Source organism: Schistocerca cancellata, chromosome 5, assembly GCF_023864275.1.
Source record: "Schistocerca cancellata isolate TAMUIC-IGC-003103 chromosome 5, iqSchCanc2.1, whole genome shotgun sequence".
Classification (NCBI taxonomy): domain Eukaryota; kingdom Metazoa; phylum Arthropoda; class Insecta; order Orthoptera; family Acrididae; genus Schistocerca; species Schistocerca cancellata.
The window spans coordinates 808761190-809049547 of NC_064630.1; the positions used below are offsets into that span (position 1 = coordinate 808761190).

Here is a 288358-nt window from a genome sequence, read left to right on the forward strand (position 1 = left end):
TACTTAAAATATTTATTTTTAAAGATTTTTGAATTAAAAAGAAAGTTTTCTGTGATACATTTCATTCCATTTCTGTAATCTGTAACACCTGAGGGTATAATTGCATTAATCCTCAGGGGGGGTACACGCCTACTTTGTGTACCATGTGTTTGGCAAACACAAGGAGCCCTAGCTAATATGGTATTTGCTTATACAACTTTACACATCGGTACCATATTTCTCTAACACATAAATTACACAGCTATCTGATCATTTAACTGAGAGAGACAAACATTTATTTTACTACATCAGTGACAGATGTTTACATAATTACAAAGTTGGATAACTTCACATTTATGAAATTGTATTTTGTCTGTACTTTGTGAACTGTTCATATTTTTTGTTGTTGGAACCATTGTGATACTATGAGAGCTTTGAATGTCGCATTTGGTATGGGGTCATGGTTTTTAAAGTACGTTTGAGGTAGATGACACTATTGAAATGAGCAGAGAATTTTTTTTAGGTTTTGAAATTATTGCAGAAAGCTACGACGTTTTTGAGATTTGGCTGAGGTGTTATGGTGTTATTATTACGACGACGATGTGTATTATGCTTTTGAGATATGTTTATGATCAATGAGACGATGCTATATGAGGAATCTGATTATGCTATGTACTTATTATGATGAAATATTGAAGATGTGTTGATGAATATGAATATGTACATGTGTAATAAGGTAAGGAATAAGTAGTAGTGGTTAGGGACTCTGATTTATGAAAAGGATGTTGGAAACCAAGAATCGTACTTTAAGAGTTATGAAATGTGTGTACATACTTGAATGTTAGTTACCACAATGCTGACAAAACTTTTTGGACGCTGTTATATATTAGATTTTGTTTCTACACACTTCTCATGTAAATTTCTAACCTTTGAATTTTTTTATTTTTTATGAGACTGACACTGTAGTGGAAACTGATGCTGTAAATATTTCAGTAAAGAAGGTAGACGACCTCGACGTAATGTGCTGTGGAGGCCCATCTGAGCGACAGTCACCTGGAAAAAAAAGGGATTAGTGTGTGCCTTTCAGAGGCACAGGTGGGGAAAAAAAGAGGCCATTATCCTCGCTATTGACATTTCTTTGTAGAAAGCTTCGCAAATACGATACGCTCAAACTTGAAAACATATGATTACACTGTGGGGCTCTTAATTTATGATATTTTCTAAAATGCCTTATGAAATGATGAGAAACATTTTACATCTATTGTCTTTCTAGTTGAGGGATTACTCATTTTGTTTAATATCTAGTTTCTAGCTGCACTGCAGCATTGGTTAGAATAAAATTTAATAGATGTACTAATACAGATATTTTATGCCTACAGATCCAGTAAATAATAACTTTATGATCTACTTCAAAACGAAAAAAAAAAACAAAAAAAACGAGGGAGCACAAAAAGACATTTTCCCTCACAGGAATTGCATACATAATTTTTGTCAATGACTGGTAACTTTTTAATAGTGTAAGTTAAGGTGACGCATCACTCTATTGTTAAGATCTGATATAGTTATTAGACATGGCCAACTTTACTGTAATTTTTTCTGCTTGAGCTTTGTCATGTTTAGGTATAAGTTATAGCATTTGCTGCTGCTGTTTGCCAGGCATAGTGCTACTAAATTTCACTTTGTATTACTCTGTTAAGCCAGTTTTACTACTGATTTATTTTTCTTGTTGCTGCACATTAGTTGTAATGTTGCATTTGCTTTGCTAATTAATATTTATTGCTGCTTGCTTTGCGAATTTGTATTTTTTTGTTGTCATTGCTGTTTGTGTTAATTTGTTATGTGTTGCTGCATTGCCTCATCCCTTAGTTTATGCATCTGAGCTCAGTAGATTTAAGTTAGCTTAAGAAGGGGTAGACTGTATAAGAGAATGAGATGCGATGAATTGGAAGAAATGCATTGAGAAGTTTTACGAAAAAAGTACAGAAAGCGGGTGTAGATAGCACTTTTTGAAATAATGAAGAACGAAGGGAGATCTCCAAGAAGTAAAGAAAGTTTTGTTTGCAAGATACAGCAGTAAAACAAACCCTGTCCTTTCCTTTTCTGTTATTCCGCTATGTGTTTGTGTACTCTTGTATATTTGTGTTTTTCCTGACTTTATGTGTTTAGCTGATACGAGTTATGTAGTAGAATTTTTCTAACAATATGTTATTTTCTTTGTAAAGATATTTAGACGTTATTTATTCTGTTCTGTTTTAATGCTCGTGTGTGAAGTTGATGTTTCAAAAGCTATTCTGATCTTTTATGTATTTACTTATATCATAATTCCTGTAACACTGATGTGTATGTTTATTTCTATTCTTTTGTAAAGCCTGTGTTACTACAAATGTTATCTGTACTGTTGTGTTCTTTAATGATGTATTTTGTACCTTTGTAATTGTATTCTTATGTTGTAAATTTATAATTGTATAGACACCAGTTCTTCATTAAGTTTATTTCAGTGGGCACGTTCCTGTTGGTCATAATATATGCACAGTATGTGAGAAGTTGGGACTGTTAGTGCTTGCACGTGTGTTAATAAGTCAGCAAGGGGCTCGTTAACAGCATTGCTGTTTCTAAGGACAATTCCAAAACCTTTGTAAGTGCACAAGTGGTGGTTATGGACTTGCTATATTATCTGCAAGACTCTTCAATGGTGATTGTACACCTGCGCAGTCACAACAGATGGCTGCTGGCCATCTCTACATGGACTACAGTGGGTCTGCATCTTTGATGACCCACCAATACCATTATTTCTACAACAGTGGGTCTACACCTTTGCTGACTCACCAGTACCATTATTTCTACAAGGACTGCAGTGGGTCTGCACCTCTAGTGGCCCACCAATATCGTAATCTCTACCAGGACTACAGTGGGTCTGCTCTGTGATGACCTACCTACCAGTATTCTTCAAAACTTCGACTGGCTCTGCTGTGGGTTTGCTCTGTTGTGGCCCATTACCTGTCTGCATGTCAAGAGTCAGCACTGTCTTTCCGTTGGAAGGACAACACTACTTCTTCAAGACTGCATGGAAATCCACTAATTCCGTGTGCATTTTCTTTTACTGCTCAGACTTTGAGAAAGACACTGCAATTTTACTGTGATGAACGATCAGGACTGTCTTTATGGACTGTGAGAAAATTTTAGCTTTGGACCAACATTGTATCAATAAGCGTTTGCATTTGATTTCTTTGTTATTGTAATTGTGAAAAAATTTTAACAAATATGTATTGGCCAGTGCCCAAAACAATTTGTAAAATTTTTTGTGTGCAGTCTGAGGCTGGTCGGCATTGTTGAATAATCGCTATTGTAGTGTTGGGCTGTTGGCTGTTAACAGCTCGTAGCGTTGTGCAGTGGGAGGTGAGCCGCCAGCAGTGGTGGATGTAGGGAGAGAAATGGCGGAATTTTGAGAGCGGATGATCTGGACGTGTGTCCATCAGAAACAGTACATTTGTAAGAATGGATGTCATGAACTGCTATATATATTATGACTTTTGAACACTATTAAGGTAAATACATTGTTTGTTCTCTATCAAAATCTTTCATTTGCTAACAATGCCTATCAGTAGTTAGTGCCTTCAGTAGTTTCAATCTTTTATTTAGCTAGCAGTATTGGCGCTCGCTGTATTGCAGTAGTTCGAGTAACGAAGATTTTTGTGAGGTAAGTGATTTGTGAAAGGTATAGGTTCATGTTAGTCAGGGCCATTCTTTTCTAGGGATTATTGAAAGTCAGATTGCGTTGTGCTAAAAAAATATTGTGTGTCAGTTTAGTGTTGATCAGAATAAGTAAAGAGAGTAATGTCTGAGTACGTTCAGTTTTGCTCAGCTGTTTGAAAATCAAATAATGTAAGAGCACAGTAACTCAATAATTTTTCTATGGGGACGTTTCACAGTGTCTGCGGAGCTATGAACATAGTTTATTGTGTTGTTATCCAAAGAGCTACAGCAAAAAGATACAACTTCTTAAATGGAAGAATAGGTGTTTCTATCATGCACTGGCTGTATACATTAATTTAAATTACATTCCTATCACTTTTAGTTTGGGAGCTACAACCCTTCAAACATTCAGGGGTAGATACCACACGCTGTACATAAAACATGGCTGTGTGGTGGGTGATTGATGTTCTGGCGGTGGTAAGTTGATTTAAATGAGATGTTCAAATGTGTGTCCATGTTCCTGAATGCACAATGCAATGCGCCTTCTAAGGGATCTGATGACGAGAAGTAAGATCGCCGGTGTCACAGCCACCTTCCTGCAAACCTGCGATTTAGTTCTTCCACAACAGCACGCGCAGAATGGGCTGGGTGACCATCGTGCTACATCCACATATGGACTCTCGTGTGTAGACACACGCGTTCAAGATCACCCAAACTGTCGACTATAAACGCCTGTCAGTGTTCCTGGGAAGTAGCGTGGACCGTTGATTTCATCCCCAAGAATTCCACACCATACATTAAAAGACCACCTACGTTGACGGTCGAAAGGTCGTACCCACCGAGGATTGTCTGCTGCCCAGTAGTGCATGTTATGGCGATTCACTGCACCATAATTTGCGAGCGTGGACTCATCAAAGAACATAACACCTTGTAAAGACTCCGGCGTGAAATTACGCATGGCCCATTCACAGAATGTAATTCTCGCACGGAAATCGCTCCCATGCAGCTCCTGGGTCAGTGACAAGCGGTACGGGTGAAACCTGTGGCCGTGTACTATATGCCACACAGATGTGACTCTGACACCAGCGAATGCAGCAACGGCTCGTAAGCTGACATGAGGATCGTGATGTACTGCAGCTAAAACAAACACCTCCGTCTCCTCACTTCTTGCAAAAAAATGGTTCAAATACCTCGGAGCGCTATGGGACTTAACTTCTGAGGTCATCAGTCCCCTAGAACTTAGAACTACTTAAACCTAACTAACCTAAGGACATCACACACATCCATGCCCGAGGCAGGATTCGAACCTGCGACCGTAGCGGTCGCGCTGTTCCAGACTGAAGCACCTAGAACCGCTCGGCCACCACGGCCGGCTCCAGTGCATGACAGAAACAACTATTGTTCCATTTAAAATAATTGTATCTTTTTGCTGTGACTCTTTGGATAATAACACAATAAACTATGTTCATAGCGCCGCAGACAGTGTAACGTTTCTTACGGTGACCTAGCGCAATAAATATTTCCGTCGCCTATTACTTCGTAACTTACAGATGCAAACACATTTAGTTAAACACCCTGTATATTGTGGCAGTATTTTATATTCATTTGTGGTCGGTAAGAGGTCATTATAAATGAGGTCTTGTTACGGAATCGACAAAAGGACAGAATATAGTGGTGATGTGGTTTAAAACCATCATGACGATGGGTATATCGTGGCAACTGTAGCATGACAAGATCAGTATTTAAATCAAGGTAAAATCATACATGCTACTGGTATTTATAAGATGCATTCGACACCCGAGTCGACAGATAAATTGAAACTAGAGGTGCAAGAACGCATTTCAAAGTGTGGAACAGGATTCGGAATCAGGGTTAAAATGGAGCAGCAGTTCTTCCATTAGCGGTAATTGCTAATGTGGAGCAGTGGCCCGTAGAGTCGCAGTGAACGGACGCAGCGAAAGCACAGCGCTAATTGAAACGAAGCCCGTGTAAAGCGGAGGATAATCACCGAACCTCGCTCTTCACTCTCCGGCAGTTAGAGGCGGCCTAGTTAACAACATCAGCTCTAATCGGGGGAGGTTTAACTTTTAATGACATATGGCCACCTACACTGCTGGCCATTCAAACTGCAACAGCAAGAAGACGGTTGGAACAGTTCTGCACCAAGTGTATGTCCTACGTGCTTGCTTAAGCCTGTCATTAACATTTCACGGCAGCTGTGGTGTCACCGCTAGACACCACACTTGCTAGGTGGTAGCTTTAAATCGGCCGCGGTCCATTAGTACATGTCGGACCCGCGTGTCGCCACTGTCAGTACTTGCAGACCTAGCGCCACCACATGGCAGGTCTAGAAAGACGGACTAGCACTCGCCCCAGTTGTACGACGACTTTGCTAGCGACTACACTGACGAAGCCTTTCTCTCACTTGCCGAGAGACAGTTAGAATAGCCTTCAGCTGAGTCCATGACTACGACCTAGTAAGGCGCCATTAACCCTATCTGGAGAGAGTCTAATTTGTATCGTCAATAGCGATGTACCACAATGATGGAATAAAAGTTGAGTATTAACTTAGATACGTACTTTTCTTATTAGCATTCATTACTTATCCTGTTCCATACTTCACGCCAGTCGGCGTGAGTTGACGCGTGCCCTTTCGGTAACCTCGCCCTGTGTCTAGACTGTCTTGTCTAGACACAACAGCAGCCATATATGGCAGTTATCTCTGAAACAACCGGTTTTCCGTTACACGTGTTTTTTCCACCTCCAGCTTAACCTGGCTGTAAAAACCGCTCAAATGTCCGAATTTCCGTTTTTTGTTACCGCTATCTCCAACAATAAACGTAGACATCTCACAAAGATTGAAAATTTCTACAATTTCCTCAGACTTTTGCATTAAACGTTTCTAGATGCATAGAAAGAAAATATCAAATGGAATAGGTAAGCAAAAGAAAGCTAATTCCTTCCATCGTTTGTTGCTTCTCTCGAAAAATAATGAGGGTTTGAAAACCAAAAAAAAGTTCATAACTATTCTGCTGTTGATTTTTAAATCTCTTTATTAGAAAAGAAAATCTCATTGTAATCGAGGATCATTCGATTATTTTCGCATTAGAATAGTCAGTGCTAAAGGGTGAAAACAGACTGGAGAAGTAATTTTCGTGTTAAGTTGTCCGTTTCGTATTACGTAGACACAGGCAGCAGAGCAGCTAATTTGTGTTTTTATTATAAACTATGAAAGAATTGTTAAGTTTCTAATTTGTTATTGTTGCCATAACTCCCTTTCTCTTTTATTATTTCATAGAGATTGTAGACAAATGATAAGATTTTGTGTAAAATTTGATACGTTCTTTAATTTTTGAAGTGAATTTGAATACAACAGATTTTTTTCTGGCAAAACCAAGAATTCTCCTTCAAATATTTCAGATGAACTGTTTAGATAGAGGACAAAATACAACATTTACCGAGAAGAAGTACATGACAACAGTTCAAATTTTGGTGATGAATTAATCCAGTGGCGACTATTTATTGTTCAACACGTTCATGAATACTCGTTCTATAATCCATTGATCTGTTAATCGTGTTCCTTCGTCAGAGGCAATACCACTCAAAGACGATATCAGTCTATCAGAAACAACAGAATACCCTGCAAAACTTGTTTTTACAAAATATTTAATCCTAAATAAAAAAATTAAGACCACTGCTATGGCGGACTGATACATCGCTTTTATTCCTGGTAATCATTAAAAAGACTGTTACAACAGAGTTGAAACAAATACCGAAGAATACCGTTTATTCAGAACTAACATGTCGATATCGGTTTTAACCGGCCAGTTTTTCCCACCCCCAGCACATACAGCAGATTGAGGTAATGCCATTCACATTCTCTATGTAAGAAAAGATTACGCAACGGTTTGTCATTCAGAAGTGGCATTCGAATGTTGATGGTCTGTGAAAAGATCGTCTTATGCCTCAATGTAAGATGGCGAAACGCCTGACGACGTATGTCAGAATTCTATGGAGGCAGGACCGTGGCTTGTAGAGACTGCGGTCTATCGCTTCGTAGTCCTGCTGTTGGCATTGGTTGGGATCCGATGACTTTGATACGAATACTGAATGGATACTAAACGTCGTGCGGGATCGCAGCCAACAGCGTGCGACCAGCGACCATTGCTGCGGCTTCCTTTGACTATGACGAATCCGAATTGGAAACTCCGAGGAGAAAGAAAGCTGTCACGTTCGCCTGGTCTGACCCACATATTGCAATGAGTACTCAGTGCACTACTTGAGTCAAACCAGACGAAGCATCCGAACTAGATTTAAGGAACATGCACTCCTGGAAATGGAAAAAAGAACACATTGACACCGGTGTGTCAGACCCACCATACTTGCTCCGGACACTGCGAGAGGGCTGTACAAGCAATGATCACACGCACGGCACAGCGGACACACCAGGAACCGCGGTGTTGGCCGTCGAATGGCGCTAGCTGCGCAGCATTTGTGCACCGCCGCCGTCAGTGTCAGACAGTTTGCCGTGGCATACGGAGCTCCATCGCAGTCTTTAACACTGGTAGCATGCCGCGACAGCGTGGACGTGAACCGTATGTGCAGTTGACGGAATTTGAGCGAGGGCGTATAGTGGGCATGCGGGAGGCCGGGTGGACGTACCGCCGAATTGCTCAACACGTGGGGCGTGAGGTCTCCACAGTACATCGATGTTGTCGCCAGTGGTCGGCGGAAGGTGCACGTGCCCGTCGACCTGGGACCGGACCGCAGCGACGCACGGATGCACGCCAAGACTGTAGGATCCTACGCAGTGCCGTAGGGGACCGCACCGCCACTTCCCAGCAAATTAGGGACACTGTTGCTCGGGTATCGGCGAGGACCATTCGCAACCGTCTCCATGAAGCTGGGCTACGGTCCCGCATACCGTTAGGCCGTCTTCCGCTCACGCCCCAACATCGTGCAGCCCGCCTCCAGTGGTGTCGCGACAGGCGTGAATGGAGGGACGAATGGAGACGTGTCGTCTTCAACGATGAGAGTCGCTTCTGCCTTGGTGCCAATGATGGTCGTATGCGTGTTTGGCGCCGTGCAGGTGAGCGCCACAATCAGGACTGCATACGACCGAGGCACACAGGGCCAACACCCGGCATCATGGTGTGGGGAGCGATCTCCTACACTGGCCGTACACCACTGGTGATCGTCGAGGGGACACTGAATAGTGCACGGTACATCCAAACCGTCATCGAACCCATCGTTCTACCATTCCTAGACCGGCAAGGGAACTTGCTGTTCCAACAGGACAATGCACGTCCGCATGTATCCCGTGCCACCCAACGTGCTCTAGAAGGTGTAAGTCAACTAGCCTGGCCAGCAAGATCTTCGGATCTGCCCCCCATTGAGCATGTTTGGATGAAGCGTCGTCTCACGCGGTCTGCACGTCCAGCCTGAACGCTGGTCCAACTGAGGCGCCAGGTGGAAATGGCATGGCAAGCCGTTCCACAGGACTACATCCAGCATCTCTACGATCGTCTCCATGGGAGAATAGCAGCCTGCATTGCTGCGAAAGGTGGATATACACTGTACTAGTGCCGACATTGTGCATGCTCTGTTGCCTGTGTCTATGTGCCTGTGGTTCTGTCAATGTGATCATGTGATGTATCTGACCCCAGGAATGTGTCAATAAAGTTTCCCCTTCCTGGGACAATGAATTCACGGTGTTCTTATTTCAATTTCCAGGAGTGTATAAACGCATGTAGTGGCAACGGCCTTGCCGCCGTGGCTACACCGGTTCCCGTGCGATCACCGAACTTAAGCGCTGTCGGGCGTGGCCGGCACTTGGATGGGTCACCATCCAGGCCACCATGTGCTATTGCCGTTTTTCTGGATACATTCAGCCTCGTGATACCAATTGAGGAGCTAGTCGACCGCATAGTAGCGGCTTCGATCAAGAATACCATCTTACGACGGGGAGAGCGATGTGCTGACCTCACGCGCCTCCTAACCGAATCCTCCACCGAGGATGACACGGCGGTCGGATGATCCTGGTAGGCCACTCTTGGCCTGAAGACGGAGTGCTTTTTTTTATTTTTTGTAAACGCATGTAGGCACAACTCTCCCATTCAACTGAGGATATGCTGTGAACAACACATACATTCTAAGACAAAAAAGAAAAACACGCCAAATTGAGCAAGCCAATAAGGCGTTGTCGCATCTCTGGCCCTTATACAAGTATTTATTAGGCAAGGCATTGATTAGTAGAGTTTGTGGATATCCTCCTGAAGTATATCGTGCCGAATTCTGTCCATCTGGTGCTTTGGATCGCCAAAATCCCGAGTTGATTGGAGGGCCCTGCACATAATGCTCCAAACATTCTCAGTTAGGGATAGATATGACAAACTTACTGGCCAAGCCAGAGTTTGTCAAGCACGAAATCAAGTCCTTCGTGTCCATGTCAACACTGCTGATAATTGGATTCTGCACGGAAAAAGCAAAGATCCAGAAGTTTAATTTATCCATTGGTTTCAAGTAGTACGAACTGTAATGTCACACACTTTTCAGGAGAGACGGTTCGCTCTAAAGGAGTATGATTTTTATGCACAGACCAGCGATCAAGCAAAAGCAACTTACACTAAAGTGCCAAAGAAACTGATATAGGCAAACGTATTCAAATACAGTTGTCTGTAAACAGGCATAATACGGTGCTGCGGTCGGCAACGCCTAAATAAGACAACAAGTACCGTGAATATTAGGAATCCGGTAAAACATAAAATCTCCGACATCGCTGCGGTCTGAAAAAGATCCTGCAAGAACGGGACCAGCGACGATTGAAGAGAATCGTTCAACGTGACAGAAGTGCATCCCTTCGGCAAACTGCTGCAGATTTCAGTGCTCGGCCCTCAACAACTTTGAGTATGCGTATCATTCAACGAAACATCATCGATATGGGCTTTCGGAGCAGAAGGGAAACTCGTGTGCCCTTGATGACTGCACAACACATAGCTTTACGCCCCGTCCGAGCCCATCAACACCGACATGGGACCATTGATGACTGGAAACATGTTGCCTTGTCGGACGAGTCTCGTTTCAAATTGTAGCGAGCAGATGGACCTCATAAATCCATGGACACTACATGTCAGCAGGGAACTGTTCAAGCTAGTGCCGGCTCTCATGAGGGTCGTGTGCAGTTGAGTGATGTTTGACCCTGAAACGTCTAGATATGATTTTGACAGGTGAAACGTATGTAAGCATCCTGTCTGACCATCTGTATTCTTTCATGTCCATTATGCAGTACGATGGACTATGGCAACTGCAGCAGGACAATGCGACACCCCACATATCCAGAACTGCTACAGATTGGCTCCAGGAACACACTTCTGAGTTTAATCACTTCCGTAGCGCACCAAATTCCCAGACATGAACATTATCGAGCATATCTGGGATCTTGCAAAGTGCTGTTCAGGAGATCACTCCCCCGTACTCTTAAGAATTTATGGAAGCCCTGCAGCATTCATGATGTCAGTTCCCTCCAGCACTACTTTCGACATTAGTCGAGTCCATGCCACGTCGTGTTGCGGAGCTTCTGCGTGCTCGTGGGGCCCTACACGATATTAGGCAGGTGTGCCAGTTTCTTTGGCTCTTCAGTGTATTTTACGAGGTGCAATAATAAAGTATTGAGACTGATTTTCTTTGGAAGATGTGGCAACCCTGCAGGCTTGCGTAGGCGCAATATCTTTGACCTTGGTCTATAAGCTGCTTCTAGTCCAAGCGGCACATCGATGCAACTGCTCAGTCGTGAGTTGTGCTGTAATAAGTTAACATGTGTTTGTGTTTCTCGTCACGGAAATGGAACTTCACAATATTGCGCAACGGTATGCCATTTCTTTTTACGTTAAATTGGGTGAAAACGCGATGACAACTTACCGTAAGCTTCAGAAGGCTTTTGGAGAGGAGGTTGTGACAAGAACTCAAGTTTTTCGTTGGCATAAAATGTTTAGTGAAGGCAGAACGAAGATGAAGACCGCAGTGGACGAGCATCAACCTCACAGATACATGTCAACTTGGCCAGGTTGCTTGAACTCGTACAATCTGAAGATTATCAGTGAAAATGATTGCAGAAGAACTGAACACCAATCGAGAAACGGTTTGTCTACTAATAATTGAAGATCTGGGTATGAGAAAGATTTGTGCAAAGATGGTCCTCAAAAATCTCACACAACAACAGCGAGAAACACGGAAAAATGTGGCAGCCGATCTGTTAGAGCAAACGGAAATCAATCCAGAACTGTTGAGCGTGTTATAACTGGTGATGAAAGTTGGTTTTTTCAGTGCGATCCAGAGACAAAACGCCAAAGCTCGCAATGGCGCTCAAAGGGAGCATGTCTAAGTCAAAAGTGAAATGCATACTTTTGTGCTTCTTTGATTCCAAGGGAATTGTTCATAAAGAGTGGGTGCCTCCTGGACGAACAGTTAACCAATATTACTACAAAGAAATTTCAGAAAGACTTCGTAAAAGAGTTCTTTGTGTCCATGTCAATACTGCTGATAACTGGATTCTGCATCACGATAATGCACTATCTCATACTGCTCTGTCAGTACAGCAATTTTTAACCTCAAAACAAATTTCAGTACTGCCGCAGCCACCTTATTCACCAGATATCGCTCCATGCGACTTTTTTCTATTTCCAAGAGTCGAAACGGACAACACAAGATGTCCAAAAAGCTGTGACAAGGGTCTTGGAGGATATTACAGAGTTCCAGAAATGTTACCATCAATGGCAGAAGCGCTGGAGAAAGTGTGTGCAATCAGAAGGGAACTACTTTGAAGGAGACAACACCAGACTAAAACGGCAAGCAGCATTTTTTTCCACATCAGTATCCTTACTTTATTGTCACACCTCGTAAATGCTCTGAGTTGGACAGAGTTCTGACGACCTTGCTCGCCAAGGCAGGGTTTGGGAAGCACTAACACAAGCATCAGAAACGCTCTCTGTGGGCGCAAGGGCATTGTCTTTCTGACATCTAAGGCCAATTAATGCAGTATCGTCGACGTGCCGCAGTGATGTAAGCGTACCGCCAATCACGCCTAAAGGGGCCCTGCTTTGAAATGAAATGACACCAGAGACCATCACTACTGGTTGTCGTGCCGTATGACAGGTGACAGTGAGGTTGGAACCCCACTGCTGTCTGTTACTTCTCTAGGCACGTCTTCGCCGGTCATTCGGAATAGGATTCATCACTGAACACAATTCCGCTCCAGTCAATGAGATTCCAGGCCGAAGACGTGTCTGGAGACCTCCCGGAGAGCGGTGGTATAACAGCCTGACTGCCACTCGCCAAATGTCCCGACAACCAGCTGTGATGGTCTGGATGCCATTTCTTTGGTTGTCATCCGCGGCACCTCTGCAGCACTGCGATACGTCGACGATTTTCTTCGTCCCGTATTGTTGACTTCCATGGTAAACCACCCTGGGAATATATTATTCAGCAAGGATAGCCGGTTTCACGATAACCTGCACCTAGACTGTTTCGTATTTGGTTGTGTACCTTTTTTTTTTTTTTTTTTTTTTTTTTTTTTTTTTTTTTTTTTTTTTTTTTTTTTTTTTTTTTGTCATCAGTCTACTGACTGGTTTGATGCGGCCCGCCACGAATTCCTTTCCTGTGCTAACCTCTTCATCTCAGAGTAGCACTTGCAACCTACGTCCTCAATTATTTGCTTCACGTATTCCAATCTCTGTCTTCCTCTACAGTTTTTGCCCTCTATAACTCCCTCTAGTACCATGGAAGTCATTCCCTCATGTCTTAGCAGATGTCCTATCATCCTGTCCCTTCTCCTTATCAGTGTTTTCCACATATTCCTTTCCTCTCCGATTCTGCGTAGAACCTCCTCATTCCTTACCTTATCAGTCCACCTAATTTTCAACATTCGTCTATAGCACCACATCTCAAATGCTTCGATTCTCTTCTGTTCCGGTTTTCCCACAGTCCATGTTTCACTACCATACAATGCTGTACTCCAGACGTACATCCTCAGAAATTTCTTCCTCAAATTAAGGCCGATATTTGATATTAGTAGACTTCTCTTGGCCAGAAATGCCTTTTTTGCCACAGCGAGTCTGCTTTTGATGTCCTCCTTGCTCCGTCCGTCATTGGTTATTTTACTGCAGAATTCCTTAACTTCATTGACTTCGTGACCATCAATCCTGATGTTAAGTTTCTCGCTGTTCTCATTTCTACTACTTCTCATTACCTTCGTCTTTCTCCGATTTACTCTCAAACCATACTGCGTACTCATTAGACTGTTCATTCCGTTCAGCAGATCATTTAATTCTTCTTCACTTTCACTCAGGATAGCAATGTCATCAGCGAATCGTATCATTGATATCCTTTCACCTTGTATTTTAATTCCACTCCTGAACCTTTCTTTTACACTCCTGGAAATTGAAATAAGAACACCGTGAATTCATTGTCCCAGGAAGGGGAAACTTTATTGACACATTCCTGGGGTCAGATACATCACATGATCACACTGACAGAACCACAGGCACATAGACACAGGCAACAGAGCATGCACAATGTCGGCACTAGTACAGTGTATATCCACCTTTCGCAGCAATGCAGGCTGCTATTCTCCCATGGGGACGATCGTAGAGATGCTGGATGTAGTCCTGTGGAACGGCTTGCCATGCCATTTCCACCTGGCGCCTCAGTTGGACCAGCGTTCGTGCTGGACGTGCAGACCGCGTGAGACGACGCTTCATCCAGTCCCAAACATGCTCAATGGGGGACAGATCCGGAGATCTTGCTGGCCAGGCTAGTTGACTTACACCTTCTAGAGCACGTTGGGTGGCACGGGATACATCCGGACGTGCATTGTCCTGTTGGAACAGCAAGTTCCCTTGCCGGTCTAGAAATGGTAGAACGATGGGTTCGATGACGGTTTGGATGTACCGTGCACTATTCAGTGTCCCCTCGACGATCACCAGTGTTGTACGGCCAGTGTAGGAGATCGCTCCCCACACCATGATGCCGGGTGTTGGCCCTGTGTGCCTCGGTCGTATGCAGTCCTGATTGTGGCGCCCACCTGCACGGCGCCAAACACGCATACGACCATCATTGGCACCAAGGCAGAAGCGACTCTCATCGCTGAAGACGACACGTCTCCATTCGTCCCTCCATTCACGCCTGTCGCGACACCACTGGAGGCGGGCTGCACGATGTTGGGGCGTGAGCGGAAGACGGCCTAACGGTGTGCGGGCCGTAGCCTAGCTTCATGGATACGGTTGCGAATGGTCCTCGCCGATACTCCAGGAGCAACAGTGTCCCTAATTTGCTGGGAAGTGGCGGTGCGGTCCCCTACGGCACTGCGTAGGATCCTACGGTCTTGGCGTGCATCCGTGCGTCGCTGCGGTCCGGTCTCAGGTCGACGGGCACGTGCACCTTCCGCCGACCACTGGCGACAACATCGATGTACTGTGGAGACCTCACGCCCCACGTGTTGAGCAATTCAGCGGTACGTCCACCCGGCCTCCCGCATGCCCACTGTATGAATTCGCTCAAAGTCCGTCAACTGCACATACGGTCCACGTCCACGCTGTCGCGGCATGCTACCAGTGTTAAAGACTGCGATGGAGCTCCGTATGCCACGGCAAACTGGCTGACACTGACGGCGGCGGTGCACAAATGCTGCGCAGCTAGCGCCATTCGACGACCAACACCGCGGTTCCTGGTGTGTCCGCTGTGCCGTGCGTGTGATCATTGCTTGTACAGCCCTCTCGCAGTGTCCGGAGCAAGTATGGTGGGTCTGACACACCGGTGTCAATGTGTTCTTTTTTCCATTTCCAGGAGTGTATTTTCATCATTGCTTCCTCGATGAACAGATTGAAGAGTAGGGGCGAAAGGGTACAGCCTTGTCTTACACCCTTCTTAATACGAGCACTTCGTTCTTGATCGTCCACTGTTACTATTCCCTCTTGGTTGTTGTACATATTGTATATGACCCGTCTCTCCCTATAGCTTACCCCTACTTTTTTCAGAATCTCGAACAGCTTGCACCATTTTATATTGTCGAACGCTTTTTCCAGGTCGACAAATCCTATGAAAGTGTCTTGATTTTTCTTTAGCCTTGCTTCCATTATTAGCCGTAACGTCAGAGTTGCCTCTCTCGTCCCTTTACTTTTCCTAAAGCCAAACTGATCGTCACCTAGCGCATCCTCAATTTTCTTTTCCATTCTTCTGTATATTATTCTTGTAAGTAGCTTCGATGCATGAGCTGTTAAGCTGATTGTCCGATAATTCTCGCACTTGTCAGCTCTTGCCGTCTTCGGAATTGTGTGGATGATGCTTTTCCGAAAGTCAGATGGTATATGCCATTATATTCTATCAGTTCCCATCACCTCGTTACTCGAATGTGATCCTATATGGATCCTTTAAGAGTGGATACCTAGCTGAACGTCACCCACCGTTTGTAGCTCCCAAGGAGTTCGCCTTCGATCTTGATAGTACAAACATTTGTGATCACTGTGGCGCCCCAGTTTCCATCCGGTCCTCATGGCTTCTTTTGAACATTTCTTGAATATCAGCCTCGTGCATCTTGTGAAGCGTAATACGTACGTGATACAGAAGGTTGATCTCTTCACCTTCTGGACTCTCATTTTCTGTCGGCCTCCTGGTGCACATAGTGAGCCGTTAGCAGCTAACATTTTTCTGTTATAATTGTTAACCCAATTCTTTTAAATGAACCTTGCGAACTCGAAAAGCGTTCCTTATGAGTATAGCCGCTGAAATTAAGCGGCGCAGTCATTTGACTAGAGGTGTCGCGTTTTTGTGCGGCAATCTTCGGTCACACTAACCGACAAAAACAACAGAATTGCGTCAGTTTCAATCGGACGTTGTTTAACACAAGCCTTAATAGTCTATCGATTTAAACCTTTTAATGCACATAAAAAAAAAATGACGTTTGGGTTCCATCGATTTGAGGGTTTGGTTGTTTTGGGGAAGGAGACCAGACAGGGAGGTCATCGGTATCATCGGATTAGGGAAGAACGGGGAAGGAAGTCGGCCGTGCCCCTTCAAAGGCACCATCGCGGCATTTGCCTGGAGCGATTTAGGGAAATCACGGAAAACCTAAATCAGGATGCCCGGACGCGGGATTGAACCGTCGTCCTCCCGAATGCGAGTCCAGTGTGCTAGCCACTGCACCACCTCGCTCGGTCATCGATTTGAGTCCGACGAAGAATTTATACAGATGGGTAGGAGATATATGTTTGAATATGAGCGATGATTATGCGCATAATTAAGACAAAGGTGTAGTTTACTTTACAAATCCTTCAGCATTTTATTTATACCTCAACGAATGTTAGTAAGCGGAGGGACATGTTATTGACGTACAGCACTACATCAAAACTGGAAATGTAGACAGTTAATCCACGAGCCACTGTGGCTGAGGCAGGGAGAGGAAAAAGAAATACAGTAAGCAAATTTGTAGAATACGAAATGAAAGAATGTAGTGCAGAAGAAAATGAAATAACACGGGTTACTTAACTGAATTTGAGCTGCCGATCTAGCTAAAACTTCCGCGATATGAAAGAATTCCATTTCGTCTGGCGTTTGTGAAGAAGTTAAGAATTACAATGGAACAGAGCGAGTCGTGCCTGCTGACTAGGAAAAAGAGACGGGAACGACCTGTAAAGAAGTGTGCTGGGTTATTTTTTTCTCAAGGCTATTAAGAGAGCAACGAGGCGTGGTAATTCGCTGGCTGCTATCTTGTGCGCCAGAAGAATTCTTATCAGGCAAACAGCGACGTCTTCAAGACCGCGCCAGATAACGTATCCACTGGAATAGTTGTAAGACGAATTTCGGGTCCCTCGTAGCAGTGGAAAAGGAATTTAGACGGATGTGGTTCATCTATCCTTGCTGTGACATCAGAGGCGTTATACTGAGTACAAGTAAATTTATATTCTCTGAGAGACCGTACGTTACGCGAGGAAAAAACGAATGCCTGTACGAGTGTACTCTACGTACCTCAATATTTTTTATGGTGGTCCTCATGCATCCTTACGTCCCTCGCCTCGACTCTGATATGCCCATATAGGAGGGGTACTTTTTGAAACTGGGCTGGCACTCGCGAGAAGTTTCCCTATTAATTCTTACTGTTCTTAGGTTACGTTTAAAAGTACTTTTAAATTGTTGTTAGGTAACATTATTTCCGCTGATACTCTACATTTGCATAGAACTGTTGTTAATGACATCACAGTTCACCAATTTCCGCTATACAAACATTTCTAACAACACAAGTCTACAGGTAATAAGCCACAGCTGCAAAATACTAACACGAATTCTTTACAGACGAATGGAAAAACTAGTAGAAGCCGACCTCGGGGAAGATCAGTTTGGATTCCGTAGAAATACTGGAACACGTGAGGCAATACTGACCTTAAGACTTATCTTAGAAGAGAGATTAAGGAAAGGCAAACCTACATTTCTAGCATTTGTAGACTTAGAGAAAGCTTTTGACAATGTTGACTGGAATACTCTCTTTCAAATTCTAAAGGTGGCAGGGGTAAAATACAGGGAGCGAAAGGCTATTTACAATTTGTACAGAAACTAGATGGCAGTTATAAGAGTCGAGGGACATGAAAGGGAAGCAGTGGTTGGGAAGGGAGTAAGACAGGGTTGTAGCCTCTCCCCGATGTTATTCAATCTGTATATTGAGCAAGCAGTAAAGGAAACAAAAGAAAAATTTGGAGTAGGTATTAAAATCCATGGAGAAGAAATAAAAACTTTGAGGTTCGCCGATGACATTGTAATTCTGTCAGAGACAGCAAAGGACTTGGAAGAGCAGTTGAACGGAATGGACAGTGTCTTGAAAGGAGGATATAAGATGAACATCAACAAAAGCAAAACGAGGATAATGGAATGTAGTCGAATTAAGTCGGGTGATGTTGAGGGTATTAGATTAGGAAATGAGACACTTAAAGTAGTAAAGGAGTTTTGGTATTTGGGGAGCAAAATATCTGATGATGGTCGAAGTAGAGAGGATATAAAATGTAGACTGGCAATGGCAAGGAAAGCGTTTCTGAAGAAGAGAAATTTGTTAACATCGAGTATAGATTTAAGTGTCAGGAAGTCATTTCTGAAAGTATTTGTGTGGAGTGTAGCCATGTATGGAAGTGAAACATGGACGGTAAATAGTTTGGACAAGAAGAGAATAGAAGCTTTTGAAATGCGGTGCTACAGAAGAATGCTGTAGATTAGATGGGTAGATCACGTAACTAATGAGGAAGTATTGAATAGGATTGGGGAGAAGAGAAGTTTGTGGCACAACTTGACCAGAAGAAGGGATCGGTTGGTATGACATGTTCTGAGGCATCAAGGGATCACCAATTTGGTATTGGAGGGCAGCGTGGAGGGTAAAAATCGTAGGGGGAGACCAAGATATGACTACACTAAGCAGATTCAGAAGGATGTAGGTTGCAGTAGGTACTGGGAGATGAAGAAGCTTGCACAGGATAGAGTAGCATGGAGAGCTGCATCAGACCAGTCTCAGGACTGAAGACCACAACAACAACAGGGGGAAAGTGTACAAAAATGGTTCAAATGGCTCCGAGCACTATGGGACTTAACATCGGAGGTCATCATTACCCTACAACTTAGAACTACTTAAACCTAACTAACCTAAGGACATCACACACATCCATGCCCGTGGTAGGATTCGAACCTGCGACCGTAGCGATCGCACGGTTCCAGACTGAAGCTCCTAGTACCGCTCGGCCACACCGGCCGGCGAAAGTGTTCAACGGATCTTTCTGATAGAAAAATCTACTAAAAATAAAAAAAATAGTAATTAAACCGAACAGGGCTATAATCTGGAACAGTGAAAGCTATTTTGTGCATTCACTCACGAACAACACTGGACAGTAAAGGGATACCACTAATCATGAATCCAAAAGTTACGCTAATGAACGAAAAGGAAATAATTACTGTCGCCAGCCCACTAGGGCGATTTACATCCAAAATCCTGTACAAGATGATGGGAAAGAAAAACATTTATTATTAAACACTGACGTGGCAACTGAAGTTTGTCACGTTTTTTGACACTAATTTTGAGTATGTAATGATAAAGAAAACTGAGAAGTCACTTTTAGGTTAAATTTGTCGTTAAATTTTGAAAAAGGCAATCGAGTAATGATTTGAAAATATTCACTTAAACTGTATGTTAGTATTAAACTTCTTTACGTAAACAATGACTTTCAGAGACCTCAACATGTAACGTTCCCTGGCATTCTCACAATTTATTTGTAACATATACGCCGATCTGGGCAAGTCGTATGTACATCGTAATTATTCAACCAAAGATATTACTGAATGTGGTATAAAATATGTTTGTTATTTTCATTATATTTTTATTGTAATATTTCTCTGTATTTAGGATAGGAATTTTTCTGTATTATTTATGTGAATGTAAAACGTGTCAGTATTTGCGGTATCAGCGATATAAAAATTTGCCAAGAAATCAATTTACAAAGAAATGTTAATAGTCGCGCCGCTGTTTATCTTTGCGTGTGGAGACTCTCTATCGCGTGGAGAACAGAGTAGCTTGAGTGAGGAAAGAGGGAGGAAGTGTCAGTTGGCCGCTCTAGCAGACGCGATGTGCAGCTATGCTCGCGCCCATTAGACGCGCCTGATTCGTTAACCCGTATTGTGGGCACTGTAACGTTCTCTGGCATTTTCACAGTTTATTTGTGACATGTGCGCCGATCTGGGCGAGTTGTGTATCCATCGTGGTTGTTCAGCAGAGTTAAGACGTTATCGAGGTAGGACGCTGTGGAGGAGCTTTTAACGAATGTATAGACTTCTCTTGTCTCTGTCTGGACTTAGCCGCCATTAGATGAAGAGTTACGAATTAATGTGAGTTGACTTGTTGTTTGTGCGAAATATATCAGTATTTATCAAAAGTGTGAATTATTATGTAAATTGGCTTGCCCACGTCATCTATAAATCAAATGAGTGGTGAAATAGGTTTGATCAGTGATAAATGTCGGCTTGGCTGTAATTAAAACATTTTCTGCTGATAGAGATAATCTTGTGTTCTATGGCTAGTGCCGGGATAAACTTCAGTAAAAAATATTTAACAAAAAAAAACCCACTGCATCTGGAAAGTGTATGCCAAGGCCGAATGATTTAAAGGACTCAGTTCTCAACAAAATATTACTATCCGGTTAATATGAGTGCACGTAATATTTTTCTTTAAATGTACGTAATCCTTAAGACATTTTGTTTTACCACAATAAATTAAGAGAGTGGTTCTACAACAAAGTTCGCACGACAGTAAATTAAGTTAAAAGCAAAAGGTAAAATTTAATATTTCTTTAACGACATTTCATAATCATTAGCATTCCATTATTCGCGGAGAGTCGAATTTGCTACATATGGCGCCCAACGTGGGGCCCGAATATGCAGTGGCCACTAAATACCCGTGAGATAACTAGGGAATTAATATAGTCGAACTTTGTTGGAGAACATTTAATAATTTTTTCATGTATTGTATGTATTGCGTGTAGTAATACCTGTGTATGATTTTTTGCATGAGAACACTATGTATCCGGAGCAAGCTGAAGAAGAGAGCTCATTATTTTGAAAAATTAATAACCTTCCACAATATCAGGGGGCAGCTGCACCCAAGATAGATCACCAAAAGGTAAAGCTACAGTGTAGTTGTCCTGTGGGTAGTAAAGTAGCCTCAGTGCAGTGTTCTCGGATCATTAGTGGTGTGCTTGTTGTTAGTATTTTGTTTTAAAATAACAGGACACTTAAGTAGTTAGTCATTGTAGTATATAGTAAGTGTGTATTAGTTAATGTCCATTTCTTGTGTGATTATGTCAGTGAAACCTGAGTGTTAGGATATTTAGTTCAGATTTTATTTCCTTTGCTTACTATGGTTAAATTGCGTAGTCAGAAAGATATCAACATGGATAAAGAGCAACAGTCAGTCAGTAGTGATACCGAGTTGGAAAGTGGGACACAAAGTAATATTAGTGACGTAGTTCAGGAAGTACAATGTGAGAATCTGGGGGCAGAAGGGCAAGAAATGTTGCCACTGCCACCCAGTAATTCAGTTGATAGTGAAAATACTGTGCCCACCGCAAGCACTGGACACGGACCAGAGAGTGGTGTGATGTCAGAAGTGCAACCATTAAGAGTTATGTTCGAGCGCATGCTCAATTTCCAAGCTGAATTTGTACAAATGCAAGCAGAACGGGACCAGAGATTGGTAGCTGAATTCGCCTGTATGCAAGCAGAACGCGATAAAGAACGTGATGCTAAACAAGCAGAGCGTGACCGACGCCTGCGAGAGAGGGACTTGCAGTTGATGCAAACTTTAGAAGTTATGCAAGGTGACATTGTTAGCTTGAAACAAAAATATGAAACCATGCCCCAAACGATGCAAGAATTAAGCGAAAGACTAGATAGTATTCAGGTGGCTAATGCCAATATCGCAGAGGAAGTCAGTGTCCTGACTAATAGGGTCGAACAACTAGAACTTAACACAACTCACGTAATTGAGAACAAAGTGATCGAACATGTGCACAAAGTAGAACGTAACTTCACAAAGGAATTAGATGAGAAAGTGCACGCCGCAATTGAGGCCAGAGAGGTGGACTCAACTACGGATGTGCAAAATCTTAAAAAGATAGTGCAAAAGGACATTCCGCTGTGGCAGCGGAGTGTGGACCGCCGTCTTGCCGAAATGGAGCTAAGCCTGCGGCAAGACGATGCGCAGGCGTATGTCACGCCAGCCAAGTCCAACAATGATAGGCATATAAATACTGCAGTAAAAAATTGCGACTGCGAGACAGAACAGGCAACCAATGTAAGCGGAACAAATAAATGTCATTCTAAAGTAGTAATTGAAGAAAGTCTGATTAGGAATCGACAGTTTCAGATCTTTACAACGGAGAAGAAATCTGTTCACCCTGTAGTGTTTATCAAGGGATTTAGAAACATTTTGCCTAGCGTTTGGAGTCATACCCAGAAAATACAGTTCGTTATGTCTTACATACAGGGAGATGCTGCATTATGGGCAACCGAAGCAGCTGACAGTTGTGATACGTATGAGCAATTCGAAAAGGCATTCTTGGCCAAATATTGGTCAACATGTATTCAGGAGAGATTACGGAAGGAAGTATATAATCCAGAGCCGTATTCTCCACGACTAGGCAATTTGCGAAAATATTTTGAGAAGTACATTAATAAGACCCGTTACTGGGACGAACAGATTTCATCTCGGGATTTGATCAGACTTTTGAAATCACACTTGCCGATACATGTAAAGGAAAAGCTTATACACGTGCCCGAAAATGATATGGAACATTTCTTGTCTGTTCTGGACTCAATTGACCTGATTCAGGAGGACGTTAAGGCAGCCTCTGAACAGGCTAGAAGTAACGGAAACGGTTATAGAAATGGTAGAAATAACACGCCTCCAACCAGTAATGGAAACGGCGGAGGTAATAATAGGAGACAAGAGTATGCACAAAACGGAAATAGAGGTAGAGACCGGAACGGCAATAGTCAGCCGGTGAATAATGACCGGAAGAGAAGGTTCGATGACCGGTATGAAACAGGCCCACCAAGCAATCATAGATGGAAAAATGCCAGGGGGCCGTACAACACTAATACTTATAATGATGCAAACCGAACTTGGCCACAGAACCAGAGGCCCAGTCCGGACCGGCAAAACAGTGATAACCGACCGCCACCACAAAATGCGCCAATTGCGCAGCCGTGGCGGCCGACGCAACACAACGTGCACATAGTGGAGGTCAGTGACACAGAGCAGCCACGCCCATCCACTAGCAATAATTCAACAAACTAGATGCAGCCGAGATACGCTCTCCATCGTCGGCTGAGGTTTGGAGTGAGAGCAGCCCGACACAAAACAAAACACCGAACAAAATCTATATCCTTAGGTATAATGACGGGGTACAGATGGGAGATGAATTAATAACTGAACCATCCACGTGCATAAAGGAACACAAAGACAAAGTACAGGTGATAATAGAAATTAAAATTAACAATATTGATGTGCAATCGGTCGTAGATACAGGTGCTACTGTTAGTGTCATGAGTATGGACTTATTCAAGGTACTGGGGAAGGAAAGGCGTATGCTGACTTTTCCCGTGAATAATTGTAGAGTCACTGGAGCCATAAGTGCACAGCGACAAATAATTAAACTCCAAGTGCGGGTAGAGATGTATATAGGGGAAGAAGCCATAGCGAGCTCATTCCTGGTAGTAAAGGGTTTAAAGGTAGCCTGCATTTTGGGGGTAGATTTTTTGAGAGAAAGGGACGCAATAATCGACCTTTCTCGGGGAAAATTAAGTTTGATGAATGCTGGTAGGAGAATAGAATTGTCGATGCTCAGATCAGAAGAGGTACCTGTACCTAATTGTAACGCTATTAATATCAAATGTAGGAATCAGTCGATACTACAATTAGACAATCATTGTCCAGGACAGAATCTCTATTATCCTGACGTACAAGGTGATCAATTAAAAGCGAATATGGACGTATTAGTGAACAAAGTGTCACAGTCCGAAAATTTAAATTCAATGCAACAGCAGGAATTAGTACAGTTATTATCTAATTATGCAGATGTATTTTCTGAACGACCAGGAGTTGTTAAGGGATATCAATACAAGATCGAGGTAAAGCCTCACAAAACTTACTGTCGAGCCTCATACTCCATTCCTTGGTCCAAGAAGGAAATAGTAGTTAAAGAAATAAGAAAACTAATCGAGTGGGGAATAATAGAACCGTCTTTGTCCCCTTATAGTAGTCCATTGGTGGCGGTAACAAAAGCTGACGGACAGGTACGGTTAGTACTAGATGCAAGAGACATAAATGAAATTATTGTACCTGTCAGGACTCATCCGGAAAACCTTGATGAGCAAATTCAAAAATTTCATGGAGTGCAATATTTGACATCTATTGATATGAGAAGTTCTTTCTGGCAAATCCTGCTTACACCCGAGTCGAGGAAGTATACTGCATTTATATTTGGGGGAAGAAGCTACCAATTTAGGGTACTACCTTTCGGCCTAAATGTAAGTGCAGGAGTTTTCATAACAGCCCTCGACGCGGTTTTGGGTCCGGATTTGCTGCAAAGGGTAACAGTGTATGTAGACGATCTGGTGATTGCCACTGCCACCTGGGAGGAGCACGTAGAACTACTGAGTAAAGTCTTAGAAAGGTTTAAGCAAGCGGGGGTAACAGCGAATCTTGATAAATCCAAATTTGGACGTAATCAGATTAAATTTCTAGGTCACATAATAACCCCACAAGGCATCAAACCTGACAGTAAAAAACTTGATGCAATTCGTGGGTTTCCTAGTCCGAGAACTAAGAAACAGCTCAAAGCATTTATAGGTCTAGCATCTTTTTTTAGACGGTTTGTCCCAAACCAATTAATGAATAACGAATCGTTATTGAGCCTGTTGCGTAAAAATGCGCACTGGGAGTGGACAGAAGAATGTCAACGCGCATTTGACGCGATCAAAAACGCCTTGGTGAATGCAAACATATTGCGACACCCAGACATGACAAAAGGTTTTTGTATAGCGACAGATTCGTGTTCATACGGTCTGGGTGCTTGTTTATTTCAGTGGGACAGGAGCAACGACCCCACAACAATCAATGTAATCGGGTTTGCCAGCCGCACACTAAACAGCTGCGAGAGAGCATATTCTGCTACCGAATTAGAGGCTCTTGCAGTGGTTTGGGTGGTAAAGAAATTTAACTATTACATCTATGGTAAAGAAGTCAAAGTATTCAGTGACCACCAGGCTCTGAGCTATTTAATGACTTGCAAATTATACCATACCCGCTTGCTAAGATGGAGGTTAGCATTACAGGAATATAAAATTAAAATCATGTACCTAAAAGGACAAGATAATGTTGTGGCAGACGCTTTGTCGAGGCTTCCACTAGGGCAATCCTCAATGACAAATATTTTAGAACAATCGGAGGAATATCGAATTCTCTTAGTACAAGATAAGGTACATAGGAGGGATTTCTTACACATGTGTAAGAATATGTCTATATTGCAGGAAACTGATCCGATCTGGGGAGATATCATAGGTAAAATTAAAGAAGGAACAAATCTTAAGTGTTCAGAATTTCAAAATAGTAGATAATATTCTGTATCACAAAACAGGTGTGTCAAATGACTATGGAGTCGTGTGTATACCACAACAGGCTATCCCAGCTGTTGTGTGGCACACGCATTTAGCATGGGGTCACGCTGGGATAGGCAAAACAATAAGGATTTTATCTAAATTCTGTTATTTCAAGGGGATAAGCCAGCAGACTCGCACCATTATCAGGACTTGTCCTCTGTGCCAAAAAGCTAAGTTTCAAAATAAGTCCAAGGTTTGAACTGCATCCTATTGTGCCTCATCGACCACTTCAGTTAGTGTCTATAGACATAGCAGGACCCTACCCCAGAGCCAGGGGTGGATTGAAGTACATTTTAGCGGTATATGACCTTTTCTCAAAATATTTAAAAATATACTGCCTTAAATCAGCCACTGCTCGTGGAATAGTGAAATGGGTAGCCAACGAATATTTTACACAAGTAGGTAAGCCTGAAGCCATAATATCGGATAATGCTTCCTATTTTACAGGGCATACCTGGAAAAACTATTTACATGAACAAGATATAAAGCATATACTAATTTCCCGCTTTCACCCACAAGCAAGTTTAGTAGAGAGAATATTTGGAGAGTTAAATAAATTTTTCAGGTTATACATTGCATATAAACACACAAGGTGGCCAGATCTGATACATAAGTTTGTAGAAATTCACAACGCAACCCCGCATGCTTCTACGGGGTATCCACCAAATGAGATATTAATGAATAATAATAGAGTTCTGAACGAGTGGCTGGCACCTTTACCTAAGGTCCCAGTCATTCCTGAGCCTAAGGAAGAGAAGATAAGAAAAGCAGGGTACAACCTTACCAGGTGCGCCCAGAAAAGGAAAGAAAAATATAATCGACATGTGACGAATAACCTAAAATTTAGTGTTGGGGACTTGGTACTCTTACGCAATCATCCTAAGTCCTCGGCATCCTTGAAACAGAATAGCAAGTGGCAATTGGTGTATAATGGACCTTTTAGAGTAGTAAGTGTGCCACATGAGTGTAGCTATCTCTTAGCAGATCCCCACTCAGGGAGAGTACGGGGACTGTATCCGCGTAAGGATGTAAAAGCATTCCTACAGTAAAAGACTAATAGTCCTATGCGGACACCGTTCTTTTGTAAATAATGAACATTAATAAAGTGTACTAATGTAGAAGTGTTTAGTTATAAGGATATGATTGACTTTCTCATGTGTATGGATATTTGTGTTATGTACTCTTTTAATTTGTGTTATCTAAATCATGCTCTAAATCTAAATCTGATAATCTGATTAGTGCAATTATTTGTAGTGTTAAGCTGTGACAAAAATCAGTCAAGAAGAACATTTAAATAAGGATTAGTTAGTGTACTACATAATTTCCAATATGTGTGTCAAATTTGAAATATTTCATGGCACATTCCTTTCTATTATGTGTATGTATGTATGTATGTATGTGTAGCTGTCAGATTGACAGATCCGAACCCAGAACAATATCAGTAATATAAGGCCCTGAGAACTTTATTATCTCACCAGTATTATAAAAAATATTGCACCCAGTAGTGACCCGAGGGCACCACGGGAGGCAACCTTGTTGTAAAGTTATGTAATGTGAAGTTACTCACAAAAAAAAGCTTCAATTGAAGCATGTGCAGATTCAGTCAGTAAGAAAGAGCTAGCTAGATACAGTCCAAGTAAATTTTTGCCTACAGAGACTACACTGTAGTTACGTAGGACGTTGATAGTAAAGTGTGACATGTGAACAAAGGAGTTATTGAACAATATGCCTGAATCCGGCCGGAATGCACAAATATAATCTAATCGAACACGAATATAGATGACTTTGGGCAAACTAATACGAATTTTGAATATTTGTTACCATGTACGCAAATCTCACACCCTGGTAAAGAGTTACGAATGTGCTGTTACAAACAAAATTGAGCAGCGGACATTGTAAATAGAAATAAAGGAACTTTAACAAAAGTGCAGTATTGTGCGGCAGAGACAGACAGTGACTGTTAAACCTGCAGCAATACGTCACGGAGTAGTGGTGTATAAGTAATAACTGTATCATTGCCGTGTGTGCAAGTGGATAAGGAACTAGCACAACACGAACAGTGAACCGATAACGGACGGTGGATGAACTTGGTGTCAAATTTTAACTCTTTGTGTGTCAAGGGACGCTAGGAAAGCGTATTGACTACAAAAATACATTTTGATTTTGTCCTAAGGTGAAAACTTGTGTGTGACTAATGACAAGTCATGACATGGTGAAGAATATTGTGTGCCCATAAAAGTGTTACTGTGACAACGAAACATTGTGCAAACCAGACTAGTGAAGGCCTACTGAGTAATAACTACCACTAACTGTGTGCGTTCTTTCCCACAGCAGGAAATAAGGATAGTATACTGTTTGTGAACTTGTTGCATGTTTCCTGGAGCACCGCGAGAGGACGTCGCACGGGCGAGCTGATATCCAACGCGCATCCGGCTACATCAGCTATGCAGCGGCCACAGCAGCCCGTAGCAGACCAGACAGCCACGCCCCTCCGCGCCGTAGCTGTCAACGATGGGGGCAGTGGCCTACACGGAGTCAGCGCGCCGCGCCGAGCGCCGCCCAACAATCACTCCGCACCGCTCACCAAATACATTATTGACTTTGTGAAATGTTCACATAAACTGAATAACATGTTAATGACTTCATTTTGATAAACATTGAACATGTGTATGTGACTGTGATATTGTGTAATTGTGTAACCCCGTTTGTGACAAACTGCAAATTTAATTCAAATGAATAACTGGTAAAAGGACAATACTGACTATAAACCAACTGGGATGGCTGGGCTCCGGCACAGTTTTGCCCAGGTTTCCTGATTGCCTACGCCCAAATGGGGGAGCCATGAACGTATATAACCCTGGGACTAAATGAAAGAGCCATTCCATAAAACATACAGAAGTGTAAAGAACGTTACTGGCACCATTGTGTCAAAGTGTAAAACTTCTTTGCCAAATGTTGCCAGGGGGCAATGTAACGTTCCCTGGCATTCTCACAATTTATTTGTAACATATACGCCGATCTGGGCAAGTCGTATGTACATCGTAATTATTCAACCAAAGATATTACTGAATGTGGTATAAAATATGTTTGTTATTTTCATTATATTTTTATTGTAATATTTCTCTGTATTTAGGATAGGAATTTTTCTGTATTATTTATGTGAATGTAAAACGTGTCAGTATTTGCGGTATCAGCGATATAAAAATTTGCCAAGAAATCAATTTACAAAGAAATGTTAATAGTCGCGCCGCTGTTTATCTTTGCGTGTGGAGACTCTCTATCGCGTGGAGAACAGAGTAGCTTGAGTGAGGAAAGAGGGAGGAAGTGTCAGTTGGCCGCTCTAGCAGACGCGATGTGCAGCTATGCTCGCGCCCATTAGACGCGCCTGATTCGTTAACCCGTATTGTGGGCACTGTAACGTTCTCTGGCATTTTCACAGTTTATTTGTGACATGTGCGCCGATCTGGGCGAGTTGTGTATCCATCGTGGTTGTTCAGCAGAGTTAAGACGTTATCGAGGTAGGACGCTGTGGAGGAGCTTTTAACGAATGTATAGACTTCTCTTGTCTCTGTCTGGACTTAGCCGCCATTAGATGAAGAGTTACGAATTAATGTGAGTTGACTTGTTGTTTGTGCGAAATATATCAGTATTTATCAAAAGTGTGAATTATTATGTAAATTGGCTTGCCCACGTCATCTATAAATCAAATGAGTGGTGAAATAGGTTTGATCAGTGATAAATGTCGGCTTGGCTGTAATTAAAACATTTTCTGCTGATAGAGATAATCTTGTGTTCTATGGCTAGTGCCGGGATAAACTTCAGTAAAAAATATTTAACAAAAAAAAACCCACTGCATCTGGAAAGTGTATGCCAAGGCCGAATGATTTAAAGGACTCAGTTCTCAACAAAATATTACTATCCGGTTAATATGAGTGCACGTAATATTTTTCTTTAAATGTACGTAATCCTTAAGACATTTTGTTTTACCACAATAAATTAAGAGAGTGGTTCTACAACAAAGTTCGCACGACAGTAAATTAAGTTAAAAGCAAAAGGTAAAATTTAATATTTCTTTAACGACATTTCATAATCATTAGCATTCCATTATTTGCGGAGAGTCGAATTTGCTACAAACATAACGTCATAAAAGAAATTTAGAGAAAGGCAAGCACTTTTTACTTTGCAGTTACTTAATTTTCAAATTGGATTTCATATTATTGACTAAATAACTGAGCCTTTTTTACTCACTTGAACAGAATTAAATACTAGAATACGTACCAAACTAAACAGCCATGTGCTCCAAGCTATATGTAAAATAAATAAAGCTTCCGCACTCTGAGCATTTTCTTTAGATTTGGACTTTTTTCAGTGATAGATTCTCATACTTCGCTTAGCATATAGTGAAAAAAGGGAGCAAGGACCCTGGAGCAATGACACAATCGCCCTGAATTTAACTGATTATTTTTTAAATAAAGTTCATTAATCAAATCACATTCAGTTGTGCTGCTGGGGTTAGGCGTTAATACTTTGTACCAATGAACAGTCTTACTTCAGTGCTGTGTGTACGACGAAACTCGGAGCCGACTACGAATCTGTGTTGCTGGAACTGCTGCTGTTGGTGAAGACGGTAGCATCTTGTGGGGCCACGGCTAATTACAGGAACGGACAATGGTAATTAATACAGCATCTTCCGCCCGTCCACTGTCCGTACTCCTGCTCTAGACATCTGGCCGACGCACGTACATGATGCCGCCGAAAATGGTACTCTACTGCGAGAGCCTTAGCACCACACCTCCGCACACTACAACCGCTGGAACCCGTCTCCCGCTCTCACCGCGCGCTCTGCGCAACAACCCCCTACCCAAAGAGTTTACAACGCACAAGCACTGCTATTATCGTTGCTAGTCGATGCAAATAACAATTCCTTTGGTTTTTTCCCAGAGCTTCTAAGTTTCACAGCAAAACACAGATAAACACAATGAAACGTCAACAGACTTATACCTAAATGAACACATACAGTGAAGCAATGTCCTTACTTATTAAAAGAAAGCATTTAAATTACAAATATTTGCATACAATGCATCCTGCATTTTCGGTGTTACAATCTGTCAAAGCTCCCATCGATGCTACTGTCGATCGTAAAATGTTTGGACGTTATATGTCAGGTCCTAGTAAATTCTAAAAACCAATACTACACCTACATTGCAATATGTGCAACCATTAAGAATGACCAACCAAATACAAAACCTAACACCGCTAATAAGTTGGTGGCTGCTTCTCAAGGAGGACATCGTTAAAATTCGGTTGATCTTTTCGTATGGATGCACACATTGCAACACAGATGTACTACTGGTTTTTAGAATTTACTAGGTCTTGATATATAACGTCCAGAGAATTTACGATCGACAGTAGCATCATGGGGGGGGGGGGGGGAGAGGGGCTATGATACGTACGTTATAAGATAGTCCTGCCTTTGGTGGGTCAAGGCCGCTGTTTTCAGTTTACAAGTGAACCTTGTAAATGTATGACATGCCAATATGCGGTGTCGAAGGAAGAGTTTTATGTTTGACAATACGTGTTTGCTGTGGGTTTTTTACTTTCGATGTTGCTTAGTGGCGTAGATGCTTTAAGGTATGTAACACTACAGGACGATGTAATTACTTACAAAATTGTCAGCATGTGTAGTATTAGGATGCACTGATTTGTTTCCTTGTTTTGTAACACTTTGTAATGAGGTAACGTAGTTCGGAAACATGTTATCGTAACTCACACACCTGAAAAATAGTGTGTAACATTCTCAGTACTTTAAATTTTAGCTCGGGTTGCAAACCTCACTTTTAAACTTTTATTGCAAAAGGGAGATACAATGGCGAGCATGCACGACCAACTCAGTAAGATGCTCAAGAATGTTGGTTGGATTCCTTTCATGTTTAATTTCTTAAATCTATTGTCATTTACGGCATAAAATCCTCTTCTAAATTTACTGTGGCGTTTCTGACTATCTGGGAGGAGACTGAGTAGTGGAACGTGTTACTTTTACACATAAACAAGAACGATCTGTCATACTACTACACTTTAAAACACAGTTTATATGTAATTCATGTCACACAGTCTCATACGGAACCTACATCCGCTTTCTTTTATATACTGTATATTATAAGATACTGTCATCCCCCTTCCCTTCTGTGTGAGAGGATGAATGAGCAAATGTATTTCTAGTTGCATGCTTGAGGGCAGCAGACAAGGCTGTCTGCTAGAGAACAGTAGGACCAACGTCGGAACAGGTAGCTACGCTTTCTAAAAGCAAAGAGGTTTCTATCCTTAGTATGGTTCTGTCCGTCCGTTGTCATGTTGGTATAGGAAGCTGCCCCTCTGGCCACTTCCGTTTTGTATTTGGGAAGCACGCTCGGTAGGAGCGCAGGTCAGTCGGTCCGTGGCGAGCGTCAGAAGTGGTAAGATGTCCGGCTAAGCGCGTGTCTGCTAAGTCCGTAGGACAATGGATTTCTTAAGATCAGCCTAACTGAAAATTTAATCACCTTTATTTCAGGTTTAGCTCTAAAATATCTAATGTTATCTTAAATTGCAGCGCAGTGTAATTCTCGTGTGAAGTTCAGATTATTTTCCGGTAGTTGCTTTGTCACTACTTTGTGAGTAAAGTGGAACCACGTGTTGATCAGTAACTCTAACTAAGATCAATCTTAAATGCGAATGCTTGTGTGATTATAACGTCTCGTCTTGACAATATTTTTCAATATAGCAACTTTTCTTTATGTTCAACCCACGTGGGGTGTACTTTGCGAGACCAGTACCACGTGCTTATATAACTGTTTGACCCGTCAGGTTAACAGTAAGACGTTAGTAACCAGTTCGAGGTTTTTCTTTTGTAAATTGCTTTTCGATCTAATTTATTTTAATTATCAAAATTATTGTGGAGTTATACGCTTTGTGTAAACCAAGTTGACCACTTGAAGCATGTGGTGCAATCATCAAAGTAGCCCTCAGCTATTCTTTTCGGGAAGATTTCACAGAGAGTTAGTATGAATTTAGTGTACCAGTGTGTGGTAATTACATGACGGACAGGATTGTGCTATGAACGTAATTTCTTTGGGTGAAAACTGAATCTGTTGGTTGTGGTTAATTTCCTCTTGCTTATGTTTCAACGTTCTTCGTGTGTTATTTTATGAATGCAGTGTTGTATGCAGTCTCCCAATCTTGGCTCCATATTTTATGTGTTCCGTAAGATTACAATCTCACATTTTCACAATCCTAAATAAGGCACCAGCTCAGTTATAACTCACGTATAATATGCTGAAATTTTAATGATCAATCTTAAAATAAATTTCTACCGCTTGTTGTATGACTATTAAAAGATTATAATCAATGTTAGTCTGATTGGGAATTTGGTAAACCTAGACTAGTTACCTGGTGAAACAGTTGCGCAGTAATGCACGGTTAACTTCCCCAGACAGCTCACAGCTTTTAACCCGCTATTATTGTCTATCTGTACCCCTGTCATAGCAAAGTAAAGTAACAACGTTACAATGTTACACTATAATCTGTGGAGGAAAGAGTACGTTCTTGGGTAAATAAAAAAAAAAGTTATTTGAGAGAAAATCGGTATAACGATGCAACAGCCTTCAATGACGAAAAACTTGGAAAAACAACACAACAGTGGTTAGGGTACGTACTGAGGCACGCAGGAAGTAATTTTCCCCTCAGTTGATCCAAGAGTGGCTGAAGTAACGGTAAAGCTCTGCTTACAAGTTTATCGACTATGCGGTAACTAGCATTTCATGTGCCGTGCACATGATATTATGTAGAAAGTATTATTTATTATTTTCCACGCAAATTACATTGTTTTAGCACGCTTCCCAATAATTTCGTGTGATTATACAAACATAACCGCACGATTAGATGGCCTGGTGGTTGTTTGAATGCCAGATGACTTATATTTATGCAGGGTGAGCATTAATGAAACCGTCAAACTGCAGGGACGGATTGCTGACTGGAAATGGAGGTAAAAAATGGTCCTGTGATTACTGCTTGCTCAATATACAGACTGAATAACATCGGGGAGAGGCTACAACCCTGTCTTACTCCCTTTCATGTCCCTCGACTCTTATAACTGCCATTTGGTTTCTGTACAAATTGTAAATAGCCTTTCTCTCCCTGTATTTTACCCCTGCCACCTTTAGAATTTGAAAGAGAGTATTCCAGTCAACATTGTCAAAAGCTTTCTCCAAGTCTACAAATGCTAGAAACGTAGGTTTGCCTTTCCTTAATCTTTCTTCTAAGATAAGTCGTAAGGTCAGTATTGCCTCACGTGTTCCAGTATTTCTACGGAATCCAAACTGATCTTCCCCGAGGTCGGCTTCTACTAGTTTTTCCATTCGTCTGTAAAGAATTCGAGTTAGTATTTTGCAGCTGTTTCTTATTAAACTGATTTTTCGGTAATTTTCACATCTGTCAACACCTGCTTTCTTTGGGATTGGAATTATTATATTCTTCTTGAAGTATGAGGGTATTTCGCCTGTTTCATACATCTTGCTCACCAGATGGTAGAGTTTTGTCAGGACTGGCTCTCCCAAGGCCGTCAGTAGTTCCAATGGAATGTTGTCTACTCCGGGGGCCTTGTTTCGACTCAGGTCTTTCAGTGCTCTGTCAAACTCTTCACGCAGTATCGTATCTCCCATTTCATCTTCATCTACATCCTCTTCCATTTCCATAATATTGTCCTCAAGTACAACGCCCTTGTATAGACCCTCTATATACTCCTTCCACCTTTCTGCCTTCCCTTCATTGCTTAGAACTGGGTTTCCATCTGAGCTCTTGATGTTCATACAAGTGGTTCTCTTGTCTCCAAAGGTCTCTTTAATTTTCCTGTAGGCAGTATCTATCTTACCCCTAGTGAGATAAGCCTCTACATCCTTGCATTTGCCCTCTAGCCATCCCTGCTTAGCCATTTTCACTTCCTGTCGATCTCATTTTTGAGACGTTTGTATTCCTTTTTGCCTGCTTCATTTACTGTATTTTTATATTTTCTCCTTTCATCAATTAAGTTCAATATTTCTTCTGTTACCCAAGGATTTCTACTAGCCCTTGTCTTTTCACCTACTTGATCCTCTACTGCCTTCACTACTTCATCCCTCAAAGCTACCCATTCTTCTTCTACTGTATTCCTTTCCTCCATTCCTGTCAATTGTTCCCTTATGCTCTCCCTGAAACTCTGTACAACTTCTGGTTCTTTCAGTTTATCCAGGTCCCATCTCCTTAAATTCCCACCTTTTTGCAGTTTCTTCAGTTTTAATCTACAGGTCATAACCAATAGATTGTGGTCAGAGTCCACATCTGCCCCTGGAAATGTCTTACAATTTAAAACCTGGTTCCTAAATCTCTGTCTTACCATTATATAATCTATCTGATACCTTTTAGTATCTCCATGGTTCTTCCATGTATACAACCTTCTATCATGAGTCTTAAACCAAGTGTTAGCTATGATTAAGTTGTGCTCTGTGCAAAATTCTACCAGGCGGCTTCCTCTTTCATTTCTTAGCCCCAATCCATATTCACCTACTACGTTTAGCCCGCATCTCGTGGTCGTGCGGTAGCGTTCTCGCTTCCCACGCCCGGGTTCCCGGGTTCGATTCCCGGCGGGGTCAGGGATTTTCTCTGCCTCGTGATGGCTGGGTGTTGTGTGCTGTCCTTAGGTTAGTTAGGTTTAAGTAGTCCTAAGTTCTAGGGGACTTATGACCACAGCAGTTGAGTCCCATAGTGCTCAGAGCCGTTTGAACCATTTGAACCTACTACGTTTCCTCTCTCCCTTTTCCTACACTCGAATTCCAGTCACCCATGATTATTAAATTTTCGTCTCCCTTCACTATCTGAATAATTTCTTTTATTTCATCATACATTTTTTCAATTTCTTCGTCATCTGCAGAGCTAGTTGGCATATAAACTTGTACTACTGTAGTAGGTGTGGGCTTCGTATCTATCTTGGCCACAATAATGCGTTCACTATGCTGTTTGTAGTAGCTTACCCGCATTCCTATTTTCCTATTCATTATTAAACCTACTCCTGCATTACCCCTATTTGACTTTGTGTTTATAACCCTGTAGTCACCTGACCAGAAGTCTTGTTCCTCCTGCCACCGAACTTCACTAATTTCCACTATATCTAACTTTAACCTATCCATTTCCCTTTTTAAATTTTCTAACCTGCCTGCCCGATTAAGGGATCTGGCATTCCACGCTCCGATCTGTAGAACGACAGTTTTCTTTCTCCTGATAACGACGTCCTCTTGAGTAGTCCCCGCCCGGAGATCCGAATGGGGGACTATTTTACCTCCGGAATATTTTACCCAAGAGGACGCCATCATCATTTAATCATACAGTAAAGCTGCATGCCCTCGGGGAAAATTACTTTCCCCCTACTTATCGGTATTACTTCTTCGGGGAAGATAGCCTTATTCAATTAGAAAAATTCCATTAGGTACACACGCGATCCCCGGTCATATTTTATATCGCAAGCAGAATAGGCCGATTAGTAAGGGGGAGGTTACAAGATGAATGCAGCTTCCCTTTAGTTTACATCTGACATTGAGCTTTCTGAGTACATGATGCGCCGACGTGATATGTTGAAGGAAGGGTTTTATGTTTGACAATGCTAATTTGCTGCTAGCGTTTTACTTTTGACGGTTCCTAAACCACAGAAGTTTCAACAAATGTTATCCTACAGGACGATACAAATATTTACAAAGTTGGCAGTACGTGTAGTATGGCAGTGTATTGATTCGCTTCATTATTCATAGCACTTGCAAACGGGATAACGAAGTCTCGAAACATATTGAGGTAAATATATTACACGTTTGGCAACTACTGCGTGACATTCTGAGTACTGATTCATGAGACAGTTGTACGTTGGCTTGAGGTGGTCCGTTCCAATAGTAGCGGTGATGACGTATTCCACAGAATGTGTACTCTCTCCACTGACATAAAATGGATAATTGAATGCCTTTCTGTCTTCAGTAGCACACAGAGCCAGGTCGTTGTATTCTGAGATAGTAAGACTTGGTATTCTTTCTTCAGATGTTATAAATTAATTAATATTGCTCAAATGGCAGTGTTAACCGGTGGGACCACACGTCTTACTTAAATTTCTTCGTAATTACTTTATATCTTTGTTAATGGAAAGTGTATTTCAATTTGTTCTTATATACAGCAGAATCGTCTAAGCTGCCTAGTCGAGAAGAGACTGCCGCTAAAATTTCATGTAAATCGTCGTCGTAGTGAAGAATTGCTTTCTCCGCTTCACCAAAAACAATGACACGTTCTGTCGTGAACTTCGATCAGCCGCAGACAGTACTTAAAGGTTCTGTCGTGTAACATCGAAATATATCACTTTAAACTGTTTTTATATGAAAATTCCAATTAATATCTTTGCTGAGAATTTAAGATTTGTTACTATTTAAATCGTTTATCCACTTAAACGTCGAACACGCGTCTAAAGTAAAACTGTCATCAAGTAAGCAACACGGATTCTATTACTCGAAGTAAAGTTAGCGTAACCGTGATATTATGGATGAACGGAAGAAATACTTGTCCAGCTGATGGTTGTTGCTGTCTCCTATTTTTAGGCATTTTTCTATTTGGGTGAAGTGCTCGGTTAATCTCGTTTTTCGTATAACCATTTTTCGCAAAGGCCATTCGTAAATGATTTAGTTCTTCTTTTTTGGAAAAGTACTAGCCAAGTTTCAGATAGAGACCATTTTTAGACCTACTAAGAAAATTAGTGAATGCCTAAGATCAACAAAAGATGCTCGTCACCCCCTAGCCACCCCAGGGGTATATAAAATTCCGTGTAGTTGTGGCAGGGTTTACATAGGAACTACAAAAAGAAGCGTCAATACACGGCTGACGGAGCACAAAATAAACTGTCGCTTGGGACATATCGACAAATCGGCAGTAGCGGAACATGTTTTTAAGGATGGAGATCACGAAATAAAATTTGGTGAAACAAGCGTGCTAGCGAGGACGTCGCACTATTATACACGTATGTATAGAGAGGCAATTGAAATCCACAAACATCAATACAATTTTAATCGTAAAGAAGAAGGATTAAAATTGGATAAGATATGGCGGTCGACGTTGCATCAATCACGTGACAATCGATTGCCTGCAATCGAGAGAACAAACGATAGCCAGATAGCTGCACATCGACGCCACGTGACGTGTGGTGGCGCCCCCTACGATCACTATATAAGCGGCGGCCCCAGCTCCTAACAGCCAGTCGTTGACTCACCTCGGAAGATGATCTCCGTAGTTGAGAACGAAACGTCAGGAAGAAGTAGTTCTACAGATCGACCACGGCAACTTAGCCCGGAAGATTTTACTGATAAATTTCGCTGTATTGTTCAAAATTAGTTTAAAAGAAGTTTTGCCCATTCGTAACTTTCCAAAATTCTGATTCAGAGGCTTTTTAACAAATAGGTGAACTTTTTGCACATATTCCGACGTATCTAAATGTTTTCCGGAGTAACTTTATGATTAATATGTTTCAAAGAACTCTCAGTTAGTCAACAGATGGTTAAATTTTAAGTCATTGCCTTCCGTTGAATAGTCTAACATTCACAGGCTTTTCAAAGTCATCCATAGGTCAGTGAAACTGAAATAATTTCTGTATTGCTCGTGGGTATCACTACGCTACCCAATAGACGTAGTCACCACACATTTAAAATAAGACTCTTTTTATTTACAAAACGTTGAAATAACTTACAGTGGCCATTACAAGTTCGAGACATTTTGTAACATATTTACATAGATTCATCAAACAGGCTTCTCTTCCGCTGGTGCGGTTTGCCAACTGGTAGTGAACTTGAACACTATCAGTTGGCGCAATATAGTTATGCTTATGCTTGTACGTAACACTTTCACATTTCACATGCTGATCTGTAGAGACCTTCATGTTAGTGTGGTGTACATTTGCAGTGTGAAGTGATCTGTAACACTGATACACCGGATAATTCAAAAGCATACAATGCGATGGTGACTGCATAGCTCTGTCGAAACCGGTCATCCAGTAAAATGCTTTTTTTAATCATCTTGGCTCGAGAAGGTATCTTCAGTTATGACACAATGCAGACCGCCTCCAAACTGCATTTCAGGAATATATAAATATTCTTTAAAGAAAATTACAGAACCTGCTCCTCGCAATATTGAACCTCTAAATGTTTTAGAAAAATAATGAACAAAAAACTGCGATCACTGGCATACACACACATGTCGGTCAGTCCAGAAAGACACAAAACAAAGACTGACGGACAGATTGTATTAGTTTTTTCTTGTCTTCAGCTCGGCAACAGCAAGTTATGGACTCCGTGCTGTGCCGTGTCTCCACCGTTTCTGCACCTGTCGTTCCGTTTATCGTCAGAACATACAGAAACCCACCCTGTGCTTCGGAAGCTCGTTAATGACTACATGAAACAGATTTCGTTCCACAAATATTAATAAAAAGATTTTCCCCACTTGCTGCTCTTCTTCCTTTACGCATTAATAATTCTAAAGCAGTATCTTTCCTCAATTATATTTGAAATTAATATTTTGCCCGAAAATAAAGACAACGTATGAAGTGGACTGTTACAATGGTAACACCCTTCATAATTGCTTCAATTTCTTCCCTTATCCATCCTCACAAGGATTCAAAAAACCCAGATTTAGTGAAATATCATAGATTTAAAACCAACTTTTATTGTATAAGATCAGTCATAACTCTCTTGATAGTGCATATACTGCGTATTTTCCCCTCATTATAAAGGAAAACCGTTTTTTCTATCTTCAGTAGCTATTGATGGCCACCCTTTGATATCTGATTATTATGGCAAGGTGAGTTATTCTCCACCCATATAATTAAACGATATCAGATTGTTTTACTTGTTTATTACATGTGGGGAAGCTATCTACCACCTCGGGATTCTACCTCGTATTGGCTTGAAATGTGTTACTAATTTCGTAGTCACAACAACCCTACTGCATCGAATCGAAGCCATCACTTGTCAAGAGCTCCTCCTCTTAATAGCAAATTTGTCATTGGTCTTTACGCTGCATTTGTTTAGATGGGAGCTTTTGCTTTCTGAAGCAGTTCTGATTGTGTAAATCTTACATGGTTTCGTAATTTTACTTTCGCGGAATTGCTTCCTCGTAACTGTAACTACAGTCGACAAACACTTAGAAAACCAGTTGCATCTTCCGTCGGTGTGGCCGACATTTTGTTCAGCTCCGACCATATCTCTGCACTCCGAGTGAAACAATGAATTCCTACTGTTTATAAATGCTCACAATACACACTTTGTTGCCGGCCGAAGTGGCCGTGCGGTTAAAGGCGCTGCAGTCTGGAACCGCAACACCGCTACGGTCGCAGGTTCGAATCCTGCCTCGGGCATGGATGTTTGTGATGTCCTTAGGTTAGTTAGGTTTAACTGGTTCTAAGTTCTAGGGGACTAATGACCTCAGCAGTTGAGTCCCATAGTGCTCAGAGCCACACTTTGTTTAATAAATGACAATGTGGTGCCAGGCCAAAGGCTTTCAGGAAGTCAGAATACATAGCAAACAATGCATACTTTGTATAGTTCTTATCAAAAAACTGCCTCATGAATTTTGTGCTATTCTCAGTTGTGAAACTTCCCATCAACGAATACGGATCACGCACTGAAAGGGCTTCAGGTTGTAGATCCTCTGGAACTCCACAATCTGAATGTTGGTAACAATTAACTAGTACAAAGAATACAGCGATACTGGAAGTACATAAGAGAAAGTGGAATATTTAGCAATGAATACGTAATCATTATTGCTGAAATTGAGCGTGTAGGGATAATATTTTCAGAATACAGGAACTTCTTATGAGAATTATGTCTGTTATTGGTTCTAGAATATCATAGAGAGCTTCCTGGTATCTTGACAGTGCTTCTCGATATAAATATTCCTTCATGTCCTGTGTCGTTACCAGTAACAATAGTACAGAAGGTAAACACGTATACAACTGTCTCCCAGGTCGTATCAAAGGTCTTACAGGTATTGCGGCTCCTAAAGAGAGCTAGCCGGCTTCCCAGTAGTTGCAGGAGCATCGGTCTCGATGACTGGCCGATCTGGCCCAGTAACATTAACCAATATGACATTCCTGTAGAATGAGATTTTCACTCTGCAGCGGAGTGTGCGCTGATATGAAACTTCCTGACAGATTAAAACTGTGTGCCGGATCGAGACTCGAACTCGGGACCTTTAACTTTCGCGGGCAAGTGCTCTACCGACTGAGCTAAGCAAGCACGACTCACGACCCGTTCTCACAGCTTAAATTCTGCCAGTACCTCGTCTCCTACCTTCCAAACTTCACAGAAGCTCTCCTGCGGACCTAGCAGAACTAGCACTCCTGGAAGAAAGGACATTGCGGAGACATGGCTTAGCCACAGCCTAGGGGATGTTTCCAAAACGAGATTTTCACTCTGCAGCGGAGTGTGCATTGATACGAAACTTCCTGACAGAGTGAAACTGTGTGCCGGACCGAGACTCGAACTCGGGACCTAGGTTCGCAGAAGAGCTTCTGTGAAGTTTGGAAGGTAGGAGCCGAGGTACTGGCAGAATTGAAGCTGTGAGGATGGGTCGTGAGTCGTGCTTGGGTAGCTCAGTTGCGAGAGCACTTGCCCGCGAAAGGCAAAGGTCCCGAGTACGAGTCTCGGTCCGGCACACAGTTTTAATCTGTCAGGAAGTTTCATGTCCTTCCTCTATTCGTTTTGCGAACGGCAAAAACCGAGGGAAAACTACAGCAGCTATTATACAGGATGATTCAAAAATAATACCACAACTTTAGGAATTTAAAACTCTGCAACGACAAAAGGCAGAGCTAAGCACTATCTGTCGGCGAATTAAGGGAGCTATAAAGTTTCATTTAGTTGTACATTTGTTCGCTTGAGGCGCTGTTGACTAGGCGTCAGCGTCAGTTGATGCTAAGATGGCGACCGCTCAACAGAAAGCTTTTTGTGTTATTGAGTACGGCAGAAGTGAATCGACGAGAATCCGCGGGAAACAACTCAGTATGAACGTGACTCGCCTAAGGTGAACGTTTTCTGTGCCATTTCAGCCAATAAAGTTTTTGGTCCCTTTTTCTTCGAAGGTGCTACTGTAACTGGACTACAGTATCTGGAGATGTTAGAGGATTGGCTGTTCCCTCAGCTCGAACAAGAAGCACAATAATTCATATTTCAGCAGGATGGAGCGCCACCACATTGACACTTATCTGTCCGTAACTACCTGAACGTCAACTATCCGAGGCGATGGATCGGCCGCCAGGCAGCCCGTGACAGAGCACTTCATCACTGGCCTCCAAGAAGCCCTGATCTTACCCCCTGCGATTTTTTCTTATGGGGGTATGTTAAGGATATGGTGTTTCGGCCACCTCTCCCAGCCACCATTGATGATTTGAAACGAGAAATAACAGCAGCTATCCAAACTGTTACGCCTGATATGCTACAGAGAGTGTGGAACGAGTTGGAGTATCGGGTTGATATTGCTCGAGTGTCTGGAGGGGTCCATATTGAACATCTCTGAACTTGTTTTTGAGTGAAAAAAATCTTTTTTAAATAGTCTTTGTAATGATGTATAACAGAAGGTTATATTATGTTTCTTTCATTAAATACACATTTTTAAAGTTGTGGTATTCTTTTTGAATCACCCTGTATAGTTCCTCAACACTTAACAGCATAATAAAGGAAACACTAAAAAACATGTTTTAAATTATATAATAACTAAATTATCTCTGTAATAGAATAATATTTAATAATGTTAAATCATTTCATGGCACTGTACTTTAATGAAATATGCATATTTCCCTTCCTTCCGCATCCCAGTGACTACTCTCCACGAGATCTGCGGAATACGACTAATTTATTGAAATTATTGTGACGAGTGGAACGCATCCCGCTCTTGAACAGCTTATCGACACAGACAATCACGGTACATAGGGACCGCTACAGGCAACCGGTTCCATGGTGTAATGGTTAGCACTCTGGACTTTGAATCCAGCGATCCGAGTTCGAGTCTCGGTGGAACCTGGCACTGTGTTTCGCGATCGTTTCTAGAAATGTGTACGAGCCGGTAGTTTGAATTGTATATGCAGAATTTTAGCTAGGATCATGTAATGCAAATTGTTAATAGCAGTCCACACGTGACAAGAACGCGACGACGTTCACTATTGACCGTTAAAACTGCAGCACAATGAAACCTGAAAGCATCATTCTCGAGCGGCGCGTTCTCAGACGCCTTGCCACCCTTCGGAGGTTCGAGTCCTCCCTCTGGCATGTGTGTGTGTGTGTGCGTGTGTTTTGTCCTTAGCGTAAGTTAGTTTAAGTTAGATTAAGTAGTGTGTAAGCCTAGGGACCTATGACCTCAGCAATTTAGTCCCATGGGAACTTACCACAAAACATCAATTTTCCAACATTCTCGAAACCATCTCAGTGCTAAGTCGCTCCCATGCGGATTCAAGAGGTAGCACTCCACAATCGATAGCCAGACCCTGCTAGTAACAGCAGTTCGCAAGCTTCCTTACGTAAGCGACTCTTTGTCGATGTATTCTTTGACTTGTAAAAGGCCTACGATATTACCGTACCTGCAGGAATAATATTTTGTTGCAGCTCTACAAGTGCTGTTTCTTTCGACGACTCCCCACTTCCATAGAGTCGTTCCTGTCTCAAGCTTTACTCGTAGACACAGGGTCGGGAATGTCCCGTCAGACCGTTGTATGTAGAAGGATCGGGAATGTCCCGTCAGACCGTTATATGTAGAAGGGCGTCCCTCAGGGCCAAGGGATGTTTTAAGTGTAATGGCGTTTGACAACAGGATAAACAGTATTTTCGTAGTAAGGACGTTCCTTGCTCGTGGATAACCTCTCCATCCTCTGTGCGTCCTGTAAGCTTGTAAAAGATACCCGGCGGCTACATTTGACGATCAGGTGTTTGAAGGAATGGGCAGACATCACGGGTTCATATTCTCTTTGAAGGAAACAGTGTTGATTTTAACGCTCCCGCTCCGTTTTCTTTTAAACTAGGGAATACCGCTCTCACTTTTAAGGAAAAGGTGAAGGACCTGGGTCTCGCTTTTGACGTCGATGCTACATTTTTTAATTGGGTGTGTTTTGTGTGACGACCTGAGGGCTGATATGGATCTCTCTCAGAACCTGTCCTCCATTTAAACTGATAATAAGACGAGAGTGATTCGTGTTTTAACGTTTTTTGCGACGTGAGGACTTCGTCCCGAAATGTTAGGTGTGCGACCTTAGGCTATCACAATGACTTGCTCACCCATTATTTCTAGCATCCAGTCATGATAATCTGGCTTCGTTTTAAATGCGTTTATACTAGTAGCGATATTTTATATTTGACTAGTTTAGCGACCGCTGCATATATTTTTTAGTTTTTCTGTATTCTAATTTTTTTTGTTCACGAATTGCAGCATCTTCTAAACTTTCACGCTAAGTAAGACCATAGAAGCATGGTCTTTTCCGGCCAAAAAGCAATTCTTGTAGCTGGAATCCTGCCTTTGGAGTTCTTGTGGTGATATTTCCATAAAAACTGTCATCTCCTAACACATATTTCTTTAAAAGTCAAATACCAGTTTTCATAGGTTCAGCTTTTAAATATGTTCAATGTAACAAAATATTTTCATGAAAATTCTCATCCCCTATTTCATACCCTTAGGGGTTGAATTTCCACATACCACTGAAACACGTACTTTTATTATTTCTAACCGGGAACACAAGTACAAATTCTATAATAAATATTTTTCTAAACATTTTCATTCCCTGTTTCACCCCCTTGAGGGTTGACTTGACAATCATTGAAACACTTATTTTTTTTATTTCTAGCAGTGAATTCAAATACCTGTTTTAATAGTTGTACCTTTAGAAATGTTTTAGTAGTACTTTAATAATTAATTAGATTCAAAAAAAATTTAACTCACTAGTTTCCCCCTTAGATGTTGAATACCCAAAAATTTTATTTACGACCGAGAAAACAAATACCAGTTGTCGCAGTTCTAGCTTCAAAATTGCTTTAGTAGCTATTCATCCCTTACTTCAAACCCACAGGGATGAAATTCCGAACAATCCTCCATTAAACGATGCCTACAGTGTAAGATCAACATCCCCTCCAAATTTCAAATTTCTCCCATCAGCGGTTTCCTTTGGGTGATGATGAGTCAGTGAATCAGTCAGCCACTATCTCAACCCCTTAGGGGTTCAATTTCCAAAAACAGTGAAGCACCTATTTTTTATTTGTAACAGAAGTCAAACACCAATTTTCATAGAAGTAACTTTAAAAATGACTTATTTTCGAAAAAAGTATCCACCCACTAGTTCACCCCCATAAGGGTTAAATCCCTAAAAATTCTGAAACACGTATTTCTTTATTTTTGACCGAGAAACCAAATGAAAATTTGGTCTTTTTACCCTCAAAATAAACTTAGTAGTGAATTGTTGTCAAAAATCATTTCAGCCCATATTTCACCCCATTAGGGCTGGGATTTCGAAAAGTCCCTTCTTAAACGACATCTACAGTATAAGATCAACCCCTTCACCGAATTTCAAATTTGTATCCTTAGCTGTTTGAGCTGGGTGATTGTGACTCAGTCAGTCAGAATATTTTCTTTCGTAATAGAGATTTTATCTAGTTACTCTGTTGTGTTGTATCTTTCTTTTATGGATGCTCTTGTATGAATCTCATCTCAGTTTTGCGTTTTAAAGGCTTGGCGGTCTATACAGCTTACTTTTGAAATTTATTTTTAATATATTTTCGCCACCCTCTTCCCTATTTATTTCATCCAAAGGCGCAGATGACCGCGCCGTTTAGCGCCCTAGAACACTAGTACACTAAGTCACATTTCTGACTTCGGTGTTGCACCCTAGAATAATATTGTGGGCGGATATTAAAAACTGTTAAGGTCTTCCCCGCCAACGCCAGAAACAGAGCAAAATCAGTCAACGACCATGCAGCATGCCTCCGAAACAGAAATGCTGATGGAGTAGCAGCAAACACGGATCCTGTCGCATTAACTCAGCTCGTCCTGTTTCCCTACAGGAAGCAAAAGGTCTTAGATATAGCGCTCTCCGAATTCCGTACAGGTCAGACTTAAATTTGGCAGATCACATAGTCTAAGCTGCATGGATGGCGGGGGCATAGACTTAGGTGCAGTTACAAGTTGTAGAGGGGCTGCCTAAAAAACAGTGCTAGATTTTCTGTCGTATGGGATCCTTAGCAGATAGGTTCGAAAAACGGTGACTCATTTAGAGATATGAGAGTGCCACGAATATGATGCACCAGTGGATGTAATCGTTAAAAGATGTCTCTACAGGACCCAACGCAAGTAAGTGGTTGAATGGATAGACTTAATTCAAAATCCCTGACAGCTTTTCTACCAGAAAGCGTAACATTACCAGCAGCTCGTGTGTGTATCTGTAGACTCAAGACTGTAACATGATCGCGACGATCGTGTTTTTAATAGCACGGTCCTTACGGGAAATGTATGTTGTGGGCTGTAGAGTCCCTCTGTGGTCAGTTTCAGACGTCATTTTTCAATAGTCTTCCTTGGAAAGAACACCATGTTCCCTCCACGGATTCCTGGTGGGTGTAATCCGACTACAGAAAAAAAAAATTACTCGCCATGCAAAGTGACTCTCATGATCAATTTAATTTCGAAATACCGAGAACATTCTGCTGTGATCGGTAGTTTTCGCATCAAAATAGCGGAAGTTTTTTTCCTGATTTTACGCAGGGTAGGTATTTCTCTGCTGATCATTTGCGATCGGTGGCGGAACACTTCGCTGGACGTCAAAAATAATGAGATGCGATTGCAGTCGAACGTAATAAACTATACCGATTTTGCTCATAAAACTAAATGAAAATGGACTTTGTCTATTTTCATGGAAAGGACATTTATTATCATCGCGAATGCTTTTTTTTTATATAGTTGTTTTATTGTAGGAGCCGAGTTGGTGTTAAACAGTCCAGCACAGAACGGCGGGCGACTTCCCTACGAGACAGTGGCTCTCCCCAGGTCCCAGCTGGAGCGTCCTATGTGACGTTGAACAAAAGTGTTTTCCATCCCAGAACGAGAGGCCTATTGGAGGCGTTGAGGACATGTCAAGTCTGTGTCTGTGACAGCTCGTCGCCGCAGGTGCGCCCCCTAACGATTAGGGGTGGATGTGTCACTATACCTTAGATGACCAAGATGCATTCACAACAGCCGTTCTTTTATCTCTTACTCTTTAGTTAACTATACCGGCTTTTGTGTTGGCGAAGGATCATCGTGTCAAGGTAGACATCGGCCAGCACGTGTCGCAAGGTTACTGGCTTCCATCCTCTGTCCATCAACCCTGTAGGTGGTTGAAGGTTGGGAGGGGAGAGGGCCTCGATGTTCGGCAGTGATTGTACGTCGAGGAGCACGCACGTTGAACTACCGCCTCCTCTGCAGTATTTTACGACGATGATTTACCCCAGTACATACACTGCATTATGATCCGTTCAATACGAGTGCTGGTTTTTTCACGACAATTGCGAAGTGTAATTAGAACTGACATTGTAATTCTGTCAGAGACAGCAAAGGACTTGGAAGAGCAGTTGAACGGAATGGATAGTGTCTTGAAGGGAAGATATAAGATGAACATCAACAAAAGCAAAACGAGGATAATGGAATGTAGTCGAATTAAGTCGGGTGATGTTGAGGGTATTAGATTAGGAAATGAGACACTTAAAGTAGTAAAGGAGTTTTGCTATTTGGGGAGCAAAATAACTGATGATGGTCGAAGTAGAGAGGATATAAAATGTAGACTGGCAATGGCAAGGAAAGCGTTTCTGAAGAAGAGAAATTTGTTAACATCGAGTATAGATTTAAGTGTCAGGAAGTCATTTCTGAAAGTATTTGTATGGAGTGTAGCCATGTATGGAAGTGAAACATGGACGGTAAATAGTTTGGACAAGAAGAGAATAGAAGCTTTCGAAATGTGGTGCTACAGAAGAATGCTGAAGATTAGATGGGTAGATCACATAACTAATGAGGAAGTATTGAATAGGATTGGGGAGAAGAGAAGTTTGTGGCACAACTTGACCAGAAGAAGGGATCGGTTGGTAGGACATGTTCTGAGGCATCAAGGGATCACCAATTTAGTATTGGAGGGCAGCGTGGAGGGTAAAAATCGTAGGGGGAGACCAAGAGATGAATACACTAAGCAGATTCAGAAAGATGTAGGTTGCAGTAGGTACTGGGAGATGAAGAAGCTTGCACAGGATAGAGTAGCATGGAGAGCTGCATCAAACCAGTCTCAGGACTGAAGACCACAACAACAACAACAATTAGAACTGTGGCGCATTTTACCCCTCAGCTGTGATAGCGTGTATTGGCATCGGTTAGCTGGACTGTAGAGTGATTTTTAGTTGGCGTCTGTAGCGAACTAAAAAAATGGTTCAAATGGCTCTGAGCACTATGGGACTTAACTATTGAGGTCATCAGTCCCCTAGAACTTAGAACTACTTAAACCTAACTAACCTAAGGACATCACACACATCCATGCCCGAGGCAGGATTCGAACCTGTGACCGTAGCGGTCACGCGGTTCCAAAATGATGCGCTTAGAACCGCACGGCCACACCGGCCGGCTGTAGCGAACTCTGACGTCAAACAACAATAGATACTGTATGCTTGCAGGTAATACACTCTTTAAACTCTTCTCTATCCAACACCAGAATCTAGTCAGTTGAATGCATTTCCCACCAAAAAGAATAAAGATAGTAGCTTATACCCCAGCCTTTTACCCACCAGCTTGTAGGTGTAGGGTAGAGTTTGAGTCTTTCTGTCGCTGGTTTCGAGTGGTATTTCGAATTTTTTCCCAGCACGATAACACCAGTTGTATGGTATCGTCAGTTTTTGCAACATATTGTGCTTTTTTTTGCCGTCTTTGTGTAGCACTATGTATATAGTTGTGTAATTAGGCCCAATCTTTGTGACTAATTACGTAAGTAGGATCGATATTTGCGTCAGTTTCGAGTGGTATTGCGAAATTTTTCCCAGCAGGATAACACGTTGTACGATATCGTCAGTTCTTCCACTGTATTACGATTTTATGCCGTACTTGTGCAGTGCTATGCATATAGTCGTGTAATTAGGTCCGATCTTTGTGATTAATTACGTAATTAGGATCGATATTTGCGTCAGTTTCCCGACCAAAATAAATGAAGTACACTAACCTAACCTTCCTCTCCCACATCTGGATAGTGTTAGGGGGTGCACTTGAGCCTTCCATCCAGTAGAATCGGGGTTCGAGTCCCGGAAAGGGGACCGCCATTTTTAATATTTCGTCAATTCCAAGCGCCTCTGGTGGTTTAATTGCGTTAGTGGGGTGAACTTGGGTTTTCTGCCCAGGAGGACCAGGGTTAGAGCCCGGAATGGGAACTGTCAATTTTAATTTCCCACCAATTCCCAGGTGGCGGTAGGGAAGTGGGGTGGGGGGGGGGGTGGGGGTGGTTCATCAGCACAGCGCTGGGACAAAGAAATTACCGCCAATAGGGTAGGTTGGTGGGAGGCGTAGTGGTTGGGGTGGGGCAGGGAGGAGGGGGGGGGGTGAGGAGGCTGGGGCACAAGTGCACCTGGGAAAAACACGTGACGTCATCCGGGGCGGGGGTGGGGGACGAGCGTGGGCGGGGGTTTGGGGAATTAATTGATGAATTTAATTAATTTGCATATCAATTTGATAGCAAAATTGCGCTTGTGCCGCCAGCTGCTTACTACTATAATTGCTCTGGATACTTGGCATGAAGAAGCACACATTACGATCACTGGGGCAGTGAAGACTCACAATTCGCTCATTTGGGGATCGTCACCGCTGACGAACCTTCATGAAGTTCCCCTGCGTAGCGAACGCTGCACTTCGTGGGGCAGCTTCACGGCACAGTTCATCATTGATCTATTTTTCCTTCAGGTCCTCGGATCCCAAGGACCAAGGACATCCCGTGTAAACGGCTCATGTTATTGTAACCTTCTTCGCCAACAAGTTCAAAAATGGTTCAAATGGCTCTGAGCACTATGGAACTTAACATCTGAGGTCATAAGTCCCCTAGAACTTAGAACTACTTAAACCTAACTAACCTAGGGACATCACACACATCCATGCCCGAGGCAGGATTCGAACCTGCGACCGTATCGCTTGCGCGGTTCCAGACTGAAGCGCCTAGGACGGCTCGGCCACAGCGGCCGGCCCGCCAGCAAGTGATCGCTGCCCTGCGGGAGGGAGGTGCATCGAACTGAAATCTTTCGATGCTTGAGGAAACTCCAGCTCACATTGCTCGTGAGGTCACTCGGTTACTCCATAACACTTGGAGCACACCCAGTCATTGGCCAGTCGTTCCAAACTGTGTGGCCACCAAGATCACCAGATTTTAACTCGTGTGAATTCTGGCTGTGAGTTTACCTGAAGTAGAGGATTTATCGAGCGCCACTAAAACACGTTGGAGGTTGAGCATCAGCACGGCGAGAGAGGTAGCCAACATGCAACCTGAGATATTTCGGGAGGGTATAGAGCAGTCTCTAGTGCGGTTCGAGGCTGTCGTGGATGCAAATGATGTTCCCAATGAGCAACGTTTGTAATGCGTATCATAAACATGGCAGGCAATTAACAAATTTTATCCTTTCATGTGGAAATTACGAGTAAAATGCCTTTTTTTCAATGTTTGATTCGTTATTTCTGTCCCATGTGCTCTTAAAAATGTTTCCATAGAGCCTCATTGTCCTGCGATCACTCGTTTTTCATGGGGGTGGGGGGAGGGGGGGATGACTTGTCAAGTTTAATTATAAATATCCAGAAAACTGGGACAAGTTACACCAGTATTAAGGTAACTTAAATTCTTAAGTACCTAACGAATAATTTTGCTTTATTGCCGTCTCTCCTTGTCGACTCGAAACGTATAAACTGCTAGTAAAAATTTAGCGCCACCTGCACGTCAGCGAAAGTGCATGATTTTTAATTCGAGGGGAGAAGGGAACGAAGCAGTAAAAAGAATCGTTGTCTTTCCGAATATACACGCCTGAGAGACGAAACCCTGTTAGCGGTCAACACAGAACCCCGAGTTGATCCAGCCATTGTTTGCGTCTTCCTTACCACGATGTCCGCAGAGTGGCCTGGACGTCACCGCTCAAGTCTATCCCACCCGCCAACGGGGCATCCAGAATCTGAGCAGGGTTCTGGCGATGACGCACTGCAAGTGTCATCTGGTCACAGGCCTGCTCATTCGGGGTCGTGACATCATTCTTGCCTCTCGGAAGAAGGTGTTCATGACCCGAGTGTGGTGTGCTCGTATATTATCGTGTTTTAAGACGAGCCCACCATCGAAATGTTGACTGTAGTGCTAGACAGTACGTCTACTGCACTTCACGGCCCTCAGATTACCGTCGATATTGATGGAAGGCGTCCGATATCCATACGCGGTAACGACTCTAAACGTGACTGACCCCACAGCTCGCTGAATCCATTGGGTCTGCAAGCCGGCTGCCTGGTCGCCTCCACATACCTGCACCAAGTCATCGAAAGTATCTGGACACCTGGCTGAAAAATTAATGGCACCCTCCATCGGTAATGCTGGAATTCAATATGGTGTAGGCCCACCCTTAGCCTTGATGCCAGCTTCTACTCTCGCAGGCATACGCCCAGTCAGGTGCTGTAAGGTTTCTTGGGGAATGGCAGCCCCTTCTTCACGGAGTGCTGCACTGAGGAGAGCTATCGATGTCGATCGGAGAGGCCTGGCTCGAAGTCGGCGTTCCAAAACATCCCAAAGGTGTTCTATAGGTCTCTGGTGCAGGCCAGTCCATTACAGGGATGTTACTGTTGTGTAACCACTTCGCCACAGGCCGTGGATTATGAACAGGTACCCGATCGTGTTGAAAGATGGAATCGCCATCCCCGAATTGCTCTTCAACAGTGGGAAGCAAGAAGATGCTTAAAACATCAATGTGGGCCTGTGCTGTGATAGTAACACGCAAAACATCAAGTGGTGCAAACCCCCTCCATGAAAAACTTGACCACATCATAACATCACCGACTCCGAATTTTACTGTTGGCACTACACACGCTGGCAGAGGACGTTCACCTGCATTCGCCATACCCTCACGCTGCCATCGGGTCGCCACTTTGTGTGCCGTGATTCGTCACTCCACACAACGTTTCTCCACTGCTCAATCGTCCAATGTTTACGCTCCTTACACCAAGCGAGGCGTCGTTGGCGTGATGTGTGGCTTATGAGCAGCCGCTCGACCATGAAATCAAAGCTTTCTCACCTTTCGTCTTACTGTCATAGTACTTGCAGTGGATCCTGATGCAGTTTGGAATTCCTGTGTGATGGTCTGGATAGATGTTTGCCTATTACACTTTACGACCCTCTTCAACTGTCGGCGGTCTCTGTCAGGCCACAGACGAGGTCTGCCCGTACGCTTTTGTGCTGTACGTGTCCATTGACGTTTCCACTTCACTATCACATCGGAAACAGTGGACCTAGGGCTGTTTAGCAGTGTGGATATGTCGCGTACAGACGTATGACACGTGACCACGTTCGAAGTCCGTGAGTTCCACAGAGCGCCCCGTTCTGCTCTCCCACGATGTCTAATGACTACTGAGATCGCTGATCTGGAGTACGTGGCAGTAGGTGGCAGCACAATGCAATGTTTTGGGGGGGTGTCCGGATACATTTGATCACATAGTGTGTATGATGACCAACAGCCGTTAGACAAAGCCCAAACTCGCCGGTGAAGAGAACCCGGTCTTCCGGCGTCAGGCTGCATTTCAGTTGTTTCCCTATCCGCTATTTTCAATCACTGCGGTGCTGGTAGGTTCGAGCTGCTATTCGTAATCGCCGTTGTAATTACTTTGTGATAATTTTTCTCTTAAAATTGACACTCTCGATGCCGTTCTTACTGTTAATGAAACTCTCGACACCACTTTTTGTTGATATTCGCGTATTTGAGATGCTGATTATTATTGTATTTATTCTTCATTTCTATTCCTTTATCCTACTTAATAAATACGTGATTATTCTATTTGCTTTTTATTGAAAAATTGTGTATATTCTAAGAAACTAGTCACGCAGGTATTTTTTAGTATGGACTTAAAATGAAAGCAATAAAAAACAATTATTAAATATCAATACAAAATACATTTTGGAGTAATACACGAATTTCTATTTTTCAAATGTACAAAATTAATGTCACAGAACCTATCAATGCAGCTTCTTTGAACATCTTTGAGAGTCCTTAGTTGTAAGATTGTTCCTTGTGAGACGGTCTGTGTTTTGTCGCAGAGTCCTGAAAGTTTTGTGCTAAGTGCTGGTATTGTAATGAAGTAGTAACGAACAGTTTTGTTAATAATGTAATTTTATCATGATTTTGGTAAGATGTACAGGGACGTCAGACACAGTCTCTAAAGGGGGTTGCAGCGCAGGCTGTGCTGAGAAAAAGTGTAAAGAAAAAATTCAATAAGTTGCGCCTTCTCCAAGTTAATTAGCATTGAGGTTAGTGTGGTGTCACCGCCAGACACCACACTTGCTAGGTGGTAGCCTTTAAATCGGCCGCGGTCCGCTAGTATACGTCGGACCCGCGTGTCGCCACTATCAGTGATTGCAGACCGAGCGCCGCCACACGGCAAGTCTAGAGAGACTTCCTAGCACTCGCCCCAGTTGTGCAGCCGACTTTGCTAGCGATGGTTCACTGCCTACTTACGTTCTGATTTGCCGAGACGATAGTTTAGCATAGCCTTCAGCTACGTCATTTGCTACGACCTAGCAAGGCTCCATATTCAGTTACTATTGATATTGTGAATCATGTACCGTCAAGAGCGACGTTCATCATTAACGGATTAAAGTTAAGTATTCCACCAGCTACGTCCGTTTTTCTAAGTTCTAATTTCCTTGTCATGTTCCAGACCTCACGCCAGCCTGCGTGAGCTAAAACGCGTGCATTTCGGCTTCCTTTAGTAAAACGGTATTGGCTCTCTTGCCAACCACAACAGTTAGTTAATCAGACCACTGCGCGCGCAAATTCAAGAGGCCTTCCAGATACAATTATGGTCAGTATTCCCATAGCGTAGATGATAGCGGACGACACAGCTCAGCCTCTGTTTCGAGCTCGAGCCTTACTGGCGTCTCGTGTGCCATTTCTGTATCGCTCTCTTGTTCGGTTTTAGGAAACCAAACGAATAACACGTTTGGCGAAACAGCCTCTGGCGGATAGCTTGAATTTATGCGCGTACCCGCTGATTGTCTAACTTCAATGCTAATTAACTCGGAAATGGTAGAATGTATCGAATTTTTACTGCTCAGCACAATCCACCCTGCAACACCCTTACAGGCTTCTCCGGCCGTTTCTGATCACCCTGTATGCGTACTTTCCTGAGCATTCTGTTAATAACAGTGAAGATCATAAAAATGGACACCACTGCAGGATTCACTGTGTCCAGCACTACTTCGGACATTAGTCGAGTCCACGCCACGTCGTGTTGCGGCACTTCTGCGTGCTCGCCCGGTTTCTAGGCGATGTTAGGCATGTGTTCCAGTGTAGAATGCATCAATTTGAGAAGATGACTGGCCAGAAGATGACTGGCCAGACGAAGAGCGAAAAGTACTAGTGTAAGGTTAGCAGATGAAGTGGGAGCACGACAAAAGTCGTGCAAAGAATACGGATAATTAACACTGTGACAGAGATACTGGTTGCCTGTGTAATAGAAGGAAGCAGATGGGATTTGGTGAGTGGAATACTACCCCGATGATAATAGGTACATCTTGAATCTTCTCTTGAATATGGGGTGGTTTTGAGTAAGACACAGGTTATGGGGTAGTTTGTTTAAGATCACGTGGCTGAGACCGACAAGAAGCTAGAGAAAAAGCTAGTGTTACACAAAGATACAGTCAAGATGCTAGATGTATCCGGTTTGGTACTGCAGCAATGAAATGGTGATACGTATTTATGAAGGGAAATATGATGACACCAGTAAGTAATAACCAATACAGAAAACAGAGCGTGCGAAAATCAGGATGCTTATTCAGCCGCATCCACGCAAACTGACCGAATGTTATACGTGTATTGTACACAAGCACTTATGGGCAGCTTTAGTCTTCTTCAATTTTCATTGTCTGTGCCGTGTGTAAATACAGCAATGCACTAAAGATTCGGCAGGGCTCAAGACAAGATGACTAGTTTTCGTTTTATTGAGAGTGAAAATATTTTTCTGAACTTTTGTACTGGATGTAGGCAAGTTGTTGTTGTTGTGGTCTTCAGTCCTGAGACTGGTTTGATGCAGCCCTCCATGCTTACTCTATCCTCTACAAGCTTCTTCATCTCCCAGTACTTGCTGCAACCTACGTCCTTCTGAATTTGCTTAGTGTATTCATCTCTTGGTCGCCCTCTATGATTTTTACCCTCCACACTGCCCTCCAAGGCTAAATTTTTGATCCCTTGATGCCTCAGAACATGTCCTACCAACCGATCCCTTCTTCTAGTCATTTGTGCCACAAACTCCTCTTCTCCACAATTCTATTCAATACCTCCTCATTAGTTATGTGATCTACCCATCTAATCTTCAGCATTCTTCTGTAGCACCACATTTCGAAAGCTTCTATTCTCTTCTTGTCTAAACTATTTATCGTCCATGTTTCACTTCCATACATGGCTACACTCCATACAAATACTTTCAGAAACGACTTCCTGACACTTACATCTATACTCGATGTTAACAAATTTCTCTTCTTCAGAAACGCTTTCTTTGCCATTGCCACTCTACCTTTTATATCCTCTCTACTTCGACCATCATCAGTTATTTTGCTCCACAAATAGCAAAACTCCTTTACTACTTTAAGTCTCTCATTTCCTAATCTAATTCCCTCAGCATCACCAGACTTAATTCGACTACATTCCATTATCCTCGTTTTGCTCTTCCAAGTCCTTTGCTGTCTCTGTCAGAATTACAATCTCATCGGCGAACCTCAAAGTTTTTATTTCTGCTCCATGGATTTTAATACCTACGCCGAATTTTTCTTTTGTTCCTTTACTGCTTGCTCAATATACAGATTGAATAACATCGGGGAGAGGCTACAACCCTGTCTCACTCCCTTCCCAACCGCTGCTTCCCTTTCATGCCCTCGACTCTTATAACTGCCATCTGCTTTCTGTACAAATTGTAAACAGCCTTTCGCTGCCTGTATTTTACCCTTGCCACCTCTAGAATTTGAAAGAGAGTATTCCAGTCCACATTGTCAAAAGCTTTCTCTAAGTCTACAAATGCTAGAAACGTAGGTTTGCCTTTCCTTAATCTTTCTTCTAAGATAAGTCGTAAGGTCAGTATTGCCTCACGTGTTCCAGTATTTCAATGGAATCCAAATTGATCTCCCCCGAGGTCGGCTTCTACTAGTTTTTCCATTCCATCGTTGTATGGGAACATAAAGTCTGAGTGGCTGCAGATGGTCTCCGGGTAGCCGAACATAATCATTTCCAGTCAATGTGAAACGTGCCCTCAGAAAAATTATTAATGGCTGTGCTGGTAAAACTCTTACGTTATTTGATTTTCGAACACCTGAGCAAAGCTCAACGTACTCACAGTTTTTTCTTTACTTATTCTGATCATCACTAAACTGACACACAATATTTTTTAGCTCAACGCAATCTGACTTTCAATAATCCCTACAAAAGAATGGCCCTGACTAACAACAATCTATACCTCTCATGAATCACTTACCTCACAAAAATCTTCGTTACCCGAACTACCGCAATACAGCGGGCGCTAATACTGCCAGCTAAATAAAAGATTCTAGCTACTGAAGGCACTAACTACTGATAGGCATAGTTAGCAAATGAAACATTTTTGATAGAGAACAAACAATGTATTTACCTCAATTCATGACGTCCATCTTTACAAATTTCCTTTTTCTGGCGGACACACGTCCAGAACGTCCGCTTATAGTAGTAACCTCTCAAAACTCTGGCATCTTTCTCGCCACATCCACCACTGCTGGCGGCTCACCTCCAACTGCCTAACGCTAGGCGCTGTTTACATCCAACTGCCCAACACTACACTAGCGAATATTCCAGCAATGAGTCCAACTAGCCACAGACTGCACACAGCGCAGTCAGCGATTTTCATACACGGCACTCTGTGGCCTTATCAACATAATAACCTAAACAGCCTACTTACGAATGATCTGTTCAGTCGGACCAGAGGACGCAGCCAGTCCCACGTAAACAGAGCTCGCAGCATTGTGGACCACCACCAGCTGCACAGTGCCTTGTTGATAACTTGTGTCCATGCCTTCGTGTAGTCTGCGCCACACTCGAACCTTATCATCAGTTGGAAACGAAACTCACCTGACCACGCCACAGTTTTCCAGTCGTCTACTATTCAACCCACGTGGTCACGCAACCAGGAGAAGTACTGCAGCCGAAGTCGTGCTGTTAGCTAAGGCACTCGAGCCGGTCGTCTGCTGCCACAGTCGATTAACGCCAAATTGTCTGTTAACACTGACAACTGTAAGAAAAACGCCGCTGCTCTCGGTCGTTAAGTGAAGACTGTCGGCCACTGTGTACTCCTTCATGTGGGGTAATGCCTCGAATTTTGTAGTCTCGGCAGACTCTTGGCACTGTGGATCTCGGTATATTGAATTCCCCAACGTGTTCCGAAGTGCAGTGTCACATGCATCTACCTGTAACTACCAATCGGCGTTCAAAGTCTTTTAATTCCCATCATGTAGCCATAATGGCTTTGGAAACCTTTTCACACGAATCACCTGAACACAAATGACAGCTCCGCCAATGCACTGTCCTTTTTTACCTTCTGTTCGTGATTCTACAGTCATCTGTATAAGTTAGTATCACTGTCTCACGACTTTTGTCAACTAGTGCAATGTAGGTGGCTCAAATACTTTTCACAGCATGAGGGCTATAAAATGCGTTACATCTATATCTACATCTACACCCATACTCCGCAAGCCACCTAACGGTGTGTGGCGGAGGGTACCCTGAGTACCTCTATCGGTTCTCCCTTCTATTCCAGTCTCGTATTGTTCGTGGAAAGAAGGATTGTCGGTATGCCTCTGTGTGGGCTCTAATCTCTCTGATTTTATCCTCATGGTCTCTTCGCGCGATATACGTAGGAGGGAGCAATATACTGCTTGACTCTTCGGTGAAGGTATGTTCTCGAAACTTTGACAAAAGCCCGTACCGAGCTACTGAGCGTCTCTCCTGCAGAGTCTTCCACTGGAGTTTATCTATCATCTCCGTAACGCTTTCGCGATTACTAAATAATACTGTAACGAAGCGCGCTGCTCTCCGTTGGATCTTCTCTATATCTTCTATCAACCCTATCTGGTACGGATCCCCCACTGCTGAGCAGTATTCAAGCAGTGGGCGAACAAGCGTACTGTAACCTACTTCCTTTGTTTTCGGATTGCATTTCCTTAGGATTCTACCAATGAATCTCATTCTGGCATCTGCTTTACCGACGATCAACATTATATGATCATTCCATTATAAATCACTCCTAATGCGTACTCCCAGATAATTTATGTTATTAACTGCTTCCAGTTGCTGACCTGCTATTTTGTAGCTAAATGATAAGGGATCTTTCTTTCTATGTATTCGCAGCACATTACACTTGTCTACATTGAGATTCAATTGCCATTCCCTGCACCATGCGTCAATTTGCTGCAGATTCTCCTGCATTTCAGTACAATTTTCCATTGTTACAACCTCTCGATACACCACAGTATCATCTGCAAAAAGCCTCAGTGAACTTCCGATGTCATCCACCAGGTCATTTATGTATATTGTGAATAGCAACGGTCCTATGACACTCCCCTGCGGCACACCTGAAATCACTCTTACTTCGGAAGACTTCTCTCCATTGAGAATGACATGCTGCGTCCTGTTATCTAGGAACTCCTCAATCCAATCACACAATTGGTCTGACAGTCCATATGTTCTTACTTTGTTCATTAAACGACTGTGGGGAACTGTATCGAACGCCTTGCGAATATCAAGAAACACGGCATCTACCTGTGAACCAGTGTCTATGGCCCTCTGAGTCTCGTGGACGAATAGCGCGAGCTGGGTTTCTCACGACCGTCTTTTTCGAAATCCATGCTGATTCCTACAGAGTAGATTTCTAGTCTCCAGAAAAGTCCTTATACTCGAACACAATACGTGTTCCAAAATTCTACAACTGATCGACGTTAGAGATATAGGTCTATAGTTCTGCACATCTGTTCGACGTCCCTTCTTGAAAATGGGGATGACCTGTGCCCTTTTCCAATCCTTTGGATTGCCATTCCCTGCACCATGCATCAATTTGCTGCAGATTCTCCTGCATTTCAGTACAATTTTCCATTGTTACAACCTCTCGATACACCACAGTATCATCTGCAAAAAGCCTCAGTGAACTTCCGATGTCATCCACCAGGTCATTTATGTATATTGTGAATAGCAACGGTCCTATGACACTCCCCTGCGGCACACCTGAAATCACTCTTACTTCGGAAGACTTCTCTCCATTGAGAATGACATGCTGCGTCCTGTTATCTAGGAACTCCTCAATCCAATCACACACACTCAATCCAATCTCTTCTACAGACCTATGGTACACCGCTGCAAGAAGGGGGGCAAGTTCCTTCGCGTACTCTGTGTAAAATCTAACTGGTATCCCATCAGGTCCAGCGGCTTTTCCTCTTTTGAGCGATTTTGATTGTTTCTCTATCCCTCTGTCGTCTATTTCGATATCTATCATTTTGTCACCTGTGCGACAGTCTAGAGAAGGAACTACAGTGCAGTCTTCCTCTGTGAAACAGCTTTGGAAAAAGACATTTAGTATTTCGGCCTTTAGTCTGTTTCAATACCATTTTGGTCACAGAGTGTCTGGACATTTTGTTTTGATCCACCTACCGCTTTGACATAAGACCAAAATTTCTTAGGATTTTCTGCCAAGTCAGTACATAGAACTTTACTTTCGAATTCATTGAACGCCTCTCGCATAGCCCTCTTCACACTACATAAGACCAAACTTTCTTAGGATTTTCTGCCAAGTCAGTACATAGAACTTTACTTTCGAAGTTATTGAACGCCTCTCGCATAGCCCTCCTCACACTACATTTCGGATCGCGTAATTTTTGTTTGTCTGTAAGGCTTTGGCTATGTTTATGTTTGCTGTGAAGTTCCCTTTGCTTCCGCAGCAGTTTTCTAACTCGGTTGTTGTACCACGGTGGCTCTTTTCCATCTCTTACGCTCTTGCTTGGCACATACTCATCTAACGCATAATGTACGATGGTTTTGAACTTTGTCCACTGATCCTCAACACTATCTGTACTTGAGACAAAACTTTTGTGTTGGACCGTCAGGTACTCTGTAATCAGCTTTTTGTCACTTTTGCTAAATATTTCTATTTACGTAAATATTTCTATTTACGGCTGAAATCATCGATGCAGTAACCACTTTATAATCGCTGATTCCCTGTTCTGCGTTAACTGTTTCAAATAGTTCGGGTCTGTTTGTCACCAGAAGGTCTAATATGTTATCGCCAGGAGTCGGTTCCCTGTTTAACTGCTCAAGGTAGTTTTCAGATAAAGCACTTAAAAAAAGTTCACTGGATTCTTTGTCCCTGCCACCCGTTATGAACGTTTGAGTCTCCCAATCTATATCCGGCAAATTAAAATCTCCACCCAGAACTATAACATGGTGGGGAAATCTACTCGAAATATTTTCCAAATTATCCTTCAGGTGGTCAGCCACAACAGCTGCTGAGCCAGCGGGCCTATAGAGACATCCAATTGCCATGTCTGAGCCTGCTTTAACCGTCACCTTCACCCAAATCATTTCATATTTCGGATCTCCGTCAATTTCCTTCGATGCTATTGCACTTCTTATCGCTATGAACACGCCTCCCCCTTCACTGTCCAGCCTGTCTCTGCGGTATACATTCCAATCTGAGTTTAGGATTTCATTACTGTTTACGTCTGGTTTCAGCCAACTTTCTGTCCCTAGTACTATATGGGCGTTGTGACCGTTTATTAATGAGATCAGTTCTGGGACCTTTCTATAGACGCTCCTGCAGTTTACTATTAGCACATTAATATTGTTATTCCCTGTTGCATTTTGCCTACTCCTACCTTGCCGCGTATCTGGAGGCGTCTTGCCGGGCCTAGGGAGGGAATTCTCTAACCTAAAAAACCCACATGTGCACTCCACACGTACTCCGCTACCCTTGTAGCCGCTTCCGGCGTGTAGTGCACGCCTGACCTATTCAGGGGGACCCTACATTTCTCCACCCGATAGCGGAGGTCGAGAAATTTGCACCCCAGATCTCCGCAGAATCGTCTGAGCCTCTGGTTTAAGCCTTCCACTCGGCTCCAAACCAGAGGACCGCGATCGGTTCTGGGAACGATACTACAAATAGTTAGCTCATCAACGTCAGATCTGCCAACATGTGAAGAGGCCCAGAGGCTTACATTCGTTCCCTCTGCATCAGAAGTAGGTCACCTAAGTGTTCTGGAACTTCAGATATTTCAACACAATCCGAGCAGTGTGTTATATCAGATTAGTGTTCTAGACTTGGACAGATCAATTCCATTGTGTGAGACATATTTCCGCCCACCTTGCAAGATGTGCCATGGATGCGTGGTAAGTGCCTCCACTCAGTGCTCCCCTACAAGTGCCAGCGGTTTCTGAATGGAAAAGACTTATGTAGTCCACCAGTGATACAAATAATGGTGAGAGAAATGTAATAACTAAAGACGAGAATTCCATGCACTATAAAATTCCAAAATATGCATACATTGATGCACTATCCAAGTGCAAATCATGCATGATCGAGTGAAAAATACGTTAAAATATGCACTATCATTTTTGTTCACTTCCATTTTTGCACAGTTAACAACAAACAACCTTTCTAAATTTTTTTTCTGCTCGGGTCCTGCGCTTATGAGTCAAAATATTTTTGTAGGCAGAAAATGGCACCTCTACGTCACAAGAAGTTATAGGCGCAGGGTTGAACGGACATATTTGTCACAGTGTCAGGTCAAGTTCTTCATTCATGCTTTCACCACGAACACTTTCTTCACCGTACAAAAGGATCTGCAGTCTGGTTTCCTGTTTATGACACTGTCCAGTCTATTCTTTGCATCTACCCCCTCGTTTCCTTGTGCGTGACTGCAGAGTCTCTGGAATGCCTCAACAAATGACGTTGAGTTGATCAGTAGCAGACGCGTGGCTTCTAATTTTGTTACTTAGAGGGCACTTTAGAAAAGTTTATCTTAATGTTAATTAAATCCTGTTGCACTTTTTTGCATCCAAATGCTGCTTCTGCAGCTCTGATACGTAAGGCACCATCTGGGGATAATCTGTTTATAATCTAAAATGAGAGAAGTATTTACTTTAGAGTTAAATGCCGAAGTATTAATTTTATTACAATCAACTGTGTATCCATTTTATTTCTTACCGATGTAATCCTTATGTTTTACACATGCCTTTTTAACTGATGCCCTGGGCGGCAATTTCAGGGGATTCCAAATTCATATTCTTCAAGGAAAAAACGTTGTTTCACAAAGCGCCTTGCAATCAGCGCACGTTGGTCTATCAATTATTCATATGATTTTGAAACGCATCCCAGTTGGTTTTCGAACATTTTTGAACACATTCTAAGTTGATTTTTGAGCGAATCATAAGTTGATTTTTGAATGCGTACGGAGTGTACGTGATGTCCCCGTTGCATCTAGAAATAAGACTTTCCCGCCGACAAAAGGGGACGAGGCAATACGAGCTGAGCCGAATATACCAAAAAGGGTGAATGCCAACCGCTGTGTATGTGATTGACTGGGTGTGCGAATGATCAGCGTTGTTATAATTGTTAGCTAAATCTATAGATTCAGGAATAACAGGTAAGGGAGATTACATATGATATGCTCGCTGTATCCAATAAAATGAAATTTTGATAGAAAATTTTTGCTAGATAGCTTCGCTACCAGTTGTAGACTCCCCAGTTAGCAACCGCTTTAAGTCCTAGGAATAGTGTGGAAAACGCGTTGTTCGAACACGTAATAACGCCTAACCGGAGAATAAACGTAGGATAACTGAACCGGTGACTAATGAGTTTTGACAGTGCTAGGAATGGGTACAGAATTAATGGAGACAAGAAAATCGCTAAAATGGCTCTGAGCACTATGGGACTCAACATCTATGGTCATAAGTCCCCTAGAACTTAGAACTACTTAAACCTAACTAACCTAAGGACATCAAACAATACCCAGTCATCACGAGGCAGAGAAAATCCCTGACCCCGCCGGGAATCGAACCCGGGAACAAGGGCGCGGGAAGCGTGAACGCTACCGCACGACCACGAGCTGCGGACAGTGGAAACAAGATTGTTTGTTAGAATGAGGAAGGAGAAGAAACGGGGACATCACACAAAACATATTAAATAATATGACGATTGCAAGAGTACATAAAAATTTCGCATTACTTCTTTTAGATCTCATGCTTGAGAAACTGGAGCGTATGAATGAAATGTCGAACTATTTTCTAGCATAAAACGTTTTGCTTGTAGTAGGCCTAATGGGCATTCCATATTGGTACTTCGTGAATTATGTTCTGTCGTATTATTTACGTAAATGAAGTATATAAACTTTACCATTTGTGCCAAAACAGTCTTGCTTATTTGGCGTGTGTTATAATTACTACAATATTAGAAAGGCTTATTTCGTTTTATCTAGCAGAGAGTGACAAAATAAGCGTAATCAAATCGAGAAACCACACCAGCCTTGTGTACTATTCGTATTGACAGCTTTTTCAGTATTGGACAACGACATTCTGACTTTGCAAGTAGCGAAACGTTTGACGAATTTTGATGACGTAATAGATTCTTTCGCAGAAAGGAAGGCACGCCGTGTAAAGCTGTAGCAAGGTCTGAGAGAAAAAACATGCTGGGACCTAAGGATCGAAGAAATGTGTACTGTCTTGCATACCTCTTGTCTTTACTAGTTTTATGTTTCCTTTATTTAATTTCATGTCATACAAAAGAGAAAGTTATTAGCTAACAGCCAATAAAGAGTGCAAATTTTCTGAAGAGTTCTTGTTCTCCCGGTCACAAATAATCCCACCTAGGATTAACAGTGAGTCTTTTTAGGGGATGTAGGATGTCAAACCGGCCGACTGGGAGCAGCAGAGGCACTACAGGACATTTTCATTTCCACTGTCCTGAATATAGATTCGATGGCTACGATTACAAAATATAAACGTTTGAATCCCGCAGAGCGAAATACAGTGATGTGCGATAGAGGAATGCTGTATGAAGAAGAGTGGCACTGCACTTCGGCACACGTAAAACTGAATAACATTTGTTACATTTCCTCTAACATATAAGTTTTATGTATTAAACTCTCCAGAAATGTGTGCGTTGCAAGTTGCACATATTTTTGAAAAATCGATTGTTAAAAATTTTTTACGTCCTATCTCAAATGCTCAAAAGGGGGGGGGGGGGCGCCAGTATCAAGTTTTTGCCCCGGTTCGGAAATATCGTAGATCCAGAGCTGGTCATTCATTAAATCACCATCAAATGACTGCAACACGGTTGCACGGCTTTACAACGTGCTGTCAACAACAGATGGAAGGAAGGTGCCACATTTGCCAATCCAGTTCCTTCCACACCAACACTTCATAGGTTTCTGACAATATCATACCAACAAATTAGACGTAGTTTACATAAAAGCTCACGTAACGACTGCCTATAAGTACTCACTTAATAAAATGAAAATAACTTCACTATAAAAACACGAGCTCAGTGTTTTTGTCCATTCGCATAAGACAACCCGTAAGGGAAACTCTGGGAAGATTATCTGTAAACGGAAAACGGACAGCACTCGTGGGGAACAGTCGCGGCATAGAGCGACTAAGAATAAATTTCTCCACTTGAGCAGAACAGTGTGCAGAGATTGCCTTCGTATACCCCTAGTCGTGTGTGCGTAACACATCGTCAATGATTATTAAAGCAGGCTGCGGAAGACTCGGTATAATTTCGTGGAACACCCTGTTGTTGCTTCTTGTGACGTAGTGGGGATTCGCCTGCCCGCTCTTCAGTTTGCAGGACTGCGGAGGAGGGAAGTCCTTGACCCGGTGACCTGACACGTCTACCCTCCACCCCTCCTCCCCCTCCATCACATCGCGCCCCCAGAACACAATACATCCCTTCACACGGCTCTCCTGCACTTGGATGTGGTACACGCGTTTAATTTTTGTTCTTAACTCACTTCATTCGACAATATACATTAATTACATACTATTAAAACGCTATTTATAATAATCTCCGATTTTTCCATCCCCTGCAATGCGGAAGATATTGGTCCTACGAAAAAAATGAACATAGTTTTGTTTGTACTAAATGTAACGTAGTTTAGTTTTTTCGCCTGAAGCTGTGTTTTCGAGTTATTCATGAAGAACATGCCCCGCCTCGCCCACGTATACATTTTTCACAACGTTGACGCCATGATTCCATGGCAGCGGCGAAGGCTTCTTTAGGAGTTTGTTTTGACCACTGGAAAATCGCTGAGGCAATAGCAGCACGTCTGGTGAATGTGCGGCCGCGGAGAGTGTCTTTCATTGTTGGAAAAAGCCAAAAGTCACTAGGAGCCAGGTCAGGTGAGTAGGGAGCATGAGGAATCACTTCAAAGTTGTTATCACGAAGAAACTGTTGCGTAACGTTAGCTCGATGTGCGGGTGCGTTGTCTTGGTGAAACAGCACACGCGCAGCCCTTCCTGGACGTTTTTGTTGCAGTGCGGGAAGGAATTTGTTCTTCAAAACATTTTCGTAGGATGCACCTGTTACCGTAGTGCCCTTTGGAACGCAATGGGTAAGGATTACGCCCTCGCTGTCCCAGAACATGGACACCATCATTTTTTCAGCACTGGTGGTTACCCGAAATTTTTTGGTGGCGGTGAATCTGTGTGCTTCCATTGAGCTGACTGGCGCTTTGTTTCTGGATTGAAAAAAGGCATCCACGTCTGATCTATTGTCACAACCGACGAAAAGAAAGTCCCATTCATGCTGTCGTTGCACGTCAACATTGCTTGGCAACATGCCACACGGGCAGCCATGTGGTCGTCCGTCAGCATTCGTGGCACCCACCTGGATGACACTTTTCGCATTTTCAGGTCGTCATGCAGGATTGTGTGCACAGAAATGCCAACTCTGGAGGCGATCTATTCAACAGTCATTCGGCGATCCCCCAAAACAATTCTCTCCACTTTCTCGATCATGTCGTCAGACCGGCTTGTGCGAGCCCGAGGTTGTTTCGGTTTGTTGTCACACGATGTTCTGCCTTCATTAAACTGTCGCACCCACGAACGCACTTTCGACACATCCATAACTCCAGCACCACATGTCTCCTTCAACTGTCGATGAATTTCAATTGGCTTCACACCACGCAAATTCAGAAAACGAATGATTGTACGCTGTTCAAGTAAGGAAAACGTCGCCATTTTAAGTATTTAAAAGAGTTCTCATTCTCGCCGATGGCGGTAAAATTCCATCTGCCGTAGGGTGCTGCCATCTCTGGGACGTATTGACAATGAACACGGCCTCATTTTAAAACAATGCGCATGTTTCTATCTCTTTCCAGTCCGGAGGAAAAAAATCGGAGGCCTTAGAACTTGAATGCACCTCGTACTATGTTGTTCACGACATACCCCTCCCATACGAATTTTTCCCTTTTTCGACCTCTGTTGGTTTTAGTTGGCTGGGCTAAGAACTGAGATAACCCTCACGGCATAATGGGACATCACTTATACTCGTGTGTCACCTTTCATGCTGCAGTACTGTGTTGCAAATTTTGAGCAAGACAGTGTTCGTCCACACGTTGCATATAGCTGTATGAACTGCCAATGTGATGATGAGGCAGCTCCGTGACCAGCAAGATGCCCAGACCTGACCCCGGCAGAACGTGACTGTTTGGGACCAGCTCAGACATCAGCCCCGTCCCAGTGCAGGTATCCAGAATATCAGAGGCCAGTTACAACAGCGGGGAAGATAAAACAGGATCAAATCATGCGTCCAAGCCAGAGGGGTGCAGTGACATTCTGATAAATGGGCTCATACTACAAACTTCTTTGTAAATTTGATTTGATTTTTTTAATCAGTGAAACAACATTTCATACCCTGTCAACCCGTGAATTTTCATTTCCTCCTGTCCTATTGGGTGCTTCACTTATTTTGACAGGCAGTGTATTTCATGAATATGTTCGCTGGTTAACTTTCGGTGTAATATGAGGATGATCTAATTATTATTTTTGTTCATATTTTTGTATTGTATTATGTATTTGATACTTCACATACTTTGAAAGTAAAAAAAGAAAGAAAAAAAAACGGGAGATTAGTTTCTCGCGTCCTGTCGACAGTGAGAATATTAGAGAAGGAACACGAGCTCTGATTAGTGAAGGATGGGAAGGAAAAGGGAATGTCCTTTTCAAGGAAACTATGCCTTAACTGATTTAGGGAAATTACGAATGGTCAGACCCGGATCTGGACCGAATACGTGTCCAGTGAGCTAACCATAGCCACTGCGGCACCTCGCTCCATGTATACACTTAGACATTTTGTAAGTTTGGTGTTGCGGCCTTCAGTCCGAAGACTGATTCGATGCAGCTCTGCACGATATTCTGCCCAACTACTGCACCCTACATCCAGTACTCAAGCTTTGGTCTCACTCCACAACTTTTAATTTGCAAAACGCAAGACACATCTCTCACACTTCGAGAAGGAAAAGGCCCATTATGCCCGGAGGCAAGACACATCTCTCACAAAGGAAAAGCCCAATTATGCCCGGAGAAAGAAAACCCTTCCAATTAGGCTATTGTACCTCACAGCTGCTACGAAACGAGTACTTTCTGGGGAAGCTACACTGAACGTGTAGAACCAGTAATCGACTTCATTTTTGTCTGAGACGTATTGCCCCTGAAATAAAAAATTGCCCAAGTGGCAATAGGACTCGCGCAGTGACGGTTCCGTACGAACTTAATTGTGTGTGTAGACAATTCATACACCCCGGGAATCGGGAACCTCGACGATTTTTACCTGACCTCTATATCGATACTGGCAAGATATCGATCCCGGAAATTCCAAGACTGTATGGAAATGTCAACTGTGGTTCCCGATGATAGCCTGGACACACAAAAAGAAGCGAGCGGGGGCCTCAGTTTATATATGTAGAGAGAAAAAGAAGATTTAACTAACTATTTTTATGTAATGAATGAAACATAACTTACATTTTCTGTTTGCATGCTGTACTATTTTTCTGTTAAGCTTTTGATAGACGACGGAGGCAATGTAAGTTCTAATTGCAAAAATATCTTTTTTGTGATATAATTCCAATTTAACAATTTTCAGTTTTTTTTTTACTCATTCTGTGAAATATTGTTTTATGCCAAATTTCATGATTGTAGGCCTACCGGAAGTAAGTAACAGCTTTTCATGAGTGAGGTTTCGAGTATTAAAATACACCGAGCGGACAAAACCCATGGGGTGGCGATATGCACATATGAACATATGCAAATGGAGACAGTATCGCGTACACAAGGCATAAAAGGGCAATGCATTGGAGGAGGTATCATTTGTACTCAGGTGGTTCATGTAGAAAGGTTTCCCTCGCAATTATGGTCGCATGGCAGATATTCTTGATTATCATTCTGCTACAAAAGATTGTTTGTGAAGATCCTTTGACTTTTTTAAAAAATATTATACATTAATTTTTTCATCTTTATGTATCTTATGCTCCATGGAAACGCTCGTGAAAGGTGCAACATTGTTGACAGATTTATCAAAGCTGAAACTCGAATGCGGACGAGAAACGTTGAGGGCGAGCACTGTACCACAGAACCACGCGACCCATCGAAAACAACGACTTTGCTTTAGGATATTAAAAACATTCGTAAAACGTAATAGTCGATTTTCCCGAGAATTTTTGAAATTTGTGTAGAACTGCTTTGGGCTGACTGATATTTGAGTTCTGAACTTCACGTACCATAAATGTAAAACAATACGGAAATCTGATTACCGTGTGGTCTCCTTGCGAGCGTCGTCTGATTACTCTGGGTTTTGTGTTGTATGTTTTTGCGACTGCATATTACAGGCTTTTTCATTTCTGAGAAGGTATTTTCACAGGAACAAAAGTTATTTGGGATAACAAATCGAATAAACCGCATTTACGTTTCCTTATAGCAAAATACTCAGAAAGTAATGCCTATGAAATACTGTCGACAGTGTTCGGCTTAGTTCACCTCTGGTACGGAGCAGTAGGGCTGTGACGTTCGACACTTGCTTACTTACAAATCGACCATCGCAGGGCACGGAGGCGGGGGTGTGTGGGTACTGCCAGGTCGGCCGCCCCTCAACGTGTGGGGCCGCAGTAAACACGGCAGCAGCGTGACCTTTGCCGGCTGCCATCGCAGCCCGCGGGCAAATAGGACGACATAATAGTGCGGCGTCGACTCTACTGCTCGTCAGACGCTTTCACGCAGAACAAACCAGAGAGGGCAGTTATATTTTGAACAGCAGTATCAGTTTACATTGCCCTTTGAGGTGCTCACTCAGCCGGTGTTGGTTGAAATGGCTCTGAGCACTGTGGGACTTAACTCTTGAGGTCATCAGTCCCCTAGAACTTAGAACTACTTAAACCTAACTAACCTACGGACATCACACACATCCATGCCCGAGGCAGGATTCGAACCTGCGACCGTAGCGGCCGCTCGGTTCCAGACTGAAGCGCCTACAACCTCTCGGCCACACCGGCGGGCTCTGCCGGTGTTATCAGAATTCGAAAAATAATTCGTTAAAATGCGTTTGGGCAAAATGCGTGTTGTTGGCGTCTTGCAGTGGTGATTCCAATAACTAGACTGGAGAGGTGTAGTGGCTCTGTAGACGTTAGTCGCTACTATTCAAGTTACCGTGCTCCCACGTCCCCACCGAGCGAGGTGGCGCAGTGGTTAGCACACTGGACTCGCATTCGGGAGAACGACGGTTCAATCCCGCGTTCAGTCATCCTGATTTAGGTTTTCCGTGATTTCCCTAGATCACACCAGGCAAATGCCGGGATGGTTCCTTTGAAAGGGCACGGCCGACTTCCTTTCCCATCCTTCCCTAATCCGAGCTTGTGCTCCGTCTCTAATGACCTCGTTGTCGACGGGACGTTAAACACCAATATCCTCCTCCTCCTCCCACGTCCCCGTTAATACATTCATTCATCATTCATGATATTTTGTGGGATCCTGCCCACTCGTCTCTTATAGGGTGCCTAGGAAGCTGCTTTCTCGGATAACTAGACAACATACAAGCTAATCATATTAATGGAGTTTATTACAGTAATTGAATTGGCAACACTTAACTTTCGTTTCTACGTGATGGGTCGAAACCAGTTGGCTTCTTGCAAATGATCATTGTCCTTTGATAGATACAATTTCCTTGCAAGCTAATCACACAAGTCCATAAGTCACTGCTATCGGGCCCTTCTAGTGCTCTCTTCTAACCCGCGTCAACTAGTGCGGCCAAGGCTATTTTTTTTCCTTTATTGTAATTCTAATCACCTATACAGGCGGGCTGGCAGCAGCACATTACGCTGCTCTTCAGCCTTAAGTGGAAACAATAACATGACATAGAGGTGATACAGACAATACAAAAAACGGCGGGCAAAAAATGGAGATACAAAAAAAAACAATAAACATGAAGCCGTTCACGTTGGACGATAAAAACACTAACACTTGTGGACACGGCGCACAAAACACGGAGAACGGCGATGGCACATGTGAACAGTGGAGTCGTAACTGCACGAAACACAAAACGAAGCACACACACGAGATACTGATGGCGATGATCTCCGGCGCGCGAATGTTCACTATGCGTGTGCGAGTCCAGGGACCTGCCAAGAGAGGAGGAGGAGGAAGGGGAGTGGGAGAGCGAGAGGGGAGAGCAGAGATGCCACGGGCAAGGGAGATAGGGGGGGAGGGAGGAAGGGGGAGGGGAAGGCCGGGGGAAGAGGGGTGGAGGGAGGGGATGGGGGAAAAGGAAAAAGAAGGGAAGGGAAGAGAAGAGAAGGGAGGGAGGGTGCCGAAAGGAAAGGACACCGGAAGTGGGGGGGGGCAGGGTCAAAGTTGATAGGTGGGGTAGATGGAGGGGACGAGGACATCATCAGGGAGGGGAAGCTGGCGGAAGCCACCTTGGGAGAGCGTAAGGAGGGTGGAGAGATGGAGACCGGGTGGGACGTGGGAAGACAGGCGCGGCAATGGGCGGGGGTGGGAGAGGATCGGGGAGACGAGCGGGTGAGGAGGATCAAGTTTACGGGAGGTGTACAGGATCCGTATCCTTTCAAGGAAAAGGAGAAGGTGGGGGAAGGGGATGAGATCGTAGAGGATCCGAGTGGGGGAGGGGAGACGGATGCGATAGGCGAGGCGGAGAGCATGGCGTTCAAGGATTTGGAAGGATTTGTAAAAGGTAGGGGGGGGCAGAGATCCAAGCCGGATGGGCATAACAAAGGATAGGGCGGATGAGGGATTTATAGGTGTGGAGGATGGTGGAGGGGTCCAGACTCCACGTACGGCCGGAGAGGAGCGTGAGGAGACTGAGTCAGGAGTGTGCCTTGGCTTGGATTGTCCGGAGATGGGGAGTCCAGGAGAGGCGACGGTCGAGGGTGACGCCAAGGTACTTAAGGGTGGGAGCGAGGGCGATAGGACGGCCATAGACGGTGAGATAGAAATCAAGGAGGCGGAAGGAAGGGGTGGTTTTGCCTACAATGATCGCCTGGGTTTTGGAGGGATGCCAAGGCTAGGCGGCGCGTCGCTTTTATTCTCTTCGTATAGATGCGGCTCCCGTCGTGGTGACGTCCTAGACAGCGTGCTATTGGCTGACGTCGTCTCACAGCCCTCTCTGCTGCATCGTTCTTGATTTTCGTGCCGGCGCTTGTCGTTACGCCGGAACAATTTTGATGGTAAACCACACAAGGTTGCAGAGAAGTCTAATGAGGTAGCATTGTTGTAAACAGACTCGCCTTATATTCGGGAGGGTGAAGGCTCCAATCTTCCTACGGCCAACCTCATTTAGGTTTTCTGTGTTTTACCCACATTATTTCAGGCAAATGCAACGACGGTACAGACTACTAAAGGCCACTCTCGAGTACCTGTCCCATCCTTATCAGATGAGCCCTGTAACTATACTAATGTCTGTATATGTGAACTACTTTATTTCTGCTGTTCTTAAATTGCAATACCAAGACATATTCCTGTAAATGTGGTCTACAGATGAGCACAGCTGTTGTCACTTCTTCGAAATCCCGTCACGAAAAAAAAAGGCGCCGGCCGTTGTGACCGAGCGGTTCTAGGCGCTTGAGTCTGGAACCGCGCGCCCGCTACGGTCGCAGGTTCGAATCCTGCCTCGGGCATGGTTGTGTGTGATGTCCTTACGTTAATTAGGTTTAAGTAGTTCTAAGTTCTAGGGGACTGATGACCACAGACGTTAAGTCCCATAGTCCTCAGAGCCATTTGAACCATTTGAAAAAAAGGTCTAAAGGAACGTGGAACAAGGAAGTATGCAGAAGCATCAGTATGCAGAAGCATAAACTGCAGCGGTTATCTACTCACATTGATAATTAAATGAATTACTTCTATACATGTTCATGTTTTTTTCTTTTAATCTACTTTACCTTTTTACCACTCAACTGCTGGTTTTTTATCAAACAAAGCATATCTGTAAATATTTAAATTTCCCATTTTGATCGAACGCGGAAACGCAGTCGTATGACAGGTTGAGATGAGGAACAAATGTGCCTCTGACTGCAAAAATGGTCATTTTCTTCGCGAAAAATAAATAAGAAGTTGAAGTTCAGTTAGTAGTCGAAAGCAAATTTATTCCTATCCCAGCAGTTGCATAACTTTAGACACACCGCTGTCAGCTGTCTAGAGAGAGTGAGACAGCTAAGGCCGTCGAAACAGACATATCCAGAATAGATAAATAAATCGAGCTGTGGCTCCCAATAACGACGAAGACACGGCAAGTGCCATAACCTGATTTACCAGAAGCTTTGCTCAGTGGAAGAGTGGTCAAAATAAGCGAACACGTGTCTCGGCTTACGTGTTGCACTCGACCGTTTCTGAGAAAATGACGGTCGAAGTTTTCGAGGTACCTGATGCACCTTTTAGGGAGTAAATAGTGTAACCCAAGCGGTGGCACAGTGGCTAGCGTTCCAGATCCGTACTTTCTGCCGCGTGTTCGAAACCCGATTATCACTTTTAATTTTTGTTCCGTTTGTCTAACCAAGTCCATAAAAGATCACTATACGAATGTGTTCCAATGTATACCGAAATAATGTTGTCTTTACTCGTCTACTAATTGTATGACTGGTGAATTGATTTTAAGAAAGCAATAAATGAACGAGAAAATTATTTGAAATTGTTTTCGGTGAAATTCCTGTAGTGTATCTCGAGTCATAATCAGGTTTTAGGAAAAGTGATCCGTTATGGGTGGTTTGTCGTGGAATTATTGCCAACACGTGAAATTTCCAGCATTTTTATTGACGTTTCTTGCTCGAGTGAGATTCACACGAGGAAATGCCTTCGCGAGACGCTCTTCGTGTTCGGAATTTCTACGTATCGAGTGATTCTACGGTGGGTATCGTCCAAGGGAATGCACCAAATCTTCCTGAAGAACAAACGTAAGAATAAATTATAAGAATTAGTATAAGACTCGATATAAGAATCAAATGTGACGTAAAACATATATTATACACAGTGAACATTGATAAAACCGACAAACTACGGGGGTGGATTACTGACTGGAAATGGAGGAGAAAAGGACCTGTGAACATGAACATGTGTCCGGAAATACATCGTTGCTACTGTATATGGTGCTGGCGAATAAAAGCTCCTCTGACTACGTACCGCGTCTGCAGGCCACAGATGACGATTAGGCAGATTGAAGATGCAAGTTCTGGTATGCTTCGTCGGTATAGAGGACTGATGACAGAAATCTCATACCTGTGACGGTCTGGCGCAAGAACCGTCGACATAATCCTTCCCGTAGAGGTAAATCCGCTACTGATAATCCTGGCACTCGTTGCACGTGATGGGGATACTAGTGGTTGTCACGTAGGATATACGTGATCGTCCTTTGCTCTTACACCATGTTGATGTGGCCACTTGCCTGGAGCTTGTACTACGGTTCGCCTCAACACCTTGTAGAACCCGGTCCTCCAAATCTGGTGTACGCACAGTCCACCGCCCTCCCTCCCCCCTCCCCCCCCCCCCCCCCCCCCCCCGACACAGACATTTGTCATTCTGAAAGGACTCATGATCACACACACGTCAAAAAAGGGGCCTGAAATGTTGTGTGCTGTGATTCGTGTCTGTGTGGCTACTAGTTTTGGGACCGAGCGAGGTGACGCAGTGGCTAGCACACTGGACTCGCATTCGGGAGGACGACGGTTCAATCCAGCGTCCGGCCATCCTGATTTAGGTTTTCCGTGATTTCCCTAAAATCACTCCAGGCAAATGCTGGGATCGTTCCTTCGAAAGGGCACGGCCGACTTCCTTTCCTAATCCGACGAGACCGATGAACTCGCTATCTGGGCTCCTCCCCAAAACAACCCAACCCAACTAGTTTTGGAATGGCCGTGATGCCTCTCGACCGTTTCCATCTGCTTGGCTGTACACAAACACCATATCGGCTTGTTCCCGGCATGAGTAGCGGACCATTCTGCTGCTTGCAGTATGTTGCGTCAGTCAGCAAGCCTGCAACCTACAAGAAACACACCGCACATGGGCAGAGGAACTTTCGCTCGTCAGTGCCATCTACCATGGCAACGATGCATTTTCGGTCAGGAATCCGTCCCTGCTGTTTGTCAGTTTTATTAACGTTCACACTGTATAAAAAGGCATGACATGGTGAAAACCAGTTGTAGTTTTACAATTAATACGACTCCCTTGTATCCCCTGACTTGATATGACACATTCGTGTTGTAACATTCTACGGACACGGGGTGGATATGTGGAAGAAATGGAAAATTAAATAAATATAAACAATAATAGAGTTTTGAATATGGGGCGGAAAAGTGAGAGGCCGCCACACTGGCCACTGTGCCACCACTACCGCAGAGACGACTGCGCTCAAAAAGGCGTCTAAATTATGTCGAAAAATGTGATCGTCGTTTTCTCAGAAACGGTCGAGTGTTTACGGACAAGCAGAGACACGTGTTCGCTTATTTTTACTCTTCTTCCACTGAGTGAAGTTTCGGGGAAATCGGGTTATGGCACTTACCGGGTTCTCCTCGTATGATATAGTTGAGAATGTGTCGAATGAGCAAGTAATTAATAACATTTACAACTGTCAAATTATTACACCGACCTTTTCATTTGAATGACATACGTTTTCCTGTGGCATAGCACAGAGCCATCGAAGAGAACTTCAGCGACATAACACGGCTGGACCTTCACCAAATTCTCTACTGGCCATTAAAATTGCTACACCAAGAAGAAATGCACATGATAAACGGGTATTCATTAGACAAAATTGTTGAGAAAAATCATTAGATGAACGTCGGCCGAAGAACCCGAGACAGAGGCCAATAGGCAGTTTGTCAAATATATTATACCAGAACTGACATGTGATTACATTTTCACGCAATTTCGGTGCATAGATCCTCAGAGATCAGTACCCAGAACAACCACCTCTGGCCGTAATAACGGCCTTGATACGCCTGGGCACTGAATCAAACAGAGCGTGGATGGCGTGTACAGGTACAGCTGCCCATGCAGCTTCAACACGATACCACAGTTCATCATGAGTAGTGACTGGCGTATTGTGATGAGCCAGTTGCTCGGCCACCATTGACCAAACGTTTTCAATTGGTGAGAGATCTGGAGAATGTGCTGGCCAGGGCAGCAGTCGAACATTTTCTGTATCCAGATAGGCCCGTACAGGACCTGCAACATGCGGTCGTGCATTATCCTGCTGAAATGTAGGGTTTCGCAGGGATCAAATGGCTCTGACCACTATGGGACTTAACATCTATGGTCATCAGTCCTTCGCAGGGATCGAATGAAGGGTAGAGCCACGGGACATACCACATCTGAAATGTAACGTCCACTGTTCAAAGTGCCGTCAATACGAGCAAGAGATGACCGAGACGAGTAACCAATGGCACCCCATACCATCACGCCGGGTGGTACGCCAGTATGGCGATGACGAATACACGCTTCCAATGTGCGTTCACCGCGATATCTCCAAACACGGATGCGACCATCATGATGCTGTAAACAGAACCTGGATTCATCCGAAAAAAAGACGTTTTGCCATTCGTGCACCCAGGTTCGTCGTTGAGTACACCATCGCAGGCGCTCCTATCTGTGATGCAGCGTTAAGGGTAACCGCAGCCATGGTCTCCGAGCTGATAGTCCATGCTGCTGTAAACGTCGTCGAACTGTTCGTGCAGATGGTTGTTGTCTTGCAAACGTCCCCATATGTTGACTCAGGGATCGAGACGTGACTGCACGATCCGTTGCAGCCATCCGGATAAGATGCCTGTCATCTCGATTGCTAGTGATACGAGGCCGTTGGGATCCAGCACGGCGTTCCGTATTACCCTCCTGAACGCACCGATTCCATATTCTGCTAACAGTCATTGTATCTCGACCAATGCGAGCAGCAATGTCGCGATACGATAAACCGCAATTGTGATAGGCTGCAATCCGACCTTTATCAAAGTCGGAAACGTGACGGTACGCATTGCTCCTCCTTAACGAGGCATCACAACAACGTTTCACCAGGCAACGCCGGTCAGCTGCTGTTTGTGTATGAGAAATCGGTTGGAAACTTTGCTCAGGTCAGCACGTTGTAGGTGTCGCCAACGGCGCCAACCTTGTGTGAATGCTCTGAAAAGCTAGTCATTTGCATATCACAGCATCTTCTTCCTGTCGGTTAAATTTTGCGTCTGTAGCACGTCATCTTCGTGGTGTAGCAATTTTAATGGCCAGTAGTGTAGTGACACGATAACAGCGAATCAGACTACCCTCCGACCGTCAGGAGAAGACGTCACACGAATATGTCTACCCTACTGCACCAAACTGAAGGAAACTCACAGATCAGATATGGTACGTGTATTTACCTCTGCACTAGAATCCCCTTAGGTTGTGCGATGAGATAACCTGCTCGTGAAAGCTTCACACTTTCGCAATGAATGCGAGTGCCACAGCGAAAAAGTAAATATGATCTCCTTTCATTGCGAAAGTCGCCAGACTGTTACAGTAATGAACTGAGAGATTTTTTATTTATCTACATTTATTATCTGCTGGTTCTGCATACGTCCTTCCTCGTAGACTCTATTACACGCGTGTTTCACAGCTACTGTTCTTATTAAAATCCACACTGTATTAACAAATCAGAGAAACTGTAGCTCATATAGAGCTATACCGACAGTCATTTTTCCCAACGCCACTAGTGAAGAAACAGGAAAGCAAGTAAAGAAAGTGTTACCAGCAGTTCTCTCCGCCAAGCAGCCTATGCTGGCTTGTAAAGTATAGACGAAAACAGAGGTACTGAAAGTTACCCTGATCGTGCCAAGCCCTCACTGTCTGCCTGTTAAAAAGCTATAAGAATTAAAAATTTAAGTACGCCAACGAAAAAGAACAGCGATTAATGAGGGAAGTGCAACTGACATTTACAGCGGTAACACATAATTCACATGTCGCTACAAACCTGCTTGAATATGCGAATGGGACAAGCCAAAGGAGTGATCTGGGAATATTATATTCCAACTCATTCAATCCTTTCCACATTTCGTTCCGTCAACAGCTTCGTGGCAAGGACCTTCAGAATTGGTTATAGTTGTCCGAATGATACCTACGAAAACTGCAAAGTGATGCACCGATTCTACTAGGGGCCTTCAATAAGTAATGTAACACATTTTTTCTCGGACAATTCCGACTGGAAAATGCGGAATTTGTTGTGGGACATCGTGGAGTATTCCCGTTTCAGCCCCTACATTTTCATGAAGTTCCGATAGATGGTAGCGCTATACGTATTTTTTGGTGAGCTAAGTGATTTGTGAAACGTATAGGTTAATGTTAGTCAGGGCCATTCTTTTGTAGGGATTTTTGAAAGTCAGATTGCGTTGCGCAAAAAATATTGTGTGTTACTTTAAGCACAGTCACGTATATAATTTTTCTAATGGGACGTTTCACAACCTTCGTTTGTCCGGCCTAGTGCAGCAACTCGACATGAGATGGACGCAACAAGTCGCTGCAAGCCCCATGACAAAATACTGGGCCATGCTGCCTCTATAGCCGCCCGTAATGGCGAAAGAATTGTCGGTGCAGGATTTTGTGCACAAACTGACCAGTTGATTATGTCCCATAAACTTTCGATGGGACTCATGTCGCGCGATCTACGGGGCCAAATCATTCGCTCGAACTGTCCAAAATGTTCTGCAAACCCATCACGCACAATTGTGACCCAGTGACATGGTGCATTGTAATGCATAAAATTTCCAGCGTTTTTGGGTACATGAAGTTCATAAATAGCTGCAAATGGTCTCCAAGTAGCCGAACACAATTTACAGGTAATGAGCAGTTCAGTTCAGTTCCATGTAAAATAGCCCACACCATTACGGAGGCAGCAACAGCTTGCACAGTGCCTTGTCGACAACTTGGGTTCACGAGATCGGCGGCACATTCCAAACATACCATCAGCCCTTACCAACTGAAATCACGACTCGTCTGACCAGGCCACGATATTCCTGTCGCCTAGGGTCTAATCGATATGGTCACGAGCCCAGGACAGGCACTATTAGCAGAAGCACTTGCGTCGGTCGACTACTACCATAGCCAGTTAACTCGAAATTTCGCCGCACTGTCCTAAAGAATAGGTTCGTCGTACATCTGACACTGATTTCTGCGATTACTTCACTCAGTGTTGCTGTCCGTTACCACCGACAACTCTTCCCAAGCACCGCTGCGCTCGCCCGTTATTGAAGGCCGTCGGCTACTGTGTTGTCTGTGGGTGAGAGGTAATGCCTGAAATTTGGATTCTCGACAGACTTGACGCCGTGGATCATAGAATGTTGAATTCTCTAATGATTTCCGAAATGGAATGTGTCATGTGTCTAGCTCCTACTACCATTCCGCATTACGAGCCTATTAATTCCCCTTGACGTCGGAAACCTTTTGACACGAGTTATCTGAGTGCATATGACAGCTCCGCCAACGCACAACCCTCATATACCTTGCATACGCGATATTACCGCCATCTGTGTACTTGCATATGGCCGGATCGTGATTTTTGTCACCTCAGTGTATGTTCACATCTCTAAAGCATCATTTCTTTTGCGGTCCCCTTCAGTTGCTCTCCATGTTTCAGCTCCATACAGGAAAACTGGAGACACCAGAGATTTCATCACTCTCAATTTACACTACTCGCCATTAAAATTGCTACACCAAGAAGAGATGCAGATGATAAATGGGTATTCATTGGACAAATATATTATACTAGAACTCACATGTGATTACATTTTTTTGCAATTTGGGAGCATAGATCCTTAGATTTCAGTACCCAGAACAACGCCCTCTGGCCGTCATAACGGCCTTGATAGGCCTGGGCATTGAGTCAAACAGAGCTTGGATGGCGTGTAGAGGTACAGCTGCCCATGCTGCTTCAACACGATACCACAGCTCATAAAGAGTAGCAACTGGCGTATTGTGACGAGCCAGTTGCTCGGCCACCATTGACCAGACGTTTTCAATTGGTCACAGATCTCGAGAATATGCTGGCCAGGGCAGCAGTCGAACATTTTCTATATCCAGAAAGGCCCGTACAGGACCTGCAACATGCGGTCGTGCATTATCCTGCTGAATTGTAGGGTTTCTCAGGGCTCGAATGAAGGGTAGAGCCACGGGTCGTAACACATCGGAAATGTAACGTCCGCTGTTCAAAATGCCGTCAATGCGAACAAGAGATGACCGAGACGTGTAACCAAGGGCACCTCATTCCATCGCGCCGGGTGACACGCGAGTATGCCGATGACGAATACACGCTTCCAATGTGCGTTCACCGCGATGTCGCCAAACACGGATGCGACCATCGTGATGCTGTAAACAGAACCTGCATTCATCCGAAACAATGACGTTTTGCCATTCGTGCTCCCAGGTTAACCATTGAGTACACCATCGCAGGCGCTCCTGTCTGTGATGCAGCGTCAAGGGTAACTGAAGCCATGGTCTCCGGGTTGATAGTCCTAGCTGCTGCAAACGTCGTCGAACTGTTTGTTCAGATGGTTGTTGTCATGCAAACGTCCCCATCTGTTGACTCAGGGATCGAGACGTGGCTGCACGATCCGTTACAGCCATGCGGATAAGATGCCTGTCATCTCGTCTGCTAGTGATACGAGGCCGTTGGGATCCAGCATGGCGTTCCGTATTACCCTCCTGAACCCACCGATTCCATATTCTGTTAACAGTCATTGGATCTCGGCCAACGCGAGCAGCAATGTCGCGATACGATAAACCGCAATCGCGATAGGCTACAATCCGTCCTTTATCAAAGTCGGAAACGTGATGGTACGCATTTCTCCTCCTTACACGAGGCATCACAACAACGTTTCACCAGGCAACGCCGGTCAAGCGCTGTTTGCGTATGAGAAATCGGTTGGAAACTTTCCTCATGTCAGCACGTTGTAGGTGTCACCACCGGCGCCAACCCTGTGTGAATGCTCTGAAAAGCTAATCATATGCATATCACAGCATCTTCTTCCTGTCGGTTAAATTTCGCGTCTGTAGCACGTCATCTTCGTGGTGTAGCAATTTTAATGGCCAGTAGTCCAGTATGCCTGATTAGGACTCGGTGTTTCCAAGTCATTGTCAGCTTCGATGCAGCATCCCTACCCAGAACAATTCTACGTCATATTTCGTGTGTAGGGCCACCCTCTGTCTGAATCACTGAGCCCAGATAGACAAAATGCTCAACTTCTTCATATTCTGATGGTACTTCAGTTGATGGTAGTGACTCATCTCTGACAGTTGTTATGATCTCGGTCTTTTTATTATTAAATGACAATCCAAGTTTCTAGCTTTCTGTCTTGAGTCTATCCAGTATGGCCTTCATTTCCACTTGTAATTCTGCGCACAGTGTGGTGTCAGCAGCGAAGCTTAAATTACTGATTCTTCGACCGCCATTTTGGATCCCACCAGTCTAGTCATGAAGCCATTTTCTGATCACATATTCTCCATAGATGTTAAATAGAACCGGTGATGGAACACACCCCTGTCTTAACTCCTTTACATGGTTCAAAAGGACCTGAAATAGTTTAGTCTAGTCTGATTATTGCCCTAATATCAGAGTAGAGATTTCTGCTAAGGATAATAAGATGAACAGGAACACCTATTTCTGCTAGCGTCCTCCGCAGTTCTTTCCATCGACCGCAGTAGAAATCCTAACCATAGTCCAAGAAACGAAGAACTAATGAGGTACTGAATTACCTATATTTTTCAATTAGCTACTGATTGATAAACGAAAAGCGCTACTTTGCTTTTGTTATACAGGAATAATTTCTTGTGTTAATGGGTTTTCGCCTTACAAGGCCATCATCCAACATTTATTGTAATGTTGTTCTACCAAGAACCGACGGAAGATTCAGCTAGCTGTCTGACACTGAGGATCTACTCTAGTGTACCTGTAATATGCACAAACCTAGCCTGCTCTGGTGGTGTTTCTTTACCTACGTAAGTTATCAGGCGTTCATGGACGACATTTAGAACAATCCTGCTGGCATGTGAAGTTAGTGAAATCGTTTTGTGGGCCTCACAACGCTGTGTGTATCCTTTCTTATGAAACGGAATCATTACCGACATGGTCCAGTCCTCTACCCACGTTCCGCTATTACATATACTGTTACATATCTCATTCATGATTTCCAAACCAAAATCTGCGGATGCTTTGGTTATTTCAGCGGTAATAATATAAGGTCGGGGCGTTTTATTATTTTTCAATTTACGTACAGCTTTGCGGACTTCTTCTTTTAAGATATTATGTTCCTTCCCTACTGGAATGTTTGCACGACCAAGTTTTCCACTTTTATTCTTGTACAACTCGTTGCAGTATGTTCTCCGCCGGAGTGACCACAGTCCCTTTCTCCCCCCGTAATACACTACTGGCCATTAAAATTGCTACACCACGAAGATGACGTGCTACAGACGCGAAATTTAACCTACAGGAAGAAGATCCTGTGATATGCAAATGTTAGCTTTTCAGAGTATTCACACAAGGTTGGCGCCGGTGGCGACACCTACAACGTGCTGACATGAGCAAAGTTTCCAACCGATTTCTCATGCACAAACAGAATTTGACCGGTGTTGCCCGGTGAAACGTTGTTGTGATGCCTCGTGTAAGGAGGAGAAATGCGTACTATCACGTTTCCGACTTTTATAAAGAACGGATTGTAGCCTATCGCGATTGCGGTTTATCGTATCGCGACATTGCTGCTCGCGTTGGCCGAGATCCAATGACTGTTAGCAGAATATGGAATCGGTGGGTTCAAGAGGGTAATACGGAACGCCATGCTGGATCCCAACGGCCTCGTATCACTAGCAGTCGAGATGACAGGCATCTTATCGGCATGGCAGTAACGGATCGTGCAGTCACGTCTCGATCCCTGAGTCAACAGATGGGGACGTTTGCAAGACAAAAACCATCTGCACAAATAGTTCGACGACATTTGCAGCAGCATGGACATTTCAGCAGGATAATGCACGGTTAAAGGCGCTGCAGTCTGGAACCGCAAGACCGCTACGGTCGCAGGTTCGAATCCTGCCTCGGGCATGGATGTTTGTGATGTCCTTAGGTTAGTTAGGTTTAACTATTTCTAAGTTCTAGGGGACTAATGACCTCAGCAGTTGAGTCCCATAGTGCTCAGAGCCATTTTTGATAATGCACGACCGCATGTTGCGGGTCCTGTACGGATCTTTGTGGATATAGAAAATGTTCGACTGCTGCCCTGGCCAGCATATTCTCCAGATCTCTCACCAATTGAAAACGTCTGGTCAATGGTGGCCGAGCAACTGGCTCTTCACAATACGCCAGTCACTACTCTTGCTGAACTGTGGTACCGTGTTCAAGCTGCATGGGCAGCTGTACCTGTACACGGCATCCAAGCTCTGTTTGACTCAATGCCGGGGCGTATCAAGTCCGTTATTACGGCCAGAGGTGGTTGTTCTGGGTACTGATTTCTCACGATATATGCACCGAAATTGCGTGAAAATGTAATCACATGTCAGTTCTAGTATAATATATTTGTCCAATGAATACCCGTTTATCATCTGCATTTCTTCTTGGTGTAGCAGTTTTAATGGCCAGTAGTGTATTATTGAAACAACAAACTTTTTTCGATATTTGCTCGTAAGAAATATTAAAGGAGCGGTGAAGTTTTCCTTTTTTTTTCATTTGATAAACTAAACTAAACTCCGCCCGAGCAGGCCTCGGTACGGCCAACGATAGTGACCGAACGCCGTGTCATCCTCAGCATACAGGAGTCAATGAATGCGGGTGTGGAGGGCCATGTGGTCAGCGCACCACCCTCCCGGCCGTTGCCAGTTTACGAGACCAGAGTCGCTACTTTTCAGTCAAGTAGCTCCTCAGTTTGTCTGAGAAGAGCCGAGTGCAGCCGGCTTGCCAACGGCGCTCGGCAGGCCGAACAGTCACACATCCCAAGTGATAGCCAAACCCGACAGCGCTTAACTTCGATATTCTGACGGAAACCGATGTTACCAGTGCAGCAAGACCGTTGACCTTTCCCGTCTGATACCCACGAACAGTTAAGATAACTGAGCCATGTTTTTTTATTATTACTTACTAAGTGGTGTTACGCTTCTGGTGTTTAACACGCATCGCATTTCTGAAGTCAGCAGAAACCGTCACAACCAGGTTTATCAGAGCCGTGCTGACACAATAGACGACCTTGGCCTTTACGGCTACTCAGTTCTTAACACAACTGTGTGTAAACTTCGCATGCTGTGTCACAGCCAAGTAACACAGCCCGATGGAACGTGGACCATACGTAGAAAGAACTGCGACATTATAGTGCAGAAGGTAGTTGAAAGAAACTCGCAGTGAGGCGAACAGAAATGACTCATTTTTTCAAAGATAATAATTACACCGAAGTCACCGCGATTCCTGATGGTCCCCTGGACGCTACAAAACGAGGAACACTGTTCTTAGTAGGGTGTGTCATCCTCGCTCACAGCTGCTTGCTGTCATGCTATCCACTAGGTTTGTAAAATGTTGTCGTGGTAAGCCGTTCCATTCCTACAACAGATCGGTTGACAACTGTTAGACGGTCGTTGGTGTGTGTGTACGCGATGCAGTACTGTATCTCCACAACGAATGTGACGCGTGTTCGATGGAACTTAGATCGGGCGGCCAGGAGAGACGATTCGCACAGAATCCTCCCGTTCCGCACCTTCGTATTTAATCCCTACACAGAAAGCGATTTCAATTTCTATGATAATGTGTGACATCACCAACAGCTTCAACCTTGCTACAATTAAGAGCACCTTTAACCCATGCTGACACAGACTCGGCCACTAAAATTGCTATACCAAGAATAAATGCAGACGATAAACGGGTATTCATTGGACAGATATATTATACTAGAACTGACATGTGCTTGTGTTTACACTAAAGGCGCTACAGTCTTGAACCGCGCGGCCGCTACGGTCGCAGGTTCAAATCCTGCCTCGGGCATGGATGTGTGTGATGTCCTTAGGTTAGTTAGGTTTAAGTAGTTCTAAGTTCTAGGGGACTGATGACCTTAGCAGTTAAGTCCCACAGTGCTCAGAGCCATTTGAACAATTTTTTTTTTTTTTTTTTTTGGTCTTTACACGCGATTTGGGTGCATAGATCCTGAGAAATCAGTACCCAGAACAACCACCTCTGGCCGTAATAACGGCCTTGATACGTCTGGGCATTAAGTCAAACAGAGCTTGGATGGCGTGTACAGGTACTGCTGCCCGTGCAGCTTCAACACGATACCACAGTTCATCAAGAGTAGTGACTGGCGTATTGTGACGAGCCATTTGCTCGGCCACCATTGACCAAACGTTTTCAATTGGTGAGAGATCTGGAGAAAGTGCTGGCGAGGGCAGCAGTCGAACATTTTCTGTATCCAGAAAGGACCTGAAATGTAGAGTTTCGCAGGGATCGAATGAAGGATAGAGCCACGGGTCGTAACACATCTGAAATGTAACGTCCACTGTTCAAAGTGCCGTCAACGCGAGACGTGTAACCAATGGCACCCCATAACATTACGCCGGGAGATACGCCAGTTTGGCGATGACGAATACACTCTTCCAATGTGCGTTCACCGCGATGTCGCCGAACGCGGATCGGCCATCATGATGCTGGAAACAGACCCTGAATTCATCCGAAAAAATGACGTTTTGCCATTCGTGCACCCAGGTTGGTCGTTGAGTACACCATCGCAGGCGCTCCTGTCTGTGATGCAGCGACAAGGGTAACCGCAGCCGTGGTCTCCGAGCTGATAGTCCGTGCTGCTGCAAACGTCGTCGAACTATTTGTGCAGATGGTCGTTGTATTGCAAACGTCCCCATCTGTTGACTCAGGGATCGAGACGTGGCTGCAAGATCCGCTACAACCATGCGGATAAGATGCCTGGAATGTCGAGTGCTAGTGATACGAGATCGTTCGGCGTTCCGTATTACCTTCCTCAAGCCACCGATTCCATATTCTGCTAACAGTCATCGGATCTCGACCAACGCGAGCAGCAATGTCGCGATACGATAAGTCGCAATCGCAATAGGCTACAATCCGACCTTTATCAATGTCGGAAACAAGATGGTAAGCATTTCTCCTCCTTACACGAAGCATCATAACAACGTTTCACCAGGCAACGCCGGTCAACTGCTGTTTGTGTATGAGAAATCGGTTGGAAACTTTTCTCATGTCAGCACGTTGTAGGTGTCGCCACCGGCGCCAACCTTGTGTGAATGCTCTGAAAAGCTTATCATTTTCATATCACTGCATGTTCTTCCTGTCGGTTACATTTCGCGTCTGTATCACGTCATCTTCGTGGTGTAGCAATTTTAACGGCCAGTAGTGTAGGACGATAAGGCGTTCGCGTCCGACAGTGTATAAAGCTGTCGGTAATGTTGCCCAAGAGATTTTGCATGGACCTTCAGTGTTTTACGGATGTGTTCTGAATTTTACGCTTACGGACGCAGACCGAATCGACTTGGTAATGGTTGTGTTATTGTGGCTGTAGTACGTGGTCCTAAAGTAGACATTCTAGCAGAGCTTGAGACTTGTAACAGTCGAGAAATTATTGCTTATCGGGCATTTCGGATTTGTGAGGTGTGCAACAGAGATATGGGTACATCTTATTATATATCTACAATGCCGTTGGTTCGTAGGATGAGGAATCGTCGCAAAATAAATCAGTCCGAGTCTGTGTCAAGTAAGGGTTAAAGGTGTTCTTAATTGTAGTAATATTAAAGCTGTTGGTGATGTCACACATTATTATAGAAATTGAAATCGCTTTCTGTGTAGGGCTTAAATGTATTTTCAAAGACAAATTGTATTAAAATAATAGCATACAACAGAAAAAGAGCCCTTTTGGGTCGTGGTTAAGGACCCATCCCAAACATCCCATTAGTGATTCACCAGAACATACTGATTGATAGTCAAATACAGGGGGAACAACCCATCACAGGGAAGCGGTGAGCTTGCCCCCGTCTTCGATTATATATACGTGTGTTTCACATGTTTTTCACATATAAACTTCGATAAAATTGTATACTATGTATACTTATCATATGTTAAAATATAAGCTTCCAATGCGGTTGCGCATTGCCGTCCGTAAAAATGAAGTCAAGAATGAATGCATCCCCCAAAGGCGCACACATAGAAGGAGTACAGTGTCACAATAACCTTGTCCGATGAGCGTACCGCGTTCAAAGATTTGGACGTCAGTACACCAAATGACACATTATGCCTCTCCACACCATAGCACTTGGACCACGAAAACGAGTACGCTCGACAATGTTCCTGGGTGCATTACCTGTTCCCATCTCTCGATATATGAGAGTAAGTACTGCGCCCAGGAACACTATCGAAGACGATCGTTCTCGTGGTCCAGGTGTTATGGAAGGGAGGGGAAGGGGGCGCTCTGACCTCGGAACTTTTGACCACGCTGCACTCACCAGTCATCATCATTGTGGCATTGCAACAGTACTCCTGACCCATGTTCATCTATTTGGGGGTGCATTCAAAGATGACTTCATTTTTGCGGATGACAATGCACGACCGCATCTAACAGCACACATGTACGAAATCTTGGGACGCCGCCAGCAATTCGCCGTGGAGTTACAGAACCATGACGTGTCGCGCGATGAGCGCACCTTCATCAGCTCTCATTGTAAAATAGTATTTTCTGGCACTGAAGTAATCTGCGGTCATTAGGTACTGTGAAGAAGTGTTTTGTGTTGGCGCTACATTATAATAACTGTGCAGCACAAGTGAACACTAAATTAAAGAAAATTGGCCGTCCAAGAACACGTTCACCAGATGTGAGGATAATATTCCTCCGAATTCCAAATAGTAACGGACAATGCGCCCTACGACCCTGCTGTGACGTACAGAACTACAACGATGCAGTGAACGAAAGCGCATTTTTGCTCTTGGTGGAAAGAAATGTTCTAATGGGTAAGGTTGAACGTATCATGTATAACGAAGGCTTAGTGGAACTCTTAGTGCTGTAGAAGGCAAAAACTCCACATTACCAGGTCGACAAACTGGCCGACGCTAAAGGACATAGTTTAAATCAGCCTTACTCCGCATCGCGCTCACTTAAACCGGCCTGAGAGTGTATAGGCCTAGGCGAAAAGTAATGTCGCGAAAAATACACTACTGGCCATTAAAACTGCTACACCACGAAGATGACATGCTGCAGATGCGAAAATTAACTGACAGAAAGAAGATGCCGGGATATGCACATGATTAGCTTTTCAGAGCATTCACACAAGGTTGGCGCCGGTGGCGACACCTACAACGTGCTGACATGAGCAAAGTTTCCAACCGATTTCTCATACACAAACAGCAGTTGACCGGCGTTGCCTGGTGAAACGTTGTTGTGAGGCCTCGTTAAGGAGGAGAAATGCGTACGTTTCCCACTTTGATAAAGGTCGGATTGTAGCCTATCGCGATTGCGGTTTATCGTATCACAGCATTGCTGCTCGCGTTGGTCGAGATCCAATGACTGTTAGCAGAATATGGAATCGGTGGGTTCAGGAGGATAATACGGAACGCCGTGCTGGATCCCAACGGCCTCGTATCACTAGCAGTCGACATGACAGGCATCTTATCCGCATGGCTGTAACGGATCGTGCAGCCACGTCTCGATCCCTGAGTCAACACATGGCGACGTTTGCAAGACAACAACCATCTTCAACAACAGTTCGACGACGTTTGCAGCAGCATGGACTATCAGCTCGGAGACCATGACTGCGGTTACCCTTGACGCTGCACCACAGACAGGAGCACCTGCGATGGTGTACTCAACGACGAACCTGGGTGCACGAATGGCAAAACCTCATCTCTCACCAACTGAAAACGTCTGGTTAATGGTGGCCGAGCAACTGGCTCGTCAGAATACGCCAGTCACTACTCTTGCTGAACTGTGGTACCGTGTTCAAGCTGCATGGGCAGCTGTACCTGTACACGGCATCCAAGCTCTATTTGACTCAATACCCAGGCGTATCAAGGCCGTTATTACGGCCAGAGGTGGTTGTTCTGGGTACTGATTTCTCAGGATCTATGCACCCAAATTGCGTGAAAATGTAATCACATGTCAGTTCTAGTATAATATATTTGTCCAATGAATACCCCTTTATCATGTGCGTTTCTTCTTGGTGTAGCAATTTCAATGGCCAGAAGTGTAACTAGAAGTTTACGCTCAGTGAGGTTGAAAATTTGACAGTAAAAGTCATTGCAAACGTTACACCATAGGACAGGTCTCGAGTTGGCAGCCATACCAGGAAGGTGGTTGAGGAGACATGGAGTCATGAAGGACTAAAATCAGTTTCGAGTAATATGTAACTTCTCCTGTTGCCATGTTAAAAATTGCTTCTTTCGCCAAAACATAGCAAAATTTACAAATATTCATCACATTAATATCCTAATGCAGCAGAAATTGCTACAAAATCCGGAAACACTGTGTTATTAAACTAGCAACTGAGGGCAAGATAGGTCAATTGTTCACGAAAAAGTCCATTCGAGGGAATAAAAATAAACGTGTCACTTCACTTATAGTGTAGCAAACGCACAGAAATTCTCGTTCCATCAGCAATCGATGACACATAAAAACTGCATTATTTCACTGGAAAAAAAATGTAGATGCTTGAACACCTCGGTAGATAACGGAGTTTCGCATATTAATCATATTGCAAAATACTTTCATCTTTGTGCGCTACCATTGGCCAACATTTTGTTTCAGTACCTCAAATCATTTACGAGAACGAGGGTTCAAATAGCTCTGAGCACTATGGGACTTAACATCTGAGGTCATCAGTCCCCTAGAACTTAGAACTACTTAAACCTAACTAACCTAATGACAACACACACATCCATGCCCGAGGCAGGATTCGAACCTGCGTCCGTAGGGGTCGCGCGGTTCCAGACTGAAGCGCCTAGAACCGCTCGGCCACTCACGCCGGCCGAGAACGAAGGATTTATGAACATTTTATATTGGCTTTTTCCCAGGCGCGTGAGCTTGTGATAGAGAGTTTTACAGATATTCCATTTTCTCGAGATTAGAGACAGATAGCGATATCTTTCCAAATTTAAAGCATAATTCAATATGTCACCTACATTTTATAAGCACAACAAATGAAACGCAAATTCATAGCGACCCCTGTTTTTCACTGCAAGCTTTAAGCATTCCTTGTTGTAGTTGACAGAATACGGAAATATCGAGGTAACTATGACAATTAAAGAAATGGTAGGCTGTTCATCATGAAGCTGACGAATTAAGCTATAACATGTGCGGGAATCAGGGTTTATTAGTGAGTTGTTCCTTTAAAATCGTTTGAGAAAGATTGTAGACTTGCGCGACTTGTATTTGACGCAGACAAGCAAGGCTGCAAGATGGCGGCATTATCATCACCTTATGACGCACTTAACACACGCTGGCAACTGCGCCTCCTTCCACTCACTTCGGACTGAACTGTCATAAGTCGCAACTAATTTTCAGCGCACTATAAATCCTATCGAGTGCGTGTGGCATGCGTTGGGGAGACGGACTGCAGCACGTCCATATGTGCCAACGATTATCCAGCGCTGATGGAGGAATGGAATGCTCTACCACAAGACCTCCCCCTTCCCCCCCCCCTCCCCCCTCCCCAACCGAAGTGGCCATCATGGGAGCACGTTGCAGAACGTGCACTGCTGTCCACGCCCACGGCGATCACACGGCCTAAACCATGTTCCACCTTTTGTAATGTCCATGGGACTATCATGAATCGAGGTGACTTCAACCTATTTATTGTCTTCGAATAAAAGAGTCACTTCTGTTCCTCTCGTTGAGTGTTTCTTTCAGTTACGTTCTGTCCTACACCGTAGCAGTTCTTCCTATGTATGTCTAAGAGTCATCGAGCTATGTTACTTGGCAGTAACGCATCACGTGAAAGTTAGTTTCCTACTTAAGTGTTGCACACCAGTGAATAGCACTGAAGGTAACTGTACAGCGAATGGCTTTTGACTAGAGTTAAATAATTACAGTGTGTACGAAACCAGTGGCGTTACGGTGTGGTCCACCGAAAACCGAGACAATCAAGTTCTCTTTCTGTCTAGATTGGATCTTTCACTGTTCTTGACTATTTGCAGATCAGCAGCAGATCAGGGCAGCAATCGTCAAACGTATTTGCCCAAGAGCGGACGCCGATATCGGACGGTTTGGAGAGGGGGAGGGCGGGGGATGAGCACATAGGGCCGCATGCCTTCCGATCTCATTATTAATGATATTAAATATAATTTATTATATTAATATAAATAATTATATTAATTATATAATATAATTTCATAATTATCTTTAGTTAGATTATTTAACTAATGAATATTTAAGTTAACTTAATATAAACTTAATTTTATATTAATAACATATTACATTAAATTACATAATTGTATAAAATATATTTATTATATTATTTAATCTTTCTTTATTATTAGTGAAAAGAAAGATGAAATAATAAAGAATATAATACATTTATCTGTATACATGTTCCATATTAATCTTTATTTATATATAATAGAGAAGTTGTTGTTAAACTACACAAATTCGTGTTTTATGAGCCCCCAATAGACCACCTATAGTAAAGAAGTGATAAAGATGGCCGCCGCTTTCCTAGTACTGATCGTTACAATGTCGGCACCCTTCGCAACACTTGATGGTGACTTCTGTAGTGCAGACTGCTACCTCACTCGACGCTCTCAGAGCTGTGAGACTGTAACTGCCTGACGAAATGCTGTGTTGTCTGTGCCAGCGGATGATTGACTGATTAATAACAGTAATTGTACTTATATGTAAATACATTAAGCGATACAAGAAACGATCTCAAATGTCTATTAAAAGTTTTGAATGTGATTTTTGTTCTATTCATTGCCTTTCACTACAACTGTTGTAGTGTAATTTAGTATTCCGTGCTACAAATATGTATCGCATCTGAACATGACTGTGTCTGTAGTGCGCATTCACGGATCAATATTATTTCCGTTTGAAGTTTATACCACAGCATGTGATCTGGCGCACGCCTTTGAATTGCCACTACTAGAAGACAGACTATGAAACATTACCCCTCTCACATCCCCTAATCCCGCAAGGGACGCACAACTTACCCCTCTGCCCCTAAGGTAAGAGGCACTTTACATAATTCACGGACGAATCACCAACGCCAATTAAAATTAAGCACATCTTCAAGTATTACTCTCTGTGTAAGTATTTTTGTTTATTTACTGACCAGGAAAACTAAATTCTAAAGAAGCTGTTGACGTTAGTTGACGTTTTCGGATTTGACTGTTACTTGCCAGATGCATATTGTTGTAAAATACGGATGAGAAGCGAGGACCGCATAAATACTTGAATCGGGCCGCATAAATACTTGAATCGGGCCGCAGGGCAGCACTTCGATGACCAATGGAGTAGAAAAAAAATGAAATGTCGTGTGACGAGGGCCTCCCGTCGGGTAGGCCGTTCGCCTGGTGCAAGTCTTTCGATTTGACGCCACTTCGGCGACTTGCGCGTCGATGGGGATGAAATGATGATGATTAGGACAACACAACACCCAATCCCTGAGCGGAGGAAATCTCCGACCCAGCCGGGAATCGAACCCGGGCCCTTTGAATTGACAGTCTGTCGCGCTGACCACTCAGCTACCGGGGGCGGACAATGGAGTAGGGGAATCCAGTAAGTAAAGGCGTTTAGAACTACTGTAGCCCCGTCTGAAACTTATCTACTACATGGTACGACTTCCATTGAAACATTGTGGAACAGTATCTACCAGAGGCTTTTCATTCCTCTCATCATTAAGGTGGTCCTCCTTATTCCCTCCTTACGCTAATATTTTCGACTCTACGTGCCAAAGTCCGCAGCTCGTGGTCTCGCGGTCGCGTTATCGCTTCCCGAGCATGGGGTCCCGGGTTCGATTCCCGGCGGGGTCAGGGATTTTCACCTGCCTCGAGATCACTGGGTGTTTGTGTTGTCCTCGTCATTTCATCATCATTCATGAAGGGGGCGAGATTGGGCTGAGCAAAGGTTGGGAATTTGTAAGGGCGCTCATAACCGTGCAGTTGAGCGCCCCACAAACCCAACATCATCATCATCTACATGCCCAAGCTACCTAACGCTCTTATTTTTCTACATTCGTCTTTATCTTCCCCTACAATTCCTCCCCCCCCCCTTCACATTTCTTAACTGAGCCGGCCGTTGTGACCGAGCGGTTCTAGGCGCTTCAGTCTGGAACCGCGCGACCGCAACGGTTAACTGCTTCTAAATCTCTATGCCCGATTACTCTGCCTCCTCGTCTGGCCAAAGCAGTGGAAACATGCCATTCTTCTTCTGTTCCCTAATACCACATTCAAAGCTTAGTGAATGGTTCATCCCATGGAAAAATTCTTTGAAGCCTTCCACACTTCCAGTCACGATTATGTCACCTGTTAACATTACCATTGACATCTGGTTAGTGTTCTGGATTTTTCTTTCACGTGCTGCATTGCTTCTTCGAAATTCATGATAAACGGCAGTGATGACAAATAGCAACTCTTCCTTACAGCTCTATTACGAAGAACTCATTGCCATTCATTTTATATTGTTTGAATGTAGATTATTTGTTGTGTCTACAATTCATTCCTAATTCTTGTTGGAATTTTGAACATCTAAAGCCACCTTACATCGTCGAGTGCTCTCTGTAGGCCCGTAAATACCATTAAGATGTCTTCAGTTTTCTTTACCCGCACATCTATAATAGTACAGAAGGATAAAAACGCCCATCTAGTACCTTTACTTTTCCTAGGAGTAACTAATGTTCAAACGGGTATCATAGGGAACAACACTTTGTCTTGTGCAGAAAACTAATATCAGAAATTTTTTTTCATAATCACAGGCTACATTGTTGATGACATCAAGGATTATCAATCGAGTGGTAATGTCATTTTGAAGTGATTTCCACTCGTCATTTTCAAGATAAGACGATGAGCAGGAAATTCGTTCGAAAGCAGCTTTAAGCCAACACTGCCAGTGGGCTAATAACGTGAGAAGATTTCATCCGTGAAATGCCCCGAGAAACGTACCTAGACTGCTACGACGTTTATTAAGATCATTACACTTTTTCATCTTCCAACAACAGACATCGGTAAATATATCTTACCATTGTGACTCCTGTAGACCTGCAACGAGGTGGTTTCGACATGATAGAATGTTGGCCAGAGATGGTTTTATTGACAAATGACGAAGATATCCAGCGGAAAACCGCCAGGGTTTGATCGTCCAAGGAGAGTGTGAACCAGGCTAAACAGGATAAGAACGAACCGCAGAAGATGTGCAGACTCCAAGTGTAAATGGCACATAGTTACTTCTCCTGAGTGATTGCGGTGCTGAAAGACATGCCCTATTAGAAGGCAACTCTAACTGCCGATTTCCTGAAGGCGACCAAAGAGGACACGCCGGCACGGTAGCTCAGCGTGTTCGGTCAGAGGGCTAGTTGCCCTCTGTAATAAGGGAAACTTGAGTTAATGGATCAACAACGAAGCGAAACAGGTGTCTTTCGACGTCCGCCCAGAGCAGATAAAACGAACAAAATAAGATTAAAAGAAAAGAAGTGGTTAGCGTTTCAGTCCGGTAATCGCTGGGTGGCTGGATCGAGTCCCACTAGTCAGTTAAAAAAAAATAAATAAATAAAAAGAGGACATCGATTATGTTAGTAATATGGACATATGTTTGTCATGTGCATCTTATTTTGTTATAGACAAAGGCATGTGCCTTCATACGCATATTTATATCTTTATTTATACTTATTTTTATATTTTTCTTTGTATATTTGTAATTTGTTCGTAACTTTTATTTGTATTCTTCTTGGCTATTTACGAAATTATGTACTTTTATGCTGCCCTTTATAAACTGTGGTTTGTGCTATACACTAAATGAATAAAATAAATATTTTCTATTCACGTAATCCAGTGATGATTTTCTGGAAGTTTTGCTCACAGCAACGTTGAAGCAACAAATGTAGTACGTTTGCGTTTACCCGCTTTATCGTGACAAGTATTAGCAACTATGGAATAAGAACAAGAGGTTGCAATCTCCCTACGGGGCGTATATCTTCACATGTTTCTCTAGCCAGTGTAAATATTACGGAGCACTACGAGCAGCCGCGTCAGGGAGAGGTTCCGGTTGTGACACAGCTGAAGGAAAGCGGCGCCCGACGCAGGAGAAATCTTTCTGGGAAGCGGCGTGCCGCCTGCTAGGGAGTTTAAGCCCGCGCTGTTGGCAGCGCCGGGGCGCGGCTGGAGGCCGCGTGGCAGCAGGGATCGCTGGCGCCTCGTGTCTCAGTCTTCCGGCGACATGCAGCGAGTGAGCGTGCTGGGTTTTGCGTTGCTGGGGGCCCTGCTGGCCGTGGGCTGCCGCGCCAAGGAGTCGGACTTCAAAGTGGAGAAACTGTTCGTGCCCGATGAGTGCACCGAGAAGTCCAAGACGGGCGACATGCTCACCATGCACTACCTTGGCACGCTGGACGACGGCAAGAAGTTCGACTCCAGGTCAGTTCTTGTCCCAACATATGCGCTAAGCCGTCGGTCGTATCTTTGAAGCGTCAATGAGCAACGCAGCGGCCATCACGATTACAGGATATACAGACAGCAGTACTTTCATTTACCTCTGAACAGTCACAATTTGTCCAGTTACTCGAAACGGGCATAAAAACATTAGAGGGTTTACTTGTTTTAGTTTAGTCAATCCAATGTCAAAATTTGTTTTTGGAAGAGCAATCTGAAGTACTGCCTGAAGCTACAAGTGTGGAACACGTATCTTTGAAATGGAATGAAGAACTCGCGAGATCACTGCGAACAGCTACCTGTAGCACCTTCTTCCATCGTCACAAATGGTTTCGATCCGTGGCGGGTTATTGCTTTCCACACACATCATAAGATTCTTACTTATTTCCTCGTAAGGCGCGTTGTTCATTAATTTATCCTCAGGTTTAATACTTCGACTACATAACTTCACAGGTTCAGGTTAGTATTTGCACGTGGTGATGTTTTCGTGCAATATGCTTAGTGATGTTTTTGTGCAATAGTGGAGTAACAGTGCGTAACAGTGGAGAGGCTCGTGCACCGATAGCTAATTGTTAATTAGAAATAAATTTTGTAATAAGTTTTCAATATACATTCACCAGTGAAAACTTGTTTTAGGCGCGCAAATGATGCGAACCAGTGCCGTAGATTTGTTAATACCACATTATCTGCGTCTCTGCGGAGCAATGGATGTAAGATAGCAAACGAAAACGCGCCCGATGACGACGTATTGTTGTCGATTCCCGACGACCAAATCGACGATCGGAAACAACGAACTAACTTCAGTAGTGACATATGCAATTCGATGCTCGTGAGTGCATATCCAAATTGAATACGAAAATGTTTCAAGTTATGCCTTCTCTTATTCGCAGCAGGTCTACCTGACAGTGTGTAAACTCGACCGCCATCGTTCGTGACTCTTTACTCGTGTGTGTTCTAGCTGCAGCATAGGTGGGAAGTACGAGAACCGGAAATGCAACTAAAAAGTCATTATTGTCTTTGTGATTTCAGTACTGAGTACATGTACCCGTATTTCATTGTTAGGTGGACATTGTTGCTCGCTGCCAACCCGTATTCGTTCGGAACTTCAGTGGAACTTGCTGTTTGCCGGCGATGATGGCCGAGCGGTGCTAGGCGCTACAGTCCAGAACCGCGCGACTCCTATGGTCGTAGGTTCGAATCCTGCCTCGGGCATTGATGTGTGTGATATCCTTAGGTTAGTTAGGTTTAAGTAGTTCTAGGGGACTGATGACCTCAGATGTTAAGTCCCATAGTGCTCAGAGCCATTTGAACTTGCTCCTTCATTTCATGATAGTGTCAGTTTTAATATTTTACGAATGTCTCAGAGTAAACAGTACCACACTAAAGTCGTCCCATTTTCTTTTTGCATCTTTCAGGTTAGAACCAATGTAATTCCGCAGGTAGTAATAGGCATTGTTGACCGCATGACGTCTGTTGCGAAAGGTACCGCTGGAACATAACAGTATTGTCAAGCCACTTACAATTTAGTGTTGTCAGATGTTATAACCCTGTAACGGACGAATCTTGAGTTGGGCAAAAAAAAACGGAATTTCATTTTTTTTATCCGGGACAAATGAAACACCTAAATTATTTTATGTGATTTATTGGTCTTTATTGAATTTTAATGAATGTGTCGGTTTTTAAATGCTTTGTTTAATTTTTACATACTCCATGGAGTTTTAATCATAGTCGAAATTGGTCATTAACTTTTTATCAAATTGGGGGTACATTTATTAGGTGCATCAGTCCATTTTAATGTCATCTGTGAAGTAAACACTATTATAAAGCAGTTGGAACTAGGGGTACTAAAGATGCGCTATAAGACATGAAAAATGTTACATACATATTTCATTCTTGGAAAACCCTTGCATGATTTCCTTCTATTTCTCAATCGCACCCTTATTTGTCATTAAAAGCCCGTGCCATGTCCAGACTTGTTTTAATTATTTGAAATTCTTCGTGTAAGGAGTCCACATCCACTTGATAGGTTCTTAAAAGCATTTTGAAAATGGTCGTAATGTAGTGGTGATTTTAAGTTTAATAAAATAACAGGTTGTTATTTGCTGAGAAATCGTATCGCAGTAACAAATATCCTACATGACTGGTGTAGAACTGTAGAAATTCGTCCCGAATATATCTTTTGCATTAGTGCTCTTTCACCCATTATTTCTCTTGTCTTACTTTAGAAAAAGTTCTTTTATTCTGTGCTCAGTCTTCTCGCGAATCCCGTGCATTTCAGCATGCATCTCAACAATTGACAACTGATTCAATTTTCTTTTTTCTTGTTTCTACCGAAAACATTAAGTTATGCAGAAACGCCAAAGTTTTTTTCTCTGCCTCTCCACACGTGATTAATTTTTTTAACACGCGAGGACATGCATTGCAGAATTCTAGAAAATGAGGTATAAGTGCAGGCCATATTTTTAATACTCTTTAATCAGCCGGACCAAGAAATAAAAATCTCGTGACGGTATGTTTTATTATTTCTTCGCATTGCATCTCATTCGCTTCAATTTGGAGTTGAAAGTCCGCCCTTCGTTTCCCAGGTCTACTGAAGTGACTGCATGTTTTCAGTATCATAATTTCAACATCCGCTTCTAGTTTTAACAGTACTGTATTTTGCAGCATTGTGTAGAATATGGACGGGGCAACTAGCTTTGACAATCTTATCATTTTCAGGTAATAGAAGTGTATGAATGGGATGGTTTCTGCCGAAATTTACAAAAGCCCTTAACGCACGAGGTGTGGTCTCAAACAGCGCGAAAATGTTAGAACTCGCTCTCCAAGGTCTGTTCTGGTGGACTGCTGCTATACCCCCCCTCCCCTTCCCATTTTAAATTGCCAAGCCTACCAAGGTCTGTTCTGGTAGAGTGCTGCTATACACCCCCCCCCCTACCCATTTTAAATTGCCAAGCCTACGATGTTTTGTTGTCGGTTTCGTTATCGCCTTCTGTGTTTATTGTTGACACGTGTTATCGATAGGTGTTGGGAGTCTCCTAGACCTGCTATCGAACAAGAGGAACTTCAGAAAAGTTGTGATGGGTATCAGCCTCCTTCGTCAATGAAATTCTTAGTGTCTGTTAAAATCTAACGTGCGATTGGTGGCAAAAATATAGTTCCCAACAATGCGAATTTGACACTTTCTTTTTGTACCTATCGGGTGGAATTTGTATGCGCAAATTTAAACCCTGGAATTTATTTTATTTTGAAATTTATTTGCTACAGAGATTGTATAATTTTTCAGAAATTAAAATTCAGTACTCAAACAGCCCGTTTGTGTCTACTATTTACAAGAATCACACAAAATTATGTGCTTTTGTGTGATAGATAGTAAAATGCTGCGGGCTTTGTTTAGTGCAATAAATAAACGAGAAGCATTTAAAAACGCTTAAATAATTCTAAAAATAAATGTTATATAGCATAAATTAAAAATTTCACATGATTTTTGCCTTAAATCTCGGTTTACACATAGGGGTCACTGCTTCGCATAGCGTTGTTTCCGCTTTTGCTCTTCCGCAGCTAAAACTTTTGAGTGATTTAAAAATCACTGCAGATATATGGTAATAATTGGTGTGAACAATCCATTCCATTGTAAGTAAGAGAAGGCTCTGCCGTATGATAAACAGATAAGAGTTCTCAAGCGTAATCTTATGTCTCCTAGGCAGATGGTTCAGGCTTCGAGAAATATTTCAATAAGGTACTTGGTGTTCTGTTGCTAACAACAGTCACGCTTGATTTGGCAGATGCTTGTTTTACTTCAGGAACGTCTCTACACACGAGAAATCTTCATCGCGCAGGTGACAGTACGTCTTATACGAGTTGTTTTATATGTCTCAGCCAGGAGTAACTATTTTCACAGTTCAGATTATACTTGAGTCTTTTGGCTTTCTTAGAAGGTATTCCACCGCTTCTAGACGAATTATCTGTGTCACTATAATTTAAATCACTCATTTTGTCAATAGTTTTAGAATTCATTCGCAAGCATAACACGTTCAAAACTCAGCAGTTCTCGCAAAACAATGAACGCAGTTTTAAACTAGAATGACGATCAAGAAAGAATTTAATGCTACCAGTTTAACAGGCGTTGACATACCATATAAACCAGTTAGCAAACGAACGTACATGTAACACACAAAACTGTAGAAAGGAAGTGAGATGGGACAGTATAAAAGTAGAAGAATGTAAAACGCAGAGCGGCGCGAGAGGGTGGGAATCGGTGAATATCGGCCCCGCCCGGCACTACGATAAGGCAGACAGCCGAGCTAGTCGCATCTTCATGCTACCACGTGCGTTGGCAATAGGCAACGGCCCAGCTGTGGCGCGACAGATTGCGTAATGATGATCGAACAAGGTTGAAGTACGGGACAGAGCGTGTTTCGGTGGGACATTTAAAATTACGCAGGAAACACGGGACGTCTGGCAACAATAGTCAAATATCAAAAAACATTTCAGCGTTCCTAGAATTTGTCTGTGAAATAAAAAAGTTCGTGAACAGCAAATAAGTTAATTGTATTTTTTGTAAATATCATTGCTCTGCGTTAAGAAGATATCAGTATTACAATACTGGATATAACGCCGCAATGGTTTTTCGGCATTTGGGCTGGATAAACATTCTTGCAGTATTTTCTTGGGCCGTATGGTGTCACGCCTATTTGTCTCCAGTGGATACAAGAACATCCAGTTAAGGATCCTTCATTATGCTGCAGAAATCATCGAGAAGTACCCATTGTTGCAAGTCTGTGGGTATCAAACGATCTTATGGCATTAGTAGAGTTGTGTCGGCCGCCTGTGCAAGCAGGGGCAAGTGAACAGTTGCGATATTTCAAACAACAGGCAGCGCTAGCGCTTATTATATTAAATGCGCAATTACAGACGTACTTGTCGTCTGATGCAGCAGCCTTTTAAAGTTTCTTCTCGTCTGTAACCAGCTTATAGAGCACTGAGCAGCTCGTATTTTGTTTGAACAAGAAGTTCATTGCGCTTTGCTCACAGGAATAGAAAAAACAACTTTCAGCATCCTTTATAAGTTAGGGACCGCAGTTTTACTAAAGAAATGAACCCATTTTTGGTCTGTTGCTGTATCGAAATTTTAAAACTTTCAGTGACGCTTCTTAACGCTATGAACTCATTCTACAATTCGTAAATTTTTATACTACGGTCATTTGCAGTATGGTCATCTCGTCTTTCATGCTCAGGACAGCGAAATCCTTAAAAAGGCAAGGCTTCGGAATTAAACTACTGATTTACATACGAATCAGACTTCAGAAAGCTGCACTTCACTCGGTTATTCCATAAATACAACTTCCTCTTCAACATAACTGTTATGAATACGGGGCGACGAAATAATTAACTTCGAAACTTTTTGTTTTCGTAACAGATTGGCTTCGTCTAACATGAATGAGATGATGAACTTAATTATGCGAAATTAAAGTTATGCAGTATGATAAAAAAGTAAAACTCTTAAATTAAACCAAGAAAGTAGGCGTTGGAGGGTGTCCCGTTATACTCACGTAGGGAGACGGGACAATTATAGAAAAGTAAGAACGATTTCGATAAAATGGGGATACCTGGCAGCCGTAGATGCAGATATTTCTGTTTGACGCCATTTTGGTGATTTGGGCGCCGTTTTTTTTTTTTTCATCAGTCTACTGACTGGTTTGATGCGGCCCGCCACGAATTCCTTTCCTGTGCTAACCTCTTCCTTTCAGAGTAGCACTTGCAACCTACGTCCTCAATTATTTGCTTGACGTATTCCAGTCTCTGTCTTCCTCTACAGTTTTTGCCCTCTACAGCTCCCTCTAGTATCATGGAAGTCATTCCCTCATGTCTTAGTAGATGTCGTATCATCCTGTCCCTTCTCTTTATCAGTGTTTTCCACCTATTCCTTTCCTCTCCGATTCTGCGTAGAACCTCCTCATTCCTTACCTTATCAGTCCACCTAATTTTCAACATTCGTCTATAGCACCACATCTCAAATGTTTCGATTCTCTTCTGTACCGGTTTTACCACAGTCCATGTTTTACTACCATACAATGCTGTACTCCAGACGTACATCCTCAGAAATTTCTTCCTCAAATTAAGGCCGGTATTTGATATTAGTAGACTTCTCTTGGCCAGAAATGCCTTTTTTGCCATAGCGAGTCTGCTTTTGATGTCCTCCTTGCTCCGTCCGTCATTGGTTATTTTACTGCCTAGGTAGCAGAATTCCTTAACTTCATTGACTTCGTGACCATCAATCCTGATGTTAAGTTTCTCGCTGTTCTCATTTCTACTACTTCTCATTACCTTCGTCTTTCTCCGACTTACTCTCAAACCATACTGTGTAGTCATTAGACTGTTCATTCCGTTCAGCAGATCATTTAATTCTTCTTCACTTTCACTCAGGATAGCAATGTCTCTTCTTCACTTTCACTCAGGATAGCAATGTCACCAGCGAATCGTATCATTGATATCCTTTCACCTTGTATTTTAATTCCACTCCTGAACCTTTCTTTTATTTCCATCATTGCTTCCTCGATGTACAGATTGAAGAGTAGAGGCGAAAGGCTACAGCCTTGTCTTACACCCTTCTTAATACGAGCACTTCGTTGTTGATCGTCCACTCTTATTATTCCCTCTTGGTTGTTGTACATATTGTATATGACCCGTCTCTCCCTATAGCTTACCCCTACTTTTTTCAGAATCTCGAACAGCTTGCACCATTTTATATTGTCGAACGCTTTTTCCAGGTCGACAAGTCTTATGAAAGTGTCTTGATTTTTCTTTAGCCTTGCTTCCATTATTAGCCGTAACGTCAGAATTGCCTCTCTCGTCCCTGTACTTTTCCTAAAGCCAAACTGATCGTCACCTAGCGCATTCTCAATTTTCTTTTCCATTCTTCTGTATATTATTCTTGTAAGCAGCTTCGATGCATGAGCTGTTAAGCTGATTGTGCGATAATTCTCGCACTTGTCAGCTCTTGCCGTCTTCGGAATTGTGTGGATGATGCTTTTCCGAAAGTCAGATGGTATATCGCCAGACTCATATATTCTACACACCAACGTGAATAGTCGTTTCGTTGCCACTTCCCCCCGCCGTACTGATGGATATGAGATGCAGTGAGTAGGGCAACAGTAAACACCCAGTCCGTGAGCGAAGGAAAATTGACCCCGTCGTGAATGGAATTTGGGACCACGAGCTGTGGACATTGTGGGGCTGGATACTGCGTGATGGTTCCAGGGCACAGAATGTATCTGTCTTCTGCCATGTCGTCGCTGTTTGGCATTGTAACGAAAAAGATGCGGTAAAGATAAACATCAAAACTATTGTCCATTGTGGATTGATGTCTACAGTATCAGATGCGTAAGATTTGTTGTATAGGCCTGAGGTGTGGTGGTTTCTACAAGGTTGGTGTGAACTAAAATCTCAATCTCAAATGTAAGGAGGTTTTTCGAAAAACTCAGGTGAAAACATTAGCAACTTTTTGTGAATGTTTCATTGTTGTATACCTGACCGGTGCCTGCGTTTTACACGCATTGGTCAAAAGTATCAGGATAACGACCTGAAAACTCAATTCGTTTTGGTTGAAGAGTGGCGATTCTTATGGAATACCTGGAATTCTCAGGTTATTACATTTTACCTAGAGTTAACGTTGCACCGAAACTGAATTTTGAGTTTTATAAATCACAAATTTTGAAGTACGTAATATTTAAAGTGTGTTAATTATATTAATATTATTTCACATAAATTATTGTTTACAAACTGCGGTTAAACCACTATTAATGGCTAATATATAACTTAGCTGAGAGGAAAGAAGTCATTATTGTGGTATGCTACCCCTTTCCCACCATCCACCCCCCACCCCTCCTGCTCACCATTTATTTCTATAACTTATCAGGAACTTCTTGACACCGTCTTCTGAGATTTGAAATTATCAGGGACTTTTTTTTTTTTTTTCAAGTTTGAGTAACCCTCCTGTGTTGTCACGTAGTAACGTCCCTTATAAAACAGTGTTAGTCTAGTTAATTTAGCGAACGTAGTGGTAATCAGATGGCGATAGGTTTCTCACTTTCTTTGAAGAGTTACGTCGACGTTTCGATGTGGTTCTGTATGGCCTGTCATAAACTGTTTGTAACCGTTCAGTCGGTGCCAGAACCAGGTCCCTAGCAGGAAGCTCAAGTTTGACGCGAAACCACTTCTCACCAGACCCTAACCGCCGTTGGATGGCCGCGCTGCCATGTTCAAACAAGCATTCCTCTACGGTTGTGGCTCCCAACCTGGGGAATATTACCCCCTGAGGGTTAAAAAGAAATTTTCTAAGGGATAAAAAAAAAGGGTCTAGTAATGTTAGTCTCGAAACTGAACTATTTTCAAAAAAACCATTATCACTATTTCGTAAAACTGTAATACTGATTACATTACCAAATTTACATTTTTTTTTTTTTTTTTAATTTACGCGTGAAACAATGTGGTGTAGGTTACAGCTTCTGAAACGAATGTATGAACACCTATCTTGTTCCTCACATAGTCCAGCTACTGCACATATACTTAATATCACCCACCTGAGACAGTAAAATTCATACATATATGCTTAAGTATCTCATGAAAACACTTTCTGAGTTGTATGTCGTTCCCACAGCGGAGCAGAAACTGCTTCATTATCCACTTCGCTACAATAAGCGAGCTACTTGAAATCACAGCACAGTAGTAATTATGTAATGGCTACATTGGTATACTACAGTGGTCAGACGCAGAGGATTGGCAGCCTGAAGTCTTGCGATTTGTACCATTTCAAGGGTAAGGAGTCCAGGAATGTAGTGGTAGACAAGCAGTAAGTATACTGTACCCCGTTTCACTTGGTATCATCAATGTGGATAATCAGCTTTCTTTTCCGGGGAGGAGCTGTAGGTAGCACTCTCGATGCACTGAGAATTACTTCATCTTTGTATAAATATAAATAGAATGTTGTTAGAATTAAGCTGTATCAGTTGTCTCATTGACTTGTTATTTTAAACAACGGAAAATACAGGGTGGTTCAAATGGTTCAAATGGCTCTGAGCACTATAGGACTTAACATGTATGGTCATCAGTCCCCTAGAACTTAGAACTACTTAAACCTAACCAACCTAAGGACATTACACAACACCCAGTCATCACGAGGGAGAGAAAATCCCTGACCCCGCCGGGAATCGAACCCGGGCGCGGGAAGCGAGACTGCTACCGCACGACCACGAGCTGCGGACTACAGGGTGGAATTTAAAAATATTATGAAAAGGACAGTTCCCACTGACCATTATAGCGGAGATGTTGAGTCGCACATAGGCACAACAAAAAGACTGTCGCAAAATAAGCTTTCGGCCAACATACGTTTGCAGCTTATAAATATTTTCATCTAATCTAAAACGAACCCCTCTTCTATTTTCTCTAAAACGTTCTCATTAATTGGCTGTGTGTAACTTTTTCTCATCTCATCAGGTATTGACACCTGTCTTCACTTCTCAATAAATGATTTGAATCCACCTTGTGGATTGGAATTCCTACTTGATTAATGCCATGGCAAGATGAGCACTAAACTCATTCCACAACCGCTGCTTTTCACATTCTGAAACGAAGGCATATATCACAGTAATTTGCTTAGGTTTCGACTTGTAAAATTCAGTGTTCTTTAAATATGTGTTTGTTCTGGCTGCTTTAAATGTACGTTTGTTTTGGATGTTCTGGTTTATACTGTTTCTTTGATGCTAGTCATCGATTGCAATATATGTACATTTAGACGGCACATCGCAGAATGATGCCAATGGTTTCGATAAATTAAGTGTTGAATTCTTCAGAATGTGAACACAACGTCTCCTCCTCAACCTTCAGCATGACTTTATTGTGAAAAATCCGCTCTGATAAAGCAGTGACACGGCCAACAAGGCGGTACGCAAGTCGATAGATTGTAATCGTTAAATCCATGCCAGCACTAACTGAATTTAAATTTCAACTGTTGGCAGCATCATTCTTTATATCTTGACTGCTGTTGCTGACGTTGAGCATTGTTGCCAGGGATATGAATAATTACTGGTGTATTCCATCATAAATTATACTTTAACATTTATTGATAGTGGTTGACTTCTGATAAAACAATCTTAAAATCCTGTTCTAGAAAAGAAAAAAATTGTCAAATCTATTAAAAGCTCAGATAAAAATGAGGAGAAAGATGCTTGAGCATAGAATAGAAGGAAAAAGGTGCAAAATGTAGTAATCTCACAAAAATGTGCAACAAGCTGTGCCTATTTTGCTTAATTCATGCCCTCAGAGGCATATATTGATCTGCGTGTGTGAAAAATAGTTATGTTTTTAGTGATTAATAATTTCGCACAACGTTGTACCATAGTCTATGGCTATCACTTTGCCTACCGCTTGATTTAGCCTAGAAGAATCTAACGGTGTGATAACTGTTCACCATTGGAATAGAACTCCCTCTACTCCCTGCGTTATGGATTCAGTAGCCAGGTCTACGTGTAAAGTTCATATTTAACGGACCCTGACGTTGGGGATCTTGTTTTAAAGTGGTTTGAGGACAGTTTAGGAAGTGATGCTGGATCAGACAGTGACAAAGAAATTGAAAGTGAACATAGTACAGTATAGGACCAGTGTGAAAGTAAACACACACACACACACACACACACACACACACACACAATGTGTGTTGATAATTCTTTACTTACGACTCCGACAACCACTGCGCCACCTCGCTTTGTCTGGAAAGTCAGGTGAAATAGTGGGTTCATCGCGAGACTGCTGCCATCCTAAATAGTCTTAAGTTAATAGATTCCCGTATCATCAGTCAAGTTGCTGCTGCGACCATCTCAACCTTTGAGTTTTCCTCCCGAGAAATAATCTTTCATCCATGGCTGAACTCACCGATAAACCACCCCATTCACCGGGGTTGTTTGTCAGTAGAGGGAGTTCTATTCCAATTGTGAACAGTTATCACACCGTTAGATTCCTCTCTGCTAAATCAAGCGGTAGGCAAAGTGACAGCTATAGACTATGGTACAACGTTGTGCGAAATTATTAATCACTAAAAACATACAGCTTTTTTCACACAGGCAGATCAATATACGCATTTGAGGACATGAATTAAGCAAAATACTCAGCTTGTTGCACGTTTTTGTCAGATTACTATATTTTGCACATTTTCCCTTCTATTCTGTGCTCAAGCATCTTTCTCCTCATTTTTATCCGGGCTTTTAATAGATTTGACAATTTGTTTTTCTTTTCTAGAACAGGATTTTAAGATTGTTTAATCATAAGTTTACCACTATCAATAAATGTTTAACTATAATTTATGAAATACACCAGTAACTATTCATATCCCTGGCAACAAAAGTTAACCTCAGCAACAACAGTCAAAATATACAGTATGATGCTGCATCAGTTGAAACTTAAAAATTCGGTTAGTTTTGGCATGGACTTAACGATTACTATCTATCGACTTGCGTACCGCCACGTTGGCCGTGTCACTGCTTTATCAGAGCGGATTTTTCCACAATAAAGTCATGCTGAAGGTTGAGGAGGAGACGTTGTATTCTTACAGACCTCTAGCACGAAAGCAGTAATAGTATAGATCCATGTCATATGCGAGCGACTACTGACAAAGGAAACCACGACATCTCCGGGAATGAGCAACTACACAACTTTGTAACCTCCTAGTAGCCCACCGTTATCCATTATCAGCAGAGTAACAATAAACGCTAGCGGTCTGTGAGATCGCACCTGGGACATTAAGGGTTTTCGTCAACTCTCATGCATACGACATTGTTGTAATAGCCATCTTACCTTCATGCACCATCAGTTGGAGTGGGTGATAGAATATCCATTGAGGACAATGCCTCGGCATTGTGTCCTTATAGGACCCAAAGGGACATGCGTTCCAATTTCATGCTTACTGATGAAAACTGATTTGCTCCTGATCTCAACCTGTTATCGGACGTGCCGTGATTTTGGCCCTTTTAACTATCATTGAACCAGAAGTGGAAAACATGCGGCCACTGAAAGAACTTCCAGTTGCCTGAATGACTGTGGAGCACTAGAAACGCACGGTCTACGGCCGTTGGCGTGCAGCCTGCGATAAGCCAGATAAGACTATCAGCGGGAGCGGAAGCTCTCGAGTAGCGGTAAGATGAGGCGGCTCATCACAGCTTTTGCAGGAGCCTGGCGACCGAGCACCTGGTTTGGCTTGGGGGTCTTGCGCAGTGCTGCGCTGTTTTCACGAATTGTACGACATAACTCACTTACCGTTTTAATTACCCAATATGTCCTTATTTCACCAAAAGTTAATTACTGGAAATTTGTAATAATCACACAAACAAAACTTTGCTTTGGTGTGGTCAGTGTTAGGTCCTCTCCAGCGAAGGTTAACACATCATAATCAGGTTAAAGAGAAGACATTCACATCCCCCACTAGATTGTCAGTTAATAGGCTTGCTTAAGTTAGCCTTCGAACTAACTTCTAGAGAAGAGCTGGAGTGATCAGTTATAAAGTTGAAGAAGTAGTTAGATGGGAAACCGCGACACATAGTCCGCCCTCCTCATACGAACGATTCCTTTACACGCACGCGTGAGTTCCTTTTGCCAAATACTGTTTTCAATTAGGGCTCTTGAGCGAAGATCACTCTTAACAATTCGTGTATTGTGAGGTGTGTGCTAACGAAGGTGTGGGCAAGGTAAAACTTGGTACCGCCATGGAACTCCGTATACATATTTTGAGATGTCATTACTGGGATGTCTCCTGTTTCGGGAAGCGTAGGTTTCCTTCTCATAGCACAGTGCGAACCAGTCGCGGTTTTCTGACATCTAGCTGCTATAACAGTTCGCAGCAGCGTTGGCTTGATTTCAAGCTTTCCAAGTTGTTGGTGCGAGAACTCCGGAATATAGGTCTTACTGAATTATGATTTTGCTGCTCTTAATTTAGATTGCTCCACTGCAGTTGCACTCCGAAAAAATTCCTCACATTTTAAATAATTGTGCATTCATGCATTTAGGCATACATGCTGTCAAGAAGCTAATTTCATTTCGTCTCAAATCTTATTCGAGCTCGGAAACGCCCCTGAAAGATTCCTAAACGTTTGTAATAAACGTGCTTGTTGATAATTGAAACTTGAGTGCCGCTTTACACCAAAACAAGATATAAGCGAGGCGTAGTACTAGTGTAAGTTGTAAAAGGTAAGGTTTTTATCGCATGAATGAAAAAGAAATCTTGTTAAGGTGTCAGTAAAATCCGAAATAGGACGACGATGGTAGACTTGCTCAGATTGGTAGTGAAAGACTTGTTTCTTTAAGGTAAAACAAAGCATATTTCGACGTACTGTGGAAGACACTACCGTCAATGTTTTTCCAACGAGTAGATTCCATCCCTGAATTAAGATTCTGGGAGACATGCAAAATAGCCATCTACAGTTCCCATAAACTTATTTAGCTCAAAACGTTCTCCCAACAACAAATTTGTTTACTTGTGGAAATTGGTGGAACTCATTGTCAGATCCGGAACCGCGCTGCTGCTACGCTACGTTCGCAGGTTCGAATCCTGCCTTGGGCATGGATGTGTGTGATGTCCTTAGGTTAGTTAGTTTTAATTACTTCCACGTTCTAGGCGACTGATGACCTCAGAAGTTAAGTCGCATAGTGCTCAGGGCCATTTTTTTTTTTTTTATGACCTCCGATGTTAAGTCCCATAGTGCTTACAGCCATTTGAATAGTCATTGTCAGATCCGGTCAATTAAGGGTGAATGCTTCAACAGTTATTCTTAAAAGTTTTCTGATTGCCAAAGTACGTTGTTGCAAGTGGCTCGCCCTGGTAAAAAATAAACCCTTTGCGAATCTGGAATCTATTTGCGTGTATAAGATTCACTAGTTATTGGTTTGATCTGGCTTAATGTATGGCGTAGTGTTGGACTTGCATCTAATTTACATTAACACACTCGGTAGTTGCATTCTAGCCGTTGGTAGAGCGTTCGTCGCAATGAAAACATGCAGCATGACTTAACGGCCGTTTGAGTTGCCTTTTGAGTTCGCAACCGGTTGTAGCTGTGCAGGTACAGTTAAAGTGTGGCTGTGGTTCAATACAGTCCGTTGTAGCTGTTCGCAAATTATGGCAAAAATTAAGAAAAAAGAAGGGGAGGTGAGGGTTTAATGTCCCTTCGACGACTTAACACAGAATCGGATTGGGGAAAATGAGGGAAAGGAACAGCCGTTTCCTTTCCAAAGGAAACACTTGGGCATTTTCCGCAAGAGATTTAGTGAAACTGCTGAAAATACCAAGTCAAGAGCTGTAGTCCTGGAGCAAAAAGTTCTAATTTTTTGTTAAGTGGCTTCTCGTTTCATGACCGTACAGCCAACCACAGTTTGTGCAGATAAGAACTGTCAGTTTTGACTATTATTTACGTACAGAATTGAAATGTATTTCTAGTAAAAAAAGCGTAAGTTTTATAAAATTTGTATATATACACTGTGCTAATCTATGTACAAAAATTAAATTACGTTGTTATAATAGACGGAGTATTATTTTCACAAAACTAACATATGTACGAAACACTGTGTCGGATGGGTGTTCTCACGTGTTAGGCAGTTGGAGTCGCGAAGAAAAGTTGTCTAGCTGTTGCGTCAGATTCCGGCTAAACAGCAAGCTTCAACGATAACTTCCATTTTCCTCGTCAGGAGCTAAGTCTGTCTCGAATGCTGAGTCAAATTTAACTACAGACGATGATGACGACGAAGGCCATACTTGAAATCTGACGCGGAAAGTTATCGAAATCTGGGTCGCCAGATGGGAATTAAAACCTCAGGCATCACCACGCCATCTCGCTTGGTAGATACGAACAAAGCAGAATGTTGTAATAAAAAAAAAGAATCGTGACATTGTTCTTCGGATCGGGGCGATTGCCGAGTCTGGCACAGTGGGCCACCCTCTTGATTGAAAGGGCTAGGCGTAAACCGAATCCAAATCATCTAGAAGCGGAAGATTCATAACGAATTATGCCCGTGACAGGTGTATTGGCGAACGAAACAAATGAGACAAAACGGTACGGATTGTCGTTTGGGACCAAGTGATGCACGCGGGACGTCCTTGGGGTGCAGCCGGCCGGGCTGCTGGAGATCCGGCAGAGAAGCGGACAGAACAGCTGCCGATCGCTGGGCGGGGGCCGGGGCCGTCCTTGTGGAAGGTCGGCGAGCGGCGCCGAGGTCAGCGGGTCTTACCAGGGGAAAGCTGCTCCCCTTTCTGCCCGCGCCACGCTTTCCAAACCTTCCCACTCGACGGTATACTGCTGGAGAAGACACTAATAACCCCGCGGTCCACATCTCTACTTCGCAAGCCAAAAGGCTAAGGCAAAGCGTTCTTCATCTACCACTATTACTTCTCGTTTCCTCCTCCAGCAGTGAATAGTGCGCGATAAGAACGACTACTGGTAAGTTGTTGTGGTCTTCAGTCCTGAGACTGGTTTGATGCAGCTCTCCATGCCATACAGTAAAGCTGGATGCCCTCGGAAAATTACGGCTGTAGTTTCCCCTTGCTTTCAACCGTTTGCAGTACCAGCGCAGCAAGGCCGGTTTGGTTAGTGTTAAATCAGGAAGCACATGTTTGTCTGGCCTCTCAACAGATACCCCTCCGTTGTGGTTGCACCTACGGTATGGCCATCTGTATCGCTGACACACACAAGCCTCCCCACCAACGGCAAGGTCCATGGTTCGTGGGGGGTTACTGGTAAGACTCCGTTCGAAATCGGCCTCACTAATTTAACCTTCATGGTGCAGACACCAGAAATTCTTTCCAACATATTCTTAACTTTGTTGAAGTTTTGGGACGAATTCCACCTCTGAAAGTTTTGTCGGAATTCGGGTTCGCCCTAAATTTACGGAAGAATTGAAAAGTTTGACAAACTGATTTCGGGGAAGATCAGTTCTGTTTCCGGAGAGTTGGAGGAACACGAGAGGTAGAGCTAACCCCGTCGTCTTATAAGACAGGTGAATAATGGCAAACCTACACGCGTAACGTTTGTAGATTTACAGAGAGCTTTTGGTAATGTTGGATTACTCTTTCAGATTCAGACCGCAATAAGTATAAAATACAGGGAGTGAAAGCTTGTTTACAACTTGTTGAGAAACCAGATTGCAGTTTTAAGAATCCAGCATCATGAAAGGAAACATTAGCTGAGAAGGGCGTCAGACAGGGAGACAGCCTAACCCGGTTTTATTCAATTTGTATCCTGAGCAAGCAGCGAAGGAAGCCATGGAGAAATATGGAAAGTGAATTAAAGGTCAGGGAGAGGAAATAACAACGCGTGATTTGCCGATGATATTGTAATTCTGTTAAAAATGTCTATAACACAATAAATCAAGAGGCTGCAAGCTGCTATGCACAAGAAATCAAAAACCGTTTTTTCTCCCCCTAGAGTTATTGTTCACAAGGAAAAACGGTAGCCATCTAGCGAGACACTATAAAACCTTAACATCTGGACAAGGCCGCGCGGGATTAGCCGAGCGGTCTGAGGCGCTGCAGTCATGGACTGTGCGGCTGATCCCGGCAGAGGTTCGAGTCCTCCCTCGGGCATGGGTGTGTGTCTTTGTCCTTTTAAGTCCCATAAGATTTCACACACATACATCTGGACACGTTGTTTCACAAGCGTATTGCATGACACTTCAGTCCTGATTTGTAATCTGGTAATGCTAGGAATTTTTACTTCATAGTAAATATGTTACCCTCCCACACACACATACAACTTAAAAACAACCCTGATTTGTATCAGCCAATGCTAGGAATTCGTGCTTCTTCTATCTAGAGAAGACCTGTGACAGATTAAAATGGGCTACAAAATGATGGAAATTCTAAAATTGAAGTTGGTGAACTGGAAGAATAGGATACTAATTGAAGCAGTTGCAGAGGGCAGAGCAACCATGAAACTAAGAAATCGTATGACGGTTTGAAAATGGAAGAGGAGTAAGACAAAGTTGTGTTTCAGCAACTCTGTTTATAGACAGGATGATGACGCTAGAAGGAAGGAGTAAGGTTAGGAGGGCGGAAGATAGTCTGCATCAGAGTTGCTGATGACCAGTTACTACTTGCAGATAAAAACTCTCTTCAGAAAACAGTATCCAGGCTTGAAACAAAGAGATAAGTGATGGGAGTACGTGACAGAGAAGATATGAAAGTGAAAAAGGTCGAATTTAACAGGTTGCACAGTACAGATATTTGGGGATCAAGGTTAGCAATGGCAAACTAACTCTCCAGAAAAATAAATGCTTATTATGAAAAACTTGCGTTGGAGTTAAGAAAAAGATAATGGTTCAAATGGCTCTGAGCACTATGCGACTTAACTTCTGAGGTCATCAGTCGCCTAGATCTTAGAACTAATTAAACCTAACTAACCTAAGGACATCACACACATCCGTGCCCGAGGCAGGATTCGAACCTGCGAACGTATCGGTCGCTCAGCTCCAGACTGTAGCGCCTAGAACCGCACGGCCACTCCGGCCGGCAAGAAAAAGATAGTTTAGATGCTTCGTATGGTGTGTTTTTGTGTACTGCTGTGAAAGCTGGATATTGAAGAAAAGAGGGAGAACTGAAGCATCAGAGAGGTGGGTTTCGAGGAAAATGGAGGAAATAAAATGGGTTGTTAAAATGAAGAACAGTGGAGTACAGGGAAGGGTAAAGTAGTTAGGAACTTATTTAAACCTGGTTAAGAAAATAACAGGATCAGATGGAGAACGCAATGATTTCACGACCCAGCTAATAGACAGAACACTTTACGAAGTTGAGCGCTGGGAAGATACGGGGGACATTCAAAAAACTTAGAGGCCTCAGCGCTGCCGATAGTGGGTGTACAGTTTGGTGCCATGTGATTTTGGAGCCGAACGCGGAAAGAGTGGCAGCTCCTTGGTTTAAGGAAAACTGTTGTTTACAACACGACCAAGACTCGCCTCTTTTTCCTGCGGTCTTACATAAGCGCACCGCAACACTCGAAAGTTCTGTTCTTATTTCTAGATTCCAAGAAACGCAGTTCCATTGTAGGAAGTCTTGCGTTTATAGCTCGCTGTTAACACTGCACAAATTTTCTCACCATAGGTGTTGACGATCGTCAGAAACTCCGTGAGGCTATATGCAGTTCACACTGCTGTATTATCTACGAAAACTGGAACCACAGTAAACCATAGCGAAATGCGGGAAGACCAGCAAATGATAAACTTTATGCAGGGAGTGACCATCATAAATTAATTTATTGCAAACAAATATATGAAAGAGCAGTTAGCGTTAATTGTGCTGACTTCGTCGCCAGTGAAGGCTGGTTTGCTGCAGCTCTCAGCAGGCTTCTTCATCTCTGCGTATTTCAGTCTATATTCATTCGAAAGTGCCTAGTGCAATCAAGTCTTGGTGTCCTCTGCAGTATATACTACTCAGTTACGCAGTTGCCAAGTTGTCAATTCCTTGACGTCTCAAAGTGTCCTGTCAATCAAGACCTTCTTTTAGTCAAATTCTGCCGTGAACATCATTTCTCCCTAGTTCGATCCATTACGTACACAATAAATCATTGGAACAGTCACAACCGTAAAAGTTATAGGTACCCATCTGTATCGATCTAAAGTGGAACTACTACTTAAAACTGTCGGAAAGGCGGATGCGAGACATATTCAGTGGAAGATTTCGAAGAAAATGAGTGCCCTTTTAACCTATAAAGTGTGAAATTAAGAAATCGATCCTAAAAGTAAAGTATTAAAAGAAAAATGCTTCAAAAATGACTGTATTGTGTTCTAATGCATAACTTATAAATGAAGAAACAATCAATCGCCGCCTTCTTGGAGTCAGGTAACAAAAATGTGCTAGGAACGCTGTGATTTCTTACACATAACCACGACGGTCAACTTTGAGAATATAATTTGCGACATTTTGCACCCAAATACAAAACCGAAGTGGGTCCCTGTCATTCGTTTTCAGTGTCTCGATGTATTTCGGACATATAGGGAGATTTATCAGCAGGTGAGACATTGATAACGTATTTTTATCTTCCACGTCAGTTCAGTCTGTAATATAACGTCCATTCTTGCACTGCAAGACTATAGATACGGAAATGACAGGTTTGCCAGAGATGTACTGACGTGGCACAGCTGTCTTGATGTACCACCTTCACGTGCAGATATCTCACAGAACTGTACTGTGAATATTAAAACCATCTCAGAGGTGACAGTTCGCTGTTTTATTTGATCGCCAGCGGCAGACAGTGCAGTTGTTGAAAGGCAAAGCTGCGAGACCTCCTGGCGGATGTAAAACTGCTGGAAACAGGTAGGTAACAGCTGTTCTGAGATAGTATCAGTCGCTAACCAGTGTGGCGTGCTGCCCATACAAAATTTCCAACAGTCTTCACTCGTTACACTGCACGGAATGTGTGAACGGTACGGGTCGCTGACAGTCTGCGGAGCCTTCATCCCAATCAATACCTGTACAGGCATCTTCGTTTTATGCAGACGCGTTTGTTCACATTTCATTATGGTTGTTGCCCGCTGTGTTCGATTTAAGCGTCACGTTGCGCTCTCTCTCTCTCTCTCTCTCTCTCTCTCTCTCTCTCTCTCTCTCAAAAAAAAAAACCACACACACACACACACACACACACACACACACACACACACACACACACAATGTATATATATGCATATCCTACATCACACGAGAGGGGGGGGGGGAGGCTGTTTAGACCATGGTCAACGAAGCCTCACTTTATGCAACAATAGTTATTGCCGTTAAATTATCCTATGTTAAAAAAAACAGCTAATATGACAAAAATGGTATTTCAACTTACAGCTTGTCCACATGACCTGTAACTCAAGTCGAGCGACTATTATTCGATGGAACTACCACAAAATTAAAAGTTAGTGCGTATGTAAATAAACATCCTGATGTACGGAAAATCGACAATGATTAAATACAAAATTGGAGCTCTGGGTTTTCATGAGGTTATAAATGCGCAAAAACACACTATACTGTATTAGAGAACCGTATTCTGTTAAATGCTGGCGTCAAAACGCTGCTCTTTGCGCCACTTTGCTTCGACCGGCAACGTATCCTGGACGATTTCTGCCATGGACGTTGACCTAAAAATTGGACAGTTTTCTCAATCTTCCTTCCCACGTAGTCGGCATTTTCGTCCCTAATAACGTTGTGGGTTCTATCAGCTTTAAGACTTTTAGGTCAGTAACACGGTTATAGAGAAAAGACCGTGAATGATCAAATGGCAAGATACGGAAGTGAATTCTAAAATTTTGAGAGACTGTATCCGCCCGTCTCCATCCACGATTTAGGAGCTGCAGAATTATTCTGCAGTTACCTACGCGAGCGTCGTGCTCACTTCTAGGAACCCTCATTTGAGTTTACCAATCATCTCCGATACTCGCGCGTTGATCGAATCTACCGATAACAAATATAGCAGCACGCTTCTGAATTGCTTTGGGTTATGCTTTAATCCGATCTGGTGATGATGCCAAACACTCCAGCAGTTTTCAAAAATGAATCGCAGAAGTGTTCTGTAACGCGATGTCCATTGTAGATGAGCTGTACTGACCTGAAACGGCCCCATAAACCGAAGTCGACCGTGAGCCCTGTGCTCGTTCCATTTCATATCGCTTTGCAGCGCTTTAACTAGGTATTTAATCGACATCATTTTTCCAAGTTGCACATCACTAATATACTATATTGGAACGTTTGAATTGTTTTTTCTACTCATCTGCGTTGTCTTCTTTCTACATTTAGAGAAAGCTATCATTCGTCACACCACATAGAAATTCTGTCTGTCATCCTGTATCGTCCGGCAGTCTGTCAGTAACGGTACTTTGCTGTATAGAAGAAACACGTACAAAGCATCCATTATACTACTGGAATGAAGAAATTGAAAGGGAAGTGAAATTAAAGAAAGAAAAATATTTAAAATGGTTAAATACCAGAAATCTTCAAGATAAAATAGAGCTTAATGCACAACAAGCGAAAATCCGGAAAAAGTCTGCAGAAGCAAAAAGCAAAGTTTGGGAACAGTCATGTCAAAAAATTGAATCCTATATTGGTGGTAAAAGAAACACAGAAGCATGGAAAACTATAAAAAATTTAAGAAGGAATTCCAAAGAAACAACACATATTAAATATATTACTCATGACTCTTGGGAAAAATATTTTAAAAGTTTATTAACAGAAAACAGGGAAGAATACTTGGGAAACCCTGAATATAATGAAATGATAGATCTACAAGCAGAGAATTACATTCGTTTGGAAATAGAGACAGTAAAAACTGCAATAAAATCTTTAAAGAATGGAAAGGCTCCAGGCATTGGAGGTATTCCTGCAGAATTATTAAAATTAGGAACAAAGAAATTAATGGAATTGTTAAGAAACCTTTTTCGAAAGATGTTTAAATGGGGAAGATGTCCCAAATGATTTGAAAGTAGGATATATTTCAGTGATACATAAAAAAGGAGCGAAAGATGAGTGTAAAAATTATAGGGGAATAACAGTGACCAATACCTTCAGTAGATTATATGGAAGAATTATTAAATATTTGTTAGAACAAGAATACAAAGAAAAGGAGGCTGAAGAACAAGCAGGTTTTAGAGCTGGAAGATCAACAATTGATCATATCTTTTGCCTACAACAAATTATTGAAAAAAAAAAATGGTTCGGGCACAACCTATACATTTAGTATTCATAGATATAGAAAAAGCCTATGATTGTGTGCCTTTATCCAGTTTATGGAAAGCTTTAATATCAATAGGAATAAATCCATGAATAGTTAAAGCAATTCAAAATTTATACAAAAATTCTATTTCAAAAATAAAAATTGGTAAATATCTATCACATGGATTCCAAGTCACAAAAGGATTACGTCAAGGATGTAGCATCTCACCTACATTGTATAAAATATATACAGAAGTAACTTTACAGAATTGGAAGAAAAAATGTCACGCTATGGGAATACCAATAAATGATAGGACAATATACTCGTTACAATTTGCAGATGACCAACTGATTATAGCCCAAGACTATGAGGGCATAGAGTATATGACCAGAAAATTGATTCAAGAATATAAAAAATCAGGTCTAAATGTAAACATGAATAAAAGTACATGGTAATTGGTGGAGTGAATGGAGACTTAATATTAGAAGGGATGGGAGCAATAACAGCTACTGAGGAATATAAATATTTAGGTGTGAAAATTACAAATGATGGGAAACAGGACAAAGAAATTAGATCAAGAATAAATTCTGGAAAGACGACAATCTCTTTATTGAATGGAATTCTCTGGGACAAACACATAACAACTGATAACAAAATAAGGATTTTTAAAACAATAGTTAGGAGCATTATTACATATGGTTCAGAAGTGTGGACAAAAAAATGGCAACTGAAATCAAAATTATTAGCCACAGAAATGGATTTCTGGAGACGTTCAGCAAGAATATCAAGACGAGAAAGAATAAGAAATGAAGTAATCAGAGACAAGATGAAATGTAAAAATTCAATTATTGATTTCATCGAGCACAAACAACTTAAATGGTATGGACACATCAGACGAATGGAACAGGAAAGGCTACCAAAATGCATAATCGACTGGGTACCAATTGGAAGAAGAAAAAGGGGACGACCACCTGATACATGGAAACAGGGAGTTCAGTCGGCAATGAGGAAGAACAACATTCCTGAAGATTTATGGGCAAATAGAGAAGAGTGGAGAACAATAATTAGTGACTTACTGTAATCTAGAATAGGTGCTGGAAAAATGTACTCACATTGTAAATCCAGAATAATAATAATAAATATCATTCGTCACACCACATAGAAATTCTGTCTGTCATCCTGTATCGTCCGGCAGTCTGTCAGTAACGGTACTTTGCTGTATACATTATTGTGTGACGAAGTATTGTCATGTGATCACTAGAATGCCTTGACGCAACGTTGTTCGAACTCAATGTTAAACTGTAGCGCCCCCCCCCCCCAAGCTATAACTAACGAAGCTCGAAGGCAGTAGCATACCACCAGCAATGGAACCATGCCTAGTAGCACCGATATACAGTACAATCTAAAAGTGAACAACAGACATCCTTTTTATGCCACGTATTATTTATATTCCCCTAGACTAACCCTAAAGTTCTGCTGAGAATATCCTTTTCTGGCATACTGAACACACAATTAAAAATAACGTTGCACTTAGTAATAAGTAACTTGGAAAAGAAAGCTTCACAAACTTTGCAAATTTTATAGGACAGCCGCAGCCCTCAACGAGATTGCATAGAATCCAGCATAATTTCCGGTACTCATTCCTACTTATGGTCTGGAGGGAAGGGGAGTACTGCACGCATTATGTTAGATAAGATACGTGAATGAAAAGTGGGCAGATTGTCCGTTGGAGGAAACCGGTACTGCTGAATTATCGCTTCTTTTTTTTATTACAGTGATAACCGGTCTCACATAACATCTTTGATCAGTAGTACCGGTAGTTTCAGAGCAACTAGTGGAGTTCGGGTATTACACTCGGCGTTAATAAATCATCAAAGTGTAGCACCTGAAATGAACTGGTTGCTGCGCAACTACTGTAACGGAACAAGACTTGTTTTTATTGTGGAAAAGCTGACTGAATAGTATAATGAGAAAAATGAAAACCTGAAATGTGCCCAGCCCTAGGGATACGGTATCGAACGATAAGTATCGACATACTAGCCATAAATAGTGAGGAAGGTATCGATACCTTGATGTATCGTTGCGGCATCTTTTTCTCTCTTACCTTGTTAAGTAATTAATTTTACCTTGCTGTTGTGGTGGGGTGTTTTCTTAAAAGGTGCATTTCCCGAATACTTCGGCAATTTTTTTTAAACCGGTGTTGCATCTCACGTCATTGTTATCCATTTATCAAAATACAGCCAAGTTTCACTTTTGGCAGGCGCCATTCTGTCAGCTGATTCAGTATTTCGTGCACTTAAACTTTTCAAATAAGAAAACAAAGATAAACAAGTCAGTCGCGTAAACAAAGGGATCCAGATGAACGAACTGCGAACGAAACGTTGCCAAGGTTGACGAAGCGTGGCAAGTGGTTTTTTTTAATATTCTGTCACTCATACGCAAAGTGCTCATCCAGTTGATAGCGTGGGAACTGCGCTGCCGAAGTTTTGGGGTAAACAATAAAAATGCAATGAATCGTTATTAGGCTCATTCGTATGATACTTACTACAAATTACTGATACGAGCGAAAGTGTCAGTTGAAAAGTATAGAGTGAAAAAAAGTGTGTTTCTAAATGAAATTACTCGATACCAGGAAGTATCGTTATTTTTTCCCCGTCCGTACCCTAGCTACACGGCACGTTAACACTCTGTTGTATGGATATTATTAGACTAATGAAAACTGTCTTTCAGCCATTTTATAGTCAGCCTTTAACTTGGAACATTCGAGCTCGACGTAATGTTACAGAATCGCCGTCGTACACGGTACATCTCGGATCATTTGCAGGCGGTAACTGAATTACACGGCTCTGCTGCATGAAAACCAGTTGTAGGAGTGAAGCTGGAGCTGGAGGGAGGCACAAGCTCCGGACAGCGAGGCGAGGAAACCGAGCACCACTTTGCGGCCGGCACAGCGGAAACAAGTGGCGCGGTCGCTTTGATCTCCACAGCGGAAGGGGTGGCTGTGTGTGTGTGGGGGGGGGGGGGGGCGGGGGAGGGGAATGGTCAGACGAGGTCGCGCCGCACCCTGCCCCACACTCCCGCCGGTCCCTCCTGGAAAGGGCTCTCACTCTGGAGTACCCAGGGCGCGTTTCTTCACCTCTGCTTTTTATTTTCGTTACACGTCTCAAACCTACGGACAGGTAGTGGGAGGTACAGCTGGTTCCTGACTCCAAGGTTGGTAGTGGAGTTAACACATGATTTAAGCGTGTCAGATAAATGAGGGAAATTCGGGAAAATATCCCAGTCGAAAATATCGTTTTCGGCTCAACGGTTGAAATTGTTTACGGAGACGCCACGCATCGTGGCCGGCACACAACTTAGCTGTTTATTTACGCTTCAGTTCATAAATTGTAAATTTGCTGTTTTGAAATGAGCTAAAAGTACCTTCAGAAGTACAGAATTCCTTATATTTATCAACAGCTGTTCCTTACGCTTCAGAACTTAAAACTGACCAAGGAAATCAGGGAACTGTGAGACAGCTTCACTGTGGGAAACTTGTGGCAGTCTGTGTATCTTAGCAGATACACGGAATTTGTTGAGTAAATTGACCGACGAGAGGGCCTACCCCTACATTGACCCGAAAGGTGTTACGGATACCACAGGAAACTTAGATCTAGTCGCCGGAACGGGGATTTGAACCCTTCTCCTACCGCATAAAAGGCTAGTGCTTGCACCAGTCTACACAGGGCAGGAAACAAGTATTTCTATTTTTTTACTTCTGTCGTTTAGCATTAAAGTGCCAAATTACGGATCCAAAGGTCAGTTGTTCAAGTCTGCGGTCACCCCAGGCTATTTGCCTATTATTTCTGTCACGTCTGGTAATGTGGAAAATGCCGACTTGGACCGTGGTTGGTAATTCACGTTAAACTTAGTTACCCTTCAAACTGGCTTGGTAAGTCAGTTCAGGGATCGGGGGGAAGCAGCGGCGCATCACTTCTGATGGAAGCTAGTCGATAGTCGGCGAAAGAAGGTCCCTGAAAGTTGTAATGGGCTTGGCACCGGCGGCTTTCCGCCTCTACCTCAGTCGTACACGTAACGCGATTTTACAGTCTATGGCAACATCTCAGTGCTACCACCTGTCGGGGATCGCCTACTGTGCTAAGGGGGACATTCAATACGTAATGCAAGACATTTCTTTTTCTCGGCCAATTTCGGTTGAAAAAATTGGGAATTTGTTGTGGGCCATTGTGGAATATTCCCACTTCAGCCCCATAGTGTCATGAAGTTTCGATAGGAGTCGGCATAGGTAGCCTACAAAATTCAGTGACGGAGGTGCGTTCCAAGCAGAGAGCTGTCGTTGAGCTTCTTTCGGCGGGAAACCAGAGCACGGCAGATATACATAGGTGCTTGTAGAATGTCTATGGAGACTGGCAGTGAACGAAAACACGGCGAGGCGCCTGTGATCATCGCAACAAGGTCGCGCGAACCCGTCCGTTCTCCCGCGTGCCTGCAGGCCGTACACAGCTTGTGACATTACAACCTTTATCACTGCGATTTTTAACATGTAAAAGTTTTTTTTTCTGTATTCGCGTCAGTATGTGCGAACTTTTAACATATACCAATGAATGTTGTAACCAGATATCTTTGCCGCGCTCCTGAAAATCGCAGAATATCACGATAGCTATAAACTGTTATACGCTGCTATCGATCAGTAAAAAAACGATGCACCTATGTTTCAAAAAATAACAATTGCTAATTTTTACTTCTGCAGGGAGCCGCGCCGCTCTCTAGTTGTTGTTCTGTGAATGTGTTGCGAGTCGGACGCAAAAGTATTGTGCTCCATACTGATATAATCATTTTATTGTAAATTTAAGAGTTTAAGTGATTAAAAATATATGTAGCCACAAACAAGCGAGAATGTGTATCATGAAAATTCGCTCCACCGCCACAATGGGTGGCCATGTTAATGTAAGTTTCCGTTTCATAATATAATACTTGGAGCCTTGAAGTTTATTTAATTTCAAAGAAAGTCTCTCAACCTTATTTTCATTAATTATACTTGTGATAATCTTTTCTGTTTAAAAGATTTATGCAGCTTATGATCCAGCGTGTGTTCTGTCGGAACAGGAGGCTGTCGTGACGACATCGTTATAGTATTTATTCCAAGTTCTTTCAGTTCCGTTTATATGTTCGTACAAATCCAATTAGTTGGTCCCTTAGATTTCTTTCATGTAACTTCTGTCTGTTTTCTCCGCGCGATCTTCCTCCGAAAAAAAATTTCTGTTCATTTTTAGTAATTTTCGATATCCCGAATGAGAAAAGACAGCCGCCTCCTGCTCCGAACGGAACACCACGACTTTTCTAACGTCGGAGAGTACCGCACGAATTTTCCGCTAAAAGGTAATAGAATTTCTTAAAGCTGGATCAATTACACATGTTGCTGCTGTACTCCGACAAATCTGGTGTGATTAATAGTAATTTATTCTGTCACGACAAAAAGAACCAATTTTATTTTTACCAAAGCAACAAAGCTTTCAATTAAATTACTAAAAAAAAAACATACCAGAAGCTGTGACTCCGGCACGGTTTCAGCGTGCGGACACTCTCATTCGAAGTGATGGACGGGTCACAATCAGATACCTCGCTGCTCAAGTGGACGTCTTTGTTGGTAGCTTTCCACACTCGTCTACCAGTTGGGGTACTCAAAGGTGTTCACTGGCTGTTACCCGCTGCCTGAGAGAAGACCACAGAGAGCAACGAAGGGTCGTCTGTGAGGAATTCCTTGCGCGTTACGAGGCTGATCGTGGCAGCTTTTTGTGGAACATCGTCACGGGCGGTGAAACATGGGTTCGTGACTTCAAATCGCAAACAATACTGCAATCGAAATAGTGGTGCGACACCACCTCTCCTCCGAAGGAAAAGTTCAAAGCCACACCCTCAGTAGGTAAAGTCACGTCGACGGTCTGTGAGTACTCGTGTCCTACCTCATAGTGCAATGGTCATCTCTGGAGCGTATTGGGCTACCGTCAGGAAATTAAAGAAACGATTTCAGCGTCTTCGTCGCCGCCTTAAAAATGTAAATGAGCTCACAAAACTTGATTGGACTGTTCTTCCTCATCCACCAGACACAGACAGACCGGATGTCGCACCATCCATCTGTTTGGCCCAATGAAGGATGCACTCTGCGAGAAGCAGTAGGTGAACGGGTGCGGAATGATATGGTGTATAGGAATCATGAAAAGAACCGGCCTGCTTTCAGACAAAAGTGTTGCGTTAATTGCTGAACGCCCCCTCACATGATAAAGGCACTGTGATGTTCAAATTTATTTTCCGGTTGACGACAGTTTTGCTTTACAACGTATCAGTTGGCTCATACGTCCTAGCCGGTGTCCATCGAATGATCCTAGTAATGATTTATCCCATTTTTATTGTTTACCCGTAATCTGGGGGGCGCATGACTCAGTTCTTATATTTTCGATAATACAGGGTGATTCAAAAAGAACACCACAACTTTAGGAATTTAAAACTGTGCAACGACAAAAGGCAGAGCTAAGCACTATCTGTCGGCGAATTAAGGGAGCTATAAAGTTTCATTTAGTTGTACATTTGTTCGCTTGAGGCGCTGTTGACTAGGCGTCAGCGTCAGTTGATGCTAAGATGGCTACTGTAACTGGACTACAGTATCTGGAGATGTTAGATAATTGGCTGTTCCCTCAGCTCGAACAAGAAGCACAACAATTCATATTTCAGCAGGATGGAGCGCCACCACATTGGCACTTACCTGTCCGTAACTACTTGAACGTCAACTACCCGAGGCGATGGATCGGCCGCCAGGCAGCCCGTGACAGAGCACTTCATCACTGGCCTCCAAGAAGCCCTGATCTTACCCCCTGCGATTGTTTCTTGTGGGGGTATGTTAAGGATATGGTGTTTCGGCCACCTCTCCCAGCCACCATTGATGATTTGAAACGAGAAATAACAGCAGCTATCCAAACTGTTACGCCTGATATGCTACAGAGAGTGTGGAACGAGTTGGAGTATCGGGTTGATATTGCTCGAGTGTCTGGAGGGGGCCATATTGAACATCTCTGAACTTGTTTTTGAGTGAAAAAGAAAACTTTTTAAATACTCTTTGTAATGATGTATAACAGAAGGTTATATTATGTTTCTTTCATTAAATACACATTTTAAAAGTTGTGGTATCCTTTTTGAATCACCCTGTATAATACGCGACACAAATAGGCCAAGATTTTATAGAGCAGTTTGCGTTCGAGCAACAAAGTGAGTGCAACGCTTCGCCAACCTTGGCACCGTTGCTTTGGCAGTTTGGGCACTTGGAATCCTTTTTTGAATTATCTAAAACAGTTGAAGTGCAAGAATTACTGAATCGGCAGACAGAATGGCGCCTACCAAATGTGACACTTATTAGTATTTTAGTAAACTGGATAATAATGAAGTGCAAAATCTGTTTCGAAAAATTTGAAGTCCGTGGGAAGAGCCTGAAACATGAAGCATTTAAGAAAACATCCATTCACAACAACGTAAAATTATTTACTTCAAAAGATAACACAGTGGATAGAGCGTTACATATTTGTTCGTATAAATACATGGATAGAACAATCGGGATGTGCAATCTTACCGTGGTTCGCGCGGCCTACGCCCATCGGAGATTCGAGTCCTCCTTCGGACATGGGTGTGTGTGTAAGTTAGATTAAGTAGATGTAAACCTGGGGACCGATGACCCCAGCAGTTTGGTCCCATAGGAACTTACTACAAATATACAAACAGCAATCGCCTCTTTTTAACCTGCTGTGGTTAGTCGAAGGAGTGGCTTGAGACTTTATTCGTCAGCAGCTGTCAGCACTGTGGGCTAGTCCTTGATAGCAACTGGAAGTCAGTTTTATTCCCGCTGTTGCTATTCAACGAGTACCTAACAATTCCAGCGACGTGTCCTCCGAGCATTTGTTTTCAGACAGCACATTGTCACGTAAGAGATTTCCAGCGAAACTACTGGATTAAATATTTTTTAGTGGTTGTGCGTAGGAAGAATGGGAAGTTATTTATTTTTGGTGCTTTTCAGCTGCTTTTTATTTGTTCTGTAGTTTTCAATGTGTAGTCAAAATCTGAAAAATTATCTGTAATGAAAATAAACATCGCTTGGTTTAACATTTGTATTATTCTGTTCAAAATGTATGAAGAATGCTACCCCCTCTATTATAGGTAATTTTAAAGACAAGAGTTCGAGAAAATGGATGCAATAATAACCACCGCTTTTACCAAAACTAAATATACACTAGACTCGCGCCAATCCGGCCCTACAATGAATTATCGTGCACAACAATGCGTAGTTAATCAATGCTTTACATACTGTATTTGAAATTGTAACTTTCTTTACAGTTTGGAAACATGTCTTCTAAAAGGAAACACGTTACGCTAAACCTCAAGCAGAAACTCGAAATCCTAGACACATTAAATCGAGGATCTTCCCAGAAAGCAATTGCTGCTGAGTTCAGTGTTGGACGAGCAACTATTTATGACATCAAAAAGAAAGATGTTATTCTACAGTGAGCTGGGAAAATGGAAGGTTATGCGAAAGGGTGAGAGTGAGAATGGAGAGCTGGACGTAGTTGTTTGTAGGTGGTTCATACAACAACGCAGTAAAGGAATTCGTCAGTGGTCTGATTATAAAGGAAAAAGGAGCTGCATTTAAGAAACAACTTGGTGGTAGTAACTCGTTTGCAGCGAGCTAAGGTTGGCTATCAAATTGGAAAAAATGACATGGCATTCGGCAGCTGACAGTCACCGGGGAAAGTCGCTCAGCTAATGATAAGAATGCTGATGAGTTTGTAAGCAAGATACGGAAGGTAACAGAGGAAGAATATTTAACTGCTGATGTATAATGCTGATGAAATAGGACTGTTTTACAAATGCTTCCTTTAGCTGCCAAGAACGAGAAGGAAGTTCGCGGTTACAAGCAACAGAAGCAGCGCGTAACATTAATGGCGTGTTGTAATGCAAATGGGAGTCATAAACTACCGCATATGGTGAACGGAAAATCTCAACACCCACGTTGTTTTCAACACACTGACATAATCTACCAGTGCAGTATTGCGCTCAGAAGAAAGCGTGGTTGGACAGAAAAATATTCTCTCGGTGGTTCCATGAAACGCTTGTACCAGCAGTGAGAAAAGAGCTAAAAGAGAAAAAGCTTCCACCAAAAGCTATTCTTATAATTTACAGTGCTCTGTCATCCTTCAGATGTTTCTCTAAAGTCTGATGGTATACGTGTACAAGCACTCTTTCTCCCACCCAGTGTGACAGCCCTAATTCAGCCCATAGACCAGGGAATTTTGGAATCAATTAAACATCATTATCGACATTCACTTATCGTCTCCTTGCTGAACGAAAGTGAAAACAACTCTATCGGGATTATGCTGAAGGCGTAGAAAGCAATTAACATACGTGATGTTGTTTTCCAAGCAGCCCAAGCATGGGATAAAGTGGAAATGGTTCAAATGGCTCTGAGCACTATGGGACTCAACTGCTGTGGTCATACTAGAACTTAGAACTACTTAAACCTAACTAATCTAAGGACATCACACACATCCATGCCCGAGGCAGGATTCGAACCTGCGACCGTAGCGGTCGTGCGGTTCCAGACTGTAGCGCCTTTAACCGCTCGGCCACTCCGGCCGGCGATAAAGTGGAGAGCGGTACCATAATGAAGAGCTGGAAAAAATTGTGGCCATCCATTGATGGCCAGTTGAACCAGTAGTGAATGACAGCGATGAGCCAGTCAATTACTTTGTACACTGACGCGTTCCACAACCATCCAGGAGGAGAAGAAATTGATGGTGAAGATGTTACTAAGTGGCTGAATGAGGAAAACTGCGTGTGGACCAAACTTTAACAGGTGAAGAAATATGTAATCAAAAGCGTGCAACAGAGTAATGATGAAAGTGATGAAGAGGACACAGGAGGAGAGAGCATGAAGATTTCTCACACTGCTGGTGCTGAAGCTGCCGAGGTCGTCGTGTAGTACATTATGCGACAACCAGATACATGCAGTACCGATTTAATGCGTGTAAAGCGGTTGCTTGATAAAGCATGCCACCGTCGCGTATCATCATTGCGACAATTAAAAATAAGGGACGTGTTTCAGAGCGAGTGATACGACTGTATAATTATGTATAGTATACACTCAAGGACTAAGTTTTATTTGAAAATAAATTTGTTTCTGGATTTAATAAAATAAATCCTTTGTTTTAAAATTGTATCCTTCGGTTTAATAAAGTACCCCTACGTTTACAAAATAAATAAAAAACAAAATAAATGAATAAAATAAATTTCAGACTCAGTAATCCGGCACTTCCGCTAATGTCAGGTACCCATATGTGCCAGGAATGGCTGGACTAGTCTAGTGTGGATACATATCTCAAGGTATCGACACTTCTTCGATAATTTTGAGTGAAATAAGTTTTAATTTCCTTGGATATCGTGTCCCTAAATACGCCAAGTAGCTCCACTTCTTAGGAAAAAGTCCTGTGGTGATATAACGAAATTCCTTTTGTGAGAGCAGACATAAACACAGATGTACTAATAAAATTTTCTAGGAACATACAACATTTCAATTAGTGAATCGCTTCAAAACAATACATTGTTTACGAGCCTGAAATAATAATCGAATATGTGTAATATTCTTCAGGGAGTAGATTCTCTAGTGCGCCTTCGCTCTTAAATACTCAGTATTTTAGCAGTTTCAGCAGTCATTCGTCACTCAGTCTGTCGGTTAACAACCCACCACAAAATATAGGTATTGGGCGAGGCTTACCGTTTCAGCATGAAGCTAGAGAATGGCATTCGCCCGTTTTCTATTCCACTAGCCACTGTACCGTGTGTGGCGAAGGATACTTCTGGCACTGTTGTAAAACATAAACTTTCGCGTCCGGAAATGTCACTTGTTAGAATACTCTGGGCTATTACGCCGTGGTGGAATGAATTTCTGGGAGAAACTCAACGCTTTGCCCCCATTTGCAGAGGACATTCGCAGTTGGTCAAGGTGTAAATCAGACTTTCATAGTAGCTACCATCCCATGGGGATGAAACCTTGGGAGTCTTCAAGAAATTCTTTCGACCACAGCATAATAACACAGAGTATTAAAACTAGTGTGACTTTCGGTACAGCTGTTACTTCTTCCGGCCCCTATCAATTGACGAATGGTGCGTGGAGTGAAAAACTGAACTAACCTGTAATATCTCAAGATTTTCTCCTCATCATTTTGCAAGACGTGTGTGACTGGAGGAAGTATGCTGGAAGAATGTTTTCTTCTTACACTGTAGGCTAGCTCTTTCGCCAGTTCACCACAGTGAGGTTTCATACTGAGGTTTCATACTGACGAGCAGCACTCAGAATCGGTCGAATAGTATTTAGTAAGCATTTCATCCGTGGGTGAATTACATTTCCTGAAGATTCTTTTTCGACCAATCTCGACCTTTTTTTCTGTAGCTAGTTTTATGCCAACTCGCATTAGTTTTCCGTCCCGTGATTGTAGGGCTGATAAAGCGAAGCTCCAGGCCGTACTTGGCGCACGAGTGATGGAGAACCGCTGTTGTAGCCTGTCGGTGACCGCGAACCGCAGAAAAAACCGCAGGGTCGTGGCTGCGCGGCACCACCACCCAGTCCAGACACGGCCGCTGAACACGACCACCAGCCACCGGAATGCGCGGCCGGAGGGGACCACAACCTGCTCTCGTGCATTTTATTTTCCTCTCCACTTCGAGGAGTAGAGCAGGCTGTTTTGGGTCCAGTCCATTAATGAGTCGCGGGTCCCTTCAGCCAGCACCAGGTGTCATGGTAGTGGAACAGATGTGTTCCAGTCGGGAATAGATAGGTGCTCCACCTGACAACCAATGGCAAATAAAAACTACTTTATTTCTGTAACATGTCTCCTTCATTGTCCCAGAGAAAAATTAAAATGTTGTGTATATACAGGGTGTTTCAAAAATGACCGGTATATTTGAAACGGCAATAAAAACTAAACGAGCAGCGATAGAAATACACCGTTTGTTGCAATATGCTTGGGACAACAGTAAATTTTCAGGCGGACAAACTTTCGAAATTACACTAGTTACAATTTTCACCAACAGATGGCGCTGCGAGTGATATGAAAGATATAGAAGACAACGCAGTCTGTGGGTGCGCCATTCTGTACGTCGTCTTTCTGCTGTAAGCGTATGCTGTTCACAACGTGCAAGTGTGCTGTAGACAACATGGTTTATTCCTTAGAACAGAGGATTTTTCTGGTGTTGGAATTCCACCGCCTAGAACACAGCGTTGTTGCAACAAGACGAAGTTTTCAACGGAGGTTTAATGTAACCAAAGGACCGAAAAGCGATACAATAAAGGATCTGTTTGAAAAATTTCAATGGACTGGGAACGTGACGGATGAACGTGCTGGAAAGATAGGACGACCGCGTATGGCAACCACAGAGGGCAACGCGCAGCTAGTGCAGCAGGTGATCAGACAGCGGCCTCGGGTTTCCGTTCGCCGTGTTGCAGCTGCGGTCCAAACGACGCCAACGTCCACGTATCGTCTCATGCGCCAGAGTTTACACCTCTATCCCTACAAAATTCAAACGCGGCAACCCCTGCACGAGAGACATTCGCTAACGATATAGTGCACAGGATTGATGACGGCGATATGCATGTGGGCAGCATTTGGTTTACTGACGAAGCTTATTTTTACCTGGAAGGCTTCGTCAATAAACAGAACTGGCGCATATGGGGAACCGAAAAGCCCCATGTTGCAGTCCCATCGTCCCTGCATCCTCAAAAAGTACTGGTCTGGGCCGCCATTTCTTCCAAAGGAATCATTGGCCCATTTTTCAGATCCGAAACGATTACTGCATCACGCTATCTGGACATTCTTCGTGAATTTGTGGCGGTACAAACTGCCTTAGACGACACTGCGAACACCTCGTGGTTTATGCAAGATGGTGCCCGGCCACATCGCACGGCCGACGTCTTCAATTTCCTGAATGAATATTTCGATGATCGTGTGATTGCTTTGGGCTATCCGAAACATACAGGAGGCGGCGTGGATTGGCCTCCCTATTCGCCAGACATGAACCCCTGTGTCTTCTTGCTGTGGGGACACTTGAAAGACCAGGTGTACCGCCAGAATCCAGAAACAATTGAACAGCTGAAGCAGTACATCTCATCTGCATGTGAAGCCATTCCGCCAGACACGTTGTCAAAGGTTTCGGGTAATTTCATTCGGAGACTACGCCATATTATTGCTACGCATGGTGGATATGTGGAAAATATCGTACTATAGAGTTTCCCAGACCGCAGCGCCATCTGTTGTTGACAATTGTAACTACTGTAATTTCGAAAGTTTGTCTGCCTGAAAATGTACTGTTGTCCCAAGCATATTGCAACAAACGGTGTATTTCTATCTCTGCTCGTTTAGTTTGTATTGCCGTTTCAAATATACCGGTCATTTTTGAAACACCCTGTACATTGTGAATGTATATTGTCATGTGTGATGGTGTACACGGTGACTCTTGTGGTGCACAGCCCAACTCTAAAAGCACACACATCGAGCTGAGTGACTACTGGTCATCATTCAGTGTTTAGAATGGCTGTGATGTGGGGAGGTGTGGCCCAGGGATCAGTGTTAGGGCCACTCCTGTTCCTTATTTATATAAATGATATGCCCTCTAGTATTACGATTAACTCTAAAATATTTCTGTTTGCTGATGACACTAGCTTGATAGTAAAGGATGTTATGTGCAACATTGGCTCCGTTTCAGAGAGTGCATTTCATGAGCTAAATTCAAACGGCTCTGAGCACTATGGGACTTCTGTGGTCATCAGTCCCCTAGAACTTAGAACTACTTAAACCTAACTAACCTAAGGACATCACACACACACCCATGCCCGAGGTAGGATTCGAACCTGCGAGCGTAGCGGTCGCGCGGTTCTAGACTGTAGCGCCTAGAACCGCTCGGCCACACCGACCGGCTTCATGAGCTAAGTTCATGGCCTGTGGAAAATAAACTAACACTAAATCACAGTATGAATCAGTTTTTGCAGTTTCTAACACACAATTTAACAAAACCTTATGTTATAATTTCACAGAATGGGCATTGTTGTTGTTGTGGTCTTCAGTCGTGAGACTGGTTTGATGCAGCTCTCCATGCTACTCTATCCTGTGCAAGCTTCTTCATCTCCCAGTACCTACTGCAACTTACATCTTTCTGAATCTGCTTAGTGTATTCATCTCTTGGTCTCCCCCTACGATTTTTACCCTCCACGCTGCCCTCCAATACTAAATTGGTGATCCCTTGATGCCTCAGAACATGTCCTACCAACCGATCCCTTCTTCTGGTCAAGTTGTGCCACAAACTTCTCTTCTCCCCAATCCTATTCAATACTTCCTCATTAGTTATGTGATCTTAAGCATTCTTCTGTAGCACCACAATTCGAAAGCTTCTATTATCTTCTTGTCCAAACTATTTACCGTCCATGTTTCGCTTCCATACATTGCTACACTCCATACAAATGCTTTCAGAAATGACTTCTTGACACTTAAATCTATACTCGATGTTAACAAATTTCTCTTCTTCAGAAACGCTTTCCTTGCCATTGCCAGTCTACACTTTATATCCTCTCTACTTCGACCATCATCAGTTATTTTGCTCCCCAAATAGCAAAACTCCTTTACTACTTTAAGTGTCTCATTTCCTAATCTAATACCCTCAACATCAACCGACTTAATTCGACTACATTCCATTATCCTCGTTTTGCTTTTGTTGATGTTCATCTTATATCCTCCTTTCAAGACACTATCCATTCCGTTCAACTGCTCTTCCAAGTCCTTTGCTATCTCTGACAGAACTACAATGTCATCGGCGAACCTCAACGTTTTTATTTCTTCTCCATGGATTTTAATACCTACTCCGAATTTTTCTTTTGTTTCCTTTACTGCTTGCTCAATATACAGATTGAATAGCATCGGGGAGAGGCTACAACCCTGTCTTACTCCCTTCCCAACCACTGCTTCTCTTTCATGCCCCTCGACTCTTGTAACTGCCATCTGGTTTCTATACAAATTGTAAATAGCCTTTCGCTCCCTGTATTTTACCCCTGCCACCTTTAGAATTTAAAAGAGAGTATTCCAGTCAACATTGTCAAAAGCTTTCTCTAAGTCTACAAATGCTAGGAACGTAGGTTTGCCTTTCCTTAATCTTTCTTCTAAGATAACTCGTAAGGTCAGTATTGCCTCACGTGTTCCAGTATTTCTACGGAATCCAAACTGATCTTCCCCGAGGTCTGCTTCTACTAGTTTTTCCATTCGTCTGTAAAGAATTCGTGTTAGTATTTTGCAGCTGTGGCTTATTAAACTGATTGTTCGGTAATTTTCACATCTGTCCACACCTGCTTTCTTTGGGATTGGAATTATTATATTCTTCTTGAAGTCTGAGGGTATTTCGCCTGTCTCATACATCTTGCTCACCAGATGGTAGAGTTTTGTCAGGACTGGCTCTCCCAAGGCCGTCAGTAGTTCCAATGGAATGTTGTCTACTCCGGGGGCCTTGTTTCGACTCAGGTCTTTCAGTGCTCTGTCAAACTCTTCACGCAGTATCGTATCTCCCATTTCATCTTCATCTACATCCTCTTCCATTCCCATAATATTGTCCTCAAGTGCATCGCCCTTGTATAGACCCTCTATAGACTCCTTCCACCTTTCTGCTTTCCCTTCTTTGCTTAGAACTGGGTTTCCATCTGAGCTCTTGAGATTCATACAAGTGGTTCTCTTTTCTCCAAAGGTCTCTTTAATTTTCCTGTAGGCAGTATCTATCTTACCCCTAGTGAGATAAGCCTCCACATCCTTACATTTGTCCTCTAGCCATGCCTGCTTAGCCATTTTGCACTTCCTGTCGATCTCATTTTTGAGACGTTTGTATTCCTTTTTGCCTGCTTCACTTACTGCATTTTTATATTTTCTCCTTTCATCAATTAAATTCAATATTTCTTCTGTTACCCAAGGATTTCTACTAGCCCTCTTCTTTTTACCTACTTGATCCTCTGCTGCCTTCACTACTTTATCTCTCAAAGCTACCCATTCTTCTTCTACTGTATTTCATTACCCCATTCCTGTCAATTGTTCCCTTATGCTCTCCCTGAAACTCTCTAGAACCTCTGGTTCTTTCAGTTTATCCAGGTCCCATCTCCTTAAATTCCCACCTTTTTGCAGTTTCTTCAGTTTTACTCTACAGGTCATAACCAATAAATTGTGGTCAGAGTCCACATCTGCCCCTGGAAATGTCTTACAATTTAAAACCTGGTTCCTAAATCTCTGTCTTACCATTATATAATCTATCTGATACCTTTTAGTATCTCCAGGGTTCTTCCATGTATACAACCTTCTATCATGATTCTTAAACCAAGTGTTAGCTATGATTAAGTTGTGCTCTGTGCAAAATTCTACCAGGCGGCTTCCTCTTTCATTTCTTAGCCCCAATCCATATTCACCTACTACGTTTCCTTCTCTCCCTTTTCCTACTGTCGAATACCAGTCACCCATGACTATTAAATTTTCGTCTCCCTTAACTATCTGAATAATTTCTTTTATTTCATCATACATTTCTTCAATTTCTTCATCTGCAGAGCTAGTTGGCATATAAACTTGTACTACTGTAGTAGGTGTGGGCTTCGTATCTATCTTGGCCACAATAATGCGTTCACTATGCTGTTTGTAGTAGCTTACCCGCATTCCTATTTTCCTATTCATTATTAAACCTACTCCTGCATTACCCCTATTTGACTTTGTGTTTATAACCCTGTAGTCACCTGACCAGAAGTCTTGTTCCTCCTGCCACCGAACTTCACTAATTCCCACTATATCTAACTTTAACCTATCCATTTCCCTTTTTAAATTTTCTAACCTACCTGCCCGATTAAGGGATCTGACATTCCACGCACCGATCCGTAGAACGCCAGTTTTCTTTCTCCTGATAACGACATCCTCTTGAGTAGTCCCCGCCCGGAGATCCGAATGGGGGACTATTTTACCTCCGGAATATTTTACCCAAGAGGACGCCATCATTTAATCATACAGTAAAGCTGCATGCCCTCGGGAAAAATTACGGCCGTAGTTTCCCCTTGCTTTCAGCCGTTCGCAGTACCAGCACAACAAGGCCGTTTTGGTTATTGTTACAACTCCAGATCAGTCAATCATCCAGACTGTTGCCCTTGCAACTACTGAAAAGGCTGCTGCCCCTCTTCAGGAACCACACGTTTGTCTGGCCTCTCAACAGATACCCCTCCGTTGTGGTTGTACCTACGGTACGGCTATCTGTATCGCTGAGGCACACAAGCCTCCCCACCAACGGCAAGGTCCATGGTTCATGGGGAGGAGGAGGGAGGGGGGGGGGAGAATGGGCATATGATTAGTGAAACTGAACAGTTCAAATTTCGAGATGTTCAGATTGATAGTAAACTTTCGTGGAAAGCCCACGTTCAGGATCTTGTTCAAAGGCTTAATACTTCCATTTTTCCTATTCGAACGGTATCTGAAATGAGAGGTCGTTCGACACGAAAATTAGTCTTTTGCTTATTTTCATTCGCTTATGTCGTATGGTATTATATTTCGGGGTACCTCTTCCATTTCATTTTGACACTGGCCTCTATATATTCATTTCTTAGTCAACACTATTAGCTTCTTTCCAAGAATAAGCAGCTTTCACTCAGTCAATACTCGGCAGAAATCAAACCTGCGCTTGCATCGGATATTCCTTAACTCTTGTGCAGAAAGGTGTGCAGTATACTACTGCATCCATTTTCAGTAAGCTACCACTAGAATTCAGAAATCTAAGCAGTATTCCACGCTCTTTCAAATCGAAACTGAATTTCCTCATGGGTCACACCTATTCTGTCGAGGAATTTCTTGAAAAATTAAGCTGACTTGTTGTATTGTTGATTGATTGCGTTTACTTAAATTTATGGCTTGACTTTTTTCGGGTTCATAAATATTTTATTTTGATCTGTTATTACTTTTATGTTGTAATTTAATGTACTAACACGTTCCATGACTGTAGAGATTTGCTCCTCAATTTGGTCCTAAGGAACTTGACGTTTAAATAAATATAATAAATGAACTTGATTAAAGAAAAAGGGTCAACAGAGGAAGGGCGACCTATACTACACTACAAGGAGGACTACCTATGATTCATCGCTCGTGGTATTTTTTTATAACTGCATTCTGCAGTGCTCGACGGATCCTGTCGGTCTGCCTGTCTGGTCTTTATTTCGCAATGGTTGTTTTTTCGATTCTCCGTTTCACTCACATCACCAACAGCTGACTTGGACAGATTTAGAAAGGTTGAAAGGCCCTGATGGATTTTTTTACTTAGACGACATCCAGTGACTAGGCCACGTTCCCCATAAATGTAAATAAATAACAAACATTATGAAAAATTTGTTTGTTAAAGCTCACGCCAAAATTTTTTCAGCTTACCATTCATCAGCTATTCTTGGGCCTCATTTTCTAAAGCGCGAGTCTCTAGCCGCAGTTCTATACTCGACGCTGCTCTAGAACGAGAGAGGTTCCGAAAGTTTGAGGCGCTTCTTGCTCCTTTTTGTAGCGAATGATCAAGATATGGTGTCGGTAATGACTCCGAGTTTCATGTTATGCAGGACACCATAATAACCGTCATTAAAAATGACGCACGCCTGTTAGCAATTTGGACGACTTTTACACTGGAAAATGTCTTTTGGTTCTGCATATCGACTCAAGGCACCTCTCCCCCAAATTGTCAGTCAGATGATTGTGCATATCAGCAATAGCTTGAGTAATTTCACTCCTCGGTCGTGGCCTATATCACAAGTATCCAGTGCCCCGTACATCTCAGCTTGTTTCCATTTACACCAACTTTCAGAACAGCAGCCGTGCTGCAGATTGTCATTCGTTGAACTCCTTTGCTAACTAAAGTGTCGCCATAATCTCTTTTTTCATCTCACTTTTGTCGAAAGCATCTATTTGAGACATATCGATGTTTTCTTCAGCCTAGAACGTTAAAATAGCTCTACACAGAAAAAGATAATAGTAGTCTCAAACTGCGCAAGCGCCGAGAGCGGCTAGAGTGGCCCGATGCACGCTTCCGTTGAAACGTGATTTTCAGGTATAAAGAATTGTTCCGCAACAAAATGCTTTTGATCACGTATTCTTCAGACTATAAGGAGTCAAAAAATATGCCAAGGAAACGAGTTTTTGAAACATCGAGACCGGAAAAATCCCCTCAGTTAACTTGCTTCCGCCGCATATCTCACGTGAAGCCCATGACTTCACCGTAAGGTGGCTGTTGGAGTGCGGAATATAGATGTAGATGAAGTTCTTATGCAGTGTAGTGTTGGGTCGACAGTATACAGGGCTATTACAAATGATTGAAGCGATTTCATAAATTCACTGTAGCTCCATTCATTGACATATGGTCACGACACACTACAGATACGTAGAAAAACTCATAAAGTTTTGTTCGGCTGAAGCCGCACTTCAGGTTTCTGCCGTCAGAGCGCTCGAGAGCGCAGTGAGACAAAATAGCGACAGGAGCCGAGAAAGCGTATGTCGTGCTTGAAATTCACTCACATCGGTCAGTCATAACAGTGCAACGACACTTCAGGACGAAGTTCAACAAAGATCCACCAACTGCTAACTCCATTCGGCCGTGGTATGCGCAGTTTAAAGCTTCTGGATGCCTCTGTAAGGGGAAATCAACGGGTCGGCCTGCAGTGAGCGAAGAAACGGTTGAACGCGTGCGGGCAAGTTTCACGCGTAGCCCGCGGAAAATTGGCCCATGCCAGAACTGGAGACCGACAACCCCGACTCCATCTTTCAACAGGATGGTGCTCCACCGCACTTCCATCATGATGTTCGGCATTTCTTAAACAGGAGATTGGAAAACCGATGGATCGGTGGTGGTGGAGATCATGATCAGCAATTCATGTCATGGCCTCCACGCTCTCCCGACTTAACCCCATGCGATTTCTTTCTGTGGGGTTACGTGAAAGATTCAGTGTTTAAACCTCCTCTACCAAGAAACGTGCCAGAACTGCGAGCTCGGATCAACGATGCTTTCGAACTCATTGATGGGGACATGCTGCGCCGAGTGTGGGAGGAACTTGATTATCGGCTTGATGTCTGCTGAATCACTAAAGGGGCACATATCGAACATTTGTGAATGCCTAAAAAAACTTTTTGAGTTTTTGTATGTGTGTACAAAGCATTGTGAAATCGCTTCAATCATTTGTAATAACCCTGTATTACAGGTGATAATGGGAATGAAAGGAAGGGGAAGAAACTCGTTCTCGTAAAGCACCAACCTGAACTTGATGTTCCAAAAGGACACACACCATGAGTACCGTAATGAGAGCGGAAGTAGTGGCGTGTACAGTCAGATGATTTGGGATTTGAATACTACCACTGCTGCCCTCGCATAACTTTTACTTGTACATAGTATCTTTCTTCACAAAGATTTTATTTGATCGAGTAACACGTTAGAGGCATGACGATGCAGGTATTGGTGACACGTAAAAGAAGTCGTCGACCCTAAAGGAAAAGTCTCCACATCCTTGATAAAGATATCCGATGCTTGTGATTAAGGTAGTGGAAATTTTTGTACAGCTCTTGGCTTTGTAGCGGATGAGCAGCGTTATGGAACACGCCCCTCGCGGCATTCCTGCGCGAACGACCCTGTAGTGCACACTTCGCAGATTTAAATATCCTAGTCTCATATCCCGGCAGGAATTCCCGAGTTGTGAAGCAGCACGTGGCGGCTGGCGGCGTTTGTCCGCTGTCGCCGCGCCCCTGGGAAATCACGTCAGCCGGCGCGCCGCTATACTGCACTTCCCAGAGATACGAAGCCCGACTCGGGAAGGTGTAAACGCTGCCCACGACTCGGCCAAGCTGCTGTACAGGCGGCACGCAGCGAGACGCTAAATGCAGAACAACTTAAGTCTGTAGCTGTCAGGAAGTAAAAAGAGGAAACTGCGGCGTTTAGCACGGATAGTTTACTTACAGCTTGAAGAGGAATTGTGACAACCGTTACCGTCACAGTGATGAAATACCACATGCTACAGATTTCATTTCACGTTTAAAACTTGCTATTATACCTACAGGGTGTTTCAAAACGCACGTTACGACTTTGAAAATTGATATAAATTACTTCGTAGTATCTCCAGAGGCGATTCTAGTGCCAATTTGTAGGGAAATACATAGTTTTGTCTCGCGTGGTTCGCTAATGCCGAATCGCACCGTAAGGAGCGCTAGCGGCAGTTTCGTTAAAGATGGCTTCCTTCATCGGACCCGAGCGTGCTAGCTGTGTGTTTTGGTTTGAAGAATCGAAATCGGCGAAAACAGTTAAGCGTAATTACCGTACCAAGTAAGTTAAAGATCCTCCTAGTATGTCTACAATTTATGAATGGCATAATGTTTTGTAGAAACAGGGTGCTCGGTAAGGCATGGGAAATCATCAGGTCATCCAAGCACACATCTGACGACGTCGTTGAGCGAGTGAGACAACGTTTTGTCAACAGCCGTATGAAATCGACGCGGCGTGCATCTCGCAAACTGCAAATCCCACACACGATTGTTTGGCTTGTGTTAAGAAACGGTTTGCATTTGAAACCGTACAGATTGACTATCGTACTAGGAATAAAACACTGATAAAATTACTCGCAGGAACTTCTGTGCGGATATTTTATTTAGATTACATAAGGATCAACATGTCTTCGACAAAATCATCTTTTCTGACGAATCGACTTATCACTTAAAGTGGCAAGGTTAATAAAACTGTTGGATTTCGGGCAGTGAAAATCCACATCAAAAACTGCAACATGTTCGAGAGAGCCCCAAGCTGAAACTTTTCTTTTTGTGCATTGAGCAAGAACAAAGTGTAGGGCCATTTTTTTCGTGAGAGAACGATCAATGTGGTAGTGTACCTATGTAACAACCATTGAAGAAAGAGCGAGGAACTTGTTAGACATTTCCGGACTTAGAGGAAGCAGTGCCTTGAGATGGGGAACCGTGAATACGCGCTAAACGTAGATAGGCGAGTAGTCTAAAACCCATTTGACAAAAAGTAACAACCAACTGTGGTCAAAAAATGTAGAACAATTGTAAACTAAGAATAGTTTCACTTCCTGCTGATCATTCTGCATGTAGGAGCATTGAAAACAATGACGAAAGTAAAATTAAGGGCATTCGAACCCCAAGGGAAATCTGAGTATGTCGTAGTAATGTTAAGAATCGCGTGCATTACATTTTAAAAGTACCAATGATAGAATAAATTCAGTGGAAAGCTACCAGTCAAAACTGGGACATACGGGGAATAGTGAAAGCAATAAAGGAACTGTGCAAATTGGAGAACAAAGCTACGATGGTTTCTATAGGAATTAAAGCTTAAATCAGTTGGGTCACACATACAGCGTTCTTCGATGTTGTGAATAACATCTTAGACACCATGTCGGCGAATACAAGTGACAAGTGGAAACAAGAAAAAACCAATGAAGAAGTATTAATATAAATAAAATGAAATGATTAATTAAGAAATAAAGGAGGTATAAGAAGAAATTTGCTCTAAAAATAGCAATAAATTGGTGGGGAATTTGCTGAGAGTTGTTAAGGCATTAAGCTGAACGGCGTAAATTGACCGTTCTCTTATTGAAGGATTTGTTTATTTAGGTATGGCACACATGGTATAAAAATGGTGAAAAAACATGTTTAATGTAAATTTTATGTACTGAGATAAACGTCAGTTATCCGCCAAGGCACATGGGTATCGAGGCAAAGAACTCCACTGGGCACGCCCTCTGTTCACTTTTCTACGACAAGGTGGCGACGGATTGTCTTGGAGATCCACAGTGACATTTTGTTTTCCTTACTCGTATGGTTTCCTGCTCAGATGAATTTTTGTGTGCTAATTCTGTTTACACTTCTCCATAGATAAAGAGGTACTTAAAAACCATTGGTCATTTCTGATGTATCCATTACGTAACAAAGATAGCAGGGAGAAGTTTCATTCCACAATACGGATCATTTAGGTTTTACATTGAGGCTGCCACCATTGAACTGTTGAATAAGTCGCCGGGGCGTAACAATATTTCGCCAAACGATCACATTGTACTGCAGAAATTACTAATGAAGAGGGAACGCACGTGTCTTTATCTCCGTGCCGCCCGTTCATTCGCTTTCGGAAACTTGGGTAGATGTGTAGGGACCTTCTATTGTTGCGCCGTCGGATGATTGCACCGGGGAATGCGTCCAGTGCATAATGTAGTGCACTACCTTCGTTAGCAGCCAGTTCGTTGATCCTCTGCTGTCCTTTTTTGCTTGTTAATTAATCAAGGTGCGGGCTCCAATGTCTTGCTATGTTTATAACTTGTTCCTGACTCGTATTTCAATCGATTCTTTTGACACAGTTCCAATTGTTCGAAGTCCGTGCCAGATTTTCTTGGCTGTTGTGGCCGACTATGCTGCTTGTGTTGGTGGCAGCTATCTTCAGCTGTGCGTGCCGTCTGCCCTATATTCGTCATTTTTTGTGGCAGTAGCTTGGCTTTTGAAAATCCAAGGACTTTTAGGCAGTGGTAGTCTTTAACACAATGAAGTAGATCCTGTGTTTTCGTAGCTCGCAGAAAGGTTTGAGCGTTGTTTCTTTGGAATTCGTCCTCCCCTTTTTGTTTTATATACGTACGGAATTAATCCGGAGAGGACCGCATTGTTTAGAGACTGGTACTGAACGTAAATGAAGAAACCTTTATTACTTTACTTGAACGTCATTGAACAGTATAAACATCGGTCATTATCACATTAAATATTTCCGAGTTTTTGACCGCATTGTCAGTATGTAAAAAGCTACCGATGTTTCGGTCCCTGTTGCAAGCCACCTTCTTCAGGGTGTATTTGTTAAAAAATATATTGAATGTCATTGAACAAAGTTTCAATATGCAGGGGTAAATAGTTATTTTGCGACGTGCTTTTTCGAATAATCCTTTTTTAAATGTGGCTGGTAACTAGAGCTCAGATTTCATTTCCATAAATAAATAGTGAACTAATTTTCTATTTGTTTACTTACTCACGCCGTTTTTCAAACTCTTTTAAGTGTCAGGAGCTTCTGCAGAGCGCCTTCATGTAATACAGCTTTACAAGCATAGCGCGATCCTGCATTGAGACAGTCATGGCGAACATCGCAGACGCCAAAGGAAGAAAAACAGTGTACGCGGCGTGTTTATATCAACTTCAATGGACCTTGCGCATGACAGGTGTTTTCATTTACTAACAGCGCCATCTATTGATAAATTTTCACATTACTGTTTCTCTTCTGCCATACGTTTTCCCCCTTCTCCGATAATGTTACGTTGCAATTCGACATGATTCTGACCAGTGGTGTTATTCCTACAGCGTTCGAAAGTTTAATTATAATCACCCGGTATATGTAATTGCCACGGAATTTGTCAGCTCGTACAAACCAAAATCTAACAAAATGCCTATGATTATAAAACAGTACGTTATTAGAACCAGCCCAGGGAAGGAGAGGAACTCCATTAAATTGAATCTAAAATCCTGCTCTAGATACAAAATAATTCTTATAGTTGATTACAATGGTGACTTTCGCCTTCCACAAGAATACATGTTAGATGCGTTGGTTTTTTTCTCATTTCATTATTCTTTCACACAGATAAATGCACTTGTGCATTTTTAAAACATGCGTTTCTTGTATTATAATTCCCTCGCGTTGCAGCCGTTGGGTGATTTACCTTGGTGATCGATCGGCGTCTCTCGCAGCACAGAAAGGCATTTCTGTCGTATTAAATACGGGCCGTAGTAGAAAACTGTATGTACGTGTTCATTCTTGTCAGCTAAGGTGCACGTTGTAATGTTATAATATTCCAAAACACAGCAATGAAACTGAAGTTAGGAATCCATTCAAATGTATCCGCCAGCAATCGAAACAGAGAAATTACAGTATAATGAGGAATAATAAATATACACACTCCAATGAAAAGGTAAAGTAAAACCTCAATTATGTTAAATATCTGCTTACTGTCGTGATAGAGCGGTCCATTAGTGCTTCTCAATATCTACGCCTCTACGATATCACACTGATGACAGCGTGCGAATCTGATACTGTGAATGAGAACACAGATGATGCAAAAAGCTTGGGGGGGGGGGGGGGGCAGGATTCCATTTTGAACCAAATCACTCGGAGACGTATTACCAGCCAGCAACAACCTGACACTGCTGGTATTAAAGGTATGCAGCTTGCACGCATGCTCAATTTGCCGAAGTACCAGGACGATTTTTGAGTTGCGGAAGCGTTAGTTAAACGCTTGTCGAAAGTGATGTCAACCGATTTCTTCATTTCACGCAGAACGTGTATCAAAGGGAAATTATCGCAGTAGCTTTTATTTTGGAGATGTTTACACGATAGGAACGTGTCTACTTTCAGTAAGATCCATGTTTGCAGTTCGACTTCATCTGCAACAGCCAGATACTAGGACACTGAGGCTAGTTGGCTGAAAAGCTTGGGTAATGGGAGTTAACGAACTTAACGTTGTTCTGTGTAACTACAAAGTAGTTAAAAGGTTGGTATTTGTGAGGTTAATGGTGCCCAGAGGTCGTTTCAGTTAACGACTGCCAAGGATAATTAAGTATGCCGTAAACTGTTCTCCCAGGTAAATAGATTCTTAGGTACTGGTTAAAACCAAATTACTTGGGAGAGGCAGCCAACCACCCTTCACTACAAACTGTAGCTATGCAGATACTTAAATTCTGCTACGTTGATTGCTTCACTGAACGGATAATTCAAATTGATGGCGACAGATAATATATTAGTAAACGTGCAACGCCCACCTTGTCTTAACGTCATCTCAAGTAGTACATTTGTCCATTTATGCAGAAGTTACAGAAAGCCGTAAGTATGATAGTAATTGTCTCACTAAAACACTCAAACGTGGTAAGATGAGGCAATCGAAGTTAAGTAATTCACGTTGTCCAAATACAACTGCCGAAAGAGTTGTAAAACTTAGTTCGGCATGAATTGGCAGCCATGCAAGTGATCCGCTGACGGCACCAGCCCATCCGTGCACGTCGTTAACTGTGGCATGAATGGAAGACGAGCTAGAGGTGTGCGTGGCCATAATGCCACTGCTTGTAACCGGTTCGCAACAGTTCGTGTTGATACGTCTGGGCTCATAAGGCCCCTTATCTTTGCTGTGGTAGCTGTTCGATGTAGTGCCCTTAAGGGGCTCCGGAACGCCCTATACTTGCAATGTTAAAATAACGCTTATAAATTACATCTTTCGTCACAAAGTATTTGAGGTAGGAACTTGAACTTTTTACAGATTATTTATTGGAATATGGGCTACAACTTAAACACAGGGATTTTACAAAATTTTAGTTCAGTTATTAAAGATGATTCTTTTTTCAATTGTAATGAAAATTCACAACATTTTTTTGCGATTTTTTATTTATATATTCAAAAATATACAGTTCTTTGGAAAAAGGCCGTGTTAAATTATGCAGAAGGCACTGTGTAACATTTACGGAAAGTTTGAAACAAATATGTTTGGAGGATCCTTAGAAAACATGTAATTAGTATGAGAAAACAAAAGTTTTGGGAATCGAGCGACACAGATTGGATTAACTTTTTAGTGCATTCCAGGTCCATAGGATGGATTATCTTCATCCTCTGCAAACTACTCCTCCAGCTTCCTCTTGTTCCTCCTCCTGTTTACTCTTGCTTGTATTTCTAGACTCTTTACAGCCCTATCTGCAGCCCGAAGGCGTTCCATGTCTAAAGCAAGCATCGCTCGTACCATGTTAGAACCTGTCTTCATTGCCATATTTCTAAATACCTTGCACCTTACAATGTTGCCATCATTGAAAGTCGCAACAGCAACTCTTCTTGTACTCATTATTATACTTCAACAAAACAGAGACTCAAGAAACAGAATTAATTACGAATATTTTCGAGATAACGACAGAGTAAATAAACATGAAACAATCGACAATCACACCAGCGATATATATTGAACCATCACAGGTTAGCCACAACACATACTTTATCTCACATCACTAAAATGTACCTGATGAACACGGACGTTAATAATAACACCATTTGACAGCAGTTTAACAGCGCCACAGTGAGTCACGCCCATGTAGAACGCATTTCAAAAAAAATTTAAAAATAGTTGTAGTCTTCGGAATTGAATAAATTATATACCTATTAAAAGGTAATAGTCTGCAGATTCAGAAAACGCAAAAAAGTAAAAATTGAACTTTTCATGATTTTTGAGCCTTTCCGGAGCCCCTTAAGACACGACGGTCCTTGCAGGCGTCTGTGCTGCTTGGACATTCAGAGCCTCGTGTACGAGTGTGACCATTGATAACAGCATCGTTGCACAACCGACGCAATACGTCCAACTTGGGTGGCAATTATCAGAAGGCCACAATTTGACCCGTTACAAATTCGCTCAGTTGGCTGTAGGAAGCACTAGTGAATCTCCATGGCATGGTTGTCTGCTCGCTTCACACTCAGCCTTCTGGCTATGAGCATTCCCTGTTAAAGGGTAGATACTGATGGCGCTCTAAATGCCGTGCCAGTACGTCATCTGTTCGCGGACGACCTAAAACCATTACCATTATATCTACTGTCGCCCAGGTGGCATATGCCACTATCGGATCAAAATCAACATCGTATTTCCATGGGTAACAACTTTTTTTTTCGGCAGTGTGTATTGTGAAAAGTAATGGCCCACGCTAGTGGGGTGTAACAACATGTATTCCCTGGTGGTAAAAAACTCTGGCCTTGCGCTCGTAGCCGTGTCTTCACTTTGATTTCAGCTCTCACAATCTGAAAAGCGTGACCCTTGTAGAGAACCCGTAAGTGTCCTAACTGATGCAAGTCCAAGGACGCCAGGTCTGGGCAGTAAGGTGAATGAAGCAGTGGCGTCCGACCCAGTTTGGTGATGTGTTCCCCACTTCTGAGACTTGTATGTTGGCAAGCATGGATTCTTGTCACACCGAACATGCCGGAATTGGTTATCTAGTTTTTCACATATACCTCCGAAATGATGGTAGAAGATTTTGGCAACCCATCCCCGAGAATGAGACCATCACTACCCCAAGAGGCTGTCATCATGACTTCAACAGCGCAGGGAGCTGCCTTCGATTTCTTCTGATTTGGTGATTGCTGTTGGTGCATTTCCAGTGACTTCCCTTTTTTCCCGCCGAAAGTGATGCATGCACGCTCCGTCTGTTGCAACGATTCGTGACGGAAAGGCCAACATTTCATATCAGTCTTGCCTGTGGCCTGTGGTTTCGTCACTGCACACTGTTTCGTACAATGATATATTTGTGAAGGTACGTTCAGCGGCATAATTATGTGGATACTGTCTGCGAAATATGTTGCGAATACAGGTTCCAGTAAAGAAATAGTGCACGAAACGACTGTTTTTCACGCATCCCAGAGTTTGACGCCATATCTTCTGACTGTGATAGGTGCTTCTTCCCCCACAGTGAGTGTCACCTATGTACCTAGCAGTAAGGGATGTGTGTACCAAGATTGTTTAAATTCCCTCCACTGATTTAGGACCACACACACACACACACACACACACACACACACACACACACACACACACACACATATATATATATATATATATTAACGGCTGTGAGAAATGGGCCATTATTTATAAAACGACAGCCGGCCGCGGTGGTCTAGCGGTTCTGGCGCTGCAGTCCGGAACCGCGGGACTGCTACGGTCGCAGGTTCGAATCCTGCCTCGGGCATGGGTGTGTGTGATGTCCTTAGGTTAGTTAGGTTTAAGTAGTTCTAAGTTCTAGGGGACTTATGACCTAAGATGTTGAGTCCCATAGTACTCAGAGCCATTTTTTTATAAAACGACAAATCAAATGGTTCAAATGGCTCTGAGTACTATGGGACTTAAGATCTGTGGTCATCAGTCCCCTAGAACTTAGAACTACTTAAACCTGACTAACCTAACGACAACACACACATTCATACCCGACGCAGGATTCGAATCTGCGACCGTGGAGTGTTGTAAACAAGTTTTGGGCTGTTCAGTGGAATTCTAGTGATGCTTGATTTATTGTGCCATTCTTTGTACAAGGTTGAATCTGTTGATCCCTTTTTACAATGGCAAGGCCTGGTAAAGTATTTAAAAAAATATAGTAAGTCCCATATTTCCAATATAAAGCGGAAAACTGACATTGAGGTTAGGGTCGGGCCTGCAGATGCAAACATTAGCTTGTCTCCAAAATGGCAAAGATATGGATTTACAAAAATATCAGTGCAAGACTGCCACCGTCTCCCCTTAAAGTGTAACATGCGCTAAACAGATCAACATTATATATAAAAGCTTAGCTTCTCTTGTAGCTTATTATCTTCGAGACAAATATTATATGCGAAAGCTTTTCTTTTCTTTTAGCAACACTAATGTCTAGGGGACCGATGACCACAGATGACCAGAGTTCAGTAGTGCTCAGAGCCATTTGACCATTTTTGAACTGCACCAGACACTTGTCTTAAATAGCCGTTGCCGACTGCGGCACCGTATTCTGCGTGTATTCTCTCTGTATTTGAATACGCATGCCTATCTATACCAGTTTGTTTGGTGCTTCAGTGTATTTCGATTTTTTCGTAACGAGTACAGGGTTATTACAAATGATTGAAGCGATTTCACAGCTCTACAATAACTTTATTGTTTGAGATATTTTTACAATGCTTTACACACACATACAAAAACTCAAAAAGTATTTTTAGGCATTCGCAAATGTTCGATATGTGCCCCTTTAATAATTTCGGCAGACATCAAGCCGATAATCAAGTTCCTCCCACACTCGGCGCAGCATGTCCCCATCAATGAGTTCGAAAGCATCGTTGATGCGAGCTCGCAGTTCTGGCACGTTTCTTGGTAGAGGAGGTTTAAACACTGAATCTTTCACATAACCCCACAGAAAGAAATCGCATGGGGTTAAGTCGGGAGAACGTGGGGGCCATGACATGAATTGCTGATCATGATCTCCACCACGACCGATCCATCGGTTTTCCAATCTCCTGTTTAAGAAATGCCGAACATCATGATGGAAGTGCGGTGGAGCACCATCCTGTTGAAAGATGAAGTCGGGGCTGTCGGTCTCCAGTTGTGACATGAGCCAATTTTCCGCGGGCTACGCGTGAAATTTGCCCGCACGCGTTCAACCATTTCTTCGCTCACTGCAGGCCGACCCGTTGATTTCCCCTTACAGAGGCATCCAGAAGCTTTAAACTGCGCTTCCATCGCCGAATGGAGTTAGCAGTTGGTGGATCTTTGTTGAACTTCGTCCTGAAGTGTCGTTGCACTGTTATGACTGACTAATGTGAGTGCATTTCAAGCACGACATACGCTTTCTCGGCTCCTGTCGCCATTTTGTCTCACTGCGCTCTCGGGCGCTCTGGCGGCAGAAACCTGAAGTGCGGCTTCAGCCAAACAAAACTTTGAGTTTTTCTACGTATCTGTAGTGTGTCGTGACCATATGTCAATGAATGGAGCTACAGTGAATTTATGAAATCGCTTCAATCACTTGTAATAGCCCTGTGTAGCCCTTCATAACCTCACTTACACATTTCAGGTGCCAAACTGCACAAGATACCGCTCTCAATTTGACGCTGACGTGGAACGAAAACGACCACTCGCGACAGGCGAGACTTAGTATCGGAATAAAACGCCAGGGGCGCTGCAGTCGACCTGCTTGTCCTCGTCTCGGCTAGTCAATTGAGACAGACAGCCGATCGGTGCTGCAGATAGGATGGCCGTTGCTTGCTTGCTGGCGGCGGCATCGGCTCGGGGGCTGCATGCCGAGGTCAGGGCCGCGGCCACGTGTTTGCCGCCGGCGCGCACGCCGGCTGCAGGCGTAATTAAATCTGCGCGCGACTCTGCCGCCGCCGTAATGAAACGCGCTGCAGCCGGCCTCCTGTAATTCGCGCGAAATTGGCGCGCCCACGCCACGCTGGACCAATCGCCGACGCCTGCTGTACGCGAATCCCACTGCAGTCGTCAGGCACCCGGCGGGAGACAACATGTTACCCTACCGTTGACGTTAAAAACAGCTTCCAGTCGTCCCTGAATGAATGAATACGAGTCCTGTGCGATTTTCGAGGGAATCGAATACCATTATTCCTGCAAAATAGTGGAAACTATAGGTAACAACGATGGTGGATAGCGATCTCGCAACCTTGTCTCCAAAGGCTCAGTAATATTGGTATCCGATCACTAGCGGCCATGGAAGATGCGACAATTCATCCCCGCGCTCGCAGAACGAGTCCTCACGCGACTTCTGTGAACAGCGGCCCCGTCGTCGTGGGACACTGCATTACCATTGAGGAACAGCTGCGGTATGGATCTAATCTACCAAAACGAACAATACAGGGTGATTCAAAAAGAATACCACAACTTTAGGAATTTAAAACTCTGCAACGACAAAAGGCAGAGCTAAGCACTATCTCTCGGCGAATTAAGGGAGCTGTAAAGTTTCATTTAGTTGTACATTTGTTCGCTTGAGGCGCTGTTGACTAGGCGTCAGCGTCAGTTGATGCTAAGATGGCGGCCGCTCAACAGAAAGCTTTTTGTGTTATTGAGTACGGCAGAAGTGAATCGACGACAGTCGTTCAGCGTGCATTTCGAACGAAGTATGGTGTTAAACCTCCTGATAGGTGGTGTATAAAACGTTGGTATAAACAGTTTACAGAGAATGGGTGTTTGTGCAAAGGGAAAAGTTCTGGACGGCCGAGAACGAGTGATGAGAATGTAGCACGCATCCAGCAAGCATTTGTTCGCAGTCCAGGAAAATCGACTCGCAGAGCTAGCAGAGAGCTGCAAATTCCACAATCAACTGTATGGAGAGTCCTACGAAAAAGGTTAGTTATGAAACCTGAACGTCAACTACCCGAGGCGATGGATCGGCCGCCAGGCAGCCCGTGACAGAGCACTTCATCACTGGCCTCCAAGAAGCCCTGATCTTACCCCCTGCGATTGTTTCTTATGGGGGTATGTTAAGGATATGGTGTTTTGGCCACCTCTCCCAGCCACCATTGATGATTTGAAACGAGAAATAACAGCAGCTATCCAAACTGTTACGCCTGATATGCTACAGAGAGTGTGGAACGAGTTGGAGTATCGGGTTGATATTGCTCGAGTGTCTGGAGGGGGCCATATTGAACATCTCTGAACTTGTTTTTGAGTGAAAAAAACCTTTTTAAATACTCTTTGTAATGATGTATAACAGAAGGTTATATTATGTTTCTTTCATCAAATACACATTTTTAAAGTTGTGGTATTCTTTTTGAATCACCCTGTATAATCCTAGGTAGTATTGCGACCTTGGCAGAGTACCGATAGAGACCATAGAATGCCAACATGTGCGTACCCAAATAGCAACCGATCCCACGCCATGATTCACTCTTGGTAGAAAGCAGTCTGCTTCGTAAGCTTCGCACGGCGTAAGTCAAACTAAGACCAAGCTTTGGAAACAGTGTGGAGCAAGAGTCGTCCGACGAAATGACTCTTCCATTGCTCCACAGTTGAGGTTTTATCGCTTCGGTGCCATGTTTTCCTGTTAGCTTGTTGGGGGCATCTGAATCAGTGCTATGCGCTTTCGGAATTTCAGCTCGTCCTGCAATTCCCATCTTATGGAGCCCCTGTTATGATGCGAGTCGGCAATCGATATGTTCCGAGGAGCCAAATTTTTACGTCCTCGCTGCCAGTGGTAAATGGGTGGAAGTTGTCCAACGGATCCGTCGCCGTAGGAATCCGAACAGGCAAGCAAAAGATTACGTGACAGAAGTGCACATTAAATAAATATAATGTACTCGACTTTGCGAAAGAACTGCCCACACTGTTGACAACTTGTGGCAGACGCAGCTAGCTACACGTGGACGTCCAACACGGGTGTCGGTCTAAATACACTGAACCTTTGCTGACACAACTAATGGTCAACAACTCACATAACTTTGGCCAAGCGACAGGCTCGTAATCTCGACTAGCAGACAGATGCGCAGATGCCGCCGCTTAGAACACCGTCCTGGCGGTCGTCATAGGTCGCCGGGCTGGAGGTTCTTCATTGGTGGCGGATGTTCAAAGCGGCGCTCTCGAATCTCCGAGGCTCCGGCTCCGACAGTATCGATAAGCTGCTATTCTACGTCGTTTTGGTGGTGACAGAGTTCGCGCGTGCAAATCCAGTTCTGCAGTGACATTTACATTTGCAGCTGACGTCCCTCTTCGATGACCTTTTTCCACAATAACTCCGCACACACAGTCGTCCACGTTGTGACGCAGCGAATGACGTTTCCTCGCTTTCCATGGACGCCGTATAAATCTTCGATACGGTGATATCAGTGATAAGATTCGCTGATGACATTGCTATCCTGAGTGAAAGTGAAGAAGAATTAAATGATCTGCTGAACGGAATGAACAGTCTAATGAGTACACAGTATGGTTTGAGAGTAAATCGGAGAAAGACGAAGGTAATGAGAAGTAATAGAAATGAGAACAGCGAGAAACTTAACATCAGGATTGATGGTCACGAAGTCATTGAAGTTAAGGAATTCTGATACCTAGGCAGTAAAATAACCAATGACAAGGAGCAAGGAGGACATCAAAAGCAGACTCGCTATGGCAAAAAAGGCATTTCTGGCCAAGAGAAGTCTATTAATATCAAATACCGGCCTTAATTTGAGGAAGAAATTTCTGAGGATGTACGTCTGGAATACAGCATTGTGTGGTAGTGAAACATGGACTGTGGGAAAACCAGAACAGAAGGGAATCGAATCATTTGAGATGTGGTGCTACAGACGAATGTTGAAAATTAGGTGGACTGATAAGGTAATGAATGATGAGGTTCTACGCAGAATCGGAGAGGAAAGGAATATGTGGAAAACACTGATAAGGAGAAGGGACAGGATGATAGGACATCTGCTAAGACATGAGGGAATGACTTCCATGGTACTAGAGGGAGCTGTAGAGGGCAAAAACTGTGGAGGAAGACAGAGATCGGAATACGTCAAGCAAATAATTGAGGACGTAGGTTGCAAGTGCTACTCTGAGATGAAGAGGTTAGCACAGGAAAGGAATTCGTGGCGGGCCGCAAACTGACCACAAATGACATTTGTCACGCATTGAGGGGACAGCGCAGATACCGTTCGTGGTCGACAGCGCCACTGCGGACTTGTCTGGCATCCGTATTTATGTTCGAGCATGCATTTCTCGCCGTGTACACACATTTTTGTCGAACAGCTGCACATCCGTTCCAACCTGCTTAGTATACTAAAGCCTTGGCTTCCCTGTAGAACTTTAACCCCCGCCGCCCCTCCAGTTCTCTCCATTTCTTGATGCCGAAGGATGTCCTGCTAACCGAACCCTTCCTTTGGTCATGTTATACTCCGTTAATTGTTCTCCCATTATCCATTCCGTTCAATTGCTTTTTCATATGCTTTAGTTCGTCGTGGGAAAGCCGTAAAGCTTTTATTTCTTCTCCTAGAATTGTAATTCCCTACCTAAATTTCTCCTTGGTAACCGTCACATCTTGCTCATTGTTCAGACTGAATGACATTGGGCCTGCCTACAACCCTGCCTCACTCTTCTCAGCTACCTTCTACCTTTCACATCCTTCCACTGTTAGTGACTGCGTCTGGTTTGAAAAACTTTTCGCTCCTCGTATTTTGCACCCATCTGCCGCCCCCGCCCCTTACGTTCTGAATTTCAAAGAGTATATTCCATTAAACATCGTCAACAACATTCTCCCAATCTACAAAGCGTACAAATGTAGGTTCCCCAATTCGTCAGTCTGTGTTCGAAGATAAGTAGAGTGCTCCTACACATGCTTGTAAACTGATTTTTTTATAACAACTAACTGCCTGCAGCCTGTCGTACCGATCTTGAAAAGCGAATACACAATTCTCTCTGATGTGTCCACCATGCAGGTTACCACTGTTTACAGTTCATGAAATTAGCTCGTCCCCTGAGTTTAGAGAGATCCGGGAAAGCTACCGAGAGTTTGTTAGTGAGTCGCTCGAGAGCACGGATGGCAGAAGCTGGAGAATTCGTTCATAATGAATGTTTATACAGGATAAAGTTTCACCCAGGCCATGACAAAATGGTTCAAATGGCTCTGAGCACTATGGGACTTAACATCTATGGTCATCAGGCCCCTATAACTTAGAACTACTTAAACCTAACTAACCTAACGACATCACACACATCCATGCCCGAATCAGGATTCGAACCTGCGACCGCGGTTCCAGACTGAAGCGCCTAGAGCCGAAGGGCCACACCGGCCGGCAGCTTTTGTGAAATGTGCAGCTTTTGAGCTTGATGCAGTGTAAAAAAAAATAGTTTTTGTACCACGTGGTACAGGAAAACAGCCGGTCGGGACGGAGAACTAGTAAGGAAAAAACAAATCGTTACACAGAAATATGCATGTGTCTTGAAAGTGTAAGTAAATTCAATTTACTGATGTTTACAAAGTGGTCTGGTCCTTACTTTAGAATAGATTAAAAAATATTTCTCACTTATTTTTGAAGTCATTCTTTTGATATCTTTACCACAGATACATTTAGCAGAAAAGCCAGTAGTCAGCCGTAATTTTCACACCATATCTCAGTATTTCCCCATGATTTTCGCTGCGTCAGAAGAAACTGATCAGACATATGTTTGAAACAGCTGGTGTCCTCCAACGACAGTTTGACACATTAAATCTGGTGTTTTCTTGAGTCACCTCCGCACAGATTTAGTAAATACGATTTCATATTGCCGTGTATCCTACTTGCATTTATCGCATCCCTTTACCAATTTTTAATAAACAGTGCGATATGTAAGCTCCTGTGTACTCGTTGAAGACTAAATTTACGTAATTCTTTGAATGGTTGCTGTTCTACTTGTTCATGAACGTACGCTAGATGCGTAATAAACATTTGTTCACAAAGATTTTCTAAATATTCCAGTGTCAGGACTTTGATACAAGAGCCTTCAAACACCGAAAATCTCATTTTTAACACACATTTATTTTCGGCTTTTTTATTTATTGTTTTTTTTTAAGAATCTCATACCTATGAAACTGAAAATGCAGCATTATTCATCTACAACAACCAAATCTACTCTGTCCAGGATGTGTCTCTGAAATTTTTTCAGTTGCAATTATTTGCAACCTAGAAAAGTGCTGAAAATATGTAATTACATCAGGGATTTTGGTGTGTATGTAGCAGAAAAAACAAGATGTATCAGGATAAGTCTCACAGTACGTTCAGAGGAAGGTACAGATACCACCAAACTATGAATTGTATTAAAAACTTCACAGAATTTGTCAGGTTGCAAAGAATGTCATGAGCACTATGAATTCGGTTCTTACAACGGGTGTCGGAGGCAACAACAATTCTGAGGAGGAAAAACGTTCGACCATGAAATAATAATTTCAATAAACTAACGCTATCTACTATACGGCGCTCTTCGAAAAATAAATGCTAAGTTAACGCAGCTATTTTCATCAAAAAGAACCAACATCAGTGAATCATCGCGATTTTGAATCGCCTATTGAAACCGTGGTGCCCACTATCGTATCGTATGGGGTCAGAACTCGGACTTCCAAAATTACAGCGTGTTTTCACTCATGACTCGGCTTGGAGGACGTCTGTTAACTGCATGAGGGGTTTTCTTTAAAATTTGGATCCTCCTCCCCACTTGTTGAGATATTATTGGATCCCCCCCTCCCCCCCGGCCCTCAATTTCCCACAAGTGAGGTTTACCCGATAGTCTGGTAAAAATGAAATTTTTAAAATTTGTTTTAAACACTGATTAAAATACTTCAATAAAAACTGTTTTAACAAGTGATTAAAAACACGGTTTTAAACATGCCAATGCTGAGTATATTCTGAGAGACACAGATAATGACAAAAAGGCTCCCTAAAAAACTGAACTTTTAACATTTAGTTACTTTGCAAATGAAAGATAACATTGTTTGTACGTTCCTTTAAACCATATGATTACGTAGCTTGGATTTTATGATCACTTACGAGAAATGCTGTCGTTTAACTTCAGCTTAGCTTCCTTCCGCAAACGATTAACTGCATGCTCGCACGCGTATTTCGACATGTCGGTATGCCGCTGAACAAACGCATTGTTAAAGTTTTTATACAAATCCATGTTAAACATAACATCAGCTTCATATGCGTTGCAAAATATCACGACCTACTGACAAGCATTGATTTCGAACAGCCTGGGAGAGGACTCCCAGTATGAAATCTGACACTTTTTTCAAATCGGGGAGTCCCGGGCATGCACACATGTAAAGTATTCAGTTCAGTTAGGCCATGAAGATTGGTGGGCACTTTAATATTGTCTATACTCGGGATTAATTATGTAAAACATGATGTTACCGCTATGATAGTGTACATTCTCTGAAATAAAAAGTTGATGTGAGGTTTTCGTAGCCCGCTTTTGAGATTTTGGCGGACCTGTCCATTCTGAGCTCACGTAATTAGCGGACGTCGTGTGTCCCCTTGGCGCGGCAGCGGCTCGGTGACGTCACACGGGCTACCTGTCAGCCGTCGCAGGCCTTGGGAGACGAGGGCAGGGAGCAGCCAGCTGTAGCTTGCCAGCAGCGGCCGTGGCCAGTGTGGCTCTCATCTCCGCGGTCAGCCGAGGCGGAGGCGAGAACAACGCCTGCGTATCGACCCACTTTCTGCAGCCGCCGTAGCGCGATACACCCACACAGCACGTGACGCGCCAGCAAGCACGCGTTTTAATAATTGCCCAGGTGTTGCGCCGGAACGGTACGAAAACATCTCACCTGCAAAAACACCTCAATTTCTAATCGCCGTATTTGACTTCTCACGTTCTGTGTTACCTGTTGTTCGTGCCTCTGAATTACCGACAGGGCAGACTAAACTTCCGACCAGAGTGGTTGCACGCACAACCGACAAAGCGAGACACGCACGCAGCGACAGTGTACGCCCCCCAGTAATCTTCCAAACACATCGGTCACGCGCAAAATGACGCGACATTCCAACGTCACTTATTTACGACAACACGCCGCACACTCCATTTACTTCGCAGATTTACACTACTGGCGATTAAAATTGCTACACCAAGAAGAAATGCAGATGATACGCGGGTATTCATTGGACAAATATACTAGAACTGACATGTGATTACATTTTCACGCAATTTGGGTGCATAGATCCTGAGAAATCAGTACCCAGAACAACCACCTCTGGCCGTAATAACGGTCTTGATACGCCTGGGCATTGAGTCAAACAGAACACGGATGCGACCATCACGATGCTGTAAACAGAACCTGAATTCATCCGAAAAAATGACGTTTTGCCATTCGTGCACCCACGTTCGTCCCTGAGGCGCTCCTGTCTGTGATGCAGCGTCAAGGGTAACCGCAGCCATGGTCTCCGAGCTGATAGTCCATGCTGCTGCAAACGTCGTCGAACTGTTTGTGCAGATGGTTATTTAGTCCATGCTGCTGCAAACGTCGTCGAACTGTTCGTGCAGATGGTTGTTGTCTTGAAACTTCCCCATCTGTTGACTCAGGGATCGATCCGTTACAGCCATGCGGATAAGATGCCTGTAATCTCGACTGCTAGTGATACGAGGAAATTGGGATCCAGCACGGCGTTCCGTATTACCCTCCTGAACCCACCGATTCCATCTTCTGCTAACAGTCATTGGATCTCGACCAACGCGAGCAGCAATGTCACGATACGATAAACCGAAATCGCGATAGGCTACAATCCGACCTTTATCACAGTCTGAAACGTGATGGTACGCATTTCTCCTCCTTACACGAGGCATCACAACAACGTTTCACCAGGCAACGCCGGTCAACTGCTGTTTGTGTGTGAGAAATCGGTTGGAAACTTTCCTTATGTCCGCACGTTGTAGGTGTTGCCACCGGCGCCAACCTTGTGTGAATCCTCTGAAAAGCTACTCATTTGCATATCACAGCATATTCTTCCTGTCGGTTAAATTTCACGTCTGTAGCAAGTCATCTTCGTGGTGTAGCAATTTTAATGGCCAGTAGTGTAGTTATACTGCAGAGTACTGTAATGGAAATAAGTATTCATACACTAGAGCGTGGAAAAGTAAACTGGCTTTATTGATAATACGAAACCAAGATCACTAATTGGATATGCACTATACACATTGGCCAGTCGCCAATGCAGCTATAGGTGGTATGTTGAACGAGAATGAACAAGCCTTTACAAAACAAAATACAAAAACGTCTGCCAAGTTCTCTACTGCGCTGGGAATTAAGTATTCAAACACCAACAGAAAATGACACTTCTAACAAAGCCAGAACACGTTTAATACTTCGTATGCATACCCTTCCGATGTATTACTTCTCGCAGCCTCCGTGGCATGGAATGGACCAATTGTCTTGTAGTTCCCGACGTAATACCTTCCCATTCTCGAAGGAGAGCCTGTTTCAAAGAGGCCTTACTACGGATGTCGTGTTTTCCCACTCCACAATCGTTCGATGGGATTCAGGTCCGGACTCTGAGCTGTCGTTTTAAGAGTGTGTAGAATGTTGTAGAGCAACCACAGCCGGACAATTTGCGCCGTATGTTTGGGATCATTGTCCTGTTGGAAGTAATAATTTCTAGGAAGACCCAAGGCGTCAACACTCTGTTGTAAGTTCTGTTTGAGAATGTTCATATACGCAAATCTGCCCATGGTACCTTCCACAACAGTAATTTCCCGACACCGGAGGCTGACGTACAGCCCCATACCATCACTCCACCACCTCCGTGTTTCACCCTGGGTTGAATGTTGTTTCGGTCGAGGTCTGTATTCGGTCTTCTCCAGATCAAGATCCTACCATCACTGTGCACGATATTAAATTTGCTTTCATCACTAAACAGTACAGTATCCCAGAAGTCTGCTGTCTTGGATACATGCTGTTTCGCGAATTCCATCCGCCACTTCCTGTTCTTTTTGCTGATGTAGGGCTATCGTCTCGGGACCCTGGCTCTGTAGCCCGAACGATTGAGAATGGTACGAACTGCCCTTGGAGTGATGTCCTTTCGGAAGTGGTCATGTACATATGCGGATAGTGCCGACGCTGTCATTTTCGGGTTTTTCTTGATGATTCTTATTTGCATTCTGGTCTCTCTTGTTGTAAGCTTCTATGGACGAACGTGTCGTTCACAGTTTATTACTACATGTCTGTCCTTATACCGCTAAATGATAGATTGTACAGTCGCTCGGCTTCGTCTTATGATGATCGCAATTTCGGCATACGACTTGTGTTGAAGATATTGGGCGACAACGATGTTTCGTTCCTCAGTGGTCGTTTCCTTCCCCTTGCGGCCCATTCTGCTGTGCCACGGTACCCAAGTCCGACGTGCTGTTGCGTCACGGCCGCCACACGACTACACAAGTGTGGCAGGCACTCCGGGGCTGCGTCAGCCGTTTGTTCGGTTGAAAGTAGTCCGCTCTATGAATACATTTTGCCCTTTAGATTATGCTTATCCATTACGGATATTTTAGAACCGTGACTGTATATTAATGTAAATAAATTATACAAAACTGCAACCAGTCACTTTTTCATTAATAATGCTTTATTACATTGACAACATAGAACAGAATCTCCGAATACTACATTTTGCCAACAAAGGCACAGTACTTGACCTTCTTGAAGAAATTGAAATATTTGTCTACACAAATACAGCACCTGACAACCTACTCAATGATCAAACTGAACTGAGAAACAAATTCTTCCTTCAGAACTTTGAAGATCTACTAGTTCAAAACAAGTAACCACCCAATAAACCCTACACCGGCTCCCCAACCCCCCCCTCCCAATGACTCACCTCCCCTCTCCTTACATCCTAACCACACTGGTGTCAATGTAATATACTACCACAGAATAAGACATGTACCATATCTCTATATGTTAAAGCCCTCCATTGCTAACATAAATCAGTACTTTATACATATTAATTCTAGCTGGAACAAACATAAGCTGCCTTTACCAATCTCCCAGATCACTCTAATGTTAGAATAAAAATAAGTCAACAGTTAAAGAATCTTTTGTTCGTGATTTTTAAAATATTAAATGTGCAGCCATTCAAACAGCTTTAATCCATTACAAACACTTTAACTCTTATACATATACCTTTAGCTAAAATAAAAAGAATCTGCTCTTGATAATACTCCAGATCACGTTAACGTAACAACAGAAATAAGCCAACATTTCATCTGAAGATTTGTTATTAATTTAAATATACAGGTCCTAGTCATACAGACAACTGCACCTCACTGCAGAACCAATAACTCTGTATTATTGATTCCTAGGGATTCATGTAAAAAAAAAACCTGCCTGTAACATACAAATAGAAATAACATAACAGATCACCTGAAATTTATTCTTGTAGTAGTTTATTATCATTTTCTCTAGTGCTCTCATGTTATCAACATTCTAATGAAGAAACTTGCCCTTATATCGACTTTAACACATGTAAAGAACAACAAATTACATCTCTGTACAAAGTTGGCCTATGCCATATCTCTCTGTCAAGATCTTTGTTATAAGCAACAGTTGTAAAGCGCATGCTGGATGCTGGTAAAGTGTCCCTGTTAAAGTGTGAACTAATATAGTTCGTGTGATAGTGTTCTGGACATCAAAATGGAGGCAGACAGATACGAAAAAAGCCGCCTATACTGTCGCAGTAAGTAAAAACTAAATTTACATCGATATCGAAAGATAAGGTATAGTCATGGCGATACATTAAAGTGTGACCCATCTTTCTGCCATAGAACCAGCACCCAGCATTATGCTACTACCAGTAATGATGTAACTTCCCGGATTCTCCCGAAATCATCTGAAGATGAACCTGAAAGGGTTCGAAAACCGGTTAATGTAATAAAGCATTATTAATGAAAAGGTGACTGGTTGCAGTTGTGTATAATTTATTTACATTAACATTTTGCCCTGTCGTAGACCGTGCGGAGTGTAACATATTTTATTTTCCCAGAATAAGATTCATGGCATACGGGAAGCTTCATTACCAAGAACATGGTTGCCTGACGCTACATCATCGTACTTGTTCGTATCGGCGCTGTGGGTGATTTACTACCCCATCGTAGTTTGTCACCACCTACTGTGTGACTACTTATTTCCATGACTGTATGTGGATCTACATAATTAATTAACTTGGCATTTGAATTCCGACGGATGATTTCGTCACGAAAAGGCAAGAGTAATGTGCGCTATTTTATGATTCTCGCCGCTCTTTCGATTTGACACATTTCAACACGAAATTCCCTATAGTGTTTATTTCATGAAGCGTTTCCTTGCCGATCAGTTGTGCCAGAATTAGTGTATTCTCCTTACAGCGTTTGCAGTGTCGCAAGAAATTCCTTCGCAATAACACAGTCGGTGGATGCTAGGGTGAAAACTCTGAGCACAGTATCCTTTCAAGCAAACAAGGAAGTACTCGTGAAAAGTAAAAGTAAAAACAAAAAATTGATAGACACAACATGTGGAAATCCTGGCCTGGTAACGAAGCTTGTGCTGGGTGGAAGCAGCCCACAATGGTGGCGCTGTCGGTACTCGCGTTGTGGCTGCGTTACGCTCGGCTTCCGTCGCTGACTCACCAGGAACATTCCACGGTATTTTCCTCCAGACAGGGCGCACCTGCTTCTCGCTCGAGAGTCCGGTGCTGCTTACTTCAACGATGTTGCATTAGGCAGGGCTATCCTCTTACACAGGACTGAAATTGGATACCGATGCGCAGCTAGGCATATTCCAGAATTCAAGATCCTGGCACAGCTCCTAGCGAGACATACCGCAGCCTTGCACGGTAGATAGCGTTACTACGACACGTGATGTACAGTATACGTGTTCTGCATGCGTTCGTTGTTTGCGTACTGTTCGTGAGGTGCGGATAGGAAACCAGATCAGCATCTACCTAGACAAATGAGGGAAATGTGAAAATCATCGAACAAGTCTGGCGTTTCAGCCGTATGGTTTACCTCCCTGACTCCAAAGGCAAGGTTTTACAGCGAATTATGTGATTTCGACAAATCTACTAGACTCGTTGACGTGTGTATATTGCCTAATATGACCTAAACAGTATTACCAGTTGAACAAAACATAACGGAGACTTGCTAGCGACACAGTAAAACGTCGTAGCCATCCTCAACCACAAAGTGCCGCATGGCAAAAGGAAGGGAAATTCCGGTCTAATGCGCCGTCGATGCCAAGGTAATTAGAGATACATTGCACGCTCGTATTAGAGATGGAAAAGGACGGAAATGGGTTCATATGGTTCAAATGGTTCTGAGCACTATGGGACTTAGCATCTGAGGTCATCAGTCCCCTAGAACTTAGAACTACGTAAACCTAACAAACCTAAGGACATCACTCATACCCATGCCCGATGCAGGATTCGACCCGCGGCCATAGCAGTCGCGCGGTTCTGGACTGAAGCGCCTAGAACCGCTCGGCCACCGCGACGGAAATGGACCTTAAAAGGACATACTGGCCTTCACCTTAAGCTATTTAGAGAAATAATACAAAATCTAATTCTAGGGGATTTCAACCACCGTTCTCCCGAATGGGAATGCCGTGCCTTGCGACTGCGACATGTTGCTCGGTTTTATGGCAGAGCCAGCTTGAGTTGTCGAACATCGCTTAACTAGCAAACCGTCCGACGGGAACAGGTAATGTGATCCGATGAAGCAGTGCTCATGAAGAGAAAGCGTATGAAAAGACTTGCCATCTGAGAAACGTGGCATAGGCTACGTAATATTTTGGCTGTCGTGAATGGATTGTAGGGCTACAGTGACAGAAAAGTTAACTTGAAAGGTCTATAAAATTTGCTCAGAGGGGGAAATTGGAAGACTGTTATTATCTAACTCTCACTAATGAAAGTCAGATTTGTTCGGTTATGTAATATCGAGCATTCTGTCGCTTTCAGTCTGCAGATTTTAATTTGACCAGGACCTCATGTACCCGCCCTCATCTTTTTCCCTCCATAATTGTAGGATTTGTAATTTAGTGCTCGGAAATGTTCCCGAAAACAGTACGACGCAGTTCCGCAAAAAGTTAAGAAATCGCCCTTGAAAATCAGATTTCCATCTGCTGTAGACTATACGACATATAAAGCATGTTAAGTTTCCGGTACTTACGTACCGTAAAAGTCTAGTTGTCACAGAGTCAATGGTTATAATCTCGTGGGTAGAAACTATTTTTTACTCTTGGTTAAAATTTCGTAGTTTATTTTTAACAAATAGAAAAGTTAATTAAAATATTGAATCATACATTTTGGTAAAAATATCTTTCTATTTTTAATAACTAACCGTATGAAACTTACGAGTATTCACAAAAGAACTGCTCCCTGCAATGGGCGGCCTTTGGATGAATGTTGTATGTTCCATATTACCGTTTGGTGTGAGGTGTCATGACAATGATGGGAGTACATTGTAATGTAAATTTTGTTTACAGTGTAAAAGTGCGCGCGCACACACACGCACACGCACAACGTTCGCGCACGTGAGAGAGGGGGGGGGGGGAGAGGAAGAGAAACAGTATGTATCGGAGGGTTGGTGGGGTGGCAGAAACAAAAGAAAAAATAAGAACAAGGACGGATGATGTGCATGTGTAGCTCGTGCTGCAGCACTCCTCTTGTGAAGCTTGGCACGCACAGTGATGCATTCTTGAGACTCAACTGCCGCAATTCTTTGTCTCGAACCCTTGATGGTATACTTGTTCGCCACGCAACGCAAAGAATAGTGTCCATATCAACGTTTGGCTAAACGAAGGCAGAAAGCTGAAACTTCCGTGCTGCACTGTTCTAAAAGCACTGCATGTAAACGAAACAAAGTTGCTGAGGTAGCTTTCTGGGAAACGTTTTACTTGTTGCCTAAAGCCGGCCGCCGTGGCCAAGCTGTTCTAGGCGCTCCAGTCCGGAACCGCGCTGCTGCTACGGTCGCAGGTTCGAATCCTGCCTCGGGCATGGCTGTGTGTGATGCCCTTAGGTTAGTTAGGTTTAAGTAGTTCTAAGTTCTAGGCGACTGATGACCTCAGAAGTTAAGTCGCATAGTGCTCGGAGCCATTTGAACCTTTTTTGTGATTATCTTTCCTTTGTTGGTCGTATTTATTACGAAACTTCAAAGTTGAGTAACTGAGTGCCCGACGTTCGAAGAATTATCAGGTAATTGAGTGTTGATTTCTATTGCTAATCTGAGGGAAGCAGAAATTGATAGTCTTCAACTTTAAGTCATATTTCGAAATGCGTATGTGCATTGAGGTGAATGCTATGTCAAAAAGCACCACATCATAGAGGGGAATGCTAGGTTAAAAGGCAGAGTGAAAAAAATGACCCAGACGGGATTTGGTACCAAACTCTAGGTTTCCAGCCACAGTTCATACCTCTAAATAGATCACCAGATCAGATGCGAAATACATCCCATTACTACGTTCTCGTGGTACAGGTGCTATCTCGACTTACGTCGGCTGTTCGCTAGATGGCAGTGGTATCATTTTCACAACTTACATTCGTCGTATTCAGACAGTTTCTACGAAATATGTATAAATTATATACAAGACCCATCCCCGTGAATCAATGAATCTACGAAACTATTAAATCCAATGAAACGAAGATTTAAATCTGATAAAACAGAGGCGCGTTCCGAATCTTATTCCCTTCTTCCGAGTAATGTATAAAACATTATTCCCTCATTTACACCTATCACCATAAGCACACAGCTATGTTAAAGAGCTTTAAATATTTTGTACTTAAGGGGCTCCGGAACGCCCTATAATTGCAATGTTAAAATAACGCTTATAAATTACATCTTTCCTCACAAAGTATTTGAGGTAGGAAGTTGAACTTTTTACAGATTATTTATTGGAATATGGGCTACAACTTAACACAGGGATTTTACAAAATTTTAGTTCAGTTATTAAAGATGATTTTTTTTAAAATTGTAATGAAAATTCACAACATTTTTTGCAATTTTTTTATTTATATATTCAAAAATATACAGTTTTTTGGAAAAAGGCCGTGTTAAATTATGAAGAAGGTACTGTGTAACATTTACTGAAAGTTTGAAACAAATATGTTTGGAAGATCCTTAGAAAACATGTAATTAGTATGAGAAAATAAAAGTTTTGAGAATCGAGCGACAAAGATTGGATTAACTTTTTAGTGCATTCCAGGTCCATAGGATGGATTATCTTCATCCTCTGCAAACTCCTCCTCCAGCTTCCTCTTGTTCCTCCTCCTGTTTACTCTTGCTTGTATTAGACTCTTTACAGCCCTGTCTGCAGCCCGAAGGCGTTCCTTGTCTAAAGCAAGCATCGCTCGTACCATTGTTGTTTACAGTAATAACACATACCTTTGGCTTTCCAACATTTCTCCTTTTCTTAAAAGCCTACAGAGGATTTCTAATAACTTTACTTTTACTCATTATTATACTTCAACAAAACAGAGACTCAAGAAACAGAATTAATTACGAATATTTTCGAGATAACGACAGAGTAAATAAACATGAAACAGTCGACAATCACACCAGTGATATATATTGAACCATCACAGGTTAGCCACAACACATACTTTATCTCTCATCACTAAAATGTACCTGATGAACACGGACGTTAATAATAACACCATTTGACAGCAGTTTAACAGCGCCACAGTGGGTCACGCCCATGTAGAACACATTTCAAAAAAAATTTAAAAATAGTTGTAGTCTTCGGAATTGAATAAATTATATATCTATATATCTATTAAAAGGTTCAGATTCAGAAAACGCAAAAAAGTAAAAATTGAACTTTTCATGATTTTGAGTCTTTCCGGAGCCCCTTAAGAGGTCGGCATTAAAAAAAAATTTTAAAAAACGCGTCTTGCAGCTTCAGTAAATTGATGTCAGAGTGCTGACCTTCAAATCGTTTGAATATGAATGAAATCGAAGAAGGCAGAGCATTCCGTAAGGTCCCGTTGAGTATCAGACAGTGGTCTGGACCATAGTGATTGCTTCGCGGAATGGCTGTGACAGTTGTTTCGGCACGGATGTCTGCTGGTCCTGGGACACGTGGCGCCGCCAGCCTGCCTGCGCGCGGTGTGACGCACGCGGTCGGGTCACAGCTGCTGCGTGGGCCCGCGCTGTTGTCTCGCCGCACCGCACGCAGCTTAGCGGCTTCGGCCTCGGCTTAGCTCGGCAGCAGGGAGTGCTCAGCGCCGTAGCGCGGGGTCGCACTCACCTGCGCCTGGCCCGGCACACGTCTCGCAGACACCCCCACCAACACGGGCGCTGCCCAACCGCGAGGAGCCTATTACCCACGCCCGTAATAGCGCGCAGGGAAAACACAGCATCGCAAACAGTACCTCTCCGTATTTCTCTGTTGCATTCGGCCTCCAGGCTTCATCTTACACTAACAAGGGGAGGCCGCCAATTGTGAAATTCAGATTCGACTCATACTGCGCATAGTAAAAGCTCATGGCCAGAGGTGTACTGTGGCAAAGCACCAAGATGCACTTCTCAGCCGTTGTCGAGAAAATCGACAGTTAAAAGAAACCGTTGCGGTGAAACACACTCTACGATCTCTGATTTCCTAAAGCGTCGTTGCGCAGCGGTAAGCGCTCGGGTTCGTAATCCGAAGGTCGCCGCATTGAATCTCGCGGCATACAACTTTTTTTTAGTATTTATTTTTTGTGATTCAAATATATATATATATATATATATATATATATATATATATATATATATATATATATAATTACAAAAAACAAATCATGTTCGAAGTCGCCAGTTTTTCCACGACAAAGGACTTTCAACAACTTATTATATGCATAATTGTTGCAACTGATTGCCGGGAATTTTGTATATATTTATATGGTACTTGAGTTAAAGAGACTACAAACTAGTGTGAAAGACTGTAGATCCCCGAGTTTGATGAAAAAAATCTTTGCACACGTCCAAAGCATCTAATGCTCTTGGTGTTGGGAAGAATTCACTTCTAACTACACGCAATAGCAACCATTCTTGTGATGACCGTCTAGATTACGAACATACCTTCACTTGGCGAAAGCAGCACACCTTTCGGAGGTATAGAAAAAGTTTATTTACTCCCTCAATTTTCAAAGGTCAGTTCTACGATTTTCTACATTTAAAGTCGCTCTAGCCTCCACATATGTCTGTTCCCATTTTATCCGTAGCCCGCAAGCTACATTCTCCCAAGGGGCCGGCTGGGGAGGCCGAGCGGTTCTAGGCGCTACAGTCTGGAACAGCGCGGCCGCTACGGTCGCAGGTTCGAATCCCGCCTCGGGCGTGGATGTGTGTGATGTCCTTAGGTTAGTTAGGTTTAAGTAGTTCTAGGGGACTGATGACCTTAGAAGTTAAGTCCCATAGTGCTCAGAGCCATTTGAACCATTTTTTTGTGTACCATTTTTTTCTGCATCTAATGTAGATCTCACTTTCAGGCATAGCGCGAAATATGGAACACACAGTGCAGTGGTTTGAGTGAGAGTAACATTTTGGCTTTTTTGGGGGGGGGGGGGGGGCAACAGTTTGCATGAACGTTTCGCTGACAGTAGCGAGAATGATACGCGCCTGCGTGTAGTATGACAGGTGAGTGTCGATAAGCGGCTCCGCTGTCAGTGGTGGTGCTCGCGGCCGCGGCTGCACATCACTTATTTACGGCTACAGGCAGCCAGCCAGCCTGTGGCGCGTCCGTCAGCGTTGTCACCGGCCTCCCACAGACCGGTAAACGCTCACCTGTTGACGGCGCTCGTCAATCTTTCACGTCCGCGTACTGTTCCTCAGTAACCAGGCGGCGCAGATCAGACGCTAGCGTCCCTGTTTATTTCGCGCGTCCTGTCCTGAAGGGAATCCGGAACTCTGGTCAGGAGTACTAAAATTGGTACTTCAGCGTTGAAGCTGAATAACTGAAGCAACCTGCTGACAAGGGCACTAAGCGAGAAACATTTCACGCATAGACAAATACCAAACACTTCATTAGAAATAAAGTAAGAGAAACTTTTCGTTAGACCACAGGGGCTGCAGTGAATTTGTGGTGTCACCGCCAGACACCACAATTGCTAGGTGGTAGCTTTTAAATCGGCCGCGGTCCGCTAGTATACGACGGACCCGCGTGTCGCCACTGTCAGTAATTGCAGACCGAGCGCCGCCACACGGCAGGTCTAGAGACAGATCCTAGCACTCAGCCCCAGTTGTACAGCCGACGTTGCTAGCCGTGGTTCACTGACAATTACGCTCTCATTTGCCGAGACGGTAGTTAGCATAGCCTTCAGCTACATTTGCTACGACCTAGCAAGGCGCCGTATTCAATTTATATTGAGATTCTATTAATGTATCATCAAGAGCGATGTTCTACAAATGTGGATTAAAGTTAAGTATTCCAGAAGCTACGTACTTTTCTTTATAGCATTCATTACGTATCCTGTTTCAGACCTCACGCCAGCCTGCGTGAGTTTAAGCGCGTGCTTTCGGCTTCCTCCCATTGTGTCTAGGCTGTCTTGTCTAGACACAACAGAATTGGTTGGTTCAAATGGGTCTGAGCACTATGGGACTCAACTGCTGTGGTCATAAGTCCCCTAGAACTTAGAACTACTTAAACCTAACTAACCTAAGGACAGCACACAAATCCATGCCAGAGGCAGGACTCGAACCTGCGACCACAGCGGTCGCGCGGCTCCAGACTGAAGCGCCCAGAACCGCTCGGCCACTTCGGCCGGCAGGGCCGCAGTGAATTAAACCTCATACGCAAGACTACTGGGATCAAACTGTCAAACAGTTGGATAGCTACATAATCAGTTACGTGTGTCAAATTAAACGTTAGTAGTGTAACATATCACTTTGAACCTAATACGCTTGTAGGGTATATATTCTGTGTCCATACGGACGACTGTTAGGATGGCTGTCCAAAATTTACCATCACAGAAGTAAAAGGCCATTGGGTACCCCGGATGGTGCGTCAGCTTCAATTGGCTTGGCTGTTTTTTCCACAACGGGAGCAGGCTGACAATGGACAGAAACCGCTCTTCATCCAAAGGTTATATAAACCGTGTTCAAAGATAATTAAAATATACAAAAGGTGAGCCGACCGCGGTGGTCTAGCGGTTCTGGCGCTGCAGTCCGGAACCGCGGGACTGCTACGGTCGCAGGTTCGAATCCTGCCTCGGGCATGGGTGTGTGTGATGTCCTTACGTTAGTTAGGTTTAAGTAGTTCTAAGTTCTAGGGGACTTATGACCTAAGATGTTGAGTCCCATAGTGCTCAGAGCAATTTGAACCATTATACAAAAGGTGACAATAACAAATGATTTTGTAACAACCAAGAACACATGGGTGGACGATATTTACGGGTTTCACGCAAAAATAAGCGTCAATAAACGAGGATCTTGTAAAATACGCAGAAATTGAAAATACCGATGATTTTTAAAAGTCGTTTGAGTTTATATTGCAGTGAAAATATAGTCACTAATGAATGTGAATGATGCGACGGTGCAATGGTGATTCCGGGTAGCGCATTAAAAATTGTCTTGATGAAGCTACGGTGATGAGTATGACTATGGGGCCCTGCAGAACCGCAGGTTACGACTGCAAGTCAGCAAGGTGGAGGAAGGGGGAAGAAGAAAATTGAAGGATGATGTGAGATGGAGCGATGTCGTTAGGGTTGGAAGACGGGTATATCTCGGGACGGATTGCATTGTTGGGGAGTGCGAGTTGGTTCAAATTCCGGTGGGAGAGGATGGATAGATCGACTATGGATGCAGTGGCGCAGTAGGGTAACTGAACTGGTTATTAGTGGTTGGAAATTGGGTTCTGGGACTGGGTTTTGCGATGAATGTGCCGGACCCTAAGATGATCTAGGAGGAGGAGAAGGTGCAGGAAGTGGATGAGTTGGTAACAGGACGCGAGTTGAGCAAGGTAGGCGGACGCGGAAGGCGAGCTGGAACGTATATCTTTCCAAAATTTCAAAGGAATTACAGAATTTAGCCAAGGCAGAGATTCAGGCAACGCTGGCGGTTAGAATGGGGCAGATGAGGGGTGTGTTGGGAGGCGAGGGGGTTACGTTCTCGACTGACAACGAGCTGGTCTTCTTGTCATATTGCGGGTTTCTTTACCGCTTCCCTCACAATGCCGTGGCACCTATAATGCCGCCTTTCGGCCACCCCTCTCACTGGCCCGTTGCGCTGGTGGACTAGACGTTCCGACACAGCTGCAATGTTACACGTACAGCGCATTGTACGAAATTCCGCAACATTCATCTTAGTTAACACCCGCCACCAAAGCACACTTCTGTGTTGGCGATCGACGCAGAAAGTTGCCGGTTCGAATCCTGGTGGTGGATGAAATTTTCGAACATTTTGTGAGAGCAGTACGACCAGGTCTCGAACCCAGGTACGCCCTCTTCGCTGGCAGTGCAGGTGATTTTGACAGAAACCAGTGAGCAGTTGAAGATAGTGCTGCAGTTTGTCAGATACATTCTTGATATGTACTTGTTCATGAAAAGTGCACTGTACTCTAACTTTCTGACATTATATCTAAGACGATAGCTATTTCTTACACCTTTATTCGCCGGTAGCGCAATATCGTATTTTGCATTCCCTCGATGTTTCCATTTGTGGCTGTAGCGCCGTGCGGGATTAGCCGAGCGGTCTTGGGCGCTGCAGTCACGGACTGTGAGGCTGGTCCCGGCGGAGGTTCGAGTCCTCCCTCGGGCGTGTGTGTGTGTGTGTGTGTGTGTGTGTGTGTGTGTGTGTGTGTGTGTGTGTGTGTGTGTGTGTGTGTGTGTGTGTTTGTCCTTAGGATACTTTAGGTTAAGTAGTGTTTAAGCTTAGGGACTGATGACCTTAGCAGTTAAGTCCCATAAGATTTCACACAAGTGGCTGTAGCTCCGTGGTCAACTGAATTAACATAAAGAGAAGCACTCCATGTTTAAATCAGGTTTCCAAATTGTTGAAAATGTAGAATCAGGTCGTCTTGTGTAACTTCACTAACTTTGGTAGTATTTCATTTGGCGATTTTTCGTAACTGAACGGCATAGAATTTCATCCATCTGGACTAAAATACACAGTACGATAACTCTGAATGCCTACAAAGAAAACTATTCCACTTATCAAAATTATGTTCGTAACAAAGTTGTCGAGCGCTCCAAACTCAACAAAAATTCATGTTAACGCTTGACTTGTGTTATAGCACTCAGATATCAACAAAATTTCATCGATATCCAACACATACTCCGTCAGGCAAAGAAATTTCTCACTGCCCAGTCAGTAGCCAGCTGTGTTAAACTTCTTACCATCAGGAGTCTATTACCTAAAGCGTTATTTTGTGCAAATAATTTCAAAGGCGTTACACAGTAAAACCAAAGTAGGTACAACCTGTTGGTAGCGTTCCGTTGGACTTGGAGGAGACATTGGATACTCGCTTCCGGCCGTGTTTGGATAGTGCAGCAGCAGCACCCCCACAAACAAGCGACTGCTCAAATTTCCTGCTGAGGTGGTCTGTTGCTCCATATATTCCCGGTCGCAGCTACCTCCTCCACAAAGCAGGGTGCAAAGTAATCAGGAAATCATTTGCAAATTAGTACATGGAGGCCTTTTGTTTCGTGTAAAAGGAATCCGTCATACTATCTTGTACAAGCAAACACTACATGTCATTAAAATATAAACTTTGGTATCCTGCCATATCACTCGGATGCTTTAATGTAGTCACCCCCTCCCCTCCCACTTGTTAAAAATTATATCTTTGAATTTGGGATTCTGAGTTCGTTTCCAGTTGCATGTCCATTCAGTGCTGTAAGACTTAAGTTGTATTGCTCACGTCGTACTTTCACTGCTGTGTGTCTTCTTTTGACCATTTAGCGTTCATGTTGTATATTAATGACCTTGCAGACAATATTAATGATAACTTCGGACTGTTCGCAGTTGATGCAGTCATAATAAGAGTACTGTCTGGGAAATCAGCACAAATATCGAGTAAGTTCCTGATAAGATTCAAGCTGGTGCAAAGATAGGCAACTTTCTTGTAAATGTTTTCAAATGTAGAGTTGTGCAGTTCTTAAAATTCAGAAAAGTAGTGGGTACAAGACCAATAAGTCAAAATTGGACTCGTACAAATGCGAGGTGACGATTATTGGACAACATGAAATCGTCATAACTTTGAATGAATGTTTTGTGTTAGGACATTCAAACTGCACGGTTGGTCGCGGGGCACGCGTGCGCATGCATGGTTTGGTTTAGCGACGAAGCCCACTTTCATTTGGATGGATTCGTCAATAAGCAAAATTGGCGCATTTGGAGGACTGAGAATCTGCATTTCGCGATCGAGAAGTCTCTTCGCCCTGAATGTGCAATGTCCAGTCACGGAATAGTCGGTACGATATGTTGAATAAAGTGTGTGCACGCTGTGGTTTCTAAATAATTTAAGTTTGTTTTCATATAGTTCAATAATTGTCACCGTGCACTTTGTGTAACATTGTAGAGATATGAAATGGAGTGATCACATGATCAGTCGTAGGTGAGGTGATGTAGGTGACACACTTCATTTCTTTGGCAGGACACTAAAAATGCAGGTACAGCGAGTTTTCAAAGGAGACTGTTTGTGAAATACACGTGTGCTTGTGCTGCTGCCCGAGTCGTACCAAGTAGTACCAGCAGGCTAGATTGATACTGGTGCCGTAAGGGATGCGGAGACAAGATAGGCGAATTACAGCACGCACGGAGCTTGTTAAAGCGTTCATTCTTCCCGCACTACAGACGCCCATGGAACGGGAAGAAACCGTAACATCTGATATAATATGATACAATGCTGATTATCCTCTACCGTGCGTCTTGCTGTGGTTTGCAGAGTCCCGTTGTTATAAACGGCCAACCCTTTAGACGCGCTGGTCTGCTATCTTACGGCTACTTGACTTGCAAATGTGAAACTAGTGATTTAGAGACGTAATAATGAAAGTAATTTATGGAAATACAAGGAAATTCTGTTCGAGTTACGATAAAGAAAAATTTTCACCGTAGTTCTGATCACAAGCCGGTTGAAGTTAGAAATCTTCATGTGGATTGCAATTACTACCAATGTTTGCTATCCAACAGTATCGTAATTGTTACCTACATTACATACATACTCCACAATTAACCGTACGGTGCGTGGCAGAGGGTACGCTTTACCACAAGTAGTAATGTTACACTCGCAGATAGAGCGAGGGAAAAAAGACTGTCTACATGCCTCCTCAAAAGCCCTCGTATTTTTTTCTTCGTGGGCTCTACGCAAAACGTACGTTGGTAGCAGTAGAATCGTTCGGCAGTCCGCTTCAAATGCCGATTCTCTAAAACTTTCTCAGTAGTGTTCCTGGAAATAAATGTTTTCTTTCCTCCAGGTATTCCGACTTGAGCTCCCGAAGCATATCCATTAACACTTGCATACTGATCGAACCTATCGGTAACAAATCTAGCAGTTCGCCTTTGAATTGTTCGATATCTTCTTTCAATCCGACCTGTTACGGATCCCAAATACTCGAGCAGTACTCACGAATAGGTAGCACTTGCTGTCTCTTTTACAGATGAACCACACTTAACTAAAATTCTCCCAATAAACCGAAGTCGACCACGTGCCTTCCCTACCACAGTCCTCACATGCATGTACTACTGTGTTGTATTCCACTATTTCAACATTCCGTCCCTTAATATGAATTTGTCCCTTGCCCGCTCTATCCCCTCTGGTTACCAACATGGTTTTGCTTTTCTCCACACTAAATTTCATATCGCTTCGCAGCATTACGCCCAGATATTTAAGCGACGTGACTGTGTCAAGCAGGACACTGATAAAGCTGTATCCTAACATTACGGGTTTATTTTTCCTACTCATCCGTATTACCTTAAATTTTTCTACATTAAGAGCCAGCTGCCACTCATCACACCGACTACAAATATAACTAGTTTACTTTGATACCATATACATTGCTAAAAGTAAGAACAACACTTGAACATGGCAGTCTCTATAATGGGGTTCCACGAAATCTTGTTACTTTCTACCATAGCGGCTGATTGGTACAAATCAAGATGTGTTAGTACCAGACGCTAGGGTGGAAGCAGTTTCCCTTGCCCTTCGACGCCCCACAGCGGTCATTATGCTCATTCCGTTCACACCCCACCCGCAGCACAGGAAGTTCTTTATAACGTGGTTGTACTGTACTGTCTGGCCGCAACAACTTGGCCCACGGCTCTGGTCGGCACTTGTAGGTGGACGTCGAAATCATTGTCTTGGAAATACTGTCGATCGATGTGAACTAACAGTAGATAGCGCTGCATTAACAGCGTGTTTTATTAAACTGTGACTGAAGATTAGAAACCACAAGTGAAGGTCAGTCGCTATCTGTAAGTTCAATGAGGTCTCATACGCCTTTTATTCACAGCTAGGCCCTTAAAGTAATACAGAATGTGGCAAAATATTGCGGCAAGAAAAAAAAATTTAGAGCATTGCAATCGTTGACACAGCGTATGGTAGAATACACTGAATGTATGTAGCAGCAAAATGAAATAAAGTATTCGGCAGTGTCACCTGGCAAGAGGAGACGAGCTTTAATTCAACTCAATTTCTTCATTCGACATTCATCATCTTCGTTTCCCCTCTATCCGACATCTGGTCGGGTTGTGGTATCAATGGTACTTCCCCACTTGACTCGGTCTTTTCCACCATTCTTCTTCCACAATTTGGTTCCATATCAGGTTTCTCCTCCTTAAACTCATCTTTATTGTATCAATCCATGTTGTTCTCAGTCTGCCTCTTGGCCTCAATTTTAAATTTCATCTTTCTTTTCTTGGTATTCTTCCCTCTCCCATCCTCTTCACATGCTCAAACCATTTGAATCTATTCTTTTAAGTTTTCTCAGTGAACTTCTCCACTCCAATATCCTTCCTAGCATATTCATTTTTCACTCTCTCTCCTCGTCTTCACTAGCATACTTCTCAAACTTCATTTCACTGGATTTTATCCTACTCTACTCTACTCTCCTCTCTTCCAGTCATAGTCCAAGTCTCTGAGCTGTAAGTTAGTATGGGTGTGAAGTAAGTCTTGTATAGCGCCAGCTTGCACCTCATTGGCACTTCCCTTCCCCACACCAAGCCCCTCACACACTGGTAAAATGTACTACTGTGTTGTATTCCACTATTTCAACATCCCGTCCCTTAATATGAATTTGTCCCTTGCCCTCTCTATCCCCTCTGGTTACCAACATGGTCTTGCTTTTCTCCACACTAAATTTCATTCCATATTTCTCGACCTTATCGTTTAGGATGTCTCTTTGTTTTTATACCACCTTACTGCTTGTTCCCCACACCACAATATCATCAGCAAATAGTAACAACTTCATCTCCCTTCCTCTGTGGGCTTCATTTGTCTCCTTTATTCCATCCATCACCATTATAAATACGAGGTGCATTCAAGTTGTAAGGCCTCCGATTTTTTTTCTAATTAACTACTCACCCGAAATCGATGAAACTGGCGTTACTCCTCGACGTAATCGCCCTGCAGACGTACACATTTTTCACAACGCTGACGCCACGATTCCATGGCAGCGGCGAAGGCTTCTTTAGGAGTCGATTTTGACCACTGGAAAATCGCTGAGGCAATAGCAGCACGGCTGGTGAATGTGCGGCCACGGAGAGTGTCTTTCATTGTTGGAAAAAGCCAAAAGTCACTATGAGCCAGGTCAGGTGAGTAGGGAGCATGAGGAATCACTTATAAAAGTTATCACGAAGAAACTGTTGCGTAACGTTAGCTCGATGTGCGGGTGCGTTGTCTTAGTGAAGTCCGCAGCTCGTGGTCGTGCGGTAGCGTTCTCGCTTCCCGCGCACGGGTTCCCGGGTTCGATTCCCGGCGGGGTCAGGGATTTTCTCCGCCTCGTGATGACTGGGTGTTGTGTGATGTCCTTAGGTTAGTTAGGTTTAAGTAGTTCTAAGTTCTAGGGGACTGATGACCATAGATGTTAAGTCCCATAGTGCTCAGAGCCATTTTTTTGTCTTGGTGAAACAGCACACGCGCAGCCCTTCCCGGACGTTTTTGTTGCAGTGCAGGAAGGAATTTGTTCTTCAAAACATTTTCGTAGTCTGCACCTGTTACCGTAGTGCCCTTTGGAACGCAATGGGTAAGGACTACGCCCTCGCTGTCCCAGAACATGGACACCATCATTTTTTCAGCACTGGCGGTTACCCGAAATTTTTTTTGGTGGCGGTGAATCTGTGTGCTTCCATTGAGCTGACTGGCGCTTTATTTCTGGATTGAAAAATGGCATCCACGTCTCATCCATTGTCACAACCGACGAAAAGAAAGTCCCATTCATGCTGTCGTAGCACGTCAACATTGCTTGGCAACACGGGCAGCCATGTGATTGTCCGTCAGCATTCGTGGCACCCACCTGGATGACACTTTTCGCATTTTCAGGCCGTCATGCAGGATTGTGTGCACAGAACCCACAGAAATGCCAACTCTGGAGGCGATCTGTTCAACAGTCATTCGGCGATCCCCCAAAACAATTCTCTTTACTTTCTCGATCATGTCGTCAGACCGGCTTGTGCGAGCCCGTGGTTGTTTCGGTTTGTTGTCACATGATGTTCTGCCTTCATTAAACTGTCGCACCCACGAACGCACTTTCGTCACATCCATAACTCCATCACCACATGTCTCCTTCAACTGTCAATGAATTTCAATTGGTTTCACACCACGCAAATTCAGAAAACGAATGATTGCACGCTGCTCAAGTAAGGAAAACGTCGCCATTTTAAGTATTTAAAACAGTTCTCATTCTCGCCGCTGGCGGTAAAATTCCATCTGCCGTATGGTGCTGCCATCTCTGGGACGTACTGAAAATGAACGCGGCCTCATTTTAAAACAATGCGCATGTTTCTATCTCTTTCCAGTCGGGAGAAAAAAAATCGGAGGCCTTAGAACTTGAATGCACCTCGTAGTAGTGGTGATATCACACTTCGCCGACCGGAGTGGCCGAGCGGTTCTAGGCGCTACAGTCTGGAGCCGCGCGACCGCTACGGTCGCAGGTTCGAATCCTGCCTCGGGCATGAATGTGTGTGATGTCCTTAGGTTAGTTAGGTTTACGTAGTTCTAAGTTCTACGGGACTGATGACCTTAGACGTTAAGTCCCATAGTGCTCAGAGCCATTTGATATCACATTCCTTGTCTTAGTCCCGTAACACTTTTAAACCATTCGGTTCTTCGAAGTGGTGTCTGCACACAACTAGAGTTTTTTTCATACGTTGCCTGGATGAAGATAAGTGTCATTCGACATTGCAACCTGGTATTGCTAAATTTGTTTCCCAAATTCAGAGTCAAATGTCACATTAATTCTGTGATTTGTAATTATTTATATTTATAATTATCAATGGAATCTCAAATATGACAAATTAATTCCGTCATTGCTTTTTGAGAATAATGAATCAGCAATTCTAAACTGTTAAAATTTGTTATGTATCTACACCCGACCGTCCCTACTTTATTTTTCAGTGTTAAGTATTTTATGTGGAGCCCAAAAATACTAGTCTTCTTCCAATGTGGCCTAAGTAAGCGTAAATGTGGGACACCTTTGGTCTGGAATTGAGTCCAATAAAGTGCATTCCTATTCCTGAGTAAAGCGTGCGAGGTGTCACTGTGAAGAAGACTGAATGAGCAATAGACGCTGGTTCACTGAAGAATTCAGTTACACAGTTTCTCCGTCTTCCGCTAGTCTAAACTACAATTGAACGCTAAGACGGCACTGTCGGCTGGATCTTATCCGCGAAAACATTTCATTGTTTTGGAAACAAAGCGGCTTTTTCCTTCCTTTCAGAAATTACTGTACATGATTTGCCTTCTGCCCGGAAATAATATTCTTAATTTGTGGGAAAGAAAATTAGAGTTTGGTTTAGGCAAGCCACCTGACACAGAAAAAATTCTTCTGGGCAATGTTGTGGTTGCCGAAGCTAAAGTTTTCGTGTCGGATTAAGGAGGAGTGGTTTTGGTGTCGACGTGACCTCAGATAACGAACGACGAATGTTGTGGACTAGGAAGCGGTCTGGCGTAACCTGGACTGTCATCCTTTGCGCCCTGCTCTCGTAGAGTAGCGTGGGAAGTTCTTTTCTGTACGTCGTCAGTTACTGAACATTTTGATGCAGTCTCGTCTTACGCAGTACGCAGGCTTTACTCCGGCCTGTTGTTCAACCAGGCTGTTCAGTAGACCAAACGTTTAGAAATGGTTGAGTACCAGAGAATCGACAGCTAAAAAAGATACAAATTTAGTGTGTTGCTAATGCGTTACATGCAAGTTACACCTCTTTTTAAAAAATCAAAATTCGTGCCCATGTTTTTACGGCATAATTTTACATTCATTTTAATTTAGCAGGATAATGCGGTGTGTCAGAGCTGATTCTGTGCCACCGCTGTCGCCATTTTCACGGAAACCGAGTGGTAAGTGAATTACGATGACCCCAGCGTTGTGTCAACTCTGCCGCGCGACCGTGATGTTTGCATATTTACCCAAAGAGAACTCCAGAATAATTCTCGAATAATCCCGTTGTGTAGAAAATTATGGACGCTGCATCTGAAATCAGTTTCTGGTCACCATCGGTTACGCGTCTGTTCGTCTGATTGCCGGTAGTTTAACGATCCGTCTGGCATCGATTGAACCGCACACATTTCGTATTACCGCTAAAGGTCGCACGCTGCTAACGGCTGTTTGTCTGCAGTGGAGAACGGAATTCAGCGCACACATTCGGTGTTTATACAGTGAGATACCGTCTCCACTAATGTTTCGTTACACTTGAATTCACAATGACGTTTGACTGGTTGTGGAACAGATACCTGCTTTGTGCCTTTCTCCAGTTGACAAAGCGAAACGAGTGTACTTCAGCGTGGACGGACAAAGCGTAGAACATTGACGAGGAGGTGATTTATCAAGTTCAAGTGAAGATGAGGCAACTTACTGCCAACCAAGCTATTAGTCCTTCTCCGTCCGATTTAGAAAGAGCTAAAGAGTTGACGTAGAGCTAAATATTAGTGATCCGGTGCTTTAGTCGGAGGATATTAGAACGAAGCAGTAGCTCAGTCAAGAACAAGGCAATGGCACGAATGTGAGAATTCTGTATTTTTATGCAGTTGTCACACATCTGGAACGCTGTCGGCCGCCAGCTCCGCACCCACAAACTGCCGGTGCGTAGTATACGGGAATACAATCAAATATCGACATAATTTTGGTCCCGTTGCAAGGGTACAGATGCAAATCCGGCATTTGAGGGGTCGTATCTGCCCGTTCACGCCATTTCCCCCGGTTCAGCGCGCCTGTTTGCTACGGCGCGGCGGCATAGCTGACGGGGATGCCCCACAGTTGTGGAAGGTGCGAGTTGGCGCCCAGAAGTCCGTCGGCGGGAGGCAGTGAGTAAGTCGCACTGTAGCCGTGCCCGGAGCTGTCACGTGTGCCGGGCCGAATATGTAGAGAGCGCGGTCGCGGGAATTGTGTTAAAAATATTAATTTGTCGATTATGAAAAGTTTCATATTGGATAGGCGACCGTACAGGGGGAGGTCAATGGCTAATTCATTTTATATGGTGAATAATGAAGATACGTAAGTGTAGTGAGTGCGCTTAGAAACAGTGTTAAGTAATTTATAGCCCAACTCACTTTCATAACATTTGGATGGAATTGTTTTGTGTTAGTATGGAATGAAATGGTTTTGCGTTAGTATGAACGGAGTAGTTCGGACATCTGTCGTAGGCTATACGGTTGAGAGACTAATTACCGACGCATGTAAGATTGTGGTCCCATAAGTATCCGACCCAACAGCGAAAACACAAAAATTCTGGAAAAAAAACTATTTATTCTTCAACATAATCTCCGTTCAGCTCGATACACTTTTCCCAGCGATGTTCAATAACTTCGATACCCTTTTTATAATGAGAACTGTTCAACTCCTCGTAAAGCCATTAACTGCCGACATCACGTCTTCACTTGTTGCAAATCTTCGACCACCGAGTCATTTTTTCGATTTTGGGAACAGAAAATAATCTGAGGGGGTTAAATCTGGCGAATAGGGGTCCACGAGGTAGCAATTCAAACTTTTAATTCATTAATTTTGGCCATTGCAATAACGGACTTGTGAGCTGGTGCGCAATCCTGAAGAAACACTTTCTTCTTGGCCAAATGCGGCCGTTTTTGCTTGATTTCTTCTCCCAAACGTTGCAATAAATTCGCATAATACTCCCCGTTGATGGTTTTTTCCTTTTTCGAGGTAGTCAATGTAAATTATCTCACGCGCATCCCAAAAAATCGACGCCATGATGTTGCCTGCAGATGAAACGGTCTTCGCCTTCTTTGGAGTCGGTTCTGTAGTTCGTGTTCGTTTTGAATGTTCTTTTGTTTCGGGAGTGAAGTGGTGGACCCATGTTTCATCTGTCAGCTTTGTTGCTGCGAAACTACGTTAAACACTCAATTGAGACACCTCCACGACACAGTTTTTGCTCGGGTGTGAGCAAACGCGGCACAAACCTTGCACTCAGTTTCCTCATGTTCAAATTTTCAGATAATATGCGATGTACCACTCTTTTTGAAATGCCTACTATGTCTGCTAGCTCGCGCACTTTCATCCAGTACCGCTTTGTGGATTTTCTTCACCATTTCTGGAGTCGTCACCTCATTTGGTCGACCACTGCGATGCTCGTCTTTCCAGCTCGTACGGCCCCGTTTAAAGTCAGCTACTTAGTATTTTGCTGTTCTCTACGAAGGAGCAGATCCTCCCAAAGCATAATCTAGATCAGCTGCGCTGAGGCCTTGAAAAAATTTGTATCGCATAACGATGACCAGTTTTCCCATTTTCACAAGTTCACTCACACGTTCACTATTGATTGCTGCCAAACAAATACTAAACAGTGTGGCATCTTCAAACGTGAAACATATGCTCCATTGATCGTATGCTCGGGTACTTATGGGACCACCGGCGTACCGTAGGAATAAATTTCCCCCTCAAGGAACTGGCTAATCTAGGTGTCCGATGTCTTTAAAAATATCAAACGGCCAGACTGAAACATTTCCAAGGGACGCTGCTCACACGTTTCACTGTGGATATTAGATGCAACACGACACGGAAGACGACTACTTTTGTTCGGCTACTTGGAGAACATTTGTAGCCATTCGTGGACTTCTGTTCCCGAAGGATGGAATTTTTATGGATTACAGTGCGGCATGTCACAGGGCTATCGTTGATCCAGACTGATTTGAAGAATATTCTGGAAAGTTCGAGCGAATTGTTTGATCACCAAAATCGCCCGATACGTATCCCATTGAACGTTCATGGAACATAATAGAGAGGTCAGTTCGTGCACAAAATCCTGCGCCGGCAGCGCCTTCGCAAATTTGGATGGCACAGGCCTGCCAAAATGTTCATACCACAGGTTCCTGCTATCCTGCAAAGTCTAGCATCCGTGGACGATGGTTTGTTACGAGGGCCTATGAGCTGGTTTGTTCACTATCCCACACCACATGTTTACACTCCATGAACGCAGCCATTTCACCAGACGAAGCCAACGAGGAAACGAGGAATGTCAACAGCAAATGGTGGATGTTTTATGGCGATTTACAGGTAGGCCATGATTTTGGTAAATGTGACTTCATCACTAAACACAATACATCTGGAGTATTCTGTCGTAATGCCCGTATACAGAAGTTAACACGATTCTGATAATTGTTTCAGTGAAGCTCTTAATGGTGAGATGTGATTGGGATGGAACCTATGTCGAAAGTGAATGCGTAGGACACTCTCCAGACTCATGCGACTCCCTCGTGAGATTGCGCGGGAGCTAACGTGCGGATCAACTGCAAAAGCACCAAGAACATTAATTTCTCCCTCTTGTGTCGACACTTGTTTCCTTCTGTTACGTTGCCTGGGTGTTGCACTATTCGGTTTCACGTAACTGGTTGAAGAGGTTGATAAATAAGTGCCCAGATGGTCGCACCTGTTGGGATATCTTCCTCATATACTGTACAAGAAAGAGCTCTCCATACACCATGAGAATGTTAGCTTTTTCTCCATTGGTACATCCCATCGTCCACTCACGACCTACTGCTTGGACTGTAACACACTGACCAGCAAGTCGCAGTGCGCTCTAAGGATCACGCAAGCACATTCTAAGCAAACGTAACTGCATCGTACCTAGCAACTACGCAGGTTAAATGACACAATTATCGGGGTGGAAACTGCACAATATGATAGCTCGTACACCCAAATAGCTAACAGACTGTACAGTACAGAGAGGACTCCTGCGCAGTTTCGCTAAACTCCCCTACATCACGCCAAGCAGTGAGGTCTACCGAACAGACAAGATAGAACCATTCCCAAGCTAGGCTGGTCGAGCTACAAGCACGATACGGCACAAATACATAGAACAAAAGGCTCGCCAAGGAAGGCATCATCTCCCCGAATCACAGCACCGACGAAAACCCAAATTCAAGTATATAATCGCATACTTGAATGCGATTATAAATTTGAATGCGATTATATACTTGAATTTGGGTTTTCGTCGGTGCTGTGATTCGGGGAGATGATGCCTTCCTTGGCGAGCCTTTTATATATAAAAAGTGTTGAACCAACACAGTACCACGACCCTCTCAAGGAGCTCCTGCTTGCTCTTTATAACAGCACATTGTAAATAGTAATGAAGACTCTACTCGTCAATCTGTATCACTCTCCCTACATTAGGCGTAAGTTCACCTCAGTCTTCCCTGTGCCTATCGCTCTCGCTCCTCTCCAGGCTACCATTTGTAATACCCAAATGAAATATGCACAAAAAAAACCAGTGACATGCTAATTTTCACTAATTTTAGTTTTTTATGTCAATAAGCATTGTTCCACATAAAAAGTATGTTTGCACAACAAATACACTTTTTAAGTATTATTAAAATCTGTTGATGGCTAACACTACCAGCTCCTCACTACCAATCCATTTCCATAATACGAGGGCAGTTCAATAAGTAATGCAACACATTTTTTTTTCTGAAACAAGGGTTGTTTTATTCAGCATTGAAATACACCAGGTTATTCCCCAATCTTTTAGCTACACAACACTATTTTTCAACGTAATCTCCATCTCCATTCAATGCTACGGCCTTACGCCACCTTGAAATGAGGGCCTGTATGCCTGCACGGTACCATTCCACTGGTCGATGTCGGAGCCAACGTCGTACTGCATCAATAACTTCTTCATCATCCGCGTAGTGCCTCCCACGGATTGCGTCCTTCATTGGGCCAAACATGTGGAAATCCGACGGTGCGAGATCGGGGCTGTAGGGTGCATGAGGAAGAACAGTCCACTGAAGTTTTGTGAGCTCCTCTCGGGTGCGAAGACTTGTGTGAGGTCTTGCATTGTCATGAAGAAGAAGTTCGTTTAGATTTTTGTGCCTACGAACATGCTGAAGTCGTTTCTTCAATTTCTGAAGAGTAGCACAATACACTTCAGAGTTGATCGTTTGACCATGGGGAAGGACATCAAACAGAATAACCCCTTCAGCGTCCCAGAAGACTGTAACCATGACTTTACCAGCTGAGGGTATGGCTTTAAACTTTTGCTGGGAAGGGGAGTGGGTGTGGCGCCACTCCATTGATTGCCGTTTTGTTTCAGGTTCGAAATGATGAACCCATGTTTCATCGCCTGTAACAATCTTTGACAAGAAATTGTCACCCTCAGCCACATGACAAGCAAGCAATTCCGCACAGATGGTTCTCCTTTGCTCTTCATGGTGTTTGGTTAGACAACGAGGGACCCAGCGGGAACAAACCTTTGAATATCCCAACTGGTGAACAATTGTGACAGCACTACCAACAGAGATGTCAAGTTGAGCACTGAGTTGTTTGATGGTGATCCGTCGATCATCTCGAACGAGTGTGTTCGCACGCTCCGCCATTGCAGGAGTCACAGCTGTGCACGGCCGGCCCACACGCGGGAGATCAGACAGTCTTGCTTGACTTTGCGGCGATGATGACACACGCTTTGCCCAACGACTCACCATGCTTTTGTCCACTGCCAGATCACCGTAGACATTCTGCAAGCGCCTATGAATATCTGAGATGCCGTGGTTTTCCGCCAAAAGAAACTCGATGACTGCCCGTTGTTTGCAACGCACGTCCGTCACAGACGCCATTTTAACAGCTCCGTACAGCGCTGCCACCTGTCGGAAGTCAATGAAACTATACGAGACGAAGCGGGAATGTTTGAAAATATTCCACAAGAAATTTCCGGTTTTTTCAACCAAAATTGGCCGAGAAAAAAAATGTGTTGCATTACTTATTGAACTGCCCTCGTATTTGTGGCGCAAGTTTTAGGAGACTGGCGACCGGTTATTTAACATTGGGACTGGGTGAAATACGAGCCAGAATTTCTGTTGATTGTGTTCGAGTATTCAGCCTTGAGTTGCACTTACGTTTAGGTAAAATCACGATTAAATAAAAACACAGTAGGGTTAAACAGAAAGAGTAAGGAGCATTACGAAGAACAGGGTGGCCGGCTTCGGTTACCATCTTCGGATCTCTACGCCGACAGCTTACTTCGCCCTCCTGAACGTTGTCATTGCCAGATACACTCAGAAAGGTGTTGTGAGATCGCAGATCTTTGTCGCAATGACACTGCTTCTGAGGAAAGGCTTGATTCATTAAAGGCATACCATCATATTCATCGCCTTAAAGTATCATACCGTACTTTGTTGTTGTAGCAGATCCGTTACGGGTTCAGGAGCGTCTTTCAGTTGGATAACTGTTGGAGAAGACACGGCAATTGTTCTTGACGAAATCTTTTTACTCCTTTCCTGTTGGTGATATTTTACCACTCACCGCGCCCTTTTACTTCGGCCATTTAGTTACTTTAATTCCAAGATAAAAAATTCCTGCGCTGTATTACGTGCATTTAAGACAAGCTTTTTGTGGAAGTTAGTATAAGTACTGTAATAACTTTATCGTTGTGCTAATGGTGTTTCTTTATTTTGCAGGTAAGGAAACGGGATCATCTCGTCTGCATGAGACAGCGGCGGCGGCAGCGTGAGGTTAGTAGCAAACGAGCACGCCGAAATTCCAGTGGGAGGGGAGATTTTGGGCTCGACATGCGCCACGCTCCTGCCGGCCGTTGGCAGAGGGACGCAGGAATACCACGAAGCCGCAGGGTCGCGCCCCCCGCCTTCGTAGCGTCTTCGTGAAACTGGCTGGTAGCTGCTACAGCACCTCGGCGACCGTTATAAGCCCGCCGTACTTCGGCTTACGAGGAGCGTGAAACACATTAACCACTGACCGCTGTTATCCAGGGCTAGGTCTGCCCACCCCGTACAAAGACTTCCAAAATCGCGGACACTTGGCTCAAATTGGATTATTTTCACGGACACGCAGTATTTTGGCGTCTTTCGCGTATTGGCCCTCTTGCATCTGGAAACAAGAAATAGACTGTTGTTACTGGGGTTTAAGGCGCTTAAAAATGTGATCACAAGCACGCCTACAGTTAAAATAAGTAGACAAGAGATACATGTAAATCCACGACGAGTTAACAAATGTTAACCAATATGAAAGGTAAAAGTCCGCAGCTCGTGGTCGTGCGGTAGCGTTCTCGCTTCCCACGCCCGGGCTCCCGGGTTCGATTCCCGGCGGAGTCAGGGATTTTCTCTGCCTCGTGATGACTGGGTGTTGTGTGCTGTCCTTAGGTTAGTTAGGTTTAAGTAGTTCTAAGTTGTAGGGGACTGATGACCATAGATGTTCAAGTCCCATAGTGCTCAGAGCCATTTGAACCATTTGAAAGATAAAAACTAACTTAAGACTCTGTACTGCAATATAGATGTACGTTTGCGACACGGATGTTTGGAGTGAAACGCGCTCTTGCACAATCGACTGCTTGCTCAGATTCGTCTGGCGGGCGGGGCGGCGATGCGGTGCATGCGATCGTCGACTGTTTGATGTCAGTACAGAAGTATGGAAAATACGTGTATAGGAGAGCGTCTAAGCCCGTTTGCTGCTTCTTTTTTTTTAGCTCCCAAGTTTGCTTCAAAAGGGCTGAGTGCACCCCGCTTGCCAACAGCGCTCGACAGGCCGGATGGTGACCCATCCGAGTGCTAGCCCAGCCCGACAGTATTTTCTCGCGTCAGAGTAGCAAATATGCAGTGATCTCATTTGTCCATCTGGCAAGAAATAACTGTAGAGGCACCTGGAACACGAGGACGTCGGTGCTGGAACGGCGCGGCTGGTTCACGCTGCGCCGCCGAGGTGAGCGATATTGGAGCGCCCACGTAGCCTCTCTAAGCGATATGTGAAGACCGCGCCACTCGTGGCGAGACGGGCGCGGAGTAAACTCCCAGGAGTCGTGTGATAATCAGACGGCCGCAACGGTCGCATAAAAATCACCACATTCAAAGTATTTTTACTATATACTTTCTTGCCAGGTCGGTTAAGGATTTATATTACTGAAATTGTCCTACATATTGATAGCTTACGAGCTAGAAAGTACTCTCTCTCGTTTTGGTGTCTTTTCTCGCAAGTCCATTATTTAACCATCAGTAAATGCTCCATTTCTTAACGAATCGAACTCCCGTATATAAAACAGCGTCAGACGCCTGCTTACTATACAGATGAATTACTGTCTTAAATATTTGCCCTTAAGCGTGTAAGCGGGAGGAAGGTTAGAAAAGGTTTGAAATTACTGGTATCCCTACTGTTATGTTTCGTAGTAAGTTAGTGTCATAAGCTGTCTGCGCTGTTTGTCTTGTGACTTAATCTCTGGCTAAAAAAACTGCCATAAAACTTCCTAATCAGTGTGCACAGCGCACTTCTACTAAAGTTTTCGGCACAGATTAAAGTTACCAAAATTAATATTGTCAAATATAAGAAAAGTGTACTAATTGCTGTAAGTAAATAGAACATGCAATATCAACTCTTAGTGTCAACTTAACGCTGTCAGTTTTCTTGGCATGTCATACTGAGTTGGTACGTCCTTGCATCCTAACAGTATGCCCTTGCCTACTGACAACTTTTTGACCGACTGTGCTGCAGCTTCCCACTCTACACATATGCATGTCGTTTCCAGAGGTGAATGAAGCAATAAGCGTAAGAAAAAAATCTTGCGCTCCATTTAATAACTGTTAGTCTGTGGTTTCATTGAGTTCTCTGACTGTATATATGTCGTGTATCGCAACCGTGCGAATGATATTTTGATTGAGAGTAGCTATTGGTTTACAGGTTGTTACATGTAAAGTAATTAGCTTTCATTAGAATAATTTTCTTAAATTTCTTTACTTTCAAAGAACGTGGCTGCGTTTCAGCAACGATTAGAGACTGTAAATGAATCCAGAGCAGCCAGTCTGTTGCAATAATGGTTCAAATGGCTCTGAGCACTATGGGACTTAACATCTGTGGTCATCAGTCTCCTAGAACTTAGAACTACTTAAACCTAACTAACCTAAGGACATCACACACATCCATGCCCGAGGCAGGATTCGAACCTGCGACCGTAGCGGTCGCGCGGCCTCAGACTGTAGCGCCTAGAACCGCTCGGCCACTCCGGCCGGCAATGACTGCCTATATGCCTCTTTACGAGCCCTAATCTCTCTTATCTTATCCTTGTGGAGGGAGGATTCGAACCTGCGACCGTAGCGGTCGCGCAGCTTCAGACTGTAGCGCCTAGAACCGCTCGGCCACTCCGGCCGGCAATGACTGCCTATATGCCTCTTTACGAGCCCTAATCTCGCTTATCTTATCCTTGTGGAGGGAGGATTCGAACCTGCGACCGTAGCAGTCGCGCAGTTCCGGACTGAGCGCCTACAACCGCTAGACCACCGCGGCCGGCCTGTTGCAATAAAATGTGGTTTTAATCAACCTTTGACCATAGTTTCTACGGATGGAAAAACGTCAAATCGCTTCATTATTTGGTGTTTTTCCAATATGAAATTTTACTTACATGGATTCCTGAAGGCGGCGGCTTTCAATTCGCTGAAACCGGGTCAAAAGTTGAATAAAACCACTTTTTTTCCCAAATGGTTGGCTGCTTTCGATCCATTTAGTTTATCACTCTGTCATCTAAGCAGATCTCTTAAAATTAATGTAAAGGGAAAAGTACAGTTTGTCTGCTTATTACACTGTAAGATATTCTCCGTCTAGGCGAACGTATTGAATTAAAATTTTATTGCTAAATTTGTTTCACGCGACTTCGGTCATAAAGCGACAAAAGAAGATACCGAACTGGTCATTGGGCGTACGACGAACTTTGAGTTTCTGAACTAAAAGTTTAGCAGACGTATTTTTGTCTTTGACTGTAATGGAATTATAAAGAATTTACATATTTAGTTGCAGTCCACTGAATCATGATCGAAGATCCGAAAGCCGTAGTGTTGACTATTTTTAGTGGGTGACTTTATGCGAGTCGTTTCAGTTAAAGTTAATTTTCTGTAAGTCACAGTGATACTACAGTATCAATATGGCAGCAAATTTGGTATGGTTTCCACCTATAATTTTGCCTACCTTAGTCGCGTCCGTAACTGCCTACGACAAACATAAGTGTGTTATAAAGTATTTCCTTTAAATCGGAAAACTTTACTCAATTGCCAGCGTACATCATACTAGCTAAAGCAGACTTGGGACTTCCCAGATCGACTTTACCAAAATTCGTGTTTTTATCATGTGCTTACCTACTAAGAGCCTCGATACACAATTTTTAATATAACACGATTTTAAATAGGACTCTAAAATAGTTTTACTTAGTCCCGTATTGATTCCTAACCGCATACATAATCCTGAAAATTTATGATTGTGTATTTTTAATGGCTATGACAATCGTTGACAGTAGTTGTAAGTATGCAATACATAGTTGATGCAAGAATAGTTCACCTTGTGGCTATCATCTGTTGCGTGCACCCCAAGTTTTTCGTTATAAATCTTAGCTGTTAAAAATTCACAAGCATAGATTTTGAGGACCACCCGCTTGGGGTTAGGAATCTGTATATGGGGCTAGAATAAATTATTTTATACTTTTTACTAAAATTTAAAAATGTGTTCTATTAAAAATTTAGCTTATTTAAATAATTTCTGCTTTTTAATCTTCTGTGTGTGTGGAAATTTCTAAATGAATCTTACACATTTTGAGATTATATTCACTAACTTTTTATCCACAGCATCATCTGCGGATGCGTGTCACATAATGTTGCACACATCTTCCCCCTCTGGGTTATCTCCTTTTCCCCCCTATACCTACTCAGCTGTGTCCATCCATTCGCATACCGCCTGGAACATACTCCGATACTAACCACACAGCACAACGGTCCTGCAGTGCAACTAAAGTGTCGTGTACTACTAATCTTTTTCACCCCCCGTCCTACCTATAGCGCACAGAGCGACAAAAAAAGCAAGATAAAATTTCATTGTCATCTAGTTCTGAGCTCTGTTTAAAATTTACGGTCTCTTGCTCATCAGGAAATTAGCACAAAATCAGTTGCAAAACTCGTACCGATACGACTAATAAAAACGTGTTAAAAATGTCACCATACACTGCTGAAGGAATACGGGACTTTCAGATAGCCGCTGTGATCAACACATAACCAGCTATCACTCCTTCACCCTCGTAAAGCACAAATTTAATGAAAGGAAGGGATGTAGAACGTGTCATACAGGTCCAGGGTTCCCCATTACACAGGTGTCTCTTGGTATTGTTTACCATTGGTTTAGTTATTAACGCTGTAGAACTACCGACAGCAACTGAGCAGCTGTAAGACGGTGTATTCTTGGAAGTCACGAGAGTGAGGGGAAGGTAATGTTTGCGCTATGGCTTCAGCACTTAACTGTGGGAGCGCCATTTAATTGGAAAAGGAACTCTGGGAGCGCCATTTAATTGGAAAAGCAGCCCTGTTACCCAGTGGCTTGAGTAGCTGCCGGAGTATGCAATCTCACATCTCAGCTTGTTTCTTCGAGCGGACTTCTTTCATTACGTACAAAGAAATTGTCGTAACGCCATATTCAGAACTGTCTTAACTTTCAATACACGTTATGCGGTGGAACCGAAGGACTTTAGGGTGTGGTAGCAGTTTTTACCGCTCACAGCATAGGGAATTACATTTTACGTGGAAAAAGCAGGGAATTTCATAACATCACAGAGAATTCTGCGTTTTAAACGTAGCATTGAAACTTGAGTTTTGTAGATTACATATTTTGAAACAATGTTTCAAAGAGTGCTAATTTTAATTATTATTCCATGTAAATTACCGATGTTTTAAAACTGTGGTTAAACTACTACCTATGATTGGTATATAGCTCAGATGAAAGGAAAGGAAAGTCATTAAGTCATTATTACGTATGCGCCCCCCCCCCACCCACCCCTGAACATTAATTTCCATTCATTTACGAGGAGTTTCTTGACACGATCTTCCTCCTCACACCTGGAATTCTCAGGGTTTTTCTTGTTTTCCTCCAAATTTGAGTACCCACCCTGGTGTATGAAAATGTTCTTAAAATGATAGCAAACTGAATGGAGACGATCAAACATCTTCGGCTGCTGAATTGGGTGCTCCGCCGTTAATCGCGCCACGTGGGGCAGTGTAAAATAGCACATATGAACACCAGTCGTGGAGCGACATTTCAAATGCTCCGATCCGGCTTTGTAAATCAGCGCACACTAGTCCAGCCATTATCGACAGGAGGTTGAGATTTCGAATCCTACTCTAGAAAAATATTAGACTGCTAAGGAGAAATGTCAGTATTTGACTGCTTAGGAGAAGTGTCAGCGTGCTTCATGTGGCACTGTAGATGAACGAAATGGAGAAGGAATTCATAAACGTACTCATGCCAGATAGATTTACAACCACACTCCGCAAGTTCATTGCAGAGATTACTTTACAGTGTGCCATTTATTAAGGCTTCTTCCATCCGCGTGTTGCGCGCAGGATGTTTATACGTCTCTATACGCGCTGTAATTGACCTTATATTGCCCTCGTGAAGCCTGCGGGAGTTTAATCACATAAAACTGGTTCTTATGACCTATGGCAATTCGCGTCCACTTCTCTGTATACGTTACGAATCACCCGTTTCTGCGTCAGCCCCTGGTAGCTGAATGGTCAGCGCGACGGAATGTCATGCCCGGGTTAGATTCCCGGCTGGGTCGGATATTTTCTCCGCTCAAGGGCTGGGTGTTGTGTTGTCCTTATTTCATCCCCATCGACACGCAAGTCGCCGAAGTGGCGTCAACTCGAAAGACTTGCACCAGGCGAACGGTCTACCGGACGGGAGGCCCTAGTCACATGACATTTCCATTTACCCGTTTGTCCTATTTGGTACACTCACTCTCTTCAGCAATATTCTAGAGTGAGACGTACGACTGTTTTGTAAGCAATCTCCTTCAGATGGCATTTCCCTGGTATTCTACCAATGAAGCCAAGTCTGCCACCTGTCGTCCCTACGACTGAGCCTGTGCGATCGTCACATTTAAAATCACTACAGGTTGTTACACTCAAATATTTGCAAGAGTTAACCGACTCCCATTATGAGTCGTTGACATTGTAGTCATGCAATACTATGTTTTTTTTCTTAGATTTGTGAAGTGTAAAATGCCTTTTTTCATACAAAGATGAGCCAAAACATTATGACCACCTGCTCAATAGCTTGTTTGTCCATCTGTCGAACACATTACTGATCAGACAGTCTATTGGTAAGTTTGTGGACGTATGTGGCATTAGATGTCTACGGAAAGGTCATGTAATTCGCGTATATAGTAATTCCATCGGATTTACATCAGGCGAACTTGGTCGCTGAGACATCAACGTGAGTTCACTATGATGCTCCTCAAACCACTGTAGGACGGTTCTGGCTCCGAGGCAGGAACAGTTACACTGCCGAAAGATGACATTCCTGTCAGGGAAGATAAAAAGCATAAAGGGATGTAGGTGGTTCGCAACTGTCACTTGTCTTCGTGTACTGCCACAGGTCCCGCGCAAGCGCTGGAGAACGTCTCCCATAGCATAACAATGCTCCCACCGATCTGCGTCCGTGGCGCGCTGCAGTTTCGAGCCGCGGTTCACATCGATGACGGCGTTCGTGGAGACAAGCATCGATCTAGTGCAGCAGAAACGCGACTCAGAGCCGATACGTTCATATTGTTCGACGGTCGAATCCCGATGGTCCGTTGCCCACTGCAATCTTTAATTGACGGTGAACGGTGTGCTCCGAAACACTTGTGCGTGCGTCAGCAGAGTGCGCTTTCGGCAGAGATGCGACAGATCATACTTACAAGGGAACATCCCCATCGCACCCCCCTCAGATTTAGTTATAAGTTGGCACAGTGGATAGGCCTCGAAAAACTGAACACAGATCGATCGAGAAAACAGGAAGAAGTTGTGTGGAACTACGAAACAATAAGCAAAATATACAAACTGGGTCGTCCATGAGGGCAATGTGAGGCGAGGAGCTCCGTGGTCCCGTGGTTAGCGTGAACAGCTGCGGAACGAGAGGTCCTTCGTACAAATCTTCCCTCGACCGAAAATTTTAACTTTTTATTTTCAGTTTGTGTGAAAAACTCTTATGTTTTCATCACTTTTTTGGAGTGATTATTACATCCACAAGAAAACCTAAATCGGGCAAGGTAGAAGAAACTTTTCACCCATTCGCCAAGTGTACTAGTTAGGTGGGTCGACAACATATTCCTGTCATGTGACGCACATGCTGTCACCAGTGTCGTATACAAAATATCAGACGTGTTTTCCTGTGGAGGAATCGGTTGACCTATGACCTTGCGATCAAATGTTTTCGGTTCCCATTGGAGAGGCACGTCCTTTCGTCAACTAATCACACGGTTTTGCAGTGCGGTCGCAAAACACAGACACTAAACTTATTACAGTGAACAGAGACGTCAATGAACGAACGGACAGGTCGTAACTTTGCGAAAATAAAGAAAGCAAAATTTTCAGTGGAGGGCAGATTTGAACCGGGGACCTCTCGTTCCGCAGCTGATCGTGCTAACCATGGGACCACGGCGCTCCTCACCTCATATTGCCCTTAATATTGCCTATCTTACGCATGGACGACCCAGTTTGTATATTTTGCTTATTTTTTCATAGTTCCACACAACTTCTTCCTGTTTTCTCGATTGATCTGTGTTGGGTTTTTCAAGGCCTATCCATTGTGCCAACTTATAACTAAATCTGAGGGGGGTGCGATGGGGATGTTCCCTTGTTAGAGAGCAAACAAGCCTCAGAACCCCACGTTCTCTGAAAAGTCGTGAACTTCCAACCATTTAGCGCGCCGTGCGCCCTACCTCTTTCCGTAGCGGTAGCACGGGACATTCGACCGACTTCGCCGTTTTCGAGATACTCTTTCACAGACTCTGCGCAATAATAACTTGCCCTTTGTCGAAGTCGCTTATCTCAATGGATTTCCTTATTGGAGCTCATATCTTCGCCAAGGTGACCCCCCTGTCCGTGTCTGCTCCGCTTCACATACTTTTGTTACCGTGTCACGTGATTGCAACGCCACCAAGCGGTATCCAACGTCGCGGTCGGCAGCGGTCATAATGTTTTGGCTGATCAGAGTATCTGACAGTGCTCGACACTTCGGCAACGATGAAGTGCTGTGTGATTTAAGTGGCGCCGCCAGCAATAGTACGGTGCGACTTATGACCTAAGATGTTGAGTCCCATAGTGCTCAGAGCCAATAGTACGGTGCTATTAAAAAATCGAACCACTTTTGTGTCCAGAGTGACCTTACGAGTCGATGTTCTCAGTTTTCTATTTTAATGTACGGTGCAAAGTTCCAGGACAGTTTTTTTCTTGTTTTTAGCTTCTGAGCTTGCAATACAACAAAGGAACAAATGTTGTTTTTATGTTACCTAATATGTGTGCTTCCTTGAAATGACCTTGGCCATATTTCCGCGCATACTCACTAGGTGGCAGGGCTGTGCGAAGCAACACACTGTTTTGAGTTCTTGACGCATTAGTTACTATGACACAGTTTATGCTGATTGTGAGGAGTGAGTTTGAATGAAGTTTTGCGATAAGCTTGGAAAAGCCGCTAGTGAAATGTGGACAATGATTAAGCAAGCATATGCAGGTGAGGCACTTTCAAGAAGTAGTGTTTTCGATTGACACAATAGGTGTCGTGTCAAGAAGTTGTGTTTTTGATTGAAGGCAGAGCTTCAGTGCAAGATGTTACCAGAACTGGTCGCCTGTCTACAGTGCATACCGATGCAAATGCGGAGCATGTTAGGCAGTTATTGCAAGAAGACCGTCATGTAGTTGTGCATGGAATATCAGAAGAACTTAATTTGAATCCTGATCTGCGTCATAAGATTTTACGCGAAGATGTAGGGAAACTGAAGTTAAATGCAAAACTCGCCCCCTCCCACACTAACAGACGAACGGATAGAGGAAAGGCAAAGAATTTAATCACACGTTTCTGTCAAAGATTGCTGGGGATGAAAGTTGGTGCTACCAGTGTGACTTTCACAAGAAGTGTCAAAGTAGTGAATGGAGGAGTCCTGTGCCACCAGCCTCGAAAAGTCATATGACAGCCTTCGAGAACAAGGACAATGTTGATCATATTCCTTGATAGTACACGATTAGTTCGCCATGAGTATGTTCCTCTAGGTCAGTGAACCAAACTCTTTACATCTAAGTCTTGAAACGTTTGCGACAAGCAATTAGTTGCCGGCCAAATTTGTGGTATTCTCAGGACAGGTTCTTCTTGCATGACTATGCAAGATCCCATACTGCTTTATGTGTCACAGAGTATGTGGCCAGACATTCTGTTATTGCCATCCCACATCCGCCATATTTGCCCGACCTCTCGCCTGGCGATGTTTTTCTTGTTTCCGCGAGTGAACATGCGATTGAGAGGAAAGCTTAACCGAAATATTGCAGACATCCAACAGGCTGTCATATGACCTCCAGGAACGTCGGCAACTGTGCGCAGACAGCGAAGGGGCTACTTCGATAGGAGGATTACTTTGGAAGTGCAATTTTGTATTTTTTTTTCTTCAAAGAATCATTTCTGGGAACTTTCTGACAAAGAGAGTATTAACGTCTCATACAGACGCACACAAAACTAGCCCGAACCTGAATGCGAACGAGCGTGAGTAGCATTACTAGCTTGTTAGTTTCTTTGCCACCTTCCAACAGCAGTAGCGTGTGATTAGTTCATACGGAAAGTAGTCGTTATAAACCGTGTACTTCATTGTTGAAGAATATGTGCTGCCTGAATCCATTAAAGTTGTTCATGACACTTTTCATGAAAAGTTTCCTGAAAGTAATATTCCTGCAAAATCAACGTTTCAGGATCCAGTGACGTTCGACAGGCAGTGTTGTTAATTCAAAGAGAAATAAGGCGCAGACTGTACATACACCTGAAGTTGTGGCAAACGTGACGGCACACATCGAAAGAAGCCCCTACAAGTCTTCACGACGATTATCACAGCAATGTGGAATATGTCGCAGGTCATGCAAACGTGTCCTTCATGGCTTAAAAATGAGACCTTACCGTGTGAGTGTTGTACAGCAAATAATAGAAGTGAACAAGGATAAGCGTACACACACTACTGTAATTAGTTGCTGGAAAATGTCGCTGGGGGACATCTTGATCCGTTCCTCCTTTTTTGGTTACGTTAATTCACAAAATACAAGACACTGGGCTACACAGAACCCCCTAGTATACTGGAAAAGTCTTTACACGATTTAAAAATTGGTGTATGGTGTGCTGTATCTGGTAAGAGAATTGTCGGGCTATTGTTCTTCAACGAAACTGTCAACAGATGTTTACTTGCAACTCTACAATGAATTTTCTACCCTGTTAACTCCAAACGAAAAATGTTGTGGATATTTCCAGCAAGATTGGGCAACTTCTCATACGTCGGATTTGTCCTTAGCTCGTATACATATTGATTTTACAGAAGAGAGGACCATTAGTAAGGGCTTGTGGCCACCCCGCTCTCCCGACTTGTCACCATGTGACTTTTACCTCTGGGGATTTCTAAAGGCTAGAGTCTACCGCAAAAATCTCAGAACACTTGACACATTAAAAAACAAATATGTGAAGAAATTTCGAACATTCCTCAAAGGGTACTCGAAAGTGTTTTCCTTAACAAACTTCGACGTGCACAACTTTGCTTGGATGTTGGCGGAGAACATTTTGAACACAGACTTTAAATTCCTTTCTAAAATATGCTTATTAAACAAATAAGTCAATCTGTTACTTAAACTGTTAATTACATAGTTAATAATGAAACTGTACAATAAAAATGTAAGAAAGCTATGATATACGTGGATTTTCTTCATTCGTATTCATTTCAGCGCAGGGACCGGTTTTATGTGCGCCACTCTGTATAAATTTAAGTGTTGCGAAGGCTTCTCTGAAAGTATTTGGCTGTGGTGTTATGGCGTATGTTGGTTAAAAGGAGGGATCAGTCGATGGGACACAGCCCGAGGCATCGAGGAATAGCCAGTCTGCTTATGGAACAGTATGAGGGATAAAAAGTGTGGAGATACGAATACAGTAAGTAGGTTCAAAAGTATGTAGGTTTCAGTAGCTATTCAGAGATTAAGAGGCTCCCAAGTATAGATTAACTTGTGAGGTGCATCAAACCAGTCTTCGGACTGGAGACCACAACAACAACGACGACGACAGAAGATAGTACCGTGTATGCGAGAGCTTTGCGCGCGTCTGAAACTCGAGCGAAGCATCGCGCCGTCCAATTGAAGAAAGCAAATATTTGTCCCTGCGAGACGCGCACCAGCTGTGTTCCGCAGCTTAGCCTATTCCGTTTCCTCGCTTTCAAGAGAACGTGGAAGGAGGGTATCCCTTCACTTGAAATCGGAACCAAAATTGCACCATTCAGTCGCTCCACTAAACAGCTAACAGCTCTGCTGGAAACTTAAGTACCCTAGTAATGAAATATACACACTATATACAGGGCTATTACAAATGATTGAAGCGATTTCATAAATTCACTGTAGCTCCATTCATTGACATATGGTCACGACACACTACAGATACGTAGAAAAACTCATAAAGTTTTGTTCGGCTGAAGCCGCACTTCAGGTTTCTACCGTCAGAGCGCTGGAGAGCGCAGTGAGGCAAAATGGCGACACGAGCCGAGAAAGCGTATGTCGTACTTGAAATGCACTCACATCAGTCAGTCATAACAGTGCAACGACACTTCAGGACGAAGTTCAACAAAGATCCACCAACAGCTAACTCCATTCGGCGATGGTATGCGCAGTTTAAAGCTTCTGGATGCGTCTGTAAGGGGAAATCAACGGGTCGGCCTGCAGTGAGCGAAGAAACGGTTGAACGCGTGCGGGCAAGTTCCACGCGTAGCCCGCGGAAAATTGGCTCATGCCACAACTGGAGACCGACAGCGCCGACTTCATCTTTCAACAGGATGGTGCTCCACCGCACTTCCATCATGATGTTTGGCATTTCTTACACCGATGGATCGGTCATGGTGATCATGATCAGCAATTCATGTCATGGCCTCCACGCTCTCCCGACTTAACCCCATGCGATTTCTTTCTGTGGGGTTATGTGAAAGATTCAGTGTTTAAACCTCCTCTACCAAGAAACGTGCCAGAACAACGAGCTCGCATCAACGATTCTTTCGAACTCATTGATGGGGACGTGCTGCGCCGAGTGTGGGAGGAACTTGATTATCGGCTTGATGTCTGCCGAATCACTAAAGGGGCACGTATCGAACATTTGTGAATGCCTAAAAAAACTTTTTGACTTTTTGTATGTGTGTGCAAAGCATTGTGAAAATATCTCAAATAATAAAGTTATTGTAGAGCTGTGAAATCGCTTCAATCATTTGTAATAATCCTGTATTTGACTTAATGGTGATTTAAATTGCAAGACGATGAAATTTCGGTATTCTAGAATGACATTTACTAGTAAATTTGAAGAATAATTCAGCTATTTCGATGTTTTTAATTTTTTCCTGAGTTGAAATGATCAATGTTGTCCACTGAAGGGGAGGGGGGGGGGAGGGAAAGAAGAAAAGGCTCTGAGCACTATGGGATTTAGCTCCTGAGGTCATCAGTCCCATAGAACTTAGAACCACTTAAACGTAACTAACCTAAAGACATCACCGACATCCATGCCCGAGGCAGGATTCGAACCTGACCGTAGCGGTTCAAAAATGGCTCTGGGCACTATGGGACTTAACTACTCAGGTCATCAGTCACCTAGAACTTAGAACTACTTAAACCTAACTAACCTAAGGACATCACGCACATCCATGCCCGAGGCAGGATTCGAACCTGCGACCGTAGCGGTCGCGCGGAACCGTAGCGGTCTCGCTGTTCCAGACTGTAGCGCCTAGAGCCGCACGGCCACTCCGGCCGGCTACACTGAAAAAAGATGGACCTGGTAGCACATTATCCAGTCAATATTGATTAGGTTTTGAATAAAACTGGTACAGAGGCAGAACTATGAAAGTAGTCTGTGGTAATAATTATCCTGTACCCAACATTTATGTGTGAAATTGTGCTGCTATTTAGAACAGGATGCAGCGAACCGAAGTGCGGCAACGCGGTGTCTCGCCGCGACAGAGGCCTCCTTTTACGAATTTTCCCTCACAACCGCTCCTCAGAGTCGTCTGAGAAACGGCGCACGCTGCTCGCTAGAGCACTGGTAATCTGAGTGTGGCGCGTCATCACAGCTGAAGCCTAAGGCGGTTGCATCGTCAAGACATCGATCCCCTTGACAAACAATAGCTCCGAAACAAAATATACAGGGTGATTCAAAAAGAATACCACAACTTTAAAAATATGTATTTAATGAAAGAAACATAATATAACCTTCTGTTATACATCATTACAAAGAGTATTTAAAAAGGTTTTTTTTTTTTTTCATTCAAAAACAAGTTCAGAGATCTTCAATATGGCCCCCTCCAAACACTCGAGCAATATCAACCCGATACTCCAACTCGTTCCACACTCTCTGTAGCATATCAGGCGTAACAGTTTGGATAGCTGCTGTTATTTCTCGTTTCAAATCATCAATGGTGGTTGGGAGAGGTGGCCGAAACACCATATCCTTAACATACCCCCATAAGAAACAATCGCAGGGGGTAAGATCAGGGCTTCTTGGAGGCCAGTGATGAAGTGCTCTGTCACGGGCTGCCTGGCGGCCGATCCATCGCCTCGGGTAGTTGACGTTCAGGTAGTTACGGACAGATAAGTGCCAATGTGGTGGCGCTCCATCCTGCTGAAATATGAATTGTTGTGCTTCTTGTTCGAGCTGAGGGAACAGCCAATTCTCTAACGTCTCCAGATACTGTAGTCCAGTTACAGTAGCCATCTTAGCATCAACTGACGCTGACGCCTAGTCAACAGCGCCTCAAGCGAACAAATGTACAACTAAATGAAACTTTATAGCTCCCTTAATTCGCCGACAGATAGTGCTTAGCTCTGCCTTTTGTCGTTGCAGAGTTTTAAATTCCTAAAGTTGTGGTATTCTTTTTGAATCACCCTGTATATCAGCGTCTATGGGGGTTCTCAGTGGTGTGATGGACACAATGCTGCCAACTCTACACCACTAGAACGTTTTGTTGCCAGATGACCAGATCTCGTATACATAGGATGTAGCGAAATGTATAGCCAGTTTTTCTTGTTGAAGTTTGGTGTAGCACCAGTCTAGTAAAAACATATTCAACTTTCCACATCCACACATCTTTTTCGTAAGCTACAGTACGGCTGTAAGAAACCTGAACTATTCAGGAATCATTTTCATCTCGTTCCTTTCGCAAGTTGTACACAGGAATGATACAGGTATCGCTCTGTGTACCCCAAGGGCGCCAAACCAACGAATCATAACCAAGCACTGGTCGAATGAAGAATTTTCTGTCGTTAGTGAGGATTCGTCTTCGTTTCACTCTGCCAAGCAGCTATATCTTCTGTGGCTACTGTTCCTGTGTTTTGTCTTCTCAGCCGTCAACGAAGCCCCATTATTGCAGCTGTAGTGCTCAGTGTTCTTTGCCCGGGCATTAACTTACGCCGAGTATTACCGCATTCGTTTCCTCTTCTGTTCCTTCCACGCATCAGTGCACGTTTTGCTAATATTTCGTTTTCGCTTTTGTTGCAAACTAAGGTGCTCCAGGAGTTCCCGCTTGAGGTAAATGCTATTTGGTGACCCTCTCGTGTTGTTCTCCATTTCTCGTAGGTCTTCTTTTATCCCGGTGCATCGTGCCGCCTTAGTATCATCGTTGAGAAAGTAGTGTAGGCTCAGATCGCTCAGCTGTGTGTGGGACTCGTCGTACGATCAACGTGGCCATGGAAAACAATGCTACTACAGCGTGTTTCAAAAATGACCGGTATATTTGAAACGGCAATAAAAACTAAACGGGCAGCGATAGAAATACACCGTTTGTTGCAATATGCTTGGGACAACAGTACATTTTCAGGCGGACAAACTTTCGAAATTACAGTAGTTACAACTTTCAACAACAGATGGCGCTGCAAGTGATGTGAAAGATATAGAAGACAACGCAGTCTGTGGGTGCGCCATTCTGTACGTCGTCTTTCTGCTGTAAGCGTGTGCTGTTCACAACGTGCAAGTGTGCTGTAGACAACATGGTTTATTCCTTAGAACAGAGGATTTTTCTGGTGTTGGAATTCCACCGCCTAGAACACAGTGTTGTTGCAACGAGACGAAGTTTTCAGCGGAGGTTTAATGTAACCAAAGGACCGAAAAGCGATACAATAAAGGATCTGTTTGAAAAATTTCAACGGACTGGGAACGTGACGGATGAACGTGCTGGAAAGGTAAGGCGATCGCGTACGGCAACCACAGAGGGCAACGCGCAGCTAGTGCAGCAGGTGATCCGACAGCGGCCTCGGGTTTTCGTTCGCCGTGTTGCAGCTGCGGTCCAAATGACGCCAACGTCCACGTATCGTCTCATGCGCCAGAGTTTACACCTCTATCCATACAAAATTCAAACGCGGCAACCCCTCAGCGCCGCTACCATTGCTGCACGAGAGACATTCGCTAACGATATAGTGCACAGGATTGATGACGGCGATATGCATGTGGGCAGCATTTGGTTTACTGACGAAGCTTATTTTTACCTGGACGGCTTCGTCAATAAACGGAACTGGCGCATATGGGGAACCGAAAAGCCCCATGTTGCAATCCCGTCGTCCCTGCATCCTCAAAATGTACTGGTCTGGGCCGCCATTTCTTCCAAAGGAATCATTGGCCCATTTTTCAGATCCGAAACGATTACTGCATCACGCTATCTGGACATTCTTCGTGAATTTGTGGCGGTACAAACTGCCTTAGACGACACTGCGAACACCTCGTGGTTTATGCAAGATGGTGCCCGGCCACATCGCACGGCCGACGTCTTTAATTTCCTGAATGAATATTTCGATGATCGTGTGATTGCTTTGGGCTATCCGAAACATACAGGAGGCGGCGTGGATTGGCCTCCCTATTCGCCAGACATGAACCCCTGTGACTTCTTTCTGTGGGAAACACTTGAAAAACCAGGTGTACCGCCAGAATCCAGAAACAATTGAACAGCTGAAGCAGTACATCTCATCTGCATGTGGAGCCATTCCGCCAGACATGTTGTCAAAGGTTTCGGGTAATTTCATTCAGAGACTACGCCATATTATTGCTACGCATGGTGGATATGTGGAAAATATCGTACTATAGAGTTTCCCAGACCGCAGCGCCATCTGTTGTTGAAAATTGTAACTACTGTAATTTCGAAAGTTTGTCTGCCTGAAAATGTACTGTTGTCCCAAGCATATTGCAACAAACGGTGTATTTCTATCGCTGCTCGTTTAGTTTTTATTGCCGTTTCAAATATACCGGTCATTTTTTAAACACCCTGTATGAACGGTGTACACTCTTCACGGTCATCTGGACTTCTGGATTGACCACTTTGACTGTATGTAAGATCTTGTGAAGATGCTTTTTTTCTAATTTCTAGATCAGCTGTCGGGGATTAGGGTGTTGTTCTTATTTTTCGTCAATTTATGAAAACCGTTCCTCTACCTTGTTTCGCATTCGTGACAAACGAAGGCGTGCTGAAAAGTAATTCCTTACAATTTTTTTTATGTGAAAACTCTTTTTAAAAAACATAATTGTTCTTGATGTCTCCGTTATTCAACAGTCACCCTGGCAACGAAAACATTTCCTCCGAGAGACCAGTTTGTTGCTTGCACCGCTCCATTACTATCGAAATGACGTCCTCGAAGGCGGTTTGGGAAGCCATGAACAATCGGATGTGACAAGTCGGGACTGGGACTGTATCGAGAATGATCGATGGCAGTGAATCAAAGGCACCGGATTGTTGCAGATGTCCCAGGGTTCGTTTGTGGGCCGGCGCTGTCATGCTGATGGACTCTTCGGTACTCGATTACAACACGCTGCTTCTCACGCTCCGAAGGAGTTCCGTCAACACAATGCCTCGTTAAACTGTACAATTCGGAGCTCTTTACCTGCAGACGACTGCAAGTTTGTAGAAATGAAGAATAAATATTTGGGATGTTAGTGATGTTTATTTTATTTAAAAACCTTTGAGTTTCTGTATTAAAAATTCGGAGTCATTCATTACTTCTCAGCACACCCGTCACGGTTTCGGCCGAGTTGGGTTGCCATTTCTGTACTGAATGTCGTCAGTCGTAAGTGATCGATTTGGCCTTCTCGACGAGCTGATCTTGGAGGCTGTAGCCAGTAGCAGTCGGTAGGACGCGGCGCAACGAGGCGTGTCCACAGGCAGCGCGTGGGCGTCTGTATGGGCCGACCTTGGAGGACCACCCCAGCCAGCTGGACGCGCAGCCTAGGAATACCAGTTTTCGGTTTTTTTCAACGCCTGTTTAACCTTACTGTTAAAACCTCTCAAAATAGCCGGTTTCTGAAGTAACCGATTTTTGAAGAAATATTGAAAAATTTTTACTCCCTCAATTTCAGGATACGTTGTAACTAAAAATTAAATAGGCACATAAAAGAACTTAATACGTCCACAGTTCACTGCTTTTTTTAAAAAAAGTCACAAGTGTTGAATACTATTAAAAAAATCTGTATTCTAATGACTCTTAATGTTCTGAAACTCGGTTGAAAAATCACGCTGTAATCGAGGAACATTCCGCTGTTCGGGCATTACGATTAGTCAGTGCTAAAGGGTGAGAACTGAGGTTCAACAATTGCGTTTTTCGTATTAATTTGCCCATTTTCAGGGCTACAAGCAGATACAGGCATATTATGTGCGCACAGTCAGCAGGTCAGCTATTTTCTATTTCTATCGTAAGTTATGAACGATGTTAGAAGTTTCATGTTTTTTCTCTTGTGACGTCGCAAGTTTGTAGTGCCTCCTCCCGTTTTTAACGTTCTGAACCAAATGGAGCATTGTACTCGATTCATACCGCACTTCGTAAAATAGTTGCAGACTGTGGATGGTGCCATTTATAATGCAATTCATGACAACGACGTACCAGATGGGACAAGTCTTGCACAATCAATGTTCTCGTAGTCTGTCATCTAATAGGCCACGCCACATTAATAGGTACATTATTGGCTCAGCAACGCTGTTCCATTTCTTATGGCATGTGTATGTTGCTCGTCTCTGTGTGCATTATTATTAAAATACCATTAACTACTTCCCATTTTTTAGTATAACGCATTATTTCAAAGCAGTAGAAATTTTACGAATAAAACATTGTTTTGTAAAGGTTTACTCAAAAACAAATATCTTAGCTCTGCTGCTATAGCTAATAAATACGAGGGCAGTTCAATAAGTAATGCAACACATTTTTTTTCTCGGCCAATTTTGGTTGAAAAAACCGGAAATTTATTGTGGAATATTTTCAAACATTCCCGCTTCGTCTCGTATAGTTTCATTGACTTCCGACAGTTGGCAACGCTGTACGGAGCTGTTAAAATGGCGTCTGTAACGGATGTACGTTGCAAACAACGGGCAGTGATCGAGTTTCTTTTGGCGGAAAACCAGGGCATCTCAGATATTCATAGGCGCTTGCAGAATGTCTACGGTGATCTGGCAGTGGACAAAAGCACGGTGAGTCGTTGGGCAAAGCGTGTGTCATCATCGCCGCAAGGTCAAGCAAGACTGTCTGATCTCCCGCGTGCGGGCCGGCCGTGCACAGCTGTGACTGCTGCAATGGCGGAGCGTGCGAACACACTCGTTCGAGATGATCGACGGATCACCATCAAACAACACAGTGCTCAACTTGGCATCTCTGTTGGTAGTGCTGTCACAATTGTTCACCAGTTGGGATATTCAAAGGTTTGTTCCCGCTGGGTCCCTCGTTGTGTAACCGAACACCATAAAGAGCAAAGGAGAACCATCTGTGCGGAATTGCTTGCTCGTCATGTGGCTGAAGAAACGACTTCAGCGTGTTCGTAGGCACAAAAATCTGAACGAACTTCTCCTTCTTCATGACAACGCAAGACCTCACACAAGTCTTCGCACCCGAGAGGAGCTCACAAAACTTCAGTGGACTGTTCTTCCTCATGCACCCTACAGTCCCGATCTCGCACCGTCGGATTTCCATATGTTTGGCCCAATGAAGGACGCAATCCGTGGGAGGCACTACGCGGATGATGAAGTTATTGATGCAGTACGACGTTGGCTCCGACATCGACCAGTGGAATGGTACCGTGCAGGCATACAGGCCCTCATTTCAAGGTGGCGTAAGGCCGTAGCATTGAATGGAGATTACGTTGAAAAATAGTGTTGTGTAGCTAAAAGATTGGGGAATAACCTGGTGTATTTCAATGCTGAATAAAACAACCCCTGTTTCAGAAAAAAAAATGTGTTGCATTACTTATTGAACTGCCCTCGTATTTCGTTTTTCTTTTTTTTTTTTTACTCGCCGATTAGTAAAAATTAGAGAATATCTATTACTAACTGTTGCCAAACACATACCGAAAGGTACCTGTTGTTATTCAGAACTAAAATACCGTTATCAGTGTGGACCGGTCGGTTTTCTTCCCATCCCTAACACAGCTGCGCGGCGGGACGGCACGCTACAGGCACCCCCCCCCCCCCCCACCCCGCCACACACACACACACACACACACACACACACACACACACACTCCCGCTTCAGACTTCGCCTCGCCCACCCCTAGCCTGGGCTGAAAATTCCGTCTCGTTTTCTCGCCTCTCGACACCACACACACACACACATACACACACTTGGTTTACACTTCGCCTCGCCCACCCCCAGCGTGGGATGGAAATTCCGTCGCGTTTTCTCCTCACCTCTCGGCGTGCAACGGTTCCAACTTGATGTACTCCTTTTAGATCGTAGGTAGGGGTAGGAGGAGGACGTTGCTTTAAAGCTACTGCTGTTAAGGCTATGGAAAATCTATGCAAATAAGGCTATGGATAAATTATTACATCAGATTTGAAAACTGAAGTCTATTGCGGGCATCTACCAGGTGACTCTCTTCTATGGGTCTTCAGGCGCATTTTCTCCAATGTTTGGGCAGATAGTTGCAGTTCCGTCGTTACAATGTGTGTTTGAATCAGCCCAAAAAAATACCGCACATTGAGTCTCGCGTGCGAGGCCCATTTTCGGTGGAAAGCGTCCATGTATATCCCGTTACAATCTAAATTATTTTGAAATCCGAATTTTACATATTCATTCGACAAAGAGGCCCCAAATTAGTCTAGTGCGATATTCGTTATTTCGTGTTTGGCTATTCCTGTCAACACGTATCGATAAGACGAATATAGCACAAGCCTAATTTGGGACCGCTCTGTCGATGGGCATGTAACTTCAGATTCAGATACCGTTTTTTTTGTAACGGGCAACAGACAGACGCGTTCCGTCGACATTGAGCGTCGCATGAAAGACGGGACGAGCAGTTTTGTTGGGGCTGACTCCAACTACACTTCGCAAAAACGAAACTTCATATTCCTGCCGAAATGCCAGGTACAATACCCCAGAAGACTCTTAGTTTAGACACGCTGTATTACAGAGAGCAGTGTTGGCAAATACACACATCAACAAAAGTTTTGCATCACCCCATTATTTCTGAATTCATGGCATAGGAAACAAAAAATGGCGTTGAATCGTGCGTATACAGAGCGGTCCAAAAAATGTATCCACTATTTAAAAATCCGTAAGTGGCAAACTAATTGACGGACTTGTCTCATCTTTGGTAGTGTAATAGTTTGTAGTTCCGGCAATCGCCACACAAGCGTTATATTGCGTTGTTTTATTTTGTCAGATGACAGTCGCCAGATATTCACTGTTTTGTTCGCAGTTGTTCCTAGTTACTCGAGTAAACATTGTTGGCGCAAGGCTTACATTCGATGAAAGGAAGTCAGTTTTGAAGTAGTTTTTAAGTATGAAAATATTGAGGTTCAATGGGATTGGCGAAATGAGTAGCAGAGCCACCGACACGTTTTACGATTCGTCGCATTCGAGACAAATTTGAAGCCGAAGGCTGTGCTAAATATGTACACAAACAACTATCTGGACGACCTGTAACAGTAACAAGTCCAGCTAACTCCTGTCATGTGTTGCAACAGTTCACTCGCTCACCACAGAAGTCTGTGAGACAGTGTGCCCGTGAAACTGGAGTGAGTCGCTCAAGTGTTCGGCAACTTTTGAAGACAACAAAGTGGAAGTGCTACATCCCACGATTGCTACACGCAATGAACGAGGACGACCCTGCTGTAGAATGGAGTACTGCGAGTGGTTTACTAACATGGTGCGCAACGATGAAAGATTTTGCAGAGACGATTGTGTGGTCTCATGAGGCACAGTTCAAACTCAATGGTAGAGTAAATCGCCACAATTGCATATACTGGGCCGCCGAACATCCGAACGTCCATATAGACAAAGCCGTGAATTTGCCAGGAGTAAATGTGTCTTACCGGGGCTTGATTGGGCAATTCTTCATTGACGGCACAGTTACCGGTGAGGTGTACCTTCAGAAGCTTCAGACATCCATTTTACCTGCCATCCGAGACTCGTATAGAGACGGAAGAGTTTACTTTCAACAAGATGGTGCCTCAGCCCACTACCAGAATCATGTTAGGGCGTATCTCGTCGAAAATCTACCAGGAAGATGGATTGACCGTAGAGGTGCTGTGGAGTATCCACCACGTTCCCCAGACCTACTCCTGTGGACTTTTACCAGTGGGGAATACTAAAGGACGTCGTTTATCGACAAAAGCCACGAACATTGGACGAACTTCGAGAATCCATTGTACATTAATGTGCAAATATCCAACTGAACACGTTGCAGTCAGTAGTTTGTGCTGCAGTTCGGCTGCATCGTTCGTTTTAATCGACACCACATAATCGGTTGGGTTCGTGTCTGGGAAACAGACAGACCACTCCGTTCCAGTGATCCTGATATGCTGAAGGAATGTGTTCACAAGAACACCACAATCCGCATGAGTTACCGTCCATCAAAATGACAGCGCAATTTTATACCTGTTCCCCAGAGCAGTGAGATTGCCCTCAACAACCTCGGGAGGTGTAAAAGCCCCATGTAATGCCACACCTTAAACTACTCCACCGCCACCTTCTTGCACATATGGGACGCAGTGTTGGAGGCGTTAGATATTAAAGGGTTGTCTCCAGACACGTTGTCTGCGGTCATCAGGGTACAAACAAACTCGAGTGTCGTCCGTAAACAATATGTGGCGTCAAATCCGGATGATTGATTGCTCATCTTTAACGGAGCTCATGTTGTTGTGGTAATTGCATCATGCAATCGTTTGATGTGATACGGGACGTCCTGCCTAACCCCTTCGAGCGTCGAACTCAGTTCTGGAATACTCAGCTCACGGTTCCTTAGACTGACTCAAATGCAATACCGATCGTCCTTTACATCAGTAGAGCGTTAACGGCTGTGCGGTGTAAGTCCTCAACACTGCACGTCAGTTGGAACCGATTCCATGTCCGCGGCACACCTCTTTTTCTCCTGTGCACGCCATTGGACAACTTCGCTGGTTGCCAAGCCGCCTTCGCGTAACGTGATAAATTGCACCGAATAAATGATCGCGATTGTACTTCGTGGCTTCGTAGATATTCACTACACTGTTCCAGATGCTCTAATATGTCTGCTGGTGCCTTACTTTCAACTGAAATCAGAACTGTTGCATTCTACCCATAGGTGGCGGTCGCGGTAAATGTTTGTGTGTTTACAGTCAATGTCAGGAGTACACGATCGTGACAGGAACACTCACAATAGCAACACACCTGCGCGACGTACCTAGGTGATACAGCCCTTTTCTTAATGTGCGTATGTTGGCCGCAATCCAGAATTGATCGCTGAAACTGATTACGTTGATACGATGATATGTGATTTAGAATTGTAGTCAGTAAATTCGTGTCTCTTTTCTTGGGATTACTCCTATAATATTGCAGGTTCCGATTCTTTTCTTCTGCTGGGGACGCCTCGAGTGACATCTTCGCGAATGCCAAAGTCTCGGAGCAGCTCATGAGCAGAGTAGAGACAGCAGTTGCACGCATGCTGCTATTTATGAATGTCGGTCACATGAGCAGACACGCCATTGTGGCGTCGAGATGCATAGCGCTTGAGTGCACTGCAGTCGACCTTTGTGCATCGATTTGACAGTAGAAGCTTCGCGATGCGTGTTAGCTTACTGTTACTGCTAAATCAGATCGATGCGATCACATAATTCCGTGTGGTAGCATGCTTTCTCATTTCTGAGCTCATTCGGAAGTGACTATTGAACTCAGTTCACGTAATTTTCATGTCACCGAGCAGGAACACAGTCGCACTGCGTATGTACAGAAACGACGACAGAGCGAGGTACCGCAATGTTAACACGCTAGACTCGCATTCGGGAGGACGACGGTTCAAACCCGCTTCCGGCCATCCTGATTTAGGTTTTCCGTGATTTTCATAAATCGCTTAAAGTAAATGCTGGGATGGTTCCTTTGATAGAGTACGGCCGATTTCCTTCCCCATCCCTCCCTAATCGGAGTACGTGCTCCGTCTCAATGTCCTCTTTGCCGGCCGGAGTGGCCGAGCGGTTCTATGCGGTACAGTCTGGAACCGCGCGACCGCTACGGTCGCAGGTCCGAATACTGCCTCGGGCATGGATGTGTATGATGTCCTTAGGTTAGTTAGGTTTAAGTAGTCCCATAGTGCTCAGAGCCGTTTGAACCATTTTTTTGTCCTCCTTGTCGACGGGACATTAAACACTAATCGCCTTTTTCAGAAACGACAATAATAGATTAGGTAATATTTCACAGAGGCTGGAGATATGTGTCAGGATGGCCGGACGAGGGATTGAACCGTCGTCCTCCCCAACACGTAAAGAACAGCTGTCTTTGTGTTACCAAGGTAAACGTGTGAGAGCAAAATCATTGTTAACCAAACAACGATAAAATGAACTTGCATGAGATGAGGTAAAGTTCTGTTTAATTAAACAGTAATTAAATAAACTTTCATTATATCACACTGTTGTCACGGACACTTGCTACCCACAGTAATGACTCGCTCGAAGCATTAAACAGAAAAGTTGCATCAGATCCCAGCCAACCGCTTATTCAATTACTCATTATCTCGTAGAGAAATGAGTCATTGTGGAATTGTGCTGCTACCTCGTAATTTGAGCCATTATCTTGCACTGATCGTAATTTTTTTTTCTAATGTATCTGCATCTCGCGGTTTATTTTACATTCCTGCTGCTGACTTGGACGTATGACAGCACGGTTTATCACTTCCAGCAGAAGCAATAATGAAGGAATAGGTACGAGTTTGCAGTTTTGAAACAACAATGGAACGGTGCAAAAAAAAAATTATTTGTGTTTGGCGCACTTTATACATAGGTGCGCCAGATCGAGGATTAAGTTGTAAATAACTGAAAATCACGGCGCTCGGGTATGGTTCTATATCTCGCGATATTCAGTCCTGAATTGTCTCTAAACTGTAGTAGCGGACTTGCATTCATGAAACCGTAAACAGCGCTGCGCACGCTCTGCACAGTTATACGACACTATGATGACTGTTGCTATTGGAATAACTCATTAAAACAGGCCACCTAGCGGGAGCGTCGGAACTAACAGCGTTAGGCGGGAGTAGAACTTGAAGGAATGATGCATTCAGTGCTTCATCAAATATTTCTGTAAGTTATTTACAGTTCTTACAGTGACGGGCGAGTGGGCGCGGAGCAGGCGTCCGATGGCGTCCCACGTGTGTTCCCACTGTCTCAAATCAGGCAAAGACCGAAAATGTGAATTTTATCATCATGCTCCTCAAACTACTACTGGTCGATTCTGGCTTTTGTCACACGAATAGTTTCCTGCTGGAAGATGCCGTCGGCTTCGGACAAGACAGCGATCACGAACGGGTGCAAGTGGTCCGCAATAATGCTCACCTAATCCGCATCTGCCATAGTGTCTCAGCTTACTCCCACACGTCCCACGCAAGTAGTATAAATACTGCCCCCATTGTCTGCATGCGTAGTGTGCTGTATGTTTCGAGTATCCATTTGCCTGGATAACGGCTTGTGTTTCATCCGACGAGCCGAAAAAAGTACATGGATCCACGGTCCATTTTCGATGATCTCGTGCCCACTGCAGTCGTAGGTGACAACGACGTTCGGTCGTCTGCTGCAGAACCTCGTGTTCAAAACTGTGCCCTGAGATGAGTGTTAGGAAACACTTCTTCCTGCTGCAGCATTGTACTCTGTCGCCAAGTGTACCGTGTGTCGACAACTAACTTTCCTTACAGACGGACAAGTCTGAGGCCTGGGCGTTGTGCGATTTAGCGTGCTCGTCAAACCCCTTGCACTGTCATTCAGCCATTGTACATACACAATGTGATCAAAAGCATCCGGACACATACGTGCATTGTGCTGCCACCTACTACCAGGTACTCCATATCAGCGACCTCAGTAGTCTTTAGACGTCGTGAGAGAGCAAAATGGAGTGCTCCGCGGAGCTCACGGACTTCGAACGTAGTCAGGTGATTGTGTCACTTGTGTCATACGTCTGTACGCTAGATTTCCGCGCTCCTAAACATCCCTAGGTCCACTGCTTCCGATGTGATAGTGAAGTAGATACAAGAACGGACACCCACAACACAAAAGCGTACCGGCCGACGTCGTCTGTTGACTGGCAGAGATCGACAGTTGAAGAGGGTCGTAATGTGTAATATGCAGATGTAGTGGACTGACAAGACAGCCAGTCCACAGTGACGGGTAACCGAAAGGCACGCGTACACACACGCCGACTGGCGTGAAGTCTGGAACAGGATACGTAATGAATGCTAATAAGAAAAGTACGTAGCTTCTATAATACTTAACTTTACTTCATCCTTGTGGTACATCGCTCTTGGTTATACAAATGACACTTTAAATATGGTTAATGGCGCCTCGCTAGGTCGTAGCCATGGACTTAGCTGAAGGCTATTCTAACAGTCTCTCGGCAAATGAGAGAAAGGCTTCGTCAGTGTAGTCGCTAGCAAAGTCGTCGTACAACTGGGGCGAGTGCTAGTCCGTCTTTCTAGACCTGCCATGTGGTGGCGCTAGGTCTGCAATTACTGACAGTGGCGACACGCGGGTCCGACATGTACTAATGGACCGCGGCCGATTTAAAGCTACCACCTAGCAAGTGTGGTGTCTGGCGGTGACACCACAGCAGACATCTATCCAGACCATCACACAGGAATTCGAAACTGCTTCTTGATCCACTGCATGTACTAGGACAGTTAGGCGGGAGGTGAGAAAACTCGAATTACATGATCGAGCGGCTGCTCATAAGCCACACATCAAGCCGGTAAATGCCAAGCGACACCTCGCTTGGTGTAAGGAGCGTAAACATAGCACGATTGAACACTGGAAAAACGTTGTGTGGAGTGACGAATAACGGTACCCAATGTGACCATCCGATGGCAAATGCCCGGTTAACATCATCTGCAAGCGTGTGTAGAGACAACATTCAAATTCGGAGGCGGTAGTGTTACGGTTTGGTCGTGTTTTTCATGGAGAGGGCTTGCACCCCTTGTTGTTCTGCGTGTCACTATCAGAGCACAGGCGTACATTGCTGTTTTAAGCCCCTTCTCGCTTCCCACTGTTGAAGAGCTATTCGGGGGTGGCGATTGCATCTTTCAACACGATCGGGCATCTGTTCATAATCCACGGCCTGTAGCGAAGCGATTACACGACAGTAACATCCCTGTAATGGCTCAAATGGCTCTGAGCACTATGGGACTTAACATCTATGGTCATCAGTCCCCTAGAACTTAGAACTACTGAAACCTAAGTAACCTAAGGACACCACACAACACCCAGCCATCACGAGGCAGAGAAAATCCCTGACCCCGCCGGGAATCGAACCCGGGCGTGGGAAGCGAGAACGCTTCCGCACGACCACGAGATGCGGGCTCCCTGTAATGGACTGGCCTGCACGGAGTAATGAACTGAATCCTATAGCACACCTTTGGGATGTTTTGGAACGCCGACTTCGTGCCAGGCCTCACCGACTGACATCGATACTTCTCCTCAGTGCAGCACTCGGTGAACAATGGGCTGCCATTCCCCAAGAAACCTTCCAGCACCTGATCGAACGTATGCCTGCGAGAGTGGAAGCTGTCATCAAGGCTAAGGGTGGACCAACACCATATTGAATTCCAGCATTACCGATGGAGGGCGCCACGAGCTTGTAAGTCGTTTTCAGCCAGATGTCCGTATACTTTTTATCACATAGTGTAAGATCGACGTTCCCCTTCCTAAGCACCAGGCCATAAAAATTTGACCTATGTCAAAATTACTTACGTCAGTGGGTTTTCTCATTAGCTGCCTTTATCGTCGCTGGAGTGATTGGCCATTTGCCTCTGATCCGCTTCTGTACTTTCCTTAACGCGTCACGTGCTACCAGAGACGGCCTTCAGTATCGTTATGATCATACGTCATGTTCTGTCTCACCGGTGTGTGTATGACGGGAGCGGTCCACACTCAGAACGATTGTTGACTTGCAGACTTGTGTAGATCTCGTGATCTTCCGGATGATCCTTGTAATCGCTCCCCGCAGTGTCATTGCGAAGTTTATCTTCCTGCCTATAAGGAACAGTCAAGACAGGTAGATGAAGAAAAAGTAAGTAAACTTGTTTATTGTTTCAAAAGTAATCGCTGTAACTATTCGTACCTTTATCCCACTTTGAGACAAGACGGTCAGTTCCTTTACGGAAAAAATGATCTGGACTGAGGATGTGTATGGACGTTCAGTGAACTTCTGCGCCGCAGTCCAAACAACCTTGGCAACATGTAAGCGGGCCTAATTTCTCCCCAAGCGATTCCTATATCTTTGGAGCTCTAACAAAGACTTACTTTACTAAGGTTTGAAGCTCCCCTTGATGTTTTTCCGTGTTAGCGATTTAATAATCGTGTTTTGAAAATCAGCCATAAGCAAACACAATTTTCTTTTTTTTTAATTTTCATATTTACCCAGACATGTTTCGACAAATGTCATCTTCTGTGGGTCTTTTTTTTTTATTTCTGTAAAATATAGTATCAAATTTATTTATCTATTGTAGGCCTAAGAATTCAAATATGTGCATTTTGTTTTGTTTAGACGCCCAGAACTACCACATAAAAAAGCAATAACACAAGGAAAAATAGTCCTGAAAGAAACTACAACACTGTGCAACCAAACAATGAATTATACAAACGCACTTCCCCACATAAAACATAACATTCAAACAACCTTCTTTCCAGCTCTCTCTCTCTCTCTCTCTCTCTCTCTCTCTCTCTCTCTCTCTCTCTCTGTCATACATTCTGCCCTCTCCCAGCAGCCACACCAAACTAGTTCTGAGAAAACGCTCAAAATCAACGCCACAACAAATACAAGACAAGCAATGCAAGTTAGCAGCGACAATAACGTAACACTTCTCACTGCACTGTGTATGGAGTCAGAAATATCTGCTCAGAACAGAACCCTGGATACACCCCTTCCACATAACGTTGCAGCACATATGATTTTATATCACTGCAGGCTATAGATCCTCCAATTAGTGTCCGCAGCTCGTGGTCTCGCGGTCGCGTTCTCGCTTCCCGGGTTCGATTACCGGCGGGATCAGGGATTTTCACCTGCCTCGAGACGACTGCGTGTTTGTCTTGTCCTCATTATTTCATCGTCATTCTTGAAAGTGGCAAGATTGGAGTGAGCAAAGGTTGGGAATTTGTACGGGCGCTGATAACCGCGCTTTTGAACGCACCACAAACCAATAATCATCATCCAATTAGAGATGGGATCATTTATCCAGGTCCTCCTGAGGAGGTGGACAGAAATGTTGTAGGACTGAAGGGGTTACCTATCGTATGGGAAGGGAGACTGGAATCCGCTTGACTCGGTCCACACACTCCAGACTGAGCTGCGACGCCGTGATTACGTCCCCGGCGTGTGTATTATTCACGGGCTGGAGCGCTGCGCCACGGCGCTTGCCGACGCTCCGAATAAAAAGTGGCTTTCATTCCGCTGGAAGCGACGTCGTTGCAACCCGCGACAGACACCGGGATAGCGGGCTATGTAGCGAGCAGCTCATTGCGGCAGCTGCTTGCCCTGCCGGTGGCAGCTACAGTCTCCTCTGTCTGTACTCCGTTAACCCAGTCAAGAAATATTATTCGTCCCCCCAAACACAGCACCTCCCAGTTCTCCGCTTTCTGTCCCATTCACTGGCGATAGACGGGAAGGAGGAATGTCGGCAATGTAACGTTACGAGGGACATGCCACAATTAGAGACAAATTGATGTTGAAATATGAAAGTTTCGTACTTTAATGGCTTCAGGTTGGGATCACTTGGATGAACTGGGAACAGCTGACGGGCTATAAATTGTTTTGTTTATAACCCGAGCATTGCATTTAACGATGACGTGTCTGCTTGAAGTTTCCACGTTAGTTGAACAACGTTCAATGACCCGTTTTGTACTTTCGGTAGGCGAAAAACTGGCTAAAGTCTTTTCCCGAATGATTTTATAGTTTGGCGAAAAATTGTATCAACCGGGAAAAATATTTGATTTTATTGTTTTGAGCTTTTCCTCATTACAGAGGCTTATCTCCTACATAATAGTTTACTTGGAAATTACAATACAAACAGTAAACGTTCTTAAACTATATTCTCAAAATATTCCTCCAGGTGTTTCGATCTTGTGTGTCTTCTTCCACTGCGCCCATTCTCCTCATTGTCTGCTGTACATTTTGGAGCCAGGTAGTCATAGGTCGTCCTCCTCTTCTTCTCCCCTCCGGTTCCCACTCCAGTATCAGTTTTGGTATTCTGGTTTTCTCCATTCGTCGTACATGCCCGTACCACTGTAATTTCTTCCTATCCATTACGTCATATATTCTTTCTTTTATTTCCATTCTCCTTATTATTTCGGTGTTCCTTATCTTTTCTTTCCTGGAGATTCTTGCTGATCTTCTCCAAAAGTCCATCTCTAGAGCTTGTAATTTTTTAATGTGCTTCATGTTAATTGTCCAGGTCTCCGTTCCATACAGAACCACACCCTCTAATATGGATTTGTATATTAATTTTTTAGTTCTGCTCATTACATTCCTGCTCCATAAGACTGAGTTAAGCATCCCAATGACCCTCCGTCCGCTACTAATTCTTTTATTGATTTCTGACTCTGATTTTCCCTCGATTTCTAGAATGGATACCAAATAACAAATGGTTCAAATGGCTCTGAGCACTATGGGACTCAACTGCTTTGGTCATAAGTCCCCTAGAACTCAGAACTACTTAAACCTAACTAACCTAAGGACATCACACACATCCATGCCCGAGGCAGGATTCGAACCTGCGACCGTAGCGGTCGTGCGGTTCCAGACTGTAGCGCCTTTAACCGCTCGGCCACTCCGGCCGGCTCCCAAATAACAGAAAGTGTTTATCTTTTTGATTTTCTTTCCTTCAATGTATAGCTCATCTGAATCATTAGTCAAGTATTCTGTTTTTTGGTAATTAATCTTCAAACCCCAAATTTTTGTATGCTACTGCTAGTTGATTGAAAAATATTTAAAAGTCGGTAGAACAGTTCAAAAACAGTCGAACGACAGTGACTTACGGGCGGCGTCCTGGCCGGCCTGTCAAAATAGCAACCCCTTCGCTTGAAACCCGCATTGACGACATTAACGTGAAGACCGACGTGTTATAGTTGAACATACTGGGAAAACAGCTGTACTAAGTATCGGCACAGTAAAAAAGCTGAAGCACAGCAGAAAAAGTGCAGGGTGTGACCCGCAAGAGTTAACGTAACGTCGTCTGGAAACAAAATCCACAGCGTATACAGACTTGACAGAATGCTATGAAAGGAAAGGTGGCCCTTTGCTAAACCAAATTTTAACTTGTGATGGAACTTGAGTTTACTATTTTGAACCAGAGTCCAAACGACAAAACATGGAATGGAAGCAAACCATTTAATCTGTCCGAAAGAAATTCAGACCGCAATCATCAACGGGAAAAGTCATGTTGATCGTCTTTCGGTATGCCCAGAGTGTCTTCTCTTGTGAGTGTTTGGAAGACCAGAGTGCAATAAACAGTGCCTGCTAGTCGCTCATGGTGATCACCAAAGTAAACCGAGCAATGAGAGAGAGAGAGATATCTGGAATTCCAAAGAAAAGACCTGACATTGTGATATTGCTTGCTACGCAATGCTGTCAGAGTCGTATCTAGACGTATCAGGGGTTGCATATTACTCCAACTGCACACGCCCGACAGCATTATAGAGCCTCCACCAGCTTCAACAGTCCACTGCTTACATGCAGGGTCCATGGATTCATGAGATTTTCTCCATACCCGCAAACGTTCATCCGCTCGATATAATTTGAAACGAGACTCGTCCGACCCCGAAACATATTTCCAGTCATAAACAGTCCAATGTCGGTGTTGGGCCCAGGCGAGGCGTAAACCTTTGTGTCGCGCACTCATCAGGGGTACACGAGTGGGCCTTCGGCTCCGAAAGCCCATATCGATGATGTTTTGTTGAATGGTTCGCACGCAGACACTTGCTGATTGCTCAGCATTGAAATCTGCAGCAATTTACGGAAGAACCACAATTCTGTCACGTTGAACGATTCTCTTAAGTCGTCGTTGGTCCCGTTCTTGCATCTTTTTCTGGCCGCAGCGATGTCGGAGATTTGATGTTTTACCGGATTCCTGATATTCACGCCACGCTCGTGAAATGGTCGTACGGGAAAATCCCCACTTCATCGCTGCCTCGGAGATGCAGTGTCCCATCGCTCGTGCGCCGACTGCCAACACCACGTTCAAACTCACTTAAATCTCGATAACCTGCTATTGTAGCAGCAGTGACAGATCTAACAATGGCGACAGACACTTGTCGTCTTACGTAGGCGTTGCCGACCGCAGCGCCGTATTCTGCCTGTTTATATATCTCTGTATTTGAATACGCATGCCTATACCAGTTTCTGTGGCACTTCAGCGTACATTATCAAGCGACAAAAGATGAAGAGACGTCATAAAGAAATATATTAAGCGATCTAGACGGATTTATTCACAAAATATCCACAACGATCGGGGACTGATAAAGGAAGTAACTTTTTTCTTGCTATAACTAAATGACTGGTTCCAGAATGAAATGTCAGTTGCTTTCGCAGAATAATTCCTCAGTTTACGTTGTTGTTGTTGTTGTTGTTGTTGAAGGGTGATGGAGTCCTCTGCTATCCGTTTCAGACAAGTCACTGCGTAATTTACGGTTAAATGTATCTCAGATACAGACGGAAGGGCTGTTTCTTCCATTATTAGAAACGGCAACCCTGTTTATCGCACTGTCAAAGAACGTCGGCGGAACGCGCCAGATTGCTGGTCGTTATGCGCCGATAAAGGTATCTAAACATCACAATTGGGAATTTTGTAGGCAGGTGCGAGGGCATCATAATCATTGCTTGTGGGCATGAGACAGAAGTTGCCGAACTGTTGCCACTGCACCAACTACGCAACATTAAAATATTTTATTGGTTAAGGAGATAAGTGAACGGTGTAAACTTAATAGGTGGCATTCAGTGGAACAGTGTGCAGGAGTGTTTGCTCACCTCGTAAGTACACGGGGCTTCAAAAAAAATCATCCGCTTACACAACTCTTAAATCTTCCACAAAAAGTAGTAATTTTAACTTCATTAATAAATAGGTTCGGCCATTGCTGTCATGATTCTGTTAAAAAATACAATAAAACATTAGAAAAAACTAGATAACATTAAGAAACAACTGGATATGTAGATTACTATATACCAACTTTACGAGTGCTTCTTCGAATAATTTGCATCCAGCTAGATGTACAAACCATGCAGAAGTGCTGTCTGAGATAGAAGACCCATAGTTTAATGGAATGTGGCTGCCACTCCGAGGTGCGGTTGGTGGGGCATATAATTACACTGAAGCGTCAAATTGGTATTGGTATGCGTATTCAAATACGGAGATAACGTAAACAGGCAGAATACGGCGCCACGGTCGGCAACGCCTATGTAAGACAGAAAGTGTCTGGCGCATTTGTGAGATCGGTTACTGCTGCTACAATGGCAGATTATCGAGATTTAACTGAGTTTTGAACGTGGTCTTACAGTCGGCGCACGAGCTGTGGTTCAAAAAATGGTTCAAATGGCTCTGAGCACTATGGGACTTAACATCTATGGTCATCAGTCCCCTAGAACTTAAAACTACTTGAACCTAACTAACCTAAGGACATCACACAACACCCAGTCATCACGAGGCAGAGAAAATCCCTGACCCCGCCGGGAATCGAACCCGGGCGCGGGAAGCGAGAACGCTACCGCACGAGCACGAGCTATGGGACACATTATCTCCGACGTGTCGATGAAGTGGGGATTTTCACGTACGACCGTTTGACGAGTGTACCGTGAACACCAGGAATCCGATAAAACATCGAATCTCAAACATCGCTGCGGCCGAAAAGATTCTACAAGAATGTGACCAAGAGAAGAGAAGTGTTGAACGTGACAGAAGTGCAATCAACGCTTCCGCAAATTTCTGCAGATTTCAGTTCCTGTTTAGGGAACTAGGGATACTAACTACTGCTTCCCAATATATTTATTCCTTAATGAAATTTGTCATTAAAAATATATCACTTTTTCAAACCAACAGCTCAGTTAATGGAATCAATACTAGAAATAAGAATAATCTTCACAAGGATTTAGTCACTTAGTCTTGTACAAAAAGGTGTGCATTATTCAGGAACACACATTTTCAATAACTTGCCAGCAGCCATAAAAAGCTTAACAACCAATGAAATTCAGTTTAAGAGAAGCCTAAAGGATTTATTGGTGGCCAACTCCTTCTACTCCATTGATGAATTTCTTAGTAAAACCAACTTATTTGTATATAACTGCAACATAACTTCTGCACAATTTCAGTGCAGTAATGTGTTCATTGAAAATTTGTGTGTGTGTGTGTGTGTGTGTGTAAGTACAATCTAACTTCTGCACCATTTCACTGGAGTAATGTGTTCATTGTAAATAAGTATTACAGTAGTTGTATTACATGCTTATTACCTTATAAATAAATAAAAAACTTTTTTATTTTAAATTCAGTGCATTAGTATTTGTAAAACGACTCTTAGCATTCATTAAAAAATGACGATCATTCCACTTGGGACCTGTGGAATGGTACATTAGCTTACTTGTTTTAGTTGTAAATATTTGTCGTGTACTGTTGTTTTTCTGACATGTTCCACATCCTGGAGGACCTCCTCACTACGGATCAATTGGAATGAAAGTAAATCTAATCTAATCTAATCTAATCTAATCTAAGCAAATGTCAGCGTGTGAACCATTCAACGAAACATCATCGATATGGGATTTGGGAGCCAAAGGCCCTCTCGTGTACCCTTGATGACTGCACAACACGCCTCGCCAGGGCCCGTCAACAACGACATTGGGCTGTTGAATCCATGGAGCCGGCATGTCAGCAGGGGACTGTTCAAGGTGGTGGAGGCTCTGTAATGGTGTGGGGCGTGTGCAGTTGGGATCATATGGGACCCCTGATACGTCTAGATACGACTCTTGACAGGTGACACTTACATAAGCATCCTGTCTGATCACCTGCATCCATTCTTGACCATTGTGCGTTCCAGCGGATTTGGGCAATTCCAGCAGAACAATGCGACACCCCACACGTCCAGAATTGCTATAGAGTGGCTCCAGGAACACACTTCTGAGTTTAAACACTTCCGCTTGCCACCGGACTCCCAGACATGAACTTTATTGAGAATACCTGGGATGCCTTGTAACGTGCTGTTCAGAAGAGATCTCCTCCCCCCGTACTCTTATGAATTTATGGACAGCTGGTAGGATTCATGGTGTCAATTCCCTCCAGCACTACTTTTATTAGTAGAGTCCATGCCACGTCGTGGTGCGGCACTTCTGCGTGCTCGCGGGGGCCCTACACGATGTTAGACAAGTGTACCAGTTTCTTTGGCTCTTCAGTGTAAACTGAGCGAGGTTGCGCAGTGGTTAGACACTGGACTCGCATTCGGGAGGACGACGGTTCAATCCCGCGTCCGGCGATCCTGATTTAGGTTTTCCGTGATTTCCCTAAATCACTCCAGGCAAATGCCGGGATGGTTCCTTTCAAAGGGTACGGCCGACTTCGTTCTTCGTCGTTCCCTAATCCGATTAGACCGATGACCTCGCTGTCTGGTCTCCTTCCCCAAAACAACCCAACCCAACCCTTCAATGTAAAACAATTAGGTAGCTGTTGTAATATCATTACAGTACAGAACAGTGAATATTAAAATAAGTATGTAATAATGTTGCCAACGGCCTTGCCACAATTGTAACACCAGTTCACTTCGCTCACCCAAGTGCTGTCGGGCTTAACTACACTCCTGGAAATTGAAATAAGAACACCGTGAATTCATTGTCCCAGGAAGGGGAAACTTATTGACACATTCCTGGGGTCAGATACATCACATGATCACACTGACAGAACCACAGGCACATAGACACAGGCAACAGAGCATGCACAATGTCGGCACTAGTACAGTGTATATCCACCTTTCGCAGCAATGCAGGCTGCTATTCTCCCATGGAGACGATCGTAGAGATGCTGGATGTAGTCCTGTGGAACGGCTTGCCATGCCATTTCCACCTGGCGCCTCAGTTGGACCAGCGTTCGTGCTGGACGTGCAGACCGCGTGAGACGACGCTTCATCCAGTCCCAAACATGCTCAATGGGGGACAGATCCGGAGATCTTGCTGGCCAGGGTAGTTGACTTACACCTTCTAGAGCACGTTGGGTGGCACGGGATACATGCGGACGTGCATTGTCCTGTTGGAACAGCAAGTTCCCTTGCCGGTCTAGGAATGGTAGAACGATGGGTTCGATGACGGTTTGGATGTACCGTGCACTATTCAGTGTCCCCTCGACGATCACCAGTGGTGTACGGCCAGTGTAGGAGATAGCTCCCCACACCATGATGCCGGGTGTTGGCCCTGTGTGCCTCGGTCGTATGCAGTCCTGATTGTGGCGATCACCTGCACGGCGCCAAACACGCATACGACCATCATTGGCACCAAGGCAGAAGCGACTCTCATCGCTGAAGACGACACGTCTCCATTCGTCCCTCCATTCACGCCTGTCGCGACACCACTGGAGGCGGGTTGCACGATGTTGGGGCGTGATCGGAAGACGGCCTAACGGTGTGCGGGACCGTAGCCCAGCTTCATGGAGACGGTTGCGAATGGTCCTCACCGATACCCCAGGAGCAACAGTGTCCCTAATTTGCTGGGAAGTGGCGGTGCGGTCCCCTACGGCACTGCGTAGGATCCTACGGTCTTGGCGTGCATCCGTGCGTCGCTGCGGTCCGGTCCCAGGTCGACGGGCACGTGCGCCTTCCGCCGACCACTGGCGACAACATTGATGTACTGTGGAGACCTGACGCCCCACGTGTTGAGCAATTCGGCGGTACGTCCACCCGGCCTCCCGCATGCCCACTATACGCCCTCGCTCAAAGTCCGTCAACTGCACATACTGTTCACGTCCACGCTGTCGCGGCATGCTACCAGTGTTACAGACTGCGAGTGTTACAGACTGCGATGGAGCTCCGTATGCCACGGCAAACTGGCTGACACTGACGGCGGCGGTGCACAAATGCTGCGCAGCTAGCGCCATTCGACGGCCAACACCGCGGTTCCTGGTGTGTCCGTTGTGCCGTGCGTGTGATCATTGCTTGTACAGCCCTCTCGCAGTGTCCGGAACAAGTATGGTGGGTCTGACACACCGGTGTCAATGTGTTCTTTTTTCCATTTCCAGGAGTGTATTACTTGAATGGATGACCGTCCGGGCCTGCCAAGCGCTATTGGCAAGTGGGGTGGACTCTGCCGTTGTGAGGCCAACTGAGGAACTACGTGACTGAGAACAGCGGCTCCGTTCACGAAAACTGACAACGGTCGGCAGAGCTGTGTACTGACCACATACCGCTACATATCCGCTTCTCGATGAGGTTGACACGGCGGTCAGTCGGAACCGTAGCGCCTTCCGATGCCTGTTCGGAGTTAATTTAATATCTTAAGTCTTACTCCGACCAGTGTGCGATTTGCAGGGGGGGATGGGGGGGGGGGATTTTCCCCTCTCTGCATCAGACCATCCCCTCTGGTTTTAGTTTATGCATCCCAACCTGGGATATTTATTTCCCACGCACTGGAGTAAAACTTTACATATAATTTAAATTTGTGGAGCCGAACACTGAAAGTTTTTTATACAGACTTACTATTAATATGTTTGCTTATTAATTTTGAAAAAGTGTTATCTAGTAGTTATTGTTGTTGTGTTCAGTCCAGAGACTGATTTGATGCAGCTCTCCATGCATGTAGTAGTTAAGCATTTCAAAACGTTTAGAACTAAATCATCATTATCATGTTGTGATTGTTGCTTTCGTCTAAGGTGCGTCATCCGTTTACTTGCGGGCTTGTATCAAGATGGACGAAAGTACAACGGTTTCCAATAAAACTTGTTTAATAATATATACATATATTTATTTGTCCTTTGAGGGAGTTGCTTGCGATTCTTTTTTTGACATTGTTGAATTAGAAAGTGCGACAGGAGCACTATGCGACTTAACTTCTGAGGTCATCAGTCGCCTAGAACTTAGAACTGATTAAACCTAACTAACCTAAGGACATCACGAACATCCATGCCCGAGGCAGGATTCGAACCCGCGACCGTAGCGGTCGCTCGGTTCCAGACTGTAGCGCCTAGAACCGCACGGCCAATTAGGCCGGCTATGGCATTACAAATGATGAACTAAAAAACTACCTTGTAGGTATCGCAACAGATGGTGGCTCAACAATGCTTGCACCTTACAAAGGCGTAGCCGCTCTACTGCTTAGTCAATACATAAGGATTTAACTGTAGTTCATTGTATGAACTACAAAATGAAATTAGCTGTCCACGATGTTGTGAATGATGTAGCAGATGTATACCATATACAGGTTGTTTTTTAGATTCCTTATATTCCGTGTTTTCTCGAAGCCCCAAAAATCAGAGACTACGAAGTGTTTCACAAGAATTGTCCTCGCAGCTATTAAAACTAGGCCGTATTTTTCGCGTACGTTGGGTTGCTTCCTCATTTAGTGCTTTTCGAGCTTTTCTTGAACGTCACAGTTCTCTTGTCCATCTTTTTGAAAAACTGAGACATGATGGTTCCTGATCAACTGAGGAGAGATCTAAATTTGAACGTTTACTAAAACATCTCACAGAGTGGCTTTTCTGATAGTGCATACGCGTGAATAGTGAGTTTCGGCATTAACATCTATTTATAAATAACGGTTTAACCATGGGTAACGCCACGGTCCAAGCTAGTAACATAATTATACTAACCCCCTAAGACATTCCCCCCCACTGGTAAAAGCACAAATCGCACACTGACTCCGACGATATGCGTGCAGAAGTGACTTTCTGAACACACAAACATTTCGAAAAAAAGTGTACAGCAAATGAATAAAGTTGTACATAAAACCATTAAACTTCACTGTATATTGTAGGTATTTCCACGAGTAATTTGTCACGCATTAATTTCCAATGTTTTTCCCCTAGTTTCTTCTCCCTTTTATTTGTATACAAACTAAGTAATAAAGGAAAAGAGAGACGACGCAGAACGAGCAGGTTAATGGGAGGTTATCTGGTACAACACTACATTTACCCAATACTTGGCGCCTTCAAAATTAACGCTGCACGCACGATATGGAAAGAGAATGGTTGATGGTCGCTATAAAGAGAATCGTAAAGCAGCCTCGTAGAGATACCAACCACCCCTCAGGTCCAGGTGGCTCCTCCACAAGTTCCCGGCCGTGCATCCGATTTCCTGCGACCTATCTTTTCTGCTGAATTCTTTGTCGTATATTTATATATTCTGTGTTAGAATTCTTCTGGGTAAGTGTCAGTTGAGTCACTCTTGGCTTAATTACCATTTTGACATTAAAAAATTAACTGTGAGCTAAGTTAACGACCATCGCTTCCGCGTCAAGCGTGCAAACAGAAAAACCAACAAATATTTTGAAGTGATTCGTAAATGAGAATTAAAAAAATTTGATAACCTCCATTAAAATAGAAGTCTACTATATAGGTAGATTCTCTGTGACCTCTCTTCAGCCGTTCCGTGCTGGGCTACCTGCACTTCGATGAACAGCTGCCAATCGGAGAACGCAGCCGTCCTGTACCTATCAGGACTGTTGATATTTTTAAAAAATCGGAAATCCGCAATATCTACATTTAAAAAGTATTATCATCGGTCCTAACCATCGAAGAAGGTATCGATATATCGATCAAAAAAATATCGACGCACATGCCGGTAAAAATATCGGCTACACATTGTAAATATGCTGCCAGTTTTAGAGCTGTATATTTAAGTATTGATTTATAATTAGAACAGGCTAGCGGCCTGTTGTCCCCCTTCGAGCAAGAATTAAAAGGAAAACTATGCACGATGACGCTTGGCGATAATCACTTCGCTAACAGGTGTCCAGTAAGTCGGCCGTTCGGTTTCGTCACGCATCTCATTTGTCCGGAACACTCAATGTCGCCTTCCAATGTTTTCATTTCTGCCAAGGACAGTGACTTGTGAAAATTGCATAGTGAACTAAACGTTTGCTGTTTGTGTCGGTAGCGCCGATTACGTCAGCATTTCCCCTTACACGTCTCCGCTCACCGCAAAAATCAATCTTGTCACATAGAGTTTTGTTCATAATTTTCAGAAACTGTTTTTGAAGAACGTCGATGTGAAGAAATAGCAAAACGGTTCATATGGCTCTGAACACTATGGGACTCATCGATACGTCTGAATTCACTTGACAACGCCACATGCAGCCTCTTCTGAGGTCGGCTTGGCGCTCTTTAATGAGGGCAGCGCTATTCGTAATCCAGACGACGAATTTTTCTTTTGCTTTTACCTCCTTGTAGATTTCGCAATTAAACAAGCCCCAGAGACAAAATTTTAAATGGGGTGAGGTCCACAGACCTGGGTGGCCAAAAAATTTTCAACTTGTTGTGATCCATATTCCAGGGAATGTTATGTTCCGATTATGTATCACCTGATGAGTAAAACGGGCTGGAAGAACATGTCATTCTTGTATCCAAGGGAATTGCTTGCAGTAATGGCAGCAGTACATTTTAAGTCTACATAACGAGGCCCTGGAAGAGGGGGCCGGTAACACCAACAGGTTCCATCAAATGTAATATCATACCATACCACACTTCTACAGACAAGTGTTCCTGGAAATGACTGCATAAATGCATGTGGACTTCTGCTGTTGGACTATTGATGCAAGTTAAGGCTGTTACTGGTACACGAAATGTATTTGCAGTTAACAAATTTGGGCAACCATTAGGTGTATGATGGAATGAAAATAATTTGCATCAGACGGAGACTCTAACCCGAATTTGCCGCTTATCGCGAGCTGTCGCCTTACCATTAGGCAATCCTAGCTCGCGAGAAGTGGGAAATCCGGGTTAGAGTCTCTGTCCGGCACAAATTTGTATTGTCGTCATTCCATTATACAGTCGATGGTTGTCCTTATTTGCAACTGCCAGTACATACATGTCTTTCATAACAACTGCACCCGCTGCAGTGCCTGTTCCTTCAGGCATGCATGCACAGCAAGCAACAAAATTCCTGATCATTTGCCTTCATCTACTCCTCAAATGTGTTGCATCTGGTGTAAATGATTAGAATAGAGGCCATGCATACCTAATGTCCACTGTTGCCTTGTATGTGGAACTGTGTTACTTCCAAACCCTGTTCTTTTACGTGTTCAGTTGAAATGACTTCTGGGCACTACACCAGTATTGAGCAGCTTTGTGAAGAAATTAGGGCATTGTCTAGCAAACTCGCTGCAAGTAGCACCAGCAGCGTTTCCGTTCCAAAACCTGTACACCATACCACCCCGAGATCGGAATGGTCAGTGGTGTTCACGAGCCAATTGATAACGACCAAGCAGATGTGCACATATGGCAAGCTGCTGATTTTTGTGATTGTAAACACTATACTATTGGCTTGGTGAATAAGTTTGCAGTATTTTTCCGTAAGTTTAATAAGCACAACCGATATACACAACAGAGACTTCAGTCATCATTAATATATTCTCATTCACTATTTACAACAGTCTGCCAACACTAGTGTAACTTTTTGACTCTGCTAATGTAGAAATCACGTGGTTTTGAAGTGAAGAACTTGTCAAGCCATATTCGAGGTGCATTTTCATCCGGAAAGGAAGTTCTTTGCAGACTGTTAGAGTGTGGAAAAGCTGAAATCAGCTGAAAGTCAGGTGAATGAGGTGGGTGCAGAATGATTTCCCAAACCAACTCCTGCATAGTTTTCTTTGTCAGTCTAGCAGAATGCGAGTGGGCATTATCATTGAGTAACATTACTGTCTTCCTGGTCATTGTTCTTGGTTTGTGTCTGGAAGATGTTTCATTTGTTGACAGTAAAATAATGTCAGCAGTGATGGTTGCACCTTGGGGAAACAGTTCAGAGTACACAACACCATCAGTGTTCCACCAGATGCGTAATATTCTTTTTCGTGGATGCGCCCAAGTTTTTTGTAAGGGGTGTTGCTGCTTTGTTTGGGCTCAACTATTTTTTTCTTTTCCCTGTGTTAGTTCAAAGACACAATTTCTCTTCACCAGAGTCAATAGAAGATAGGAATGGTCAGTGGTGTTCACGAGCCAATTGATAACGACCAAGCAGATGTGCACATATGGCAAGCTGCTGATTTTTGTGATTTTGACTTAGAGCATGGGGTACCCGTGTACCTGATTTTGGAGTCTTACCCATTGCATGCAAATGTCGGACAATGGTGGAATGATCACAGTTCCACATATTTGCCAGTTCTCGAGTACAACCTTGTGGATCATTGTGGATTAATGATTAAATTCTGAAGGTCTCCCTGAATTTGCCAAAATGATCCTCATTAAAATGAGAAAACAACTTTCTTTCGTGCTCTGTCCAATGGCATTATCCCCATACATGGCACGAATGTTTCTGGCTGGCTCTGTTGCTGTCATCCCTCTGTTGAACTCAGACAGAAGAACGTGTCCCGATTCTTCCTCGTGGCACTCCATTTTCTATCGTCCACAGCCCTTCTCACTATGTACAAGTGAGAAAATGACAGTATATAAAATCAAATAACAATAGTAAATAAAACATAAAAAATAACAACTGGTAAATAAGCCTGCAGCAACCAGAGTACTAACTCGCAAGACAAAAATGCAACCAACTTGCGCACCAATCAAATATAAAACTAGCCTACAAATCACAATAAAAGTTGTATAATACATTAATATAAAATTAAGCACAACCTGATTATCAAAATAAATCTGACAGTCAATAAATAAATCCACAGCAACTGGAGTACCACCTCACGAAACACACTTACCTATGTAAATAGCTGTATCTCTGTACCAGTAAAAATTGGACACATGCTATATGGAACTCCTCCTGAAACAGTCTGTATAGTTATCAAATCATATAAGGTGTTTTGTAAAATGAGTGAATATTGCTGAATAGGCCTCCACAGTATATCCGTGCTGCAGATCCCATGCCATCTTAACCCTCCCCCTCCCCCTGCCCCTTCCCCTCAGCCTCCTGTAGCATGATCTATGTAAGATGGCAGTGAGTGAGAATGCCTGGGTTTGCCGTGTGTTGCAGCCACGACCGGGACCAGCCGTTCTCGTTCCAGCTGGGCGTGGGGCAGGTGATCAAGGGCTGGGACCAGGGCCTGGTGGACATGTGTGTCGGCGAGCGCCGCCGCCTCGTTATCCCGCCTGAGCTGGCGTACGGCGACCGTGGGGCGGGTGCAGTCATCCCAGGAGGTGAGTGCTCTTCCACTTTTGGCATACCACCTTTAACGGCATGCTGCTTCCAGACAGCTGCGAGAACGAGACGTGGTGACAAAATGCCGTGCAGTAATGCCTCTACAGTAATTCCTTTTCCTGAAAAGATACTCTGTTCAAAAGAATTAAGGGAACATTACTTTGGCCATCTCCAATACTCCACTGAGCAATAATTGAAGACTGTGTATGTTACCAAATTATACCTTTATCTTTCACAAAGTAAGTACACAACAAAATGTGATTACATTCTCTATAATTTGGATAAAAGAAACTGAATGTGAGACTGATGTAAAGAACTTAGAACTACTTAAACCTAACTAACCTAAGGACATCACACACATCCATGCCCGAGGCAGGATTCGAACCTGCAACCGTAGCGGTCACGCAGTTCCAGAGTGACGCGCCTAGAACCGCACGGCCACACCGGCCGGTCGATGTCGAAAACAAAGTGGAAACAATCAATCGTCCCATCATCTTGTCTGCTTTTCATTGGACTGGCAATTGGTAATTTTAAGGCCTCTTTCAGGCATAGACTCCAAGCAGTATGGATTTTGAAATGGAAAGATAGACAGAGGACACCAGTAATTATTGGAATTTTGGTAGACTTGCAGTAGCATTTGATAATTTATAGTTGCCTGTCGTATCATCAAGAGTGAGGGACATAAGTTGTATAATGGCCCCCTTTAATTGCCTATGAGATTTCTGTTGTGACAGGAGAGCCAAATAGACTTCCCAGAAAGCAGTTTAAGAAAGAACTAATCAAATTATATCTGCAAGGCTTTGTTTGCAGCCCTGTGTCTTGGGATCTTGCCCCCGAGCTGCTGCTGCAAGACATTGAAGATGCAAGCCAGAAATAATGGTGAACGAATTCTATAAATGCTTTGAGAATGATATGGAGAGAATAAATTTGTGATTGCCACACAAGATAGTTATTCTAGTGCCTAGAGGGAAGTTGTCGAGAGCAAAAATCCTAAAACAAAAACAAATGACGAGTAGCCACAATGAAGAGGCCATCAGATAAATGGGGTTGCTGTTACATGAGAACTAAAATTTCTCTTCCCATTCAGCATGTCTGCAAAAAAAGAGGCTTTATATAATTAACAAATTAGCAAATATATGACAGAACAGATTTAACAAAGATTATAAAGTATCACAAAATTAGAGGACCATTGTTTAGCCATTGCAGGTTACGGAGCCAATAGCACTGCAAGTTTGGATGAAGAAGGGAGACATCCAAATAATTATGGAAATCCTAGAAAAATCTGTGAGAACTAAACAAGAAATAAAAGAGCAGCCTTTACAAGAATTTCACCATTCTTGGGACACATCAACAACAGGTAGAAGTCTGAGCCCTAAAGGGAAATGATATACTAATTGACAGAACATGGAACTGCATCTGCATTAACATCTATATTCCAATTGAAATCCCTGTGGCGTATGGTGGAGGTTAATTTGAGTACCAATGTCATTTTCCCCTTCCCATTTTCCTGTTCCAGCCACAAATAGCTCCCGGTAAGAACGATTGACGGTAAGTCACTGTGTAAGTCACTGTGTGAGTTCCAGTCTCTTTATTTTTATCTTCATGGTCTTTCCACGAGATATACATAGGAAGAAGCGATATATTGGCTGTCTCATCTAGGAACTTACTCTGTGGGATCAGCAACAGTAAACACCATGATGCAGAATGCCTCTTGAAGCATCTACCACTGGAATTGGCTAAGCATCTCCGTGACACTTTCGAGATTACTAAATGAAGCTGTAATGAAATGTGCTCCTCTCCTTCGAATTTTTTCTGTTTCCTCTGAATCCTGTCTAGTATGGATCCCAGACAGACTAGTATGGATCCCAGACTGGTGATCAGTATTAAATTATTGGTTGAACAAGTGTTTTCCAAGCTACTTCATTTGTTGATGGACTACATTTCTGAGGATTCTTCCAATGAATCTGTCTGCAATCTGCCTCATCCACTATTAATTTTATGTGTTTGTTCTCCTTCAAATCACTCTGTACAACTACATTTGGAAGTAAGGAGTCTTTCTGTCTATGTATTTGCAATATGTTAAATTTGTTTATGTTGAGCAGCAATTTCCACTCCCTACAAAAGTGGCAATCCTCTGCAGGTTTTTCTGAATTTTGCTTCAATTTTTTAGCATTTCAACTTCTCTGTATACAATAGCATCATCCATAAAAAGCCTTATGGAACTTCTGAGGTTACTTGTTTGGTCATTTATCATTGCTGTGAAAAGGAATGGTCCTCTGACACTCCCGTGTGCCATGCCCAAAGTTACTTTGAAGTCTGAACATTTATTTTATTTTCAGAGTGACATACTGAGTCCTCTTTGAAAGAAACCCTTCAATCCAGTTACAAGGTTGGTGTGATATTCCTACTCGAGCTGTTTGGAATAAACAAAAGTCAGTTGGAGTAAAAGAATGCACCACACCAGGTGGAAGGGGAATGCACCACATCAGGTGGAAGGGGAATGCATTAGACAGTAGCTACGGATAGAGGGTGACAGGAACTTCTTCCAGTATAATACAGTCTCACTAATATTACGAGAAAAGGCTGTTGAACAAATTTAACAAAATAACAAAGGATGTTTTTTTATTGAATTAGAAATCAACCAGGAGGAAAGCAGTGTTGGAGTAGCCACAGCAGTAATCCATGCAGGAGACTCATAGGAGCTGGCCAACCAAAACCAACAAAAGTGTGGGAAAATGATACAGTAGTGGCACTATTACGATAAATGAGTAACACCAACAAAACAGAACACTATGCGAGGACTTCAGAGACATGTTGCTTCTGACTTGCTGCAACGAGGGCCTTTTGTGGAAAGTCATGGAATTGTGGTTCCAGAGACCCTGAGTGGCCTCGGCAAGGTGTGGGTATAGTGCTGGAGGTTTATGTGCAGCACCTAAGTAGATCAAACCAGCCACATACAGCCCATCTTCGTGTGACTGTCTCCGTCTCCAGGATTCCACTTTGTATGCCAGAAATGAATACACATGCAAGGTGTGGTGCAGCTGTAAGGTGGGGAGAGATATTGAAAACACCTCACATACTGTAGCCAGATTGTAACTTCTGTATGCAGGAGCGGTGTGTTCTTGAGAACCAGATGGTGAGAGGTCTGGATAATAAGCACCAGCTAGCAGGCAACATGCATAATTAGAAACACGGGGTTTGTCATTCTGTTTGTACTCAATGCATTTAATGCAGTGATTCTGAACCTTTCTGAGATGGTTAATCTCTGAACGAGATATATCAGCCAATTCCATCAAGAACATTTTAACACCTGAACTAATTTCAGAAGAAAAAAAAAAGGAAACGACTGAACACACCAACTTTTAAAATGATGAAGGATTAATATTTAGGAATAAAACTCAGATGGTTCATGCATTTCTTACCAAACCAAGAAATATCAAGTGAATGACAGTCATGGCTGCTTGTTGCTAACAATATAGTATGAAGTGAGTCTCTTATACTTAGAGCTCATGCTATTCTTAGATTTTGTTTTCATTGTACACAAGTTAGACTAAATGTAATCAGTAATGTTAGGACGCCTATTCTGTAAAAAATCTTTTGTATCGTTATGGAGTTCAATAAGTTGTAGTTTGTCTTCACTTTTTCTGTGTGAAAGTTCGAAAATAGTTGCTATCACTGCTGACAAATGCTACAGGATGGACAGTAAAATAAGTAAAGAAACCAGTAAAAATGGGCTGCAATGCTTTTGCAAACAAAACCTTTTGCAGAATGACATTTTCAGCATATCTGAAAGTCCAGATTCAGTGTATATTATCAATTTTGATTTAAGATAGTGCCCCAGATTGTCAGTGTGGAAACTACACAAAAGGCCACTCAGCAAGCAGTTCAGAGATGGGAAAACTAGTGGATTGAGGAGGAGATTGGATTAGTGTAGATAAGACTCCTATGAAAATAGGTGAGTGATACATGTAGTTAGGTGAGTTGCGTACTGATGGGAGTCATAATGTTTCAGTTATCACCTCCAGAAACACAATTAATTTTGTGTTTGTGTATACAGGTCAGTGTTGAGCAAACTGAAATCCCTGTGACACAGTACCATCACACTCCACTACATGAGCAAAAGCAAAATGGGCAATGAATAGAGTGGGAGCACGACAAGATAATTACTTATCTGCATTTGAAGGCTAATCAGCACTGCAAATGGAATTCTGTGGATATGTATTATGGTGTGACAGTGGTTGGTTTGTGTAGACGCTTCTTGTGTAGTCAGGCATGGCTAAATAATGAACAATGGAGAAGCAGACCATCTGTCTGTGAAGAACTGGGAATCGTAAAAGAAGTGGAGGCCACGGTGGTACTGGAAAATTGTAAACCATCCTTGAATTGCACAATGTTACAATATCATGAAGCTCACCACCTGCTGGTTTCCACGACAGCTCACACCTATTTATAAAGTCCACTATAGCAGTGTGCAGTGGAACCTTTGCAGTTGTGTCGTGCCACTCCAGGTGATTTCTTTATCCATCTGATCATCTTGGAAGATTGCTGGGTGTTTCGTTATGACCCCAAGACAAAGGAGCAAAGCAAGTGGTGGGCAAATGTGAATACACTGCTGCCGAAAACAACCAAATCATCAGGCTGTGGCACGATGCTAACAGATGGTCCTTGTAAGCAGAAAATCATGAGGACGAGCATGCTACTGAAATACCCTGACAGTGCTGTGGGAGGTTGTCTTGATGGAATGTCAAGGGAAGCTGTCAAAGGCAGTGTTTTAGCTTCACGACAGTAGCCCGGGTCATTCTGCTCAGGATTCAGTCGCAGATGATGCTCCTCTGGACTGTCAGATTTTGTCTCACCCTCTCATTCTACTTGCATGGCAGCCGGTGACCGCCCTATCCTCTTTCCTGTGGTGAAGAACCATTGTATTACACAGACATTTAAAGTATGATGATGATGATGAAGACATTTTAGAGGTGGGTAGTTTCCCCAACAGACAAAATGCTGGCTTTTACACAAGCTCTCTGCCAAGTCATTTGTTTCAGCGACAAATGTCTCCGTGAAGTCTGAATATGTAGAGGAGGGTTAATGTTGGCAAATTTCATGGTCACAGCCTGACTTTTTATTTTTATTTATTTGTTGATTGAGAATATAATTAAAGCTTTGACTACGTCTCATAGAATCATGGGTCAATAGCTACATAAAATGTGCAAATGTGGCTGAATCGAGCCAACACAATTCCAAAATACTTGGTTATATTTTGTGTTCTTCGTGGGTATTTTGGTGACTTTTTCCCCTTCTCTAATCTTATGTTGAACCCCAATTGCCCTAATTCAAAGCAGAAATACTTAACAGTTTAGTGATTTCTACAAGATTGCCTGTGATGGCCATGAATTGAATTTGTTGATACAGTTTTGTATATATTTTGGAGTCTTAATCTCTCTTAAATTTAAAATAGCAGTAATTTTACTAAATTGAAAGATATGCATTTTAATTTTCAGTGATTTTTTTTTTTTTTTTTTTTTTTTAACAAGTGAGAAACCCGTCAACAAAAAAATGTTATCTGCAGTAATTTGGCTGTAGTTCCTTGAAAACGTATCTGTATTTTTTAGTAAAGTGAGATTTGACTGTGCAGTCTTCATCTGAAGAAACTATAATGAGAAACGTTTCAGATTCAAAATCCCAGAAACCAAATAAATTAATAATGATAAATAACAATGTACCTCACATTCCAAATGTTAAAAATAGGTATAACAAGAGGAAAGGTTTCGAACATAGCGCATTTGTGGGTACCGTAATGGCTTTTCCTCAGATGGTTTGGAATATGCACTGTCCATCAAAAAGTTCTGAGACCGATTTTGTTCTTGGCATAGAAAGAACATTAGCACCTTAATAGTGCTGTCAACAGCATGTTCAAAAGTCTTTTCAACTTAATTTTTGAGTTTGTAAAAATATGGTGGAGGTCTGCCTCATTTCTGGTATCAGTGTCACAATCCACAGTAAATTATTGTTCTTGACCCTTTACTGTTTTATTTCTATTTAATTTGTAGCATCTGAAGTTATACTCCACAACAGTTTAAAAGACAGCAAAAAATAAATTAGGCAATGAAATTATGGAGCAATAGGCAACACTAATGTGACCCATTGATCTTGAGTGCTGCTAGTGTTTATTATCCTTACCTCTTTTGATTAAAAGAGGACATCGAAGCAATTCAGAAGTTTGGTTCTATATTTGTTAAGCCAAAACACAGATATTACGGAGGTGGTTCATCAGCTCAAATGGAAATCCCTGAAGGAAAGATGATGATGTTTTCATGAAACACTATTGAGAAGATTTTAAGAACATTCACATTTTCCTTGCTCCATTTGAGAGTGGAACAGGAAAGGGAATGACGAAGGGGGAGGGGGGGGGGGGGATCGGTGGTGGTACACGTTACCTTCCACCATGCACCATATGGTGGCTTGTAGATTATATATTTAGATGTAGAAAGCAAGGACCACACCAGTTTGATCCCTTTGCCTGTAAGGTTCTTAAAGGAACATAAAAGCAAAAGAATTATCAATAAGATTTGGCATAATAAAGTAGGGAGAAAAGTGAGAAAATAGACAAGTCACATCTTTAAGCACTCCTATAGAAATAGACAGTTTAGAAAAAAAAATGTTAGTATTATTTTTCTGTTCAAGTGAAGGGAAATTGCCTTTGATTCATTCAGTTAAAATTACTGCCTCCTTTCTCTTTCTCTCTCAAATGCTTACAGTAATGTTAAAAAAAATTATTCCTGACTGTCAACTTCACTCTATTAAATATATAAATTCTATCTAAAGTGACATAGGGAAGTCAGATCTATCCGAACACACTCCCTGAACTGACCCAAACTTCTGTGCCACACACCTATCTATTTCTTCTAATACATTAATCATCAAACATATAAATTAATGTGTCTGATTCATGGCTTTGTGAATTTTCTTTGTTTCAGGTGCAACACTGACATTTGAAGTGGAGCTTCTGAGCATTGGCGATTCACCGCCACCAGTGAATGTTTTCAAAGAAATTGATGCAGACAAGGACCAGAATCTTTCAAGGGATGAAGTAAGTAACAAAACAACAAAATCGAAAATCTGTAAAGACTGCATGTGATTATATGGGCAAGGGATTAACAGAATTCAGAAAATAGATACTGCATGTAGGTACACAGTAAGAGATTTTTTGAAGCTTTACTAACATTGGAACTAACAGTGCTGGCTTGATACAAGTTTGTTTTAAGGGATGAACTTGTGTAATAAACAAATAACATGAGTGGGACCTCAAAATTAGCAACTCTATCAAACCCTAGGGGCAGCAGAACAATGCTGATGCAGGTCATGCTGTGAATATCTTCAGGGAAATAGATGCTGATAAAGACGACAATCTTTCAAAAGATGAGGTAAGTGATACTGCAAGCTATGATCCCTTCTTGTTAAGGCACATGAGAAAATGAACTGCTAATCAGTGTAGTTTTGCCACAGTTCATTTTTCTGTTTGCATTATGTAATTTTGGATGTAGATACATACATAGATATGAAATTAGAGATAGCATACAATGTGTGTTCAGCAGTTTTTTACACATCTGCAAAACATAAGTGGTCGTATCTTCCTGTGCAGATAGTATTTAATAATAATAATAATAATAATAGCTGCACAAGAATGACCTCTGTTTTAGTCAGAGGAACTTAAAACTATTTATTCAAAATAAGCATAATGGCTGATTCTTATACCAAAGCAGTTCTTCGGCTCATTTGTTCAAAAGTTTAAAGACCCCAAAGTATGAGGGTAAGTCAATTATTGTCCGCAAAGCAGTTATAAAATTTTATTGTAATCAAATAGGAAACTTACAAGAACATCATTTTTCGACATAGTCTCCTTGTGCTTCAGTACTCTTGGTCCATCATGGTACAAGCTTCCTGATGCCCTCTTAAAAGAAGGTTCTCGGTTGAGGTGTGAGCCAGGATTGCACCGATTCTTTCACTGCTTTGTCCGAGGCAAATCGACAGCCCATTAATGCCTGTTTGAGTGAACCAAACAAGTGATAGTCAGAAGGGGCAAGATTGGGGACTATATGGAAGATTTCAAATTTGAGTTTCTGGAGCGTTTCAGCAGTTTGGGCAGCAGTATGCGGTCGGGCATTGTCGTGCACCAACACAATACCTTTTGACAGCAATCCTCGGAATTTGTGTCAAATTGCAGGCTTTAGCCTGGCAGTAAGCATCTCACTGTAATGTGCACTGTTTATTGTTGTACCCCTTTCCCCATAATGTTCCAGTACTGGACCTTTTGCGTCCCAACAAACTGCAATCATCATTTTTCCTGCTGATGGTTGAGTCTTGAAGTTTTTCTTGTACGGCGAATTTGGATGTTTCCATTCCATACTCTGCCATTTACTCTGCAGCTCGTAATGATGGATCCATGTTTCATCACCAGTAATGATCCTGTCTAAGAAGTTGTCCCCTTCGTCACCAAAGAGATCCAAATGTGTTTTGCAGATTTCCAAGCATGTTTGTTTATGCAACTGTGCGAGTTGTTTTGGGACCCATCTTGCACAAACTTCATGAAACACAAGTCTGTTGTGGATGATTTCGTAGGCAGAACTGTGACTAATTTGCAGACGATGTGCTACTTTAACAGTTAATTGTCTATCCAAAAGAATCCTTTCACGTGAATGCTCAATGGTTTCTTAATTTGTGACAGTAAACAATCGATCGGCTCCTTCATCGTGCGTAACACTTGTGACCGTTTCAGAATTTTTCGATCCATTTGTAGACACTCCATTGTGGCAAAACACTGTTCCTGTACTGTACCACAAGTCTTCAATGATTTTTGGCCCTTGATACGCCTTCTGACCACAAAAAATGGATCACTGAACATTGCTCTTCTTTGGTGCAACTAGACAGCAGAGCAGCCGTGATTAACAGCACGGCAGCGATAACGAAACTAACCTAGGAGCTTGAAAATTGCAAATATATAACAACAAATAAACAAAGCATGCGTCATCAACGTAAAACGACAGTACTAACAAACAAAAATATAACTAAATTGTGGATAAAAATTGACTTGCCCTCCTATATGTAGTTTGGTAGGCTGGAGGTATGCAGTTAGTGCAAATTTCTCTGAAAAAGTAAAAAGTGGGAAGATTTAACCTTTCAACAAATAAGCACTTGCTGGAAAGAATAACCAGGGAAGTAGTTTTCAACATTAAGGCAGATATTTTGAGAATTCTGGATGATGTCTCACAATCTGATATATATAGTAGTATATGTAAAAGGAAAATAGTTCTCTGTGAAATTCAACCTTATGCCACATTTATGATGATGATGATGATGATGATGATGATGATGATGATGATGCATTGCAAAATTTGAGGTATTTAGATCCAAATTTTTATTAGAATATAAACTTCTCTTATTTCAAATCAATGAGTTTACTCTTATCATGAAATTGGAAACTGGGAAATGCAAAAAGTCACTTTTTATGTCGCAGTCCAAATATCAGGTAGAATTGCAGAATATTAGATATCCATTTGCAGTAGATACGTAGACAAATTTAATAATGTAAACTTACACATTTTTATTTTTTCTTTGCTTTTGACTGCCTGGCTTGTTTACTAATTTTTATTAGTGTTTCTTCTGCAACTAGTATTTCACTTTGTCTTCGTTTAATATATTATACGTGGCTTTGTTGTAGGTCAGTGAATACCTGAAGAAACAAATGGTAGCAGCTGAAGAAGGAGGAGACAGTGAAGAAGTGAAACGTATGCTAGAGGACCATGACAAACTTGTTGATGAAATATTCCAACACGAAGACAAGGACAAGAATGGCCTCATATCTCATGATGAGTTCTCTGGTCCAAAACATGATGAACTGTAACACTGTGTGAATACCAACTGTGGGCAAATATGCATTTACTGAAAAAGACTACATTGTGTGTGTGTGTGTGTGTGTGTGTGTGTGTGTGTGTGTGTGTGTGTGTGTGTGTGTCAAACCTTAAAAGTACATTGCTGTTTAAGAAAGGAAGATATTGTGTGTATGTGTCCTTTCCACATTACTACTACAGAAATTTTTCGATATTAAATTATTGTTCAGTGGTTTATCAGCACAGACAATTTTCAAAAATTAAATTGAGCATTGTGAGAGGGTTTTTTATATAAATATGAGACTATGTTAAAGATGTGATGGTTAATAAAAATTCTGGAAAAATAACTTTTTTTATTCTTATGAAGTCTATATTCAGTTTCAGCACACTTTTTAGATACTATTGACGTGTGGCCTAAGATTATCCTTCCGTGTAGATATTTTCTGCTTGTTATTTTTGTTCTTATGTTAGTTAAGTTAGCAAATACCATACTGGTTTCTTTAGTCCACTATGAAAGTGTTTTTAGAGCTATTAAGGACGTTACTTAAACTGTAAGAACTTTGAAAGCACCACAATTAAAATAGGCCAAACAAAACACTTTGGAGATCAATATTAGTAAAGTGATTTAAATTATATTTATTGTATTTTTATTGGCCCTCTTACCTACATGTGATGGTTAACTCAAAACTCTTGAAATGTACCTACAGTGGAACTCCAATTATCATATTTGGCATCAGATATATAAACAATATATAATTTATATACAAGGCAATGCACACATATAGATAAAAGTAAGATAATACAAATAATGTTATACAATCCACATTTGTGAACATAGCAGCAGCAGCAACAACAACAACAACAGATAATCTATGTAGATGATCTTAGGTGTACAACTAGTTTTGCAATTTTGTAATACACTTCATGCTTCTGCCTGTTCAGAAGTGTTTACCTTTGACACCAGAAAAGGTTATGGTATTAGTAAAGTATTTGTTAGATCTTGTTCTGTGACAATGTTTGCCTATCTTAAGTGCCCCCAACCCATATAATTTTTATTTGCAGAGTTACAGTTTCATCAGAAAATACGGTTATCAGCATCGATGATTAGCCTTAGACTATTAATTTAAATAGTTCTGTTAGTGACTCTTCAGACACACCATATTTAATGAAATTATGTTCTGGTAAATATTATATAACTGTTTTAAAATTATGATTAATGTGCTTCATGCTTACTGCTTGGTTTCAATTACTCTGGAAGGAGCTGATACAATTGTTTGACAGCCTGGAATACCATACATTTAAAGCCCAGGGCCAGTTATTGAGGGGCAATACGCAGAAAGTACTTGGGGATGGCAGAATCTTGAATCTTAACATGGTCCCAGAAGGATGAATAACAAGGCAAAGAAACTTTTTACATAAACAAAGAAGTGTGAGAATAGTTGGAAGTACAAATCAGTCAAAAAGAAATCTAGTGTCTTGCCAAAAATTATGTGAGAAGTTGTGTAACAGATGACAAATAAAGCTCTGGATTTGGTCACCTTGGGTGCATCTTTCAAAATGACAAAGCTTGCTAGAGACAGTGCTGCCAGTTCAGTGTCTACCACGCACCTCAAAACTCTTGAAATGTACCTACAGTGGAACTCCAATTATCTGGAGACTCAAGACCCGAACCATCCAGATATTAAGACATTTGAATAATCATAAATCATGAAAATAGGCCATTTCTTTAAAATAAGAGACAGAGAGAGACTAAATTGGTGTATACATACTAGTGTAATATTAATTTAATTACTACAAAACAATGTGGTTTAGATTTTGTACAGTACTGTACTTACATAATGTCAGTTCTTGAACATACTGGTCATTTAGTTGGTTTGCCGTCTTCAGTCATTTTTGTGCAGACAAGTCTCTCAACCCCTTGACAGTTAGCAACCGAATATGGTCACATTGAAGCTGTTGCTACATTCATGTGAGTGCCAGTGTCAAGACATGCAAACGTCTCACCAGCTGGTCTTGCGTCCTGTTCAGTGACAGGCCATCAGTTTCTTCTCTCACACTTTGAATGATTTCATCACCACTGAAAGTTTATGAACTAAGATTAAAGAATCACAATCAAGCCACAAGAAATCTCCCATCTTGTAAAAGATGGGAAGTATTTTCAATATTTTTGAAAGCCTGGTTTTTTTTTATTATTTTCCTGTCAACAGAAGGTTTTTTTTCCAGCTGTCTTCATAGCTTTCCTCAACAAACTCCTATCTCCACTCTTGAGGGTGCACACAGTCACACAGTGCAAATTTCTTCTTCCTCAAAGCAATTTGGATAATTGGTGATCTGTCTCTTTGAAAGCCCCTACAGAAACGAAAGACTGTCTTGTCTGGAACATTGCTTCCTCCTGGAAGGCTGCCATCAGAGCTGATATTTTTTAAGCTAAATTTGGTTGCAGAGAGCTGCTCAATTAACCAGTACACTTCGAATCTCCATGTGTAATACTATGCTCAAAACACAGCCCTGTGTCACTGCCCACCAAAAGGGAAATGAGATAAGTTGCATTTATTAACAAAGATCCCTCACCATCTCTCACTGAAAACTACAGCACTATCCTTCTGGTTTGCTGGAGAATTCTATTCTTGAAACTTTTCTGCTAAACCCTGTATGTCTGTCGTAAGTCTCACGGTAAATAAGTTTTGAGATAATTGCCAAATGATCTGAGCCTTTGTTTCCTCCATTTGAATCAAGTGGAGGACTTGAAAATCAGCTTTCTCTACATCTTGAATGAGTTCTTCTGACAAACATACCAAGTGCACACTGGCCATCCTTCATTCATTCATTCATTCATTCATTCCTTTCTGACATGCCAACTATTTCCCTGAGAGCTGCCAGTACCCACCCAACATTATTGGTGCTCCCTCCTGAAACACATGTAGTAATATAATATGGCCGCCGCCCCCCCCCCTCGCTTCACCACTGGCCAGTTCGTGTGCTTCCAAACGTGATGCAACATCAGGAGATTCAAGAGATTGCACAATTTTTGGGACCGGGTGTTCCCTACATCCCTGCAGCTCAGTGCAGGAGCCCAAAGCACATCGACTGTGGACAGTTCTCCAATGTCCAAACACAAACAGCACAGGCTCTGCCCATTTCCCAGTAAGTACTGAGACAAGCAATCTGTGAGTAACACTTCCTGTGTGTAGTAAGCACTTGACCTTGTAAGGGGAGAGGAGGAGTAAGTCTCACGGTAAATAAGTTTTGAGATAATTGCCAAATGATCTGAGCCTTTGCACTGCACATCTCACAATGTGCTGGAACACATCCGTGACTATCAGATGCCAGCTCTGTACCCACAAACCAGTATCTGTAATTTGTAGAGATTACTTGACCTTTGTTGAGACATCTGGTACTACACACCTCAGGGAACATATCAAGGACTTTTGAATCCATGTCATGCATAATCACTGCTGTATTACAGTCCAAAGGTGGGCCAACATAGTATTAAGCAGGTGCTCATAATATTTTGGCTTGTCAGTCAGTCACTGTGTGTGTGTGTGTGTGTGTGTGTGTGTGTGTGTGTGTGTGTGCGGCACATGCAAATGAGCACACACCACCTGATTGTGCAATCTGTGTCAGAAGTATTGAGCGTAGGTTCACAGTTCATTGTGAGACGATATAAAATGGATTGTGACAGGCATAATATCAGCCACTTCAATGAGTAACCAATAGCCTCCAAGTAACAATTCCATATGAATAGCTGTAGAATTGTGTTTTTTTCTTGCTCTTAAATTTCCTTTCTTTTGGTTTTATGTATGTGAACATGAAACAAATTATTTAGGAATAAAGGAGACAACTCGCCGAAAGCCAGAAGTGCTATGTTGTTGGTATAAACACAAACAAAGGGTAAGGAGCTTTGCTAGCTTTCAGAATGAACCTCCTTTTCTAGCTGTAGGAAACACACACACACACACACACACACACACACACACACACAGATGTGTGTTATCAGAAGTAACGAGCTGCAGGTAATGTTTGGCAGAAGGGCCATGCAATTTGGAAAAATGAAAGTTCAAAACAGTACCTGAGCATGTTAAGGTTGTTAGGTACGAGAGCGAACTAATGTTGTGAAAAATTAATTAGTTTGTGAAAAGAATAGTTTCAGTACTAGCACAAGGAAGAGAAATTTGGAAGATATCAGGGATAAAGACGAATACTGCACTATTTTTATAATTACTAATACTTCGCAGAAAAGATTTTATTTTGAAGATACACATAAGAAGAAGTGCAAGTAGGTAAGATAATGGAGAAGAGTCAAGGACCACAGAAAAAGGAAGATCTATTTTCAAGATCATCACAGAAAATTTTGGGGGAAGAAGAAACTTGAGTATTCCAGAACCAGCAGCGATCACACAAGGAGAGCACAATTGCAATGCAAATTTATTCACACAAAACTTTACTATTTTCTTTGGTGTTTAAGGCAAACAGAGACAGTAGCGGACTTAGAGTGGAAGTTGCTAGATTGGTCAGTGCATTGAACTGTGAAATGTTTGTCAAATTTAGACTAGATAGTGTGAAGGTCTAAGCTTCCAAGCATGGTATAACCTCTCTAGTGCAAACTCACTTCAGATGAACTTATGATTAATGGGAAAATAGCTATTGGCCCCAGCAGGAATACATAAGTTGTTATGGGACGTATTATCAGTTAGCACACATTTTGGTTAAGGCACATTACAAACTCTTTTACAGTCCCTAGCGTTTTTAAATTTCATTGTTACACAAACTTCTGATGTTACAGTATTTTAAGCTTTTTTGTGTGTAACTACAAAGCTGACTATGCATTGCTTAACTACAAAGTTAACTACCCATTGTTAATCATTTCTAACATATTGTATATTAGTAGCCACAGTTATCACCTCAATTACCAGTGTATATGTTAACATTTAAATAAATTTAATGATGTGTACATTAACATTTAGAAACATTTTCAATGCCAGGTGTTCTTTTCGTCATAGCCAAATAGTTAGAATACTGAATAAAAATCTGAATGGTAGCACGTGAAATAACAGATAGCTCTAAGTGTACAGGTAAAGCTTAAGATTCTTTTTGGTACAAAGAAAACAGCAATAGTTTCATGTGTTCAAATTTGTGGTGAAACAAATAAAGGTTATAAAGGAAATGTGAATGGCTGGTTGCATGAATTCGACCTAGTGAAGGAAAAGCGTGCCTCATGTATGTGTTCAATATGGATGAAACTGGACTTTTCTACAAACTTTTTCCAAATGAAAGGTAAGTGTCACAGAGGAAAACACAGCAAACAATGTGTAGCTTTTGCACTTGCATGTAATGCAGACAGCAGTGAGAAGTTTCATCCCTGGGTTATCTGTAAATCTGAGAAACCATGTTTTAAAAACTTGAATATGTACACTTTACATAGCATCTTTTCTCACCATAAGAAAGCTTGAATTGATGACACATTTTGCAAGTAGCTTCTACGTTTCAACAACCGAGTAAATGTTCAAAACAGATATGTTGTTTTTAACATTGAACAGATGTACTCGCCATCAGAACCTAACCAACAAAGATTCAGTTTTTTCCATCAAACGTGACCTGCTGAAAACAATACTGTAACCCCAAATTGGAATCTGCTTGATGTAGAAACGCCATCGCAGCAGCCTGAACTCTGCGTCTCTGCATCATATACTGAAGTGCTTTAACAGAACTTGGAGACATAGCAACACTGAACATGTACACGAGCTAGACAGTGCCTGGTATATGGAGAGTCCTGCAAGATGTTGCAAACCCCTGGCATTAGTTTTGAGGAATTTGTTAGTGCAGATAACAGTGTTGCTGTATGTACTTCTGTGGAATCTGATATGCCAAAAGCTGTGACTGAAGTGCAAGATGGGCCATCAAAAGAAAGTGAGGAGGATTGGAATACAAATAACACTCCACCTACCTGTCAGGAGATGTTTACTGTCTTGGACAGTTTAGAATGATTTGCTGGGTTGATGGCTGCTGTAGTTACAGTTGGTTGTGAAATTACAAGATATTTTCATTCCCGTGAACCTCAGCGAAGAATACTTGAATCATTTCCAAGAAAACGGTGTAATTTGAGAGTACTCATGCTTTTACATTCACTTGATAGCATTATAAGGCTATTGTAATGTAAAGTGATAGATACTGTAATGTATTATAAATTACTGTACATGTATATGTATTAAAATTCATGTTTTTCATTTAACACAAATTTTTTAACATGAACTCTTGATTTTTTTTTGGCCCCCTTGAATTCATGTAGACAAGGTTATATTGGATTTTTGTTTTGAGTCAATTACTAATGAATGGTCTGCCAATTAAGACTCAGTTATGCAGACATCATTGTTGTAAATATAAAATTTACTAATCCAACATGTCCAGTCCCACATCTCAGTTGGAAACAGTTAAAAATTTTATTTGCAGTGTAGTTTACTATTAAATGGCACATTGAGGCAACAGCCAAGATTTATTTCAGTTTTGATTATTAATTTTGGCAACAAGATCACCATCTTGCAGCAGTTCAGTGATCTTCAAGAACAGCAGTGTGTCACCTGCAGAGAACTTTCTTTATGGCAATGTTGACGCAAGTCAGACAAGTTATTGTATCAGCGACTCCAAACCCACCACCATTATTGTTTATATGGTGTTAAAACAGAATCTTTATCCAAAAAATAATTAAATGTGGGCAGTTTACATAACTAGTGATACAATTCCTTTAAGAAGTAATTATCAATGTTACTCTAAACATCAATTAAATTACCAGTACTTAAATTTCTCACACAGTGTGAACTTCACAAACAGGTGTTACAAGAGAGTGGTGTTAGGGCTTAACATTAGAATTTATGGTCACAGCAACCCAACACCTTAATTTATTGAAATAATTTTTTTAGCTACATCTCATAAATTTTATATGCAATTAAAATGACAGTAGTTTGTGCTTGAACATAGTTTACAAACAGGGCTTGTGAAGTATAACAGAAACTCACATTTAACTGACACCAATCTACAAATTAGAAACCATACAGAAATGGCTATTCCATTAACTACATTAATTGCTAATCAGTATTACAATTAATTTAACTCCGGTCAGGATTCACAGTGTCATAAGCAGCCAACCCATACAATAATTTCTGTTTTCTTATTAAAAAACAATCAACTTAAGCTACACTATTCTGCTCACACACATCAGTAAAGCAATTCTGTTGAGTCAGTTTGTAGATAACCACCACACCAAACATAACTGTTACTTGCACACACATCCGCTCTCATTAACAAACCATCAATCATTAGTAACTATCATTACAGTAGACATTTCTAGCCTTTATGTATTTATATCTACATGTATTTATTTGGATTGTTTTCTGAGAGTAAATGCTAATGTATGAATGTGTTACCTTGCTCATCTCAGCAGGGCATAAAGGTGTGGCGACGTCATTTATCCACTGCTCCAAAAACAGCGGGTGAAAGCTGCAGCTGATAGATTTTTATCTTTGCCGTAGTCGGCGCTTGGTTACGAGTTGTTTATTCTTGTTAGTTTTTGATCTGTGCTTGGAAAATAGAATGTTTTCTCATCTCATGAAAAAGCTGGGGCAGTGGAATCAAGATTGAAGACTACGGTCTGTTCGACCAAGGATCGCGGTCCACGCCCTTTGATTCGCCACAAAACGGAACGACAGATGTTAACGTAAAAGATGGGAGTACCTACGCGCGACACGGAAATGTTAAGCTTTCCGCGTTCTGGCCGACGCGCCCCCAGCTTTGGTTTATGCAGGCTGAATGCATATTTCGGCAGCGTGGAGTGTCCAACAACATTGATAAATTTAATATAGTGGTTTCACATCTAAATTTAGAAGTGATAGAGCAAGTAGAAGAAACCTTGTCGCAACAAAATTACTTTGTGCTAAAGGAAGCTCTCATACAGCATTATACGTTGTCACCAGATTTGCGACTACAAAAAATTTTCGCATACGAAGGTTTTGGCGACAAGACTCCGTCACAAGTACTCAGAGCCTTACGTACATTAGCCGGACCGGAACTCCTACCTGAAGAGTCTTTACATCTAATATGGCTTCGTAAACTTTCTGCCAACATCTGTGCCGTCATTGCAGCAGAAACAGACTTACCATTGCAAGTCTTAGCAAAAAAGTCAGACACCATCGCAAACACCTTAACCGAAGTTTCTGCGTGTTCTGAATTCAACTACAGCCAGGATGGTGGCCCAAGAACGTTTAGTGTGATAGAATCTGACGTCAGTGAGCCAGGAACATGCAATAATACTTCCCAACAGCAGTGCTCATCGACCGAACCCACCATACAGCAACTGGCAGCACAAGTGGCAAAACTCAACGTACAAGTAACTTCACACCACCAGCAGCTATGAAGTCGCAGTTGGAAAAGATGAAGAAATGCTATCCAACAGAATTTGACAGATCAATGGTGCTGGTACCACAGACGCTTCGGTAACACTGCCCGTCAATGTATTCAACCCTGCAGCTACCCAAACTTAAGAGGCGGGCGTTAAAGGGTGCTAACGTTCGTCAACAACAACATAGGCACCCGAGTCATAGCGTGATTCAAAGAGGTGAAAACGCCACGGTATCTGCAGTCAACCAATCACACCAATTGTTCGTGTTGGACCTCCCTTCAGGTGAGAAGTTTCTGATTGACACAGGTTCAGAAGTCAGTGTTTATCCAAGAAAGAGAGGTGATATACTCACGACAAAACGCAACATGTGCTGACTGCAGCAAACAATTCCAGAATATCTACCTATGGTGAGAAACAGTTGGCATTACATCTGAATTCCAACTTCCATCCAAAATGGACTTTTGTGGTTGCTGATGTGCCGAGTCCTATAATTGGACTTTTTACGGAACTACCGACTTACGCCCGACCTGGTTAATCATCGTTTGGTGACAGTTCCCACAGAAGGGATATTGCCTACTGCGTCTTCCGCGTCTGTTCAAGTGCAGTGCGATGTGCCCGTGTCTTTCCGCACGAATTTGTACCGGCAACTAAGCAGGGCGCACACGTGTGCGTCACGCAAGAAGACACCCGACAGTCGTAACGATTCGTATACTGTAGGCAATATCAGAGCACTGTCGGAGGAATCACTTTTTCGTAAACTGCTTCAAGACTTTCCAGCACTTACCAAACCCGTCAACGCAACCAGGAAATGCAGACACAATACTCAACACCACATCAGCACGACGCAAGGTCAACCCGTTGCCTTCCGCCCGCTGCGTCTGGGTCCAGAGAAGCTGCTCGCAGCTCGAGCTGAGTTTGACAGACTTCTAAAAACAGGTATTGTAAGTAGGTCCGATAGTTCATGGGCATCTCCAATTCACATGGTCCATAAAAAAGGCAATTCATGGAGAGTATGTGGACACTACAGAGCGGTCAATGCCCGCACAATTCCCGTCCGCTACCCAGTACCCAATGTGACTGATTTTAACAGTACGATTAGCAATGCCAAAATATTTAGTGTGATTGATTGCGCCAAAGCATTTTCCCAGATTCCCATGGCTCCATCTGACATTAAAAAAACAGCAGTTATCACACCATTCGGTTTGTTTGAGTACAATTTTATGCCATTTGGCCTCAGAAACGCTGCCCAAACATGGCAAAGATTCATGCATGAGGTGCTTCGAGAATTACCATTCGTATTTTGTTATATGGACGACATTTTAATATTCTCTGGCTCTGTATATCAGCATGTCGAACATCTGTGGCAGCTTTTCCGCCGTCTGACAGAGTATGGCATAATTATTAACGAAACAAAGTGCACGTTTGGAAAACGCGAGGTTAAGTTCCTGAAATATTTGGTTTCAGCAGCAGGCCTGTCACCTTTGCCTGAGCGGGTTGAAGCAGTACAACAGATGCCACGTCCCACAACTTACAAAGGACTTCACAGATTTTTAGGCATGCTCAACTATTACAGACGTCATTTACCTAAATTAGCTGCCGCCCAAGAGCCACTCACAACATTACTTGCAGGTAAAAATACAACAGGAAATCGTAAAATTCCATGGAGTCCAGATGCTGAAGCAGCTTTCCATGACTTAAAGAAATGTCTTTCTCGGGCAACACTACTGGGACATCCAAGATTGAGCGCTCCTTTAGCGCTCATGGTTGATGCGAGCCAAACTGGGTGCAGCGCTACAGCAAGAAGTTGATGGCAGATGGCAGCTGCTCGCATTTTTCTCTGAAAACCTGACTTGACAGCAGCAAAAATGGAGTGCTATTGACCGTGAGTTGCTTGCTATTTACTTAGCCATAAAGCATTTTTGCACGTCTGTCGAAGGGAGGCACTTTGCAATTTTTATTGATCACAAGCAGTTAGTAGCTATATTTCAACGAGACACAGAGCTCAATTCACCACGTCAGTGCAGACAAGTCAAGTACATTGCAAAGTTCACAACTGACGTGCGTCACATTTCAGGAAAAGACAACCTGGTCGCAGATTGCCTGTCTAGGAATTGTGCCAGTTTAAATTCAATTTGTTGGACCGAGTTACCGTCTAAACAACGAGAAGATCCTTTCTTGCGCCATCTAATACAGGAACAGAGAACTGCGCTGCAGCTCAGACGTGTGTCTGTCTCAAATGTTCCAGACGGAATTTGGCGTGATGTAGCAAAATGAAAGGAGCGACCTTACATACCAGAACAATATCGTCGCAAGATTTGTAGTGCACTACATAACCTATCACATCCAGGAGTACGAGCTACAGCCAAGTTAGTTTCCTCCTGGAATACAAAAAGATTGTCGTGCATGGGCGCGTGTATGCCTAACATGCCAGCCTAATAAAATCAGCAGACATGTCTTTGCACCTATTGCTGACTTCCCGACGCCATCTGCAAGATTTTCACATATATATGTGGACATTGTGGGCCCGCTATCATGCTCTTCGGAACAACGTTATTTGCTCACAATCATTGATCGTTTTACCAGGTGGCTAGAAGTAGTTGTAATACAAGACATTTCTGCGGAGTCTGTTGCAAAAGCAATGTTGCATTCATGGTTCTCCAGGTTTGGCGTTCCGCAAAACATAACAACAGATTGCGGAAGGCAGTTTGAAAGCCAACTTTCCAATGAACTTTTACTACTGTGCAGGTGCAACCACCTACGCACGAGTTATCATCCATCTAGTAATGGAATGGTGGAACGACTACACCACATGCTCAAAGCTGCATTAATGTGTAGTTCCACATCTTGGCCTGAAGCACTGCCGCTGGTCCTACTCGTATTGAGAATGGCCATGAAGGAGGACTTACAATGCTCTTCCGCAGAATTGGTTTATGGCGAGCAATTGAGGGTTCCTGGAGAATTTATCGTTCCAGCATCTACACAGCCGTTCGCCCCTGAGCTACGCACGCAATTTGCGAGACAACTCAGCGTTAGAATGAGAAACATCAAACCCACTAACCCTGTCAGACATGGAGACCGGAGAGTGTTTGTACATAAAGACCTGCAAGCAACTTCCCACATGTGGCTTAGGGATGATACGGTGCGCCCGCCGTTTGTTTCGCCTTACTCTGGACCATACAGGGTAATCACAAGAGGAAGCCACAGCTTCAAAATCGATAAGGATGGTAAAGAAGAGACAGTCTCAATTGAGCAGCTTAAACCTGCTTACACCGAAGAGGGTACACTCCTTCCTCGGTCTTCAAAATCACCCTCAAACGTGGAGGCCAAAGAAACAGCAGATAGTCTCGCTGAGCCCTCGGTTTCAGAAGAGGACAACAAAGCAGCAAGTGCAGAACAGGAGCAGCCATTGCCTGCACCAGATGTTTTCACGAGAGCTGGTAGAAAAATCAAGTGCAAGTTTCCCCACATACCTGGTGCACCCGGTTTCAAAAGGAGGGGGGCTGATGTGGCGACGTCATTTATCCACTGCGCCAAAAACAGCGGGTGAAAGCTGCAGCTGATAGATATTTATCTTTGCCGTAGTCGGCTTGGTTACGAGTTGTTTATTCTTGTTAGTTTTTTATCTGTGCTTGGAAAATAAAATGTTTTCTCATCTCATGAAAAAGCTGTTACTTCATAAAATATAAAGGCTCCCATAAAGGGAAAGGAAGCCTGATTTCAGAGATTTGGCCGAATTTGAAGCAACTTTTGTTAAGCTGAATCTGTCAAGGATCTATTACACTTAGAATTTATTTTGGTCAGTAAGATGATGTGTAGGCCATGTCATACACTAAGATATTTAATATTCGTGATTATACTGAACTCTTGTTATGAGAACGTGGAAGAATACTGAGTTCACTCGCACTTCTTAATTACAATCAGAGCTATCGGAGATTATGTCAGTGAGTTACAAGCTCCACGATCCTTTGTAAAACTGCCTCAACCAAACAGTTGTGATAGTCAGGAAGCAGGTGACAGTAAAGAAAGTAGTTACGACCATTTTAGGCTGTACTTCAGTGTTTGTTAGAATCTGCAAGTGACAAATTTATTCCCAAAATTTTGACCAATTGTCAGAAGAATATTTGTCTTGATTTAATGTGAACTGACATTTCACAACTGATTCCACATTTCTTCAGCTGTTAATAACTGGCAGGAAATAAAAGGGCATAGTTGCAAATAGCATACACTGGTTTTGGCATGGAAAAATCAGCCATGAATGAACAAGTCAGCTGTGGTAAACAGTATAAGACATATACACATTATATTTTTGCAGCTGAGATCTCATCGATGATGGGGATGACAAATAGTAGCACAGCATTTAACACCAAAGTATTCAAAATATATTCTGCGAACAGTGCTGCGTGTCTGCAACATGCTTAAAGAATAGCATCACAAAACAACCCAGGCTGCTGTAATATGTGTCTTCCGACAACCAGATAGTCCAGTGACTGTCTTCATGTCACAGCTATCAGTGCATCAGGTTAAGGGAAGGTTCCTTGCGGCAAGTACATAATTATCAGACGATACACCTTTGGCAGTATCCAGAATAGTGCAGTGGACTATGAATTTGTACATTTAGTGACTTGATGTTCAACACGGATTGCCACAGGGGTCTAAATTAGGACTGCTTCTATTCATTGTACATGTAAATGACTTACCGAGAAACATGGAAGTAAAGACATATACCCCTGTATGCAGATGATATAACTTCAGAAGTTTGTAAACCATGTGTTTGATAACCTTATTAGTAGTATGAATTTGACAAAAGAAAATGCAATATCATGGTTTAATTCAAATGGTCTCCTATTAAATGGGAAAAGACCCAGAATATGTGCTCCAGTCTATCAAAGACTGTAAAAGTAGAAAAATAAAATACAAAGTTTTTAGGTATCGCACTTGACAATAAACTAATGTGGAACTCTCATGTTGAACACACAGTGGTTAGGCTGTAAAGAGTTATGTATGCTGAAGAGACTGATGTGATGTGTTGCATGGCATTTGAATATGCAAAGATAGCGTACTTTGCATTTTTTCAATCTGTTTTAAGGTGTGGCTCAATACTTTGGGGAAACAGCGAAAAAAAGAAGTGACATTTTGGTGATCCAGGAGAAAGCAATTAGAGTAATGGCAAAGGTTGATGTTAGGACACATTGTAAACCATTGTTCATTAAATATAGAATATTAGCATTTATTAATCTATATATTCTTGATAGCATTAACTGTAAACTTTGCTGAACTATCAAATTTAGGTGTAATGAACAAAAGGCATGACTGCAATACAAGAGTCTGTACTTCTCTGCTCTGGGCACAAAATAGATTATCAAAAACTAACAATAGCCATAAGAACATGGCAATTAAAATATATAACAAATTGTCTAAATATCCTCAAGCATGCCAATCGAAGTATTCAAGAGAAAGTTAGATGACTTCTTGTTAATTAACCCATTGTATTCATTAGAAGAATTTTTAGAAATGCCCAGTAGCAACTTAAAAATGTAAAAATGACAGATGTTGCAGCCGAGTTTAATTATGTACTGGACTTAAGCCTGATATAATGATATGTTACAACCCAGCAATGGTCACCAATGACTTGTCTTTGTTTATTTGTTAAAAATCCAGTGTGAAAAGAGAATTTAAAGACAATTATCCGAGCAGCTCTGCAAAGTAATTATAGATTTTATTAAGCAGGGGACTCAACCAGAAATGACTGGGTGTTGTGCTCCAGGGCCTGCTCAAAGCCACCAGTCCTCTACATCAGTCACCACTGTGAAACGTGGCAGAACTTGGAGAACAGGTATCTTGCTTAGTCATACAGATAATGACAATGACAGCGACAATGGCAGTGGCAAAATATAAAGAAAAAGGAAGCACCTCGACTGTAATATAAATTGTATGCTGGTGTGACACATGGATGTAGATTTAAAAAAATATTAGTAGCAATGTTTGGGAGACTTGATGCACCCCTTGCAGGACTAAGTACTGATTATGCAAATGAACTCAAAGTTATATTAACACCCAACCATGTCCTCTTAGGGCTTCACTTTTGTGTTTTGTCAGGTAGTGCATACAGTCATGAGCAGAGGGGGCTAATTGAAAAGTCTCATTATATGTACTCATAAATAACACTTGGGAAAGTACTGTGATGAGGAGATTGAAATCCGTCAATGGCACCTTTTTTTTTTTTTTTTTTTTTTTTGGAGAAAGTGCTATATTTCACCAGGTGATCACACTTTTGCATTCCAAGTATCTGAACCAATATTTCACAGTAGTGGATGCTGTAGGCAAGGCTTTGGAGTGAACTGATGATCAAAGGCACTCACATCAGTGTGCTAGAACACTTCACAGATCTGAAACCCACTTTCCTCTACACCTGTCTTTTTACTGCCTGTTACAAAAACGTTGTCGAAACACACACATTACTGGACATGATTAATACACAGTGAACTATGATGGGAATAAAACCGGTGGTCTTCTAATTAGCCTGTAAACAATATCCAGACAAAATCTGGTACAGAGGCAATTTATTTTTTAAACTTAGAATCTTTCATACCATACTGAAAATAGATTTGATGCTCTCTGTGTGACACCTTACCAAAGAAAGGAGAAACTGAACCATAAAATATAAACAAAACACTGCCCAACTCATTGTATAAGATGTTACAGGGCCAATGGAAAATTATTGTTGCAGACATAAGCCTTAGGCCCTGTTCACATGAGGGTACTCAAATTAGGTCTCCACCTACATAACAACCAAGAGACTGGATGATTCAAGCAGCCAATCACACTCACACAGGCACAAAACAAGTCTCCTGCACTGCCAAGTCACTTGCGGTGTAAATAAAAATTAAATAAGTTTCATTGGCTGTGGGCAAAGGACGTATGTAGCATGGTGTTTTGCGTGCCATGGCCCCAGTAGTACAATGTTAAGTGACTATTAGTGATGATAGTATTATACTCTGAAAAGCCAAAGAAAATGGTACACCTGCCCAATATCGTGTAGGACCCCGCAAGCATGCAGAATTGCTGCAGCACGACGTTGTATGGGGTCGACTAATGTCTGAAGTAGTGGTGAAGGGAACTGACACCATGAATACTGCTGAGATGTCCATAAATCCGTAAAAATATGAGAGGACGAAGATCTCTTCTGAACAGTACATTGCAAGGTATTCTCTTCAGTCATTGTTGGTTCCATTCCTGCAGGTTCTTTTTCTCGATGCAGCAATGTCAGAGGTTTGATATTTTACCGGATTCCTGATATTTAAAGTATACTCGTGAAATGGTCGTACAGGAAAATCCCCACTTCATCGCTACCTGGGAGATGGTGTGTCCCATCGCTCATGCACTGACTATAACGCCACGTTCAAACTCAATTAAATCTTGATAACCTGCCATTGTAGCAGCAGTAACTGACATAACAGCTTTGCCTGACACTTCTTGTCTTATATAATCATTGCCGACTGCATGCCGTATTCTGCCTGTTTATACATCTCTGTATTTGAATACGCATGCGTAGCAGTTTCTTTGTTGCTTCAGTGTTATACAATATTACCAAAAGTACAGAAGGAGAAAAGTGAGAAAATCACGGGTTCACCCTTACACTGAGAACAATATAAATTGTAGGTTACGAGTTGCCTAATTGCTTGTGTGCATAGGACGGGAAACATATCTGCGTTGAAAAATACCTGGGATGGACTAACTTCAGTTATAAACAGTATCACTACACAGTACTGTTGGCATGCATTGATGCTGACAGTTTATTCATTATCATCGAAACTGATTATGCAGGTAGAAATTGTGAAGGGAAGGATATTTAGTGCTCCAGGAAGATTGAACTTGCCATTGCCTTCGGATTACCAGGTGATGAATATGAATATAATTTCCCTTATTACTTTATACGAGGGCAGTTCAATAAGTAATGCAACACATTTTTTTTCTCGGCCAATTTTGGTTGAAAAAACCGGAAATTTCTTGTGGAATATTTTCAAACATTCCCACTTCGTCTCGTATAATTTCATTGACTTCCGACAGGTGGCAGCGCTGTACAGAGCTGTTAAAATGGCGTCTGTAACGGATGTGCGTTGCAAACAATGGGCAGTGATCGAGTTTCTTTTGGCGGAAAACCAGGGCATCTCAGATATTCATAGGCACTTGCAGAATGTCTACGGTGATCTGGCAGTGGACAAAAGCACGGTGAGTCGTTAGGCAAAGCGTGTGTCATCATCGCCGCAAGGTCAAGCAAGACTGTCTGATCTCCCGCGTGCGGGCCGGCCGTGCACAGCTGTGACTCCTGCAATGGCGGAGCATGCGAACACTCTCGTTCGAGATGATCGACGGATCACCATCAAACAACTCAGTGCTCAACTTGACATCTCTGTTGGTAGTGCTGTCACAATTGTTCACCAGTTGGGATATTCAAAGGTTTGTTCCCGCTGGGTCCCTCGTTGTCTAACCGAACACCATAAAGAGCAAAGGAGAACCATCTGTGCGGAATTGCTTGCTCGTCATGTGGCTGAGGGTGACAATTTCTTGTCAAAGATTGTTACAGGCGATGAAACATGGGTTCATCACTTCGAACCTGAAACAAAACGACAATCAATGGAGTGGCACCACACCCACTCCCCTACCAAGAAAAAGTTTAAAGCCATACCCTCAGCCGGTAAAGTCATGGTTACAGTCTTCTGGGACGCTGAAGGGGTTATTCTGTTCGATGTCCTTCCCCATGGTCAAACGATCAACTCTGAAGTGTATTGTGCTACTCTTCAGAAATTGAAGAAACGACTTCAGCGTGTTCGTAGGCACAAAAATCTGAACGAACTTCTCCTTCTTCATGACAACGCAAGACCTCACACAAGTCTTCGCACCCGAGAGGAGCTCACAAAACTTCAGTGGACTGTTCTTCCTCATGCACCCTACAGCCCCGATCTCGCACCGTCGGATTTCCATATGTTTGGCACAATGAAGGACGCAAATGAAGGAACAAAAATCCAAAACATAGTCCAGCTGAAATCCAATAAACAGGCAGGCCACAGAACTATAGTGCAGGCAAGGTGGAGACTTCAGAAGAGAGTGACATGAAGTTTCCTTCAGCAGTCTGGTGGTTGGGTTTTATCTCCAGGCTGATGTGAGCTGCCAGGCCCACATGATGGCCCACTGGTGCCCATTTCCAGCTGCCTGAGAAGTCTTTGATAGCGGGATGCTGGCACGGTATTAACCTTGCTGTCAGATACCAGGTATACAGAACTGCTATTGACCTCAGTGGCAACAGAACTTAACAGAACTATGCCAACTCCTTTCTTTTCATCCCTCTCCTGTTAGCTTTTCTACACTCCACTTTCTTTTTTCTTCTCAGTTGTTCTACTTCAGTTCAATTTTTTTGTACTCAAACTCTGCCTGAAGGACAAAAATTGGTTCCTCTTGTTCTGTGATCTTCCTGTCTTTTACCAATAACCAACATAACCATGGGAGAGTCTTATTCAGAATCCCTTCATCTGTCTCACTGCAGTCAGTCCAGTGAAAAACAATTCACACGCCCTTCTCCAATCCTAAAAGTATTAACTAAACTGTGGCAGAATGCACATTTGTCATGCACAGTCCTAAAATTATAAATAATTGCACAGGCGTAGGTTTCTGTTAACTGACAGAGCGAATTGGTTACCTGGTCGGATGGCAGCATTGTCGCGTTTACACCTGAGAAGCAGGGAGAGGAGGCAGCTACGGCATACATTCTAATACTCTTACAAGGGGAACACTATCTGTGTGTGTCAGTAAATGAAGTGCTGATTTAGAGAAAGAACAGGAACAAGATTTACAATTCATCTCACCTTGGCTGCTGATGATGCTTCACTGGCAGTTTCCATAAAACCACTTTTCCCATTGTTGTTGCTATTTTCCACAGCTGTGTATGAGACCTCTGCAGTTTCTCTTCTGAATATATGTACATAATCCAGTAATGAAGTGGCAACAGTAGGGAATAACACAGGGTTTTTGTTTGCTCATAGTTGCATGTGGGAACATGCACATTTCAACCTGCCAGAGTTTATGTCGTGTCAGTCATGTAATGTTCTTTGTCCATGAAAAATATTTTTCTATATATCTCGTCAGTATTGACATCCTAATGAGAAAGTTTTAGGTTTCTTAAAGAATACCATTGTTGAACTGGAAACTGTTTTCACTGTATGAAGATGAGGATTTTGTACCAGAGACAAGCAAAGATGAAGATGAAGACATCGTGAACATGGAGGGGTTATTGGAGGAGGATTCAGATGCTAATCTGCAACATACCTCACCTCATCCATCAAAGCAAGTCCAGTTTGCCCCTAGAAAGGTGGTCACCAGGAATGGCACCAAGTTGGGAATTGCTAGTTTTTCATCTTCTGGAAGGAGCTTACAGTTGTAAATGAGTAAACAAATCTGTCATCTGTGCTTTCCATCTTATTTTTGATGAACCAGTGTACATCTCTTGAAGAAATATACAGAAATAAATGCTCAAAAACTCCTAAAAGCAATGCCTCAAAAATACACTTACCAGTACAATTGTGGGTTCTATGATTTGCTCCATGAGGTGACTAGAGGAACTGTAACACACAAAATATTAGTTTACTTTATAACAATATAATTTTGAAGATTTACTTAACTTGGTACAACCCCTTTTCAAATGAATGTTCACAGAATCTACAACTATTTCTGAATATTAAAGTGTCAACAAACAGCTGAACTGTGATATTTTATGAAAAGAGAGGAAAACATAGTGGCTGAATTTTGGCAAACCAAACTGGGAAATTTGAATGGACGAGAAATTTTGCTAAAAGCAGAAAAGTGGAATGATGTATACATAAAGGTCAGCGTAGAAAATTGCTGGGAATTTTTCTGTGGTGTATTAAGATACCACATAGATATAGCTTGTCCTAAAATATGCGGAACTATCAAGAGTAATCCAAACAAAAACTGATACACCATAGAAATTAAAAAAGCCAAAGATGTGCTGATTGAGCTCTGCATAAATTATCCAAAAGACAAAGGACATGACTCTTATGAGGCTTACAGGTGCAAGAAGAAAGGATATACCAGTATGATAAGTGAAGCAAAGGCTAACCACCAAAAACCTGAAATGCAGACATCTTCTAACACCTCTAAAACAGACTGGAATTAGATAAATCAGAACAGAAAAGAGTAATATGTCTTAAAAGATACAAGTATAAAGTTGACAAGGGAGCAGAAAGAAGTGACAGATCCACAAAAGGCGTGTAATGGTGAAACTTCAATGAGCAAGGTAGCGCCACTATCTGAAGGAGATCCAAGTGACTACAGACCCATAATGATCACAACTGTTCTGTCTATAATAGTAGAAGCTGTGACTGAAGATAGAATTGCCAACATAAAGGAGAAATAAAACATCTTAAATGAAGCACAACACGGATATAGAAAGGGGAGATGTACTAAGACTGCAGTGGCAAACTTTATAACATACACCACAGAGGCATTGGATCACCAAAGGAAAGCAATGTGTACTTCGACCTTTCAAAACCTTTTGATTGTGTCTGTCATAACATTCTTATAGGAAAAGTGGACTGCTATGGCATAAAAGGAAAAGCTGCAGCCATTATAAAAATCATCGTTGAACACAAATAACAGTGTGTTGAAATGAAACATATATCAAGGAATACAAAGAAAAATGTCTACTCTGATTTTCTACAGGTAAAATATGGAATAGCTCACAGTTCAGTACTGGGACCTCTGCTCTTCATCTTGTATATAACTGTTATGCCCACTGTAGTAGACTGAAAAGTGATTATGTATGCCAATGACACAACTTCACTATTATATACTGGCTCAATGAAGGAACTGGAAAAGAGAGCCACTAAGAATATGGAAATGGCAGAATAGTATTTTAGAGAAAATAATTTATTGACCAGAAGGAATAAATTTATGTGTAAAAAATTTGAAACAAACAAAACTAATAGCTCAGAGGAATTTGTTCTGAGCCTTTGGGATGCAGATTTGGAACAAGTACAGTGTAATAGATTTTTGGAAATAGAGGTGCACAAATTTCTGATAGGGGAAAACCGCATTGATAATATATGTTCAAAAATAAGTACAGATATATTTTAATGAAAAAATGTGCTATATAGTGGACACAGAAATCTTGCTAAAAATATGACAGACATCTTCCCACACATACTGTACTGTTTAGCAATATGGGGAGGAGCAGCAGATGTACATACAGCAACTCTAAATAAAGATTTTCTTGACCACAACACAAGAACTAGAGAAAATTACAATATCTGCAGCAAAAATGGCAAATAGGGACCCTACAAATGCAGGAAGCTTATTTTATAACAGACTGCCACTTAGCTGCAGAGCACAAAGGAACTGAGCACCTTCAAAAAAACTGAAAACTGAAGGAACATCTCATTTCTGGATATTGGTATAAAGTGAAGAAGCACTTGCAGGCAAATCCATAAGACAAATGTAAATGTAAAGTTGGAAATGGAGCAAAACACTTTCTTTTTCATGTGGAAACAAATTTCCTGAATGAAGGACAATGGAAAATGAAGTGTAGTGCTGAAAATACGGAAGAGAACATATAGATTAAAAATAGTTGTGCAAATATGATTTAAATGAGCTTTCACTCTATAAATCTCCAAGTATTCTCTGCAGTATCACCAACACATATATGATCTAAGAAATTAGTTTTAATTTTGTCAAAATGTATTAGTATTTGCAGCAGTAGGGCAAAAACATATAACTTTGTAGATTTGCTTGTGTATGCAAGACTGTTGCATAATTTAATGAGAGTGTTAGTAGATATAATCACTGTGTATTATTACGGATTATTGTAGTGCCCCCAGAATTTTATGAAAGTCTGGAGACACTTGTGTTCCAGCCATTTCAAACACGCATTATTTTAAAGCAGGGCGTAAGGATGAGCATTGGATACTACACCCATTTATTGTTTGTGCAGGCTAAACTGGAAGGGAGATAATTCGTCGGCACTGGCAAGTGTTCAGCGCGACCTGCCAAGAATAAGCAAATTTGGCCCGGAAGCTCCGTGGCTGGCTGCAAAGAGTAATGTAGCATTGTATTGTTAAAAAACAAATGGAGAGACTCGAAATAGTGACTGCTGATTAGACGTTGAACTGCTGTTGAGAGTACGTGGACTGAACGTGGATAGTCAGCCATGATAAAAGCTTATTTTTAATTGTGTTCAAAAATGTGTAATTAACTGATTCTGGTTGCCCGGTAATGTGTGGCTTACATCATAAAGTTTAGTTGTTTTTTTGTACAAAGTGTAAATAAATATGTTCTGGTGCATTGACTGATATTCCAAGAGTAGTGTATTTTTTAAATAAGAAGAGAAAGAGTGAGAGAAGCATCCGGTGCTAGCAGAAGACATCGGTGCTGCAAGAATGCAGAACCAGCATTCTTCAACAAGTGAGTCCACAAAAATGCTTAAGCTGTATAGAGAGAGCTTAACATTACACCGGGCCACCGCATTATCTGTAAAACATTATTACAAACAATATTTTTGTGTGTTAATGACAAATTTCTAAGAAAATTTTTTTTAGTCTGTATAAAACTATGACATGCCTAATATCATTGTAAAATATGATCTATGGACAAAGAAATAAACTAACTAACCAACTAACTGACTGCCTAACTATCACTTGATACAGACAGATTTATGAGATTCTTCACTTGAAGGATAACTGACATAATGTTCACATTAAAGTTCTAACAAAGATGTTTGATTCACTATGGCCTATCTGAGATGATGATGTTGTCTTGATCAGTGATTGAGAACTGGGATGAGCATTCCTTTGCTCAGCTGCAACCAAGCCATCAATTAAAGTGCCATATTGAAGCTCCAGGAGGCACGGCTATGCCAGCATTGTCCATTGGCCGGTGTGGCATGCAGTGACTATAATCCTCTGTGATTTTGATGCAAGGTTTCAACCTTGCTTTGGCACTCTGTTCTTCAGACATCATCACACTTTGGTTACAAAGAAAGCCTACTTTCATCGTGGATATTATGCCAAGGGATGGCTCTCAGAAGTTTTTCAGATGTATCTGTTTTGATGCAAAACTTGCCTAACGTAAGCTTGTTCTCTTGTCTCTGAAATCTGGCAAAAGTCCATGAAAAACAGTTCTCATTTTTTACTCCTCTGGAGAAAATATAACCATAGATGAGCAACAATTGATTCACTGGCTTCATGCACAACAAACCTGACAAATACAATAAAAATTCTGGATTGTTGTTGAGGCATCAACAAAGAATATATGTAATGCTTTCCAGTAGCTTGGAATAGAGGACATGCATAATAATAATAATAATAATAATAATAATAATAGCTTTATTCAACATCAAATGGTACACTGCACATGTACAAAGAAACAGTATTTATTAAAGTTATTTGTACAATACACAAGACACATTCTTCTGAATACGTCATTAATTTACAACAAATTTACAATAAGGTGTTTACTTATTTCTATTCACACAATTTCACAGAGCATTTGTAGTTCTTCGTATAAGTATGGTACTCTTCTAATGTGTAGAAAGGGTATTTTACTAAAAATTTCTTAAGCTGATGTTTCAGTTTGATTGTAGGAAGAGCCATGACTGCTCTAGGCAGTGAATTAGCTAATTTTATACCTGCATACTGAGGCCCCTTTTCGTAAAGTGCTGTTCTGTGGCTGCCAATGTAAAATCTTTCTTTATTTCTAGTATTGTACTGGTGGAAATCTGAATAAGTGTTTGGGTGCAGTCTTTTCACAAGCAATATGGCTCTTAGGATGTATGTGTTTATAACAGTTAACACCTCTGTTTTTGGAAACAAGTTGCGACAAGATTCCCTATATTTTGCTCCACAGATTATTCTCACACCCCTTTTGTGAAGAATGAGTAGCTTATCTAGATTAGCTTTGGTTGTTGCCCCCCAAATTTCAACACCGTAGTTCAAGTGAGAGGAGAAAAGAGCATGGTATGCAGTCTTTAGGACTACGGTGTCTCTACAGAACTTGCTAATAGTACTGATTGCAAATATATTTTTTGACAACTTAGTTGCTAGAGAGTCAATATGTTTGTCCCATTTCAGGTTGCTTTGGATTGTTACACCAAGGAATTTTACACTAGACTCTTTCTTTACCAATTCGTTGCCCGTGTATAATTTAATTTCATTATTCAAACTACTTTTGTTATACTCCATCAAACATGTTTTACTGGTGCTTACATTTAAGTGGCTTTCATTAAAAAACTGAACTATTTCTTTTGTCACATTATTACACTCGGCCTCTAGTTCATTACATGATTCCTTTTTACATACAATGGATGTGTCATCAGCATACAGAACAATTTTGGAATTTATAGTACAGTATTTAATATCATTTACATAGATCAAGAACAGAAGGGGGCCCAATACCGAGCCCTGGGGTACCCCATATTTTATGCAAGTGATCTCTGATTTGTAGACACCACTTTCCGTTTTAAGTAGAACAAACTGCTTTCTATTGCTCATATAAGACTTTATTAGGTCATAAGCAGCGCCTCTAATGCCCATGTTCCATAGCTTGTCTAATAGGATGTCAACGTTCACACAATCAAAGGCTTTTTCCAGGTCTAGGTATACACCTGCCACATGTTCCTTGCTTTCAATACCCCTAACACCTCTTCAATTAGTTGAGCAGCTGCAGTGCTAGTTGATTTACCTTTTACGAATCCATTTTGATTTTTGAACATCAGGTTGTGTTTGTTAAGAAAGTTTATAATCCTGTTGTATATAACTTTCTCAACTATTTTGGAAAAGACAGGAAGGATTGAGACTGGTCTGTAGTTTTCTATTTTGTTGTTGTCACCTTTCTTAAAAATGGGTGATACCTGTGCTATTTTTAGTCTGTCTGGAAAGGTGCCTGATTCTATTATATTGTTGACTGCTGCAGACAGAGGTACAGAGACATTTTGGCTACAGGCTTTTAAAACATTAGTATTTAGGCCATCATGCCCAGCTGAATTAGAGGGTTTTAGAGAGCTAAGGATGCCCATTATTTCTGCACAGTTTGTGGGGGCTAGATATATACTATGGTCACATGTATTACCTTTAAAACTGTAGTGCATGTTTTTATGTTTGTCATTTATGACTTCCCCTACAGAAGAAAAATATTCATTAAAAATATTTGAAATTTCCAGTTGGTCTTTTATGAGCATGCCATTGTGGTTAATAGTAAAGTCCATACAGGATTTGTCATTGCCGGTTCTAAAACTGTTTATGACTGCCGAGATGCCAGTAGTTACGTTGTGTGAGTTTTGAAGCTTATTTACAACATAGTTGCTCCTGGTCTGTGTAAGTAAGTCCTTATAGTGTGCTTGATATATTTTGAAGGCTTCCTTTAGCTCAGGAATCTCTCTATTATTCAGCATTGCACTGTGGAGTAGTTTTAATTTATCCCTCGCTTCAGTGACATTACTATTTACCCAAATATTTTTGTTTATATTTTTTGTTTGTTTCATTTTTGTGATTACAACTGGACATGTGGTATCAAAGCAGTAATAGAAGTCAGCAGCAAAGTTATCATATGAAAAGCTATTATTTTCAAACCATTTTATTTGTGCTAGCATCCAGTTTAGTCTATTTATGTTGTCATTATATATTATTCTTTTAGTTACAAACTGTTGCTTTGTGGTGACAGTGGGGGCCTCATGGCGTTCCAATTTAAGCTGTACTGCATGGTGATCTGAGATTGCTAGTTTTAAAACCGATGCACTGTGGGATAGGTGGGTCATGTTTGTTATTATGTTGTCAAGACATGTTTTACTATTGCCAATTTCTCTAGTGGGTTCCCGAATGAGTGGGGTCAGGTTAAATTCATCACACAGGCGATGTAACTTTTTGGTGCTGACATCATTTGTTAATAAATCTATATTTATATCCCCTGTAGCTATAATATTTACATGACCATTCGGCCCAGAAAATTTTGTGTCTATATATACAAGCAAGTCAGAAAGATTTACAAAAAAGGTATCTGTATTTGCTGCAGGTGGCCTGTAAACACCGATAACTGTTATGTTATCTCTACCCCATTTCAGGTTTATTGCAGCAAATTCTGAGACTCCTTCCAAGCAGAAGGCACTCACATCAATAACATTAAAATTACTTTCATTTACAGTGAAAATTGCTACACCTCCCCCAGTCTTATCTTTTCTACTGAAGGCTGTGCAGAATTTCATACACAATGCTAATCAGAGCTTCATTGTACCAATGTTCAGTTACAACTAATATATCGGGTTTGTCAATCCGTGAAATTACATCTAGATCATTATGCTTATTTCTAAGACTACCAAGATTCTGGTGTATGATTTTAAGGCTGAGTTTTACCTGCTGGACCTTAGAGGATAATTTTGGACTAGCAATGAGGCCAGCAGGCTTCACAAGTTTCCCTGGCTTGCCAGCGGTGGCTGGTGTTGTGGCAGATTTTGTTGAGGTGGGTTGTACCACCCCATGGCAATGGATTTCTTTTCATCACTTTGTGAACAATGTCGCCTGACTTCCTCAATAATTTTGCTACTAATGATCTTTTTGCCTCTTTTGTTCATGTGCAGACCATGAGATGTGTGCAGCTCCCTTTCTAGATAGCTGACATCTACTAGAGACACATTCTGAAATTTACTACATAGATCTTTAATCCTGTCATTTGTTTTATGAACTTCCCGGTTCACAATAGACTGTTTCATAAGATCATGCCTCTGTGGAATGTTGACAACAACTGTTTTAGTGTCATTTAACTTACCCAGTACCATTTTCATATGTCTAATTGCATCATTTGCTTGATTTCTTGCTACATCAAATGAACCTCCCATAATAACGACACAGTCATTGGATGAGAAGGAGTCACTCTCCTGCATGCATGGCTTCACCACAGCAGAAAGAGGGGCTCCAGGCTGCATGTGGCCTACAGCTGCAAAGTTGTCTTGCATGTTTGCGATGTTTTGCGCTATTTCACGTCCATGGGTGTCTCCATATAATAGAATCCGGCCCTGCTTGTGTTTCTGATTGTCGTCATTTCTTCTGTTTTTCTCTAGGGACGATTTCTTGCATGTAATTTCACAGATTCCACTTCCTTGGACGGTTTGTTTACATTCAGTTTCACGTTTTGCACACGAGTTTGGGACTTCGTGTTTTCTGAATTTATCACTGACAGTTTTTTTTTTTTTTTTTTTTTTTTTTTTTTTTTTGCTTGAAGGATTACTTCTAGTTTGCACAGACTGAACTTGTTCTTGTTCCACTATTTCTTCGAGAATTTGAAACCTGTTTAGAGTATTGATGGCAGGAAAGCTTTCCTTGGTTTTTAGTTTAGGCCTGCAGTCGTTCATCAGGCGCTGTTGTTCAAATTCACTCACCTTCTTATTTAAGAGAGTAACTTCAGCCTTTAGGCTCTGGATTTCACTTACCATATCGCCGACTAGAACAGAGGGAAGTAACCACTCATAAAGTATGTAGTGCTGCATGTCATGAAGCCATTTCTTAATTAAAGAAGAAATATGACAAGAGACAATTTAAGCATGGCTCTTCAGATTTCTAAGAAGCTCAAAGAAAAGAAAACTTCATCAGTGAGTACAATGAAATCAAATAACACTTCACCACCATCCTGCCCCAGACTGACATCAAAGACTGCACCACAACTTCTTCTTTTTCTTCTTCTTCTTTTTTTATTTTATTTTATTTTTTTATTTTCAGGATGTGTTCTAATCTCTGTCTTCATCTATCATCTGTCTTAGGGGTAAGTCTTTCCGCTCCCAGGATTGGAATGACTCCTTACCCTCTCCCTTAAAACCCACATCCTTTCGTCTTTCCCTCTCCTTCCCTCTTTCCTGACGAAGCAACTGTTGGTTGCGAAAGCTTGAATTTTGTGTGTATGTTTGTGTTTGTTTGTGTGTCTATCAACCTGCCAGCACTTTCGTTTGGTAAGTCACATCATCTTTGTTTTTAGATATAATTTTCAACATTCTTAGACCACATGTCAAATGCTTTGATTCTCTTCTGTCCCAGTTTTCCCACAGTCCATGTTTCTCTACCATGCAATGCTGTGTATCAAACATACATTCACAGAAATTTCTTACTCAAATTAAGGCCTATGTTCGATATTCGTAGACTTTTCTTGGCCATGAATGCCCTTTTTGCCAGTTCTAGTCTGCTTTTGATGTCCTCCTTGCCCAGTCCATCATGGGTCATTCTGCTGCCTAGGTGGGAGAATCCTTCAACTTCATCTACTTTGTGATAACCAATCATGATGTTGAGTTTTCTGATCTTCTCATTTCTGCTACTTCTCAACACTTCCGTGTTTTATCAATTTACTCTTGATCCATATTCTGTACTCATTAAACTGTTCATTCCATTCAGCACGTTCTGTAATTGTTCTTTCCTTTCACTGAGGACAGTAATGTCATCACCAAATCTTATCATTGACATCTTTCCCCTTGAATTTTAATTCCACTCTTGAACTTTTCTTTTATTTCCACCATTGCTGCTTTGGTGTACAGATTGAACAGTAGGGGCAAAAGACTACATTCCTGTTTTACATCCTTTTTAGAGCACTTCATTCTTCGTCTTCCATTCTTATTGTTCCCTCTTGGTTCTTGTACATATTTTATATTACCTGTCTTTTCTTGTAGCTTACCCCTGCTTTTCTCAGAATTTCTTACAGCTTGCACTATTCTACATTCTCAAACGCTTTTTCCAGGTCAACAAATCATACGACTCAGTCTTTATTTTTCTTCATTGTTGCTTCCATTATCAATCGCAATGTCAGAATTACCTCTCTGATGCTTTTACCTTTCCTAAAGCCAAACTGATCCTCATTCTTCTTTTCCATTCTTCTGTATATTATTCTTGTCAGCAGCTTGGATGCATGAGCTGTGCAACTGATAGTGCGACATTTCTCACACATGTCAACTCTTGCAACTTTTGGAACTGTGAGACTGACGTTTTCCTGACAGTCAGATGGGATATGCCAGGCTCATGTATTCTAAACACCAACATGAACAGATGTTTTGTTGCCACTTCCCTCAATAATTTAGAAATTCTGATGGAATGTTATTTATTCCTTCTGCCTTATTTGATCTTAAGTCTTCCAAAGCTCTTTTAAATTCTGATTCTAATATTGGATCCCCTATCTCTTCTATATCAATTCCTATTTCTTCTTATATCATGTCATCAGACAAGTCTCCCCTCCCCCTCTTAGAAGCCTTTAATATACTCTTTCCACCTGTCAGCTCTCTCTGCATTTAACAGCAGAATTCCAAATGCATTCTTAATGTTACTGCCCTTGCTTTTAATTTCACCAAAGGTTGTTTCCACTATTCTGTACACTGAGTCAGTCCTTCCAACAATCATTTCATTTTTGATTTCTTCACATTTTTCATGCAGCCATTTTGCCTTAGCTTCCTTACACTTCCTATTTATTTATTTCTTAAGTGACTTTTTTTTCTGAATTCATGATTTTCCTTGAACATTTTTGCACTTTCTTCTTTTGTCGATCAGCTGGAGTATTTCTTCTGTTACCTGTGGCTCCCTCACAATTACCTTCCTTGTAATTATACTTTTCTTTCCAACTTCTGTGACTGCCCTCTTTAGAGATGTCCATTCCTCTTTAACTGAGCAGCCTACTGAGCTATTCCTTATTGCTGTATCTATAGCCTCAGAGAACTTCAAGTGTATCTCTTCATCTCCTTATTACTTCTGTATCCCACTTCTTAGCAATTGATTCTTCCTGACTAGTCTCTTAAACTTCAATCTACTCTTCATCACTACTAAATTGTAATCTGAATCTATATCTGTTCCAGGGTATGCCTCAAAAACCAGTATCTGATTCTGGAATCTCTGCCTCTAACTGAAATCTTCCCGCATCTCCTGGCCTTTTCGAAGAAGAACTTGAACGGAATATGTACTATGTTGCATGCCAATCTTGTGTATGGCAATACAATGGGTAAAATTTTCAAAGTCCCAGAGTGAAGCAATCTTGCTACATTATGACAAATTCAGCACAAGGCAGCCAAAATGAAAACATTTCGCCACTGAGACTGGGTCAGCACAAAATACAATATCAGTGTTTCTGGTGAGCCAGGCAGCAGACTTCAACAGAATGTAGTGGGTCAGGGCTAAGGTGAATGCAACAAATGGTACCAAGATCTTTTACAAACCATTTATGCACTATAACAAACTCATTAAGCAAGCACAGCAGGAGGATAACTCCTGATATCTTCATAACAGAAAACCCTGTGTGATAATGACAAATGATGTTGGGTAAACATTAGCTACTACTTCACTCCATAGATACCCCAGCAGTTTAGCTCATAAGTCAGTCAGTCACATTGACTGATGGCTTACCTTGTAAGGTAATGGGGGATAATATGGCCACACAACAACTTTGCTAGCAATGGAAATATCTGCTATGAAGAAATGGATGGGATGTGAAAAGCACAAACACAAGTCAATACATTTATATACTCAAAACAAAGATGATGTGACTTACCAAACGGAAGTGCTGGCAGTGAACTCATACGTGCTGACTTGGGAGGTGCTGTGTCCTCTCTCACTCACTACTCTTTGTCATCCATTGTACTGCAATGATGGTTGCTGTGAAGTTCAACAATACTGGCCTGCCATCCAAGCAGGCCCTATTCAGCCCACTGGGATGTCAGGATTTGTGAAATAATATGTTGGGCTGGTGTACTTCAATCAAAATGTATCATAGTAGAATTAAGTTATAAAGATGTATAGAACAACTGCAAAGTAAGTCATTATGAAGACACCATTCATTTTTGAGCTTTGTAGTGCCAGACAAGTATTTGCATGTCTCATATATCGTGCAAAGATGTCATTAAATGAAGGGAGAGGGGTGAAACTGTACCAAAACATAAGGTTATTCCTAATTATGTAAATCTGATGGCATGTCATAAATTAGTATTTATTTTAATTTTCAATGCTTAAGAATAAAATTATGTATTAAATGCAGAGTGAAAATAGTGTAATGCAAAATGGACATGAAAGTACTTGTTTCGTGTTTTGATGAGCATTCATAGTCCCATTGCATAGTGTTTTATTTTTTAATTGCTACAAATTATAAAATTATGTGCTGATAAATGTGTGTAAAATTATATAATGTATTTAGGTGTAAGTATTTACAGTAAATCTTATAAAATTGTAAATGAATTGTGGCCATGTTTAGGAATTACTTTGATTAATGCAGTGTCCCCTGACCCGACTCAGGACTGGGGATATGAGCGTGAAAGGGTGGCTTTTGGTCGTTGTCTGTTGTGGTGGTAAGTTCAGAGTGGCTAAGTGCCACGAGTGTAAGCATGGATGCCAGTGTATGCGAATAAACTGTGAAGCAACAATGTGAAAGTGTGTAGGTGCGAGACAATAAACCATGTGTACAAATTGCACTGTTTCTCATTTATCCAGATCAGATTTATTTGTGAACTTTAATATGCATGGCCACAAAGTTAGAAGTGTTTTTTTTTTTTTAATAAATAAGTTTCAATCTGAGCTTGTATAGTGTGCCTGATTTTGTGCAAGGTAGTGGCATAGACAATTGTGTATTCAAGTCACTGCTATTCAAAGGCTAGCCAATATATGACTCAGTATTAGGTGCGCAAATGCAACCATTCACTACCAACCCCCTTTGCAGATGAGCCACGTGAAAAATAGGTAGTGAATAAGCCCGAGTACAGTTGCAACCTCACGTTTGCATTCGGTCCCCTGTTTGCAGCAAAGTGACATCTGGCAAAAGTCTGTTATAGATTTCCTGCATGCTACAGAGAAACACAGGCACTACTGGGAGATATAGCTACCTTGCCATAATCACCAGTCACAGAGTTCAGCACCACAGCCTGTCTCTGTTACAGATGGGAGGACCTGGAGGTCTTTCCTTCCTACCAGGATCAGGACACCAGCGTTCCTGACATCCCAGTGGGCTGAATAGGGCCTGCTTGGATGGCAGGCCAGTATTGTTGAACTTCACAGCAACCATCATTGCAGTACAATAGATGACAAAGAGTAGTGAGTGAGAGAGGACACAGCACCTCCCAAGTCAGCACGTATGAGTTCACTGCATGTGCTGCCATCACCCACAGCCGTGGCGTCATAGTACTGCTGGTACAGGTGTCAGCCAGTGCAGCAGCCAGCTGGAACTAAGTGTGCAGTGTCAGCTGCCTTGAGCAGTCTGAAGGCTAATTATGACGCAGATCCTCAGCAGACATTGACAGTCATTCCCAACCATGAGTCGAGATGGTTTTATGGAAATTAATAACTAATTCTGAACCTTCTTTCACTGTGCCTACTGGTGACCACAGTTCACCACCATCGAGAAAAACTGGCAAGGAGCGAACTGGGAGAGTGCTTCCTGACACAGAACCAGTTCTACTTACGCCCTCCCAATAGTCACCTCTTGCAGCTATTATGGCTGAAATTTATTACAGAACTCAATTAGCCTTTCTCCTCTCTCATTCCTACTACCGAACCTATATTGCCCCATAACCCATTCTTCTGCTCCTTCCCCTACAACTGCTTTCCAGTCCACCATGACTATTAGATTTTCATCTCCCTTTACATGCTGAACTGCCCATTTGGTATCCTCATACACTCTCTCTATCTCTTTATCTTCCACTTGGTACTTTGGTGTGTATACCTGAACTATTAATGTTGGTGTTGGTTTGCTGTTGATGCTGATGAGAGCAACACTATCACCGAACGCATTCCTATTCATAAAAAATCCTACCCCCATTATACCATTTTCTGTTGCTGTTGATATTACCCTAAACCTGACCAACCAGAAATCCTTGTCTTCTTTCCATTTCACTTCACTGCCCCCGACTGTGTCTAGATTGAGCCTTTGCATTTCCCTTTTCAGAGTTTCTGGCTTCCCTACCATGTTGAAACTTCTGACATTCCATGTCCCGACTCATAGACCATTATCCTTTCATTGGTTATTTAATCTTTTTCTCATGGTCACCTCCCCCTTGGCAGTCCCCTCCCAGAGATCTTTAATGTTGTGATTTCCATTGCCTTCTATACCATCATGCCATTGATCATTGCTAATCTTCTGCCTTTGGGAGCAGTTTCCCACCCCAAGGGCAAGAGAGTGCCTTCAACTTTCTCTGCTCCTCCACCCTCCTTGACAAGGCTGTTGGCAGAATGAGGGTGACTTCTTTGTGCTGGAAGTCTTCAGACAACATTGCTAGTGATTTTTATTGGAAACATATGCAGTGCCAGGGTTTGAATACCAGGACTGAGGACATTTTGATTAATAATCAAAGACACTACCCCTAGACCGTGGGTATATCAAGAAAAGAAGAATAAGAATTTTATTCTTCTAAGTACACTGCATACTGAAGTAGCAAAAAGCATAGAAGGAGAGAAGAAACCTGAATGTATAACAGTCTACAATGTGGCAAAGGTGATTTGGATGTTTGATCAAGTCACCTGTAAATACACTACAAAGGTTGTACGTAGGAAATGGCTGGAGCACATCTTCTATAATATCTTGGACATGGTGGTGAAAAGTGCAAGGGCCATCTACAAAATAGCAATGAACAAGAAATTTGAAAGGATGAAGTTCACACTTCAGCTGTTGAATGAACAAGAAGAAGAAGAAGGAGAACAGGAAGCTGCAAGACTGGAGATAACTAAGTGAAGTGTCAGAAAGTGTGTGCAAAAAATGTGGGCATGAATCAGGAATTATCTGTGTCAAGTGCATCTAGAAAATTCCAGTGACTTGAATAAAATGTACAACAAAGCTGTGTGTAGAATGCATGCAAGTATAATATGGACCATATATACTAAATGTGTCTAGAAGGTTGTATGCACAATTAATATAAGAAAGTTCACAGTCTAGTGAATTTGTTAGCATGAGCAACAGTAAATCAGTAAGATATTTTCTTGTTGCAGTAAGTACATAAGTAATGTATTCATTACCATGTTACTTAATTACAGCTATAGCTTGCAAAGGTAGGGTTTAACATATACTAAAATAAAATACTTGTTTTTGTTAATCTGAAAATATTTCATGTGGGTTCAAAATGACCCCTTTTATGCCATTTATGAAGTGTCAGAGACTTCACTGTTCTAGTCAATTCCTTGCTTGATGCAAGTACTGATGATGTTAAGCTATGTGTCACATCTATAAAACAATGTAATACATCCTATTTAAGTACAATAAAGATCTTATTTGAAAAGTGTTTTAAAATTTTTGATATCCTGGTATTTGATTTATTGGCATACAGCCATGCTCCAAGGCATAATTCTCTGACTAGCATTTCATCTTCCAATGATGGAGACTTCATCAGAGGCTTTAACATTCCAGCAAGCTATTACAGACTTAAAACAAGCTCAGTAGACTGAAATCTTTATGTGCATTCACGCAAAGCTCACTTCGTGATGTCATCAGCCCACCGCCAAAGATCATGGAGTAGCTCCATAAAGTTTACAACAGCCAGGTCACTTCACGTGCGATGTATGCAGTGTTGACTATGTTCACTTGTAGATCCCATGTGGAGCTCAAGAATTTCAGTTTGTCTTCACCATCAGAAAACTTGTTTTCGAGGTAAGGCACTAAATAAACAAGATCTCTTCTTCCATGTGCCTACCAAAAAATTAACCTTTCTTGACATAAAATCCACACAATTACACTTAATCATACAATGTAGACTTTCACAGCTGATATTTGCAATATTGCTGACATCTGATGTATGGGCAAAAGGCCGTGAGCCAAGGCATAAGTCTCTGCCAAACATTTCATCTTCCACTGCTGGAGATTCACCAGAGCTTTGAAACTCAGAAAGCTGTTATAGACTCAAAACAAGCTCAGAAAACTGAACTATATACATGTATCCATGCAACAGTCAGCTTGTGACATCATCAGCCCACTGCCTAAAAACATAGAGTTCTTTATCCTCAGAAAATGGAATGGAAACTGAGTGAAATAGAAAAGAAAAAAGTTGTCTGTGCACTAGAGAATATATGTGATATGAATATTGAGACATTTCGACTTGGAAACATTGAATCCTGTATCTGTTCCAGTGGATCCAAATGTGAAACTGTAGTCAGTGAATGAAAATGTGTGAGTTACAGTGAAATTTTCATTCAGCAAAGCTGTTGGTTCACTTTTATTTCTCACAACTGTTAGTTGACCAGACCTGGCTTTGGCAGTGAATGTAGTGAGGGAATACTTGAACAATTGTGAGAGTCATTTGGGCCCTCACACAGACATTCCTAATTGTGCAGTTTAGGATGTGCCACGAAGCTCCACACACAAGAATGTCCATGTGAACACAGTATCATCAAAGGGGCAGGTGTGAGGTTAAGCAACCACCACTGCATTTAGACATACATGCCTGATGTACGGCATTGTAATGCATACAGTTTTGTGCTTACTTGCAGATTCTTGCATCACCAGCACTGCCTGAATCAATGTACATGGATGAGCTGCCACTAGACAGAATTTATAAATGTGTGCAAAGAACAACAGTGCTTGTGGAAAGTGAGATTCAAACACTACATAAATAATAATTTAAAGAGAGAAGCTTATGATAAACCGGTTGTATCTGGCTAAGGAGTTTTCCTTGAAAAGAACTGTGACTTTGTTGCAAAAAAATACGAAGCTTACAAGGCCCATTTAGAAATGAACTGAAGAAAGTTTGTGACAGTAAGAATAATGGCAGGTATCGTGATTACATATATTGTAAATTTTGTCATGCTATGACTTGCTTTTATTTACTGTGGGCCAAAGGCTGCCAAGGTTTGTGTTATGACCAGATGAAACTGCAACCATATGGCCATTACTGTGGGTACTTTGGTTGCTCTGGGAGGTGGCTTTTCAGAACTAGAACATATGAAACATGAAGATGCCGTAAAGTAACACATCTGGGAGAAATACACTGGAGCAAGAAGAGCTGCTTTTTCTTTACAAAACAAATATAAAATATTGGTTCACTTTATTATGTGTATGATATAAAGGTTTACTTAATTTGATACAATCCTTTGTCACAGGAATGCCTGATAATTTACAGCTGTCATTGACTATTAAAGCATCACTTGATGCATAGAATCAAAATCTTATCTTGAAGTACAGTGTTAAACATTTATGAAAATACATATCCATCTAACAATATTAGAGAAGGAAAGTTGCCACTCACCATATAGTGGAGATGCACATACACACACACACACACACACACACACACACACACACACACACACACACACATGTCTGCAATCTCAGGCATCTGCAGCTAGACATTGTTAATGTCAGTGTCTTTGATGTGCATTGCCAACTTTGGTGAGGCATCACAATCTTTGGACAATGCCACATTCCTCCCCCCCCCCCCCCCCAAAACCTCTGCATCACTATCTTGTAGGGTGGACTCATGTGATGACAACAGGGAAGAGAAGCATTGAACGCAGGCACGTGGTGACCTTACAGTGGCGGCTCATCCACATGCATTGGTTCGGGCAGCTGAGCAACTGTCAACACCAGTGATGTAAGCAGTAGTGGCTATGGTGGTGGCAATGATAGCTGTGGGCCATCAATGTCTATGGGCACTACAGTGGAAAGTGCCAGCTATGACTGGTGGAGAGATGGCTGTGACCTCAGGTGCAGACCCCAGCTGGGTCTGTGGACAGAATATGTGTGGTGAAGCTGGTTTTGGTGGTGCTGCAGTAGCCCAGCAGAACCGAGTTTCTTACCAAAGACTAAAGATTTCATCCTCTGGCTGAAATGTGGACTGACCTGGTGGAATGCATTGTTCCTGTAGTGGCCACAGAAGATGTAACAGGATGCAGTGCCTTGGACAAGGTAACAATTCTGCCATTGGCTTTCCATCATGTGGCAAGGAGTGGTTGGAGGAGAGAAAAATATTCAGTGCCTGCCCCCAAGTATGGGAGGAATGGAATGGCTTTTGAACATTTGAATGAATTATTCATCCTCACTGTTTGACTGTGGATGAAAAGAAGCAGTGGCAGTGGCAACACACTGGAAATCAAGAGCAAAATTTTGAGGTGTTTTTTAAAATCCTGAGAATCAATTTGAAAAGATGATTCCTCAGATGAATCAAACATTGTGTTGGTACCTACTAGTAACTGAGACAATGTGTCAGCATTCGAATGTTGGGCAGTGGGCATGTACAACAACTCATACTGATGATTAGAGAATATCAGAGCCCAGCATTGTTCCGGCATAACGTCAAGCACTGGCATGACAATTGAGAATGGAAGAGCAGAGAGGGCTGTGAGACAACGTCAGCCAATAGTTCACTGATAGACCCCTCTCTAGGATGACACCGAGACAGGATTGGCATCTAGGCCAAGAGAATATAAGCATTGATTTAGATAATGTATTGGTTTGCTTATATTATGAATTGTATATACTGAAGAGTTTGCTTATGTTTGTCAGTCGCCCCTTGCTTGCGATATGTCTGTATCTCACAGAGTTAAGTATTGTTATTATTTTCTTTTGTAATAAACTCCATTAACATGATTTGCTTGAGTTGTTGTCTAGCAATCCAAGAAAGCAGGTTTCCTAAGCACCCTGTATTAGATGAGTGAGCAGAACACAACACTGGCAACAAGGTGTACAATGAACCATGAGCCAACAGCCACCACTGCTTCCCTGTTTTGACTTTTCATGGGCTACAGTTTTGCTGGCTCTATAATTATCTCTTGCCCTTTTCTTTGCAGGGGTGTTTACTTGCTTTAACAGTCTCTTATAGTGTTTTTGCTAATCAGTGTTTTCAGGTGGGCATTGCAGAAATTTTCTTTGCTTTTGTACTTAATTTTCTTGCTTGCCTTGTCTGTTTATTGCATTTGTCTCTTCCAACATGCCCACCCCACCTATCCCACCACCTGCTCAGGCACCTCAGCTGCAAGTGTTAGACGAAACGCAGCTAATGCAGATGTTTCAGTCCCTAACCCAGCAAATATCTACACTGCTAAACATGGTACAGCAACTATTGGCCAATGATGTGTGCCCAACAGACCAAACTACTAATTCAGGCACAAGCAACACCTACAGCAGCTCCTAGTGCTATACTGCCTTTTTGCCAGATTCGTGAACAAGAAGAGGAATGTCTCGAGTGGTTGCAACAGTTTGAAGCCCACTTACTTATTTACTGTCCATGGTAGGAAGTACAGTGTTCCACCTCATTCAAGAACTCCTTCCTAACGTCAATCTGAGTAAACTTCCGTATGATCAGGTTGTGGGTTCGCTAACTAATTATTATGACCAACAAGTGAATGTGGTAGGAGCTAGGCACTAATACTTTAATTGCAAGAAATGTTCAGAACAAACTTATTGTGAGTGTGTAACAAATTTGCAGGGTGCTTATGGTGCTTTATATTCAGATGTTATGTTGCATGATGTGATTGTGTACAATCTAACGGATGTTAAATTCAGAGAATACATTTTGAAACAGTCCGATCTATCATTTCAGCAAGTAGTGCAAATACTAGATCAGTATGATTCAGGTTCCCTGTTGGCACACAAATTTGAACAGCCAGGCCAGCAATTTGTCAGGTTGAGTTGTACCTTGCTAGTGACTGGCCCATTAAGCAACAGCTTGCGAGTGCTACGCTCCGTAAACAATTCTCCACGCTGCGTAAGCAGCTCGCTAACCATGCGGCTACACAGGCGAACAGAATTAAGACATGCCCTCAGTGTTATTCATGGCACAAACACCAAGAGTGCCCCCACCCCCACTCCCACTGTTGTTGTGCTCCCTATACAACGATGGCCTGTTGCTTTGGGAGGAAGGGCTGTGAGACAATGTCAGCCAATAGTACACTGACAGACTCCTCTCTAGGATGACACTGAGACAGGAGTGCCATCTAGGCCAAGAGAATATAAGCGCCACTACACTTGGCTGCAGCAAGTTGTAGTTGAGCTGACCTATGAACGCTACAGCAGTGACTTAGAAACTGTATTGATTCACTTGTATTACGAATTCTGTATACTGGAAAGTTCGCTTATGTTTGTCTGTTGCCCCTTGCTTGCGACATGTATATGTCTCACAAAGTTAAGTATTGTAATTATTTCCTTTTGTAATAACCTCCATTAAGATGATTTGCTTCAATTGTTGTCTAGTGATCTGAGAAAGCAGCTTTCCTAGGCATCCTATATCAGACGAGTGGGCAGATCACAACAAGCATTGCAATGTTTGCACTGTCCAAGGTAAGACAGATTTGATAGGATTGAACAAGGCCATTAAAGTCTGATGATCTTTCATCAAATAGAACTTCTGGCTATACAGATACTGGTGGAAGTTCATAACACCATAGGTAATGGTGAGAACCTTTTTTTCAAGCTGACTGTAGTTACACTGCATTTTGTTAAGAGTTTTTTAGGCAAAAGCAAGAGGTCTCTCTGAAGAGCCAATCTTATGAGAGAGCAAAATAAACCAAACACCTATGACTTAACAATGCATCTTTCAGTTGCTGAATTGCATTTTGGCATTCTTTGAGCCACAAGAAAGGAACATTTTTGTGTGGCATAGCTGGTGAAGCAGAGCAGTAATTTGCAGAGTGTTTGGAATAAATTTGATATAATAGGCAAGCTGACTCATGACTGATTGGAGCTCCTTAATGTTTTGGGGTGCTGGCAGATCTCTAATTGCAGCCAAGTGCAAAGCAATGGAATGTATACACTGTGCATTTTATTACATGGCCCAAATAGTTCAGTTCTTCCTGAAAGAAGGAGCACTTTTCCTTGTTGCACTTTTAGCCAACAACAGAAAGAACTCAAACAAGCAGTCTAACTTTGCTAAATGTTCAGCAGGTGTACAACCCAATAGTTTGTACGAGAAGGGGCTCTTGATGTTAACTGTGGAGCTGAACCACTTCCAAATGATAATATTTGAAACCGGAACAAATCTAACTGAGTGTTTATTTCTAAGTATTGCTTGAACTGTTTGACAAGTGGTAGCTTGCATGTGCCTCCTGCAAATCTCTTTTTCAAAAAGTATCTGCCCTGATCCATCCTGTCCATCAATTCTTCCAGACATGGAAGAGGAAAGAATCCACTACTGTTTATGGATTTACTGTTGCCTTAAAGTCTGCAAGCAAATGTAAACCACATGAAACCTTCTTTAGAATGACCAATGGTGATGTCCGTTAGCTTGCAGAAATGTCTTGGCTAACCCTATTGTCTTGCCATCTTCCCAATTCCTGAGCGACTTGCTCTTGTAGTGTGTGTGAATAGGTTGTGCGTGAGAAAGTCACAGCTATGCATTGTCTTTCACAGTGATGTCTGCTTCAAAGTCTTTAGCCGTACCTATACATGGTTCAAATAGTTCTGTGCACTTACTACACAAGTCAAAAACGTTAGTGTGAGGGACAGAAACACTGATTTGTAGCACATTGTTTTGAATTCACAAATTGAACAAATCAAATAAATCTAATCCAAAAATGTTTGCACTATTTCTAGAATTAAGTGCATGAAATGAAACACACTTTATTCCAGCCAGAAACATTGCTGGCAAACTATACACACCAAGGAACTGAATTTGTGTACATTGTAGGCAGACAAAATAAAAGTACACACATCAAAAAGAGTTTTGCATCACCCTGGTTCCCAGAACTCCTGAAGACAGACATTGACTGTGGATATTGTATCACAGACACAGTCCCTTTGACTGTTCAGAGATGTCACTAAACCCGCCCAAAGATGTAAACAACCATGCATGAGCAGCGCCTATTAGACAGAGGGGGTCCGACAGACGATCAGTCCCTGTTATTCCACCAGGAAGGAGGTAAACGGCTCATCTTGTCTGTAGTTCCCCATGCCTAGATGGTCAATACCACAGTTCAACCACATCTGCATTGTTACTTTAGGCCAAAGGGCTCTCAACAAGGTAAGTGTCCAGGTGTCTCGGAGTGAACCAAAGCGATGTTGTTCGGATATGGAGGAGATACAGAGAGAGAGACAGGAACTGTCAATGTCATGCCTCGCTCAGGCCGCCCAAAAGCTACTACTGCTGTGGATGACTGCTACCTACGGATTATGGCTCGGAGAAACCCTGACAGCAACGCCTCCATGTTGAATAATGCTTTTTGTGCAGCCATAGAATGCCATGTTACGACTCAAACTGTGCGCAATAGGCTACATGATGTGCAACTTCACTCCTGATGTCCATGGCGAGGTCCATCTTTGCAACCACGATACCATGCAACACAGAACGGATGGTCTCAACAACATGCCGAATGGACTGCTCACGATTGGCATCACATTCTCTTCATCGTTGAGTGTCGCATATGCCTTCAACCAGACAATCACTGGAGACATGTTTAGAGGCAACCCAGTCAAGCTGAATGCCTTAGATATACTGCCCAGCGAGTGCAGCAAGGCGGAGGTTCCCTGTCGATTTGGGGTGGCATTATGTGGGCCGACATATGCCGCTGGTGGTCATGGAAGGTGCCGAAATGTCTGTACAATATGTGAATGCCATCCTCCAACAGATAGTGCAACCATATTGGCAGCATACTGGCAAGGCATTCATCTTCATGGACAACAATTTGCACCTCCTTCTTGCACATCTTGTTGAATGACTTCCTTCAGAATAAGGACATCGCTCGACTATAGTGGCCAGTATGTTCTCCAGACATAAACTCTATAACATGCCTGGGATAGACTGAAAAGGAATGTTTATGGACGACGTGACCCACCAACCTCTCTGAGGAATCTACGCCCAGTGGCTGTTGAGGAGTGGGATAATCTGAACCAACAGTGCCTTGATGAACTCGTGGATAGTATTCCACGATGAATACAGGCATGCATCAATGCAAGAGGATATGCTACTGGGTATTAGAGGTACCGGTGTGTACAGCAGTCTGGACCACCACCTCTGCAGATCTTGCTGTACAGTAGTACAACATGCAGTGTATGGTTTTCATGATCAATAAAAAGGGCAGAAATGATGTTTATGTTGATCTCTATTCCAGTTTTTTTCTACAGGTTCTGAAACTCTCAGAACTGAGGTGATGCAAAACTGTTTTTTATGTGTGTAGGTTGCTGAAGTGTTGGGCTATCTGAACACTATTCTGCACATGGGAGTGAATGTCTGGCACACTACGAGCACAAGAACCAGGCGGAGCATCAAAGTCAAGCTCTGTTTAGTCCACAATTATTTGAGATTCCACTATAGACACAAATGTTATTAAGTCACAGCAGTTTTAGAATTGCAGTGCAAATGCATGCATCTGATATATTATAAGATATAGCATCATGCAATAAGACGCATCTGATATATTATAAGATATAGCATCATGCAATAAGACTTCACTATAGCTAATTCTACATGAATACTTACTTGCAATGCCTGGTGAGGCCACTGAGTTCTGCTACTCACACTTTGGTAAACTGACCAGGTTGCTGCTTCAGATGAAAAAATTTAAACTGCACAGCTACTACATGGATTTTACTACAAAAATGTTCATTCAACAATTTCACAATGTTGTCATATGTGATTTTCTTTGGAACAGTTTTGGCAAAAGATTTGACAGAGAGGTGATACACATCTGAACTAACAGCAGACTAAAAGTAACCATTGTGCCCCATAGCTGTTATTTTGTAGGCTGCAACGTGGGTCTCTAATTGCGCTCTATGGTACAACTATTCTTTGCCTCAGCCGAGGTATGGGTGAAATTTTGGAGCAGCTACCGGTGGCAGTGATGCTTGCTTGTTCAGTACGGGTATCAACTGGCTGACAGTGAGCAGCAGGTGTTCCATCAGCTGCTCCTGAAATTGTGCCAGCTAGGTTGAGACATTTCCTGTGGCAGCTCAGACATGGTGAAATATAGTAGGGCACAAACTAATGTAACAGAGTGAAAACAAAGAAGTAGCCAGAAACATATTTTAAAGATCTTTTAAACGTTACTACTTAACTTGCGTTGGCCTGTGGTTCATTGATGTTGTGGATGCTGTCGATAATGAGAACAACATGAAAATTTCAAGCTTCACAAATTATTTATTGACACCAGCTGATCAACAGAACTGACATAAGTGCAAAACAACTGATGAAACTGAACTGTATTGACTCCTGAAGTAAACAAAACTTGACTGACTCCCCGCACAGCCTCACTGTGTCACTTTAAATACCATTTTAACAATCGCTACCATTGTTAATTCATTACAAAATGTAACTTACAATTAAAAACATTTTCATCTAAACTAACTGCTTTTACGTTTGTACAGGTTATAAAATATAATGTCAAATAACATGATATTTTTTTATCATTATCTTGGTTTTATGTGTGAGAATTAATTCACAATCTGATTTCAACAATTATTTTGATTTTACTTCAATTTTGTAATTAGTGGTTTTATGGATTTTATTACTAACATTTGTTTGAAGTACACATCGTGTTTCACCAGATTACATAAATTAAATACACACATATTTTCGCAAATACCGGAATTTCGTAAATTTGGGTGGTGTAACTAACAAGTGGTAAATATCTGTGTAACTTACAAGCATCATTAATTACAATCGATTATATAAAAATGAATAACGAATGAAATTAGATCACTGGATAATAATAATTATTTTCATTAGAATGGTAATGAGGTTTTTGTGTTAGTGAATTTACAAATGGCAATTATTGTAATTAGAGGCATTAGTTATTTATACTAACATTTCCACAGCCTGTTAATATTTGTTGCTAAACATCTATTACTTCAGTTTCACGATCTGATATTTAATTTGGCATACGTATACATTTTTATTAATGACAACACTCTATTAACAATCACAAGAATGTACGCCATTCCAGAATATTCTATACGTATTTACAAAGAATAATAATTTTTTGGACAAACTGAACTGAACGATACCTATAAAAATAAACATAAAATGCTCTAGGAAGCACTGAATCGCATGATAAATACATGGATGCATATAAAAAAGGTGGTATCAGACAGTTCATAATGATATTGGGGAAGGCTATTGCATCATAACATGAGCAACATGCACAAAGGGCAGCAAGCTGGTGTGAACGATGAGCAGCCCCAGTTCTCATCACCATTCGTTATGATCAGATGAAACAACAATCCCCTGGCCATAACTGTGCTGGTGTAAGCTTGCACCAGCACACTATGCAGCAGAGAGGTTGGGAGACAATAGATAGAGACCAACAACAGACTTGCAGGGAACACACTGCCAAGGCCCTCTTGGCCACCAGTAATTAGTATCACCGCCACAGATGAGAGGGCCAGTTAGTTCAAGTCTGTAGCACAGAATGAGGCAGCTCATAGCGACCACAATAGAGTACATAGTGGACTTTGTACTCCCCTGCAGTGAGGCTAAAGTGGACTAAGACAGAGAGCTTGTACCGCAGCACAGAGAAGATTAAGCAGCTCTTTGTTTACGTTAATAAAGGACTCAGTTAATAACTACATGCAGTTTGTGTTTTAGAAAGAGGATACTGGCCACCAAACAGAATCCTCTCCTTGCTCCTATGGTACAGCTCTACAGAGACAAAGGGATGACATAAAAATAACTGTGGGTTGTTTGATTGTTCTGGGAGATGGCTTGTCACAACTAAAACATATGAAATATTAGTTCACATTATTACATAAATGATAAAAAATTCACTTAACTTGGAAGGATCCTTTGCCACAGGATTGCCTAATAATTCACAACTGTAACTGACCATTTAAGTGTCACTTGATGCAAACATTTACAACTCTTCTTTTGAAGTACAATGTTCAACATTTACAAAGGGAAAATTTCGATCTGAGACTCGAATAACTCTTTAGTCATGCTCGATGATGTTGACTGCTTCAGCTGAGGTCACAAACTAGCTAGAGTGCTTCCATGCTCAGCTCTATGTTGACCTCTGTGCTTGGGTGCTGCTGTGCTGACAGATAGGATGTGTCTTCTCGAGTCTCTCCCTTTTATTGCTGCAGATAGAAGCAAGACATTGCTAATGTCTGTGGTATCGATCTGCATTGCTGACTTCGATGTAGCACCACGATCTTTGGATGATACTACAGTTTGCTGAAAACTTGGACTACATAGACTGAGTTGTGTGACAATAATATGTGTAAAGTCAGGCTGTTACCAGCACCATCCCATGATTCAACAAATTTTTTTTCCCTTGTCTCCTTCTACATGTGCAAGATCTCAAACTTCCACTGCAGATCAAGGCATTCTTCCAAAGCGTCCCAGCTTAGGGTACTTTCACTGTAAGTCAGTTGATTACATTCAACAATCAATTTATTGACACGATCAGTTTATGTTCACAAATATAAGTTCGGCAATCTATTAGTACTTTAAAACAAATAAGAAAAGTCCTTCTTAAAAATAAAGTGATGACTTCTTTTACAACTTAAAAGTTCTTGGGAAGCAACACAACTAAGTATCTGTGTGGGAGTATCTTCTGAAAAGTTCTCTTACACACAGAACACACTTCCTTCTCAGCCATCGACAGTAGGCAGAAAATAAAAGTCCCATCTCACGAGCAGTACAAGGAGTTCCAGCATCAGAGTGCATGGCCGGAGCAGCGGGTTGCAATGCACGGTGGCCCCGGCAACATTGAGTACGGGCATCACTGTGGTGCTGGCGATCTTCTGACTCTGCTGGTAGAGATGAAAACCTGTCTGCTGCTCACCGGCTGAGGGCAGTTATATCTGCATGGTGGATGACTACCAGGTAGGTATTGACCTAGCAATGTGGGCTTAGATTGGCTGAGGAAAATGGCATGGCAGATGTAGCTAAAGATCTGTAGATGTGGGAGCCTCTACTGCTCTTGCACTTGCCCTCTGAACTAGCCTGCTTCCTGCAGGTTAGGTGAAGTTCAGCTGACTTTGGCTGGTGCACCTGTCGAGCTAGAGTAACAACCCACATAGTGATGCAGGTTGGCGGCATTGCAGGGGACTCGAGAAACGCGTCAACTTACCTTAACACATTTTACTAGAAATATAGTAACTATGTAACCACAGAGTAGTAGCAGCAGTGAATCTTTTTTATCGTTTATAAGCAATGACATCATTAAAAAAATGAATATCTGTGTGAGTTGTCTTCCATGTAATTTTCAGTAATTTCTTAAATAAAAAATTTTGATATGTTTACCAACATTCTTAATTGCTTATCTTCATGACCTCTAGTCATAGTGCATCATAAAATACTTTCCCTGTCTCAGGAATTATGTAGACAGCAATGATGTGGAAATTCCTGTGGCAAACTTTAAATCTTCCAAAAAGTGAGAGTAGCACCGAGACAACTTTCATTTCTTTAGCACCTTCTTAATCTTGTATTTTTTATGGTCTCTTGCATGGACTCCTCTTTCATTATTTCTCTTATTGTCTCATTTATTACTCTATCAATTCTAGTTAGTTCTATGCAGATTTTTTGAAATTTCATCTTGCAAGCCCATATTCTGCTCACTGGTGTTTCTAATGTATATGCGAATATTGGAGCATAACACATTCAGTATAACAATTAAAATAATCAAATTTTGACAATATAATTTAACTCGATAGATATTTAACTGTATAGATGAAAAATCTACTCACCAAGTGGCAGCAGGATAACGGTGTTACATTCACATACCTAAAACCTTTTTTCATGTGTGTGTTCTCCAGCCGTCACTTGGTGAGTAGGTTTTTTTATCTGTGCAATTATTCAGTACAACAGTTGCTTGCTTTTCAGTGGTACATCCTTGCCCCAGAGAAAGCTATTTTCTGTTTGATGGCTCCATGGGTTTGCTTTCCCCTTCCAGAAATCGCTTTATCATTCCGGCCACTGTCTGCAATTTCCCTCCGTAGGTACTTGAAACTTGCCACATTTTTTAGTAATTGCCCTGTGATACATTCATTGCTACACTCATCATATTCCTTATTGTCAAAAATCACTTCCCACTTATCAATAATGTTACACTATTTCCTCCTCTATCTTGTACACCCCCTCCTCCATTTCACTATGCCATTAAATCATCTTGCTTCAGCCCATTTTCCTCTTGTAATGAGTTTGTCTTCCCAATTTACACTTTAACAACCATTCACACTTTCTTGATACATTTCCTTTATTTTATCATAGTCAGCCTTCCAGTTCCCTTTTTGTTAAGGACTTCCCAAATCTTGCTTCTTTTGAAACCATCATAAATCTTTTCGGTTCCCTGGAACATCACTTCTAAATCCTAAACCATATTTGGAGTGTCTCTATTCATAACTTTACTTACTTGTAAGTATGCCTCTGAAGTCGCATGAAATTTTTGTTGTTGGTTGTCCTCCTGCTATTGATGGACTTGAGCAACATTTGTTGAAGAAAGTACACAACACGGCAGCAATTTATTTTTGACATCTTCATATTTTTTTATGATCAGCTTTGAAACATTTTGGAGACACAATGTTTTAGACAGATCAGTAAGCTACACTATTAACTAACTTGTATAAAGTTCATTGGCAGCAGATTAACATATTACTTTACATGACTCTGATGGATATAGCAGCTTCACATTTTAACTGTTTTGTCACCGACTGACTAAGAAATACACTATGTTTAAGTGACTACCGGTGCATCATTTAAATTACCAAGCAGGGACTGCATAATGTTAGTGTGCCACGCCTATTTATAGATGCATGTACTAAGAAAAATTACAGTTTGTTGAAATACAGAGGAAAATTAAAAGCAACAAAGAGACAACAGGCAGTGATGTCAGTTTGTTAAGGTAATATCAATATTACTAGAAAATAGCACAATTATTGATATTGTTTTATATGAGAGCAATTCATTGTGAGAGGGGGTTCCCAAAATTCGCTACAGATTCTTGATAAAATTAAATTATATATCTGGGATAATTAATAAACCAAGAAGTTACAAGGGCCATACTGATAGTTGTGAGCAACCCATTGTTAAAATTATAATTCCAACAATGCAACAAAAACTACTGCAGAATTGTAATCTGCAGAAAATTCACCAGCTGTTGCCATATTGTGCCGCCATTAGTGTCTATCACATGATCACAGGCAGTATGTCCAAAATGACAATATCAGTGTTTGTCTTCAAAAATGCATTGTCATTGAATTCCTTGTTAAGGGGGGGTAGGATGTCAAACGGGCCGACTTGGAGCAGGAGAGGCACCACAGGACATTTTAATTTCCACTGTCTATACTTTTACAAATAAATTCATAAAACTTTGGAAGCACGATCAGGAAGGATTCAGGATTCATACTCGTAGGAGTGGAAGCTCAAAAACATAACAAAATACATTTTTCTACTTGTGAAATTTCATCATTTTTTCACTTACTACTGGCTGCATTTGTTGCTATAGGTACACTTTTCTTCCTAAGTAAGAGAGATTCTTTGATGAATTTTGCACACTATACAAACTATAGTTACATGTGTATGAAACTCTAGAGTTTATTTAATTTATGAAAAAGTGAATGAACTGTTACATTTTAAACTTCATGTTTAGAAAAAACTCAAATTTTATAGTTAATTATCTCAATTTTTACCACAGTTTTTAATAGATTTAGAAAATTCTAGAGTTTCATACACCTGTAAGTAATGATTGTATGCTGTGCAAAATTCATCGAATAATCTCTCTTACTTAGGAAGAAAAGTGTAACTTCAGAAACAAATGCTACCAGTAGTAAGTGAAAAAATGATGAAATTTCACGTGTAAAAATAAGGTATTTTGCTACGTTTTCGAACTTCCACTGTTATGAGTGTGAGTCCTCAATCCTTCCTGGTCATGCTGGCAAAGTTTTATGAATTTATTTGTAAAAGTATAGACAGTAGAAATTAAAATGTCCTGTGGTGCCTCTCCAGCTCCAAGTCGCCCCGTTTGACATCCTACCCCTCTTAAAGAGGGAAAAAGTTCTACTGAAAGTCACCTCAGACTTCAGTGTAACTATGGAAATGTCTGGATGGGTGTCAACAGTGTTCAGAGGTGGAAACAAGAGTATCCAGGATGAGCCTCATGGTGATTGCTCTTGAAGTGCCTTCATGGAATGCAACAAGGAAAGATTCTGACTGATTATCTTGAACCTGGATGAATGATAAATGCCGCCCATTATATACAGACACCATTGAAGTTCCATTGTGCTTTTTGCACTAAATCCCTTGGAAAAAGATCACCTGGCAGCAGGATAAGTGTGTCCTTATGCTGCTGGTGTCACTGTGGAGAAGATCAGGACATTTTGGTGGCGAACTCTTCCACATTCTCCGTACAGTACTGATGTGGCTCTCTCCAACTACAATCTTTCCAGGTCCGTTAATAAACACATGTGAGGCCAGTGCTTCGATACAGCAGAGGTCATTCAACAAGCAGTGTTTAGTGTCTCCAGGAAGCTGGAACAGAGTTCTATCGTAAGGATGTTCTCAGACCAGCATAATGATGGGAAAAATGTGTGCAAAGAAATGAAGAATATGTTGAAAAGTGACAATGTATGTGTATCAAGATGATGTACTTGGTTTGTCTAAAAAATTAAAATTACAAGTATTAAAAATTGTTGCTCATCACTTTCAGTATGGCTCTTGTATTTTAGTGGAAGCTAGCATTTTTGGAAACAGAAAAGTCAGGGATATAAAAGTGTGGTACTGAATTTTGGAAATAATTGAATATGAATAACTTTTGAAATATTGTGTTTTTGGAAAAAGTAAAAGGTTTGTTTAAAAGAGGTGAGTGAGGGTGTTCATATGAGCTATACCAGTTTAGAAACAAATAACTCTTTGCTCATTGAAAAGTCAGCTCCTTATGGTTTTTATGTATAGCAAATACAAATATTTCTTCAAATAAAATATTTCCAGGGGAACTTACTACACTACTGTCATCAGTACATTGATTGTACAAGAAATTTGATATTTTGAGTAATTGTTGTATATGTATTATTACTGAAAAGAGATATGACAAGCAAAAAAGTTTGATGTCAGGAGTGGTATAAGAACAAGTAGGATAATCCCACCATCCTGTGTTATACCTTGGAGCTGCCTTACACTAAAATTACATCCACTGTCAACCTTCCTTGTCTAAATCCATATTGATCCTCTCCCTGTCCTCCTCCTGTTATCTTCTGCACTCTCTTTTCCAGGCTCTTCTCAAATCCCTTGTCAATGTGAAACATCAAAGTAACTCCCCTGCAATTCTGTCATAATTTCCTGGAACAATGATACCTTTTTCTCCAATCTTCAGGGGTCATCCTTGTAGCGGGACTTTGAATTTCGCCGCGCTACACTCGTTCCCTCAGATAAAAATTATACCGTTGCAGCGGTATGAGCACTCGACGGCAGAGAGTAACTCTTTTTTGCTATCCGTTTCTTTATTGTCTCTCGAGAGCAGAAGCTTAATGCAGACGTGATCTGATTAAGACGAAAAAACTAATTAATGTGTAGGCATATTGTGGAAGTTGTTATGACATTTGGAGGAGGGAAGCAACGTAAAATAAATTGCATTTAATATCAAGACAGTTTTTGTATACATTAGAAATTGCTGGACAATGACACTTATTGCAAGATTTTGGAGCAGACTTTTCATGCAGAAATGAATTAGGAGATTTTTGAAGACCTGGACGCCGCACGAAAGAAGACATTTAACCTGGTAAAGGATGAACTCTTATCTACGCCATTTCCCCTTGTCAGTTACATTTTGTTAGTCTCGGTTCTTTTTCAGTAATTTTTGTAGTGGAAATTGGTTTAACTTTTGCCCAAAAACGCCACAAGGGCCACCCTAACAATAGCTTTTCTGAATCACGAAGTCTGATAGCTTTTCTGTAATACGAAGTCTGATTTGCATTTCATTCTTTCCCTTTTTCATGGTCATTTTCGATTTTAAAACCCCCTTTTTTATTCACCATTTCTTTCCCACATTTTCAACCTTTTCTTTTCTTCTCTTCTTTTTTTTTTTTTTTAATTAACCACTACATCCTTTCCACACTGTTCTTATTGACTCAGTAGAGCCACTGCACTTTAACAATGCCAGCTACTCCACCATCTCCAAACTTATGAGTATTTCATCCAGTCCAAGTGTTTTTCCCCACTTTCATGGTCTTTATTGCTGCCTCTAATTCTTTTCAGGTTAAGTCCACCTCAACATCCTCTGCGTCCCCCAGCTTCTTATTTTCCTTTTCTGTATTTCCTGTTTTCAGTAACTCTTCAAAACAATCCTTCAACATCTTCTTGGGTTTCTATACCTTCTCAGCTAGCTTTCCTCCTTTACTGGCTATACTAACATTTTCCACCATATCTCTCTTATTTGAAAAACAAAATTCCATAAAGGAGTTTCTTCTCCTCCTAGTCTTCTTCCATAATTTTTGTTCACTCTTGCATCCATTTCCTCTTCTTCCCTGCTGCCACTCGCTTGGGCACATTTTTATTCTCAATGTATTGCTTTTTTGTTTCCTCTAGTCTCTCTTGAAACAATTTTTGCAACTTTCTCTCTTACCCTGTCGTTTCATTTGAACTTTTCCCATCCCCCCAGTACTGACTATTTGATCTTTCGGAATATTTTCTGAAAGTCTTTGCATTTCTCTTGTTCCAACTTCCATATTCTCATTCTTATTTTGTATGCTTATGCTTCTCTTTAATCCAGTCTTCACTACCGAAAGATGGTGGTCGCTATCTAGGGCTTGATAATATTTGTGTCTCAGTGACATATTATGTAGTCTACTACAGATTTACTGAACACATCATTGCTGTACCAAATTACTTTATGACATTCTTTCTTCTTAAAACATGTTAACTGCTGGTCCATTTGTTTTACAAAAGTCTAATTATTTTCATCCTACCCCATTTCTCCTTTCCCTCCCTATACTTCCTCATACCATTGCCCATATGTGCATTTATACCTCCCATTTTCATTGTCTTTTCTCTGGTTGATTGCGCCTGCATTGCTTCTTCACAGACCTTCTCCTCTTTAGTAGAACATCCAACTTGTGATGCATATATTTGCAGAACTTTGATTTCCTTTCATTTTGATCTGCATCATACTGTCACTCATTTCCTTCACCTCTTCTTTCAATCCTACTCTCATGACTACTGTCACTCCATCTCCCTTCTCCTTCTTCCCTCTCTAGTATAACATAGCTCCGCTACTCAATTCCCAGCTTCCTTTCCCCTTCCATCTGGTTTCTGAGTCTCCTAGGATAACAAATATTCTTCTGTTTATAAAGCCAACCGGTTCTTTCACCTTCTACATCAGTTTTTGTATATTCAGTGTCCCAAATATTAGTCACTGGGAGTAGTTGGGTCATCCTCCACTATATCTGTTGTCTCCATGGCTTGTTCCTTGTCTGAAAATATATAGTCAATATGGAATTTATTTTCACTTCTAATAATGTGGTTTGAATTGTACAATTCATCCCAGATCTACTCTTGTTATCAACTACAAATATCATTACAAAGTGTATGATCTGCCATGAAAGCATATGGATCTCTAAGTCCTTGAGAGGGTTCTGCAGTATGTTTGATCACCAACTTTTATTATTATTATTATTATTATTCCTAAAGGACCAAACTGCTGAGGTCATCGGACCCTAGACTTACGCACTACTTAAACTAACTTACGTTAAGAACAACACACACACACACACACCCATGCCCGAGGGAGGACTCGAACCT

At 42.5% G+C, this 288358-nt stretch overlaps 1 protein-coding gene and 1 non-coding gene across 3 annotated transcripts; both read left to right on the forward strand.

Annotated features, from left to right (window-relative positions):
* Positions 1 to 42929: 42929 nt before the first annotated feature.
* On the forward strand, positions 42930 to 43001 carry Trnaq-uug (transfer RNA glutamine (anticodon UUG)). The gene has a single exon. It is a non-coding gene; the product is annotated as a tRNA-Gln (tRNA).
* A 52105-nt stretch (positions 43002 to 95106) lies between these two features.
* On the forward strand, positions 95107 to 236683 carry LOC126188042 (FK506-binding protein 2). Of its 2 annotated transcripts, XM_049929470.1 has the most exons (5): positions 95107 to 95328; positions 226288 to 226451; positions 233427 to 233539; positions 233784 to 233873; positions 236168 to 236683. In XM_049929470.1, the coding sequence occupies exons 1-5, from the start codon at positions 95135 to 95137 to the stop codon at positions 236348 to 236350; spliced, it is 744 nt and encodes a 247-aa protein (XP_049785427.1). In that variant the 5' UTR covers positions 95107 to 95134; the 3' UTR covers positions 236351 to 236683. The 2 variants fall into 2 exon arrangements, with proteins under 2 accessions (XP_049785427.1, XP_049785428.1); XM_049929471.1 differs by lacking the exon at positions 233784 to 233873 and having other exon boundaries at positions 95108 to 95328.
* Positions 236684 to 288358: the final 51675 nt, after the last annotated feature.

What these genes read in the sequence shown, in the direction of transcription:
- LOC126188042 (XM_049929470.1), top strand. Translation starts at nt 95,135, where the DNA reads ATGCAGCGAGTGAGCGTGCTGGGTTTTGCGTTGCTGGGGGCCCTGCTG. An exon ending in GGCAAGAAGTTCGACTCCAG is followed by an intron (nt 95,329 to 226,287) that starts GTCAGTTCTTGT and finishes CGTGTGTTGCAG; the next exon opens with CCACGACCGGGACCAGCCGT. An exon ending in ACAATCTTTCAAAAGATGAG is followed by an intron (nt 233,874 to 236,167) that starts GTAAGTGATACT and finishes GCTTTGTTGTAG; the next exon opens with GTCAGTGAATACCTGAAGAA.